A 287,053-nucleotide genomic window follows, 5' to 3' on the forward strand; every position below is an offset into this window, starting at 1 on the left:
TCTTTTTCTCTTTTTAACCCTACACTGCATACTGTGGGTGGACCCCCCCCCCCAAAAAAAAAACAGAGATGGCACAACATTTTGATGAATTTCACTTATTCTGTCATTCATGTTTGAGAAGTTGCCAGCTCTGTTGAAAGGCCTCAGGTCCAAAGCAGCTCTCTCGGTTTTGATGATGCTAACATGTGTAACAGCCTTGCAGTAGGTTGTCAGCAGTCGTCAAGCAGGATATCTGTAAAGTCCCGGGGAAACGGCATTCTTTGTGGCCTGCAAACTGGAAGGAGAGTGGCAGTGATTTGCTGGCACTTTCCTGGGACACCTTCTGTGTCTCCTGCTCCCGGTGGATCTGATCTGTTCCCCCCCGTAGACCTGATTTTGTCGTTGAGAACATTTGACCCCATCTCCACTCTAGTTCTGAATCCTGTCATGCCTTTTAATTGATAATACCAAGACTGAGCTCCACGCCTGATCAGAACATCCCCTCCATCCTGCGTTGCTGCTGTCTAGACACAGAGCAGAAGCGCATTTAATTCACAGCCTGTTTCACAATAGGAATCTTTTGTAAAAGCTGTGAGCCTGCGTTTTATCCGTTGGGAGTCTCTACAAGCCCAGACAGCTGGTTGTTCTCAATGAGAATCAGGTCAGTTACGCAGCCAGGACAGAGCAGCCCGGCCGCCTGAGTCAGGGAAGAACGTGCGGGCGATGTTTTCTCGAGGAGAGGAGAAACAGACGTGCGCCTCACAGTTCAGTGCCAGCAAGTGTGGGTCCATGGGGCTCACAGGCCAGGGACGCTGGGCACGTATCAGCAAGGTCAGACTGCCCCAAAGCAACTGTCTCCATCGTGAGCTTAGCCAGCCAGTGGTTCTCCCTGTTAAAATTTCACCTGGCTCCTGCCGCTCTTCTCAGGCTGAATCCAACGAAGGTGGAGTCCAAAAGATTCTGAAAATAATAAGTAGAAACTGTCTGATCTTGGGGGGAAGAAAGCAACCCCAAGAACGTAAATACTGGATGCAAATTTAATAACAAGCTTAACGTTACTGTCTTCAGCTGTCTGTTAGGCATCTGACGTGTGGATTTGGGAAATACTGTAACTGATTCAGTAATGTAACAGTTGGTCATTTTTTGGTAAATATTAGCTTCCATTGTGTTTGACTTACCTACTTTGCAAGGCTTTTGGTGACCTGTTGCTTCGATTCTAACTCATCAACATCAAGACCATGTTATCTGTGTAGGTCAAGTGACAGCTTCCAAACTGATGAAGAAGCTGTTGACAGCTGAAATGTGTTGTACAAGATCACTGTAACTTGAAATGTATTTTCTCTGAAGTTTTTGTAAAAAAAATATATATATATATTTACAATGTTATTCGAATGATTTCTTGTAAATGCTGTGAATCTATATTTGTTGTTTTGTATCTGTATATTAAAGTTAATTTGCCAAACTGGCTCTAGTAATGCATTTGAGACAGAGAGAGAGAGAGAGAGAGAGAGAGAGAGTGTGTGTGTGTGTGTGTGTGTGTGTGTAACATATGTTTTAAATGGAGAGTGCTAGGAGGGTGTCTGGGATTTACAGCTCATTCCCTGTCTGGATGCTGATAGATTTCTTTTCAGTAAAAAATCATCCATCAGTGAGCTGATGAAACTGCTGGGTGGGTGCGGGAGAAAGAAGCTCTGAGGGGTACAGAGAGGGGCCACTTGACTTGAAAAAAGCCACCAAAGATTGGAATGAGACTGGAAAGCCAGAACGCAAGTGAGAAGCACCGTCTGGCTCCCAGGGGTGCGAGGCAGATGTGGGCCCTTCCCGGGGGGTCCGGATCCAAAGGCGGCCGGGCCCTGGGAGGGTGGGGGGTGGGTGAGAACTTCCTTCCCTGATTAACAGCTCAGGGAGGTTAAGCAGATAGCCCCTTGCTGCTGTGACCGTCCCGAGGGAAGGGCTGCCCCAGAGTTGCCGGCAGCAGCGCCCCTGCTCCGCTTGTTTACTGCTGACAGCCACCTGCCCCCTCCTAGGGCTGGACTGAAAAGCGGGGGCTTTGCACAGGGGGCCGGGAGTGTGGAAGCCTTCCTGGAACCTGACACCCCCTCGGGGGCTCAGGAGGGCACCCCACGGAGGGAGGAGAGGGCTGGGGGGCAGGGCCGTTTCTCAGAGGGGGTCTGGAGAGATGACCCAGCACAGGAGCCGCCCACCCTCCAGGCACCAGAGAGGCAGTGAAACGGGCGAATCTCCAACGGCGGCGGAGGGGGTCCAGGGGGACAAGCACCCAGAGCATCAGTAGAACGCAGCGTGAGTTGTGCGACCTTGGGAGCAAGCATGTGAGTTCTAGAAGGACTTCAGGGACAGGCGCCTTTCTTACGGGGTTGGGGCAGGAGACAGGACCCAAGCAGACCCCCAAGGCGAGCCCCACGCAGCCCTGGGTGAGCTGCTGGGCTCCAGGTGTGATGCGAGTTGAGACGCCAGTGTTGAAGGTCCACCTCAGGGCTGCGGGCCAGGCTGAGGCGCTAGGCTCCACGGGATGCAGTCTAGGCAAGGAGAGCGGCTCCAGGGGCAGAGGAAGGGCGGACTTAGAACCAGAGGCAGGGGGATGACTGGGGAGACGGAATCCAGCGAAGCGACGACGAGAAAAGAGAGGAGGCTGCTGTCCGGGTGCTTGGTGAGGCTGCAGGTCCCCGTCATCAACAGGGTGGCCGCCCGCTTCCGCCTTGGGGTGCTGGGCGCGGGTGCCATAGTCGGATGCACGAAGGATGGTGTGGAGGGTGGGTTTGTGACTGTCTGGACCACCCGGTGGAAGCTCAGGGCTGGGATGCAGATTGGGGGGAGGGCTGAGCAGAGGGCAGGCAGCTGGGGGAGAGGATGCAGCTGGGGCCCCAGCCTGAGCCCTGAGCGAGGGGGAGAAGTTGGGGAGGGGGGAAAGGGGCCTGGGGTGGGGAAGGAGGCAGGAGGGCAGGAGGGCAGAAGGACGGTCCACTGGGTAAATGCTGCCCCCACACCTGCCCCTTAGAAAGGACCTGGGTGACCCGCCAGGGTTAGGGCTCAAGAGACCAGGTCCTTAATCTATGACGTAATTAAGCCCCCCCACTGCCCTGCGATGCTGGTGGTGTTCTGCCTGCTGTTCAGAGAAGGATCCTGAAGTGTAGTGAGGGCAGGAGGTTTACCTCTGCTCCCGGGGACTCGCCCTGCACCCCACTGTCCCTGGGGCCTCTGTGGTCCACTTCGGCCCTTGGAGTTGTTTTCTGAGAAACAGCATTGGGTGCCTTTGTTCTCTCGATGCTATTTTTAAATTAGAAATCAACCTTTATAGACACGGATAGGAAAAGATAAGACTCAGTGGTCACATGGGATTGGAAAAGTAGTTTCGCCATGTTTTTCTTAGTGCCGTGTGTGTGTGTGTGTGTGTGTGTGTGTGTGTGTGAAGAGAACAGGCATTACACGCTTAGGGACACAAATGCCTACGCTGAAAGGAAGCACACAGAGTCAGAGAGGTCTGGTTAAGTGATGTCCATGCTGAGGATCCGGATCCGATCGAGGCCTGGCAGCATCGTCTTCCGTTCGGTCCCGTTGGCTTGTGATTGACCCAGGGTCCGCTCAGAGGCCTCGGAGAGGAAGCAAAGGTACAAACATCACTCTAAGGGCAGGAGCCTGCCATGGGGACTCCTCCCTCCAGACCCACCTGGAAGCTGCCCCGCCTTCTCTCGCTCCACTAAAAAGGACAGAAAAAGGAGCTAAGTTGGCCGAACTAAGCCGTGTTGCTGGAAGATGCTCCTGGCTCGAGTGTTGCCTCAGTTTTTGAAGTTCTTCCAAGACTGTTGTGCTTACGTGTCCCTCCCCTTCCTGCTGTTTTGCAGATCTGTCCACTAGGGAACCGCATGGCAGGAAGGAGTGGTCTTATTTAGTTTGCTCCTGGTTCCCGGTTTGCACAGCACCTGGGTGCCGCCTGCAGCCCTGGTTCAGGTAAGTGCCTTAGGAAGCAATTTCTCTAAATTCAGTTCAAGGCATCAGAGTCCTAAAGCAGCTCTTATATTACTGGCGTGTGAGGATCCTGCTTAATTATTTGCAAAGTAGGTAGCTGTCTACAGGGTTTTGGGTAGGAAAGCAGTAAGCCGGTTCCAAAATACATGCTTAAGAGTCTAAACAGGAGATAGAAGCAGATTCTGAAGTTCTTCTGCTAGAACACTGCAAACTGGCCGGGAGGAGGGAAGAAACCATGGAATAAATCAGGAGAATGAGCAGACCTTTCTAGAGAGCTTTCCAGACAAGCTCACGGGTTATTTTGCACCAGTGTTAATGTGTACATTTTTATATTCATGGCAATACTAACTTACCCAGTGTAGTTTAAAACAAGGCCCTCAACATATGTTGAAGGAGAAATATTTATGTACAAAGCATAGACAAAGTGGAAGAAAATGCATTCAATGAAGGCGGTTTGGAGATTTAGAGTCTTGGACTGTCGCGTCTGGGAGGCATGCTGGGTTCTCTCATCCCTTGCATTTTATGCAGCTTGTAGAGGTTTGGAGACCCCGTAAAGCTTGCTCAGCTGGGTTCTGGCAGGTCTTTATTACGTCTTCATATTTGGGCAAGTAAGAATCTTGAAGAGTAGAAACCCTTAATCTTGGCCATGAATTAGGGACATCATGTCCTTGGAAGAAATTAATCAGCAGGGGCCCTGAGTAACCTTTTAGAGAGAAATTTAGTAGCGAAGGAGCGTATTGACCCAGCGAAGGAGAGGTAACCCCGGGGTGAGGAGCAAGGAGGAACCTACTTATCTGGCTCTAAAACACAGTATCTCCAAAGCCGTTTGCAGTCTGTATCCCTCTGCCCCTAACCGTTTCTGCATGTCGGATGTGTGGGGTCACGGGGGCTTCCCAGGGTCCCTCCTCCCCCCGCAACTCAGCATTCCGCGGAAGGGCTGTGTCCAATCCTCTGCGTGTCCGCACCAACTGTGTGGAACCGCCTAAGGCCGTGCCTGTCGGATTTTTAATGTGTCACCTGAAGGGTTTTAGACCCAGTGGGTGCGCAGCATCTCTGTTGGGCTAAGTGACCACAGACCCCACAGCCCCCTCACGTCGGATGCGCGCCCACACCTTTGACAGCGGAAGCCTTGCCCGCAGGAGGGCCCCCAGATACCAAGCTGGGGCACGTCAGCAGTGCGTGCATTTCTCTCTCATGTTAAAGACGGGTGCGGACGGCAGGCCTGGCCTGTGCTATCGTCAGAGACCAGGGTCTCTCCGTCCCCAGAGTGTTGGCCTCCGGCTCACGAGGGAGGGCGCACCCCTTCCTGGTCCACACCTTGGCATGTGTCGCTTTTACCCACTTCCCACTGGCCAAAATCTGGTTTCTCGGTGACAGCTGGGCTGCGAGGGAGGCTGGGAAATGAGTCTGTTGTGGGCGGCCATGTGCCAGCTAACATGTCTGTTGCCATCGGCGACGGTGCGCAGGGGCCTTGGCGAGGCTGGCAGCCTGCACCAGAGCACGCACAGGGGTTAGAGTCCACACCCAGCCACCTCCCCGGCGATGCTTTGCACGCAGTTGGAACCAGGATAATATTTATTTCTTTATTTCTTCATTCAACCACTCCACATATATGTGACTGTGATGTGCTGAAAACAAGGAAGTGGGAAGATGCAGTTGCTGTGTTCAACAAGCTGTTACGTACAAGTGATGCTAGTCTAGGGGCTGCGTGGAGAACGGGCCGGGCGGGTGGGGCAGTCATCCAGAGCAGACAGGAGCGGGGGTTGGGGGGAGGGAAAGACAGGAGACGGCCGGGGTCCTAGCTCCGGCGCCTTCTGGAGAAACACCGCACGTAGGAGTTAAATGTTAAAACTGAGAAGCCTGCCCGAGGCTTCGTGAGAAGCACAAATGCAACTTCTTATTTCGGAAAAGAACACATGCACATAATTTCTACTCTATTCCTTGCGCAAACCGTCATGTCCACCTTCTGAAAATGTTTTCTTTAGAGATGGTGTCACAGCTTCTGTCACGGCTTGCTTGGGAGCGAAGCGTGTCCCTGTGTTCACGATCCTTTGCGGAAGTGTGGCCACCTGCGGGGCCAGACGTGACACACCTCCGCCCGTGTCGAGTGTGCAGAACCAGCGAAAGAATCACAGGAAGATGGACGTTTGCTTTTATCTCAGCTCTTCTCTGGATGGAGAGCAAAAGGGAGTTTATCCCAAGCTGACACCCTTATGAGCTCGTGATCTTTCTTATTACTGGAGTAATTGTAATGCATATTTTGAAAAAAAATTGAAAAGGGAAAAATAGAACCCTATAGAGGTTGGTCTGTGCAGTTTAGAGTTGACTACAACCAGTCACTTCTGAGTTAAACAGAAGAGGAAGGTGTAGATTATTTATGGAATTTGGCTCTGAGAAAACTCAGCTCAATTTCCTGAAAGACTCGAAAGGGAAACATCTGCCTTTCCTTTTCCCAAAATAATTTGTTTGCATCAAACTGGACCCTGAGGGCTTCCTAGGTGGCGCAGTGGTTGGGAATCTGCCTGCCAATGCAGAGGACATGAGTTCAATCCCTGCTCCAGGAAGATCCCACATGCCGTGGAGCAACTAAGCCCGTGCACCAAAAAATAAAAAATTAAAAAAAAAAACAACAACAAAAAAAAACTGGACCCTGAGACACGTAGAGGCTTCCATAAGATGGCGATGTAATCCTTTCGGTGACAGTCTAGCTGGTTAAAAAAAAGTGTATATATATATACACACACACATATATACACCTATAAATAGTTTTACAGACACTAAAAACACGCGTTTAAAAAAGAAAATCTCCCCTAACCCCACCATTCTAAAGCAACCGTGTGCGTTTGGATATATTTGCTTCTAGTTTTGCTACTGTGCACACAGGCACACCGTGCTTTATTGCATTTTGTCACAGATTAAAGGTTTGCGGTAGCCCCGCTCTGAGCATTTGCTAACTTTGTGTCTCTGTGTCCCGTTTTGGTAATTCTCACCACATCTCACACTTTTCATCATCGTAGCGTTGGTTCTGGGGGCCTGTGATCTTCGATGTTGCTGCTGCCACTCCCTGAAGGCTCAGATGATGGTTAGCATTTTTCAGCAAAAAAGTAGTTTTAAAATTAGTGTCTGCACATTGTTTTTAAACATGATGCTGTGCACACTTAGTGGACTACAGTATAGTAGTGTAGCATATGCAAGAGAAGACAGGACTTTTGTGAGACAGTTTTTGGTGATGTTCACGTTTTTGCAGTGGTCTGGAGCCAACCTTCCTGCTCTCTGTCTCTGAATTTGACTTCTCTCAGTGCCTTGTGTAAGTGGAATCACACGGCATTTGTCCTTTTGTGACTGGCTGAGTTCACCGCGCAGTGTCTCTAGGGTTCCTCCGCGCTGTAGCCTGTGCCGGAATTTCCCTCCTTTCTGAGGCTGAACTGTATCCACTGTGTGGACGGGCCACGTTTTGTGTGTGTCTTCACATGTCAGTGGACATGTGGGTTGTCTCCACCTTTGGGCGGTTGTGGACAACGTTGCTGCTGTGAAGGTGGGTGTAGAAATACCTGCGGGGTCCCTGCTTTTGGTTCTTTTATGCGTACACCCAGAGTAGGGATTGCTGGAGCAAACGCTAATTCCGTGTTGGCTTTACTGCTCAGAATGAGCTTTCATGCACAGTGAGCTCAAATGTGGTTTTTACGGCAGCCCCACGAGGGCAGCATTGATCTCTTCTCTCGCTGCAAAAAGGGGTTTGCCCGAAGTGAAACAGTCAGCGGGGGTTTCCTGACTTGGAGCATGGCTTTCTCCCTGATCACGCAACACCAAGAGTCACCCTGATCACAAATGTCCTTCCAAAGACAGTGTCCTTCGATTGTGAGCAGCTGGTCTGACTGTACTGTCCAAGCTTGACTGCTGCAAGGAGCAGAGGCTGTGTCTGTGGCCCCGGCAACGAGAGTTTGTCCCTTCAGTCTGTTCCACTCTTCCTGTCCAGCTCTGTCATCTGAGCCATGAGGACCTGCTGGCTCCTGCTCCTCTCCGGAGTCTGCACGGGGATGCTGGGCTCACAGGACACCTGCAGGCAGGGCCACCCCGGCGTCCCCGGGAACCCTGGTCACAATGGACTGCCCGGGAGAGATGGACGAGACGGATCGAAGGGCGACAAGGGGGATGCAGGTACCCACCGTCTGCGCCCGCTGCTGCCCTCGACTCCTCCCCTTCCTTTTACCTCATTCATTCATCCATCCCCTGTGTGCTCACCCCTCCCCATCCACTGCCCGGAAGACACTGATGGAGAGCCTGCTCCGGCCGGGTCCGGGCTGGGCGTGGGGTGCAGGGCAGCACAGGCCGTCAGGACCCTGTCCTCACGGGCTTTCCCATGGAGTGGGGCTGCCTGTCTGCCAGCCACCGTCTCTGATAACAGGGGCCGTTTTCAGGAGCGTGTGATGTCACGGAGCTTCCTGCCTCGGGCCACAGGCATGCGGGGTCTTTGGCACTGGGCGGGGCCTGGTTGGACTGAAGTTAATGCTGTCAGAATACGAATTTTGAAAAAGCCTTTAAGATTTGGAGAAACAAGCATTCCTCAGCGTGGGACGTCTGCTGTACGACGTGTGGCGTCCCAGGTGTGGGCAGGCGCTTCCCTGCCCAGGGCGTTTGTGGTCTAGCGGGTTTACTGCGTGGGCTGGATGGGGCAGAGGGCCACCGGGGCAGTGTCCCTTCTCCCCAACCCCACCCCCCCGCTTTGCTTCCGGGGCTGGGATGTCCTACTGGGATACCACCAACTCCAGGAAGTCCACGTGGCTTTGGGGCGTTAGGCCTGCCTCATTGCTGGGGAGTGAAAGGCCCTGACCAAGTGAACGCAAACCCTCCAGCCTCATGAAATCCGCCTCCTGTCCTCACACTGGACCACAGGTGTGCATGTGTGTGCATGTGCGGGGACCGCCCTGGACCCACCCGCGGGCTGAGCAGGGAGAGAAGGCCAGGAAGGCATCACTTAGGTGACGCTGTTGGAAGCTGCACCGCTGCCCTCCACGCGGGGCGGCCCGTGCTGGCCTTGCTCCTGGGCGGCTCCTCGTGGGCCTCCTGCTTCGTCCCTCGGAACGGTCGCTGCACTCGCTGCCTGCAGCCCCCAGACTGGGTCACGTGCTCTCCGGGGGCCGCAGCTTCCTCACCCCGCCCCGCAGAGGCACCCACTGCCCTGGGAGGCTCGCACCTGCGCAGCCGGCCGGGCCGCCTCTCTGGCTTCTCCTTTATGCTCATTTAGTTGAAAGTGTCGCATCCGTCTTCATGACCCAAACTGCGGGATCACAGCCTCGCTTTGTCTACACATCTCTGAGTCCCCTTTGCTCCAGGGCCGAGGCAACCTTTCTGCAGGCCAAGGGTGCGGGCGGGGCGCGGTCACAGGCCCCCCTCTGGCTCTCCTCCTCTGTCTCCAACTCAAGAGCGCGTGCGTGGGTGCGGTGGGTGGTGTATTTACAAATTTGATTTAATTTAAAACACTTGTTATAAAATATTTTACACACACAAAAGGAGATAGATGGTAGATAAACGGATGGAGAGAGAGAGGAGGAAGAAGACAGATGCTCCTGTTCCCAACACCAACTTTCTCTGCTTCTCCACTACTCAGTCTCTCTCCTCCTGCCTCCCTGGTCCCCGTTCTTTCATGTTTCACATACTTCCTTAAGTCTTGCACGTTACATATACAGTTTATATAGATTATATACAATACACATGTTTCTTAGAAGGATATTCTGTCACAGTTCTCACCCTAAAAATAAACTTCCTGTTCGTCTTACTGTTTTCAAATGTCTTTGTGTGTATGTTTTGTGATGAACACGTTTTTAGAACATCACCCGTACACAGCTTACAAACACATACGCGTGGGCATCACACAGGACACTGGCGCCCGGGGCAACCTGTCCTGAGCATCAGGACTCCTGTGCGGTCGGCAGAACCTCATGGGCTGATGTCGCAAGGGGTCTCCACAGCACCGTGACCACCACTCTGGGGCACTAGGGAGATTCTTCCGGAACCCTCCCTTCCATCCCAAATAGCGTGGTGTAACCGTGGTCACCTGTGCTTTCACAGGAGGCTAGCAGACCTTCCACTCCACTCCCCACAGGGTGCCGGGAAAGGAGCACACGTGACAAAGCCCCCCCCCCCCCCACTTCATAACCCGCTTCTTCGCACACTCGGCACCCTTGCTGCTGGTCCCGCCTGCCCTCCCCCTGCAGGTCTGTGACGGGGTGTGGGGGGTCAGGCTGGGGCTCCCCGGGACCCTCCATTGCTGACCGGGACCCCCGTCAAGGGTCGCTGGAGCTGGAATTTTAACTCCTGCCTGTTTTCTCATTTTCCACCAGGCGCACCAGGACCTCCTGGTGGCCCAGGGAAGGACGGGATGCCCGGAGAGAAAGGGGAACCAGGTCAGAGACGGCTTTCCCTCCTGCCGCGCCCACGTCCTGAGCTGTCGGTGATAGGATAGGAATTAAGTGCTTACCAAGGACAAGTCCCGTACCAGCCTCTGAGGATCATCCAGAGATAAAGGCCACACGGTTCTTCTCTCCAGAAGCTCAGGGTTCACTGCAGAGACGGAAACTATCCATAAAGGCCCAGAGAGTAAATATTCTCAGCTTTGTGGCCACAGGGCTCTGTCACGAGTACCCAGCTCTGCAGATGTGGGGAAGGGTGGCCTAGAGGATGCCTTAGTGAGTGGGGCTGCGGTCCACTGAAACCTGGATTTTGCATAATTGTCACATATCTCGGAATATGATTTGTGACCATGTAAAAGCATCAACCATCCTTAGCTTGTGGGCTGTTCAAAAGCAGGTGGAGGTTGGATGCGGCCTGAGGGCCACGGTGTAGCCTGACGTAGCGCTGGGTCCCGGGGAGGGATGCTGGGTTCCGATCAGCACCCTGGGCGCCACGGCCGCAGAAGGTGGCCCCGGAGGCTGGGAGGACGCCGGCAGTTGTCGCTGAGGGGGAGGGAGGGTGGTTACCACCGCAGACACGAGCGGTGTCCTCGCTGTGCTAGGTCTCTCTAAGTGCCTCCTCGCCTGTAAAGGAGGCAGCTTATTACCCCGGCTGCACAGGTGAGGGCGCAGGTGCGGGTGGGCGCCAGCTTGTGCGTAAGTGGGGGAGGCGGGGCCGGACCCTGGCGCCTAACTCCAGGACCCGTGCTCACACCGCGGCCGCCCAGTAGGGGCACGGGAGGCTGGGGGCACCGGGGCGCGGGCAGGAGTGGGACAGCGCCGCGCGCCCGGCGCAGCACACAGGCCGGGAAGGCAGCAAGCGGCGGCTCGGGACGCGTCCACGGCCACTCCGGCGAGGAGCCTCCCGGGGCATCACGTCCTCGGGGCTGGGCGTCCGCTGCCCGCGTTCTTCGCTCTCGCACGGGCATGTACGCTTGGGCTCGGGCAGACCGCGGTCATTTCTTCGGTTTTCTGGCCGCGCCGCAGGGCGTGTGGAATCTTAGTCCCCGACCAGGGGTCGAACCCGCGCCCCCTGCATTGGAAACGCAGACTCTTAACCGCTGGACTGCCGGGGAAGTCCCAAAGAACTGTCATTTCTACACGTGAGCCCCGACGCTGATTTAGTAGACAATGAGTGCAAGGGTGTTTCGTGTGCACGTGTGTGCGTGTGTGTGTATCTGCACAGGTTTGGAGGAAATTAACTTTCAGACCCTGAGCATATACGGAACCTGTGCGCTGCCTTGTCTCATCCGTATGCCCGAGAATACAGCCGCCACAGTTGTTTTCACAGTTTCACAAGTCATCTCTCCCTCTCTTCTTTCTTGTCCTACTCAGGGGCCGATGGAGACGTTGAAGCAAAGGGCGTCAAAGGTGATCAGGGCTCGAGAGGCCCCCCAGGGAAACACGGGCCGAAGGGACTCGTGGGCCCCATGGGAGAGAAAGGCCTCAGAGGAGAGACGGGCCCCCAAGGGCTGAAGGGGGAGAAGGGTGACGTGGGTCCCGTTGGTCCAGAAGGGCCAAAGGGCAGCACTGGGTCTTCGGGCCCAACTGGTTCACCTGGCCCACTGGGCCCCGTTGGAAAACCTGGTCCCAAGGGAGACGCCGGCCCCTTGGGGCCCCAGGGTGAGCCTGGCGTCCGGGGACTGAGAGGCTGGAAAGGGGACCGAGGAGAGAAGGGGAAGATTGGGGAGACGCCAGCCTTGCCCAAAAGCGCCTTCACCGTGGGGCTCACGGTCCTCAGCAAGTTCCCGCCGTCAGACGCGCCCGTCAAGTTCGACAGGATCCTGTACAACGAGTTCGGGCACTACGACGTGGCCACGGGGAAGTTCACCTGCCACGTCGCCGGCGTCTATTACTTCACCTACCACATCACCGTTTTCTCCAGGAACGTCCAGGTGTCTCTGGTCAAAAACGGGGTAAAAGTCCTGCACACCAAGGACGGTTACATGAGCTCCGAGGACCAGGCATCCGGCGGCATCGTCCTGCAGCTGAAGCTCGGGGACGAGGTGTGGCTGCAGGTGACGGGAGGGGAGAGGTTCAACGGCTTGTTCGCGGACGAGGACGACGACACCACATTCACGGGCTTCCTCCTGTTCAGCAGCTCGTGATGGGCTGTGGGGGAGGGGAGCCGTTATAACTCTGCCACTGCATCCACCGGAATTCCCTTGGTGAAGATGTCCTTTGATGATTTTACCATGTTAATTATATCATCTCTGTCATAACCATAAAAAGGTGGAATAGGAAAGTTATTCCTAAAACTGATGCTACAGAACTTGCTATCCTTCCGAGGGTAAATTTAAATCTACCTGCCCTGGGTGTTACAGTTTACTTGATATTTTCCCTCCTTCCCATGATCTGAAGAAGCCTTTGCTCATGCGTTCCTTGTGGGGAGTGTCTGGATATCATTTTAGTGCTGGAAGGAGCCCTGTGAGGATGTAGCTCCCATCTGAATTCCTGAGGACATTACAGGGAAAGAGAAGGGAACGTTTCTTCCATCTGTGCCTAGTAAGAGTTTGGGCGGGTGAAGTGGCACAGCCCAGGACGCTGCTCACTTTCTGCCTTGGGTTTTCATTGCCATTCAACTCAACAAACAGCTGTTTGTAAACTGTTTGCCAGACTTGACTCTGTGTTAGTTTCCCTCCATAGCCATGGTTCTATATCTGCAGATTCAACCAACCACGGATGGAAAACATTTGAAAAAAAAAAAAAAAGAAAGTTCCAAAAAGCAAAACTTGAATTTGCCAACCTGGAAACTATTGACATAGCATTAGGTGTTATAAGTAATCTAGAGATGATGTAAAGTATATGGGAGGCTGTGTGTGGGTTCCATGCAAATCCTACACCATTGTATGCAGGCACGTGAGCGTCTGTGGATCCTGGGATCTGTGGGGGTCCTGGCATCAATCCCCCACAGATACTGAGGGATGACTGTACCACAAACGGGGGTTGGGGGAGGTGGGAGGGCTTAAAACAACAGAAGTGTCTCCTTTCTTAGTTCCGGAGGCTGAAGTGCAAGGTCAGGGTGTCAGCAGGGCCGTGCTCCCTCCAGAGCCTCGAGGGGAGGCCCCTTCGTGCCGCCTCGAGCTCCTGGGACCCCCAGGCACCCCTCGGCTTGTGGCAGCAGCACCCCGAGCCTCCCGCTGTCGTCGGATGGCCGTGTGCACACATTTCCCTCTTCTTACAAGGACAGCAGTCACGCTGGATGAGGGCCTCCCTAATCCGGTCTGTCGTCGTCTTAACCTGACTGCACCTCCAAAACCCTATTTCCAAACGAGGCTGCGTTCACGGATACCAAGGATTAGGACCTCAGCACATCTTTTAGGAGACACAATTCAACCCACAATACTCTGCCCTCTGGTCCCCCAAATTCACGTCCTTCCCACATGCAAAACGTGTTCCCCCCATTTCAAGACACCCAAAAGTGTTAACAATTTCAGCATCAATTCGAAGTCCAAAAATCTCATCTAAATATCCACGCTAAGGTCCCAAATCTCATCATCTGAATCGTTTATGTCAGTTACAGGTGAGACCTATCGTGTGAATCGTCCAGGCGCAAGATTCTTCTCCATCTGTGAACGTGTGACACCAGATAGGAAGTTATCTGCTTCCAAAATACAGTGTGTGTGTTGGGGGGTGTGTGTGGAGGGAGGACCCACAGGACAGACGATCCCAATCCAAGAGGGAGAAACAGGAAGGACAAAAAAGCATTCCAGGTCCCAAACAAGCCCAAACCCAGCAGGGCAAATTCCATCACAAGTTGTTCACTGTTTACCTTCTAAAATCGTTTTTTTTTATTCTTGGCCACATGGCATGTGGGATCTTCGTTCCCCGACCAGGGATTGAACCCGCACTCCCTGCATTGCAAGCATGGAGTCCTAATCACTGGACCTCCAGGGAAGTCCGGAAAATCTTTAAATGAGCTATGCCAAAGAAAAAGTTACTGAACAGAGAGCCCAGAGTCGGATGCGGAGGGTGGGGATGGATGCTCTAACACGTGCTGGGTGAAAGGGGCGCAGGCCCTGCGGGCCAGAGCGGACGTGTGCTGTTCACACAGGGACCATCCACCTCCCTTTCTTCTGGCAAGAGGATCCTAATGTCCACCGCACAGGGGTTCAGGCCCGGCTGACCGGAACAGGCGCCGCGTCTGCCCACGTGACCACTTCCGACCGGGCACTCCATCCAATTAGAGTCCATGAGAGGCAACCTGCAACCCTGGCAGGCTTGTTGGGAAAAAAGGCACGCTCTTTTTCAGCTGAAGCTGGAGCATCCGCCGGCAGTCCTCTTGCTGATCCAGGGTCCGAGCGCACGGCCAGACGGAGCCGGCGGGGACCCAGCCCTGGCGACCACGTCTGGGCCCCTCAACCCGGCTGTCCCAACGCCGAGACAGCCCGGGACGGCTTCACCGTGTGGGCCGCCACCAGCAGCCTGCTGCATGGGGCGGGGGGGGCTTTCTTTTGGCCTTGCTGTCCGCGCTGCTTCTGTCTGAATCTTCAGCGCTCTGCGGTCCAGGGAGGGGGGCAGCAGGGTAACAGCGGGAAAGGCCGGAGGCGGAGAGCGGAGATGGGCCAGCCCCACAAAGGGGTCGGAATTGGGTGAGTGTGAAGCCCCCCCTGTGCCCCAGTCTCCCATCACGCAACAGCGGTGGAACTAACTGCGGATCACCCCCTTCTACCATGCTGGACGTGTCACCTGTGCCCATGTCAGCTCCATAGGCTTTTCCGTGAGCCGAGAGCATCTCAGAGAGAACCAAGAGGGCGGCAGCCCGGTGCGTGTTCGGGCGACAGCAGCGTCCAAAGCCCCGCCCACGCGTGTTCCGGGCCGCGCGGGGAGGCGGGGCCCCGCGCGTACCTGACCGCGCGATCCGGCGCGGTTCCCCCTCCGGGCGCGCGGGGGCGCGAGGCGCGGCGGCTCGGGACCGCGGCGGGCGACGCTCTGGCCCGGGACAACGACGCGCGCCTCCCGGAAGCGCGGGGTCACGGGGCGCGCGGGCGCTGCCGTGGAGACGCGGCCCGGCTGTTGTCGGGTCGGGCTGCGCGGGTTCTGGCGACGCGGAGCAGCTGCGGCGGCGCCATGCTGTGCGCCCGGCGGCTGGGCCGCCTCGGGGTCGGGCTCCGGGCCCGGCGGGTCAGCACCGGCTGGGCCCCGGTGGGCGCCGCTTTCAACGTGCAGCCGCAGGGGCGCCACCTGGACGTGTCCGGCGAGCGCCGGGTGAGCGGCCCGCGGGGCCCGGGGGGTCCTCGGGGCCCGGGGGGGGGGGCCGGGAGGCGAGCTCGCCCCGCGCGGGCGGGAGGCGCCCTGTACCCGGGGTGACCTTGCGGCGCCCGCCTCCGGGGGGCTGGTGCGGGGCGGCCCCGGGTGCGGGTGCAGCGCCTGCCCTGCCGGGGCCCCGGGGCGCTCCCCCGGCCCCTGCCCTCCGCTCCCGGCCCCCACACTCCCCCTCTCCCCACACTCCCCCTGCCCTCCGCTCCCAGCCCCCCACTCTCCTTGTCCCCCTCCCCCTGCCCTCCCCTCTCTTCCTGCTCCTCCACACTCCCCCTGCCCCCCCCCACACTCTCCCTGCCCTCCCCTCCACTCCTAACCCCCCACTCCCCTTGCTCTCCTCTCCGCCTCGACCCCCCACTCCCGGCCCGCAGCTCAGGTGAGGCGGGGTCCGCGCAGTGAGCTCACCTGCGGCCCCAGGTGCCCTGGTACCAGCGCCCGCTTCTGTGGCCAGTGTCATCCGTCTCTCTAGTGAGGGCCGTCATTAGGGTTTTTCCAAGCTCTGGGCTCTGTTTCTTTTTCTGTAAAACACAGACCTGGGAAAGGGTCTGCTGCCCACGACGTGCAGCCCAGCGCGTCGTGGACTTTCCCGCAGAAAATCACCGACTTGTATTTTTCCTAGTTGTGTGTGAATCCACACGCCCCGCTCGGTGTCTGGCATCCAGCAGGCACTCATTATAATTTTTTTCTTTTTGAAATTTACTTTATTGAAGTAAATTGATGTGCAGCGCTGTGTTAATTTCTGGTGTACAACAAAGTGATTCAGCTATACTTATGCATGTTCTTTTCCGTGTTCTTTTCCATTTGGGTTTATCCCAGCATATTGAATATAGTTCCTGTGTGACGCAGTAGGACCACCCCATGTGTAACAGTAGGCATCCGCTGACCCCAGACTCCAAAGCCCTCCCCCCCCACCTCCTGACACTCATTATTGAATGAGTGAGTGAATTAAAGGTGAAAGGAAAGGAAGCTTGAAAGGGGTTTACCTGTCTGCTCTACTTTGCATTTATGGATTTCCACTTTACTTTGTTACTCTCATTTTTGCCTTTTATATTTTTTCATTATTTCTACAATTGCCTCTCTTGGAAAGGTGAGTCTATGGTATGATTACAGTGAGCCTAATAATGTAAGTTTTTCTTATTTGGGGGCCAAGTTTCTTTGTTTTAAAGTTTCTTTGTTTTAAATGAAATTTGCTGCACCGAGGTCCGTGGGGGTAAATAGCATTGGTGTGGATGTAATTGGTTTGAGGAGCACGGCCTTTGGGTACTGAAGAGCAAGCTTGGTTGTGGGTGGATGAAATAGAACTAATTTTAGATTTATTAACTTTTCTTTTGTACATTGTGATTTGAGGTGCTGATGTCACATTTTCAAATATGTGAATTAGTTTTTGATCAAAAGAAGAAACCTAAAAGCGCACATACTTGTTTAGCGTGACTGTAACTGAGGTTGTGAGTTTGGAGGCTAAGGTTTGGAATCCCCAAGAGGAATGTGGGGAGGTGTGCTGGGAGGTGAGAACAAGTAGTCTGTAATTGAATCAGTTAAATCATTGTAAAGATATATTTTTGGTCCTGATTCTGCCCTACCCCTGTCTTTATTTTCTCCAACTTCTTAATATATTTTGAAAAGAGGTTAATAACTTCATGCATCCCCCCTTATTTTTAATAAATGTATTTATTTATGTATTAGCTGAGTTGGGTCTTCGTTGCTGTGTACGAGCTTTCTCTAGTTGCAGCAAGCCGAGGCTACTCTTCATTGCGGTGTCGGGGCTCCTCATCAAGGTGGCTTGCCGCGGAGCACGGACTTCAGTAGTTGTAGCTCACAGGCTCAATAGTTGTGGCTTACGGGCTCTAGAGCACAGACTCAGTAGTTGTGGTGCACGGGCTTAGTTGCTCCGTGGCATGTGGGATCTTCCTGGACCAGGGATTGAACCCGTGTCCCCTGTATTGGCAGACAGATTCTTAACCACTGCCACCTAGGAAGTCCCCATGCATCCCTTATTGCAGAAACAGTGGGCCCTGTCAGGCCCGAAAGTTTCACCTCTTGGTACTTCCCGCAGTTGACACGTGAAGTATCTGCAGAGCTAATCTACACAGCTGAGCACCTGGCCCGTTCATGTGCCTCCCCCGTGAGTTCCCACCTGTGTCAGGCCCTGTGTCGGGCAGCTGGTTACAATGACGAAGAGGAGGGCTCCGAGTCCTCGGAGCTGCTCCTCTGCAGAGAGGAGACTTTCCTACGTCAGTCGCAGTCCACGAGCATGGAGCGCACGCGGGCTCTCGTGATGCTTGGAGCCAGTGCCCGTGCAGCTTTCCCACTGCTGGCTAGTGACCGCAGACATGCTTGTTTCACCTCTGGAAGGGTGTTTCCTTATCTGTGAAAGAATGATAGTTTGTGCTGCAGGATTGCGTGATTTACACGCGAGAACCTGTGTGAAGTGCTTGGTACACTTTTGGCATGCGTGAGTGTGTGCTAAGTGCGTGCGGTTTTTGTCTGCCTCCCTGGGTGTCGTAACCAGTGGCCCTTCCTGCCCATTAGACTAGTGATTTTTATCTTTGTCAAGGTGTTGAAATGCTTTCGGGAAGTATAAAATTTGCTGCTGGTTTCAGCCTGTGGCCTGGTCTAGCATGTTTACTAGATCTTTCTAAAGTATATACCCTGCTCAGTGCTGTGCCCGGGACCCCGCTCAGTGCTGGGCGGGGTCCTGAGGACTGGCTGACCTCGTCCCTGTGTCCCTGCTGTGAGACGCAGCACGTGTTGTCATCCCGAGAGAGGCCGGGACCAGGGTCACTCAGCTGACGGTGGTTACAGCTGACGTCAATTAAATGCTTTCTGTGTGCCAGGCACTGTTAGATGTTGTCTTTAAAAAATGTGTATGATTGAATCCTTTCACTTCGTTAGGTTCTGTGGTAGTGACAGAGCTGGATTTTGAACCTATGTTCTATTTTTTTTTACAAGATAATTAAAAATTGAAGAGAAATTACATCCTAAAATGTTTCTGTGTCGTGTATGTGGAGTGTTGTGGGGAATGTGAAGGTGACGCCTGTGTCCCGATGATACGGGCATGTTTTTAGTTATCAGCAGGAACTGTTCTTTGGGTTTCAGGGTCTGTTTGGAGTTCCCGAGCTCAGCGCCCCGGAAGGCTTCCGTGTGGCCCAGGAGAAGGCCTTGAGGAAGACGGAGCAGCTGGTGGAGCGCGTGTGCTCCACGCCGCCCGGGCCCCAGACCGTGCTCATCTTCGACGAGCTCTCGGACTCTTTGTGCAGGGTGGCCGACTTGGTAAGACGCCGGGCCTGGGCCCAGACCTCCCCTCTCCCTCTCACGGCTTAAGCGCTGTTTGTTCGGTTCAGGGTTGGGCTGTGAAGTTAGGGATGTCTGAACTGTTTGACACCTGCTGGGTGGACTCTGTTGTAGGGAAGTGCGCTGTTGAACGGGGAGAATGCATGGGAAAAGGTCAGAGCTGGAATTTGTATTGTAATATGTATATTTAATAAAATAGATGTTACATGTAATGAGAGAATGGTTACTTGCATGGCAAAGGTTCTTCATGTGTGAAGATGCCTACCAAAATTCTAATAGAACATTTATCTGTACATTTACAATAAAATGAATGTTAAAAAAGCTGATTTTTATAACCCTTTTCAGGAATGTGTTTTCGAATCAGAAATAAGGTTTTGACATCAAACTGGTTGTAGTAAAGACGTCTTTTCTCCACATTTGGACGTTGAGATAGACGTGCCCGCGGTCTCTCGCCCGCCGGGGTGGGAGCCGGTTCCCTCTCAGCCCAGCGCGGCCGTGACAGCGCGGGGCCGCGCCTGCTGCTCTCTGCACGGCTGTTTCTTCACATTCGTGCTGCACGAGCCCCCGCCCGTGCCGGGCGCCAGGAGTGCGGTCACGAGCGAGCTCGTGTCCTGCTGTTGACCGTCTCGCCGCCCGCCCTGGCCCTGGCCCTGGCGAGAGCTTCGCCTGGACAGACTGATTCAGCCTTCCCGGCCTATCTCCAGCTTTCACCCAGCAAGGAAAGGCGCTGAGGTTACGTCTCCGGCCGTAGGTGGCAGAGCTGGACTTGGCGTGCAGGCGGTCTGGCTGCAGGGGCCTCGCTCTCCCCCTTCCAGGCTGGCTGCGCCCCGGCTGGCAGGAACCTTACCTGGAGCGGCGGGAAGGCGCCTCCCCGTCTTGGGAGAAAGTGTTTATTTTCAAAATTATGGTACAGTGAAATTGACTTCTTTCAGGGAATGTGCAGTTCTGTGAATGTTGACTCTCTGAGCACATAGCCACCCCCACTGTCAGGGGTAACTCCATCACCCCAGACGCTCCCTGAGCATCACACCTGCCTCACCTCTCCCCTCTGGCAGCCTCCCACCTGCTCTCCATCCCTGTACTTTTTTTCTTAACTGTCAGGTAAATGGAATCATATTTACCTTTTTTTTTTTTAATTTAAATAATTTTTGGCTTCTTTGGGTCTTCATTGCTGCATGCGGGCTTTCTCTAGTTGTGACGAGCAGGGGCTACTCTTCATTGCAGTGTGCGGGCTTCTCATTGAGGTGGCTTCTCTTGTTGTGAAGCACGAGCTCTAGGGACATGGGCTTCAGTAGCTGTGGCACACGGGCTTAGTTGCTCCACAGCGTGTGGGATCTTCCTGGACCAGGGCTCGAACCCGTGTCACCTGCGTTGACAGGCGGAGTCTCAACCACTGTACCACCAGGGAAGCCCCCTCATGTTTACCTTTTGAGGTTTACTTTTTTCACCAGAATAACACTTTCCCATCTTTGTTTTTTCCTTTTTTGGGAAGTTTCCTTCTGCAGGTTTCCTAGTTTTAAAGAAATCGACAGCATATCCATCCTGAAGGGCTTTTCCTGGAAGTGAGGTGAGCTGTGCTGCAGGCTGCTGCAGTCAGTTCTTGGTGTTTCTAGGTTTGGGGTCTGTCCCTCCAGGGTGTGTGCAGCACGTGCTCGTCCTGCTGGGGGATGTGGGAGACGTACTGTCAGAAGAGAGGTCTTGAGCCCTCTCTGCTTAATTGCGTCACTGAAATCTGAAAGGAAAATGTTGGTCAGCAAGTCGCGTGTTGGCTTTTGTGGTCAGAAATCCCAGCACTTACTGGGTGTTTGCTGGCTTAGCCTGTGTCTTAATTAACCAGTGTTCTAGCATTTTTTCCACATTTTTACTTCTGCTCTTCACTAAAAGATTTTACCTTTTCTGCCCCATAGCTAGGCCTATTTTTGAAGGTTTTATATTTATGAAGTTCAATAATATCTCATTCCAAAAGACTGTGATGTGATTTATGCATGTGAATCTTTGGGTAAAAAAATCCAAAGAATCTTCTGAGATTTTTTGAAGAATTTTTAAGTTTTTATCTGCTAGTAAGATCAATCCCATATAAGGCATGGGTTTTATAAGCTGGTCATTTTGTTTTCTTTTTTTCCTTAATACAGTCCTGTGTAACTGTTCTTTTCTTCATGAGTATAGCAGATAAGTTTTAAAACGTGTGCTGGTGTTTTAAATTTTAATATTGTTGTAAGTTCTGCAGCATGTAGATGAATAATTGATACAACAGTCCTGTAACGTTTACGTAGCTTGCTTTTCAGGTGCCTTAGTACTAAAGTTATGGTACTGTTATGTCAAACGTATCAAACTATGGATACATTAAAAACTGATAATAAAATTAGGACATTTTACTTGGTGGTGATTTTATTTCATGTTCTACATACATGTTATCTTCATGAGAATGAAGAAAATATGTAGTATTTTGTGGTTTCCCTGCATTTCTCTTTTGTAATGTTCTGCAATTAACATGAAAACTAACATCTAGTTTTATGAGATTTCATTAAAAAAAAAGGGTTCTGGCTTAAATTGTATGGTCAGTGTAGCAGCTCTAGTTCTGTGCCAGGTAGGCTGCAACTGGGAATTCCTATTTACCTAAAGGCAGCCTTTGTTTTCTGCACAAAGGCTGGGATGCAGTTAACGCAGCGTTGACCTGCACCAGGTGTGAGTGTAAACAAGAAGAGCCTGCAAGAGATGCGCGTGGAGCCAGGTGAACGTGCGGCAGCCGTGGTGTGCGAGTCTGCTGTTCTGAGTGACAGAACTGGGGAGAGCTCACTGGGTGTTCATGTTTGAAGGAGGAGACTTTTCTGAAATCAGTAAAAGTATCTTGGAATATATTTGGGTGAAACAAACTTGGTTCCTGGGAATAACAGAATTCATGAATGTTCAGGAAGACGCTGCCCCTGCCCCTAGTGCAGGAAGATTCCAGGAATGGAGATGCCTGGGCCCAGCCAGATGGCACTTTGAAACCACAGGTTTTCACTCTGGCCTCAGGTCCTGCGGGAAGGCTTCCCATCAGATGCCCTGTGTCTCTGCGTCTCTCACTAGGCCGACTTTGTGAAGATCGCTCACCCCGAGGCGGCGTTCAGGGAGGCGGCGGAGGACGCGTGTCGGAGCATCGGCACCGTGGTGGAGAAGTACGTCCGGCCGCGGGGTCGGGGCTGGCCCAGTCTGTCTGTGGCTCAGTCTCCTCGTCCTGTCCGGGGGAGTGGTAGAGGGTCTGCATCTCGGGGTCCCTGTGCCGAGGCTGAGACGGAGCATACAAAGCGCTTGTGACCGTGGGAGGCTCTTCAGCGTCTCGGGGGCAGGGCGGAGTTAGCAGGTTGTCATGGGGTCACATCGCTGTTCCCCTGGTGCTGTGGCCGCAGGGCAGGAGGCCAGCGTGGTCCCCTGTGTGCGGTGCCTTGTGGTCCCCGTGGGGCTGGGATTGGGGGTGTCTGGGGACATCATAAAGACGATTTGGGGGCTGCGGCAGGCACAGGCTGGGATGAAATCGGTCATTTTAAAGTGATTTTGGGGTGAACGTAACCATGCTTGTTAGAGTAACTGGGAGGCGGCAGGGCGCCCGCCTGGAGGGTGTCCAGCCTCGTTGGGGGCTTGGGGCTCCCCAGCTGGAAGGATGTCGGGGCCTTTGTCTCGCAGCCCAGAGGCGGCTGCGAGGAGGGGCGGCTGCTCTGCTCCGTGGGGCTCCCGGGGCCGCAGGGGGTGTGCAGCTGCGGCGCTGTCCCTGCCCCCCCCCCCCCCCGTGGGATAGTGCCCGTGAAGACTGGCTCCTTGAATGGGGAGACTGGTCCCTGCAAGCTCCAGACCCCAGCGTGAGGAAGGGGCTGGAGCTGGAGGCTCCTGGGGAGACGGCCCGGCTCGGGAAAGGCCCCAGGAGACCAGCGAGTGCCCTGGGCTGCCTGCCTGGGGGTCTGCCCGGGTCTGGACTCCTACTTCCGTGGGAGGACAGTGGGGGGCATGACCCGTGGAGAGGTGTCCTCAGGAGGGTCGGCCCGAGGTCTTCACCTTCCTCGCCTTCTTGGTGGAGGGCGTCTTAGGCCTCCGCTCTGACCACTTTCCCTGCCCTCCCTCCGTCCCCACTTTGGGAAGGGGTGGGAGGTGCTGCCGAGGGTCCCGGACGTCGTCACCAGACAGAACTTGGAGCCTTGCCCTCTGGTGGTCACTGGCATGTCGCTGGAGAGGCTGTTCTCGCTGGAGGCGGGGTCACATCCTGCCTGCTCGTCTGTCCCCAGCTATCGACTATGGCTTTACATTTGTGCTTTTACCTTCCCGGGCAGTCAGTGCGGACACACTGCCCATCCTGTGCTAACTCTGGTTAAGCCATCCCTGGTCCCAAGGAAGAAGCAAAACGATACCCCGAACCTTTGGCCTCTGGCCGTGTGTGTGCTAGAACTTGATGCCATTCTCTGGATGTAAAGCAAAAAAAGAAGGTACTAGAAAATCATTTAATTTTTCTTATTTCTAATTTTTCTAGGTTGAACACAAATGTGGAATTATATCAGAGTTTGCAAAAATTACTCGCTGATAAAAAACTTGTGGATTCCCTTGATCCAGAAACCAGGTACCGCTTCCTTGGTGTTCACGGTGATTGTGACTGTGGAGGTGAGCTTGGAGGCCACCCTTCCGTGTCCCTGTGCGCTCAGCCCCTGTCCGGCGGTCGCTCCGGGTTACAGACGAGTCCTGCGCGCGCCCTAGGACTCCCCTCAGATGGCGTCTCCTGCGAGAGCGCCGTGCCGTCCCGTCCTCCTGTCCTCCTGCCCGCTCTGCTCCTGCTGGTCCTCCCGCTCCCAGCCTGCCCCCCTCTGCTCCTCCCCCGGGCTGGAAGCGCCTTGAGGGCGGGGCCTGGTCTGACCTGTTCTCTGCTGCGTCTCGGTGGTCCCTGCCTCGCCCCAGCCCCCGCGGCGGCCTGTAAGAGGCGCTTTGCCGATGAGCAAATCCTGTAAACAGTCGGCGGTTCCGTCTGGCTGCGTTCCTGAGTTGCATCGTTGCTACGGCGGAGGGTGTGAGCAGATGCGTTTTATTTCCTGGTGGCCGTCGGGCTCCTTGAAGTGGTCGGCCTTGGTTCATACCATTTATTAAGCTGAACTGAAAAGACCTAATTTCTAGCTCGGTACACGAGTGTGTCTGATACAGGGCTCTGGATGTTACGTTTCTTTGCGCAGATTCGTTGATAGAACGTGGTGGAGTTTGTCATTCACCCGCCCGTGTGTGGCTCGCGTGGTGTGGCAGAGATGATGTCTTCTCCTGCCTGCTGGTACTTGCGTATCTCCGTTTTGTGTATGGGCCCCTGCTTGGCCCTTGCGGGCTGCTCCTCCCCTGTCTGTCCCCACGCGCGGCTCGTGGAGGGAGGCCCGGTGCGCGGGGCTGCGTGGGCGGTGGCGCCGTGTGTCGAGCTGGCGGGGCGGGGAGGCGTGTCCGCGCCTGTCCGCCGGTAGGCGGGCACCCGGGCTCCCTGATGCGGCGGCAGCGTGGCCCGCGCGCCTTCAGCACTGCCCCCGGCTGAGCGGCGATCCCGTCGCCAGCCAGCGCCTGGGCGTGGGCCGCCTGCCCGGGGCGCCGCGTCTGTGCCCAGCGGGCGGTGGGTGCTCCGCCTCCAGCGCAGCCCTGCCTTTCCCTGCGTGGCGTGTGAGAGTGGGGGCACGCCGGCAGGCCTGCTGAGGGACGCGGGGAGTGTGCCGGCGGGGTGTCCCTGGAACGCCAGCAGGCGTTCTGAAGCAGAGTGACGAGGCCGCTGGGGGCGTGTGCCGGGGGAAAGGTCGGCGTCCCGGCGGGAGAGGCCCCTGCGCGGGGCGGGCAGCGCGCCGGGGGCCACGGGGGTCGGCCGCCGTCCCGGTGTCTCGGGTGCGCGGGCGGCCCCGGCCTGCGCAGAGGGCAGGACAGGGGCTGACCCAGCGTCGCGGGTTCCGTGAGGTGTCTGGTCCCAGCGGGTGATGGGCAGGAGAAATGAGATCGTCAGCTCACTCTTAGCTGCGTTCCCTGGAAAACTGGTTATACGTGGTGTTAGGAAATCTTCCCGGAAGGGGCCCACTGATCAGTCAGCTCGGGAGTCAGAAACATGAACGCATTTTCCCCTCTTGGAGAATTTCAGTGTATTGGAGTCTCTGGGACGCCTGGCCATAAGGAAACCTGTTTCACTTGGGGTTTTCTAAAACCGTCAAGAACTTTCTTGTTTGCAAAGAATAGAACAGACACGCTTTCCAGAAAATATAATGGAGGGAACGTCCCCATCACGAGAGCCACAGAAGCTGTAACACAGCTTGGAGGGCTCTCAGGAGGGCGGAGTGCAGAACCGCCCCCTCCCTCCCCCCACCCACCCCTGGGAGGCATGAAAGATGATATTTCATTGGAGAAACATGCTGTGTTGTTAGATAAGAAGAAGAAAACTCAGTGTTCTCTGCTGGTCTATGAGTTTCACGTTGTCCAGCCTACATCCAAAGATTTTTGTTGTTATTTAAGAAGATTTTGAAGTCATAAACAATCAATGACTGCCAGAATAGGCAGGAAAAATATGGTAAAGAAAAATGGTAAAGAAGGACTTGTACCAGATAGTAAGACGTATTGTAAAAATACTGTATTTACGAGAGCGTTGTACTTCTGCCAGGAGAGTCCCTTAGGTCAGTGGGGGAGTAGAGAAACTTCAGACACAGACACAGATGTACATGTGGCTGTAGTTAATGCATGATGCGCGTGTCATTTCTCACCTATAGGGAGAGACTTTTCAGTAGAGTGTTAGGCCGATGGAAAAGTAAATTAAGATTTAAATATTTAAAAAAGAAGAGATCCTAAAAGTATTGATAACTTGGGATGTGAAAGGTGTTTCTTCACACGATACCAAAATCAGACCGTAAGAGGGAAGATTGATGTGAGTATAAAAATTGCCCTTCCGCGTTCAGAGTCAGGATAGACGGGGGGCCGATGGTACTCGCGTGGCGAAGGGTGAGCATAGTTACCGTGTTTGGAGGCCTTACAGATCACCAAAAAAGAAAAAAGCGAACCCTCTTACAGAAAAATCGGTAAAGGAGTCTCTTGCTGAACCCTTGTTTGACAGGATAAGGAGTGGCAGCAGAGGGCTGCTACGCGGGTGACGGTGTGCCGTGCATGTGACACGCGTGCTAAGTGGCTGTCACGGCCGGAGGTTGGCTCCCCAGCGCTCCAGGCCTTCGTTCTCTCCTCCTCCGAGGAGAGGGAGAAAAGTACTGCCTGGGATTATTATGCAGTTTGAATGAAATGACGCGTGTGGAGTGTTCTCGCCTGGCCCACAGTAGCCTCTCAGTAAACGGGACCTGCCACCGTGAACTGGGGAACAGAGCAGAGAGCCCACCGGCTGACAGAATGGAGAGGATAGGCACAGGGCTATAATGTTCGGAATAATGGGTCCTCTCTAGTTACTGTGAATTGACAAATCTTTATGGAGGACAGCTTTTTTTTTTTTAATTAAAGTGTAGTTGCTGTGCAGTACTATATGTTACAGGTGTACAGTATGGTGATTCGCAGCTTTAAAGGTCACTCTCCATTCATAGGTGTTAGGGATGTTGGCAGTACTCCCCGTATTGTGCGATGTATCAATATACTTTTGTAGCTTGTTTTTTTTAAATGAATTTATCGGTTGTACTGTGTCTTCGTTGCTGCACGCGGGCTTTCGCTAGTTGCAGTGAGCGGGGGCTGCTCTTCGTTGCGGTGCACGGGCTTCTCATTGTGGTGGCTTCTCTTCTTGTGGAGCGCGGGCTCTAGGCCCACGGGCTTCAGTAGTTGTGGTGCATGGGCTCAGTAGTTGTGGCTCACGGGCTTAGCTGCTCCGTGGCGTGTGGGATCTTCCCAGACCAGGGCTCGAACCCGTGTCCCCTGCATTGGCAGGCGGATTCTTAATCACTGCACCACCAGGGAAGCCCCTCTTTTTGTAGCTTTTTTTTTTTTTTTTTGGAGCATGGGCTCTAGGTGCGTGGGCTTCAATAGTTGCGGCACATGGGCTCAGTAGTTGTGGCTCACGGGCTCTAGAGCACAGGCTCAATAGTTGTGGCACACAGGCTTAGTTGCTCCGTGGCATGTGGGATCTTCCCAGGGCAGGGCTGGAACCCTTGTCTCCTGCATCGGCAGGCGGATTCTTTACCACTGCGCCACCTAGGAAGTCCCTGTAGCTTATTTTATACATAATAGTTCATACCTGCCACTCCCCCACCTGTAATCACCCTTCCCCCCCTTTCCTTCCCGCACTGGTAGCCATAGTTCTCTGCATCTGTGAGTCTGCTTCTCCTTTGTTACGTACTCACTAGTGTGTTGTGGGTTTTAGATTCTGCGTGTAAGCGGCGTCATTTAGTGTCTGTCTTTCTCTGGCTTATTTCGCTTAGCGTCGTGTCCTGAGGGAGGACGGTTTGGTAGTGTGTTATCAGTGTGCACACTTTTTAGTGTCCCAGTATAGTTTCTTGGACTTTATCCTAAGGAAACAAACAAGGATAAAGATATGATCTAACAAGGGTTTTTATCATAGCATGGTTTACAGGCATGGGAAAAATGATAACACTTTTAGTTCATATGACAAAACGATATAAATGTTTAAAAGCCATGTTTTGAAGAATAGTTAAAGATACAGAGAACTGTTCAATGTATTTGATACAATTTTACAAGGAAAAGCAAGATGCAAAAGTCTGTATAGTTGGGTCCTGGTGGGAGTCCTGGTGCAAGTGTTGAAAGTGGATTGGATAGAAGCTGGGGGATGTGGTGTCAGCCACGGCTGGTTTCCTCGGAGACAGTATCTTCAGGAGACCAAAGAAGCACCTCAGACTGTGCTTCTCAGGACAAGGGTCCTGTTGGGTGTCCCCCCAGCCCACCTGGCCTGGCCCCCGCGGGCAGTGGCTGTTTCAGAATCCGGGAATCAAGTTCCTGTTCCTTCTGTCCACGCAGAAACTCAGCACATGTTTTTCAAGGACGTACTGAATGTGCTGGGCACTGAGCTGCTTTCTGGAAGCTTATTTAATGAAGCATCTTCTTCGTAGCCTTAAGAGAAATAAGAAAGAAAAAGACATATATCGGAAGGAAATACATGTATCGGAAGGAAATACAAGAATTTAATAGTGGTTATCTTTGGTAGGATTCATGATTTCAGTTTTTTCATACATGTCTACACTAAAGCTACACGATAGTTACACGATAAACCTATATTATGTAACACGATAAATTTATATTTCAGTAAGTTCCCAGTAAGTTCCCACCCCCAGTTTATCCCCCTACCATCTTCTTTTCTCTTATTAAAACACACAGAAACCGCCTTTGCTGGAAGAGAGAGGGTTGTGTTTTCTAACTCAGCTGTTGGGGGCGGGAGATGCCTGTGAGGCGGAGATGACCAGGACAGCACGGGGCTTGAGTGGAGCCCTTTACATTATTTAAGAAAGAAGGTCTGTTGAGGTTTCAGAAGCTTAGAAGAACTTTAACTCTGTTCGTTCAGTGTATTGGCACAATAATCAGGAAGATGAATACATCCTTTATGAAAAGTCAAGGAAAGCAGGAGAATAGATCAAATATTTGGATAACTTAATTCCAAAAAAAAGTAGTTAAAAAAAAATATTAGTGACAGCAGGAAGTGTTACACTTGGGCTCGCTGCCCAGCGCGTAGCAGGCCTGAGGAGAAAGAAGACAGCCCTCCTCAGCCCCGAGACTCTGCTTCCGGCGCCCCATCAAAGCGTGTAGTGTTCTAAGCAGCTGCCACTAGTTGGAAGACAACCTGAAAATCTCACGCAGAAAGCCTTTGAAAAACTGTCCAAGTATAAACTGTTTTATGTTTTTAATTATTGGGATTTGGATGGAGTTGAAATGAATAAGCAATCATCACAGTGGCGTCCACAGGCTTGTGCTCTGTGAGTGAAGGCGTGAGCGCCTGCATGATAAGCTAACCCTCGTTGTTTTCATGTTCTGTGTGTAATACACGTTCTGCCTCATCTCAGCATGGGTCGCAGCTGGGTGTTGTTCGCTTTGTCTGCTGTGCTTCGACTTCTCCTGAAGCGTGTACGACCCCGCAGTGGGGTCTCCTGGCACGGGACTTGGCATCATATGGCCTCGACACAACCTTTAGAAAGTTCTGTGTTCACCCAGAAATATATTTTCAAAAATAAACTCGTGGAGTGGACATCACGAATGCTATTGGAGCCCGTAGCAGAGGCCCGGATTTGGTCGGAGGTGGGGGACAGTGTTTAGAGGCCTCACCGCGGCCGATAGGGCGTTTCTCGAGGTGCGGACTTCTGACTGGAGGAGGGTTGTCCTGCAGGGTGGCGGACGGGGGGCGGCGTGTCCTGGCAGGGCTGTGCGGCCTGGGCTAGGGTGCTGGTGGTGCAGAAGTCTGGAGGGGTTCCTTCAGCTGCAGACGCCACCCCCGTCCCCACCCCCACCCCGGGTAAATAGCTCCCACGTGCTGAGCTGTTTTCCTGTGGTGGTAAATCAGTGCTAAGCAGTTGTACATGACTTAGGTTTTAGTGATAGCCACCTAAGTGCTGTGAGACATGCTCCTGCTTCCTGGTCCCCCGACGTTTCTCAGTCACATCTGCTTGTGCGTGGTGTTAGATTGCCGTCTCCTGGACGTCAGGGACCGTGTTTCCACCCTAACAGCCCTTGCCTTTGTGGCCCCACAGGGCCATGTCTTCTTTCCAGGGCGCACACGTTTTTCCTTCATTGAGTATGTTATCAGTTAAGAATTTTGATTCCCCTGGTCCCTGATGGGAAAGTAAATGACCTTAAATTAGCTTATGACTAAAAATGGAAAGATGAACCTCTAAGTATAAAATATTCCAGGAGAAAATTATTGAAAAGTTGCCCCTTGCTTTACATGTTATCCAGGGTACTTTTTGTTCTGCTGCTGTTTGTTTATTGTTGCTAATGCTTGCCTTAGGATGAAATTGTTACATTAAGGAAAGCTTAGGAAAATTAGGATCTGTTGTGGAGTGTGCAGATGCATTTTCTGGTCATTGAAAACTGGATTTCTACAAAGCATACTGGTACTAATTCTTTTTTATTTTATTTATTTATTTTATTGGCTGTGTTGGGTCTTTTTTGCTGTGCGCAGGCTTTTTTTTTTTAGTTGCGTTGAGTGGGGGCTACTCTTCGTTGTGGTGCGTGGGCTCCTCATTGCCGTGGCTTCTCTTGTTGTGGAGCACGGGCTCTAGGCGCCGTGGGCTTCAGTAGTTGCAGCACATGGGCTCAACAGTTGTGGCTCATGGGTTCTAGAGCGCAGGCTCAATAGTTGTGGCGCACGGGCTTCGCTGCTCCGCGGCATGTGGGATCTTCCTGGAGCAGGGATGGAACCCGTGTCCCCTGCATTGGCAGGTGGATTCTTAACCACTGCGCCACCTAGGAAGGCCAAGTACTAATTCTTGAAATAGTGGGGACTCTTCCCTCACAAGTCTTAAGCAAATTTAGCCCAAGGGGAAGAGGCTGGGGGGGAGGGGGGAGCTGGAAAGAGCCTGCCTCTTGATAGAGCTGCAGGAGTGCGAGGATGCTCCAGGTGCCGCTGACCTGCTGGGGGCGCTCCCTGAGCACTTTATCTGTACCTGTTGTGCAACTTGTTTCTTTTACTTTGTGCTCATTCATTCGAAAGGCACTCATCCGCGCCTGGGCCATGCTGTAAGGAGGTGCGTGCAGGTCCCCCCACGGGCAGCAGTACGCATGCTGAGTAGCAGATGCATCACAGGTGCCCACCTTCCTGCGGAGGCCAGGCAGCAGGCGTGTGTCCCACAAGTACCAACGTGGTGCGTGGCGTATAGTTGCTGGCAGACATTCTTGACGGAAACAGATAGTTGGAAAGATGTCCATTTCCTCTAGAGGAAAGCAGCAGAAATGTTGGCCTTATTGGAGTAATTGTCGTTCGTTTGGTTCAGTTTAAGGCTAATTGTACAGTTAGCACAGTGTATGTGTTACCAAACCATCCTCAGGGGAGCTTAAAACCCAGTCAGCTAGCCAGCTGTTTTGCCAGACTTCTAAGATGGTAAGCTCCTGGTTTCAAACAAACAAATTGTGTGTGTGTGTGTTGACACATCTGGCTTTTTGGCAGTAAGGTTGAAAAAGATGCACTTACTTTGCAAAAAAACTGATTTTGTTAATAATTATTACATGTTCTAATCTGGTGCTTTTTTTTTTATAGGCGAGTGGCTGAACTGTTTATGTTTGATTTTGAAATCAGTGGAATCCATCTAGACAGAGAAAAGGTAACGTCTGTTCTTTGGCTTCTCTTGTTTTACTGATATGTACTTGGTATTTTGTTGCTACAGCTCTTGTATGTTGCTTGAATTTCCGTATTAAAAAGACACTGAGGTCGTTTGTGTTATGAAATTCTTCTGTAGGTTGTATGTGAGTGTAGTGCTCTCTGGAGGTTGGCCTGTTACCCAAGATAATTCAGAATGAAGACATGACATGAGGCAATTGGGGCATTTTAGGTGTCGTGAAAGTGGGATGAGATGGGCTGTATCAGGAAGGATGGCGAGTGGGTGGGAACGCTGAGGCCATGGAAGATCAGGGTCTGGAAGCGGAAGTACAAGAAGTACCGTCGTAAGCCAGGCCGACTCCAGGGCCGGCCCAGCTGCCCTGCCTGCGGGCCTTCTGACGGGCAGTCGCACGTGTCTGTGACCACTGGAGTAGCTTCCTTCCAGTGTTGGTTCCGTTGTTACTCTCCCACCTAGAGCCTTCCAGTGACTTCCCAGTGCCTGTTGAAATGGCAGTCACTACGTGAGTTCCCAGCTCTCCCTGCCCCCGTGTGACTCATGGCGCTGCCCTCCCTGCTGTGGCCCTGTGTCCCCTCCAGGTTTGCCCGTCTGGAATCCCCAGTAAGGCTTCATCTTCAGGCCATGGCGTGTGCAAAGTTTCCCTGAACCCCTCAGGTGGAATTCTGTATTCGTCTGAGCTCACATTTACTTACTTCACGCATACGGTGTTTATCCTTAGGTTATTAGGGCGTTGCTTATCTAGATCACAGGCCTGCCGAGGACAGGGAGTGTGGGTTCTTTTCCTTCGTGCACAGGAGCTTTAGATGCGGTAAAATTACAGATGTGTGAGAACCCTAGTCACACGCACTGACAGTCATCAAATCCGATGCCTTTAGGAGGAAGCGTGCTCTTCAGGAATCTCGGGGAATAGTTTTATTATTTTGTATAATCTTCATGGAAAATGTTTTTGAAACTTTATTAAAAGTAACATGTCAAAAAAAAAAAAAAAGTAACGTCAGAGCAAGGTCGGCCTCACCAGCACTGACTTTGCTGCTTTTATCTAATGCGTGTTCTTAATGGGATAGCTGCCCCTCCTAGCAGGTAACCCCACCCGCAGCAGCCGCCAGTGAAGTGCCTGCTGAGCGCTGTCCTGGCTCTCCCATGCCTGCTGTCAGAGGCGCTCCACTAGCACAGGGTGTGAGGGCACAGGGCGCACTTTTTAAAAGAGCGTGACGTGAAGCCGCCCGCATAACCTACAGGTCATTAAAGCCTACGTTCTTTCTATACTCTTTCCAGGTTATTTCTTTCTTAAATTTTAGGGTCTCATAATTAAAAAGTTTAAAGGAAGTGTGCTCTTTAGCAGTCACTTAATGGTTGCAGCAGTTTCACGGCATCCTCAGGCTCCGAGGGCCGCGTGTCTGATGATCTGAGTGATGGAGTGGTGTGCTCAACAGGCGGCTGCTTAGGTCAGGAAACACAGTTTTTATTTTTCCAGGGATTGTAACAGGTGATACATTCTTGGAAATAACTGATTTTATCACTTTTGTTGTTGTTTAAATAATAAAGGCTTTGAGGAAAGTTTTTGGAACTCGGATAATTTCCAGATGTCTTTTATTTTTTTTTGTTATTCCACGAGTCACCAGTAGGTGGTGACAAATGGCCACATCTCAGACAAAACAGGCAGAGAGACGTCTGGATGATAAAGATGTAGGAGGAGCTGAAAACTTATTTTCCTCGTGGAGTTGGAATTCTCCACATTGAAATTTTTTGTTATTAAGCCACACTTAATTTTTCCCAGCATCTTAATCACGGGTACATCTGCATTGTACATATTTAGCTTTTAAAAATGTTAGTGCTGTCTAATCGTGTTTTAGGGTCATCGCATAGTTTAGAGCCTGTTAATGGCGGTCGACGCCTTTCCCAGGAAGGTTTGCCTGTGATTCCACCTGAAGCCCGTCGTGAGCCCGGTTCCGGATGCCTGTCTGGTTTTCCTGTAGCGAGTGACTGAGAATTCTCCCCTGTCCCCGGTGGACCCGGCCAGCTCTGGGACCACAGTGTCTAGTTTCATCCCAGACGTTGTGCTGCCCCTTTTCAAGGCACAGGTCTTCTCAGGAGATGGTGTCCTGGGGCTGTGACTGGGGAGGATCCACCCCGTCCTGTCATGGCCTCGACCGCCCGAGGGTGCCAGCCGGGGGCCGGGGGGCCAGCCGGGGGCCGGGGGGCGCGGTCCCGCCCTGGTGGGCCCCGCCCCGCCCTCCCCGCCCCCCTGCTGCCCTCGTGCAGCCCACCAGCGTGCGCCCAGCGGAGCTGGGACAGCGCCCGTCGCCGCACTCCAGCGAGGCGCGGCTTTCATCACGCCTTCCTGCCCGCCCTCGCGTCTCACCCTGTAAGGCTGCGCCCGCCCTTCGAAGGCTTCACGTTTATACTCTCAGAATGCTCTTCAGTGTCACAGGAAATAGTTTCAGCTACTACCTGGCTCACTTAGCTAAGAGGTTTTCGGGGCCGGCGAGGACCTGTGCTTGCCAGTGATGTGAATTTCACAGACGCGGGACATCATGACCCAGCCATAAACCAGAACTTCAGAAGTTGTGTACGTCTTAAAGCGTAGAAGCGCTGTAAAACCATAGGATAACTTTTTGGTCAGGATGTTAAAAATCCATCAAAAGTAGAGTAAACATCTGTGGTATGTTATTGTGTGTTAAACATTTATGATACAAATTCTATTCAGCATTCATTTTATCACTTAATATATTTAATATCTTTTTAAAATTATAATTCAGCTGTGTATGTTGATTTGCCGTCTTTATAGATTACCCATTAAATCTGTTGTGAAGTATCACTTTGAATAACTTTCACTGCCGTCACACACAGCGTAGGAGAGCGGTGGACCTGAACGTTAAAATCCTGGATCTGAGCAGCGCGTTCCTCGTGGGGACCCACTTCGCCAACAAGGTTGAGAAGCGGCTCCTGCCGGCGCACATCTGGCACCACTTCGAGCCGGCCGGGGAGCACGTGGTGGTGGACGGTCTGCGCGCGGAAGCACCCGACGACCTGGTGCGTGAGCGCGGGCCCCGGCGGTCCACGACCCCCGTGTTCAGGGATGACGTAGTCACACCTTTAAAACTCCGTCAGTGTTACTGAGCACTTGGAGTTGAGCTGGGGCTTGCTGATTCCGTGAGTGCTTTGAGTGAGGAAGGTGGTCTGGTTGCGCCTGTTACAAAGGGCTCCTCACTCTCAAGTGTGATGCGTGGCAGCAGCGATGGCCATTCTGGGGGCTCAGGCTCTACCGCCCGTAGCCTTCAGTGCCCCGGTTAAAGGTGCTTCACGCCACACCGTCGGGCAGAATCTGTGCTACCCTGCCCCGTAGCGGAGAACCCGGGCACGTACGTGTGTCCCCGTGCTGGTGATGCGTCCAGGTGCTTTGTGCACTCTGTGGAAACTGTCATTTTTAAGCATCGCTCACCTGCAGAGAACGTGGTGGGAGGCGGCCTGTATTATTATCGTATAGGACTCTGTGTCGTGGTGCGGATGTCTTTTACCATTCACTTTCTAAACATAGGTGCGAGAAGCCGCTTATAAAATTTTTCTTTATCCCAATGCTGGTCAATTGAAATGTTTAGAAGAATTGCTCAGCAACAGAGACCTTCTGGCAAAGTTAGTGGGGTATTCTACGTATTCCCACAGAGCGCTCCAAGGGACAATAGCTAAAACTCCAGGTAAGCCTGTTTATCCTGCTCTTAAGGACAAAGTAAGGTTTTTATGAAGCTGAACTTCTGATTCTAGATAGCTATATGTTACTGTTCTGTTTCTAATACACTCAGAGACCAGCATTGAGATTTTCTGCTCCTTTATTGGGAATGGTTTTTACGTAGCGCTCATAATTTGGAGTGTATTCTGCCCGACCGATGTACTTCGCGTGCACGTTGGGAGTAAATCTATCTAAAATTTCATTGATGACGCTCTGAATGCCTTTCGTTTTAACGCGGCTGGTTTCTGTGCTCAGCCTAACCAAACTGGTTAGAGTTAGTGTGGGGAGGATGAAGGATGAGTGTTTCTGCTGCCGTCAAGGTTAGATGTAGGCCGGGTGACGTAAACCCCCTCCTTCAGCGAGGAGACCGCTGCTTGGCGACGTTGGTGCAGAGCACGGGCGGAGAGCATCCCTCCCGGGGCTCGTGACAAACATGCCTTGTGCTCTGTTGAGTTCTCTGTGATTTATAACCTGTAAGAGAAAATGTTTTACAATGAGAATGAAGTAAATGTATATAGTGTGTTTTCTCAAAGGCATCTGTTAAATCACAGGTACAGTTTGGACACTGAGGCGGGGAACCGTGGTGGCGGTGGGGGTGTGTTCAGACTCAGGTGTATTTCAGGGGTTAGCGTTACACGACGCGGTGGTAGGCTGCGCGGGGGCAGCAGACGAGGGTGGGCACTGGGCTTCCCGCCGCGCGTGGGGGTAGACGTGCCCATCTCGGGGTGGGGACGCTGGGAGTGGGCCCCGTGGCAGGAGCAGGGTCCCCCTGGGCTCCCTGCTGTCTCTGTCCCTCCCGTGTTCTCTGCGGGGTCCGCAGCGTCTCTGAGGTTTTCCTGAATCCCCCCACCGTGTTTCTCTCTCTCTCGTGCACGGCCGTCCCCTCGGCCTGGCCTTACTCCCTCTGGGCAGCCGCGGGCACGTCACCCTCACTCCGGGCCGCTTGCTGCCTGCGGGTCTGTCTGTTGAAATCCTGTCCAGGGCGTCAGCGCCCGGCTCCCACGGAGCCTGTTAAACGTTTCCACGTCCCTTGGACTCCATCGTCCCTGAACCCTTGGGACGCTTTTAATTTGTGTTACATCCTGTAGCCCCCAAGCGGGTGTTACATTTGTGTGTGTATTTCCTGTGATGTGTGGTAATAATACAATGCCTTCTCTGGGCCGTTATTTCGTTTAATTTCTCTGCAGCCGTGCGAGGTAGACCATTGTATCCACTTCACAGATAAGGACCTCAAGGTCAGGCTGATTGCTTAGAAGTGGCAGAGCTCAGGCCCACACCCGGGCTCTCGATCATGCTCTTCCACTGGCCACCTGGGACCACACGCGCCTTCTTGTGTGTCACCTGCATCCTCTATTTCCGTTCATCCACTTGACAGATACGCACTGGGTGCCCACCGTGTGCCAGGTGTTGCTCTCGGCGCTGGAAATAAGTCCGTGTGAACTAGGTGGGAATCCCTGCTCAAGTGCAGGTGGTACTCTTGTAAGGGAGACGGAGAAGATCAAAAAGCAGGTGAAGAGTCCGGTCTGTTCCTGGTTCCTGCAGGCTGTGGAGAGAGTGGGACGGGGCGGGAGGGGCTGTGCGTGCCAGGAGGTGTGTGGCCTCACGTGGGCACGAAGGCTCGGGCATGAGGCTGTGAGCAGAGGGTCCAGACGAGGCGCCTGAGCGGGAGGGGGAGCCGGGCCTGGAGTGGGAGGCGAGGATGGCTGGGCAGAGGGGAAGGAGGCTCGTCCTCGGGACGTCGGTGGTCACGGCCCCGCCGAGTAGCTGAGAGCAGCTGCAGGGAGGCAGGGGCGGGGGCGCGTCCGGAGGCCGCTCTGCCGTCACCCCGGCGAGGAGGGTGCAGCTCTCCAGGCTGGCGGCGGCCGGGCAGGTGGTGCGATGTCACATGCGGGGCCCCTGCAGGGAGAGCCAGGCCTTAGACCTGAGCAGCCGGGAAGACAGAGCTCCGCTGACTGAGTGCAGGTGCCAGGGCGCGGTGGGCCTGCGTCAGGTGTGAGCTGCCAGTGGGTGTGCAGGTGGCGACGCTGCTGGGCAGTGAGTCACACTCAGGGCCGAGAGTGGTTGGCTGGCTCGGACGCTGGTGGCAGGCCGGGCCTGGGGAAGGTGGGAACTGAGCCCCGGCCAGAGTGACGTGCCCTGGAGGTCGCTGGGCCCGCATAGTACGCGGCTGAGTCATGACCAGCACAGCCACGGCTCACAAGGTGGTTAGAGGGGAGATGTCTCAGCGCTGGGCTCTGTGCACACAGTCACGTAGACTGGGACCTGTGTCCTCCAGGGAGTTAACGTTTAGTTGGGACACCCAGACAGATACGTGTAAAGGTAAATCCTAGCGCAGGTCGGTGTCTTCCGTGCCAGGTGCGTGGAGTAGGCTGAGCAGTGCCCTCGGGCTTCAGGAGCTCGGGCAGCTCGCAGGTGCTGTTGCAGGTTTCACGGGGGACGCGAGGCTGGAGGTGGACAGTGAGGGGCGAGCTGTCGGCAGAGGGGCAGGGAACTGGGAGAGGGGACCCCTCGTGGCAGGTGCCTCCTCCAGGGAGCCGTGCATTTGCCCTCAGGCGGTTTCAAACTCATTCTTTTTTTAAATTTGTGTATTTTTAATTTATTTATTTATGGCTGCATTGCGTCTTTGTTGCTTCGCGCAGGCTTTCTCTAGTTGCGACGAGCGGGGGCTACTCTTCATTGTGGTGAGCAGGCTTCTCAGTGCCGTGGCTTCTCTTGTTGCGGAGCACGGGCTGTAGGCACATGGGCTTCAGTAGTTGTGGCACATGGGCTCAGTAGTTGTGGCACATGGGCTCAATAGTTGTGGCTCGAGGGCTCTAGAGTGCAGGCTCAGTAGCTGTGGCGCACGGGCTTAGGTGCTCCTCGGCATGTGGGATCTTCCCGGACCAGAGCTCGAACCTGTGTCCCCTGCATTGGCAGGCGAATTCCTAACCCCTGCTCCACCAGAGAAGTCCAAACTCATTCTTTCTAATATGACAATATTCTGGGTAGATTAACTGAGGTAGGTGTTTCATATGTGAGAGCTAGGAAGATGAAATGAGTGAAAGTTAGTAAAAAATGGTTATTTTGAAATAAAAAGCACACAGAAATATGTTTGAAAACAGTTCTGTATGCACGCTGGTTTGATATCCTGAAATAAGGTTTTATTTTAAACTAAATAACAGTTTTTTTTCTAGAATTCCTAGCACCATCTAACACGATACAGGAGGCAGCATTTTCTGGGCTGGCTCAGTATTGACGGCAAGACACCCCGGCTTCGGGTGCAGGTCCATCCTCTCCCCAGCCGCTTATGTTGCTCAGAGAGGCCATAACTGAAGAGGGCGAGAAACTGAAAACCATGTGAAAGATCGTCTGGGAAATACAAAAGCAGTGTTTGTAGCTCACCCTAAAATACATGTGAAAAGCTCTATACATATAAATCAGTGGCAAAAAGTGTGCTAAATTCAAAAATTCACATGAAAAAGTTTCCTATCCTGGGGAATAATGGTAAATCCACTACGTCGCCTTTATGGGTTTCTACAATATAATGACTTAAGGCTGAAGTATTTTAAGTAGTTAAAAAAAATTCTAACAGAGCCTAAAGTTTTAATGTTCTAATTTTGCTATATTTTCTTTGAATATTTATCCTGATAGATTATTCTGCTGTGTATATAAAAATAAAACTACTTACCCAGAAAAACATTCATTTTAAAATCTGATTTTTATGAACAAATCAGAGTGTAGCTACGTCTTGGAAACTCAGAAAAAATTAGACATGTCTGAGAAATGTTTTTCCCTTATACACGTGAACAGCTGGAAGTAGATTGAAGTTTTGGATTCTTTTGCTTCCCATTAACTCTTTTTATTTTTGGGTATCATCTAAGGCTCTGGGTTATTACTGTGTCGGTTTAATTTGTTTATGTAACAAAGAGCATCGTCATCTAGAAATGCCTAGTGTTGCCTAGCAACCCTGCTTCCCTTCGAGAACCATCACTTGAAAGGCGCTGTAGTGTGTGGATTTATGGTCACCACGTTATAATTGTAACAGGCATGTTCATTGCATTTTGTGTAGCTAAGAGTATTTTCTTCTGGATTTCCATTTCAGAGACTGTCATGCAGTTCCTCGAGAAGCTATCTGACAAACTCTCTGAAAGGTTAGTTTTTTTATTCTGCTCTTCGGAGTACACGTTACTTAGTTTTTTTTTTAAACTTGATTTATTAAAAAAAATTAGGAAGTGACCTGCTAAGAATGTAAGTGTTGGAATTCAGCAGGAGATTAAAGTAACAGTGAGCTGTACTTGGAAAGTGCAGAGCCGTCCTCCTAAGGGGACAGTCTCAAACACGGGCCGTCCTCTCTGATGGACCGGTCAGGGGCCACTAGCAACTCATCGTTGGTAAGTGATTTTTAAGATTTCCCAAACCTTTTTGAAACTGTTTATTTTAGGTTGCACCATCACTTTTATAGTCAGTTCGTGCAGTAGTATTTCCCTTCTTCTGGCCTGAGTGTGGGCGGCCGGCGGTGTGGTAGGGGAACCTGTGTTTGCCACGTTGTGTGTTTGAAGAGCCCAGTGTTTGTAACCCGAGTGCTCTCTGCTCTCAGGGGTCCCTCAGTCACAGCTGCTGGCCTTCTCCCTGCCCAGCCCCCCGGCCTGGCCTCATCCTGGCTGCCACTCTGGTAGTGCTTTTCTGGGGGCCAGGAGCCGTCAGCCCCCCAGGACTCCAGGACTCGGCACGTTTGTGAAAGACCGAGATCTTCTCTGTTTCCTGCGGCGCTGCCTAAAACCTCGTTTGCTGACTGACTGCACCTGCATGTTAAATTTTAGCTCCAATTTCCATTTCCTATTATAAACTTATGCCTCAGAACCCAGTGCTCTCTAATTTGGATTATATCTGTAAATTCTGAAATTATATTTTAGTGCAGTGAACTGTTGTGCTTTGATGTCATGAAGTAGTGCTGTTGTGCAGTCACCTGAGAACTTCGTCCACTTTGCTTTGCTGGTAAAGCGTCGCCACTGTTCTCACTTGTGTGCAGCTAAGGGCTAGGCTTTGAGCAAACGTGTCTTCAGATCTTTATAGGGGTGGATAGGCGTTAATTCCAGACACTTCATATTCTGCAAATAGTAAGTGCGTATTTGGTTATTGCCAGGCTGGAACATTTTGGTAGGGGAATAATTATGACTAGCAATCTTAAACATCATCTATGTTAATATTCTTTTATAGAAAGTAACTTGACCTCTTTTTTAAGGTATAGCAAAAAGTGGTGATTTAAAATTTATTGATTAATACTTCACATGTTTCTGTAACACTGCTAATTTTTCCAAGCTTTAGTGCTTTCAAAACATAACTGCCAAGATGCTTTTTAAGGTAGAAATTGCAGCAGTTTACTGATGTGTATATCACTGTCTCTTCTAACACATATATAATTGGGTTTAATTCTGGTTTACATTTGCATTGCAGATTCTAATTTTATCATGAGTATTGGAAAGTAACATAAGCAAACTAGTTCTTTTACAGTGTAATTATGAAAATTTTGTCCTAACAATGAATAATACACCTGTTTTTCAGAACTATGAAAGATTTCGAGATGATACGAGGGATGAAAATGAAACTAAATCCTCAAAATTCTGTAAGTGACCATGTTGGGATGTTTTTACTATAGTATAAACAGTCTGCCAGCTGGGGTCTTTATCTTTTGACTCTAGAACTTTGTTGTGACTTGTTGAAGGTGTGTAGAGTCTTGTTTCTGATCCTTGGATTTGGGGAATGAAGCACTGAAGTATTTGATCCACGTCTGAGTCGGACATTCCAGGAAACCCAGTATTTTTGTCGGTTAGTCGACATCACACACACGCACACATTCCCCCACGTGTGTGTCCACACAGCGTGTGTTAAAACGTGCTCGTGCAGCGGCGCCTGTGCTCTGGGGGGGGCCGGCGGTGGATGGGGGAGCCGCCGGAAACCAGCAGGGCAGGGCCGCAGGAGGTGGGCTCGGGGAGCGGCGGGGGGGCGTGGGGAGGCGCTGGGAGCCTGGACCCCGGCGCTCTGCTTCCCAGCCCGGCCTCGGCCCGCGCCCTGCCACCTGACAGCCCGGGGGGACGTGCTCCGCGCAGGTGTCCCAGGTCTCTGTCGCTGCTCCGCACCAGGTGTCAGAGATGATCGTCCCAATGCTGCTTCTGACGTATTTTCTTTGCCAAGATTAGAGTTAATTCTGTCTTAGTTTGGTTTTAAATTGTTTCTTTCACTTCTGGGATCCACCCTAAGCGTCTCACTAAGATTTAGAAAGAACCCTAATCTTACCTGCAAGTGTCTTATGGATTAATACATGGGTTACATTTTGGGGAAAATTTCAGCGTGGCTGATTTCATCTATTAATGGTGACTTTTATTCGTTTACATTTTAGAATGACATTTGTTTACCTTTTTCCCCCAATCCTGCGATCATGTCTTATTTATGCCTCTTGACTCATTGGTTACAGGGAAGTCAAAATAAAAAAGGCACATGTTTCCTGCCCAGTCGTGAATTTTTAGGGATTTTGTAAAACTTTTTCTGATACCATAACTGGTTTACCTTTTATAAGCTGGCTAAATTATTGATAAAATTGTGGAACAGTCAACGGCTTTGCTAACGGCGCCTTTTTCCGTTGTAGGACGTAATGCCTTGGGACCCCCCCTACTACAGTGGTGTGATTCGTGCAGAGAGGTACGTGTGTCGAGGAGCAGAGCACTCCTCTGTGAGAAGGAGGAGAGGAACAAACACGTGTTGAGCGTGTTCCCCGCTACCTCGACAAGGGTCCCCTCACTCGGTGCCCCGCGTTGCAAACCTGTGTCGCCTCCGGCTCAGGCCCTGTGCCGGCGTGGCCGGCACCTGTGCACGGGTCGCTCCCCCGGGCTCTCAGCCTCTGTCGCTCCCCCTGTAGACCTGGAGTGTCTCCCCCGTGGCCGGAGTCCGTGCCCTCTGCCTCTTCCTGTGGTGCTGTCCAGGCTCTTTCTAGATTCTGCGCCGGAGGGGCTGGGACTTTGCTAGAACGCTTGTCGTGTCCCTTTTCGGGCCCAAGGTGGGTGCCTGGCAGATATTTGTTGAACCAGTGGAGGAGTGCAGGAGTACTTGGTGTGGCATGAGGAGGTTTTCGTATGTTTTCTCATGTCTTTTGGAACATGTCAGCACGTTACGCGCACGTCTGGGGGGATTTGGGAAGCGTATGTCGATTAAGGGACTCCTTGCTTCTGCATTCCTCTGTGCTCCTTAAACTGTGGCGAACTAGGAGCTATGCTTATTTTCCTCAATATACCCTATTTCTGTCATTTTTGTACTTGCATGTAAACCCACAAAATATGGAAGCCTGTTTGGAGTCAACACAAAGATGTTCATGTCGCAAGCAACTTTCTGTCTGCAACAGGAATACTTTTTTTTAAGAATCTCAGAATCTTAGCCTTTAACAAATCAGTAGCGTTTTTCTCTTATGGTTCATTTTTTAGGTGTGCAGTTAAGATTGACTTAGGTCCTGGAAGGGAATAAAAGCTTCGTGCTGCTTTCTTCTGCTGAAGCTGATATATGCTGGCATGTGTCACAGTGGTATATTTACTTGGCTGATACTAAACTGTGAAGTCTTTAGGTTACGATGCACCGTATTCAAGCATTGAGTAAAGGTTAGTAAGCACCTCACTAAAATTAGAGTTCACTTATTCTTATGGTTTCTCTTGGCATTTGTCATAGAAGCAGAAAACAGCAGTTTTTCATGTCCTTCTCTGCCCCCGCAACAGGAGGTGCCCTGAGATGGGGCAGTGTGTCCAAGAGCTGCCCCACGGACCCACCGAGTTCCCTCCGTTCCCCCCCGCGGCCTCTCCTTACGCGTCTGTCCCCTGAACCAGTCTCACTTACAGAGCGTGAGGGTCTCCTGACCTGTAGGTGGACATGCTTTGTCAGCGGGTATTCTTACACATCTGTCCCCCGTTCAGCATCTGTCGCCTTCTCTGTGAAGGCACGTCACCTGTTGTTCAGCATCTGTAATAATTTGATGCCGAGAAATAGCAAGTGCCTAGAAAGTGTTTTAGCGTCACGTGAGAGGTCACTTCACAGAGTGTTTATGGCTGCAGGACGTCAGATCCTGCTCCCTACAGGTGCATGACAAAAACAGAATTTCTCTCTTAAAATTCTTTCAAAGGTATAGTATACAGGGATATTACATTTTTTATTAGCATGTTCCATATTTACGTAAAGTTTTTAATTGGATTTTTGACATTGGAAAGTAATGTGAATTAGATGTCCTTGTTTCTTTCTGGTTTTCGCCACTGTGATTTTTACGTGGTATTCTGCATCATGTCCCCCACCCGTTATTATTATTTTTATTATTAGCCGAGCCAAGAGGCATGTGGGATCTTAGTTCCCCGACCAGGGATCGAACCTGCACCCCCCTGCAGTGTAAATGCCGAGTCCTAACCACTGGACCGCCAGGGAAGTCCCGCCCACCTCTTGTTACGTAATTGATGACTGAGCCTTAAATTTCAGTGCTGTTTTTGTCACTTAACTGTACTCTGTAAGTAGAGTGTGCCCCCGTGGCGGTTCTGTGGGAATGACACATGGACATTTGCATATTTGGAAAGACAGGATCCATCACTGAGTCTGTGAACGCACTCATTAGGGTGTGAGAGCCTTGAGAAGTGTGACAGTGACCTTAAACAGAAGCTGTTGAGTAAAGGGGAGTGACTCCATTTCTACCAAACAGGCGCCACTGGAAATCTCTAGGCTGCTGCCTGACTCCGGACTCAGTACTGAGAGATCCCGAGCCCCCGAGCTCGGGCGTTCTGACCCCTCTGCACCCGCCACAGGAGCGGGGGTCTTCGTGCCCAGACGCGAGCAGCGGGGACAGCGTGGCCGTGCAGCCGGAAGCCCCCGAGGGCTGAGGCCCCGGGCAGGCCTGCCGCCCCCCCCCCCCCCCCCCCGCCCCAAGCGGGGCGCGTGCTGTCCCCGGGCTGGGAAAGTGACTTCCCCTCAGCCAGCTCGTCTGTAAGACGGGTTCCGATCGTCCCCACTTCGTAGGTCAGGATTAAGGGAGCTCATGTTTGTGTTTTTAGCAGTAAAATAACATTATTATTTGGAATCGGCCATCTGTAGGCCTTCATAAGTGTCTTCTCAGATCTTTTGAAGGAGGTTCAGTTCTGCCTTAAAGTTTCTCTGAGAAAACACTCATCTAAAATGTAATGACTGTATTAAATTAGTAGCAAAAGGCTCATGGGAGAGCTTTTGACGAGAGAGACAGCGCCGTACGGGGGTCCACCTTGCCTGTGCGTCCTGGTGGCCGTGTCCAGGGCAGGCTCGCTGCCGCCTTCAAAGTGACGTTGGCGCATAGCTCAAGGCCCACTTGGCTCTGATGAGGTTACACACCCTCTGGTTCTTCCCTGCTGCCCTCGTCCTCCACAGGCTACCTCTGCCAGACCGAACCCTGTGCCCTGCCAAGTCCCTGTCTGTCTCAGGGGCCCGGCCTGTGACATTGTGTCCGGAGTCCCCAGAGCCCCCAGGCCTGCCCCGGCCTGTGCTTGCAGCCCACGTGCCGCGTGGCTGGGCCACTCACGCCGTGGCCTCTGGGCCTCCCTGTCGGCCACACCTTCAAGCTCAGAACAGAGTTTGTCTTGTGTCATCTGTTGGCAGTTCAGTGGGGAACATGCTCTGGGCCCGGGACACGCGTGCTGGTTGACAGCCATTGTGGGAGCCCATGTCTGCACCCGTGATGGAGATCCATATTAAAAGCAGCCCAGTGACCATTATTTTGGTAAATATATTTTTGTGAATGACCGTTTTCATCTGTCAGGTTTGTTGAAAGCGGCGTGACCTCTGGAGGTCTTCCTGGTGCCAAGCAGCGTGACCTCTGGAGATCTTCCTGGTGCCCCTTTGTTGAGCGGTCCCCCAGGCTGGCTGGTTCTTGGAGTAGAAACCACCACTCTTCCGGGAAGGGAATACCGTGTACCCCACCTGACAGCCACAGCGGGGTTCAGTTCATTTACTTGGCGTTAACTCAGGAAAAGGAGCAGGAAAAGGGATGCAGAAATGCTTTAGATGGGACTGTAAGAATTGGGGGTTCAAAACAGCTATTTTGAGTAGCTCAGAAGGCAAAGGGTGGCGTTCTGGCTTGAGGTGTCAGTCATCTTGACTGAGAGGAGTAGGCTGAGAGGGGCAGGTAATGGAAGAGAAAAGAGAAAAAGTAAAAGTTTGGGTTTGAGGTTAGAAGAGTTGAACAAAGTGAAGATGTCTAAATCCTCGTTAAATTCCTCTACTTGCAAGTAAAGACTAAAATGTGTGGTTTGACATGGAATGAAAAGCAGAAGGGGCTTTCCTTGATGTGAGCTTTTTTCAAGTTACCCAGGGACTTTTTTGGCTTTCATGTTAAATACTTAAGATTTACTTCACGTTTCTTAATGTTCACGTAAGAAAAGAAAGACCCTGCTGGAGGTAGGATGCGAGGTCGTGTTTTAGGACTGTGAGAGGTCGGTCCTGGAACACCGTGGCGGAAGCAGCTGGTGGGGAATCTTAAAAAGCAAAAATATCTTAATTTTTTTTCTTTTTCAAGTTTTAAATTCTTCATTGAAGCGTGAAAGTAATTCCTTAAATTATGAAACGTATATGTGCAATTATTTTATTTGAAATTAATTTTTATTTTTTGCAGACAGTACATTCACATGGTTGGGAGAAAAATCAAAACAACGTTAAACAGTATTCATCACAGTGTTTCGAATGCCGCGCCCAGCCCTCCGCTCGCCCCTGCCCCCAGAACAATCATGAAGTCGTCGAATGCGTCCTTCCAGTGTGTGATTTTTGTTTTTAATGCTCAAGGACTTTATTTCTTTTCTGCTGAGAATGAGTTTCATTGCATCAGATTTGTCTTGGTGCTGTTTTATAGAACGGTGTCATCGGAATGTGGGACCCTGTGTTGTCTGTTCCTTGCTAGGGTATATCTCAAATGGCAGGAGCGTGCGCGTGATGAAATAGGAGTGCTTGGTGTTTTCAGCTATTCGTAGAACAGTGGAGTTTCACAGAGGGGTGGTGGCATATTTCAAGGTAATACTACTACTTGACGTGTGAGATCGTGCAGTTTATTTGTTACTATATGTGTAGTGAGCTTGTTTTCAGTTTTTAAGAAAATGAACCTTTATAATGAAAACTTTCAAAATAAACAGCATCGGGGGAATAACATAAGTAACCCCCATACGCCTTTCTCAGATTCAGTAATTTTGCCGTATTTGCTTCACTTGTCTCTTATTTCTCCTTCCTTCTTGTCACTAACGTATTTTAAACTAAGTCCTGGACCTCGGTCGCGTCGCTGTTGCGGATTCTTTACGCCTCCCAGCACGTGGCTCTTTCCTAACGTGACTCCAGGGCCGCTGTAAAGGTAAAGGACCGCCCGGTAAAGGCCACGGCGGTGCGTGGGCGTCCTCTGGCGGCCGTCCAGGTCGCTGTCTCCCCGGTGGTCTCCGGTCTGTGTGTCCCCGTGGGCGTGCTGGGCTTCTGTCCCGCGTCCCCTGCGCCCGAGCCGTCCCCGCGCCTCGTGCCCGCCCCACCTGCCCCCGTCGCCCGCTGCCGAAGAGACCAGGCCGTTGGGCCCGCTGGGTGTGCAGGCGCGTGGGCTGCGCGGGTTGCTTCCGCGTGGGGCCGTGTCTCTGCCTCCTGTCTTCCTGTCGTCTGGGCCTCGTGCCCCCCCCCCCCCCCCCCACTGTGTCGGTCCCACCGTCTTACTCTTGTTTCGGGTGTGGCTATTTCACTCTCCGTATGGATGGACTGCAGAAGTGGCGTGAGAGGCTCTCTCCGTAGAGCTCAGTAGAGGCTCCCTGCTCTCCTGGGATTTGGCGGCAGCCTCTGGTACGGGGTCCTGGCCCCTGGTGCCACGTCAGCGTGACTGTGGGCGTCCTTGCCCCTACAGCACCTTGTCCTGCCTCTCTAGGGTGACGATGAAATGATACTGTGATCTGTGCGAAGTGACGTTTCCAGTGCACCGTGTACCTGAGCTCCACCATTAAAGACAGAGAGCCCCCTCCTTACTTGGCAGTGTGGCTGGAGCTGTTTTCTTGCCTCTGGAGTCAGAGGTCAAGATAGGACCAAGCGGGTGATGGCCAGTTCTTTATGAAACAGAGGAAAAAGATCTCCTTGATTTTCAGTGTGTGTTACCTGAAAGGGAAACGGGTTCCTACCACCTTCCGGTTCTCTCATTGCTGCCTTACCTTTATGTAGCTGGAGAAATCGGTTGTTCTCCCCGTGGCTTCAAGACTACACGTTTCGTGGTGTCACCCAGCTGTCACGTTGTCCTCCTGCCGAGACCATCATTCCTGATGCCGGAAACATTCTACTTATTTCATTTTCTTTCTTTTCTTTTTTAAAATTTTATTATTTATTTATTTATTTATTGGCTGTGTTGGGTCTTTAGTTGTAGCAGGCGGGGGCTCCTCTTCGTGTGATGTGTGGACTCCTCACTGCGGTGGCTTCTCTTGTTGCGAAGCATGGGCTCTAGGCGCGTGGGCTTCATTAGTTGTGGTGCCCGGGTTTAGCTGCTCTGTAGCACGTGGGATCTTCCTGGACCAGGGATGGAGCCCGTGTCCCCAGCATTGGCAGGCGGGTTCTTAACCACTGCGCCACCAGGGAAGTCCCTTGTTTCATTTTCTTTTGGTGAAGTTAAAAATAGCTCCTCTGACGACGGTGTCTCGTGTCTGTCCGCACCTCTCAAGTGTCTGTCTGCCGCAGCCCACACGTGTACCCTGGCAGTCGTCGTGTTTGTCCGACAGGGACCCTCTGTGAGCATGTGCCCCCTGGCGCGGGTTCACACACTTGCCTTAGTGTATTGAATAGAGTAGGGTGAGACCGAAGCCTGTGGTGCCTGCAGTTTCAGCCTGGGTTCACTGATGGTACTGAACTATGTTTTGTATTTTCACTAAGTTCAGTGCCAAGGTTTTTGGAAGTACAGTCCAAGTTCTTTCCTTACCTTAATCTCAGGTGCATCAGAAGTTGAAATATAAGTGACTTACAGAGTGTGCTTCATAAAGACACTGATACATTGATTTTTTTAAAAAAAAACTTAAATTACAACAGATGAACTCTTCCGTGGAAAGTCTCGTATTGGCTAGTATTTCTGTACTTAATTTAATGGCAGTGTTCCCGATGAGGACTTTGAGATATTGCTAAATTCTATTGTTAATAAGAAGCCTAATTTATACCGTTTACCATGTTGTTTATAATATGTTCTTTGAAAACAGAGCCAAATGACTGAAACAAGACAGTATAAATCAACAAAGACAATAATAAGAGGGGGGCCTTAGGCAGATAAGAGATACCTGTAAGTTTCTAAGGGCTGGAAACAGGACCAGAGGTAACTAATCATAGCCTGAAGCGTGAAGCAGTTGACCTGTGAGAGGTCAGTCCACAGAGAGCTCGAGAATAGAGACATTCCAAAAACATTTGAAAAAAAAAAAAGGTGAATGTAAATCCTTGAGATAATCTAATAAAAATTAGGCAAAGGACATGAAGGAGAAATAGGGGTAGTCAGTAAAGAAAAGGACAGATTGTGTCATATGCAGGTTGTATCTCAATAAAGCTGTTTTTTAAATAAGGAAAAAAAGAGAAAACTGAAAATTCGTACACTGACGTTTCTTCTTTTAACCAGAAGAAATAGCAGAGCATTTACTGAGCTTCACTTTTCTTCCATGGTGCATGAAAAGTAATTTTCTTTCTATTTTTTTCTGAGGAAAAAGAGTCAGAGGATTCTAGAGATCTCGTATTTCCGCATTCAAATCGGGAACAGCTTTACAACAAATAGTAGTAAATCTCTTGCAGAACTAGGGGAGAGTTTGAGGTGATGATACCAAATCCTCAGAAGACACTTTCGTTTTACTGTGCTTAGGTTGGGCCGTGGCTCTGGTGTGCTGTAAGATTTTACGTGTCACCTGTTGTCCTTTTCTCTTGTTGGGGTGGGGTCTCTAGATGATGGAGGAAATTTTTTACTCTGCAGCTTCTCTGTGGATAAGACAGTTGTGGGGATGGTGCTGCCAGCAGGGGGCACGGTCAGCGGGGGTGATGGGCATGGCGGCTGCAGGGGCACAGGCGGGAGCGTGTCCTGCCCCTCAGCTCCGTCGGGGTGGGGGCTGCCTCTGGAGCCTGGCGTCCTGCAGGGGCCCAGGGACCTGTGACGCGGACGCGTCCTGCGAGTACGGTTGCATACCCCCCGTGCTGCAGGTAGGCTGGGCGCACAGGGGCAGCGCCCGGAGCCTGGTCCCCAGGGTGCCTCTGGCCGCGGCGCAGCTGCCGGAGGTACCCTGGCGCTTCCCGAGTCTCTCGCAGTCCCTCTGGGTGTCTCCCGGGCTGTCTGCTCCTCAGGAGGGAGGAGGTGACAGGCCTGGCGGGGCGCGGGGGAGTGGGGTCTCCTCCTCGGTGCTCGAGGCGGCTGAGTGAGGCAGGCGGTCTCTGGTGGCGCCTGTGTGCGCCCTGCGCGGCTGCGCGCTCTCCTCCTGGGGCGCCCTGCCCTGCACCCAGCTCCCCTGCACGGCCGCCTCACATCCCCCCGCACTGGCCACAGCCTCGGTGTCGTCCCCGCTGCGCTCACGTCCCTTGTCGCTTGCGTTAGATGCCCTTTATGGTTTCGGGGCCTCGCTCTCCACCCTGGGTGTCCTCAGGCGCATAGCAGGTGGTTAATTCAGGTGCGTTCGCAGCGTGAACGCCCGCGTCCTGACACGGCGTCGCTGTGATGCGCAGAGTGCCTGCTTCCTCGCGTGTGTTTCTGATCATCCGTGGAGCCTGGGACATAGTGTAGTTTGCTCATTTTCCTGGTGAGGAAGTTGAGGCCTCCAAAAGCCAAAAACAAAACAAAAACCCTTGCTCTCAAAGCACAGAAAGAGCCAAGGTTTTAACTTCCAGCCCAGCCCAAGGCTTTTCCTCCGAGACTGCCGCGGGCTGTCCCAAGCGTCTCTGAGTCTCAGGTTCCTCCGGTGAAACAGAGTGATGGTTCTGGCCGCACCTGTCACACAGGGTTGTGTACGGAACATGGGAGGCTCCTTCCTGTGTGAACGTGCTTGGCAAGTGGGGAAGCACTGTGCAAACAGGATGATGAGCTCTCCGCCACTGGAGGGGCTGCTTCGGCGGGTGTTCTAGGTGTGTTCCGTGTCACCAGGCCCTTCCTTTTGATTAACTTCTCCCCGTTGCCTGCAGAGGTGCTGAGACCCCCCCCATCACGAAACACAGACCGTCGGCCCCCACACCTCCCCGCCCCCCACCCCTGCAGACGTGAGTGTCCTTGTTTTTCCTGCCAAACCTCCCCGGCAGTCTGGGCTGGACACCTCCTCTCTCTGACGCGTGGCCCGGACAGCTGGTCACATGGTCTCTCCAGGCTACCAGCCACCTGCCAGGTGTCTGCTTGGGTCACGCGCTCTAGGCCTCAACACCCCGACCTCCGCAGCTCCCGCCGGCGCTCATTTCCTGCTCCCTGACGTTCCTTCTTCAGTGCGGGCTCCCAGCCCGCGGCTCCCCGTGTTCCTTCTGGGTTCTTCACGTTGGCGGCACTCAGGTTTTCGTTCGCGGGGTGCAGCTTTAGCAGGGGCCTCGGGGCTCTGCCGCCCGGCCGCGGGGACCTGGGAGCAGGACGGGCGTCCAGCTGGCACACGTGGGAGCAACCTCGGTGCCTCCGCCCCGACAAGGCGGGCCCGCAGCTCTCTCCTCTGCACTGTCGTCCAGTTGAGAAGAAGCCTCAGCACCTCCCGCTCACGCCTGTCGTGACCCCGGGGAGGTGACTTGTCTTCACGTAAGCCTGTTTCCTTGCCGGTAACGTGGGGGTAGCAGCGTGACGCGTAGGGTTGCTTCTGCTGTGGCGTGGGGTGCGTGTGAAGGGCCGAGCCCGGGTCCTGGTGAGTGAGTGTCCTCGTCACCACTGTCACGGGGTCCGGGCTGTCGTTTTGTAGATTAAATGTAGGGAACGTGGACGTGTGTGCGATAAGGAGGCTTCTCTGGCCACAGCCGTGAACCTTCGCCTCCTAGTCTGTGTGCGTGTGCCACGCCAGGCCCGGCGTCAGCATTTCTGAGCTCCTCTCCTCCCGGTTACCGACAGTGGCTGCTCCCGCCTGCGTGCGCTCTTGGGGACACCCAGGAGAAGCGGGCAAAGCAGAGGCCTTTAGCTCTGCTCTCCTCCTGACACCTAGTAAACCAGCAAGAGCATCAGTACAGGTGTGTCTCCTCCTCTGTGTAACAGAGGAGTCCAGGAGGGTGAGGTAGGACATGGGGCTATGTTGTAGCGGGAATCAGTAGACATTATCAAAGTCAATACCCCAGTAAAGACGTGTTTTAAGTATTTTAAAAGTGGTAGAGGTGATCATCACAGGAGCAAAAACAGATTAGAAACACCCCAGGTTACCAGAGAGAGAAAGAAGATGCAGCCCACAGAGCCAAAGGAAGAGAGGAAAGGCAGCGCTGGAGAGCGAGGGCCCACGCCGTCCTGCTGGGAGGGCAGGGGTGCCCATTATCGCGGGGGGGGGGGGGGGAGGGGGCGGGATGACTTGGCAACACCTGTTTAAGAAGGTAGACCCTCGTCCCCTTTGCAACACTGTCAGTTGTGCCTGGGTCCCGCAGGGAGGTCTGCAGCGGCTGACGGCACAGCTCTGGTGCGTCTTCTGTAGAGAAGCTAAAACCGACACAGACAGCATCAGAGGTCCGGCTCCTCTTATGGTCACCACGCGTGGCCTGTCCCAGACCACGCCGGGGCGGGGCGCGCCCTCACGAGGTGCAGGCTCTCGCTGGCCACACACGAGGGGAGGTCGTGGCAGGTGCTTGTGGACCAGAGCTTTGTGTGCCCCGGAGACAGTATTTAAAATTATGTTTTTGTTAAAAATATGGGAAAACATATTTTTGTTAAAAATATGTTAAAAGGAAATTGTAGGATAGGAATAGTAGGATTCTATATGTGTCCATGTATCTCTCTCTCTGTGTATTTCTGTATATATCTTGATGTGTATACACGCACACGTAAGCCTTCTTACACACACAGGATGACTACACAAGAAACAGTCACCTCTGGGTGGTGGGAGTAGTGAGCCAGCGGATGGTATCTGAGAGTTTTTTTTAGAACAGGGAGTTTATATTACTTTTTAATGCATTTGTTCTCAGTCATTTCAGATTAACACCGTCTGCTTTTCAGCATTCGTAACAGTTTCATTTAGTGTACACAGAGTTGAAGTTGTATGTGGAGTATTAGATAAGCTTATATTCGATACTTACATGTTTTCTCTAAGCTGAACTGTGTCCTTGCACTTTGCCTGGTTACCACACGTAGGCGTCGTGGGCATTCGCTAGATCGGTAGGTGTCTTAGGTCAGGAATAGGCTGTGTGGTTGTAGCTTTACTGTTTCTTTCCTATAAAGTGAGTTTCTTACAGCCAGCATAGCGTGGGTCTTGTTTTTTCCATTTGTTCCCACATTCTCTGCATTTTACTTGTTGTAATTAGACCGTTGATGTTTAACGTGATTAGTGATATAATTGGGTTAAAATCTACCATGTTTGTTACTATTTTCTACTCATTGCCCTTATTTTCTTTTTTTCTTTCTTTTTCTGTCCTCTGCTCTCTTTCTTCCTTTTACGGTTTTAACTGAGTGTGTTGTATGATTGCAGCCTTCCTCCTTCCTCAGCGTGTGGAGTGGTTGCCCTGACGTGCACGGCGTCCACTTACGGGCAGTCGGCGCCTCCTTCCCAGCCGTCCCCGCTGCTGTCTGCCTGCTGCAGGCGCCCGGTCTCTTCTGCAGCCCCTCCCAACCCTGCTGTCATGTGTCACGTAGCCACAGCCACAACCCCCAGTACATCATGGCTGTGGCGATTTTGAACTGACTTTTATCTGCTAGTTCATTTGAACAGAAGAGATAGAAGTTGTTTAATGTCTTCATTTATTTCTTTTAACCCTCTCTTATTTACGTGGATCCAGGTTTCTGACTTACATCATTTTTCTTCTTCCTGAAGAACTTCTTTTAACATTTCTTATACGTCTGGTCTACTAGTGAGAAATTCCCTCGGTATTTGTCCAAGAAAGGCTTTATTTCTCCGCTTTTGAAGGATAATTTTGTTGGGCACAGAATTTGAGGTTTGTGGGTATTTATTTCAGAACTTGAAGCATTTCACTCCATACTCCTCTTGTGTGGCTTCTGGCAAGAAGTCTGACGTATCCTTATCCTTGCTCTTTAGGTATGGTGACTTTTTCCCCTCTGGCTTCTTTGAACATTTTCTCTTTGTTTTTGACTTTTTGCAGCTTCCATATGACCTGCTTAAGTGTTAGGTTTTGTTTTTTTCCTGCTTGGTGCTCTCTGACCCTCCCGGATCTGTGGTTTGCTGTTTGTTTTCAGTGTGGAAGGTTCTCAGCCATCATTACTTCCAATATTCCTTCATTCTTTTCTCTCTTCTCCTCCTGGTTTTCTCACCACGTGTGCGTTGCACCTTTTGTACTTGTCTTGTGGTTCTTGGGTATTCTCTTCTGTCTCTGTTGTTGTTTTTCATCTTTGCATTTCAGTTTTGAAGTTTCTGTTGACATTTCTTCAAGCTCACCGATTCTTTCCTCGGCTGTGTCCAGTCTGCTGACGACGGAACAGAGGCGTTCCTCACTTCTTTGGCCGTGTTTTTATTTCTAGCATTTCCTTTGACTCGCTTTTAGAGTTTCCACCTCCCTGCTCACCTTGCCCACGTTCTTGCGTGTCTTCTACTCGTTTCTCCTGAGCGCTTGGGATACTAGTCACAGTTGTAAATTCTCAGTCTGAAAATTCTGCGTCTCTGACGTACCTGAAGCTGGCTCTGATGCTTGTTCTTTCTCTTCAAACTATGCTTTTTGTCTTTTAGCATAACTTGAAAATTTTTGTTGAAGGTTGGACGCGGTATACTGGGTGAAAGGAACGGAGATAATCAGGGCTTTGGGATGGGGTTAGGTGTCTGTCTGGCCAGGAGCCGGGCTCTGCTTGCTTTCTTCAGTGACTCGGGTGCCGGAGGCGAACGCTCCTCTGATGCGCTCTCCTTGTCTGCCGTTTGTCTGGGTCTCTCTGGAGACGTGTGCTCAGCTCGGGTCTGGGGCCCGCAGGCCCTGCTTGTGGTCCCCGTCATCTCACGGGGGCTCCGCTGGTGCCGTGCGGGTGCGGGGGCGGAGGGGCAGTGTGCTTCAGGCCTGTGTTAGGGGCCTGCCTCTCAGCGGCCACTTCCACCGGTGCTTCCCACCCTCGTATGCTTTGCTGAGCCGGGAAGGGGGGCTCGAGGTGGGTAGTCCCCTCCCCCAGTAGCTTAGGCTCTGGTGCGAGTCTCTGGAGGGCAGGCCTTGTGAAGAAGCACAGAACGCGCCGGCGTAGTTCACAGTGGCTCCTCTGCTGCAAGATGGGGTGGGGGGGGTGTCGTTCATTTTCGCTGGAACCCGCTGGAGCTCCTGGAGGTAAAACCTCTGAACGACTGAGGATCCCCCTTAACCTGGGCCTCCCTGGAGGCTGTAACTCTGAGGCCGTTTGTCAGCTGTCGTTTGTTTTCCTGCCGTGGTGCTGGTCTCCCCTGGGCCTCCTGTGAATTGGGGTTCTCTGGGTCTGCCTGCAGGCCTCTCCAGTTTTGGGAACAGCGATTTGCTCTGTGACCTCACTTCTCTTAGACCCTCTGCTGGGTCTAAGAAGGGTTGTTGGTTTCGGTTTGTTCAGCGTTTTACTTGTTGCGACCGAGCCGTGCCATCCGGGTCCTTACACACGTGGGGCTGGAGACCAGAAGCCGCGATTGTTTCCTGTTTTACAACACGTCCCGCCCCACCCACCACCCCCATTTCTGTGACATCCCTTTCTTTCCGTTCTGTCATCTCTAGCTCTGCTGCTCTGTCCTCCTTTCCACCCCTTTGCCTGGGAGACCAGGGACCTGCCCTTGACCCTCCTCTCACCCCCCCCAGTGACCCCCCCGTTCCCCAGCGACCCCTCCCTCCCCAGCCCACACTCTCCTCGGGCCTGACAGCCTGGTGCTTACCTCTCCCGGGACCTCAGAGTCAGTGTCTTCAAAACTGAATACGTTTCTTCTCCCACAAACACACCCCCCTCCCCTCTTAAGTTTGTGTGTGTGTGTGTGCGCGTGCGTGCGCGCGCGTCCGTGCGTGTGTTCATTGCTCTGAGTAAATGGCTCCCACCCGCGTGGCTGCTCAAGCCCAAGACCTGCGTGTTAGTCTAGGTGGTTCTTTCTCCCTCAGCCTCCACGTCCAGTCATCCATGGCCCTGAAACTTTTTCAGCGGAAAGAAGAAGAAACTTGGGTCTGCCTCCTGGTGTGGGGGCCTCCTGGTCCGGGACTGCGTGCTGTCCCGCTGTGGGCTGGGTGACCGCCGCCCTGTCCCGCGTCCGCTCTCTTCCCCCAGCCCCCACGTTCAGGCGCCTGGTGGCGCCTCTGCTGCCTGCAGGACTGAAGTCCCGTGTGTCCCAGCCTGCAAGCAACCCTGTAAAGTGGTAGAAATTCTCTTTAGATTTATTTTTCTTAATTCCAGCTTATAAACGTGTGCTTTTTTGATTCTGAGATACAATAGATCGGTAGCACATGCCTGTGACGTATAAATGTCCCCGTGTTAAGGGTGACTCCTCAAGTTACTGTATCGACAGGTGCATGATCAGAATGTGGGAGGCCCGTGCCTCCTGGGGCTCCCGGCCAGGCTCTGGGCCCCCTGCGCCCCCAGCTCTCCTCCCACCCTTGTCGCTGCAGGGGCGCGGCGCCCCGGCCTCTCCTGGACCCCTCCCCCGCCCCCACGGCCCTCGCTGCAGGTGCTGCACGCTCTCCTTCGCCTCTGGCCCCTCCGCCCCGCGTCCAGCGGCTCAGTCCACGTGGCGGCCGCGTGAGTGAACTGATCAGCGAGCGAGGGTGCTGGACCACACATGCCTCTTACTCCCTGAGTCTGTTCTTATGAAAAGTGTACCCCCCCAAAAAAATAAATTAATTAATTAAAAAAAGAAAGTGATCAGAAATTAGGTTGCAGATTTGTGGATTCTGTAGGGAAATCTCACTTGTGCAGTTTGTACTCAACTCATTAAATCTGGCCCCCCAGGTAGTAAGAAGCATAGTTTGTATCTATTTTGTTAACCCCAGGAAGTAGAGACTGCTCAGTACCTACTGTCCTGGAGCTCTTCTTCCTGGCTGTGGTTGTAAGGTTCCACCTGATGTAATGACTCAGAAACGAACCTTCATGTCATGCATTCTGGGTGTATGTACTTTGGTTTATGTTGGGATAAAAAACATAAAAAAGTTTTAGGGTGAAGAATAATTAATATTACCAGAATATTGTCCTTCATTTAAGATCTATAACTACAAAAAGATAAATTAAGATCTGATTGTTGATATTACAGAGCTTTTTCCATCAACACTCTACTGAATGTGATATGTCATATTTTTAAGAATATAACATTTCATAGAGTGAGTTTTAGCTCTGTGGTTCCAACTGGTATTACTTTTACTACAGTAGTAATTAGGCTGCCGTTCTGAAGAAAACTGAGACTGGAAATCCCTCAAAAGATAGAAACCTACCTTATGTTTTCAATCCTTTTTTTGGCTCGTATGTTGTAAACGAAAAGTTAACTGAGTTTAAGAAATTGAAGCAGACGAGGTGCGTGCGCTTCTTTCCCTCTGCAGGTACAACATCGAGCCCAGTCTGTACTGCCCGTTCTTCTCCCTGGGCGCGTGCATGGAAGGCCTGAACCTCCTGTTTAGCCGGCTGCTGGGGGTCTCGCTGTACGTGGAGCAGCCTGCGAGGGGAGAGGTGTGGTGTGAAGACGTGCGGAAGCTGGTGAGCCCCTGGCTGGGGAGGGGCCGCGTCCCTCGTCTCCCGGCTTTGGTCCTGAGTTAGCAGCGGTTTCACCTCAGGTAGCTCTGCCCTGATGGAGTGTAGCTCTGCTTGACAGAAAATCCACATCGCTGCTTCTGCTTTAGGATGCTATAAAAGAAACACTTTTCTCTAAAAATCAGTTGTTGTCTGAAATTAATGTAAACATGTAACAGCAGAGTTATTTCTCTGGAAAAAGAAAGTATTTTTTGAAAGGAACTTGGTAGAAGGTTGAGTCTTTTATGTTGACAAACTCTAGTTAGAGGACCATTTGTCGTCACCTTCTTGTTCCCGCTGTGCCGGTGTCACGTCTGGTGAGTTCCAGGTTCCCTAAGTCTCCTCCCTCCCTTCCCCTCCCCTCCCCGCTCGCGGGGCTCCCGGCTGCCTCGGGTGCTGCTCTGCAGCGTGTGTTCCGGTGGGCCTCCGTGGACAGTCACTCCGAGCCTGGGGTCCACCCCGCTGTCAGGCGCACGCCGTGTGAGCGGCGAGTGTGGTTTGCACTGGGGAGGGCGTGAGGGTTTTGGACCCCAGGCTGCTGGCTGCTTGTTTTGCTCTCGGCTCACGCGCTTAGCGCGCTGCACTCTTTTCACTGTATTTCAAGAAACGTGAACTGGCTCGTGGTCTCCTGGCCACGTTTCGTGGTCACAGAGCGGGTGGTGGGAGAGTTGGGAAGTGTGGGAGGTCAGCTGGGAGTGGGGTCGTCGCTGCGCTTCATCCTGTCGTGTGCCTCACAGAATGACAGCTGTGGGTAACGGGCAGAGACACCGTAAGAAGAGCAGCTGGTACCAGAAGAGCGGCAGGAGAGAGGTCTGCAGTTCAGGAGGGAGCCCTTCGGGGCTTCGTTCACGGCCGTTTCCCAAATGCCTTGAGCAGTTCCCGACACCAAGTAGATGCTTCATAGACGCGTGTTGGATTAATGAATATATGCTTGCTGCCAGTCCTAAAGCATAAAGTTGTGGTTCTTTACGGCAGAGGCCCCAAGTTCTGCAAAGATGTCTGTATTTGTGGCTGTGGGTGTTTTGTACACAGGTTCTTGTTAGGAATGTGTGTCTACTTTCAGAGTTTATGGTGGCCTCGTTCTCCACTAAGTTAAATTTCTCTTTTCTAGGCCGTGGTTCATGAATCTGAAGGACTCCTGGGGTACATTTACTGTGATTTTTTTCAGCGAGCAGACAAACCACACCAGGTGATGCTTTATTTACAAACTGGTCTCTAGAATGATCAGTGGTTAATTTGTATTAATATGAACTTTCTCATTTTTGTAGTTCCTGGCATTTAAAAGGCATTACTGACAGTGACTAAGAATATAAATTTGAAATTAGGGTAGAATTTAAAGATAAAATTATGAAGGTAGTTACATGACCTGTCTCTGTCATCTTTATCCGGGTCGCGGTAACAGTGATGGCAACAGTGACAGTTGACGTCTTACCAGCCCTCCTATGAGCCCGCCAGCGCGGGAACCCCTTTCACGTCACGTCCTTGAGACTTCACCGCAGCCTTCTGAATCAGGCACTGACATGAGGAGGGTACGAGGCGCGAGCGGAGGGTGGCCTGCCCAGAGCCGTGCAGTTAGAGGTGCTGGGATCTGAGCCCAGGCTCTGACTGGGGCCCCACTCTCAGCCCTTGCCACACTTGACATGGACCTAGTTTAAAACTGCACAGGGTGTGTCCGTGGAGACCTTATCAACCACCAGTGCACTCCTTATGTGGAAGAGGGAGGTTCAGGTCCTCAAGCTGCAAACCAGGTTTCCTGGTCGATCAGCTTCAGCAATTTTGGGCAGTTTGATTGGAACTGTCAAGAATTTGGGTTAAATAAAGTTATAACAGAAATAATGGTACCTTATATTATATGGTGATTCACAATTTCCAAAGCAGTTTTAGCAGACATGAGCTTCTGAATCTGGGCAGCTACTCTGGCATTTGACAAGGTGGAGGTGAGGCTGGGGGAGGGACGGTGATTTGGCTGGTCCTTCTGGATGGTGGGACCAGAGTCTTGGTCATTGGCCTAGGCGTCCTCTCTCCTTCTCTTTGTTTGAGAGGCTGGAGGGTCCAAGTGAGTGATCTGAGCCCCGGCTCCTAGCTGTCAGCCTGGGTTCAGCTTTGAGATGCCGCAGCCCTAGCTGGGTGTCCTTGGACACGTGACTTAGTATTTCCCAGACTCAGTTTGTTTTCTCATCTGAAGAATGAAAAACCTGCCTCATAGACTCAGTGTGAAGGATAAGTGAGGAAGTGTGTGTGAGCCGAGACGGTCACTCCAGGCTCCTTGCTTTGGGATCGTTGAGAGTGCGCCACTTCTCAGTGGTGGAGACAGTGGTGTGGAAGGTGTTGCCTGGCCGTCGGCTGACACGGAAGGAGCCCATTAACATCAGTGTCCCTTCCCCGGGGTCCACGGCGGCCCCTTCCTGCCTGCCGTGAGCACCTCCAGGGTGTGGCTCTGCGCTCAGTGGGGGCTGCGTCTCCAGCATCCGGTACAGCATCACTCAGCACATGTTTCTCCAGCATCCGGTACAGCATCACTCAGCACCCAGCATCCGGTACAGCATCACCCAGTGAAAGAGGTCATGAACACAAGGTCAATGTATTATTGGTGTTTTTTAAAAAAATAATATTTTAGCAAAATAAAAAGTCTTGGGATAAAAGTGTCTATAACCACATAAATAGAAGAATGGAATTAAGGTAAAATTTGTACTCACACATTCTGCTGTCACTTTAAATGACCCTTCGAGTAGCTGACCCTGTCTCCACTGGTCACGCTTTCTTAAAGGACTGCCATTTCACCATCCGCGGAGGCCGGGTGACGGAGGACGGGGGCTACCAGCTCCCTGTGGTCGTCCTCATGCTGAGCCTTCCCCACCCCTCGAAGCATTTGCCGACGTTGCTGACTCCTGGGATGATGGAGAATCTTTTCCACGAAATGGGACACGCCATGCACTCCATGCTGGGGCGGACTCGCTACCAGCACGTCACTGGTGAGCCACGCGGGGACTTTAAACACCTGCATTTCATTTCCAGCGGGAAAAAGCCTTTTATGTAGAAAATCTGTGGTCGTTTACAGCGCGTGGCCTCATCTTGGGCTTCTAGCTGGGATGCTGTCTGATCCTCATACGTGGTTTTCCATCCTTGGTGACAGTTCTCACCAAGGAATGTCTGTTGCCCGTCTTTTCAGTTCATACCATTTCCCATTTTGTCGTATTGTATATGGAATTTAAGTCTGTGGCCGTGTTTGTCAGTAAGCATGTCTCCTTAGCACCAGCAGAGACTTAGCAAGTGAACAAGTGAATGAATGTTGCCTCTGTGTATCCAAAACCAATTAGAAAATGTTGAAAAGGTGTGACCAGGTGCTTTGTGTTTCTCCTCTGCTTTCCCTCCACGCAGCTATGGTTTCCTGCTGACCTGTGGCCGCATCGGGTGACGTCACAGACTTCCCTCCTCTTCATCTCTGAGTCTTAAGCTCACGATCAGACAGGGTCAGCCTTAGACTACCTGGCTGTCACTCTTTAGTAACTAACTTTACACAGAGTATTTTCAGGGAGGAGGAGGTATTTGAAAAGACTAGACAGGGTGCACAGAATCATAAAGTGGCACCAAAATGTTCTTCAGGATTTGTTGCTTTAAGTAACGTAGGTTTGAAATGTTGCTTTTCTGTATTGAGGATTGACCTTGTTACCAGAAGCAGTCAATAGATAAAGTATCAATACTTTTAGAACAAATGAAGGATACCAGCATTTGGTGATAGAATTCAGTGAATTAAATTCAGATGTTGTGTTCCTAAATGTCCATCAACAGATGAATGGATAAAAAAGATGTGGTACATAGGTACAATGGAAGATTACTCAGCTGTGAAAAGCAGTGAAACTGGGACATTGGTAGAGACATGGCTGGACTTGGAGACTGTCATACAGAGTGCAGTGAGTCAGAAAGAGAAAAACAAATATCGTATATTAACACATATATGCGGACTATAGAAAAATGGTACAAATCAACCAGTTTGCAAGGCAGAAATAGACACAGATGTAGAGAATAAACATGGACACCAAGTGGGGAAAGCGGGGAGGGTTGGGGGGAATGAACTGGGAGATTGGGACACCAAGTAGTACACTCTAAATACATGCAGTTCATTGTATGTTAACTATCTCAATAAAAGTTCTTAAAAAAAATCAAATGTGTTCATTGTAAGAATGTTATAATTTGTTTCGAGTATAGGCCATCAGAGCTGAAGACAATTTTGTTTGTAGAGGGTGTGAGCCATTGCTTTACAAGGTGTTCTATCCAGCTGTGCAAATATTGTGTCTTACTTCTGATATATGGGAAAATACATGAGATGATTACAAACTTTTCTGCAAATATGTGTAATTTATAGAAGTAAAATACTGATTTAATGAATTAAAGATTATCATAATTTATCAGATGTATAAATAAAAAATTTTAAGAGTACTTTTACAGTAAGGTAAATATCTTGATGTGGTTCATGCCAGCTTTTTTCTTTTTCCCCCTTTTAGGGACCAGGTGCCCCACTGACTTTGCCGAGGTTCCTTCCATCCTGATGGAGTACTTTGCAAACGATTACCGAGTCGTTCACCAGTTTGCCCGGCACTGTCAGACAGGACAGGTAGGGGCGCTGACTTCGTGCTGCGACCCGCTGGGGAGCACACAACTCTTGCTGCCTGTTCCAGACTTTCTCAGAGCTGGACTGTGTCTACCATTAGTGTCCCGATTCCCTTTCTTCAGCTGTCGCTGTGGTCACGTGTCGTCCTTTCTTGTGTGCCGAGGGATGCCGCGTCTGGTCCTCACAGCCGTCCCCTGGGGAGGGCTCTGTGTCCTGTTTCCAGAGGAGGAAACGCGCCGTCCCGTGGAACAGGCCCCGAGCCAGTCTCACCTCAAGTGGCCTCTGCTCCTCCCCCCACCCTGTGTGCTTCTGAGTGTCTGTTCTCCCGGGCTGAACTTGTGCGCTGTTTTGGAAGCTGTGATGCTGTATTTTCCCAGTATGTTTAGTTAGCATCTGTGTGATGCCACGTCTGAAAATGCCTTAATTTCGAGGTTTAGGTTTAAATAGTGCCTTGTAATTGTAAAGATATTGAAGTTTGGAAAAGTAGGATTAGTGTGATGTTTTCCAGTAAGTTATCTGTAAGCTAACTCTCAGCGTTGTATGTCTACTGTCCGCGTGTCCCTTGGAAATTATATTTTTCCTTCTCTCAGAGTTTTGAGAACATGCTGTTACATTAGGTGGTGTTTCCCCTCCTTAGACTGTGCACCCGAGTGCCCGTGTACAGCTATGTTCTTCTTTGAATCCTCAGCACTTAGAATTGTGCCTCACACACACAGACACGCACGCGCACACATGCACACACACACGCACGCACAGACGCTCACACACACGCATGAGCACACACATGCACACACGCACGCACACACATGAGCACACACAAATTAAAAGAAATTGAAGGACTGAATGGAATCAGAAAAAGAAGGGCCACAATCACCTTTATGTGTGACTCTTTCCAGTTATGTCTCTGGATGCATAGTGTGAATTGGCCACTTCTGTGTTTTGGCCTTGATTTTATCTGTTATTGTCAACCGTGGGATAATGGAGGAGTTTCTGGAAAACTAATCTGAGCTAGTCTCCATCATGATCCACTCCTGTTGTTAAGAGGACAGAATTGCAGTGTCTGATCCGGTCAGCTGCCTGTCCATCAGCCTGAAAAGAATTGCTCTGGGGATTGTGTGAGCTTAGCCAGTAACTCAGACGCACGTGACCCACGAGTAACAGCAGAGCCCACCCTGGCTCCACACGTTGGGGTCTGGGAAGCAGGAGGAAGACCTGACTCGGCCCCTCCTTCTGTAACTGCCCCACGCCCGTCCTCGGGGCCCGGTGCCGGCAGGGGGGCCAGCTGCCCTGCTGGGGCCTTGGGGTGGGCTTCAGCCAGGAGGTGCTGGAGGAACAGGGTCGTGAAAAACTATGTCGGGGGCAGCTTGCAGGTCGTAGCACCTCATCCGTCTCATTACGGAATATTTATTGAGGAAACACGAAGGACACGTGTAGGTCCTCCCATCAGGAAGTATTTATCATGTACCAGGCTCGGTTGTCAGCATCCAAGAAACAGCCAAGAGCAAGTGAGACAACATCCCAGCGCTCACAGCATCGCGGCTCGGGGGCCAGGGCAGAGCTGAAGACCAGGGGACTGCAGCCCGAGGACAGCCCGTGGGGCTCAGAGCAGCAGGAGGGAGGAGGGACACACAGGGAGGAACGCCGAGGGAATGTCCTTGTGTCTAGACCTGGCTCCCTGCCTGACTCTGCGCCCTCTTGTCCACACACCCCCGTTGGTCCCGGCCCCTGCACTCGCCCGCCTGGGTCACAAGAGGTCTGTATCTGGGCTTCCTCTCGGGGCCGAGTCCGCTCCTCTGGCCGCCGGTCCCTGTGACTCTGCCCCAGTCCCTCTCCTCACCAGTCTCCGGCCCGCAGCGCCCCTGGATTCCAGCTTTGCACGTGTGCACGTGTCCATCCTTTGTCTGTGGTCAGTGGTGACGAGGGCCAGGTCAGGGCGCTGGCAGCGGGGCCAAGAGAGGAGCAGGAGGCAGGAGCTGTTGGAGGCTTCGCGGGAAGGGCCTGAGGCTGGTTAGATGGCAGGGAGAGTCCAAGAGCAGGGAGCCCGGGAGGAGGGCCCCATCTGAGGAGGGAGGACGGGTCTTCTTTTGAATGTATCGCTGGACATCATTGCTGCGCGCGAGGCCCCGCGTGGTGGGATCTGAAGCCCAGAGTCAAGCGGACGCGGCAGGTGTGTGGGGATGGTTGGCGAGGAGGTGGCAGGTGCGGTGTGGGGAGACTAGAAATGACCTGTGAGAGCCAAGCGGGAGGTGCCTGAAGAGCCCAGCGGCACCGCGAGAGGCTCTGTCCGAGGAGCTGTGGGTTTTCAGAGGCCTGGACGCAGCTGTGAGCAGGACACGTGGGAGGGCCGCTGCCGAGGAGGCGCCAGCCTTCCCGAGGAGCACTGAACGCTTGGGCTGAAATTCACCACAAATACTAAGGCCAGTTTAAAAAATACTGTCGTCTACTTCCAGAACAATTAGAGAAGCAAAGAAGGGCTAGAACCACTGCTTGGAGGATGGTGTAATGTCCCCTCAAAGAGGCAATTCCTGTTTTATGACTAAACTCTTCCGTCAGAGGAACCATTTTTGAACAAGATCGTTTCAAGAAGACAATATGAAGTCCAAAACTCCACTTCAGATGAGACACTATGGGAAGAAAGCAGCAAGCTGCTTTGAGGTCATTCCCCTTTGAGACTCAGAGGTGTGTGCAGTGGGCCGAAGGGATTGCAGACAGCCTGCAACCATGAAGCCCAGTTTGTGATTCCGTGGAGACGGGAGGGCGCCAGAGGCACGGACCTGCGTGCTTTGAGTTTCGCAGAGGGCTTGCCTTTTCTTGTTGATCAAACACCACGTGGCTGGATGTTTTCATTTTAAGGGCAGTTCTCGCCTAAGGGCAGGAGTTAATTCCCTCAACTCTAAGTCTCTGTAAATAAATAACATTCAAGCCCAGAAGAGGACCAGCAGGGCGCATCTTTCTGCTTCGCTTCCTGTCCTGCTGCGCATCGGGAGGGGGCTTTTCCCCGTCACGTGGCGTGTTCCAGCGTGCGCTCAGCGTGGGGTGATGTAGCGGTGACGTGTGAACACCTGAAAGCATTTTGTCAACCTGAGCATCCCAGAGCCAGTGGGTTCCTCGTGGTTGCAGAATTAGAAGGAGGCCTCTCAGACTGCAGGTGCTGCACAGCTGTCAGGAAACACATACCAGAGGCGCTCACTCGAGGGTCACACCGTCTTGACAAGCCGCAGCACCGGCGCTGAAGTGGAATTTGTTGTGAATTCATCTTAAAATCAATAGCACAAGTACAGCATAGATACAGACTTGGTAGCAGCTCGTGAAAACATCCAGGTTTTGGACGTGATGAACTTGACGTGAGTCAGCGGTCGGGATGGGGCGGGGGTGTCCCTGCGTGGCAGGACCTGTGGTATCTGAGGAGCTGGGGTGCCGTCTGTTGGCTCTGGCCTTCAGCCTAACCCCTCCAGGCGCTCAGGCGAGCCCCCGTACCTGTGAGCGGCCCCACTCTGGAAGCGTGGGCGTTGTCCTCCCGTAAACGTCTCAGTCCGCAGCTCCTTTTCAGTCATGGTAACGTGCACACAGCGTACAACACGCCCGCCTGACCGTGTCCAGTGACTGTTTGGGGGTGCTAAGTGCATTCTCGCTGCTGTGCCCCCCCACCCCCAAAACGCCCTGCAAAGCCCACACTGTCCCCATTAGACACGGTGGCTCACTCCCCTCCCCCAGCCCGGCAGCCCCCACTCTGCTCTGTCTCTGTGAACGTGACTATTCTAGGGACCCCGCTAGACGTGGAATTATACGGTATTTGTCCTTTTGTGACTGGCTCATTTAGCATAATGTTTTTGAGGTCCATCCGAGGTGTGGCCGGTCAGAATTTCTTCCCTTTTTAAGGCTGAGTAGTTTTCTTTGTGTGGCTAGACCACGTTTTGTTTAGCCCTGCATCTGTTGCGGGACACTTGGGTTGCTTCCACCTTGCAGCTGCTGTTGTTGCCACCCGTAGGTTCGGGGGCTCGCTGCGCAGAAAGCCGACCCTCGAGGGACAGGTGCTGGTAGGAGCGGCGAGGCGGCTCCACTCGGGGGGCCGGCAGCCTGGGAAGAGGGGGGCTCGTGGCCCCGAGCCAGCCCCCAAGATGCTGCTCGACCGTGAAGGTGTTCAAGGGAAGAGGGGGAGTGATCTCAGGGAGGCGTTGAGACGGGGCTCAGAGTCCTCGCGTCCCCCACCGCGTGCAGGCGTGTGGGCTCCGCGCCGTCTGCCTTAGAAGCTGTCCTGTTCACACACGTGCTCGCGAGATGGCTGAAGGGGCAGTGATGTGGGGAAGAGAGCAGGTCATCTGCTGATGACGTACCCGTGTCTACTTCTTTAATCTAAGGAAAGAACCGACAGGTTAGGTGAGGCTTCGTGCGATCAAAAGATGTGGAAGGTGCGGTGGGGCTGTGGGTTAGTTAGAATACAGTTTTGCTGACGTGGCAGGATGAGAGGGGCCTCCTGCGGAGGGCTCTGTCCCCCGCGGCGCTGCCTGCAGGTCCCCGCCGGCCCGTCATTCTCTCCGGTGGGTTGTGGGCAAACCCAGACCTCCTCGTGCCGACCCAGGGCACCGATTCCTAGCGTGGGAGGTGGGTCTGCGGCGTCTCTTTTTTGACGTCTTAGTTGCCCGCTTACATGCACGGGCAGAGCAGCCTGCGGTTATTTTGATGCCCCCAGAGGTTGAGGGTATTACGAGCAGCAGTGTTCATCCCAGTCTCTCGAGGCCCGATCCTGAACTGTGCAGCCGGAGGTTCAGCGCTGCTCGGGACGGAGCAGCCCTGTCGTGGCCGCAGCCGGGCCGTCACGCAGCAATGAACTGCTCTGCGGCTGGAAGGGGCGTGATGAGTAACAGAGACGCTTCCCTCACGCCTCCCCGCAGGCGGTTCCGAGGGGCTGAGACGCCCCGTCTCCCTCCAGCAGGGCCTGCCCCGTCCCGTCCTGTCCCCTTTGTCCACAGCCCTCGGTCTGCAGCCTGCTCTCCTCCTGCCTCGCCCCCCCTGCCCTCAGCGCCCCGTGGAGCGGGGCTGCGAGCCTGGTGCCTTGCAGGCCTGGGAACTCTTTAGCTCCTGCGGGGTGGCCGTGACCGCGGTGACCGGAGGGCACGGAAAGTGGGAGACTCCTCCCCTTAGGAGTGACGCAGGAATGTGGTTCTAGGCCAGGAAGAGAAGCTGCCTCCTGTCCTGTGGTGCGGAAGGGCACCGCGTAGAGGAAGGCGTGTCTGCGCCGTGTCACCCCCGACACGCGTGGCACTACCTGGAGGGGAATGAGCTTCAGCTGGCTCCAGTTCCGTGGGTTCTTCTCAGCAACGATGGCAGAGCAGAGGCCTCTGAGAGCAGCACACGTGTGTTTGATATTTAGTGTTGCAAAATAATACTCTAGAGTGAACAGTTAGCAAACCACCACCCAGCTTAAGAAGTGAAGTGTTACCAAGGGCTCCTCTCTGGAGGTAAGGGCATTCCTGAATTCTTATTAGCTTTTTGCTTAAAAATAGTTTTTACACATAAGTTATTTATTCCTCAGCGACATAGTGTTTAGTTTTGTGTCTGAGTTTTTAAAAAATACGGTATTGAACTGTTCTAACTCCCATGGCGGTGTCCACAGCCCATGTGGAGCGGCAGTGTTTCCTCTCCTCGCAACGTCACCTGTGACTTGTGTGCTTACTCTTGTGTCCTCGAAATGGGCTCCTCCAGGTTTTACCGGTTCGTCTGTGTTTGCTGTGACCATCTTGTGCCTTCCTCCTCGTGTTCATGTGTGTGATCGGAATCGCAGGGTTTGTAAGGCGTGTGTGTCTTCAGGTGTGAGATAGTGCTGGGTTTTGTTGTTTTTAATTGAGGTGTGTCGGACATGCAACATTGTTTCATTAGTTTCAGGTGTGTGACAATTTGCTACGTGTGTATTGTGAAATCACAGTGATTTTAGTGAACATCCACCACTTCAAATCATTTTTCTCTTGTGATGAGAACTTCTAAGATATGCTCTTAGCAACTTTCAAACATACCTACAGCATTATTAGCTGTGATCGCTGCGCTGTGCACGACATCCCCAGACGTTTTCGTACCGTGACCGGACGTAGGTACATTTTCGCCCCGCCCCTGGCAGCCAGCAGTCTGGTCTGTGAATCTGTGAGTTCCGTTTCTCTGTCTTCTTTCCTGACCGCACGGTGTCTGTCCACCTCTGCCCCTTTCCCTCTCAGGCAGCTGTCAGGACGTGCGCACTTGCTGACCCGCCTGGGCAGTGGCCCCCCTCGCACCTGGTGCTCGTGGACATGTGATGCTGTCAGAAGCGTTAACCTTGCCCGTTCTGTGGCTGTGAAACGGGTCGCTGTGAGGACCTTAGTTACCAGCAGCCTCCCGCACGTGCTTCTGGGCGGAGTCTCTTTATGTTCTCATTGTTCGTATCTGTGTTCTGTCACAAGTCGGCTTCCCTCCTGCTCATGTTCCTGTGTGGCGTTTGCCTTTTTCTATGGATTTCTCAGATTTCTCGACCTGTGGGAGTGATAGTCTTTTGTCAGCCATGTGTCTTCTCTCAGTTTACGGCTTGTATATTCCCTTGCTTTATGGCGTCCTGGAGTTAATTTCTTCATTTTAGTTTTGTTGAATCCAGTCTTTTCTTCCTAGTTAATGCTTTTAATACCCTATTTTTAAAAAAAACTTTGTCTAGAAGTCATAAAGAGATTGTTCTGTTTTTTTCTAAAAGTTTTAGTGTCCCGCCCTTCTCTGTTTGGTGTGAAGGAGGAGTGCAGGTTCCTCTCCTGCTGGGAGGGTAACCAGCCGCCTGAGCACCGTGTGTTCCATCCAGTGCCCGGGGGGGTGGGTGTCCGGCACCCGCGTGTGTGCAGCCGTCTGCTCGGGGGTCCCTCTTACTCCGTTGTTCTGTCTGTCCTGACACCAGGGCTCTGCTGTCACCGTCACTACTTTGTAGTAAGTCTTGACATCCAGTAGGGCACGTCTTTTTTAATTTGTTTTTCAAAAATTTCTTGTCGGCTCTTGGGCCTTTTCCTTCTCTCCTATACATTTTAGAGTCAACGTACCCATTTTCTTGGAAAAGCTACGGTGAGAGTTTGACTGGGATTACACTAAATCTGTAGGTCAGTTCACAGGGGCCTGAGACCTGAATATTGAACCTTCCAGCCCATGAGTGGGACACAGCTCTCACCCCCTTAGGTCTGTAAAAAACGTCCTTCCAGAGAGCCTTAACTTTTATTAGATTTAGTCCTGGATGCCCTACCTTTTTGATAGGTTTATTAACATACACTTTAAAAAATTGTTTTCTACTTGTTTGTTGCTGGTGTTTAAATATGCAGATTTATCCTTTTTTGCATGTTATTTTCAGCAACCTTGCTAAACTTTCTTATTCTAATAACTTGTCTGTGGAATTTTTGAAGTTTTTTAGCCAGTTACTGCTGGTGCAAATAATAAGCTATACTTTTCCTTCCCCATTCACAGGTCTTTTATGTTTTTATCTTGTCCCTCGCGTTGCTGGACCCTCCTCCGGCTCACGGCTGACGTGGAATAGGAGCTGTAATGTGGGCGTCAGGTGCCTTTATCCTGAGCTTCAGAGGAAATGTTTCTAATGTTGTACCATAAAGAAAGATATGTGTTGTTGTAGGTTTGGTGGAGATATCAGGAAAAGACAGTTCCTTCCCGTTTACCGCTTACTAAGGGTTTTGTGTGTGTGTGTGTGTGGTGTTTTTCTTTCAGATCATTAACAGTTATTGCATTTTGTCAGACTTTTTCTGCGTCTTTTGAGGTAATCGGATGGTTTTCTGTTTACCTCGTGATGTCGTGAATGTTGACGTCAATGTGAGGGCCCCTTGACGTGCCAGGATTCAGCGACGTTGGTCCCGACGTACTGTCATCGTAACACAGTGCTGGCTTCAGTTTGCTCGTGTTTTGAGTGTGGAGGGTTTTTGCATCTGTGCTTATGAGAGAGATTCGCTTGTGCTCTTCTTGGTCTTCTCACTCTTGCTGGTGTTGGTATTAAGTATATCCCATTTCATAAAACAAGTTGCTGAGAGCTCCTTCTTTTCCTTACAAGCACTTTTATGAAATTGTAATAATCTGTTTCTTGAAACGTTGTCAGAATTCATCTATAAAACCATTCAGGGTCTATCATTTTCTCTGTGGGAAGATTTTCTAAACGACTGATTTCCTTAATAGTCACAGGAGTCTTTGGCCTCCTTGTCTTCTTAAGTAAGCTTTGCTAACTTGTAATTCTGGAGAAGTTTCTCCATTTAGCGCAGGTTTTGCAGCTCAGTGGCCGGCAGTTGTTCACAGGTCTTTCCTGCCGCACGTCCTGCCGCGTCGGGGCTTATGCCCTTCCGTTGCCCGGTCTTCTCGTGGTTTTTCTCCCTTAATCTTGGCAGAAGAGTATTATTAGTGTCAGTAGTATTTACAAACAGCTAACGCTAACTTTGTGTATCCTACCTATTTTGTTTTAGTTTATTAGTTTCTGTTTTTATGTTATTCTCTCCCTTCTGTGTTTTTTCCCCCTATTTCTTAGGGTGGACACTTAGCTAATTGAGTTTCGGTTTTATCTAACATGCATTTACATTTTAATGCTGTAAATTTTAGACTGTGTGATGCAATGCTTTAACTACATGCTATGATTTTAATATGGAATGTTTCTAATGTTGGTAATTTCCAGTGTAATTTCCTCTTTGACCAAGTTGTTTCAAAGTGTAGTTTAAAAATTTTAAACCTTTGCAGAGGAGTTATCTTTTTGTTATTGATATCTAATTATTCCAGCTGGTATTGATTTTGCATTTTGTTGGTATTTATTTTATGGCCTAGTGTGTCACCAGTTTTTGGCAATGTTCTGTTTGTGCTTGAGTACATTGTATATTTTCTAATTGTTGGACTTGGAGTTTCACACCCTTCTGTTAAGTCAGCCTTTTAATTATGTTGTTTAAATCTTTGATACATGACTAATTTTTATGACCTAGCAAAAATTGAGAGATGTAAGGCTTCTGCTGGGATGCTGGATGTATCATTTTTTCCCCTAGTTTTGTCTCTTTTTTAAAATTATTGACTTTATTTATTTAAAGCAGTTTTAGGTTCACAGTAACATTGAGGGGAAAGCGTAGAGGTTTCCTGTAAACTGCACCCCTGGGTGCACAGCCACCCCCACCGTCAGCATCCCTGCTGTCAGCATCCCTGCCGGAGGCGGCGTCTGTAACAGCCAGTGAACCTTCATCAACGTGTCATCATCCCCCAGAGTCCACAGTTTACATGGGGGTTCACTGGTGTGCCGTTCGTTCTGTGGGTTTGGATACATGTATTATGACATGTGTCCATCATTATGGTATCATACAGAGCAATTTCAATGCCCTGTAAATAATTTCACTGATTTTTGCTCCATTTTGAGGATACTTTGTTAGATGCATAAAAGTATAGAGTTGAACTAGTCCCTTCTTCCTCAGGTGTTCACCTCTCAGTCTTCAGAATGCTTCTTGTCTTAAAGTTGGTTCTTTTTTTCCTGGTAATTTTGTAACCCCAGCCGCATTACTACTCACCAGAGATGCAGTCAGTTGATTTTCAAGAGGACGTACCTTTTTTATATAGTTTTGTCCGTTAGTCGCTGCACTGAAATGTTCGTTGCTCTAGTTATCTTTGTCACAAATATTTATCAAGCAGTAAATAATAGAAATTAACGTTTATTATTTTATGTTTTTTCTTATTTCATCTGTCCAGCAGTGTATGAAGTAAGTACATAGTTATCCACACTTTGTAGAAACTGAGGCTCAGACAGGTTAAGTAATTTTTCAGAGGTCACACAGTAGTACTCAAATCAGTATTATAACATTGTGGGTGTTTTCTTTTCCCAGTTTTTCCTAGTTAAAAATTCCTTAATATTGTAGGAAATGGCTTAATACTGGATACTTCTTATACAGTATGTCTTACAAAATAACAGGCCCCTTTCCATTGTGTTATTTTTAGTGCAGTCCTAGTGCTTTCATTTTAGGACTGTTACGTGTTGAGTCATTGTAAGATTTAGCTTGTTGCCTTCATTTGTGAGAGCAGCCCAAGGCTAAAATTGCTTAAGATCTATTTCCAAGGAGACATACAACCTTGTAATAAATCTCCTGTCATCCTTTCCCAGGACATATGAATAAGGATTGAAGGTGAAAATTACAGTGCAACTGGAACTAGATTCCTTTTGGCAAGTTTATGTTGTTTTGAAACATTTCTTATTTTCGGCTTTAATGCTTCTCAGTTATGTCTAGACAAGACCACTGAACCAGAGGGCAGAGATGGGGCCGACCCCGGCCCCACCGCCATGTGCAGGTGGCCTGGATCAGTCACAGAACTTACCTGAGACCTCTCTGCTCTTTTATATAAAATAAAAATTAAAAAGTTAGAAACTAAAAACTAGTAGCTCCATATGCACATCAAAAATTCTAGTCAGTCAAATTTAATAATATATACAAACTGTAAACAAAGTATGATTGGAATATTTTTTAGGAGAAAAAATGGACTCAGACTCTGTTACACATGGAATAGTTTCATATTGAGCCTGTCAGACTTCCTGTGATACTCTGTAAGCATTTCTAAAGGTTCTCGTCTCATCCTGGTTTTGTCAGAGACAAGACCACTAACAGGTGAGTGAGCAGCGATGCTGTCTGCTCTGGGTGCAGAGCTGAGACGTCGTCTCTGTGGGTCCAGGCGGCATTGTCACGGTGTCGGTGATGCGCCGTGGGATGACTGAGGGCAAAGCGGGCAGCTTGAGACGCGCCGAAGCCATGGTTTCCCTGCCGCGGACACGCGCTGGGGGTGAGGGCTGGGGTGCCGGGATCAAGCGGCGCATCGACGCTGCTGACGCGTGGGCTGGCGGCTCTGCTGCTTGGCCTGCTGCCTCGGGGGCCTTTTCCCATTTGGGGTGACCGTGTCCCAACAAGTGCGCATCTTTAGATCCAGCATGTTCCCGGGAGATGTAGGTGGTAGGAAAACAAGGATTTGTACCAGGAGCTGTCTTAACTTTGAATATTTATGCAGCTTCTACCATAATACCTTTTCTAAATGCTCATAAATAAGCCAGAAGCAACTATATTCCAATAAAAATGAATTTAAAAATAAGCCAGATAGTGTATCCCAGTGGCTTGGCTCTTTAAAAATTTGACGCCAAAACTTTTTTTAAAATATTTATTTATTTATTGGCTGTGTTGTGTCTTCGTTGCTGTGCATGGGCTTTCTCTAGTTGCAGCGCATGGGGCTACTCTTTGTTGCGGTGCACAGGCTTCACGTTGCGGTGGCTTCTCTTGTTGCAGAGCACGGGCTCTAGGCTCGCGAGCTTCAGTAGTTGTGGCGCTCAGGCTCCGTCGTTGTGGCCCATGGGCTTAGTGGCTCCGAACCAGGGATGGAACCCGTGTCCCCTGCAGTGGCAGGCAGATTCTTAACCACTGTGCCACCAGGGCAGTCCTGATGCCAGAACGCTTACTGTGATATTATGTAAACTAGACAGGTGAGTTGTCAAGTGAGCGAAGGTGCCTGGCGAATTATTGAGGTTTCACGCATGTGAATTAAGCTCACGGGGAAACATTCAGAGACTTCAAGTGCTAACACACTTGCACTTTTGTCAGTATTTCAGAAATTTTACCAAAAAATGTTATGCTTTCTGAATATAATAGAAAATCTATTGTTACTTTAATATTTCTGTTCCTGTGTGTGGTCAGCAGACAGGGCAGCTTTGTTTATCCCACGGATACAGTGAACAGCGTCCTCCGTTGTGAGGCGGGGCACACAGGCCCCGTGCAGCCAGGAAGCTCTCGGGAAGGGTCGCTGCACGGGGGCCCTTGTGTGATGTCTCGTCCAGGCCTGAACACCGTGAAGAAGGAGGAGCGGGCCATTCTCAGTCTCACGTGACAGCCACCTGACTTGAGGCCGCCAGGCCCACCTGCACGCGTGGTCACCCTTTGGCAGCGTTTGGGAAGATACCCGAACGACCTGTGGGGACTTCAGTTTCTTCCAGTTAGTCAGTACATTTCATGAGGTGACTGAATAGCTATTACCCCACTGAATGTCCTGGTAATCTTTTGCAGCCTTGTTTTTTTTAATCCTCATCTTACAAATGAGAGAGAGCAGGATACTCGGAGCCTTGCCTGCTGTCAGAACGCAGACCAGCAGCCACCGAAGACACGGCCCCGGCTCAGCAGCCCCTCTGTCTTCACGCGGCACTGCCTTCCTGCGGCCAGTTCCTTTACTTGTAGGTTAGGACGGTTTCGTTTCACTCACCTTTGCTTTTCAGATCATTGTGATGATTATATTTTTCTGAGTCAGGCCTCTGAGACTTTAGTATGCGTGCAGTCTCTGGGGTCTGGTTAAAGTGCAGACTCTGACCCAGCGGGCGGGCAGTGGCCTGAGGCGGTGCATCTCCAGGAAGCTTCAGGAGCGCACCCTGACAGCCGCCTGGGCCTCAGGGTCTGCACAGGGCGCCAGCATTTACATTTTTTTTTTTTTCTTTTTTTTTTTCCATACCCCCCCCCCAACCCTCCCTGCTTTCCCCACTTGGTGTCCATGTGTTTGTTCTCTACACCTGTGTCTCTATTTCTGCCTTGCATTTCCTCTTTCATAGTTGTTAGCATTTGCCTTTATGTATTGAGGTGCTCCTATATTGGGTGCATATATATTTATAATTGTTATCTCCTCTTCTTGGATGGATCCCTCGATCTTTATGTAGTGTCCTTTCTTGTCTCTTGTAACATGTTTTATTTTAAAGTCTATTTTATTGGATATGAGTATTGCTACTCCAGCTTTCTTTTGATTTCCATTTGCATGGAATATCTTTTTCCATCCCCTCACTTTCAGTCTGTATGTGTCCCCAGGTCTGAAGTGGGTCTCTTGTAGACAGCATATATATGGGTCTTGTTTTTGTATCCATTCAGCCAGTCTGTGTCTTTTGGTTGGTGCGTTCAGTCCATTTACATTCAAGGTATTTATTGATATGTATGTTCCTATGACCATTTTCTTAATTGTTTTGTTTTTGTTTCTGTAGGTCCTTTCCTTCTCTTATGTTTCCCACTTAGAGAAGTTCCTTTAGCGTTTGTTGTAGGGCTGGTTTGGTGGTGCTGAATTCTCTTAGCTGTTGCTTGTCTGTAAAGCTTTTGACTTCTCCGTCGAATCTGAATGAGATCCTTGCTGGGTAGAGTATTCTTGGTTGTAGGTTTTTCCCTTTTATCACTTTAAATATATCCTGCCACTCCCTTCTGGCTTGCAGAGTTTCTGCTGAGAAATCAGCTGTTAACCTGGTGGGAGTTCCCTTGTATGTGATTTGTCGTTTTTCCCTTGTTGCTTTTAATAACCTTTCTCTGTCTTTAATTTTTGTCAGTTTGACTACTATATGTCTTGGCATGTTTCTTCTTGGGTTTATCCTGCCTGGGACTCTGTGTGCTTCCTGGACTTGGGTAGCTATTTCCTTTCCCATGTTAGGGAAGTTTTCAACTATAATCTCTTCCAGTATTGTCTGGGGTCGTTTCTCTCTCTCTTCTCCTTCTGGGACCCCTATAATGCGAATGTTGGTGCATTTAACATTGTCCCAGAGGTGTCTCAGGCTGTCTTCAGTTCTTTTCACTCTTTTTTCTTTATTCTTTTCTGCATCAGTGATGATCACCATTCTGTCTTCCAGCTCACTTATTCACCCTTCTGCCTCAGTGAATCTGCTATTGGTTCCTTCTAGCGTATTTTTCATTTTAGTTATTGTGTTGCCTATCTCTGTTTGTTTGCTCTTTAATTCTTCTAGGTCTTTGGTAAACTTTTCGATCTTTGCATCCAGTCTTTTTTCAAAGTCCTGGATCATCTTCACTATCATTCTGAATTCTTTTTCTGGAAGGGTGCCTATCTCCTCTTCATTGAGTTGTTTTTCTGGGGCTTTATCCTGTCCCTTCATCTGGTACAAAGTCCTCTGCTTTTTCATTTTCTCTTTCTGTGGCTGTGGTTTTCAGTTCCACAAGACGAAATACTGCTGATATTGCTTGATACTGCTGTCTGCCCTCTTGTGCCAGCATTTACATTTGAGCCATGGATGCATCAGTGGATTTGGAGGAACACGTTAACTGAATGCTGGAGATAGGAACAAACACCCAGCAGAGCCTTGGGATGTTTGGTGCTCACACCGAGCCTTGTCTCTCACCGCTCACAGGCTGCGTTGTCATTGGCGTGGTTGTACGAAGCTAGATCTCAGTTCTTCGGAAATCAGCACAGCATTTCTGTTTTTAAATAAGGAACAAAGATAATTGCAGGAAAATTTATATTGAGTTATTAAAATAAAACCCAGGACTTCCCAGGTGGCACAGTGGTTAAGAATCTGCCTGCCAGTGCAAGGGGACACGGGTTCAATCCCTGGTCCAAGAAGATCCCACATGCCTCGGAGCAGCTAAGCCCATGTGCCACAACTACTGAGCCCGTGAGCCACAACTACTGAAGCCCATGAGCCTAGAGCCTGTGCTCCGCAACAATAGAAGCCACCACAATGAGAAAACTGTGCACTGCAGCGAAGAGTAGCCCCTGCTCTCTGCAACCTGAGAACGCCCACTCGTAGCAGTGAAGACCCATAGCAGCCAATAAATTAAAAAAAAAAAAAAAGACAAAATTAGGTCACTGTAGTTAATTGTTGGCATATTCTAATTGTAGAAACAATGATTTTACCATTTTTCTATTTATCACTGGTGAGGAAACTACAATGCCTTTCTACATTTTATAGCTAGAATGGATCTTTGAAAGAGAAGTAACCTCCCCTGTAGTAATTCAGGAGGCATAATTAATTGTGAGGTAATTGCCTTTCAGACACTTGAGTGATTGCTGTGTGTGAATTCCTGCACTGCTTCACCTGTACTGCTTTTGTGGCGCTTGGAGCATTTCCCCGTGTGGTTCATTTCAACGTACATGCCTTTTCTGGGTCCTGGCAGCAGGGTCAAGGGTCTGTTGCAGGGTACCTGGCCGTGGGGTAGGGTACTGTGAACACGGTGGGTGCTTCGTAAAGGGAGCGCAGTGGGCCTCCCTGCGCTCCGGCCTGTCGGGCTTGCTGTGTCTCCTCCCAGCAGCAGGGCCTCCACGCAGGAAGCACAGGAGTCAGCCGGCTTCAGACCCAGGCTGCTTCGTGCCCCCTGGGCCTCTACAGAGACACAAAAACTGCAGGTGTTTTAATAAGAGAAACTCAGGCAAGGGTGTAAATTATATGAAGTATGAAGTTCATTCAGTCAGTATTATTTTGATGTAGATTTGTGGTAATGTTTTCCAACCCTGGTGAAAATAGCGTGCCTTTGTTAAGGGGTCCGGACTGTTTCAGAAAACCGTTTCTGAACAGCTCTAAATGGATCTTGTAAGGGTTGGGATCGCCAAACATCGCTGTGGGTAGAACTCCAAGTACTTTTGGATTTTTTTGTTTTGTTTTGTTTTTTTAATTAATTTTATTTAATGACTGCATTGGGTCTTCACTGCTGTGCGCGGGCTTTCTGTAGTTGCGGAGAGCGGAGGCTACTCTTCATTTCAGTGTGCAGGCCTCTTATTGCAGTGGCTTCTCTGGTGGAGCACGGGCCCTAGGTATGTGGGCTTCAGTAGTTGTGGCGCATGGGCTTAGTTGCTCCACGGCATGTGGGATCTTCCCAGACCAGGGCTCGAACCCCTGTCCCTTGCATTGGCAGGTGGATTCTTAACCACTGAGCCACCAGGGAAGCCCAGTACTTCTGTTTTGAAATGAAATGACTCATTGAGAACAGTACTGATACCAGGAGAGGCTTGAAACGGAGCACAGTGGAAATCTGCCTGTCTTTACTGTGGGAAAAGAACCCTGCAGGAGAAGAAGGTGAGGCTCGGAGCTGGCCTTCGACGTTATCAGTGTGGCTGGGTGTCGGGGGCTCGGACCCGAGCCACAGGTGGTTTGGAGCAGAGAGGTCCACGTTTGCTCAGGTCAGGCATTGCCATCAAATGTGTTTGTGTCAAGTTTTTGACTTTCAGTCCTCAGACCCTCTGGATTGTGGAATTCCAGTGGAAGGATCTAGACGTGTCGTCAGAGCAGTTTGAATGAGGGACATCACTGAGTTTCCCTCTCTGACCGGGGCTAGGTTCATGGTCCAGCTTGAACGCTGAATGACACTGTGAGGTGTATGTGCCTGACCCCAATTCTGACCTCATTTTATTTCACCTCCGTTTCCCCATCTCCGACTTCCTCATCAGTCATTTATATTCTAACAGCATGTTACATGCCTGTATTTAATATTCATCTCCACTGAAGATTTTATTGGCACTGCTGGTGTGCTTGGGGCACTTGGCACAGGAACGGGACAAGTTGTGCAAAGGATTAGCACTTTTATCCTCGAGAGGTAGCATGCTGTAACTGCAGTGCTACATTTTGAGGGGTACAAAAATAAGTTGACCGTAAATCTACAAACCTGAAGTGACACAGCTACAACATACATCACAAACCTCACTGTGTACGGCAGGTGTCAGAACTGTAAGTCTCTTGAGGGCAGGAGGCAGTGTTTGCCTTTCTTCTTCCCGTGGCACCTTACACTGAGAGCTCGCTGAGTGAAGGGTGGGCACTGGTGCTTTCAGCATACGTGGAGACAGTGCGTTGGTGCATTGTACCGTTTCCTTCCCTTTGGAAGCGTGTGAATGCCAGTGACAGGCATAGCTAACCTTCACGCTCTGTTGACTGCCTGCTATTGTCTAAATGTAAGGCATGGAAAGCTCACACCTGAACTTAAAATGAGTAAAGACTGCATATGTAAATAGCATTGTAATTAGTACAGTTTGATCCCTTTGGGCAGCCTGAAGGAAGTGATGTGATTCATCTCTGTCTTCTTGTTCCTGAGCCTGTAGGAACTGGAATAATGAAAAATGTCCTTTTCCCCTCATCAATAGTAATTTTTAAAATAACAGCATCTCCTAGAATGTACGCTCGTTGAGAACTGGGATGTTTTCCTCTTTTGCTCACTGATGTGTCTCCAGAGTGAGCAGTCAGTAAATATCTGAGTCCGTTGTCTTCTGGCTGAAATCAACCAACTGATACTCACAGATGTCTGCCGAACAGTATTAGACTGTCTTATCAGAGTCGCTGATGTGTTGCAAGTTTCTTCCTAATAGTCTTTCATGATGCCCGATTCCTGACTTAATGGGGTACAAAGGCCTTGACAGAGCTTCTCTGCCTTTTCTAAACTTTGGGAGTTAGAAGCCCGAGTGCTGTCCCTGACGGAGGTCAGAGCTGTTGGGAACACAGAGCGCTGGGGAGAGCACTGCTCCCAAGCGGACTGCAGGGACAAGACAGGCGACGTCCTGAGTCGTCTTGAGCTCCTAAGCGCGTTGGAGTCACAGGGCCCACAAGTTGTCTGAATCCAAGGAGGCTCGCCTGTGGCAAAGCCTGGACGGGAGGGCTGGCGGCTGGACAGCCGTTGAGAGAGATCAGGTAACATTTTAATGAATGGTTGGAGGCCACGTGTGGGCTGGCTTGTCTGTCTGGAAGCTGAGAGCCCTCACAAGGGGGGAGTTTGCTTTCACTTATAGTCTCTCTCCATTGGCCTCCGCTGGGGGCTCTTGAGAAATAACGGGAGCAGGTGGGAGGCCACAGAGCCCCCCTCAGTTGCAGGTGTGCAGGTGATGGGCTGCTGTGCAGAACAGCACACACCCTGCCTCCCGTTCGGGAACAAAGAAACCATTGGAGTCAGACTCGGGGACTTGGGACTTGGAAATAACTGTTAACTGAGATAACTTTAAAGTAACGATGGGACAGGGATTTAAATAACCGTGTTAAAGGGTGTCACGGGTGAGGTGGATGCCGTGTGTGAGCAGAGGGGCAGGGAGATGGAAACGCTGGGAAAGCAGGGAATAAAGCCACAGCGTCAGGTACGAGGGCTCATCCCGACACCGGACGCGGCCGAGGGAAGGGGGAGGCTAGAGACGCGCCAGCAGGAATCGTCCCGCAGAAGTGCAAGGGCGGGGGCCGTGCTGGTGGGAGGGGAGGCAAAGCAGAGCGTCCAGCGGACTCCAGGGTGACAGCAGACCGTGTGGCACCTGTGCACGTGGAGGTCCGCGAAGGAGAAGAGAGAAATAACAAGGCAGAAGAGAGAGGCAGAGGGATGATGGCTGAGGATTTGCCAGAAACGGTGAAAATCAAGCTGGGAATCCAAGACGCTTAGAGATTCCCGTGCAGGATAAGTAAAAACAGCATACGACACCCAGATACGTCGTCGTCACACGGCTGGACACCAGAGGTGAGGGGAAGACCTTGATGGAAGCCAGAGCGGGGGGAAACACATCACCAGCAGAGGAGCAAAGGTGGAGACTCTAGAGGAACGCACGTCAGAGACAGAGTCCGAGATCCGTAGTGTGAGAGCTGTCTCATTACAGTGTCATCAGGAGGGACGTTTCCTCTTCAGCATCAGTGTTTTCTAAATATGAACCAGACCCTGCAGGTGAGGAACTGACTCATTGTTTGAGAACCAGTTCTGCTTAAAGTGAGAGAAAATGTTTCCAAAACATGAGTTAAGGACCAAGCTCTGAGGCAGATATTGAAATACAGAAGATCTACTAATAGCACAGTGAAGCGAGATGTCATTGTTCTTCTAAAGCCTTGAAAGATAATCACATGGTGGAGGAAGTGTCCTCTTCTAAAGCTGGGTCATTTGAGGAGACGTCTGTTTCATCAAACATATTTGTCTGTTTAATAAATGAAGTATAAACAGGAAACTGAAAGTACATTTTCTTATTAAAAATTTGATTGTTAGGTGCTACAGAGAGAGAATTGTTTAGCTATAATTCCTGCCTCCAAAGCATTTATACATCTAAAACAGACCATATTTACAGAATATGTAGATAAAACAGTAAAATGTAACTAAAGTGGTCAAAGTCAATGGTTATCATATTCTATGGAACAGTTATAATAGTAAACAGTACTGGCTACCGTTTAGTCGGATTCACTCTGTTAAACCTGACGTAATAGGCCACTCATCCCTTCACGCGTTCATTCTGCGCCGGGTCTTGGTTGCAGCGTGCAGGGTCTAGTTCCCTCCTCCTTGTCTGTGGGCAGGACCTAAGCCTTCCGGAGAGCCGGGACCGCTGCCGTGAGCACCTCTCCTCCCCCCGCAGTGCCACGGCCTCCCTGCCCTCCCTCTCCCGCTGCTCCTGCCCTTCCTCCCCGTCCACCCCCACCGGCCCTGCCTCCCCCGCCCCTCAGTGCGGTGCCCGTCGTCGTGCCCCGGCCGCCCACGCTGCTCTGGCTGAGGTCGCTGAGGGGGGGTGTGTGTCACGGGTCCCCACCCCTGCCCTCCTCCTACGGCGTGTCTGCACTGCAGCCAAAGGGATCTTTTTAGAACACAGTGTGGGCCAGGTGACCTCCTGCAGGGTCTGAGGGTGGGGACCCTGTCCCTGCCTGGCTGGGCCCCCAAGTCCCCTCTTCCCTGCCTTCGGCACGTCCTGTCTCCTCTGCTCGGGCCCCCCTCCCTGCGGCCTGCCCCCTCGCCCACGTCACGCCTGTTCACGTCAGAGGTCCTGCTCTGCCTTGTTTCCTGAGTCAGGCCTCTGTGCACTGAGGCCCTGTGACCCGAGCGCAGGCTTTTCCTTCCTGTCGCCCTTTGTAGCTCTGTGTGCGGTCCTGCACGTGGGCAGGCCTGCCCGGGACCCTGGATGTTTGCCACTTTCTGTCCCTCCGCTTCAGAAAGTGCTTCCCCACGGAGTTTCCATGGTTTGTGGATAAATGAGAAAATGCCATCCTTCCACATGTACTATTTTTTAAATGAAAATAAAACCAGTTAAGCTTTGTGAAGCATGAAAAACCCAAGTACAGCACCAGTCCTGTCAACAGAAGGTATAAAGTAAGGTTTGAAGAACCTGAACATCTGGATACAAGCTGCTGGCGTGTGTGTAGGCCTTCACTGAACTTTTTTTTTTTTTTTGTAATATTTATTTGGCTGCATAAGGTCTTAGTTGTGGCATGCAGGATCTTTCACTGCAGCGTGCGGGCTTCTCTACTTGTGGCGTGCGGGCTCCAGAGTGCAGGGGCTTAGTTGCCCACATGGCATGTGGGATCTTAGCTCCCTGACCAGGGATGGAACCCGCGTCCCCTGCACTGCAAGGCCGATTCTTAACCACCGGACCGCCAGGGAAGTCCCTGACTTCACTAAACGTTGACTTTTAAAATGCTGTTGGAGGAAATTTTTGTTTTATGCAAGATGAGTGTGCTGGTGTCGGGAGGACCCAGGCCTTTCCCCTGGACCAGAAGTTACACTGTGCAGCTTGCTTTGGCCTTTGTCTTAACTCTTAAAAAATTGCCCTTATGGGGCTGATTTGCTTTTCTTATAGCCAAACGGAAAGAGGATAGAAAAGGCGTTGTTGCCTAAGCCTTCCTCCTGTGCTGCAGACGTCACAGTCATTCTTGTGTGTGTTCTCTCCTCCTGCAGGTGTGTGCTGAGTGTCTGCTGTGTGCCAGGCACCGTCTAGGCCCTGGGGAGATATCTGTATAGATGTGTAGATACAGGTGTGCAAACGCGTGCACGCGCGTACACACACACACGTGCGGCAGCACCTGCTTCCCCCTCCAGCTCACAGCTCACGTTTCCACTCACTGGTGGTTCGTCTACACAGCTGTAGTGCAGAGTAACCTGCCATAAGTCTCTTCCATAATTTGTTTCTCTTTAGAAGGGCTTTTAACATAATTTAGATTATAGAGTTGTATAAAATGGCAGCTGTCTTCAATAAACACCAGTATTAATGATTTTAAAGTAGAGTAGGATTGGCTATAGTACTTCTTTAGCTACAGTATTAGTTTATTTCTAAGAGAATACGTGATGCTATATGATTAGGCCTAATTAGTCCTGGAGAGGAAGCCTTAAATTGTACAGAGACATGAATTATACTGAGTTTCCAAGCCTTGCAATTCTTTCAGGTTGGAAAATAAAAGAAGGCACAGTTCATTTTCATGGTCATTTGTTGGGATATCAGTTCAGCTCCCACACTGGCTGGCACCATGGACCAGAATTTATTTCTTAACTTCATGATCTTTGATTCCTGTCATCGGTCATTATATGTTCTTAAAGGTCAACAGAGCGCTTGAACGGGCTTTCATTGCTAACAAAGGAACAGAGAAAGCACTAACTTTTCCTAAGGTTTTAACTAGATTATTAAAGATCAGTGCAATGTCTTGCTTCCCTGCAATCCTATATTTTCATGTACAAACCCTGTTTGTCAATTACCACTTTTTGAAATTCAGTGGAATGTGTTCATCCTTTATCTTGTCCATGAAAATATTTCAAAGGTGTTATTTTTAAACCATATTGAAATTCTGTCATTTTTTTCATGTGATGTTATTTTTAAACTTCCTGCCTCAAAAGTACATAGTGCAGTGGCTTATTACACAATTCACTCACATACATGTTCTTTTGCTTTTCAAGTCACTGCCCAGAAATATGGTGTCTCGTCTTTGCGAATCTAAGAAGGTTTGTGCTGCAGCGGACATGCAGCTTCAGGTGGGTGTGTGCCTTTGTTCTGAAGTTTTCCAGAGTCATTATTCAAATAAATGTATAACTTTGAATTCTTGCCAGTGCTGCCCATTTATTATAATAATTATACTTCCAAAACATCTTTCATCTGATTTCAAAGAAGTTGACCTTAACTCACTTGGTCCTCCAACCGTCCTTAGGAGGTCAGTGTCAAATAAGGTTATTTCCCAATTTCAGTGGCAAATCAAAGCCCGGAAAAGTTATGCGAGTTTCAGCAATCAGTATTAATGATTTTAAAGTAGAGTTATATCTTTTTATTTGCTGAATCTTTTTTTTTTAATTTGTGTTTTTAGATGTGAATTTTAAACAGTAATGACTGTTAGTTGTTTTTTGTTTTTTTGTTTTTTATAAAATTCAACGCCACTGTTCCAGGTTTCCAGATGAAGACTAGAAACGTTTTATAAACCATCTGGAAGTCACATCTGTGTGATACCAGGTGTTTAGGTTATTTGTAATTTCTGAGGTCATTTGTGGAATTCTTCCTCTTCATCAGATCTTGAGAGTTACGTAAACACAGCCTAAACACCCATCTTTCATCTCAGGCAATATTCACTTTATAATGATCCAGTTACCTATTTAAAAGTGTAGCCACTATTGAACTGCTGTATAGTTGTATAAAATTCAGTCCCTAGAAAGTAACAAATGAGCTCTGTACCTTTTTTGTACCTTAAAATACATGTTTCCGTGAAGAAGATGCCTGCTGTAGGCGAAACCTTGGATTTACGTTGTTAAGTGTCTGTTTGTATCACACAATTGAAAAAAGGTGTCTGGACTATTTGAAAGGTTGACATTACTTGGCAACAGTCTTTTGATTTGCCAGTATCTGTGTCCTGCCTCTTAAAAGCCCGTGTCCTGGCTTCCTTTGCAATACTTGTTCCAGTGATTTTCTTTTAAAAAGGAAAACCAACTTTTCTGTATTCCCGCCCTCCAAAAAAAATAGGGAGAGGGAGAGAAAGAGAGAGGGGGGTTGAGAGGTTCGGGGAGAAAGGGAGGGAAGGAATCTCCCCATGAAGGGCTGATTTCCTGTCATACAGCGACCCCTGAGCCCCGGGGACAAACCAGGGCTGAAGGAAATGAATTGCTCCAGATTTCTAAGGGGGTAGCAATAGTGGTTTTAAAATTGTGCCTTTTTTTTTTTCCTTCCTTGCTGTGCATTATTTTTAAAAAGCTCTTGCTTTTTTCCTGCTCTAAGGTTCTTGGTCCCAGACACACGGGACCCCTGGGTGGGCTCCTCACTTAGAATTGCTAGGTTCATCAGCAAAGGAGTGTGAAACGTGTACATTTAATTTATTTTGCTGTCTTTATAATTTTAAAAAGTCATTCCGTGCTTATGTCTTTGGTTTGTGAAAGGCACAACTGAAGGAACGGAACTCTTGAATTTTGATTTGTTTATAGATTGGGGAAAAAGAAAACACGTCAGTGGAGGTCAGAATTTAAGGGTTTCAATTTCTAATGATTTATTCTGTTAGAATATAGACGTGGATGAGTAAGGTTGGCCCCTCTGATTCTCTCTGTGCATTGTTACTCATTATATATAGAATATAAAATGGAAAGAGCTGTATTTAGTATATGTTTAGATTGCCAGTTAGAGCAAAGCAGTATTTATATTTAGGAAATGTCTGTATTTTTCCAGGGAAGGTTTAAACTTGACTTTATAATTTAGAACCATAATTCTATATCTAGACGAAGCCAGAAGTTAGAAGTCATTTAAATTTTTTCTTTTATCCAAACTAATCTTCACTTCTTTCAAGTCGGCAGCTGCACATTCTCTACAAATTCCAATTCTGAATCAGAAAGATACGTATCAGAAACATAATTGCATGGCAGAATTTTTTCCTTTAAAATATTTTCTACTTGCTTCAGGTGAACTTTTAAACAGTGTTAATATTCAAGTCAAATGTTGCAGTGAAAAAGCACTTTACTTTAGGTCTTCTGTACAAAATTTAGCTTTCAGAACTTGGTAAAAAAAGCAGCAAGTTTCATAGTCAAACTCTTTCTAATGCTTTATTCTCCTGTCATGTTTCAGTGGCCTCTGTCCTCTCCTTGGGGGGGTGGGGGGGAGCTTCCCTACTGGTCACCTCCTTAAGCCAGGGTCACCCCGCCCAGCAGCTGCTTCCTCTGTGCCCTGACACCAGGGGTGGGCTCTGCCTGGGTCCTGGCCTCAGACTCCCCGGCAGCTGCTCCTGAATCCTTTGTAACACCCCTGCTTCCTCACCTCGCCTCACCCCTTTCACCTCTCGTCACCCTGTCATGTCTCTTATTTAATTATATCAGGATGCCGGGAAGAAGGCAAACAGAATTTATTAGATCCAGGGCGTCACAAGTTATAACTTTACGTTTTTGTATTTCCAGCTATATGTATTTTTCCAAATATATATATATATATTTTATGGCCACAAATTTAATTTACTGCACTGTACATAAAGAGTACCTTATAGATGGGGTCCAGACTTCTTTAATATCCTTCATCATCAGGAGGCTGAGAGCTTTCCTTTTCATCATTAACATGGTCTTAAACGTGGTACGAAATGCATCTGACGCCACAGACACTTGTGTCTGTGCATGTGCCCGGCTGTGCCATGTAGGTACTCGTCTGGTACATGCGTCACGTCTCTGGTCGCCCACCTCGTAGGTGTTAGTGTGATACCCACACTAACTAGGTCGTTCCTCCGTCCAGGTCTTCTATGCTGCTCTGGACCAGATCTACCACGGGGAGCACCCCCTGAGGGGCTCGACCACAGACATCCTCAGGGACACCCAGGAGAAATTCTATGGCCTGCCGTACGTCCCCAACACCGTGAGTCTGGCGTTCCCACCCTGTTGTTTGCTGTTGAATGGGTGTCTTCGTTGAGTGAGTGGTGTGTGAACTTGAAATCCTCTCCTTGACATTGAGGTGTCCTGTGGGGCAAACGCTAGGAACGCCTGGCTTGTTTACTGCCTCCAGCTGTCCACTTACACGTGCTCACTTCCCTCCTGCCAGCCGTGTCCTTCCTGGGGAAGTGAGGGGGGAAGGCCATCGCAGTTAGTTCGTGTTCTTTTTTGTTATTTTTCTGTGATGAGAAAAACAGCGGTGTAGGTCTCCAACCATTCTCACCACAGGGAGAATCCACGCGGGTTGGGGACCTCACAGTGTCAGGGTTGTGATGGACATGGTTGGGTGCCCCGTCGCGATGGAGAGCAGGTGCATCGCTACCGTTTCCCGAGGGTCAGGTGCCAGATTCCACCTATTGCTTTGCCACAAAATCCTAACCCTCAACACAGCCCTGGGAGTCAGACGGCTCCCCCATCTTTGGAGCTCACACGGAGGCGCATATGCATGACGGGTCCCGTCTGAGATCACGTAGGTAGTAAGTGCCCCTGTTGGGATTCAGCCCCAGCCCTGGAGCCATTGTTCTCATCACCCCGGGGGGCCGCCTCGAGGTTTTCCACACGTGTCCCTGGGAAAGGACGTCTTCCTTTTTAAATTGTTACTGTGGTAGAAGCACGCGTGACGCAGCGCGCGCCGTCCGGGGAAGGGCTGGTTTCCCCACGCTGCGCGGGCGGGGGGCGGGGCATCCGCGCGGGGGGCGGGGCAGGGTGTGGCCTGTTGAAGCCGCGGGCGGCCGGTGGCCCGGCGGTTCGGGCCCTGCGTGGAGCCCAGGGAGAGCGTGGCCCCGGGGGCCAGAGGGCGGAGGGGCGACCCGGGGCGTGCGCCTGGGCCGGGCCCCGTGCAGCAGGGGAGGCACACGGAGGAGCTGGAGCCGCCGGAGGTGAGGTAGAAAAGACAGTAAGGCGCTTCAGAAGAGAGAAATTCCGTGCATTTATATGACGCTCAGAACCGTGCAGAGGAACGCGGTGCGTTATCACAGGGAGCTACGCAGGAGCGCACGGTGAGGCGCAGTCAGGCGGCGCCCCCGGGACGAGCGAGGGGCACGGAGGCCTGAGAGAGACGTGCTCTTCGGCCCAGGGGCCGGCGTGGGGGTGGCCCACGGGCCTCCTGCGGCACGTGGGCACGCTCTCGTGGTCCGTAGCACGTGCCTCTGCATGTCGAAAGGCCATCTGGGCTGCAGCGTGCGGGGCGCGGAAGGGGTTTCGGGGCAGCGGCTGGGAAGGTGTTGCTGCGGGGGGCGCGCGGAGCTGGCTTCGGGAGCAGTGTGGAAGGGGACCGGGAGCCGCGGACCGCGGGTGGTCAGTGGGACGTGTGGGCTCGGGGGACCGCGAGGTAGACGGGAGGTGACCTCTTGCGTCTCCCCATGCAGACCAGGAGGGGCAGTTTTCCCCTCTACTCACCTCCAGCAGTTGTGTCTCTGAAATGAATCATTTTATTCCTTCAAATTAGACAATGAGAAAAGGAGCATAGAATTTACACAAGAACCCCACAGCACGTTGAGGCTTCGCGCTGCACAGTGCAGCTGGTGCAGAGGGCTGCTGGCGTCCTGGTATTCATCTCCAGAGGCAGGCTTCTCCGCTGGAAGGTCCCTGAGGGGAAGAGGCGCCTTGCTGGGCCCTGACCTCGCCTGGGCCAGCGTCCTGGGGGCTGTGCACCCCGCGAGCACAGCTCGGTGGCACTGGAAGGTCGGCGCAAGGAGGAAGAGGCGGCTAGGCGGGCGGGGGCGGGGGCTGGGGGGCAGGGGCTCGGGAACTCACAGACCCCCCTGGGGGCTGGTCTCCATAAGCCAGGAGGGGCGCCCCCATGGTGGGAAGGGGTGGCTTCAGTGAAACGTGAATACAGGCGGGGTGCTGCCGCAGGGGGCAGGTGGGCGCAGGGGTGATGGGCTAGCCTGAGGGGCCGATGCCTGTGCGTGGCCGTCAGCTCCATGGGTCCGGAGGCCAGGAAGCAGGCATAGGCTGGAGCCGTGCAGATTTGGGAGGCATTCGCCTGCAGAGCGGGTGCTGTGAGTGGATGCTGTGAGCCGGGGCCAGCACCCCTGAGCCGGAGGGTCTGCTGGGTGAGATGCGGGGACGTGCAGGAGATGGCCAGCCCGGGTCAGCCTGCGTGAGTGGAGGAGACCTTCTCACTGAAACAGCTTTTTTCAAGTACCAGCAAAAACGGAAATTTTAAACGCGTTTTCTTTTCTGTTTCTGCCACCACTGCAGTGTAACGCTCTGCTCTTTCCTGTTATTTTAGGGTTATGTTGACTGTACGGTCGCTTGGACCGTCGTTCGTGGAACATTTATTGTGGACATGTGTTCTTAGTCCCTAGATAAGAGAATAACAGATAAACTTTCAGCAGACAAATCACATGTGATTTGAGGGCTTCCCGTCCTGAAACCGCACTAGTTTTCAAGCAGATTTTTAAGCTGGCGTTGCCACTGTCATGATTATATGTGCAAAGGAGAGTGGCCGCTGATTTACCAGTTGGGAGATGGAGTGCAGCCAGCGGTGACCTGGCTGTTTATCCAGTGTGCTCACCCAATCAGCTCTCGTTCAGGCCCTGACCTCGGGCAGGGCCGAGCCTGCAGAGGGAGCGGGAGAGGGTGGGGGCCGCCCGGCCACGTGTGCTTGCCCTGCAGGGTTTCCCTTTGGTTGGTTTTTCAAAAGTCTCAAAAAGAAGAAAGGTAAGAAAAACACCTGCCACAGAGGACGTCACTGCTCCCCACAATTGGGATGTGTGTTATCTCTAGAGGTCATTTTCTCTCCTGTTCAAGATAAATATATATGTGAGTGTGTATAGAAATCCATGTAGATGTGCGTTTAGGCAGGTGAAGAATTAAGTTTTCATGGCTTTAATTTTAAACGTATATTTCAGAGCTCTTCTTAGGAGATGTCACAATTTTCGTTCAGTTCATGTAAAATCATGTAGCTTATTGACTTTACATGACATTGAGAGTTGATTTTATTTTAAAAGCTCTAATTTTAGATTACCTGATAAAATACTAAGATAAGGAAATATTGTCTGTTAAATGATTTAAATGTAATGGCAGTGAGATATTTTCCCATTAGTTATTTTTAAAGAAAGCCTGGTGAGAGAAAGCTTGATGACATGGGAGCCTTTATATAGAAATCTGAGGCCTGCTTTTGACCTTGGCTATTCTTACCTCACACTTGCTCAGATGTTGGCTCAAAGAATGGCATAAAGGTCTCTTTTTTCAATGTGTGAAAAAAAAAATACGGTCTATTTTTCAGTAGAACTAGGCCCCGGGGTGTTTAAAAGTTCATCATTCTCTCTCCCGAGAATTCAGCTTAAATTATTTGGTAGAAATCCTTGTTTCTCCTCTTTAGTTTTTCCCCCCCCGGGAAAGAAGTCACATTTCGTCCTATTCTTACGCCCTGGCTCTTGCACAAATGAAAAAAAGTCTCCTGGGAGGTGAAGGCATGCCCAGGTGGCACAGTTTGGAGTATTTGATGTTGCTAAGCAAATGTTAGATTAAACAAAACAATATTTATTTTTTTCTCAATCCTAAATGCAAAGACCATATGGTGCATATCTAGGGAAACCTAAGTGGTTAATTGCATGTTAAATTCCTTTCCTCTTTGGCTGCATAAACAACTGAGAAAATATTTACCTTCTCTGTCATGCTGGATTTATTTATGACTTTGTAACTAAAACACAGAAGTGTTATAAATTGAAACTTTAATCTCACGATTGACTCATTTTCTAAAAATTTATATGGTTTCAGTTTGTGGGACAGCCGCAGCTCTAGATTTCACTGATTTAAAACACAAGGAAATTATATGACTGCCCGGTTGTTTTTATAATATAGTCCTTTGAGCCACGTCACCGACTTTCATTTTCATCTTGGTGTCCGTGAACAAGTGCCGCGCCTTCTCTCTCTCCTTGCCTGCACACTCACGGAGGCTGGATAAAGTGCCGGGAAAACCCAGGGTGTTCATTTGTTTTTTACCAGGTAGACCTTGTGTTTTGAACAATACACGTGTGTCCTTTAGATTTGAGGCTGTTTACATTTCCAGAAGATTCCACCCTGGTGACTGTCTGCGTCACGTTCTCGTCACAGTGAGTGTGGGCAGGACGCAGGGAGCTCGGGGCCCGAGGGACGTACCTTGTGCCCCTGGGACTCCAGGGGCGGCACCAGCCCTGTAACAGGCCTCTCCTTGAGCGAGGTTCATCGTACTTTTTAACTGTGTTGAAGTCACGGATGCACGCGACCAAAAATCAGATGGTGTGAAAGGGTTTGCAGGTGGTCTCCCTCCCCCCGGGCACACCCCGTGTCTGTGGTTCTCTCACACGTGCCTGAGGATGGAACCACCTCCCACAGAAACAGCCACGGCTCCTCTGTGGGACTCAGAGGCTCCCCTCTGTCCTGCGCTCCTGCCTCTGCTCCCGGTGGGCCGGCTCTACATGGGGCGGTTAGTGGGGAGCCCTGTCTCCTGCAGTGAGGTCTTTTCTAAATGTGACCTTTACGACTCCCTCCCTGGAAACCCTTCGGGGTGGGCCTTCCCGCCATGGTCCTGCGGGGCCCTGTGCTCTGGCCTCAGGCTGCGGAGCGCCCGCTTCTGTTGGCACCTGTCCCCCTGCCCAGAGCGCCCTCTCTTACCTCCCTGGAAAGGCCGCTTCTCCAGACCCTGTCCTTCCTCTGTCAAACAGCCTCACAGAGCGCATCCTGTCCTGTATCCCAGCTTCTCACTTCTTGATGTCATTTGGCAAGTTCCTGTCTTCCCAATGGGAGTGAGGTTTGCCAGAGAGCAAGGCCTATACTGATTTGTTCACCGTTTCTCCAGGGCCCCTTGCAGTACGCAGGATATGTGCCTAGCAAACTTTATTGGAGATTTTTTTTTTTACCTTTTCATTGAGTGTACCTTACATACAGTGCACAGATGCTAATGTCCAGCTCCATGAATTTTCATATCTGTGCAGACCTGTGTGAACACCACCGGGTCAAGAGGCCAGCATTTCTGGGACCTCAGAAGGTGCTGAACCCCTCTCGGTGCTCCTTCCCCACGGGGCAGCCCCCAGCTCTGCCTGTTTGGACCTCATGCGAGGGCCGTCGTGTGGTTTCCATCTTGGGCCCATGGTGACCTGGATGAGAACCGTCTGGGTGGAGAGAAGGCCCAGCGAGTGGGGGTCAGGAGAAGACAGAGGGTGGGGACTTGGGGACGCTCTGGGGGTTTCCTGCAAGAGAAGAATTGGGCTTGGAGGCGGGCATGGGGTGGAGAGGCTGTGTTTCTGCTGGGTTGATTTCACTTTGGTTTTTAATGAGAGAAATGACACGTAGAGGCTGGTGAGAAGGATCTTAGACACTGAGGCGTGGATGATGCCTGGGAGCGACGGGGACATGGGTGGGGTGGGGGTGGTCTTCTGTAGATGCGCAGGTTCAGCCTCGCCAGGGGCACGGACAGTCAGGTTCGGGGCACGTGGGTGAAGGCCGGGGCCGGGATGGGCCATCGTGGATGTGCCATCCAGGCTGCTGTGTTCCGTGGCTCAGGAAGCAGGGGTCAGGGAGGGAGTGGAGACGTGTGCTGGTGGGGCCGCAGGGGCAGGTATGCGCGGTTGTTCCCGAGCCGAGGCGGCACTGGGGCCAGGTGACCATTGAGGCAGGCGAGGGCTGGCCGTGCGCGCGCCCAGCCGTGGCAGTGCCACGTGGAGCAGTGACACGGGAGGAGGCGGTGGCTGTGGAGCATGCAGAGCTGTCCTGACGCCCCACCGCGGGCTTGATGGGCGGAGAGGACAGTGAGTCCTGGTGGGGCTGCAGCTTGTGCACAGGTAGTGGGGTCAGCGGGTTCTGAGGTCCCCCTGGGGTTGAGCGGAATGGCCTCGGTGACAACGACGGCCGAGGCGTAACCTGACACGAGACACGAGTTAGGGCTGAGGACAGCGTCCCCGAAGGGGACAAAGGGTCGGTCAGGAGGGTGGGTGCAGTCAGCTTCCTACTGCTGCGGTCACACATTTCTACACACTTAGCGGCGTTTCCTCTCTTCCAGTTCTGGAGGTCAGAAGGCCAAAACGAGCACGGGGCCAAAGTCAGTGTTGGCAGCGTGCTCCTTCTGGAGGCTCCAGGGAGACTCACTCCTTGCTTCTCCGGCTCCTGGAGGCTGCGGTGTCCTCGGCTCCTGGCCCCACGGTTCCCACCTCGCTGCCCTCTCACGTCGTACCCCTTCCCTCCCCCCCCAACCCCCACGGACCTGCCAGCTTCCCTTTTATAGGGACCCGAGGGGTGGCATTTGGGGCCACTCAGATAACGTGGGATACTGCCACGTTGTCCCGTAAGGAACAGTCACAGGTTCTGAGATGGGGGCAGGGCATTTAAGGATGAGCTGCGGGTCAGTGAAGAGTGAAGATGAAGCGCAGGTGAGAATCTTCGAGAAGGAGTGACCACAGCAGTGGAGGGGGAGCCCGGCAGAACCGTGGCCTCCTCTCCACGCCAGGGACCGAGGGAGGGGCCAGGATGGCAGGGGGTCCAGGTTTCTGTTGGAGCAGAACAGTGAAGGGGATGGTGAGAGGAGGCAGCTGGAAACAGAGGCGACTTTGCTGACGATGGGGCTTCGGAGAGCTCAGTGGAGAGTGGGCGGGCGAGGGAAGGCCAGGAGGTGGCCCCCAGGGCGTCACGGGGCCCCTGCTCTGACAGGGTGGGAGGTGGTGGAGGAGGTAGCCCTGTGGACGCAGAGACCTGCGTGTGTCCGGCGCTCGCTCCTCACGGTGAATTCCTCAGGGTGGGCGGCTGGGCACAGCTTTCTCCCAGACACGTTGCAAGGTTAAAGTCGAACAGCTTTCCCTTGACAGTCTGACAGGCCACAGGTGCTGTAACTTATTTTTGTTTGTAATCCTCTTACCAGTAAAAGCAGCGTCTTCCCCTGTGGTACTTCTCCATCCGTGTGGAAGCTGGGGGGAGGATTGCCTGTTTCTGTCATTTCCCGTTTGTGTTGATCTTTTTGGTACTGATTTTTATAGGATGTTAACCTTTTATCTTTTTTGTTGTAAATATTTCCCCCATCTTGTTCTTTGTCTTTCAACTTCTTTTGTAATTTTTTTTTTTAAACATTCAGAAGGTTTTGTTGTTAGTTTGCTCGATGGTGGTGACGGTTGTTTTTAGTTAAATCTCTCAGGCTTTTCTCTGTTTCACACCCAAGATTTGTGTCCAGCTTTCATTTCAGGACTCCTGCCAAGGCTGGATAATCACTTGTGAAGTTGTTTGTTGGTTGTTTTGTTTTTAGCACAGACGCCTGGCTGCACGTCTCCCCCGTGGGTCCGCCGGTGCCTGTCTCCTGTCCTGTGTCTGTGGGTCTCCTCTTAGAAGTGCCTCCTGCAGCTTGTTAAACGTACTCCTGTTGTATGTGTTTGTTTTTCTGCTGTTGTGAATGGGTCTATTATTCTGTCTTCCCCCCTTTTTCTAGCTGTTTATCATGGGCACATAGAAAGTTATTTATTTTAGCTTTTCGATTTTGTGGCTGGCATTCTTAATGAACGCCTACTGTTTCTGATGCATTCACTGGATTTTAGAGGTTTTCCAGAGACTGCGCTTTCTCTGTACAAACACATATTTGCATATACACATGAAACCTAACAACATGGATAAGTAACATTTTGCTGCCCATTTCCAGTACTTCTGTGACCTCGTGTCCATCACTGGTCCGGTGGCTGGAACTCTCACAGTTGTGCTGAGTAAGCCCGGAGGTGCTGGGCGTCCTGGTGGTGCTCCCGGCCTCGGTGGCATTTTGCTGGTCCGATCTGTGGCTTGAAGACAAGCCAGCGCGTGTGTTTGAGAGACCGCTCCCGGGTCGAGAGCTGTGTGTTGAGAGTATACGGACAGGAGCGAGGCGGTGAGGTGGGGACCCAGGCAGGGAAGCTGGAGTCCTGTGGGGGGGGGGGGGAAGCACGAGCTCCCAGGGCACGGGCACCCTCATGGTGGGTGATGTGGGCACCCACGTGGGGCCGCAGATGCCCCTCTGTGCGGTGAGCGCCTCCCACGCGCATGGCAGAGCCCAATGCCTGGCATGTGGTGAACACGCAGCGAGTGTGAGGTCCTAGTGCTGTTACCGTTCCTGTCGGTGTAGCACGCGACCGTTGAAAGAGGGGATCTCGGTGATGAGGACAGCGGTCGGGAAGACAATTTCATCGGTTGTGCGTGTGGGACGGCTGCGAGCAGGAGCAGTGAGCTCCCATGCGGACGCAGGCGGGCGTCCCTGTGTGCCCGGCACTGTGGGGTCAGGACGTGGAGCTGATCCCTCTCTGCGAGGACAGCCGTGGGCTGGGCCACGCAAGCCCCGGAACAGTGCGCCACGGCCACGTGCTCCAGCCTTGCTCTGGCGGGTCTGTGTTCTGATGTCCTGCTCCCCCGACCAGGCTGTTCACGTGTGGGAATAGTTTACCTTGGGGTCGTATTTTACGTCTCGACTTGTAATGTATATAGTTAATAATCATGAAAGCAAGCACCCAGCCAGTTGCTTTATTTAATATACTTTCTTTTCAGGTACTTAACTAAGTGATGAGGCCATCATTCTTTTCACATATGTATATTTTTTCAAAGTCTCAAGGAATCTTTGAAATACTTGCTGATTTATGGAGAGTGAAAAGTGAACCAAACTTTCTCAGAACATTTAGAAAAACTCAGACACTTAAAAGCTAAAATCAAACAATATTTGAAATGATTTATACAAGTTTAGCAATAACTTTTTTCCACTTAAGCCAGCGTACAGTCTGAACAGACCTTCACACTGTGCAGTCCTTTGAATGAAAGCAGTGGACATGTATAAACCAAACGATAGTTTACGTTTGTCTCATAACACTTTCTCTAACTCGTTTTCCCTCTTAGAACTTAGTATATCCTCCAAAAAATTGAACCAGTCCTATGTGGAATTTAAAGTGAATAAATAAATACACAAGAAGATTCTGGAGAATACTATCCGGCCGCAGCTTAGTTTAGAAAAGCACAGTATTGCAGGAAAGCAGAGGGGCAGTAGGTGCTGCTGCACGGGCTCGTCTGAAACGAGGGAAGCTCTGTAGCTGGTTGGTCTCGGGGTGGGTGAGTAACCAGCGCCGTCTGTTGCTGGGGGGAGCCCCGGGCGCTGGTCCCGGGAGGCCCCACAGCGCTTCCATCCCCATGATTTCTGATAACCTCTTATTTGAAATAGTTTACTCGTTAAGTTACAAACACTGCTCCCTTGGACATTCCCCCAGCTTCCCCGATAGTGACATCCAGTGTGAACCTAGTACATCGTCCAATCCTGAAAGTGACGTTGGTGCGGCCCTTACTCGGTGACCTGAGTTACTTTCATGTCCTGCATTTGCTCGTTGTGTTCACTCCTGAAATTTACTGTCGTTCACTTTCCAGAATGGTGCATCTCAGAATGCTTAGCTACACCTGGCTTATAAGCCTGATCTAGAACCTACAGCTCCTCTGTTCAGTGTAGATGATGACCAGGCTTCACGATCACCATGGAGACAGGACAGAAGCAGCAGGATCAGGAGAGACAGGCGCATCATCCGAGAGCCTGCTTTCTAATCCTTGGAGTGTCGAGCGCTACACCAGAGCGCTGTGGAGGGGGCTCTTTGTCTCTTCATCATCTGCTTCCCTGTGCAGGGAATCCACTGTGTGCTACCACATTGCCCATCTTAAGCTTTCTCATCTGTCGTTATGTCCTTGGCGTCTCTCTTTACTTAGAGTAGCACTGATTTTCTTATCTGTGTCCTTGAACTGTTAACTCAGTGACTTTCACGCATTTTGACCAAACCCATAGTCTAAAATGCATTATGTTATGGGTATTTATAGAAATGTTTATCTAATTTAAGTATGTGTGTAAAACTGAAACAAAAGTACCGCATACTAAAAGTTAACCTAACTATGTGCAGTGTACTCTGTTTTCTTTCTTTCTTTTTTTTTTTTAAATGCTTGTCACAACCTACTGTATTGATTTCACAAGCCACTGGCAGAAAATAGCCCCATGTTTGAAAAATACCGTGTTACCTTATTTCGTCCTGTTATTTTGCTTATTCTTCTTTCCCAAATCAACCTTAAAACCTTTGCAGAGAGAGATGCTTTACAACTAAATCATTTAGAAATAAATTACAACCCCCATTTGATCCCAGCCCTACCATTTCTCCTCATATGTTAATTCATTTCACAGACATCGCCTTTTAGGAAAGATATGTGTGTGTATAAGACGGAGTGAAAAGTGACACAGTGCAGGTTTTGATGCTCTGTTGTAGAGCAAGAAGTGCTCAGGTTTGCCTCAGGGAGTGAGAAATGACCTCTATCTAAGTGATTAGAAATCACTCCTGGCTCAGATTCTGTCCCAGCTGAAGCCAGGGTAGGAGGGGAAGAAGGAGGCGGGTAGAGAAGGCATTGGTCTGGCGTTGTTGACAGTAGGGGTCTCCGTGTGGGAGGAGGGGCAGAGCTTGGGGTTGAACATCAGACGAGGATCCAGTAGTCAGGAGTCCTTCATGGTATGTCTCCACAGAGGCCTGTCTGTGATCTGGACAGGTCGGGGAGACCTGGGAGGCTTGAAGTTTGTGAGCAGAGCAGGGACATGAGCAGATACAAGCAGAAGGGAGAGGTTAGGGTTTTAATATGGAGAATGAATTGGAGGGTGCAGAGATGGAAGACAGGGAGAAAAGCATCTATCCAAGTAACACATGAAAACAAAATAAAAATGTAGTGAATTTACCATATACTTAAACATCCATTTTTATTTGTAAAAATGATCTACCTGATCATCTTGATAATATTTCATTCTCTCCTATCTCAGTGCATTCACAAAATCTGTTTATAAAATACATTTTTGTCCTGCATTTCAGTTGTTTCATTCAGGAGGGTTGTTCAAAACCTCACACTCATTGTGTAGCAAAGCTGAGGTCCCTTCATCCAGTTTCTCTTTCTTTCCTTCAGGTCCTCCTATTATGCTTTTGCTTAATATTACATTGGGAGATTACCTTCATCTTTTTTCTTCCTACTCTTCTTACTCTTTTCTGGCTTGGCTGGTTTTGGTTTTGCTTTTCACAATTATCTTTTTTTTTTACAATAAACTGCATATATTTAGAGTGTACAATTTGGAATCCCAATCTCCCAATTCATTCCCCCCCAACCCTCCCTGCTTTCCCCACTTGGTGTCCATATGTTTGTTCTCTACATCTGTGTCTCTATTTCTGCCTTGCAAACCGGTTGATTTGTACCATTTTTCTATAGTCCACATATATGTGTTAATATACAATATTTGTTTTTCTCTTTCTGACTCACTTCACTCTGTATGACAGTCTCTAGGTCCATCCATGTCTCTACAAATGTCCCAGTTTCACTGCTTTTTACAGCTGAGTAATCTTCCATTGTACGTATGTACCACATCTTCTTTATCCATTCATCTATTGATGGACATTTAGGTTGCTTCCATGTCCTGGCTATTGTAAATAGTGCTGCAGTGAACATTGGAGTGCATGTGTCTTTTTGAATGATGGTGTTCTCTGGGTATATGCCCAGTAGTGGGATTGCTGGGTCTTATGGTAGTTCTGTTAGTTTTGCAAGGAACCTCCATACTATTCTCCACAGTGGCTGTACCAATTTACATTCCCACCAACAGTGCAAGAGCGTTCCCTTTTCTCCATACCCTCTCCAGCAATTACTGTTTGTAGATTTTCTGATGATGCCCATTCTAACCAGTGTGAGGTGATACCTCATTGTTGTTTTGATTTGTATTTCTCTAATAATTAGTGATGTTGAGCAGCTTTTCATATGTCTCTTGGCCACCCGTATGTGTCCTTTGGAGAACTGCCTATTTAGGTCTTCTGCCCATTTTATGATTGGGTTGTTTGTTTTTTTGTTATTGAGCTGGATAAACTGTTTATATATTTTGGAGATTAATCCTTTGTTGATTTGTTTGCAAATATTTTCTCCCATTCTGAGAGTTGTCTTTTCATCTTGCTTATAGTTTCCTTTGCTGTACAGAAGCTTTGAAGTTTCATTAGGTCCCACTTATTTATTTTTGTTTTTATTTCCATTCTAGGGGGTGGATCAAAAAAGATCTTGCTGTTATTTACGTCGAAGTGTTCTTCCTATGTTTTCCTCTAGGAAATTTTATAGTGTCTGCCCTTACATTTAGGTCTTTTATCCATTTGGAGTTTATTTTTGTGTATGGTGTTAGGAAGTGTTCTGATTTCATTCTTTTCCATGTAGCTGTCCAGTTTTCCCAGCACCACTTATTGAAGAGGCTACCTTTTCTCCATTGTATATCCTTGCCCCCTTTGTCATAGATTCGTTCACCATAGTTTATCTCTGGGCTTTCTATCCTGTTCCATATATCTATATTTCTGTTTTTGTGCCAGTAGCATACTGTCTTTGTCACTGTAGCCTTGTAGTATAGCCTGAAGTCAGGAAGCCTGATTCCACCAACTCCGTCTTTCCTTCTCAGGAGTGCTTTGCCTATTCAGGGTCTTTTGCATTTCCATACAAATCGTAAAATTTCTTGTTCTAGTTCTGTGAAAAATGCCATTGGTAATTTGATCGGGATAGCACTGAATCTGTAGATTGCTTTGGGTAGTATAGTCATTTTCACAATGTTGATTCTTCCAATCCAAGAACATGGTATGTCCCTCCATCTGTTTGTGTCGTCTTTGATTTCTTTCATTAGTGTCTTACAGTTTTCTGAGTACAGGTCTTTTACCTCCTTGGTTAGGTTTATTCCTAGGTATTTTATTCTTTTTGTTGCAATGGTGAATGGGATGGTTTCCTTAATTTCTCTTTCTGATCTTTCATTGTTGGTGTATAGAAATGTGTGTTAATTTTGTATCCTGCAACTTCACCAGATTCATTGATTAGCTCAAGTAGTTTTCTGGTGGCATCTTTAGGATTTTCTATGTATAATATCATGTCATCTGTGAACAGTGACAGTTTTAGTTCTTCTTTTCCAATTTGGATTCTTTTTATTTCTTTTTCTTCTCTAATTGCTGTGGCAAGGACTTCCAAAACTATGTTGAATAGTAGTGGTGAGAGTGGACATCCTTGTCTTGTTCCTGATCTTAGAGGGAATGCTTGCAGTTCTTCACCATTGAGAATGATGTTTGCTCTGGGTTTGTCATATATGACCTTTATTATGTTGAGGTAGGTTCCCTCTGTGCTCACCTTCTGGAGAGTTTTTATCATAAATGGGTGTTGAATTTTGTCAAAAGCTTTTTCTGCATCTATTGAGATGATCATGTGGTTTTTATCCTTCAGTTTGTTAATATGGTGTATCACATGGATTGCTTTGCATATATTAAAGAATCCTTGCATTCCAGGGATGAACCCCACTTGATCGTGCTGCATGATCCTTTTAATGTGTTGTTGGATTCTGTTGGCTAGTATTTTGTTGAGGATTTTTGCATCTAAATTCATCAGTGATATTGGTCTGTAGTTTTCTTTTTTGGTAGTATCTTTGTCTGGTTTTGGTATCAGGGTGATGGTGGCTTCGTAAAATGAGTTTGGGAGTGTTCCTTCCTCTGCAAGTTTTTGGAAGAGTTTGAGAAGGATGGGTGTTAGCTCGTCTCTAAATGATAAAATTCACCTGTGAATCCATCTGGTCCTGGACTTTTGTTTGTTGGGAGATTTTTAATCACAGTTTCAATTTCATTACTTGTGATTGGTCTGTTCATATTTTCTATGTCTTCCTGATTCAGTCTTGAAAGGTTATACCTTTCTAAGAATCTGTCCATTTCATCCAGGTTGTCCATTTTATTGGCATATAGTTGCTTGCAGTAGTCTCTTATGGTGCTTTTTATTTCTGTGGTGTCCGTTGTAACTTCTCCTGTTTCATTTCGAATTTTATTAATTTGAGTCCTCTCCCTTTTTCTTGATGAGTCTTGCTAGAGGTTTATCAATTTTATTTATCTTCTCAAAGAACCAGCTTTTAGTTTTATAGATTTTTGCTATTGTTTTCTTTGTCTCTATTTCATTTATTTCTGCTCTGATCTTTATGATTTCTCTCTGCCAACTAACCTTGGGTTTTGTTTGCTCTTCTTTCTCTAGTTTCTTTAGGTGTAAGGTTAGATTGTTTATTTGGGATTTTTCTTGTTTCTTGAGGTAGGATTGTATTGCTATAAACTTCCCTCTTAGAACTGCCTTGGCTGCATCCCACAGGTTTTGGATCATTGTGTTTTCATTGTCATTTGTCTCTAGGTATTTTTTGATTTCCTCTTTGATTTCTTCAGTGATCTGTTGGTTATTTAGTAGCATATTGTTTAGCCTCCATGTGTTTGTGTTTTTTACAGTTTTTTTCCTGTAATTGATTTCTAATCGCATAGTGTTGTGGTCAGAAAAGACGCTTGATATGATTTCAATTTTCTTGAATATACCAAGGCTTGATTTATGATCCAAAATGTGATCTATCCTGGAGAATGTTCCATGTGCACTTGAGAAGAACGTGTATTCTGCTGTTTTTGGGTGTAATGTCCTATAGATATCTATGAAATCCAGCTGATTTATTGTGTCATTTAAAGCTTGTGTTTCCATATTAATTTTCTGTGTGGATGATCTGTCCATTGGTGTAAGTGGGGTGTTTAAAGTTCCCTACTATTATTGTGTTACTGTTGATTTCCTCTTTCATAGTTGTTAGCATTTGCCTTATTTATTGAGGGGCTCCTATATTGGGTGCATATATATTTATAATTGTTATCTTTTCTTCTTGGATGGATCCCTCGATCTTTATGTAGTGTCCTTTCTTGTCTCTTGTAACATGTTTTATTTTAAAGTCTATTTTATCGAATATGAGTATCGCTACTCCAGTTTTCTTTTGGTTTTCATTTGCATGGAATATCTTTTTCCATCCCCTCACTTTCAGTCTGTGTGTGTCCCTAGGTCTGAAGTGGGTCTCTTGTAGACAGCATATATGTGGGTCTTGTTTTTGTATCCATTCAGCCAGTCTGTGTCTTTTGGTTGGTGCATTTAGTCCATTTACATTCAAGGTCATTATGCATATGTATGTTCCTTTTACCATTTTCTTAATTGTTTTGTTTCTGTTTCTGTAGGTCCTTTTCTTCTCCTCTGTTTCCCGCTTAGAGAAGTTCCTTTAGCATTTGTTGTAGGGCTGGTTTGGTGGTGCTGAATTCTCTTAGCTGTTGCTTCTGTAAAGCTTTTTTTTTTTTCTTTTCTTTTTTTTTTAAGAACTTTTATTGAGATACAGTTAACAGACAATAAACAGCATATATTTAGACTGTACAATTTGGTATCCCAATCTCCCAGTTCATCCCCCCCGACCAGTCCTCCCCGCTTTCCCCACTTGGTGTCCATGTGTTTGTCCTCTACATCTGTGTCTCTATTTTGTCCTTTCTTGTCTCTTGTAACATTTTTTATTTTAAAGTCTATTTTATCAGATATGAGTATTGCTACTCCAGCTTTCTTTTGATTTCCATTTGCATAGAATATCTTTTTCCATGCCCTCACTTTCAGTCTGTATGTGTCCCTAGGTCTGAAGTGGGTCTCTTGAAGACAGCATGTATATGGGTCTTGTTTTTGTATCCATTCAGCTAGTCTGTGTCTTTTGGTTGGTGCGTTCAGTCCATTTACATTCAAGGTAATTGTCGATATGTATGTTCCTATAACCATTTTCTTAATTGTTTTGTTTTTGTTTTTGTAGGTCCTTTTCTTCTCCTATGTTTCCCGCTTAGAGAAGTTCCTTTAGCATTTGTTGTAGGGCTGGTTTGGTGGTGCTGAATTCTCTTAGCTCTTGTTTGTCTGTAAAGCTTTTGATTTCTCCATCGAATCTGAATGAGATCCTTGCTGGGTAGAGTATTCTTGATTGTAGGTTCTTCCCTTTCATCACTTTAAATATATCCTGCCACTCCCTTCTGGCTTGCAGAGTTTCTGCTGAGAAATCAGCTGTTCACCTGATGGGAGTTCCCTTGTATGTTATTTGTTGTTTTTCCCTTGTTGCTTTTAATAACACTTCTCTGTCTTTAATTTTTGTCATTTTGGCTACTATATGTCTTGGCGTGTTTCTCCTTGGGTTTATCCTGCCTGGGACTCTCTGCGCTTCCTGCACTTGGGTAGCTATTTCCTTTCCCGTGTTAGGGAAGTTTTCAAGTATAATCTCTCCCAAGATTGTCTCAGGTCCTTTCTCTCTCTCTTCTCCTTCTGGGACCCCTATAATGTGGATGTTGGTGTGTTTAACATTGTCCCAGAGGTCTCTTAGGCTGTCTTTAGTTCTTTTCATTCTTTTTTCTTTATTCTCCTCTGCATCAGTGATGATCACCATTCTGTCTTCCAGGTCACTTATTCGCCCTTCTGCCTCAGTTAATCTGCTACTGGTTTCTTCTAGTGTATTTTTCATTTCAGTTATTGTGTTGCATAATTCTTCTAGGTCTTTGGTAAACTTTTCTTGCAACTTTTCGATCTTTGCATCCAGTCTTTTTTCAAAATCCTGGATCATCTTCACCACCATTATTCTGAATTCTTTTTCCGGAAGAGTGCCTATATCCTCTTGATTTAGTTGTTTTTCTGGAGTTTTATCCTGTCCCTTCATCTGGTACAAAGTCTTTTGCCTTCTCATTTTCTGTCTTTCTTTGGCTGTGGTTTTCAGTTCCACAAGATGAAATACTGCTGATACTGCTTGATTCTGCTGTCTGCCCTCTTGCGGAGGAAGCTGTCTAGGAGGCTGGTGGGTGCTTCCTGATGGGAGGGACTGATGGTGGGTTGGGCTGGGTGGGTGGAGCTCAGTAAAACTTTAATCTGACTCGGTGGGCGGAGCTCAGTGACACTTTAATCTGCTTGTCTGCCAGTGGGTGGGGCTGTGTTCCCACCCTGGTGGTCGTTTGGCCTGAGGCAACCCAGCCCTGGAGCTTACAGGCTCTTTGGTGGAGCTAATGGTGGACTCTGGGAGGGTGAGCACTTTTCAGAACCCCTGCTGCCAGTGCTCCTGTCTCCTCGGTGAGCCACAGCTGCCCCCACCTCTGCAGGCAACCACCCAACACCAGCAGGTAGGTCTGGTTCACTCTCCTATGGGGTCACTGCTCCTTCCCCCTGGGTCCTGGTGAGCACACTTTTTTTGTGTGCCCTCCAAGAGTGGAGTCCTTGTTTCCCCCAGTCCTATGGAGGTCCTGCAATCAAATCCCACTGGCTTTCAAAGTCTGATTCTCTGGGGATTCCTCCTCCCGTTGCTGGACCCCCAAGTTAGGAAACCTGACGTGGGGCTCAGAACCCTCAGGACTTCTGCGGTATAACTGTTCTCCAGTTTGTGAGTCACCCACCCAGCATTTATGGGATTTGATTTTAACGTGATTGCGCCCCTCCTACCGTCTCATTGCGGCTTCTCCTTTGTCTCTGGATGTGGGGTGTTTCTTTTTGGTGAGTTCCAGTGTCTTTCTGTTGATGACGGTTCAGCAGTTAGTTGTAATTCCAGTGCTCTTGCAAGAGGGGGGTGATGCACATCCTCCTGCTCCGCCATCTTGATTCTCTCCTCCCCACAGTTATCTTTTTATTACCAGTAGCTGATGCTTCTTCTTTTTCATAGCATCTTGATCTTGTTTAATGAATGCAACATTTTGGTTACAAAAATAAATGCACATAGATCCTTCCCTAAAGGTTTAACATTCCAGGCAAGAGATGATGAGGTTCTAAATCTGGACATTGACAGTGGGCATGTATATAAGGGGGAAATGTAAGAAATGTGTTGAGATTAAATTGTCAAGATTTGAGGATTGATTGACAGGACCTAGGGATAAGGAGTCAGGGGTCAGTGGTGCTTCTCAGTCTGATAAAGTGCGCCTAGGGAGACGTACAGCTAACATCCTACCCAGTGGTGAACGACTGAAAACTTTCCCTTAAGATAGGAGTAAGAGAGCATTGTCTGCCTTCTAGTCAACATTGTATTATAGATTTTAACCAGAGCAATTAGGCAAGAAAAAGAAGACATTCAGACTGGAAAGGAGGGAGTAAAATTATCTCTGTTGTGAATGACATGATCTTGTACACAGAAAACCGTAAGGAATTCACAAAAACTGTTAGAACTAATAAACAGGTTCAGCAAGGTTGTAGGATGTAAGATCAGTAACAGATATCAGTTGTATATCTTTACTCTAGCAATGAAAACCCCCAAATTAAGAAAACAGTTCAATTTACAATAGCACCAAAGATAAATTGATTCTTAGGAATAAATTTAACAAAAAATTTAACACTTATATACTGAAAACCATAAAATATCATTGAAAGAAATTAAAGAAGACCCAAATAAATAAAATGATGTCTTGGGTTCATGAATTAGAAGACTTACTGGTTAAGGTGGTAATATTCCCTTGATTGACCTGCAGATTCAATACAGTCACTGTTGAAATCTCAGCTGCTTTTTTTGCAGAAATTGACAGGCCGATTATAAAATTCATACGGAAATGCAAGGGACCCAGAATAGCCAAAATGATCTTGAAAAAGAAGAAAAAAGTTGGAGGACTGACATTTCCTAATGTGAAAACTTACTACAAAGCTACAATAATGAAGACTGGAATTTCAAGAGTAAAGTCATCAAAATGGTAATAATGTAGGAGACCCCAGTCTCAGCCCCCCACAAAGATCAACAGTTAAACAGTTACCCATGAGCAAAACCAGCTCTGGGAGAGTTCTAGATTCCACTTAAGAAATTTCAGAAGCACTGAATTAAAAAGCCTGAGGATAGCCTCCCCAAAAGGGAAGGGAACAGCTGCACATTGCTGCATCCTGCTGGGTGTCAGTAGGGAGCTTCCCTGCCAGACAGCACGCACCTTACCAGGAAAGGAGGAGAGGGTGGGTGATCAGCCTCCTCAGCCTTTCAGATGCACACAAAGGTCACTTCAGTTTCACCCCATCCAGACCAGTGAAGCGGAGATGTACAGAGACAGCAAGGGGCAGGAGGAGAGGCAGGGCTGTGAACAGCAGGAGTGATGGCAGATTTCAGGCCTGCTCTGCACACAAACCCAGCAAGTTCTGCTGCCAAAGAAACTAATAACAGCACAGCACAGACCTTGCAGGTTTTGCCAGAGCTCCCTCACAGGTGTGCATGGGCCCTGACACCTGAGTTCCTCCCCACTTCTTCTTGGACCCCTCTCCCGGTGGAGTCTGGGAACTGCAGCTCAGGCCTGTGAGGCTACGTGAGTGCAAGACACCAGCCTAGACCCCTGGGGCTGACCTCCACTGGCACACATGCCCTCAGGTCTCAGTAATTGACCCCAGAGAAATGCAAATCCAGGAATTGCCCAACAAAGACCTCAAAATAATTGTTCTAATGATGCTCAGAGAACTAAAAGAGAGCATAGATGAGTAATTTAACGATACAGAGGAAAACAATACAAGAGCAAAATGAAAAGTTCAACAAAGAGATAGAAAACACAACTGAAGAACTCAATAGAGAGCTTCAACAGCAGACTTGACCAAGCAGGAGAAGCAATCAGCTAGAAGACAGACCAACTGAAAGTGTCCAGTCAGAGGACCAAAGTAAGAAGAGTAGGGAAGACTGACGAAACCCTACAGACTTAGTGAGACACCATCAAGAAAGTCATGTGTGCACTGTCAGACACCTGAAGGAGAAAAGGGGGAGAAAGAGGTAGAAAACTTACGTAGAGAACCAGTGGCTGAGAACCTCCCAACCCTAGGGAGAGAGCTGGACATCCTAGATCATGAAGCTAATAGGTCGCCCTGAAATTTCAACCCAAAACAATCTTCTCCAAGATATATAATAATAAAATGGTCTAAAATCAAAGACAAAGAATTTTTAAAGCAACAAGAGAAAAAATTCTCTCATACATGGGAATCAACCCCATAAAGCTATCAGCAGACTTGTCAATAGAGACCTTATAGACAGTGAGAGAATGGGATGACATATTCAAAGTGCTGAAAGAGATTGCCAACTAAGAATATATCACCCAGCAAAGCTGTCCTTCAGAAGTGAAGACTTTACCTAATAAACAAAAGCTGAAGGAGTTCATCACCACTAAATCTGCTTTGAACCAACAAACCAAAAAGGAATTCTTCAAGCTGAAATGAAATGAGGCTAATAACTAACATAAAAACATATGAAAATATACAACATACTGGTAAAGACAAGTGTATGATCAGATTCAGAATACTCTTAATATTGAAACATGGCATTAACTCTAGTATAAAGGTTAAAAGACGGAAGTATTAAAAATAGCTGTAGCTACAGTAATTTGTTAATAGATACACAGCATAAAAAGATGTAAATTTTGACATTAAAAACATATAAGAAAGTCTCCGGAGAAAAGAGTAAATGTTTTTCTGTAATTAAAGTTAAATTGTTTTCAGTGTAAAATAGGCAGTTATATCTATAACATGTTTTATGTAAAAGTTATGGTAACCATAAAGCATAAATGTTTTCTCTCCAGAAAAGATAAAGAGAAGGAAATCAAAGCATAACACTATAGAAAATCAGATTAAAAGGAAGTCAGCAAAAAAAAACAAAAAACAAAGGAAGTCAGCAAGAAAAGGAACAAAGGAATGAGGAAACTACACGTGAGCCAGAAAAACAATAAATAAGATGGCATTAAAGAGTCCTTACCAATCAATGATTATTCTCAATGTAAATGGACTGAATGCTCCAACCAAGAGGCATAGAGTGTCTGGAGCGTTAAAAAAAAAAACCCAACAGTTTGCTGCCTACGAAAGACTCACTGCAGCTTTAAGGACACACAGAGCCTCAGAGTGAAGGGATGGGGAAAGATATTCATGCAAATGGAAAACAAGAGAGCAGGGGTAGCTGTGCTTATCGCACAGATGATACTGTGAGCCAGAAACAGTAACAAGAGACAAAGAAGGTTATTATTATAATGATAAGGCAGTCAGTTCATGAAGAAAATAGAACAGTCATAAATATACATGCACCCAACATCAGAGCACCTAAATACCTCAAGCACGTTCTACCACATCTGAAGGAAGAGATGGACAACCTTATAGTACTATTAGAGGACTTCAGCATCCCACTTTCAACAGTGGATAGATTATTCAGACAGACAGAAAATCAGCAGGAAAATGTTGGACTTGAATGTACTTTATACCAGATTTGGACCTGACGTGTGCATAGAACATTCCATTGAACAGCAGCAAGGTATGCACTCTTCCCAAGTGCACATGCGACATTCTCCAGCATAGACCATATGATAGGTCACAAAACAAGTCTTAGCAAATTCAAGAAGGCTGAAATCATACCAGGTATCTTTTCTGACCAAAATGCCATGAAAGTACAAATCAATAACAGGAGGAAAGCTGGAAAAGTCACAGGTATGTGGAAATTAAACAACATACTCCTGGAAAACCAATGGGTCAAACAAATCAAAAGAAAAAATTTAAAATATCTTGAAACAAAAATGGAAGCACAACATACCAAAACCTATGGGATGCTGCAAAAGTGGTTCTAAGAGGGAAGTTTATAGCCATGAACCCCTACATTTAAGAAGAATACCTCAAACAGCCTAACTTTATACCTCAAGGAACTAGAAGAAGAATAAAAAAAGAAAACAAAACTAAACTCAGAGTTAGAGGAAGAAAGGAAATAACAAAGATGACAGAGAAATAAATGAAATAGAGACTAAAAAGACAGTATTAAAGATGAACGAAACTAAGAGCTGGTTTTTTGAAAAGATAAACAGAATAGACAACTGTTAACTACACTTACTTAAGAAAAAGAGAACTCAATATTACAAATGAAAGTGGAGAAATTACGATTCATAATACAAAGGACCAGAAGAAGACTATGAACAATTATATACAAATTGGACAACCTAGAAGAAAGGATAAATTCATAGAAGCATACAACCTATCAAAATTGAATCACAAAGAAATAGGAAATTGGAGCAGACCAGTTGCTGGTTAGTAAGGTGATTGAATCAGGCACCAAAACTCTGCCTGCAAACAAAAGCTTAGGACCAGAGGGCTTCGCTGTGAATTCTACCAAACATTTAAAGAAAAAATAGTTCCAAGCCTCCTTAAACTCTTACAAAAAACAGAAGAGGAGGGAACACTTTCCAAACTCATTTTACAAGACCAACATTATCCTGACGCCAAAACCAGACAAGGACACAAGGAAAGAAAATTACAGACCAGTGTCCCTAAGGAACACAGATGCAAAAAAATCCTTAAAATATTAACAAACCAAATTCAATAGTACATTAAAAGGACCACACACCAAGATCAAGTGGAATTTATTCCAGGGATGCAAGGATGGTTCAACATCTGCAAATCAGGCAGTGTAATCACCATGTTAACATAATGAAGGATAAAAATTACACGATCATTTCATTAGATGTGATGATTTGTGATCTTGGACAAGGCAGTGGTTTCTTAAATTTGACACCTAAAGCACAAACAACCAAAAAGACTAAAAAGATAATTTGGAATCATCAAAATTTAAAGATTTGTACTCAATGGACAACCTCAGGAAAGGGAAAGGACAACTCAGAATGGGAGAATGGATGCCTGATGGGGATTAGTCTGCAGATACGTAAGGAACCCTACAACTCAGCAACAAAAGGCAGACAGCTCCAGCCGAACACGGGCAGAGGGTTTCAGTAGGCATTTTTCCGAAGAGGACACACAAATGGCCAAGGGGCACAGGAAAAGATGCCCAGCAACATGCATCCTTAAGGAAGTGCAAATCAAAACCACAATGAAGGATACCACTTTTTGCCCACTGGGATGGATATAATAAAAACAGATGATGACAAATGTTGGCAAGGACGTAGAGAAATTGGGACCTTAACACACTTCTGGGGGAAATGTAAAATGGTGCAGCAGGTTTGGACAACAGTTTGGCAGTCCTCAGAGTTAACAGAGTTTCTCTGTGACCCAGCACTTCCGCTCCAGAGAACTGAAAACATATGTCTGCCTCCAAGTTTGTACACTCATGTTAATAGCAGCATTACTCATAATAGACAGAAAGTGGAAGCAAACCAAATATCCTTCACTCGACATTTAGATGAACGGATGAACAGATATTGTATATCTGTGCAGTGGAATATTCGGTCATAAAGGGAAATGAAGTACTGACACTGTGACGACGTGGATGGCCCTTGAAAGCAGTATGCTTAAGTGAAAGAAGCCAACACAAGAGGCAACGTACCGCACGATGCCGTTTATATGAGATGTTCAGAAGCGGCAGATCCACAGGGACCGGAGGTAGAACTGGTTGTCAGGGGCTGGGGAGGGAGGAGACAGCGCGTGCTGAGGGCCAAGGGGTTTCTCTGGGGGATGATGAAAATTTGATAGTGGTCACAGTTGCACAACTTTGTGAGTATACTAAAAATCACCTTAGAAGTGTAAATGTCGTGGTGTGTGAATTTTACCCAAATTTTTAAACAGAGTGAATCCGCCCAGGGGCAGGGCAGGCTGTGAGGGGCGCCACTGGTGGGCTGTGCTCCTTCCCGTGAGGTTGGAGACTGAACTGCTGGGCCAGCTGGAGGTCAGCTACCGCAGAAAGTGTGCTGGCAGTTGTGACATAGAGTGAGACTTAGTACCCTAGCGATTTAGAAGGAAATAAAAGGCCATCAGTCCGTTTCAGCCTTAAACAAGCCACCGCTCACAGCTGACCCTTGAACTTTTGCAACTCAGGAGATGAGAAGAAAGCCTACCTGTAGCTCCTATTATTATACTGTTGCCAAAGAATGCTAGTTGACACTGTGGTTACATGAAAAGTTATAATAATACTTAGGTGCTGATTCTTTTTATCCAACACTTGTTTTGAGTTGCAGTAATGTGCACTGTTGGCCAGTACCCAGTTTTCCATATGTATCAACCATAAATATAATGGCTTTTTTTGGTAAGAAATTGCTAAAAGCTGTTGCATCAGGAATTTTGGAAATTCTTCACTCGAGATAATTGGGGAGCACTGACGACACGGTGATTGAAGCAGGCAGCCCAGGTGATTTCAGTGGGTCAGTCACATATTTCATGCCTGTTGGTTACTCGGTCTGAGATGCAGGTGGTGACAGGACATGCAGGTGACACGGCGTCGTGGGCCCTGGGCTGCACTTCTGTGCTGCTGCCGGCGAAGTGCTGGCGGGTACCCACCGCCTTCCTCGGTGAGGCGGGGCAGGGTGGGCACAGCGTGCTCCTGGCCAGGAGGGTGTTCTCTCCTCTTTGTAGCTCAATCTCAGCTCACCTTAGTGAGACACATTTCCTCACTGCACACGTCTACCTTCTTGTTTTTCTTTCTTTTCTTAAATAATACTTTATTGCTTAATACCCCAGGGACATAGGAAAATTACTGTTTCTTAAAAGAATAAGCAAACATCGTAACAAAATATATATTTTTTCACTCATTTGGTGGGGGATGTTGGGGGAAATGAAACAGAGAGAGGGAGATTCTTCTTCTTCCAGCCACTCTTTATGTCATAAACACGTCTACCTTTTTTGTACCTCGTAGGCAACACAATTGAAAGTTAATAGCAGGTACTTTTAATGTGATCCGGAGGCATCTTTCACCGTGGGGATTAGAAAATAAGTTTGCAAAGTAGCAATTATTCAAACCAAGGCAGTTGGGTAAATACCATGTAAGGTTACTGGGCTGATAGGTAAGAGCCACTTCATTGAAGAGGTTTTTGTACAGACACAAGATTTCACAAGTTTCAGGGACAAAATATGACTGGGAGTAATCTGCCCCAGAGTCAGGCACGGCTCAGTGTCACCCGTGCACCTTGGCCTGATCCTGTGAGAGGTTAATGAAAATCAGTAACAGTTTTAATTTTGCTTTGTCACTTCATAAATTCGGGTTGTGTGGTCAGTACACTCATTTTTTTCTTTTTACCTGTTTGTTTTCATCTTTATAATTTTAGGGATTATTGAAACTGTAGAAAGAGAATTTGGATTTACAGGTGTCAGTCGTCTAGATTACAGCAGTTTGGTTCTACTTTTCCTCCCTCTGTACCCTCTTTCTGTGAGTGTCTGTTGAGGATGCCACGCTGGTGCCCAGCGGGTGAGGTCAGGGCTGACAGACGGAGCCACCGCGGCGGGGCCGGTGTCATGCAGGCTGCGTCCCCGCTGCCCCGTGTGTTGCCCGCACGCGCGGCAGTCCTCCCAGGTGGGCGCGGTCAGGGGAGGATCCCCGTGGCGCTGGCCACGTGCCATCATCCAGGGGACCCTTTCTTTAGGGTCCACCTCCCCAGCGTCCACGAGGGCTCTCCTGGGCGCGGAGAGGCGGTGACTGCAGCCTGCGTGCTTGTCCACCGTGTCCTGGCCGCTGCCGCCAGGGTGGACAGCAGGGGCTGCGGGAGGTCAGGGAGGGCGGGACGGCCTCCAGTTTTCTCTGCGGAGACGCTTTGGAACTGGAAGAGTATTTTGAACATAGTGTGTGTGTGTTCATCCGCTCCTCCATAAATCCCCTTCCCCAGCCCGTCCTCGAGGACAGTCCCGGTGCTGACCAGCGGCCAGGGAAGCGGGGAGGAGGGCGGAGGGGGCACAGAGGCCACGCGGCCCGACTCCGGTCTGCTGTGCGGGACACAGGGCCCCGGGCACCCCGCTGAGGCGCCGGGCGAGCGCCGGGGAGGCGGCTGGCGCGCCCTCCTGCCGTGAGGAGACGGGGGCCGAGGCCGCGAGCCCGCCTGCCTCCCCACGGCGCCCGCCGCCCGCCGGAGCAGGCCCCGCGGGGACGTGTCCCTGGGGTGGAGGCCGAGGGGAGTGGGGGGAGCCGCACAGGCTTCTCTGGGGGAGGAGCGCGGAGCAGAGGCGCCCCCCACCCCGCAAGAGAGAGCGGGCCGGCAGGGCAGTCAGGGCTCCGCGGGGGAGGCTCCGGCCCCCTGCCCGAGCGCTGCGGGAAGTCGGTGAGCCCTGGCTGGCATCAGAGGGTTCCAGGTGCAGGAGCCTCTGTCCCAGCCGGTCCCATCCCTCGCCCCCCACGCGGTGTGGAGGCCAGAGCGGCCCCCCCAGGAGTTCAGGTCTGTGTCTCGTGCACGAGCAGAAAGTCCCATCGTCCAGGAAGCACCCTCCCCTTTGTTGTGTTAACCCCCCCGCTCCCCGCACCTTTGTTGAACGGCCCAGTCATGAAGTCAGGAGCAGGACCCCTCTTCTTGTTTTGTTTTGTTCTACCACGTGTATCACTCGGCCGGTGTGACGGGTGTGAGGTGGTGGTCGGGCTTGCATCCCCCAGGTGAGTGTGGCGTTGAGCACCTTGTCGTCCGCCTGTTGGCCGTCCGCCTGTTGGCCGTCCGTTGGTCTCCTTTGGGAGAAACGTCTGTTCGGATCCTCTGGCCCTGTGAGCAGATTGCTTTCTGTTGTATGAATGCTTTATATATTTTGAGCATCAGCTCCTCATTAGTTATATAATTTGTAAATAGTTCCTCCCATTCCGTAGGTTGCCTTTTCATTTTGTGGATGGTTTCCTTTGCTGTACAGCAGCTTTTTCGTTTGATGTTGTCCTGCGTGTTTAGTTTTGCTCATTGCCTTTGCTTTTGGTGTCAAATTTAAAACGTCCTCACCAAGGCCGAGTCACGAGGCTTTTCCTGTGCTTCCCTCTCCGGGCTCTACGGGTATTCCTTCCCTAGGCTGCCCTGTTGGTGGTGTCTAATGGTTCATAGTGGTCACCTGTGACCCTTTGTGGGGTTTTTTTTTTTTTTAAGATTTATTTTATTATTTATTTATTTTTGGCTGGGTTGAGTCTTCGTTGCTGCACGTGGGCTTTCTCTAGTTGTGGTGAGCAGGGGCTACTCTTCATTGCGATGTGTGGGCTTCTCACTGTGGTGGCTTCTCTTGTTGCAGAGCACGGGCTCTAGAGCGCAGGCTCAGTAGTTGTGGTGCACGGGCTTAGTTGCTCCGCAGCATGTGGGGTCTTCCCAGCCCAGGGCTCCTACCCGTGTCCCCTGCATTGGCAGGGGGATTCTTAACCACGGCACCACCAGGGAAGCCACCATCCTTTGTATTTCCGTGGTATCATTTTGTAGTGTCTCCTCCTTCATTTCTAATTTTGACTCCTTTGTGCATTTTTTTCTTAGTGAATTTAGTTAAAAGTTTGTCTGTTTTGTTTAACTTTTCAAAAAAACAGCTTAGTTTCATTGATTTTTTTTTTCTGTTGTCTTTATAGTCTCCATTTATTTCTGCTCTGATTATTTCCTTCCCTCTGCTGACTTTGGGCTTAAGTTCTCTTTTTCTAGTTCCTTGGAAAGACTGAAGCGGAATCAGCGTGTTACTGGGTCTTGTTCTTTGGTTCATTCAGCCCATCTGTGTCTTGATGGGCGAATTCAATCCCTGTGCACTCAGAGTCGTTACTGATAGGTGTGGACTTACTGTCGCCGTTGTGTGAGCTGTGTTTGTTTTGCTGTCCCTCTTCTGGTGAAGGTACTGACACCAGAGCTGCCTGACTGTGTCGTGCTCCTGCAGGGGCTCCCCTTGCTCTCCTGGGCTGCCCTGCTGAGCACAGAGCCCCGCGTTTTCTGGGGAGTCCCTGTTGCACGAGTCGCTCTGGAATAAAGGATCTGCCATTTTCCTTGAGATGCTACCGGCGAGGGGAAGGCCAACGTGAAGGAGCTTTGATTAGGAAGGAAGAGCCCAGCATGTCTTGTTTCCAACTCTCTTTACTGCTTTTCACAGTTAATTAGAGTAACGTTACCTTCCCATGTTTCATCTAATAAATGCATTTCCATTTGAATCAGTTACATCTTTGTTCTGCTCATGGATTTGCTTTTGATAGATACACACTGGTATTTTTCCAGGGGTTTAAAATTTTGTCTTGCAGAACTTTTTTCCCCCAATATTTATATATAAATAGAATTACCAACTGAGTTAATGTTTCGTGTTACTATTAATTGCCTAAAGAGATTTAGTCAGCTAGTTAGGAGTAATTTTTTCTTATGAGACTGGGTCCAGTCTCCTTAAAATAAGCCGTAAGTCTACCATTAGTAGAGAAGATGGTTTCCAGTTGTCATTAAGATCTTATAAAATTCTCGTATTGGCACTGTGGAGACTATTCAGGCTTTTATGGTAACATAGAGAGGGATGTGTGGCTGCTGCCTGTTTCTATACACTGGAGAGCAGTGTTACCACTGTAACTGACTGTTACACTTGGGACTGGTGTCCTTAGGCTTCAGCCAGCTTCTTGCAGCTGTCCGCGCTGAGCCACCCACACGTCCCCCGGGTCCTCCCCCAGGTCCAGCAATGTCAGCATTTTAACTTATTCTGATCCTTACTCTTATATCAGCTTGTATAGGGGCTTTCCTTTTTAGCTGTAAAAATAGCTGTGAGGTATGTTTTGATATGTGTTGAAGCCGACGTGATGGAAATTAACTTACGCGTTGTAAGTGTCTCATCAAACACAGGACCGTGGCATGGGGATCTGTTTGGGGGTCAGGGATTTGACGTCGAGATGGTCACCACTTCCACATTCAGAGGAGCGGCAGGCCCCATAATTAGGTGCGTGGGGCGTGCAGTGCCGAGGAGCAGGCGAGCGGCGGCTCTCACCCTGTGTGACCGTCAGCTGGAGTGCAGGCTAAGCCGCTGTGACAACGACTGCCAAATACAGTGATTTAAAAGCGAGACAGAGCTCATTTCCTCCTGTCCAGCAAGGCAGAGGTGAGCGGGTGGGGCCCCCGGGCTGGCGGCCCTCAGCACGTGGCTTACCCGCGCCCGGGTGTGGGTCGGTTCTCACTCCTTCAGCGGTAGCAGGCAGGGGAAGGAGCTCGAGGGGTGAGCCGCTTTCTCGCGGGGCACCTGGTGGGGCGTCCTCTCCAGTCACATCCAGGTGCAGGTGTGCAGGTGCACAGCCACCTGAGCTGGGAGGGGGCCCGGGAGCAGCGGCACCGGCCTGGCTCCAGCTGAGCGCGGGAGGCGGCGGTTCTGATGCTGCAAGTCTCTACCCACAGCCTTGACCAAACCACTCTTTTGAGTCTGCTGTAAAATATAAGCTGATAAGATATTTATTACAAATTATGAAGTATTTATAAAAATACCTTCCTCAGAAGATTTTCATGAAGACACAGGATATGCATTTAATAAATACGGATGTCCTTTCCATATTTTCAGTTTCTTCCTCACTAGTGTTTCTGAACACGGCTCTCGTGTTTTGAAATAGCTGATGGTGTTCGTTTTCTACTGCTGGGCAACAAATCACTGCAGACGTCGTGGCTAAAGCAGCCCACAGCTCCCGGTTCCCACCGGTCAGGAGGCGGAGCCTGGCGAGGCTGCACCCCAGGATCAGGGCCCCGTGAGGCTGCACTTGGGGTGCTGGCCGGGCCCAGGTCTCTCGGGGGGCCTGGCCGCGTCAGCCGGGTTCTCAGCAGAATTCTCTGTGCAGCTGTAGGACTGCGGGAGCCGACTGCTTGCTGGCTTTCAGCTGTTGGACAGCCCTGGGCCCCAGAGGCCACCCCCGGGGCCTAAATCCCCACCCAGGTCCCGCAGGGGTAAGGGTTCTTGGAGGGCCTCAGGTCCCCAGGGTTCCAGCCGGTGACCCCGTCCACGGGGCTGCTGCCCCGCGTTTTTGTCTTAAGTACGGGGTCACTGAGATGATCTAACTCAAGACAGACAGGTGGTGGGATCGTGTCAGGACTGGACGGTCCACACCTCTAGTCAGAACAAGAGAGAAACTGCAGAGGCTCTTGAGCCCTTTGTTCTGAGGACCAGATCCTCACCTGGTGCTTCAGCGTGTGACAACGTTTGTTCATCTGGCAAAGGTCCCTTCAGAAGAAGGAAACGCGGAGATAAAAGGAAGAGGCGGTCATAATTCCAGAGCTTAAAATAAGATGCTGCCTTCTGTTTTTCCAGATGAGTGAGTGAAGTGGTAACGAGGGCTCCCCGTGGGGTTGAACTGTCGGGAGTCCGCTTTCCGTGGCTAAAGAGCACTGGAACTGCGGGTCTTAGTGTGCCACCGACACACAGACCGCTGATCAGGGGCGTCAGGTGCTGTGACTTAGTTATTAGCATGTCTTGAGGTGTGGAAAGGGTGTAGCGCTGAACTCAAACCTGTAACTGAAGAACAAGACAGCAAGGCGTGCGTCCTGCGTCAACATCTCCATCCAGCCGGGGAGGTGGGTGTGAGGCGGACACCGCGGAATCTGTGTCCAGGTTTCCAGGTGGGTCCTCCCGGGCGCGGCTGGGGTTGAGCTGCCAGGGCCTTGGCACCTCCGCTCTGCTCTGCTGGGTGGCGGCACCTGTCCCTGGGGTGATGGGGAAGGGTCCCGGTCTGGCTACCGTGACAGTCGTGTGCGTGCACCGCCCAGCACCAGAGGTGGCCATGTGGAGTCAGGGACCACCCCCCGACGCGTGGCGCCCCGTCCCTGGGTTTTCGCCTTCACAGAAGGCCGGGCGAGGCACCCCCTGCGGAGGGAGGGACGCGGCTCGGGCCCCCCCAGGGGGATGGTGGGTCCCGAGGGCTCGAGCCCCCTCAGCCAGGCGTCCCAGTGTTCCAGGCTCGTCTGAGAGCCAGCCCCGCCTCCCTTCCAGCCCAGACCGCGCGCACTCAGAGCGCTGGGCGCTGAGACTCCGCCCGGGGGCCGTGTGCTGCGTGGAGGACTCCGCGCTGTCCTCAGACCTGCCGCACCGCGGTCAGCAGGGAACCGTCTGTTTGCTTGTTGTTTGTGGCTTTAATCAGTTAGGTGGAAATTGTTTATCTAGTGAAACATTTGTGACGATGATTATACTTTATTTTCCAGGGGGTGGAAAGATTTATTAGATAATAATTACCTTAGTTGAAAAACTGAGGCTTCAATCTTTTTTTTCAAAAAATTTACTGTCAGCTAAAGCACACATGAAGACAGTAGAGTATTACTGCATGTCAGAGTTGTTTCAGTCAAATAGACATTTTTAGGTTGCAGCCATGTCATTTGCAGATGGCTTCTGTGATTCTGGCTTTTCCAGCAGTGGTGCTTTGACGCTGCTGCGGGCGGCTTGTGCCTTTGCGCTTGGATAACCCTCTTCCTGTGAACCAACCAGAATGCACTTGTTTTCAGTTTTTAGGTCCAGAGAAAGAACAGTATTTGTAGGAAAAGAGTTTTCCAGAGGAAGGGTGTTCTTCCCTGGGAACTCCTGTGGCCTTTCCTAGAGTAGCAGCGGGTGTCCTCAGAAAGAACGGCGTGCCCAGTGCCAGGCCCAGGGCGCCCTCTCCTGAGGCCCGTGGCCAGGCTTCCCCGCAGGCCAGGATCAGGGGACCCCATGCTTCTCCGTTCCCGGTGCTCTCGCCACCTGTCTGGGGTCCTCTGTCTGTGTCTCTGCCAGACGTGGGTCCACACCTTCCCGCCCTGCCCTCACGGGGTCTCGCCTGGCATCTGAGGACCATGGCACCCAGCCCTGGTGGCCCCGGGCCGCCCAGCAGCCTCACGGTAGAGGCCGTGTCCACAGTCCGTCTCTCCCGAGGTCCTGGGGCTCAGCATGCACGTGTTGAGGGGCCTCGCGGAGCCCCTCGCAGCGTGAAGGGGGACGTCCTCCAGGGTGAAACACAGGGAACGCGTCTGCGGGCTCCTGTGCGCGCCCTTCGCCGGACGCAGTCTCACCGCCTCCTGTTGCCTCTCCATCCGCAGGCCTGGCAGCTGCGCTTCAGTCACCTTGTGGGCTATGGCGCCAAGTACTACTCCTACCTGATGTCCCGGGCAGTGGCGTCCATGGTCTGGAGGGAGTGCTTTCTCCAGGATCCTTTCAACAGGTAATAAGACGGGGGTTTCGTGGCTGGGAACGGGGGCTGCTGCGTGGCTGGGCCTCCTCCCGGGGCTGCAGCTTCCGGTCCTTAGGAGGACCTTCCTTTGACAGCAGACCCCTGATTACGACCTGGCCTCACAGTCGCTCAGAGCATTCTGCCTCTGCCCTGATCGTGCGGCTCAGGCTGCCTCATGTGCGCAGGGCTGAGGCTCGTGGCCGCTTGGACGGGGCCCCCGAGCATCCCTGCGGGTTATTCCCTTAGTCCTAGCAGCCTCGGCAGAGCGGGAAACCGAGGCTCACACGGGTAGGTGATTTGCTCAGGGCTTCACAGCGAACAAACCGGACCAAGATGAGAACCAGGTCTCCCTTCTTCCCCCCACCGCGCTCTCCCCACCCCCCGCCCCAGCTCTTCATGTCTTTTGGCAAAGGCTTGGGTTTTCTCAGCAGTTGATAATCACATTCAATTCTAGGATCTTTTGAACTTGAATCTGATGTAATAGAATTTTTAAATGTTTTACAGCTTGGTACCCACAAGCTATTTTGTCTTCCACCCTCTGCACACTGTAGATGTTTGGTCTGCTTTTTAGATTTTATTATTTTCAAAGGCTCTAAAGCCAACATTGAGTACTGTAAATCAGTTCTGGGGCTTATTACTTTTTACTGAAGATTTCTATAAAATAAGCAAAATCCTATCTTGTTTAAAGGAATCACATTTTACTGGAAAACCGCATACTTTAAATGCGTGTATCCCCAGTGCGTGTATCTTGTTTCTGTATGCACTCTCGCCTAGGCATGCAGTTGCTGCTTTTATGGACATGTAAAAGCAAGCTAGTAAAAGTACTCAGTGGACTAGAAAATTTCTAACCTCTATCAAAAGATCCTTTTTGATCCCAGTTCTGAAAAGTCCCCAGGCTGGAAGCCAGGCAGCAGAGCTGAGGTCGGCCAGGACCTGGAGGCCGGGGCAGCGCAGCTGCAGTTGGGCAGGGCCTCTCAGGCGCCGCGTCCCCAGCCTCGGGGCGCACGTCGCCACAGTGCTCACTTCAGGATGGAACCAGGATTAGCATTTGATGTCAGTGTGTTTCTGATACTGAAGTGCTCGCAACGTTTCAGATGAGAGACCACACTCACAAAATTTCCTGCCTAAAGACACATGGATTCAGCAGTCCTTTCTAGAAAGAGCGTGCTGGCTACAGAAAGTGAACAATGGAGTCATGCTCTTGGAGCACACGTACCACCGCTGCTCCTACTTAGGAGTTGGTTAAAAATCGGAATTAGATTTTTAGAAGCCAGAAGATGAAGGGCAGCTTTTCTGGACATGACGTCAGGGTGGCTTCCTCTGGGGGACACGGGCGGATGGGGCTGGGTGGGTACAGGCAAGGTAACCGTCTCTGTCTCTGTCTCGGCAGGGCGGCCGGGGAGCGCTACCGCCGCGAGATGCTGGCGCACGGCGGGGGCAGGGAGCCCATGCTCATGGTGCAAGGTGAGCAGGCAGGGGCAGGGCGCGCGTCTCCTGGGGGCTAGGGCGGGGGGTGTTAGCACTTGTGCTCCGTCACCTGCAATGAAAGCTGTTTCCTATTTTCTCTGTTCTTTTTTTTCTTTTAAAGAGATGATGCTTCAGCTGTGCACTTTGTTCTCAGCATCTGTTTCATTGTGTCCCAAATAACAAGTTAGTGACTGTGATTTATTTAGACTGTGAAAAAATTTCAGGCTTCTGCGCTCAAAATGTTACTAACACTGTAACAGGAAACTTAAGTTGTAAATTCTCAGAAAATTTGTCTTCAGATTTTAATAGGTTACAGTGTGTTTCTTTAGCCTAATGAGCTCATTTCTTATTCCCTTAGGAAAGCCTAGCTGTACATTTGTTACAAATCCCAAGGCATCTGGGTGGATTTTTTACTTGTTGAAAAATTAGAAGCTAGTTCAGTCTTCTCTTTGACATAGCACGATGCTTTTTTCCCATGTGTTTTGGATAATTTTTAAAGTATTTTCACTGAAAGCTGAATTGTGAATGGAAGTGACCGTCATGGTGTTTCACAGAATGTTCTCTGGGAACAAACATTTCAAGGAAAGTAGTTGACGTTGGCTGCTCTCAGGATGCTGGCACTTCTCTGCAGCTGGTCCCTCTGAGTATCTGATGCAGGCGCATGTAGGAGGTGCCTCCCGGTCTTAGGGAGCTGCTGCCTCGTGGCTGTGATGGGCGGGCCTCTAGGGACGGGGCTGTGTCACATCCCTGCCCACATCTGTTGTGCTGGCGGGGCTGCAGCGGCTCGACCATCCAGCCCAGTGACCGCGCACTGCCGACGTGCCAGGCACTGGAGGGGACAAGACCCCTAGAGCCCGCTGGGGACCCTGATGCCATCAGCTTTTCTGGGAGGGCACCTTCGTCCGGGCTTGGTCTGCCTGCTGCCACGGCCCGGGTACGAGGGGGGTCGGCCCACCCAGACGGCCTGCAGCCCAGCCCATGTGCTTTGGGGGTGACCGCGCCTCAGGTCACCCTCCCCATGAGGAGGCTTGTCACGCCCCTGCTATTCTGGCTGGTCCCGCTGGCCCGTGTTGAATCCTGTTACGTCCAGGCACCGCTTTAAATGGGTTTTCTGTCCTCATGACTCTTCCAGCAACCCTCTGACCAACGGTGGGACAGCTCAGGTCCTGCCCGTGGGGGCAGCAGAGATACAGGGGCCATGATCGGAACCTGGGCCCCTCGTGGGCTCGGGGAAAAGTGAGGTCACTTGGTTCGTGATGGTCTGCACCGTGCCGTGTGGGCTGGTAGGCTGCTGTGTTGGCAGCCCGCTTTGGCGGGAGCTGCAGAGGCCCCCGGCGTGGTTCTCGTGCGGATGTGCTGGTGGGAAAGCTCTCCCTGTGGTGGCACTTGGTTTATCCTCCCTGAGTGATGGTGAAATTACTCAGAGGTGTGAAACGAGAGCATAAGCATGCTCTTGGGTATCGTTCTTTTATGAAAATGTAATCTTTTGTAGATGCTTTTTATGTCTTAACTACTTACTAGGTAAACGTAAAGAATTAAGTAGCAGAAGGTAAAGAAACAGAATCCCTACTTTCCAGTTATATACCTCTGTGACCAAGTGACACCTGGATTAACTTTCTTACTTAAGACAACATTTCAGATGAGCGCCAAGCCGCTCCTTGGAGGCAGGGCACCAGGTGCTGTGCTTGTGCTCCTTGTGTGCTCTGCTCAAAGAAATCACACAGCGCGTTTGACCTGTGAAGGATAAGCACCTCACAGGTGAATTTTTAGGCTACTCACCTTTTTTAGAGCCGCCATCAGGTCTGAAGGGAACCCCCTTCCCCCCACACGCAGCCTCCTCTCCACGTGCAGATTCTTAACCGTGTGCCCGGCAGCCTCGGGGAAAATCCACGTGCAGCAACAGAAACTTTTCTTAAAGGGCCATTTGAGGAAAACAAATTCGTGGTTAAAAAAGTATTCCCTTCCTCAGGGGGAAAAAAAAGGCAGTCACGTGGTAAAACAGTTGGATTTGCTGTTACCAGCTCTGGTACTCACTGCATTACCTGAGAAGGTCCGCTTCCCTAAAGGAGACAAAATATGATTCGACTTCAGAACGCTTCTTTCTAAATTCTGCCCTCACCTAGTGTTAAACACATCCACAGCACATAGAAGGATGTTATAAGCAGAACATTGTTACTTAATCCTCCACTAAACACAAGACGGCCACGCCTGACCGCATCCAGCTTTCCTGCTGGCGGAGGCTTCTGGGGTGAGCTGCACTCTGTACGTTCCATACCCCCCCAGTGTTTCCTGGTCTCAGTACCACATTTCTCAGCAAGAGAACTTAGTTTCTGCTTGAAATAAACCAGGATGATACAATATGTTCATTCTTTTTGCCATTCAAAAAAATATTTACTAGAAAACTTTTTAGCTTTTAGTGCAGTGGTGAGCGTGACCCCGGGTACAGTTTCTGTCACAACCGTTTCAGAAGATGAATGGTTCCCTAGAAAGATGAACGTGTGGTGAGTCTGTAAGGAGCAGGGAGGACGCAGCACTGTTCCTACCACAACAGGTAGAGGAGGGGATGACACAGCTGTTGGGAGTCAGAGCTGTGTTATTTCAGTAGTTTGAGAACGAAAGGTGAATTACTTGCAGGAGGTTACATCTTCTGTTCTAGACGGCTTTCTCTCTTTGTACATTACCCAGAACTCTTGAGTAAATGGCCCTGACTGAGGCTTTAGGTTCAGGTGTTACTTACCTTTAAATAACTAGAGAAAACCCACACACTGAAGACTCTCTGCCTGCCGGGTGCTCCCTGCTGTGCTGCGCACTTAACCGTATGGCACAGGTCCTGTTTCCCCACCTCCTCCCTGCTGCCTTCCTCCCGACGCCCACGTCCTCCTTGGTTGAGCTTTAAAGTCCGACTGGAGACTGAGTTGGTCTTTAGAACGTGAACATGTCTGTGGCCAGAGCCTTGAGGCCTTCGTGAGCCCCAAAGTGTGTGTGTGTTTTCATGTCACATCCTGACTCTTCCCGCTGACATCCGCTGACAAGCAGTCACACACCTTCCACAATCTGAGGCCTTCGTGAGCCCCAAAGTGTGTGTGTGTTTTCATGTCACATCCTGACTCTTCCCGCTGACATCCGCTGACAAGCAGTCACACACCTTCCACAATCTGAGGCCTTCGTGAGCCCCAAAGTGTGTGTGTGTTTTCATGTCACATCCTGACTCTTCCCGCTGACATCCGCTGACAAGCAGTCACACCTTCCACAATCTGTTTTCATATAAGCTCCTTTAGACGTCGTGGCAAAGCTATCAACTTGGTTTATGGTCACTTTCAGTCACGGGGGTTCCCAGGGGCTGGTCCTCACCACAGCCGCATAGGCATGGTGCCGCCCAGTCTCGCGTTTCTGCCTCTGGTCGTGGACCCCATGCGCGCTCGCCTGCAGCCTGTGCTCAGAGAATCTTGTGGGGAAAGGAGAGGTTAAAGCCCAAGATTTTAGCGTTCCAAGTGGTTATTTTAAAACATTAAACAACTTTATTTCTGTTCTCTTTTCCAGAAGAGAAACTCTTAGCTTTATGACTTCTGGCCAAAAGCAGTATGCAAGTAGAGATGTAATGTTATAACTTGACAGAGTTTTAAAAAGAGCAAAACATCAGATAAGATGAAAAGAAATCGTAGATAAATGAGTCAGTTCTCAGTGAAACTCCCTGCTTTCTGTTTTTCTGTGTTGCCAGACTGACTCATGGAACCAAAGTCTAGAAGCCCACAGGGCCTCACCTTAAGCTGATTAAAATCGGAATACCTTACATTTCTGCAGAGCTTTGTGGTTTTCAAAACATACTCGTTTTTGCCATAATTATCCTATATCATCTCTTCTAACTTATTACATATTATTTTTATTGAAGAAACAAGTCAGAAATTTGTGGTTTCTATTCCAAACGGTCGCCCTCGTCCCTGAAGGAGATCTGTACAAACAATGTGTAATGGTAACTTCTTTCCTTGGTCCTGGGAGCAGAGACCAAGGAGCTTGGTTTGCCATCTTCTCCACTAGAGGAACCAGAGCCCCTGGGGGGAAGGGCTGAGCAGGGACTGGCCCGGAGCATCCTGCAGCAGCAAGAAGACGACGGGGCTCGGGCACACACGTGATGGTGGCCGAGTGTGTCAGGGGAGCCGGGCTCCCTCGAAACGAACTCTCCGTGCCCAGAACTTCAGCAGTTTGAGCAAAGAATGTGAATAAGGTGGCACTGGGATGTAACACGAAGTATAACGTGTGTATCCGTGAGCCCACCCTGACGGAAATGACTGAATAAATAAACGGGACAGACCTCCCAGGCAGGAGGCTGCAGATGCTTTCTGCAGGTTCCTACCCCCGGCACAGCCCCCCCCGCCCCCCGGAGTGTGGGCCGCACAGCGACTTCCCTCTTTCACACTGTGCTCTGGAAGGAAGGGAGTGACTTTCCAGGAAACGCTGCCTCCGCCAGGTGTTCGAGGTCAGCACCAGCAAGGGCAGGCATGTTGATCCGACCCTTGGTGTGATGAGAAGGGCACCTCGCCTCTGGGGCCTTCCTTCCCAGGTCATCACAGACGGGAGGCACCTGAGTGGAGTCCCGGTGCTGCGAGGAGACAGCTGGGCCCCCCGCTGTCCCCAGTGCCTGCAGCCGGGTGTGCTGTGCGGGCCATCATGGGTGTCTGTCAGGTGAATGCGTACTTCAGAGTTAGAGTTCACCTGGAAGGTCAGGTGTTTCTTGTGCCATTAAGAACGTGACTATGGGGGGGTGGGGGGCTTGGAACAAGATGCTGGAGTAGAGGAGGGTGTGGAGTGCCTCTCTCCTGAGGAACACATCAAAACTACATCTGTGCGTGGAGATCAACTGGGAACTGGCAGAAAGATTCCTGTACAACCAACGCTGTGATGATGTAGGAAGGGAAGGAAAGTGATCGGGTCTGGATCTGTGCCCCTGGGAGGGGACTCAGGAGAGATGCACAGGCAGAGACCTGCCCTGGGGAGTGAGCGGTGAGAGCCACAGACTGGGCACCTCTGTCCTAGGGTCCAGCACAGGGCAGGTGAGCCCCAAGGCATGGAGGAAAGGGTGGGATGAAGACTGCTCTAGTGCCTGCCAGGTTTCCCACGGCCGCCTCAGCACACACCCCAGCCAACCAAACGCTCCAGGCCTGCTTACTCCACAGCACAGCACAGGATCTATGGCTGCCATGACAGGAGAGAAAGCTCATCCATGGGACACAGGCCACCAGGTCCAGGACAGAGCTGAGTTGGGGTGGTGGTGGCCACTGTTGGCAGTTACTCAAGCAGTGCATCAGAAGAAGCCCAGAACTCTGACGGCAGCTGCTCCACCATGGCACACACCCCAGGATACACTAAGGGTCCACGTGGGCCCCATCTGCTCGGCAGTGCAGCCCACAAGCAGGGCAACGATCAGCTATGAAGGACCAAGGGGATGTTCACCCACGGCTGTGTCTCAACAGAGCAAGGGCAACAGCTGTGGGCCCTGCACAGGCAGTGCATCAGAGACAGCGTGGGCCCTTGGCAGCAGCCAGCATGAGCTGACAGCCTGCACAGGCCCCCCCTTCAGCACCCCTGCGGCAAGGGGCCCAGTGTAGGGAGAAGGGAGAGTGCTCACAGGGAACAGACCCAGCCCAGGCCTGACCCTCAGGGCTTCTGCCCAAGCAGCTTGGGGTCACCTCTCACAACCAACAGGGCAGTGATGGCCACTGAGCCGGAGGGAGGTCTTGCTTCACACCTGGCTACAGCCCTTCCATCCTCTGCCCCACCCTACAAGGTGAGCACTGCCAGCACACCCTGAGGAAAGACAGGACTTGTGTCCACATCACCTCCAGCTCCCACCTAAGGCATTAGACACACACCATCTGCATAGGGACACTCATAAGAACATCTCTTCAAGACCACACTAGGTAACTGTTTCACCTATATTCACAGAGGCAGAGAAAGGTAAACAAAATGAAAAGGCAGAGGAAGTGCTCTCAATTGAAAGAGCAAGAGAAAACCCCTGAAAAAATAAATAGAACAAATAATTTATCAGATAAAGAATTGAAAGCATTGGTAGTAAAAATGTTAACTGAATTAGAGAAAGGAATACATGAGCACAGTGAGAATTTTAACAAGAAACTACGAAAGAGACCCAGTCAGAAATGAAGAATTCAGTGACTGAAATTAAAAACCACACTGGAAGGAATGAATAGCAGACTAGTGATAGAGAAGAACACATAAGGGATCTGGAAGATATAATAATGGAAATCACCCAATCGGTACAACAAAAAGAAAAACAAATATAAAAAAATAAAAACAGTTTAAGAGGTCCCTTGATAACATTATGTGTACCAACACTCACATTATAAGGGTGAAGAAGAAAAGAGAGAGGGATTGAAAATGTATCTGAAGAAATTATAGCTGAAAACTTACCAAAAGTTCTTCCCAAACTGAAGAAGGAAACAGATATCCAGGTACAGGAAGCACAGAGGGTCCCAAACAAGATGAACCCAAGCAGACCCGCAAGAAGACATATCACAATTAAAATGGCAAAAATTAAAGTGAGGAAGCCTAAAGGCAGCAAGAAAAAAAGAAGGTATATACATGGGAATTCCCAAAGGCTACCAGTTGATTCCTCTGCAGAAACTTTGCAGGCCAGAAGAGAGGGGCATGATATATTCAAAGTGCTGAAGGAAAAAACCTGCAACCTAGGATTCTCTCCCCAGCAAGATTTTCATTTAGAAACTAAGGAGAAAGAAAGAACTTCTCAGACAAGCAAAAACTTAAGAGTTCATCAATATTAAATCTACCCCAAAAGAAATGTTAAAGTCTTCTCTAAGTGGAAAAGAAGTAAGACTCTATAGGAAAGGGAAAATTCCATTAGGAAAGGCAAATGTATATAGTAAGGACTGAGGATCAACCACTTAAATAAGCCAGTACAAAGATTAACAGACAAAAAATTGTGAAAGTGGCTATAAGTATAATAAACAGTTAAGTGATAGACATGAAATGTAAAATATGACATCAAAATCACAAAATCTGGGGGAGAGGAGTAAAAAAGATCTTTTAGAATATGTTTGAATTTAAATGATCCAGTTTCAAACAAGTAGGTAAAATTATAAGTGAACATATATGAACCTCATGGTAATCACAAATCAAAACCCTATAACAGATGTACAGAAACTCCAGAGAAAGGAGAACAAGCATACTACTAAAGAAAATCATCAGTCCACAAGGGAAGAAATAGAAAGAAATGACCAGAGAAAAACTAAAACAGCAACCGGAAAATAAGAGGAAAATGGCAATAAGTACATACCTATCAATAGTTACTTTAAATATCAATGGATTAAATGCTCTGTACAAAAGACAGAGTGGCTGATTGGATAAAGAAAACAAGACCCACCTATATGCTGCCTACAAGAGACCCACTTCAGAGCTAAAGATACACACACTGAAGGTGAGGGGATGAAAAAAGATACTTCATGCAAACAGAAATGACAAGAAACCGGGTGTAGAAATACTTAAATCAGGCAAAACAGACTTTAAAACAAAAGCTAAAACAAAAGACAAAGAAGGGAATTATATCATAATAAAGGGAAGCAACACAGGAAGAGAATATTACACTCATTAACACATACACACCTGCTGCAGGAGCAGCTAAATATATAAAGCAAATACTAACAGACATCAAGGGAGAAACTGACAATAATATGATAGTTGCTGTACTTCAACACCCCACTTACATCAGTGGACAGATAATTCAGACAGAAAGCCAGTAAGGCAACAGTGGTCTAAAATGACTCAACAGACTCTTTGGATTTCATATCTACAAGACATTCCATCCTTAAATAGCAGAATTGTATCAGGCATTTTTTCCAACCACAGCAGTATGTAACTAGAAGTCAGTTACAGAAGGAAAAATGGGGGAAAAAAAACAAGCATGTGGACACCATAAAAACCAGTGGGTCAGTGAAGAAAGCCAAGAGGAAATCAGAAAATACCTCAAGACAAATAAAAGTGGAAACATAACTCACCAAAATCAATGGGGTGATGCAGTGAAATCAGAGGGAAGTTCACAGCAATACAGGCCTTCCTTGAAAAACAAGAAGAAACTCAACCTAACCTATCACCTAAAAGAATTAGAAAAAGAAGAACAAACGAAGCCCAAAATCCATAGAAGGAAGGAAATAATAAAGATCAGGGAGGAAATAAATAAAATTGAGTTAAAAAATAGAAAAGATCAATAAAACCAAGAGCTGGTTTTTTGAAAAGGTAAACAAAATTGACAACCCCCTAACAAGGCTCACCAAGAAAAGGAGAGAGAGGACCCAAAGAAAGAAAATAAGAAATGGAAGAGGAAAAACAACAATACCACAGAGATAAAAAAAAAATCATAAGAGAATACTATGCCAACAAATTGGACAACTATGAAAAAATGGAGAAGTTTCTAGAAATATATAGCATACCAGGACTGAATCAAGAAGAAACAATTTGAACAGACTCATCACTAGTAGTGAAATTGAATTTGTAATTTTAAAAAACTCCCAGCAGACAGAAGTCCAGAACTGGACAGCTTCATAGGGGAATTCTACCAAACATACAAATAAGAGCTAATACTTGTCTTCCTCAAACTGTTTCCCAAAATTGAAGAGAATGGAACACTCCCAGGTTCTTTCTACAAGACCACAATTACCTTGATACCAAAATGTAAGACACTACAAAAAAAAAAAAATTACAGGCCAATATCTTTGATGAGTATAGATGTAAAAATCCTCAAGAGAATATTAGCAAGCCAAATCCAAAATACATTAAAAGGATCATTCACTATAATCAAGTGGAATTTGTTCCAGGTATGCAAAGAGAGATCAGTACTTGCAAATCAATCACTGTCATACACCACATTAATAAATATCAAATGATCATCTCAAAGACGCATGAAAGGCATTTGACAAAATTCAGCATCCGTTCATGATAAAAACTCTTGTCAAAGTTGGTGTAGGGGAAACATACCTCAACATAATAAAGGCCATTTATGACAAACTCACAGCTAACATCATACTCAACAGTGAAAAGATGAATTTCCTCTAAATTCAAGAACAAGACAAAGATGCCCACTCTCGCCACTTCAATTTAACATAGTATTAGAGGTCCTCGCCACAGCATTTAGACAAGAAAAAGAAATAAAAGGCATCCAAACTGAAAGGGAAGAAGTTAAACTGTTACTATTTGCAGAGGATATTTTATATAGAAAACCCTGAAATCTCCACCAAAAATCTATTAGAATAAATGAATTCTGTAAAGTTGCAGGATACAAGGTTAATATACATAAGTCTGTTTCTTTTTTATACACTAATAATGAACTATCAGAAAGCAAAAAAAAAAAAAAAAAAAAAAAAAAAACAACAACAAAAAGAAGAAAATACCTAGGAATAAATATAACCAAGATGCTGAAAGACCTAGACATTGAAAAGTGTAAAACACTGATGAAGGAAGTTGGAGATGATACAAAGAAATGGAAAGATACCCTGTGCTTTGGATTGGAAGAATTAATATTATTAAAATGGCCATACTACTCAAAGCAGTCTACAGGTTTAATGTGACCCCTATCAAAGTACCCATGACATTTTTCACAGAACTAGAACAATCCTAAAACTTACATAAAACCACAAGAGACCCAGAATTGCCAAAGCAATCCTGAGAAAAAAGAACAAAGCTGGAGACATAACCCGCCCAGGCTTCAGACTATACTACAAAGCTATAGTAATCAAAACAGTGTGTTACTGGCACAAAAACAGACATATGGATCAATGGAACAGAATAGAGAGCCCAGAAAAAATGCCACACACCTATGGTCAATTAATCTACAACAAAGGAGGCAAGCATATACAATGGGGAAAAGATAGTCTCTTCAGCAAGTGGTGCTGGGAAGGTTGGACAGCCGTGTGTAAAACAATGAAATTAGAACACTCCCTCACACCATACACAAAAATAAACTCAAAATGGTTTAAAGACCTAAATGAAATTCACAACACCATGAAACTCCTAGAAGAGAACATAGGCAGAACACACTGACATAAATTGTAGTAGTAATTTTTTGGATCTGTCTCCTAAAGCAAAAGAAACAAAAGCAAAAATAAATGGGACCTAATCTAACTTAAAAGCTTAACAGCAAAGGAAACCATCAATGAAACAAAAAGATGGCCTACAGAATGGGAGGAAATATTTGCAAATATGACTGATGGGTTAATATCAAAATATATAAACAGCTCAATAATAAAAAAACAAACCCAGTCAAAAAATGGGCAGATGACCTGAATAGACATTTTTCTAAAGAAGATATATGGGTGGCCAACAGGCACATGCAAAGATGCTCATCACTAATTATTAAGGAAATGCAAATGCAAACAACAGTGAAATAGCATCATGCTGGTCAGGGTGGCTGTCACCAAAATGTCTATAAGTAATAAATTCTGGAGGGGAGTGGAGAAAAGGGAATTCTGCACTGTTGGTGGGAATGTAAACTGGTGCAACTACGTGGAGAACTATATGAAGGTTCATCAGAAAACTAAAAATAGACCTACCATATGATCTAGCAATTCCACTCCTGGGTATATATCTAGAAAAAACAGAAACACTAATTTGAAAAGATACACGCACCCCAGTGTTCACAGCAGTATTATTCACTAACGCCAAGACATGGAAGTGACCCCAGGGTCCATCGGCAGATGAATAAAGATGTGGTACATGTACACACAGTGGATTATTACTTATCCATAAAAAGGAATGAAATCCTGCCATTTGCAGCAACGTGGATGGACCTAGAGACTATTTTTTTTTAGAACTTTTATTGAGATACAATTGACATACAATAAACTGCATGTATTTAAAGTGTACAATTTGATATTTTTTCTTATTAGTAATGTATATATGGCAATCCCAATCCCCCAATTCATCCCACCCCAACCCTACCCCCCCCCCCCCCCCACTTTCCCCACTTGGTGTCCATATGTTTGTTCTCTACATCTGTGTCTCTATTTCTGCCTTGCAAACTGGTTGATTTGTACCATTTTTCTATATTCTGCATATATGTGTTAATATACGATATTTGTTTTTCTGACTCACTTCACTTTGTATGACAGGACCTAGAGACTGTTATACTTAGTGAAATAAGTCAGACAGAGTAAGACAAATACTGTATGATATTACTTGTGTGTGGAATCTAAAAAATCAAACATATGGCAAAACAGAAACAGAATCCACACAGATAGCAGAAAACAAACTAGTGGTTACCTGTGGGGACTAGGGAGCGGCAAGATGGGGTAGGGGATGATGAGATACAAACTACTACGTATAAGATATATGAGCAACTGGGACATTTGTAGAGACATGGGTGGACCTAGAGACTGTCATACAGAGTGAAGTGAGTCAGAAAGAGAAAAACAAATATTGTATATTAACACATATATGTGGACTACAGAAAAATGGTACAGATCAACTGGTTTGCAAGGCAGAAATAGAGACACAGATGTAGAGAACAAACATATGGACACCAAGTGGGGAGAGCGGGGAGGGTTGGGGCGGGGATGAATTGGGAGATTGGGATACCAAATTGTACACTCTAAATATATGCAGTTTAATGTAAAAAATTTTTAAAAAAGTTAAAAAAAAACATATATAAGCAACAAGGATACACTGTACAGCACAGGGAATTATAGCCATTATCTTGTAATAACTTTGAGTATAATTCATAAAAATCCTGAATCACTATGCTATACACTTGAAACTAAAATAATATTGTAAATCAGCTGTACTTCAAAAAAATTGTGATGATTATTAAAGGACAGGTTTATTCACCTTGTTCTGAAATTTTTTCTAAATATTTTGTGGGCCCAAATAATTTTCGTGACATAGATTTTATAATGCAAAAGAAAAACACACGTAGTAAAGACGTCTGTTACCCAGTCGCTCAGTGTCTCGCCGCTACCCCTGACTTACTGTCCCCGTGTCTTCTCAGGAGTCTGGACATGAGCTTTGCCTCTGTCCTCCCCCTCACCCACAGCAGGACCCGCCGTCCAGAGCACTGGCTCTCATTAAAATGTATTATTTCAGTGTCCTTACATTAGTGACCACTAAATAATCTGATGGAGTGAAAGAAGCTTTATGTTGTTGATGAAGTTAATCCACTTAGCAAATATTTAGCAAATACTTACTGCTAACCAGACACTTCAGGGACACAAAAATTAGTAAGAATGATAAAGATCCTGCATGTATTTGAGGGGGTGTAGCGTCCTTTATTATGTGCTGCAGGAATGGCAAAGAGGGGCCCCTCTGGGCCATGGAGGCTGCACCTGGGCCTGTGGAGCAAGGTCTTCAGGACTTCTGGGGTTCACTCTCCAACCTGTTAGCTGCCTTGCACCCATGTTCTCTGCACCAGTGGATGAGGTGGCCGTGAGCACTGGAGGAAAGGGCTGTACAGAGGGTGCAGACCTAAGTGGGCAGGACAGGCTGCCTGCCTCGGGGGGCTCCGGATGTGCCCCTCACGCTAGCAGGCATCAGACCTGAGTCTGCAGCCGCATCTACCACCTGCTGTCCCCGAGACGTGTCCAGTCTGTTCTGGAGGCAGGCAGCCCCGCTTTCAAGAGCTCATCACGTTTTTTGCTTATACACAGCAAAGGTCACACTTGAAGAGATAGTAGAGTTAGAGATGCAAAGAGCTGAAGCTAAAAAACAAGGTCAGTATTTCAAAAAAATGATAAACCAAGACAAAATGTGGGATATGCCCATCCCGGAAAGAGTGTCGGTTTTCACTTTTCTAGACAAGTGGACTTTGGGACCCTGTGGGTTACAGTGTCTGTTGACACATCAGGCAGATGACCACGTGCCTCACGCTAGAAGCCCATGGGTATTCTGTATAATTTGGGCTGCAGGGTGACGCACATTGACTTCTTCACCGGGTAGGAGGAGTTGGCCTTTACCAGGAAGTGACAGGTCTTTCCTTCCATAAACTTAGCCCAGAAGCCTCTACTATCTGCTAGCCTTGGATTTCCCCCCTATTTTATTGTCAATGTTCTAGTGAGTAAATTCAGCCAACATAATTTTTGCCAGCAGAGATGATGAAAAGCCTCTGGGAAAGTAACTTTTAAACAGAATTTCAACTTGCATTGCACAGCCCACATGGTTCTGGCTCCCAGCCAGTGATTGTGTCCACTACACGCTCACTGGTGGTCATGGTCCGGCCCCTCCTCTTAACCCAGGCAGCAGGAGCTCCTGCCCTTATGGTTCCAGATCATCTGTAACATGTTTATAATAGATGACAGCACATCGTAGAATCCAACAGCAACACATTAAAAGGATCATACACTGATCAAGTGGGATTTATCCCAGGAATGCAAGGATTCTTCAATATCTGGAGATCAATCAATGTCATATACCACATTAACAAACTGAAGGATAAAAACCACATGATCATCTCAATAGATACAGGAAAAGCTTTTGATAAATTCAACACCCATTTATGATAAAAACTCTCCAGAAAATGGGCATAGAGGGAACCTACCTCAACATAAAAAAGTCCATATATGACAAACTGACAGCAAAATATTCTCAATGGTGGAAAACTGAAAGCATTTTTCCACTGACATCAGGAACAAGACAATGATGTCCACTCTCGCCACTACTATTCAACATAGTTTTGGAAGTCCTTGCCACAGCAATCAGAGAAGAAAAAGAAATAAAAAGAATCCAGATTGGAAAAGAAGAACTAAAACTGTCACTGTTCGCAGATGACATGACACTATACATAGAAAATCCTAAAGAGGCCACCAGAAAACTACTTGAGCTAATCAGTGAATTTGGTAATGCTGCAGGATACAAAATTAACACACAGAAATCTCTTGCATTTCTATACACTAACAATGAAAGATCGGAAAGAGAAATTAAGGAAACAATCCCATTTACCATTGCAACAAAAAGAATAAAATACCTAGGAATAAACCTAACCAAGGAGGTAAAAGACCTGTACTGAGAAAACTATAAAACACTGATGAAAGAAATCAAAGATGATATATGACATAAACAGACGGAGAAATATACCATGTTCTTGGATTGGAAGAATCAATATTATGAAAATGACTATACTAACCAAAGCAATCTACAGATTCAATGCAATCCCTGTCAAGTTACCAATGGCCTTCTTCACAGAATTGGAACAAAAAATTTTACAATTTGTATGGAAACACAAAAAACCACAAATAGTCAAAGCAATCTTGAGAAAGAAAAATGGAGCTGGAGGAATCAGGCTTCCTGACTTCAAACTATACTACAAAGCAACAGTAATCAAGACAGTATGGTACTGGCACAAAAACAGAAAGATCAATGGAACAGGATAGAAAGCCTGGAGGTAAACTCACGCACCTATGGTCACCTAATTTGTGACAAAGGAGGAAAGAATATACAGTGGAAAAAAGACAGCCTCTTCAATAAATGGAGCTTGGAAAACTGGACAACTACATGTAAAAGAATGAAATTAGAACATTCTCTAACACCATACATAACACTTAAAATGGATTAAAGACCTAAATGTAAGACTGGACACAATAAAACTCTTAGAGGAAAACATAGGAAAAACACTCTGACATAAATCACAGCAAGATCTTTTTTGACCCACATCCTAGAGTAATGAAAATAGAAACAAAAATAAATAAATGAGACCTAATTAAACATAAAAGCTTTTGCAGAGCAAAGGAAAACATAAATAAGTCAAAAAGACAACCCTCAGAATGGGAGAAAATATTTGCAAACAAAGCAACAAAGGATTAACCTCCAGAATATACAAACAGCTCATGGAGCTCAATGTCAAAAAAACAAACCACCCAATTAAAAAATGGGCAGAAGACCTAAATAGGCATTTCTCCAAAGAAGACATACAGATGGCCAAGAGGCACATGAAAAGCTGCTCAACATCACGAATTATTAGAGAAATGCAAATCAAATCTACAATGAGGAGGTATCACCTCACACCGGTCAGAATGGCCATCATCAAAAAATCTACAAACAATAAATGCTGGAGAGGGTGTGGAGAAAAGGGAACCCTCCTGCACTGTTGGTGGGAATGTAAGTTGATACAGCCACTATGGAGGACAGTATGGAGGTTCCTTAAATAACTAAAAATACAATTACCATATGACCCAGCAATCCCACTGCTGGGCATATTCCCAGAGAACACCATAATTCAAAATAACACATGCACTCTAGTGTTCATTGCAGCACTGTTTACAATAGCCAGGTCATGGAAGCAACCTAAGTGTCCACCAGCAGATGAATGCGTAAAGATGTGGTACATATATACAATGGAATGTTACTTGGCCATAAAAAGGAACAAAGTCGGGTCATTTGTAGAGATGTGGAGGTACCTAGAGTCTGTCATACAGAGTGAAGTGAGTCAGAAAGAGAAAAAGCAAATATCGTATATTAATGCATATATGTGGAATCTAAAAACATGGTACAGATGAACCTATTTGCAGGGCAGGAATAGAGACGCAGACACAGGGAATGGACACGTGGACACGGGGGAGGGGGAGGGTGGGATGAATTGGGAGACTGGGGTTGACGTATATACACCACCATACGTAAAACAGACAGCCAGTGGGGACCTGCTGCACAGCACAGGCAGCTCAGCTCGGCGCCCTGTGGTGACCTAGATGGGTGGGGTAGCGGTGGCCAAGAGGAAGAGGACGTACGTGCACGTACAGCTGATTCACTTCATTGTACCGCAGAGACTAACACAGCATTGTACAGCCGTTATATATACTCCAATTAAAAATAAATAATGGATGACAGCACAGGGAGAGTCACTTTTAGGAAAGGTCTGGGGACAGTGACGTGGTGACAGCGGCCCCTCAACGTGCCCGCGCTCCTCTGAGGGGCGTGACCCCTTCACAGACACGGAAGGAAAGCCGAGCGCGCTGACGGCCCCTCGGTGACGCAGGGCCCTTTACCAGCACCGCGGGACTGACCCCAGCCGTCGTGGCCTCAGAGCCCGGCACCCGTCCGTCCCCCGCCACAAGCTTTGTGTCGCTGTTCCTGCGGGCGGGCGGTGCTCGCCTCGGCTGTCTTCTCTCACAGCGGGGGACTCCCTCTCTACCTGCTGCGGGAGGGCTCGGGCCCGCCTCCCTTCTACTGCATCTGCGACAGTGTCCTTGGAGCCTGACTGCACTGAGACTGCAGAGCCTTTCTTTTCCAGGCAGATGTCCCGTAGGGTCCTCACTCCGAGAAACACACCAGCGATTCTGTTTCCAGGTCACGTCACGGAGGCAGCTCTCTAACGGGAACACAGATACTGTTCTTCGGAGGCTTCTGACTGCCTGATGGAAACATCATAACGTGTTCTTTAAAGGTGGTCATTATGGATGGTGTTCCTGCCACGTGGTTACAAACGTGTGCTGTTAGCCACGGACCAGAAAGAGGTAGAAAAGCAGGTGTCACCTCCTCGAAGCTCTCGCTCTGGACTCCCAGCTGACAGGGTGGCGCTCAGAGCTCCCAGGGCTGAGGACTGAGGAGCCCCGCGCGTGTCGGCAGGGCGGATGCCGTGGACGCACTGAGGAAGGAGTCTGCACCCCGGAGCCCACGGGTACAGCGCAAGCCCGTGGCGGTCACGGCTCCTTGCAGATCGCAGGGGGAGAGTTGAAACGGACAGCTGCTAACCGGCCCCTGAAATGTTGCCAGAGCACATGGAGAAGGGACTGCATCTCCTGGTCTCACTAGATCATCTCCTGAAAGGTTGTTTGCGAGGTATCTTCTCGTGTTGGAGGCTTTTCAGCTGTGTCTGAAAGAAACTGTTCCCTTGTGACTGTTATGTAACATTACTCATAATGAAACTAGATCAAGGAATGATACCTAAACCTAATTTTCTTTTTTACTTAATAGTTCAGCTTCACATAAAAGTTTTTAAGATAGAATAATCCCTCCTTAACCTCAGAGTCTGCACATCTCAAACATCTGAGTATCGTGATTGAGTGCTTTTTCGACCCCATCACCTAAGTCAGGGTCTGTCAAGTTAGATGTGTTTAGTTTCTTAATCCCTCTACTTACAGCACTGAGTGGGTTTAGTTTGATTAAGCCGTGGGGTCAGGACAACAGCTGAACTCCACTTACATTTTCCCCTCAAGGATTTTAAACAAAACGGAGCTTTAAACAATCCTTAAAATCTTAAATCACAGCATCAACATAATCGGAATTTCAGCTCCACATTCATTTCTGTTTTCTATCTGCACGTGGTTTTTCCACTTTGGGATGGGAATTTTTATGAAAATGTTGCAGTAGCCTCGTGTACCGCTTTTCCTGAGATGCTTTATGTGGGGTGTATCTAGAGCTGAGCGGACAGGAGGGAGAGCGGTGCCGGCCATAGCCGCCACCATGGGACCGGCGGCAGGAGCCCGGGGCAGGTCTTGCCCGCTGCTGTGCTGCACACGGTGCATGTGCTGCCTCGTTTCATTCTGGCAGCAGCCCCCAGGGCGCCTAGGTAACCTCTCCCTCCCGAGGTCACACCGGGCGAGCGGCGGAACTAGGATTCACACTCAGGGGCCCCAGCCCACCTCGTGAACCTCTCCCTCCGGGTAGACCAGGAGGCTTTTGCTCCGGAAACAGCTGCGTGCATGTCGCCCTGTGTCTCCCCTCTGCTCGTCCATCATGTTTGGTGACTGAGTTGCCTTGTACACTGACCCCTGATGCTCAGAGAAGACACTGCTGCGTCCTCCAGGCAGGACGGATGGGGACAGATGTGAAAGGCCGCCAGGCTGACGAGACTGGACAAGGTGTCATCTGCCTTCCACACAGTAGTGGTTTTACAGCAAAATAAGGTTTGTTGAGAGAATGCATGAACGCAGGGCCAGCTGCGGTACTTTACGACACACCCATCGGTGGAGACCTCCTTATCTTGCGCAGAGTCACAGAAATCCACGAGGCAGGCCCGTCAGGGACGCAGCCCTGGCATGTGGTGGCTCTGGGATCACCACGCGCTCTCCACAGCAGGGTAGCAGGCAGCCCTGAGGAACAGCCAGGCAAACAGGACCCCTAATCCTTGGCTTGTTTGGATATTTGCTCAGCGTGGCCTCTGCAGTCGCTGAGTGCTTTCTGGAAGAGAGCAGTGGGTGCGCGCACCTGGTTTCTCAAGGCTGAGGCCTCCCTTTCGTACATGCGCTGCTTTTTCAGAGGGTGTGTACGTGTTTAACACGTGGGCGTGTTTAAAGAAGAGCTGGAGCTTCAAAAGCCACGGTGTGCTGTGACCCAGGTGTGTCGCCCGGCTGGCGAGTGGTGTCGTCACACCTGATGATGAGACGAGACTCAACGAGCGAGGGACGTGCGCCCGTGGGCCCTGCGTGCGCGGCCCATGCCCACCCAGCGGGCAGGGGCCCCGGGCAGAGCTGCGGCGCCGAAGCCGCAGGTGCCAGCCCTGCTGCAAGGAGGGAAGGAATGTCACTTTCTGGCCAATGTCCTTGTTCTCGCGGGAACGGACGGCGATCGTGGGAACCAGCTTTAGAAACAGGTGTGCGCAGCAGCAGCCCCACAGCCGGGGAGACGTCAGAGTCGAGGCAGGTGCTCGTCAGAGCTCATCCCAGGCTCGGGACAGATGGCTCTGGGGTGAGCTCTGAGCTGAAGTTCGCCCTAGCCTCTTCCGGCGCCAGGCCGGCCCCTGCACCACCGTCCTTCACGGGTCTGAGCCAGGTTTGGCACACACGATTATCTCAGCGTAGAAGCAGCTGTGCACCATCGTGGCGGGGCTTAGGACCGAGGCTGGTGCTGGGGACACGGGCTCCTCGATTGCTGCCCAGTCTGTGCGGATAACCCGCTGTGTGGTGCGTCCCGCGGCGTCACGTTGGTCACAGAGGAGCGTCACAGGCTCTGTCTCCGTACTTCTGGTCCCTCTTTTGTAAGTTGTGGTAAAGTGTATTCACCATTTTTAACTGTGCAGGTCAGTGCCATCCACAGCCCTGTGGGACCGTCACCACTGTCCTCCAGGACCCTCCTGTCATCCCAGTGATCTCTTCCTGAGAAACCTTTAGCACAGCTGCTTGCGGGTGGAAGATGGATTGACTCTCCTTACTTCTGTTTCCTTCTTCCCGTAGATAAAGTTATCTCGTAAAAAGCAGATAGCAAAAGCCAGAGGAGAACAAAGCAAGCAGTGATTCATGAGCTGGTAATAAGCCTGTGATTGTGTTTGAGGATAAGATCCTAAATACTTAACCACAGGCCAGCATCTGAAATTCAACTTGTGCAGAAACATAAGCGGCCTCAGCCTTCAAGTCTTCAGTTTTCGACCTGATGGCATTGTCACGAGTTACGGAGCATTTTTCCGTGTGTTACGTGCACTTTATTCAATCCTCATAACAGTCTGGCAGAGTAGATGACATCACGCCAGTCTTGTGATCTTCAAACGTTACACTTCACTCTGCCCGTCTGCCTCTGCTCAGACGCTTCTAGCAGAAGGGAGTCTCGGGAGTCAGCCGGGGGTTAACTTTGGGTGGTCACCAAGCCCTTGCTCTAATCCTCAGTGCCTTCTCCAGGGGCACCCACAGGCTTGTTTAGAGAAGGAAGGGTTTCTCTTTCCGCTCTGCTCCTCCTTGGTAACCCTTCAGAGGAGAACGGGGATGGTCAGAAGAGAAGAACAGACTGAAGCTGTACGTTCGAAGGTGCTGCGCTGAGCCAGGGGATGTTCCATTCAGCCTAAGAGCGCCCGGCCCCACGTGGCAGCTCCTGAGCTGGTCTTCAGAGCTGGGCCGTTGTCCCCTAGATAAATGATACCTGTAGGCCTTAAATAGCAGCCTGACGGATGTACCTTCATTTAAACCAAGTGCTGGTGCTGTGTCTGAAATATAAGAGTATGGTTGGCTTTTATTATCTGATATAAAAAGAACTGGCAGTTACCTGTCCCAGCCACCTGAGGTGTTGAGGGCCTGGCCTGACGGGTGGGCAGGACCACATCCGAGTTCCCTCTCCCGGGTAGCTGGGGACACGTGCCCAACCCGTGAACTTCCGCTGCACCTTGAGGCCCACAGACAGAAGGGCATTTCCTTCCCCGATTCCACCAGGAGAGAACCAATTTCAGGAGGAGCCACGAGCTGCGAGATGATGTCAACACAGCCACCCCTCCCCACCCCCAGCACACCTCCCAGCGCAGCGGCTGGGGTGGGGGGCAGACAGGTACTCTCCCTCCCCCCCAGTGGACTTGGAGAGAGGAAATCCGACAGTAAAGCGTGCTTGTATGTCACCTGTTTATCTGTGGGAAGATGTGGTCACGTAAATGAAAAAAGAAACCCACCTGCTTCTCGTCCAAACCCTGGGTCTAGAAAATTGCTTATTAATCCAACAGAAGTATCAGTGTCTCCCAGGCATCACTAAATCCCTCTTAATAACTTGTGAACTAATCATCTTATCCCACTGGGAATCTTCTTGACAGAAACAGAACCAACTTAGACTGACCGAGCAGAAAAGGAATTTGGGGGAACAGTACAGAGGCCGCTGCGGAGGCAGAGGGAGAAGCCGGGACACAGGCGAGCAGAGCAGCTCCAGGGGCCGGCGACCGGCCCCCCCCACGGGTCATTGCCAGGCCTCTCGTCCTCCCTCCTGGAAGCAGGTCTGGGAGGAAAACAGCAGGCATCCCCTCCCTGCCTCCGCCCCCGGGCGCCACACAGCCTGCGGCTGGGAGCCTCTGAGCAGGAGGGCCGCGACGCCGGCGCAGAAGCCCGCACGTGGCGCAGAGCGAGATCCTCCTGCCTCAAGGCCCAGCGCTGTTTGGTTTTGTGTTTGGCCGCCCCTCGGCCCTCGGGATCTTAGTTCCCAGACCAGGGATCAAACCTGTGACCCTGCCGTGGAAATGCGGGGTCCCAGCGACTGGACACCAGGGACGTCCCCAGGAGTCAGCCCTAGAGTCCTTTTAGGTCGTAATTCATGTGATCAGGCCTGGAACAACCGCCCCATCCCTCAGGGTCACGGGACAGCCCCGCAGGGTCACGGGACACTCTGGTGTGATCAGAGTGGTCGAGGCGAAACTGTTGGGGCTTGTCCCAGGTTTTATAGCCCATTTGCCTCTCAGGTAAAACGAGGAGGAAAATAAATGAAACCGCCCCCCCGCAGTGCCGTGGCTCTGGGGAGGGCGGGCGGGGGGGCCCCCGCTGTCCTGCTGCCGGGACTCGGCGCTGCGGGCCCAGCGCGCTCCGTCGTCTTGCCTCGCCGTCCATGCGTCCCCTTCTGGGGGTGATGTCGTCCTTGGTTTTGTGTTACAGTTTCAGTGCCCTGCCCCCCTTCGGGGATTCCACAGAGAACGCGTGTGAACTCCACACGCTCGCGGCCTCGGCGCCTCCAGCCGGGCTCCGGGGGCTCCTATGAAATGCCGCGTCTCATCACCACCTTTTAAGACTTGAAGACAAAGGGAACGTCTTTATCGGCTTCTTAAAAAAAATCAGAGAGTTCTCGGAATCTTTTTTCACCATCCACATACGTAAGAGCTAATTTCGATGTTTCTTATTTGTGGAACTGCCTGAAAACATTGTGCGTTTCTTTTAATTCTTTGTGTAGAAGTTAGTTCACGTTGACACCTGCCAGCCACTAGATGTAATGAAAGCAGTGACCCCGCAGCCACACACACACCAGGAGAACCCCGGCCCCAGGAGCCAGTCCACCCCTCGCCGTCCTGACTCCCTCCTTTCTGAACTCTCAAGTCTACCAGTCACATCACATACAAAATGACCAAGCCATTCACCTCTGACCAGATTTTGTTTAAAACTATCCCGAGGGACGTCCCTGATGGCACAGTGGTTAAGAATCTGCCTGCCAATGCAGGAGACACGGGTTCAATCCCTGGTCCGGGAAGATCCCACATGGCGCAAAGCAATTAAGCCCGTGCGCCACAACTACTGAAGCCCACGTGCCTAGAGCCCGTGCTCCGCAACAAGAGAAGCCACCACACTGAGAAGCCCCGGCACCACAACTAGAGAAAGCCCACACACAGCAACGAAGACCCAACACAGTCAATAAATAAATAAATAAATTTATTAAAAAACAAAAACAAAAACCTGCCATTCTCTGAGATGCAGAAGTGGCTGAGGTGAGCCTTGGAGAGGGTGTGTACTCCTGAGGTGCGTCTGCCAAGGGCAGAGCGGGTCCTGTGAACGCGGGCAGCTTGTCGGGTTGACGTAAACACTTCAAAGGGACGGGAGGGCCACACTCAGCCGCCCAGGTCGGCCCCGCCTCTGACAGTTCTAACCATTTAATTACAAATGACCAGTCGTGTGTAATTATAGGATGTTTCAAATGTTCCAAGGAAGGACATGGTGTAACAGGGTAACACATTTGACTGAAAGCCACATTTCAGCGTCTTCCCTTCAGCTGTTCTCGGCATTAAGAAACCTGGTAGGAAACGCATAAACCGGATTTATTACTTTGCATCTGTTGAAGTGGAAGCCCGCACCTCAGAGATGCGAAGTGAAATGTGCTGCTTCAGAGCCGCCGCACAGCGGTCGCCAGTGACATAGCGGGACCAGAGCAGGGGCCTTTCTCACCCACAGAGATCATGTTCCTGTAAGAAGAAAATGGCTTTGAACTTTAGTTTTGCAAATAAAGACGCGGCAACGGCATTCTCCTCCAGTAGCAGCTCCTTATTCCTGAGATGTTCCCTGTGATGGAGACAGGAGACTTTGAACTTGCATGAGGATGGAAGTATTTTGGCCTGCAGGTGCGAATCGCACAATATTCTAATTGTCCTTAACTACGCCAGGTCTGCCTGGCAGCTGGTTAGTACGTGTGGCAGCTGCTGCTTTACGTCCACTGTGCAAGCCAGTCTCGGTCTGTTTCCCCCGCGGCTGTGAGTCCTGCCCCGGGCCGGCCCCAAGCTCCGCGTTCCAGTGCGCCCGGCAGCCTGGGTGGGGTACGCCCCGGACCCAAACGCGATGCGCGCTTAGTTCCCCTGCGCTCTGTTCCTGGTCACCCGACCCCAGACACGCTGTGCGTTGCCCACCTGGGCGCCCTTCCTAGGCCGCCCTCTCCATGGCAGAGGCCCTCACTTGAGCCTCAACCTTCCCCATCCCCTCCTGGAGCCTTCGGAACCTCCCCACTGCAGGTGCCCCGAGTCCTCCCCTGTCCTCCCGCTGGCTGCCGTCTGTGATGTTGACACCCAAGGCCGCCGCTTCCCCAGGACTTCACACGGCAGGCTTTCAGGTTCAGAAAAGTCGCACGGGCAGTAAACGCTCACGTGCTCGCCCTTGAGAGTCTGCCGTGCGCGTGTTGCTCTGTCTGCCATGTCACGTACCCATCTGTCTGTCCCTCCATCCCCCATCATATACGTATCTGGTCAAAGCCAGGTGCACACAGCAGCACATCTCAGCCCAGACATGTGTGCGTGCAGAGCGTCAACTAGAGTCCAACATTGCTTACGTTTCTTTTTGAGGTAAAATCTACATACGGTGAAATGCACACCTTTAATGTCTTGTTGAAGTGAATTCTGACGCAGGTATACCTGTGTGACACAGGTCCCTGTCCAAATGCAGAACCTTCCCATCGCACCGGGAAGTTCTCAGCTGGTCGCCATCCACACCCCACAGGCAACCACTGACCCAGGGTTTTCACCATGGATTAGTCCAGCTTCAGACTAAATATAAATGGAGCAAGCAGTGTGTGCGTTGTGTGGGCCCTCGTGTCCAGGGCGCTGTGTCTGAGGCCTGTCTGTGGTGTTGTTTGGGTCCGTAGTCCTTTCTTTTCATCACTAGGTGCTGTCCCATTGTATGAAGACACCACGAATGTCCGTCCATGTCCTGTTGACGGGAACTTGTGTTGTTTCTGCTTTGGGCTGCTGGGAACATGCCTTCATCTCTCTTGGTTAATACCTAGGAGAAAACAGCTGGGTCCCAGGGCAGGTGTGTGCTGAGCTTTATAGAAACTGTTGGACCTCTTCATTTTTTTTAATAAATTTATTACTTATTGGCTGTGTTGGGTCTTCGTTGCTGCACACGGGCTTTCTCTAGTTGTGGTGTGCGGGCTCCTCATTGCCGTGGCTTCTCTTGTTGCGGAGCACAGGCTCTAGGCACGTGGGCTTCAGTAGTTGCGGCACATGGGCTCAATAGTTGTGGCTCAGGGCTCTAGAGCGCAGGCTCAATAGTTGTGGCACGTGGGCTTAGTTGCTCCGCGGCATGTGGGATCTTCCTGGGGCAGGGCTCGAACCGGTGTCCCCTGCCTTGGCAGGTGGACTTGTAACCACTGCGCCACCAGGGAAACCCTGGAGCTCTTTCTAAAGGGCCCTCTGATCGCATCCCCACCCCTGCTGGACGACAGGCCATGGGCTTGACTGCACTCGGGGTCCTCAGCCCTGGGTGGTGATGGTGATGTGTGTCTTCTCAGAGCTTAGTCGTTCCCTGTTCATCTGGATATCTTTTTCTGTGAAAGGTCTGCTCAAACTTTTCGTCCGTTTTTTATTTTTTAAGATATTTTTATGGTGAGTTGGAGGAGTCCTTTATATATTCTGGATACCGGTCCTATGTGAGATACATGTTGTGTCAGTATTTTCTCCCATTCTGTCATTTACCTGCTCATTTTTTTTAATGGTTTCTTTTAAAGGCTGGACGTTTTAAATTTTGATGAAATCTGTGTTTTTTTTCTTTCATGGTTATTACCTTCTGAATCCTAAGAAACCTTTGCCTACCCCCAAGTCACAAAGATAGTCTGTATTTTCTTCTAGATGCTTCATACTTGTAGCTCTACAGTTAGGTCTGTGCCCACCTCGGGTTAATGGTTACGTTCATGGTTTGTGATGGGGTCAAGGTCCATTCTCCCCCCTGTGGACCCCAGCTCCACACGGTTTACCTTTGTGGTCGTGTCCTCACCCTTGTATTGTGACTTGGCCTGATCCTTCACACAGCGAACGCTCAGGGCTGTTAACGGAACTGCATTAAGGATTTAGAGGAAAGTAGGGAACTCCGGTTATCTTTTCATGTCCTGGTGTTGGAATGCGTTTTACGGGATCCATTCCCACATCAGACACCAGTGCGGGGCCCTGCTCAGCCCTGAGGCGGCATCACCTGCGAGGACGCGGCTCAGGGCCACGGGGTTGACTGCCTGAACCCTCGTCTTTATTCTTCACCCAAAGAAGCAGAGTCAGCTCTTTACTGAATTATGACTACACGCTAGACAGGGTGCCTCCTTGCTTTCCGGTACAGCTACTTATTCTAGCTGTACAGCAACCCTGTACGTTAGACAAGGAAATGTGAGAACCGGACATTTTGGGCGACGTTGCGTGACACAACCAGTAGGTTGCAAAATGAGTTGTTCGCCAAGACAGGCAAGTCTGGAGGAAAGCCAGTAACGTGCCCCTAATATAAGACTTATGCAAAATAATGAACACGTAAATGATTTGAAAGTGCACAGAACTTGATAATAAAACATGGTAAGTAAACATACTAAATTCTGAATCTGCCCAAAGATAGCTAAAAAATTTAGTCTTCTGACATCACTCCAAGTGTATAGGAATATCTGCAAACTAAAAACCCCTGGGAAACATATTTCAGTCTAAATCTCTAAGCCAAGTGTTGATTAGATAGTAAAAAAAAGGCATTAAAACAAGAAATAAATAGCTTCAGGGCCCAGGCACTGCCCCGGACTTTTTGAAATGTCCTCATGGTCAAGCGCGCGGCTCCCCCAGCAGACTGTGCCCTGCGCGCGCGGGTGCGATGCCTCTGCCCTGTGTTGTCTGCGGTGACAAGCTGGGTGACCTGTTCTTGGTTTGCAGGAATGCTTCAGAAGCGTCCTTCTATCGACGACTTCGTAAATGCCCTCGTCTCCGACTTGGATCTGGACTTTGAAACGTTCCTCATGGACTCTAAATGATGAAACACCTTGAATCCTTTAAATCAGGGTCCTGGAGATACCAGTCTTGTTGTCAATGCTACAGCCATGAACGCTGGTTTCTGATTTCAGTATTCACTTCTGTAGTAACTTATGAAAAACCTTAAACCCATGGAACTTGGAATAAATAATTTTTTTAAGTCATGCTGACTTTTAGCCTATTTGGCAGATTTTTGAACCTAAGGAGATGCGCTCAGTGAGCGAGTACAGACTCGAACATGGAGGTGTTAGACTCGGGGCGGGCACTCCCTCAGCCCAGCCCTCTCCGGTGAACTTCTTCCCTGTCCAGTGACCTTAATCAGTTAGAGACTTAATTAAAAGCAAAACTGTTGCAGTTTGAAGCAGTCTTCAGAAAGATTACACGTGTAGTTCCTCTAGATGATTTCTTAAGACTACTATATAGGTGGCTTTGAAAATGGAATAGTCAGTTATCCGAAGTATTTGTAATCGACTGCATTGGCTTTTCTGGCATGTTGAATAATAGACTGTACAGATGGACTCTGTATAACAGAGAGCATCTGGACTCAGACTTTTCTGCCTTGGCCTTGAATATACAAAAATAAGTGCAGGTACAAGTCATAAATGACGTGGCAAAGTCAGCCACTGAGAAATACAAAACCTGGGATTCAAACCCTGTCTTTATCCTAGACACTCCTGCATGCTGTATCACCATGTGTTAATGAAAGGAGAGACATTGTTTAATAGGTTTTTCCCACCTTCAAAGTCAAGAATTTAATGATACGCTTTAGTTTAAGATGGTGCCTGTAGTGGCCTCTCCCTGCTTCTCACTAAATGACCAAAGATGACGATGCGAATAGGCAAGATTAAAACCCCCAAACTAGGACACCTGTCCAGCCTGCTGTGGAACCTAGAGGGGGTTCTGTAAGCTAGAAACAGACGAGAGTAGGTGTCAGAGCCCCACCCGTGCCGGGTCCACCTGGATGCTGGGATGTGGGGGCCCGGCCTCCGTTCTCCCCCCACCTCCCACTCACACGGATACTGTGCTGTGTGCACCGGCCCGGGAGCAGTGGCCCACTAACCTCCTGCCCGTCATCCTCTCCCAGCTCTTCCCCGTCTGACCTTCTCCGTCCGTGAACACGTGGACACTGCAACACACAGAGGAGCCTCAGGCGGGAAGGAGGCAGGCCTGCAGCAGTGCCTCCCCTGTGGGAGGGGCGGGCTGACGCCGGCCACAGGGGCAGCCGGGTGCCAGCGCCCAGGGTGGGGCCAGTGGTGTCTGTCGCCCCCTCCCTGTCCACGGTCTCTGAGCTGAGAGAAGGGATGTGCTTGCGGACACAAATACTAACATCTGGGAAATGGTCCCGGAGAAACGGACACCACTGCCATCAGTTACAGGTAAGTTTGAAAAGGTGCTTTAACAGCTCCACGTGCACTGAGCCACGAGCCCCTGGGCCTTTACCCTCCCTTTCCAGTTGAGGGTGAGTGAGCAGAAAAGGAGTCTACACGGAGCTTCAGAGAAAGGAAGGGAAGATCCCAACTGTGAATGTTATTTTTTCTCAGAAGCCAATTCTTTTTGTGTGTGTACAATCTGATATTTTTCTTCTTACTAGTAACGTTATCTATGTCAATTCCAACCTCCCAATTCGTTCCCCCCCCAACCCCCCCAGCTTTCCCCACTTGGTGTCCATATGTTTGTTCTCTACATCTGTGTCTCCATTTCTGCCTTGCAAACGGGTTGATTTGTACCATTTTTCTATATTCCGTATATATATGTTAATATACGATATTTGTTTTTCTTTCTGACTCACTTCACTCTGTATGACAGTCTCTACGTCCATCCATGTCTCTACAAATGTCCCAGTTTTACTGCTTTTTACAGCTGAGTAATCTTCCATTGTATATACGTACCACATCGTCTTTATCCATTCATCTGTTGATGGACATTTAGGTTGCTTCCATGTCCTGGCTATTGTAAATAGTGCTGCAGTGAACATTGGAGTGCATGTGTCTTTTTGAATGATGGTGTTCTCTGGGTATATGCCCAGCAGTGGGATTGCTGGGTCATATGGTAATTCTATTTTTAGTTTTGCAAGGAGCCTCCATACTGTTCTCCATAGTGGCTGTATCAATTTACATTCCCACCAACAGTGCAAGAGTGTTCCCTTTTCTCCACACCCTCTCCAGCATTTACTGTTTGTAGATTTTCTGATGATGCCCATTCTAACTGGTATGAGGCGATATCTCATTGTAGTTTTGATTTGCATTTCTCTAATAATTAGTGATATTGAGCAGCTTTTCATGTGCCTCTTGGCCATCCATATGTCTTCTCTGAAGAAATACCTATTTGGGTCTTCTGCCCCTTGATTGGGTTGTTTGTTTCTTAGATATAGAGGTGTATGACCTGTTTATATATTTTGGAGACTAATCCTTTGTTGATTCATTTGCAAATATTGTCTCACATTCTCAGGGTTGTCTTTTCGTCTTGCTTATAGTTTCCTTTGCTGTGCAGAGGCTTTGAAGTTTCATTAGGTCCCACTTATTTTTGTTTTTATTTCCATTACTCTAGGAGGTGGATCAAAAAAGATCTTGCTGTGATTTATTTCAAAGAATGTTCTTCCTATGTTTTCCTCTAGGAGTTTTATAGTGTCTGGCCTTACACTGAGGTCTTTAATCCATTTTGAGTTTATTTTTGGGCATGGTGTTAGAGAGTGTTCTAATTTCATCCTTTTCCATGTAGCTGTCCAGTTTTCCCAGCACCACTTAATGAAGAGGCTGCCTTTTCCCCATGGCATATCCTTGCCTCCTTTGTCATTGATGAGTTGACCATAGTTTATCTCTGGGCTTTCTATCCTGTTCCATTGATCTATATTTCTGTTTTTGTGCCAGTACCACATTGTCTTGATTACTGTAGCTTTGTAGTATAGCCTGAAGTCAGGAAGCCTGATTCCACCAACCCCGTCTTTCCTTCTCAAGATTGCTTTGGCTATTCAGGGTCTTTTGTGTCTTCATACAAATCTTAGGATTTTTTTGTTCTAGTTCTGTAAAAAATTCCATTGGTAATTTGATAGGGATTGCATTGAATCTGTAGATTGCTTTGGGTAGTACAGTCATTTTCACAATGCTGATTCTTCCAATCCAAGAACGTGGTATATGTCTCCATCTGTTCGTGTCATCTTTGGTTTCTTTCATTAGTGTTTTATAGTTTTCTGAGTACAGGTCTTTTACCTCTTTAGTTAGGTTTATTCCTAAGTGTTTTGTTCTTTTTTTTGTGCTGGTAAATGGGATTGTTTCCTTAATTTCTCTTTCTGATCTTTCATTGTTAGTGTATAGAAATGCAAGAGGTTTCTGTGTGTTAATTTTGTATCCTGCAACTTTACCAGATTCATTGATTAGCTCACAAGTAGTTTTCTGGTGGCATCTTTAGGATTTTCTATGTATAATGTCATCTGTGAACAGTGACAGTTTTAGTTCTTCTTTTCCAATTTGGATTCCTTTTATTTCTTTTTCTTCTCTAATTGCTTGTGGCAAGGACTTCCAAAAATATGTTGAATAGTAGTGGCGAGAGTGGACATCCTTGTCTTTAAACATTATTTTTAAAAGGAACTAAGGCGCATTGTATTCAGTGTCTCTGCTGTTCTCAGCAAGGCTTGAGAAAACATGGTATTTATGAAGCTGAAAGCCATAAAGAAAGCACAAGCAGAAATGTAAAAATAGGATAAGCTGAAAAGAAGACAGGTGGAATAAGGAAAAAGAAATGCAGAGACACTGAAACATGGTGCAGTGATTTAAAACATTATCAAAGCAGAAAAGAGCAAAACTGCTGAGGAGAAGGGAGCAGCATCTCGGCGTGCAGGTTACACTGCTTCAGGGGCGGACGCAGCACAGTGTCCCCAGGATGGAGCCAGGACAGCGGGAGCAGAAACCGTACAAAACCCGAGTTCTCGTGTCCTCCCGTGTTCCCAGTGCTCAACACGGCAACCCGCACACAGTGGGAGCTCTGTTGAAGACGTGCCTGCCAGTGAATCTGAGGAAACGTATTTGAAATGCACAGAAAATGAATGTGTGATTTAAAAAGGAGTCCTTGCTGGCTGCCCAACAGTGTGAATGTGCTCGGTGCCACTGACACACACATTAAGCATGGGTAACACAGTAAGATTTTTGTTATGCATATTTTACCACAGTTTTTTAAAGCGAAATAAATAAATGGAAGCAAAGAGAGAAGAGAATCCTGCATTCCAGATCAAAACGAAGAAGGAAAACAGTAAAAAGAGACCCCCATGTAGACAGAATCTGCCTTTTCTTTTGAGAACTTAAATATAAATACAATTAAAATAAGCCAACATTTCCCAGGAATTGTTAGTGACCCACAAACTCCAAAGGGTCCCACTGTTAACAGGTTTGGAAAATACAAGTGAGCTCTGAAGTCTCACCGTGCACACCAGCGGCCCCGCGTGCACAACTGGCATCCCCAAACGTGTGTGATGCGGGGCCACCTGCTCTGTGGGAACACCTACTGATGACATTTTTCAGAACACAGGGGACTCACTGCTCAATGCATCCAGCTGCACACAACAGGCTTACACGTAAAGGAACAAAACTGCCCCCAAAGGACGGTGAAGAAAGGTTTTGAGAGGTGAAGGCTGAGATGCCAAATGGTGTTCTCAGATATATGAGGGCTCAGGAAACATCTCAGCTTTGTAACTTTTCTTTAAGAATCACTGGAAGAATAATTTAGATCAAGAGTCAAAGCAAAGGAAGTCCCTAAGGAACTTCTGAGAACACTGTGGGTCACTGCCTCTCTTCTCAGCAGCAGCTGGATAACTCATAACAGCAAATTATTTCATTATGAACGCTTTTCCTTGTGATGGGAATAAGCCCATCACACACACAGCAGTTCCTCGGGGGACATCCTCTCCTGTACTTATGCTTTACCACCAGCTTCCAAAAATCCAATTTAAAGTCCTTATGAATATGTAAACACTAATCTAGAGAAGGATCTGGAGGATAATTAATGCAAGGTTAATATAATTGTCTTTAGTGTTAAGATTCTGGCCTTTTATTTTTCTTCTGTTTCCAAATTTAAAAAAATACGCAACATGTTAATTTTAATGTAGTTTAAAGTTTACAAAAAGTTTAATTACTGTGGAGCCAAACTTAAAAGCATGTTTCCAATGCTGAAGAAATGCTGGCTAATGTAATAAGCAAATTCAGAAAACATCTCTGAGACGTTCAGGAACAGCCTCTACAGTCAGAAATTTCACTCATACCCGAGGTTCAGTCTGATGTGCTCACAGTGACTGAGACAGAATATGAATGGCAGTAGTGCTTGACATTCACTTAGCAGTTTTCAGTTCACAAAGAACTTTATCACACAGTCATCTCAGGTGCGACCCATCACCCAGGAGCTAACAGGGCAGGTGTGTCAGGACTCCTGCGACAGCGGGACAGGCAGGCTGGTGATGTGGCAGCCACTGTGCTGGTCGTGCCCCAGGATCTCCCGCAGGCACTCAGGTGCACATTCAGACAGAGTGCTGGGTGGTTTACAGCACCCACCGGGCCACAGGGCCTGACGTCACACAGGGCCTTTCTACTTGAGGACAGATGATGCGACATCACAGCATCAGACCAGGAGGGACGAGGGGTGGGAGGATGGAGAGGAGAGGCCATCTGGAAAATTCATCCACTGCGTGGTGGTGGATGACACCCACGTGCTCATCTGAATTGTGACTCAGCTTGATGTTTTTCGAAACATCAAACTGCGTGGGAAGCAACACCAGGACAAGCCTGTGGTGGCCATTGCAATGGCCCTTTAGGCTGATAAACTGCTTAATCCTCATGTTTTGAGGAAGAGCCTCCAGCAGTGATGAGCTGTTCTCCAGGTCCGTTTCTCCATCTCACCTACATAGAAAACAGCAGGACCACATTGGGTGCTCTTCTGCAATCCAGATGCCCTGGGTGGAGGCTGACTGCCCTCGACAGGCACCTGATTTATTTATTATTTCCTCCAACTTCCGTTATATTTATTTTCTTATGTCTTGGGTTAATTAATTTTTAATTTTTAGCCTTTGTTCTAAGACATGTATCTAAGTCTATAAACTTTCTTCAAAGTACTGCTTTAATTACATCCCAGAAGGGTTTCCCTGGTGGCACAGTGGTTGAGAATCCACCTGCCAGTGCCGGGGATGCAGGTTCAATCCCTGGTCCGGGAACATCCCACATGCTGTGGAGCAGTAAGCCCATGCACCACAACTATTGAGCCTGTGCCCTAGAGCCTGCAAGCCACACTTATTGAAGCCTGCATGCCTAGAGCCCATGCTCTGCAACAAGAGAAGCCCGTGCACCACAACTAGAGAGGCATGCACAGCAATGAAGACCCAACACAGCCAATAAATAAATTAAGAAAAATTACATCCCAGAAGTGTTCACATGTATTTTCATTATCATTCAATTCAAAATATCTAATGAAGCCTAACAGGTGGTTTAGGAGCGTGTCTCTATTGCATTGTGGTCAGAGTACATACTCTGTACTGTTTGTCGTTTGCAGCTTGAGACCCACTTTATGGCGCTGTGTATGGTGAATACTGTAAACATGTTAGATGTGCTTGGGAAGAATGTGTATTTTTTAGTTGTTAGGTGCAAGATGCATTTTCTTTATCTTTTGTCTGCTTAATCTGCTTGAATACATCTGAAAGATGCATTAAAAGTCCCTTGCCGTAATGGTGGATTTACCTATTTATCACCATAATTTGGTCAATTTTTGCTTTATAGATTTTGAGGCCATGTTGCTAACTACAAACTTAAAATTATTATATCTTCCTGGTAAATTTTTAAATCATTATGACATGGTCCTCTTTATCTCTTGTTATACCTTTTAGCTTAAAACCTGTTTTGCCTTATTTATAACTACATGAGCTTTCCTGTGCTTAATATTTGCATGATGTATTTTTTTGTTCCTTCACTATGTCATTAAATGTTTGGTGTGTCTTTTACACATGCTATGTTGCCATTCTGATGTTGTCTCTTAACTGGATCCCTTAGACCATTTATGTTTCATGTAAAATACTAATTTGTTTACTTAGTCACTTTACTATATGATTTCTGTTTGTTTCACCTATTTTATGTTCTCTTTTCTTTCTTGAATTCTTTTATTGATATCTTTATTACATTGTTTAATTATTTTATTATTCCATTTTTATTATCTTCTCTATTATTTTGGAAGCTATATTCTTGTTACATATATATAATTTGTATTACCTATATAGGTGGTATTCATTAAGATTCAAGTACGTTGTTTACCTTTTTGGTTTCTCTTTATTCTTTCCTGCACCTCTCACTTTCCATGTGCAGCTGAAGATCACCTTTAGAATTTCCTAATGTGGACCTACTGAAGAGTCTCTCCATTTTCATCTGTCATGAAGTCTTTATTTTTCTCCAATGTTTCATTACAAGAATTTCCCATTTCATCTTAAAGATATACTTTCACTGGGTAGAGAGTTCTATGTTAGCAGTTATTTTCTTTCATTACATTAACTGTACCATGCCACTACCTTTTGGCTTCCATTATTGCTATTGAAAAGTCAGCTGTCAGTCTGAATCTTACTCCTTTGAAGGCAATCTGTTTTCATTCCCTCCTGCCTGGCTTTTTTTTTTTTTTAAGATTCTTCTCTCTGTTATTCTGTAGTTTCACTATGATGTATAGGGTTGACCAAAAAGCTCATTCAGGTTTTTGTAAGATCTTATGGGAAAACCCAGATGAACTTTTTGGCCAGCCCAACAGCTAGCTGTGACTTATTTATGACATATTACTAATAAGCCTTTTGGAATTTATTAAGATTCTTATATCTGTGGATTATTTTCTTCATCTGTTTTTGAAAAATTCTGAGTCATTGTCTTGTGTTCTTCTGGGACTCCAATTAAATGTATGTTAGACCTTCTCACTGTGTCTCTTACCTTCCCTTCTCTTTTTTCCATTTGTCTATCCTTGCTTCATTCTAGAGCATTTCTACCTGGTCTGTGTTCTTTTTTTTAATTTTAATTTTTTTAAAGGATTGGTGATTTCTAACTGCAGTCTTTTTTTTTTTTTTAATTTAATTTTTTGGCTGCGTTGGGTCTTCATTGCTGTGTGTGGGCTTTCTCTAGTTGTGGTGAGCAGGGGCTACTCTTTGTTGTGGTGTGAGGGCTTCTCATTACTGTGGCTTCTGTTGTTGCAGAGTATGGGCTTTAGGCATGTGGGCTTCAGTAATTGCAGCACACAGGCTCATCAGTTGTGGCTCTCAGGCTCTAGAGTGCAGGCTCAGTAGTTGTGGTGCATGGGCTTAGTTGCTCTGTGGCATGTGGAATCTTCCCAGAGCAGGGATCAAACCTGCATCCCCTACATTGGCAGGCAGATTCTTAACCACTGCACCACTTCCCTGGTCTGTCTTTAAACTTACTAATTCTGTCTTCAGTTGTGTCTAATATGCTATGAAATCTAAGGTTTTTTTTAATTAATTAATTTATTTATTGGCTGCATTGGGTCTTCGTTGCTGCACATGGGCTTTCTCTAGTTGCTGCGAGCGGGGGCTACTCCTCATTGTGGTGTGCAGGCTCCTCATTGTAGTGGTTTCTCTTGTTGTGGAGCATGGGCCCTAGGCACGTGGGCCTCAACAGTTGCAGCACATGGGCTCAGTAGTTGTGGCTCACGGGCTCTAGAGCACAGGCTCAATAGCTGTGGCTCACGGGCTTAGCTGCTCTGTGGCATGTGGAATCTTTGCAGGGCAGGGCTCGAACCCATGTCCCCTGCATTGGCAGGTGGATTCTTTAACACTGTGCCACCTAGGAAGTCCTATCTAAGTTCTTAATTATTATGTGTTTTCTTCTCTGAAATTTGTTTTTGGTTCTCTTTTTCAAATGTGCCATGGCATTTTTAATAGTTTCCAATTTCCTTCTGAAAATTTCAGTCAACTCATCTTTTTGAACATGGTAAACATGGTTTCTTTACAGTTTTGTCTGTTAATTCCAGTATCTGTTGTTTCTCTGGTTATTCTTCATATATACCTGGAGATTATATTTGCAACATTACTTCTAGAAAGAGTTTGAGTCCTATGATGCTGCCATCTTTCTTTAGAGAGCACACAAGTACTAGTATTCTGGATCACATGCTGCCAACTTTAGGACTAATGATTTTCTGGGCAACTCAGAAGACTCAAAAGCGGGCTGAAATCCACACAAGAGCTCCTTTACTTCTAGTTCCCTTACTCGCTTTAGCACCCAACCCTAAAGCAGAGGAGCTACCCATACTTCTAGCTGACACTCTGTCAGAAGTACAGCACAATCTCACAACTATCTTTTCCAGACTGGCAGACATTTCCAGAGCAAAGACACCCTGAGTGCCCAAGTTCATCCCTTAAATTCCTATTCTTCCCCAGATTGCAACCACTTTCGTATTATATGGTTAGCTTTTGAATGTTTTTAAGAAGAGTTCAAGAAACATCTGATCTAGTTTTTAAAAACTGTCTTCTGTGGGTTGGTCCAAATGCCTAATCTGCCTTTACCAGAAACCTATAATTCTGCTCCTCAAAAATCTAAACATAGAATTACCATATGATCTAGCAATTCCACTCCTAGTTTTCTACCCAAAGTTATTAAAAGCAGGGACTCAAATTTATATTTGTGCGCCAGTGTTCACTGTAGCATCATTCACAATAGCCACAAGGTGGAAACAACCTAAATGCCCATCAACATATGAATGCAAAAACAAAATGTGGTATTTCCTTATAGTGAAACACCATTTGCCCATAAAAAGGAATGAAGTTCTGATACCTTGATACCTGCTACATGGATGAAACTCAAAACATTATGCTAAATAAAAGCCAGACACAAAAGGACAAATACTGTATGATTCCACTCATATAAGATATCTAAAATAGGCAAATTCATAGAGACAAAAATTAAAATAGAGGTTACCAGGGGCTGGGGTGGGGGTACTGGGGGAATTACCATAGAGTTACAGAGTTTCTGTTTCAAGTGATGAAAAATCTTTGGAAGTAGTGGTAATGGTTGCCCAACAATGTGAACGTAATTAATGCCACTGAATCGTACACTTATTAATGGTTAAAATGGAGAATTCTGTGTTGTAAATACTTTATCACAATGTTAAATAGTTAATTATGCAATATACCAAAACCATTGAATTATATACTTTAAATCTGTGTTTTATATGTGAATAATAAAGCTGTTTAAAAAATAAATCTATAATTATACTTTATCAATATGTACCTCATTACACTGTGAACAGACTGAAGCCAGATGTGCATCCTTTTGTCTTTATTTATTCAGTGAATAACAGAGGGCCTGGTATATGGCAGCCCAGCTGGCTGCATCTTTATCAAAGCTTCACTGAAGACCAGCAGATTCTTGCTAAATGATCCTCTGCCATAACAGTTTTCCTCCTGAAACTGGTAGATGTTTACTTCCTTTCCTTACTCTGTGGGTAACAAACTCCAAAACATAATGGTTGATTGAAAGTGTGATTGTTTCTGTACATGATGAAACAATTCCATTTTGTTATGAAATTGTAACTTCCTGAAGTACATATTAATGCTTATAATTCTTATTTCCCTCCCCTTTCAAGGTATTGAACACATAACCACTTCTTATTTACTTTTAACAGCTTCCAAACTATATGAAATATTGTCACATAGAGAAAGTTAGAATGAAGATTGATTTTTTTCTTGCTATGCAAACTCTGTCAGTTTATCTTCTTCCTACAGGATTTTTAGAAACATGAACATTTTACTTGTTTACTCTCTGGACTGCAAATGATAGAAGGCAAATTTGAACTAGCTTGAATAAAATGGATGATTTCCTATAAAGATACTGCTAGAATATCTCACAGCCACCTAAAGACAGCAACGGTTAGGATGCTTTTGCTGCAAATAAGGTAATTCTAGACTCAAACTGGGTTAAACCACAGGGAAAAAATTGTTATGCCACATGGTTTTGAGTGATCAAGTGAAAAGCAGCCCTAAAAAAGAACGACAAAATTGGAGGACTCACACTTCCCAATTTCAAAACTTATTACAAAGCTACAGTAACCAAGACAGTGTAGCACTGGCATAGGGACAGACACACAGATTGACAGAATAGAGAGTCCAGAAATCAAGCTTTGCATTTATGGCCAATTGATTTTTGACAAAGGTGCTAAAATAATTCAGTAGGGCAAAGAACAGTCTCTTCAACAAATCAGAACAGCTGGATATCCACACACAAAAGAATGAAACTGCACCTACTTCACACCATGTACAAAAATGTAATCAAAATGGATGATAGTCCTAAATGTAAGAGAGAAAAGTATAAACAGAACTATAAATTTTTATGATTTGGGGTTAGGTAATGGCTTCTTAGATATGACACCAAAAGCACAAAAGACAAAAGAAAAAAAAAAAGAGGTTGGACTACATCAGAATTTTAAACTTTTTAATTTTGCTGCAAATTAAACCAACAAGAAAGTGAAAAGACAAACCACAGAATGGAAGAACATATTTGCAAATCCTGTCTCTGATAAGGGACTTGTATCCAGATACATGAAGAACTGTCATGATTCAGTAATAAAAAGGCGACCCAATTAAAAATGGGCAAAGGATCTGAACAGACATTTCCCCAAAGAAGATATACAAATAGCCACACAAATAAGCACATGAAAGATGCTCCAAATAGTTAACCACGAGGGCAATGCACATTAGAGCCGCAGTAACACACCACTGCACATCCACTAGGATGGCCAGCATAAAAGAGGCAGTAACAAGTGTTGCTGAAGATGTGGAGAAACTGGAACCCTCATACATTACTAATGGGAATGGTAAATGGTGAAGCTTCTTTGGAAAACAGTTTGGTAGTTATTCAAAAAGTTAAACATGGTGTTATTATTTGACTCAGAAATCCCACCCCTAGGTATATTATATACTCAAGAAAATGCAATATGAATATATTGAGTATATCAAACATGTTTGATATTTATATGAATATAACCCATTTATATATATATGCATATACATGTGAAATATGTCCACCCAAAAATCTGTACATGAATGTTTCTATGAACATAGAAACTTTATTTATAAGAGCCAAAAAGTGGAACCAACCTGAAGTTCATCAACTGATAAGTGGTATATCCATATAGTGGAATATTATTCAGCTGTAAAAAGAAACAAAGTATTTTTACATGCTACTACATGGAGAAACCTTGAACACATTATGCCACGTGAAAGATCACAAATTGTGATTTCAATCATATAAAATGTCCACAGTAGGTGATTCTATAGAGACAGGAAGTAGATTAGTGGTCGCCTAGGGCTAGGTGTGGAGGAAATGGGGAGTGAGTGCTAATAGGTATGGAGTTTCTTTTAGGGACTATGAGAATGTTCTAGAATTAGTGGTGATGGGTGCATAAATCTGTGAATATACTGAAAACCATTGACATACATGCAAAATGAGTGAATTTTGTGGTATGTGAATTATACCTCAAACTGTTCAAGATGTGGCGCATATCTACAATGGAATATTAGCCAAAAAAAGAATGAAACTGCCATTTGCAGAGACATGGGTGGACCTAGAGTCATACAGAGTGAAGTCAGAGAAAAGCAAATATAATACCGCTTACATGTGGAATCTAGAAAAATGGTATAGATGAACTTATTTGCAAAGCAGAAATAAGAGACACAGATATAGAGAACAAATGTATGGATACCAAGGGGTAGGGGGATGGGATGAATTGGGAGATTGGGATTGACACATATACACTACTATGTATAACACAGATAATTAATGAGAACCTACTGCAGAGCCCGGGGAACTCTACTCAATGCACTGTGGTGACCTGAGTGGGAAGGAAATCCAAAAAAGAGGGGATATACGTACAGTTGATTCACTTTGCTGCACAGCAGAAACTAACACAACACTGTAAAGCAACTACACTCCAATAAAAATTAATGAAAAAAATTAAACTGTTCAAAATTTTAAAAGAAATAGCCCATGCTCAGCCACTGATTGAAGGAGCCCAGGAGAAACATGGCCCAATAACGCAGTGGTGGATCTCGAGGCTTAGCTGAAATGAGTCCCCCTAAAACCGAATTCCTCTGCCAAGTTTATGATTAACCTCTCTACCCAAAACTTCACTCCCTTTCTTGTTCCGCACCTGTTCCCCTTCAAGTTTGAGGAGTATCAAAGAAAAGGGGGGATTGTAACCGAGCAGAACCCTTCCTAGCACAGAATCCTCTTCTCCATGTCCTGCCTTTTGTTTGTAGAAAAACTTTAGCCTCCTAGGTCTTCCCCAAATTCCAAAGAGTAAAGTTAATCAGAGATGAGAAAATGCAGAAACAAAGGAAAACAATCTAACAATCCAAAACAATAATAGTTTAGCCATGAAACAAAGACCTTTAATTCCTCCTTAAAGGCTGTAGATAATATTCGAACCCACCCTTGAGCTGTTTTGCAGATACTGAAACCCCCACCAGGTGGGAGATGTTAACTGCCGCATGACCATGAGCCAGGTGACCCCGGGAGACTGGAACCGGGTTGATGATGTCGACTCCTAATTAGCTCAGCACCTAACCAATCAGGAGAATGTCCACCAGCTGGTCACGCAGCCCCCCACCCCCCACCCGCCTCCCTCACCCTCTCTTTAAACACCTTTCCTTGCTCGCCTTGCAATAAAGGCTGCCCTCGCCTTCATCACAACCGGGCGTCACAGACCGGCCTTACCCCGCTGGGTGAAGGGACCCAAGTCTGGTTCAATACCAAGCGTCAGGGGCTGCCAGGCACCTGGACCCCCTCTGCAGGGCCTTCCGCAGCCCCACGCGACCCGGGAACCAGCACGCGAGATCCGCATGGGCTGGTTTTCAGAGAAAGCACTGTTCTCTCGCAATTTCACACTCACTCATCTCATGCAGATCAACTCCCGGCCAGGCCCCGGGTGCTGCGGCAAGCCAACCTCCTGGGTCCGCCCCTGGCAAGGCCTCCCTCCCGCGGCATCACGGCGGCTGGCAGCGTCGAAGGGAAGCGGCTCCGCACCCACGCGCGCTGCTGCGCCCGCTCCCCGCACAGCCTCCCTTCCAGCCGGGGACGCACCTGCACGACGCCCACCGGCGCGAGGCCAACGCAGCAACAGAAGGGCGCCGGCAGCCTCCAGCCGCTGCGCTCCCCGCCACGGCTGCCCGCCGCCTGCGCGCCCGCTCCCGGCCACACCCCGGCCACGGCGCCCGCCCGCCCGCAGCCGCACGGGTCCGCCCGGGCCCCGCCGAAGGGCCGCGCGCGCCACGCGGGGGCGGAGCCGATCGGACCCGCCCGGGCCACGTGCGCGCCGCCGTCCGAGCGCCGCCTCGGGGCCCCGCCCCCCGCTCCCGGCGGCCGCCGGAGGGTCTCGCGAGGCCTGCGCCACGTGGCTCCCGGAGGCGGAGGCGGCCAGCGGCTGGCAGCACGTGGTGTGGGCGGGCGCGGGGCGGCGGCCGGGCTCTGCCGGGGCGGGCAGGGTCCAGCCTCGGCCGCGCTCCTCCAGCCCTGAGCCCGCGGCGCCCCGCATCCCCGCCCCCAGCCCGAGGCGCGGCCGTGCCGCCCGCCACCCTTCGGAAGCCCCGGGGCGAGGCCCTCCCGCGTCCAGCGGGCCCCCGCCCCGCGCTGACAGGCGCCCGGGCCCCACCCTCCGCGGAGGGGGCGCCGCTCTCCGGCCTCCCGGCCTCCTCCCCGCCCGCCCGGGGCGAGGGCCGCCTGCTCGCCCGTCCCGGCCGCCGTCCTCGAGTGCGGGAACCCTGCCCTCCCGCCCGCGGTCGCCGGGACAGACGGCAGCCCAGCGAGCGCCGGGCACGGCCGAGGCCCGGCTGGCAGCTGCGCTCACCGAGGCGGGAAGGATGAGGGCCCCGCCGCCCAGGAGCGTGCCATCCGGCGGGAAAGAAACACCTGCATAGGTGCTTCCCATAACAGCCAGCACACGGAAGCAACCTAAGTGTCCATCCCCAGAGGCGTGGATAAAGGAGATGTGGTGCATCCACGCAATGGAAGATTACTCAGCTGTGAAGAGCGATGAAACGCACATTTGTAGAGACGTGGGTGGACCTAGACACCCATATCTGTATGTGAAGTGACTCAACGAGAAAAATATATTAACTCATATATGGAATATAGAAAAACGGTACAGATCAGCCGGTTTGCAAGGCAGAAATAGAGACACAGATGTAGAGAACAAACATACGCACACCAGGTGGGGAAAGCCGGGAGTGATGGGGGGGGAATGAACTGCGAGATTGGGATACCAAATTGTACACTCTAAATATATGCAGTTTATTGTCCGTTAAAATAAATAAACGGTTGCCATAGGGAAGCCTTGACCCATCCAAGCGCAGGTGGGCGGCGGGGACGCTCAGAGGAGGGCGTGCTGAGCAGCCAGGAGGAGCGGGAGGAGGGCTTCAGAGCAGATTGTTCAAGCAGGGTAAGCTGTTACATGGAGATTTTCTTCTTTTCAAAAACTTGTTTTAAAACCTCAGAGAATGCAGAATAAGAAGGAAAGAACCACCATCTACGGATATCTCCCCATTTTTCTCAGCTGTGTGTTGCATACTGTCTTGGAACTCTTTTGCTTTAAAAATGTGACCGTTTTAATCATGCGTATTCTTCAGTACCAGGTTCCATGGCGACACAGGATTCTACTGAATGTTTCTGGGGGTCTTTGCCAGAAAGCAGTGTGTAGCCCCCATCGCCCCTACCCAGATCAGTCAAGAGATAAGACAGCTGGTGAAGAACCAGACTCTCACCCTATTCCTGATTAAGGCTAACTGGAAGACAGAGCCCAGGATGGGACAGAAACGGGGCCCGCGCGGTCGCTGCCTGGAGGAGCCCAGGGGAAGCAAGTCTGTCTCTCCGTTCAGACCTCGGAAGAACCCACCCCAGGGGAAGCGCAGAGCAGAGGACTCACCAGGTCCTGAGCCTCCCGTTGGCCCAGGCGCAGAGGGATGGAGAAAGGGCACGAGTTCTCCAAGCAGAGGGCTTCTGCTCACCCCCACCCGCTGCCCTAAGTTCCCGGTGGCTGCAAGTCCCACCCCCTCTCTGGGGAAGAGGAGGGGGTGGGGGAAGAGGCCGGGAGGACTGAGGAAGAGGCCACAAAAGCAGCGGCCGGGATAGAGGCGTCCCCTCTGACACACGAAGGTCCCATTACTCATTGAACCAACCCACTATTGTTGTATATTTAGGTTGTTTCCAAACAACATGGACATTAAATACCTTTGTAGTTAATCTTTGTACGTGTCTATGGTAATTTCCTTGAGATAAAGTCCTGGGAGTGGAATCCTGGACCAGATGGTTTTAGCACGTTTCAATCTTTTGATGCATTTTGCCACATTTCCCTCTAGACGGTTTGTGTTAGTGGAGGTTGCCACTAGCTGTACGTGTTTCCTTAACACACACCCACCCTGCGTCAGTCCTTCCTTGTGGATCTTGGTGAAGTTGATGGCAAAACATCTGCACCTCAGTGGTATTTCTGTTTGGAGCAGTCTAAGGAAGCTTTCCATTAGAAAATACAGTTTCTTAGTAGTTCTGGGGCAAAATAAGCCTAAAGGTCCTTATCATGAAAGGGGACTAAATACCCCCGACCTTCTGGATGAGAGGCGTGTGGACACCGCTTGGCCCATGCTGGGCAGTGAATAAATTGTAACCATCGTGGAATCACCTGAGAGCCTCTGGGGTGAGGGTGGGGTGGACAGATCTGAAAGCCGCCCCCCTCCTCCCTCCCTGTGTTTATGTGTCTCTGTGTCCCTGGGCCCTGCGGGAGGAGCGGTCCCTTACAGGGTGGGTTGGGCAATCTGGGGATTTTCTGCCCAAAACACCACCTAGTGACCCTCCCGGCCACCAGGAGTTCTAGCACCTGGCAGTGGGCTCTCCGTGCCCTGCGTCCCTCACACTGGGCACTGCTGGGGGCTTTCTCAGGGTCCTTCAGGGTGCCCTTCACACCTGCAGAGTCTCGCCAAGACATCCCCTCCCAGTCCTGTTCCTGTCCCCACCCTGGCCAGGTGAAGGGAGGGCTGGCCATCCTCGCTGCCCTGGGTTTGTCTTTAGTTCCCCACCTCTGACTCGCCTCTGTCTTCAGACAGACGCCTTAGACAAGGTCATGGATTCCAGCGGCAGGAGGCAGGCCCAGACCCAGCCTCACGCATGGTTCTGGGCACACCTCTTTCTGGGAGCAGCTGGGCTCAGAGTTTGAGAGTCCCCTTTGTTTCTGGAAGTTAGCGAGGAAGGTAGGAAACCGAGACACTAAGGTCCCTTCTAAAGCCCAGCAGCAAACATTCCAAAGGTGGATGGATGGTCAGAGCCGCTCCGGGGCAGGGCGGCCTAAGTGGGGGGGGCGGAGCAGAGGTGAGCAGCCTGGGGGTGTGGGTGGAGGACTCACTGAGAGGTCGACACCCTCTGGTGCTGTCTGAGCAGGACAGTCTCCAGCGACAGCGGGGGTGTCAGAGAGAGACAGAGAGACGGAGGCCGGCCACAGGCAGGATCTTTGTAAAAGCCGCGGGCCCGGGTCTGCCTCCCTCCCTCTAGGGAATCTCCGTCACAAACAGCGCTAGACGTTTATTTACTTACACGTTTCCCTGTTTACATAGTTAAACTTGGTTTATAAAATTCACCACCTGGTGCAAGTACATATTCAAAACACTTGAACCCACGACTGTAAATAAATCACCCACTAAGCCGTGCATCCTTCGGGGCCCCACGCCTGGTGTTCGCACGAGTTGACCTCAGGCTGGTCAGACGTGGCCCTGACCCTGACACAGCCAAGGCCTGGGCCATGGGAACGCTGGACGCCGGCGGGTGTCTCTCAGCAGGTCCCGAAGGCGCCATCGATCCCCGGGGGACGCCTGTGCCCGGCTCCCCCCGCCCCGCCCTTGCCCTCGGGCCCTGGGTCCCCTGCCCCCCTCGGGGAGGCCCGGTCGCCCTCGGGGTCTCGGCTCCAAGGCCGCGCGCAGGAGACCCCCGCCGCCTGCGTCTGCTGGGGCCGTGCCGCGTCTCGCCAGCACCGCCGGTCACACTTCGCGTTCATTTCTCAGAGTCTGAAATCAGCACGGGACGCAGGCGGCTTCCTGTCTGCTGTCCCGTCTGCTCTCCAGTGAACGCTGTCCGATGCAGAGGCCCCGGCCGTCCGGGTCCCTGTCGAAGCCCCGGCGTTTAGAAAAGTGCCAGACGCGCCATGGTTACTCCCAGGCGACTGATTCAGCACAGGGATGACTCCCTCGTGCCTCGCCCGCCACCGCCCAGGAGATCCGCCCCGTCGCAGGCAGGAGAGCAGTCTGCGGGCGCGAGGCCCTCTGGCCGGTGTGTGGGGGCTTCGCAGGGCCTGCGCCGCGCCTGCATTTGTGCGCAACGCGAGAGTCCACGGTGGCTTCAAATCCCCGACGGCCGTGACACAAGAAGGACTGGAGGGGATGAGGCGGGCGGAGGTGGGGCTGGTGCTCGGAGCTGGAGGACTCGGTCCTTCCCGAGCTCAGAACAAGGCAGGCGCCTTCTCTCCCCTGCAGGTGGCCTGAGAGTCACAGAGGATGTCCTACCTTAGCCGTCCTCAGGGGTCCAACCAAAGGCCTGGAGATTTGGTTTCAGGGGAGAGGCTGAGCTGAAGGCAGCAGATGACGTAGAAGGTCTGAGACTTGTGCCACCTCCAGACCAGACACGAGCTACTGCCGGGGGGTGAACGGGCCTGACAACCAGCCTGACTGGGTGTTGGATGCACCCGGAAGATTGGAGAGGACCGGGTGACGGGGGAGGCAGGTTGCAGGAGCTAACCAGAGACAGGTTTATTCTTCCACTTTACTGGGGAAGAAAAGAAAGTAAAACCAAGAAACAAACTAGAGTAGGCTAGAGCTTGTACTCAGAGGCACATGACAGAGCAGGCAAAACGCGGGTTCAGAGCTCGGTGCATCTGGGCCGGTTCCTGGACCAGCTGTTTATGAGCTGCACCCCCTTGGCTGGAGCCAGGGTCCTTGTATAGAAACTGGGGTTTCACACAGCAAAGGCCTGCATCTGGGGGGGCGGGGAGGGGTCCTGGGCATGCAGAATCCCAGCGGCCCGATGGGATTTCCATACCTGGGAACTGCACTTGGAAATTTCTAAAGAATTAAAGAACCTACCAGCTCTGAGTGTGGTAAGACTCTGGGGCCAGGATGTCTGAAATGTCATTCCACCCCATGCTAAACCCTGTTGTTATCACTTTAATTTCCTTTCGTTTCTAGGTGACTCTTCAAAGAAAAAAAGCCCAAACAACGCTGTTTGGCTTCTCAAGGACAAAAGGGGTGGTTTCCACAATGACAGGTCCAGAGGGAGTGTTTGGGCCCCTTTGCATCCAAGCTGGTGGTGGTGACAGTGGCCCCTGGGTGTTCTGCTGAGAGAAGAAGGAATAAGGGGAGAGGAAGGCTGGCCCTGCAGCCTCTTCCTGCCTGGACTTTGAAAAACGTGCCCCCGTCTCCCGCCCCCCGCCATATTTCAGGGATTCCTGGACCTCCTAGGTGGTGGGGAGCCTCTCACCAACGCAAAGCTGGAGACGTGGGTCACTCGCCAATGGCACCGATGGTGCCCAGATGCCCCGGGATGAGACCTCAGGATGAGTTTCTAAAATTTCGAGCGTCCAGGTATACCTCCCAGTCAGGGCGTGGTTTTTAGTTCTGGCCATTGTTACGTTATGAGAATCTTGCAAAAGCATCCGAAATGCACCTTGGAGCAGAGCTGACTTTCCCGGAAGTCATGAACGAGTCTAAACGGTTATGAATTAGCCATGGTTGTTACTGGAGGAGGTCATCAGAGTTTACATCTAAACCCGATGGTGAGAACCGGAGTGTTTTCTAGACGCTGCCAATGTCTCAACAATGTGTTAGCTGAAAGCGAGCGTACGCAGACATGAGACGTGCACATTGCTCCCTTGAGAGATTAAGTGGAATCCTGACTTGGTCTCTATTACTGTGCAGGTGTGTGCGGTGGGGGGGTATCTCAGGGGCAGAGGCCCTGATTTCCTAGGACTCTGCTGCAGAAAAGATCTGTTACCTAAATGGCAAGTACAGTGATTATCACTTGTTATTAATTTGCTGATGTGGAGAATCTGCAGAAATTTTATGACATGCTGTGAAATTGTTCACACATCCATCTACTATGTGGGACACTTCTGAGGCTGAGGACCGTGTCTTTGTAGCTTTTGTGTGTAACACGCTGTCTGGCATGCAGCTGGCATTCAGCAGAGCTTTGTGCAGTGAGTGACCGCGAGGGAGAGCTTCCTCAACCTGTGGAGGAAAGGCTGTGAGAGCATGACTGCAGCTCACCACTGCATACCTGCCTCCTGGGTAGGCCCTGCACACGCCGACACTAGATAGTGATAGAGATCAGCCAGCTTTCAGGAGAAATAGGTCAGTTAAAAAACAGCAAGACCAAAAGACCTTGAGGTCTATGAGAGAGAGGAGAAAAGAGGAATGCGACATTTATCTAATTAACTTACCAAGATGGATACCCAAACATACCATTCCTCGGAGGAAGACCACATTGGGTTTTGAATACATCAACTCAGCTTTATCGTGGAAGAAAAGAAAGCAAACCCAAGAAGCAAGTGGGTAGCTGGAACTTGTGCTTGGAGGCAACATGAAGGGCAGCAAAACACAGGTTCCGAGCTGGGCGGCTGTGGGTGAATTCCTGGCCCAGCCATTTCTAGCTGTGCCGCCTTGATGCAGTCAGGCTCCTTGCCTGGAAAACCAGGGCTAACCTTGATGGGTTAGAGAAAAATCTGCTTCCTCAGCGCCCGAAACACTAGTACTCAGGAACTCATGTCCGGGTCCAGTTGGGGGTTAGCACGGAGGAAAGTCGGTAAGATAAATGTTGAAAGAAGTAACTAAGCACTGATGGAGGGTTATCTGAGTTGAAGCGATGGGCACTTTGTATGATAACCATCTTATTGATGAGTCTTATCAAAACACCTTGATACTTGAGTTAAAACCCAGACTTACTAAATTTCTCAGCTGAAGCTCTAGTGCAGTTTGCCACGACTTTTATAAAGTTAGTAAGTCTGAGAATTAGCTGAGCCCAAAGAGACATACGTATTCCTCTATTCACTTCACAAGGACTAAGCACCTGCTCTGCCTTTGTACTTTTTAGGCACTAGGGATACAGCAATGAACAAAACAGTGAAGACTCTGCTGTCATGGCACTTACCTCCTGGAAGGAATAATGGAAAATTAGGCAGTAGGTTAAAAGGTAACAACACCTATGGAAAAACAGGGAAGGGAATATGGAATCTGGGGAGGCATGCAGTGGAAAACTGGGTGGTCAGAGGCAGCCTCCCTGGGAAAGTGACTTAAACGAGGACAGTGAAAGCGCTGTGGGGTGTCTGGGGGAAGAGCCAAGGGAACAGCACGTGCAAAGGCCCTGAGGTAGAGGTAAGCCTGACTCTTTGAAGGCTGTGGAGGTCTATGTGAAGCCTCTAAATGCTGCTAAGTGCTAACTATATATTTTAAGAAGCAAACAACAAACAGTTTCCTTCCACACGTAACTATCGTCTAACAGTCTCGGCAGGTACGTGAGCACCTGTTTGTGAACTGGTCCTTGGACATAGAAACATTCACAACATGAACTCAGACCTCTTTCTTCCACATTTTATTTGGAAGATATTTAAATATTTGCTACATGCTAGGTGTTTATAAAGCAAACTCGATCCTCATCACAATCCTCAAGCAGCTACTATTGTTATCCCCATTTTACAAGGGGATAAGCGGAAGCACAGAGACGTTAAGCTACTTGTCTAAGATCACACAGCTAATAAACACCAGAGCTGTGATTTCAACCAGTCTGCCTGGCTTTAGAGTCCACGCCCTTCACCTTTACTCCCTCCAGGCCCTGTGGGGCCGTGTCCCCCACCAGGCGAGAGCTGGCATCGGTCGGAACAGCTCCAAAGAGCCAGGTGTGCATGTCTCTTCCCAACTCCGTGTTCAGTGGCTTCCCCTGGGTAACTAGAAAGTGGCCACGCGGGAGTGCTGACAGCACGGGAGTCAGCAAACACGCAAAGCGGGGCTGCATCCTGGTTGCCAGGCAACCACCAGCCCACACCTCACGCCTCCCATCCTTTGCCCTGCACTGACAGGCCTCCATCGTCCTCCATGCTTCCCGACTTGCTCCCACCCGACACCAGTCACTGCAGGTCCAGCCAGGCCCCCATGGGGTTACGTCTCAGCCAGGTCCATGTGACCAGAAGTCAGTATCATGTCTGGTGTTTGAGTGCACCTGGTGGGTGTCTATGTCATGAGGCCTGGGTCTGGGCTCCCTCCTGAGTCACTCCTCTCCATCCCCAAGTCTCCTTCATCCATAGTTCACGTCCACTGGGCAGGCTGGTGTGGGTCCCCGAAGCCAGGGGAGAGTCAGATCTGAGCCCGTGACACCGCCTCCGTACCGCCTCCCCCTCCCCAGCCCCGGGAGCCCTTCTTCTCAGACGCCGGCCCTCGCATCTCATCCAGGTTCCCAGGGCTCCAACCACATCCTGTCTTGGGACGTATTCTGGCGTCCCTTCCACCCACGGGTCCCCGCTGACTGCTTCCTCCAAACCAGAGGCCCTACATCTCCCAGGGCTGCTGCACACGGTACCCCCTTCTCCGCCCCTGCCTCCCCCGCAGCCTCAAACATCGTCTAAAAGGGTGAGTCAAAAATCACCCGCACTCCGGTTATATTAAAACGTCTGCTGGCCGCACTGTCTTATCAGCGCATTCTGTTCAAGGCTACTGCCTCCCCGGTCACTGCTGTGCAGGTGTGAACTGTTACATCAGCTCATTTGTAACTGCGGAGCGAGCAAAACTGGACGCCCCACTTGTGATTTGCACGAAAGAAGAGCAGCGTGCAGTGATTCATTTTTTGTGGTCTGAGGGTGTACCCGGTGCCGTTATTTATCGAAGACTTTGTACACAATGTGGATAAAGTGTTTTGTCAAGAAGACGTGTGTATGAATGGACAGAGAAGTTCAAGGAAGGTCACACAAGTGTTAGCCAATCAAGAAGGAGCCGGACGCCCGTCCACGTCCACGGCTGATGACAACATCGCGTGTGCACGAGAAATGATTCTGTCGAATAGACGAGGGACAGTGGATTACGTGGGACATCATTTGCAAATCAGCCGTGGCTCAAAGGTTCACAGTCAACAGTGCTCGTTACAGTGAGATGCTTATTGAAGAGCTGAAGCCTAAACTTGGGATTAAACGCAGAGGACGGCTCTCCAGGGGCGCTGTGATCTGGCGTGACAGTGCACGTCTGCACACTTCTGCCCACACTGTCGGCACTCTGCAAACACTTCGTTTTGAGGAGTTAAAGCATCCTCCCTGTAGTCCTGATCTTGCTCCATTGGACTTTCACCTGTTTGATCCCTGAAAGCAGCCCGATGAAGATGAAAATTCACTTCTGGTGAAGAAGTGAAGACAGTGGTTCATTCATGGCTCGCGGCTCAGCCTGAAACATTTTTTAATGAGGGACTATGAGGGCTTGTTGACAGATGGACAAAGTGTATTGAAAAGCAAGGAGATTATGTGGGAAAATGGTGTATTTACCTTTTCTAAAAGTTAATTAAAATAAATTCTATAGCCAGAGTGCGGATGATTTTTGACTCACCCTCGTACTTTGTCTATCTGTGACTTGACAGACAAAGACTTACTCATTTTCCACTAAGCCCCGTGGTGGCAAAGCACGGTGTTTATCTCTATGGCCCCAGCACGGAGAGCAGCACCAGGCGCGACAGGCCTCCAGAAAAAGTGGGCGACCGATGACCAGTCCCATCAAGTGGCCAGCGCGGCACAGGCACACAGGCCCCGCGGGACACCTGTGCAGAGGGGAACCTCCAGGCCTCCGGGGTCTCGTGCACGGGGCTCCAGCCACGCGTGCCGCTGGCCCACATCGAGGCCAGCGTGGAAACAAGAGGCCCCGTCCTCCCAGCAGACCCGGGCCCTGCGCTTCATCTGGGCCGGGAGGAGGGAGAGCTGAGCAGGAGGCGGAGGCTGAGTGTTTATCAAAGGCTCGGACTTGCAGACTTGCAGTTCTGGGAGCGCAGGGCAAACCACTCTCTTTCAAGTGGCCTCTGGCAGGACCTTCTGGCCGCCATCGGATGGTTAGTGGGAAAGCGTGGGCCCCAGAGCTGCTGTCGAAATCCAGGATCGAATTTCCTGACCTCGGAACATCTTTTTAACTCTTCACATTTCGGCTGCTGCCATCAAAGGAGGGGTCCTTCTCGGCTGTCATCCTGCCTTGAAGGTGTCACGATTTTGCCTGCAAATCCCAAAGCTGGTCATCAGTCATTCAGGCCCCTCCTGGCTTCTGGAGTCACTGCTCCAAACCTCAGCACTTTAAGAGGCCTCAAGAATTCCCAAACATCCCTGATAAAGTCGCTCACCATTCTCAAGAAGGCTGCGTGGAAAGTGGCCCAGGAGAGGCCGGAGGGAGGTCAGGCCCCGAAGGGGTCCGTGGGGCCGGTCCCACTGCTTGTTTGTTAACCACCCGGAGACGTGGCCGTCCCGGCCCGCACACCAGCCCCCACCCCTGACCTCGGTGATGCCCACCGGTCACAGCCACGGCCCCACACGGAGCGCTCGCTGGGAAGGCCTAGTGGGTGGGCAGTGCCGACTGAGGCCCCCTCCAGTGAGGACGGGGCAGAGCAGTCCAGTCTCCAGGCCCGCCCTGTGTCCCTCTCACCTGCACGGCGTTAGTGACGGAGGAGGGGCCAGCAGTGATGGGGGACCCAGGGTGCTGCGGTGTGGGCGGTTCTGCTGGTATTAGAGGCCGTTACGGCCTCGGCCACAGGAACACCGCTTGTGGCTTCGTCCCAGCCGTCGCTGGGCAGGAACGCCAGCAAGGAGGCCTCTCCCCAAATACAACGGCCAAGTAACCAAAGTGGCACGTTACTGCGTGCTGGGCTGTGAAGCCCCTGGGAACCAGGTGTGTGGCTGGGGTCTGAGGCCTGATGGGGGTTAGGGTCAGGGTTACGGTTAGGGTTAGGGTCAGGGTTAGGGTTAGGGTCCAGGGTAGGGTGAGCTCGCTGGAGGATGGAGGAGATGAGGGCTCCTGCACTGTTAGGAAGAGACGAGGTCCCCACCCAGGGCAGGGCATCGCATGGGAGAAGGCGAGGATGGAACCGAGGCTGCCTGGCTCCCCCTACATGTGGACCCACTGAGACCCGGCGCCACCCGCTCTCCTGCTCCTTTGTTCAAGAGCCGGGAGGAGGGGGGCCCAGTTCCCTAGCAGAGGCCCGGAGCACCTGTCCGCTCAACCCTTCCATCCCTCATGTGGAGAAATGTAGCTTTCGGGGAAGGGATGTATATAAAATATTTTTAAGAAGCAGGGGTGAATGCATGATAAATTAATTTAAAAATCACTGCCTTCTTCCTTATCTAGGAGATTTACCAAGATTCCTCCCCGGGGCCTTCTGATCCCAAGTCCTCTGCAGGGCCCGGAGCGCCCCTGCCCGGCACCTCCCAGGCCAAGAGCCCAAAAGGGCAGCAGGACCTTCGAGCACTGCATTCAGGTGAAGGATTTCATAAGCACCGAAATGTCAACAGTTTGCTTTGATGACTAATGTTACCAAGCAGAGTCACCTATTTCTGTAGAACTCATTTTTTCTCCTTCAGCGGCCCCACCATGATGCCTTTTTTTTGAGCCAAATAATAAACTCTGACATTCATGTTTGTTTGTTCTTTTGACCACAAGTAAATACATGTTTAAGCAATCGCTTCGTACAGCTCTTGAATGATGCAATATAGAAACAGCAGTGTGTTTTAATTTTAGGTGTGTAGATCATGGAATTGGGAAATGATTTTGAATATAATGAAAAAAGTTATATACTCAGAAAACTATAACACGAGAGGTAGAAAGCGATTTCTCATCTCCGCCTCCAAAAGACCCCGGCCTGTGCCTGCCCACGTCGCCTTCTTGGGCCTCAGCCTCCGCAAGCCCCTTCCAGCCCGGAGCTTGTGTCCCCCGGTCCCGCCCGGTCACAATGAATTTCCCCAAGTTCTCCCAACACGTGACGAAAAGCCGGCCGCTCTTATTTCAGGAGCACTTTCTCTGTGCCAGACACGCTTCTGAGGCCTTTCCATACATCAACACGTGTCATCCTCAGAACGACCCTGGGAGGTAGGTACCATTTTCCATCCTTATTTGCAGGTGAGGAAAGTGAGGCGCAGAGATGTTAAGTTGCTTGCCTGAGGTCACACAGCTTCAAAGCCAGGCGGAGTGAACCCAGCCTCCACCTCGTACGCCACGCCCGTGCAGGAGCCCACGCGCCCCTCCTCACAGTGTCTTCACGGCCGGCCCCAGGGGTCTCACGTCACGTCACGCCTCGGTCACTCAGTCACGCACCTACCACCCCGGGCGCGATCATCTGCTTCCCCACCCACCTCCCCTGTTCCGCGTCCCCACGGGGTCCACGCGGCTCACTCTGCATTTAGAGTCTAGCGAAGGGAATCAAGACACGTTTGCACCAAGCACGGAAGCCGGGCGGGCGGAGGCTCGCAGCGGCTTGCGGCTGCACCCAGGCCTGGGCCCCGGGGAGGGCCTGCCGGCCTCAGCCCCTGTCTGACGCCCTTGGAGGCCCACAGGCGGCCCGCACCCTCGGCTCCTGGGCGGGGCCCACGCACACCCGCCCGGGGGCTCCTCTGCTTCCGCCTCTGTCCCCGCGCCCCCGCCTCTGCTGCCAGCTCGTCTCGCAGCTTTTCGTGAAAACGGGGGCGAACAACAGACCCCGAGACATGACGGAAAGACCGGGCCTGGGTCTCAGTGAGCAGAGGTGGGAACAGGCCGCTCCGTCCCTGCCGATCGAGTCCAGCCTTTGATGGCGTCCAGCGGGGCTGCCTGGAGGCGGAGGAGACGTCCGTGCCCTCCCACGGAGCCCGCCCGAGGCTGAGCTCGGGGGCCGTGGCCACGGCTGCGGGCAGACCCCCGCGCCCCGCGGCCCCACGCACTGGGATGCTGCCGGGCCTCCAACACGCTTAGAGGAGCCTCTCCGCCAGGGGTCCCGTGGCCCCCAGGGTCTGCACGGCGTCCCCCAGCCCAGGCACTGGGCGACGACGCGTCCCCGCCCTCTGCGGCCTCCCTGTCCCCTGGGGCTGGGCCTGGCTGGCCTGTCCCCCCGGGCACCAGCCCTGCTGCGAATTCTCTCCATCCAGCCGCTGCCCCCCACCCTCGGCTACATCTCCGCCGTCTGCGGGCCGGCCTGTGGGCTCTGGGGGCTCCGGGGAGACGGCCCTCGTCCCTGCTCCGTGACGCGATGCCTCAACTATGCGATTCACAACTGCTGGGCTCCGTGCGGTTGTTCCCCTGGATCCCGTTACGGGCTCACATATAATTTGTTGGCCTTTTCTCATTCCCCTGAGGTCTCGCTCCGTGTTGGTCGTTCCCAAACACTTTATCTCCTTGCCATTAATAACTATGTTTGGGATTCTTGCCCTCCTTAGGGTAATCCCTGCATTTTTTCCACCCTGGACCGCCTTTTATTTACTGCCCCTAATGATCACCTCTTGCTTTTTGCATCCTATTCTCATCCTCGACTGGGAGGCTCGGGGAGTTTTGGTTAAAGGGCAGCCTCCCTGCCCGGAAGACGGGATGGATGTTACCGTGGAGACCCCTCCTCCTCCTGCCTCCAGGTCCTGGCAGCCATGCCCTCGGGAAAGTCTTGGGAAGACTCAGAGATGTGAGCTCTGATGAAAACATAAAATAACCAGGACTGCGTGACTGCAAACTCACGTGTGGGCCCAAGTGTTCTTCCCGGGGGTAGGGGGCGGAGGCATTCTTCTACGCAGGGCAGAGGGTAGCTGTGCTTCCCATCTCTTTTACATGATGCAGATGGGTTAGTACTAGAAAAAGATTTGAGATAAAGCTTCTCCGTAGTTAATCCTGAGGCATGGGATGGGAGCCAAGGAAAGATTTCCTGGGCTAGGGGTGGGGGGGTAGGGAGAGTCTCTTCCGGCACGATCTTTAAAAATAAAATGGAGATTTTTCTATCCAGGAGGGCTCAAGTCCAAGCCTTGTAAAATGGGATCCTTAATACATTTAGACTCTATCAACATCTTCTGGCTTTGATTCCAGCCCTTTGGACATTGTTCTCAATAATACTCTCTCCTTCTGTTCTGTGTTAACTGTTTATCTCAGTATCTCCAGGGTTATTTTGGTTTAGGACCACGCTGTAAATTGCAAACGAGCAGGTTTACAACAGGCGTGCTTGATCCTGGAAACTTATTTGGTCTCCACGCATCTCCTCTCAGACTCTGAAAATGGTTTACATGTAAATGGTCAGCATGTACACCCTCCTTGGCCCTCAAGTCTCACCTTAAACTGACAGCTTCAGGACCAGCTGTTGCCGTCAGCAACTCCAGGGAGGGGTCTCAACTGAGGGATAATGTGAACTGAGTCCCTGCACCACTGACACTTAACACTACACCCCAGGAGCCTGCATCCTAGGACAGTCGTTGCAGGAAATGTGGCAAACACCGTGCTTGAAACAGACTTAGTGGCTGGTCTGTAGTGATGATAATGTCATGGCAGAAGTGGTCCTACATCAGTGTTTCCCCTCTGGGTCTCACTTGTCCCATATTGATCGTTTAGAGTCAGGACTTGTCCATAACCTCCCAGACGCCAGACAATACTACAAAGTCACGATAATCAAAACAGCATGGTACTGGCACAAAAATAGACATATGGATCAATGGAACAGAATAGAGAGTCCAGAAATAAACCCACACACCTACGGTCAATTAATCTTCAACACAGGAGGCAAGGATATACAATGGAGGAAAGAGTCTCTTCAAAAAGTGGTGCTGGGAAAACTGGACAGCTACATGTAAATCAATGAAATTAGAACACTCCCTCACATCATACACAAAAATAAACTCAAAATGGATTAAAGACGTAAATATAAGACATGATACAATAAAACTCCTAGAAGAGAACATAGAAAAAACATACTCTAACATAAATCGTAGCAATACTTTCTTAGGTCAGTCTCCTAAGGCAACAGAAATAAAAGCAAAAATAAACAAGTGGGACCTAATCAATCTTACAAGCTTTTGCGCAACAAAGGAACCAAAAACAAAACAAAAAGGCAACCTACAGAATGGGAGAAAATATCTGCAAACAATATAACCAACAAGGGCTTAATTTCCAAAAAATGCAAACAGCTCATACAACTCAACAACAAACAACCCAATTGAAAAATGGGCAGAAGACCTTCTCCAAAGAAGAAATACAAATGGCCAATAGGCACACGAAACACTGCTTTATTAGAGAAATGCAAATCAAAACTACAGTGAGATACCACCTCACACCAGTCAGAATGGCTATTATTAAAAAGCCTACAAATAACAAATGATGCTGGAGAGGGTGTGGAGAAAAGAAAACCCTCCTGCACTGTAGGTGGGAATGTAAGTTGGTGCAGCCACTGTGGAGAACAGTATGGAGGTTCCTCAGAAAACTAAAAATAGAGCTCCTGTATGATCCAGCAGTCCCACTCCTGGGCATATATCCAGATAAAATTATAATTCAAAGAGGTACATACACCCCAATGTTCATAGCAGCACTATTTACAATAAGCAAGACATGGAAGCAACCTAAGTGTCCATCGACAGATGAATAGATAAAGAAGATGTGGCACAGATATATGATGGAATTCTACTCAGCCATAAAAAGAATGAAATGATGCCATTTGCAGCAACATGGACGGACCTGGAGATGATCATGCTAAGTGAAGTCGGTCAGACAGAGCAAGACCAACACCATATGATGTCACTTATATGTGGAATCTAAAATATGACACAAATGAACCTATCCATGAAACAGAAAAGGACTCATGGACACAGAGAACAGACTGGTGGTTGCAAAGGGGGAGGGGGTTGGGGGAGGGATGGAGTGGGAGTTTGGGATTAGCAGATGCAAACTATTATTTATAGAATGGACAAACAACAAGGTCCTACAGCCTAGCACAGGGAACTATGTTCAACATCCTATGATATGGGACTTCCCTGGTGGCGCAGTGGTTAAGAATCCACCTGCCAATGCAGGGGACATGGGTTCAATCCCTGGTCTGGGAAGATCCCACATGCTGCAGAGCAGCTAAGCCTGTGTACCACAACTACTGAGTCTGCACTCTAGAGCCTGCGGGCCACAACTACTGAGCCCATGTGCCACAACTACTGAAGCCTGAGAGCCTAGAGCCCATGCTCCACAACAAGAGAAGCCACCACAGTGAGAAGCCTGCACACCACAATAAGAGTAGCCCCCGCTCGCTGCAACTAGAGAAAGCCTGTGTGCAGCGACAAAGATCCAACACAGCTAAAACAAATAAATAAATAAATACATTTAAAAAATATCCTATGATAAACCATAATGGAAAAGAATATTTAAAAATAGAAGGAATGTTTTATATATGTGTGTGTGTATATATATATCTCCGAATCACTTTGCTGTACAGCAGAAATTAACACAACACTGTAACTCAACTATACTTCAATTAGAAAAATAAACAGATGTAGTCAGGACTTTTCCCGTATTGATTATTTATAGTCAGGACTTCATCACACACAAGTCCTTTCCAGCTCTCAGATTTACTCCATTCCTCTGAGCTGACGAGGCACACGTCTCACCCACCCCACTCAGAGCAAGGCTCACAGAAGGGCATGGATTTTCACAGAATGGGCTAGACGTTCCAAAATCTTACATGTTCCCTAAGGTGCTACTTTTGCAGCCTTTTCATGTTTGCACAAGAATGAGCTGGGGGTGGGGGGCCGGGGGGAGGGATAGGGGAGGTTGGGATTGACATGTACACACTACTATATATAGATGACCAATAAGGACCTGCTGTAGAGCACAGGGAACTCTACTCAATACTCTATAACGGCCTATATGGGAAAAGAATCTAAAAAAGAGTGGCTATATGTATATGTACAACTGACTCACTTTGGTGTATACCTGAAGCTAACACAACACTGTAAATCAACTAGACTCCAATAAAAATTAAAAAAAAGAAAACAACACAAGAATGAATTGAGGCATCGTAAGGTCTGAGAAAGAGGCAGGGTTCTAGGGTTCCCCTGACCAGTCTTCTGAGCTTCCCCCAATTTCCATTCCTTCCTTCTCCCCCCACCATGCCCCCCGCGCTGGTCACCAGGGCCCCTTGTTTGTAAAGCCCAGGGAAGTAAAGACGGAGCCCAAACTGAAGAGACCCGTGAACCCACACCCAGAGGGCGGAGTCGCCAGTCCGGCTTTCTCGGAATAGCCTGGACCGTGGTCCTCAGAGCATCACAAACGCCACCCGCTCTCAGTCTCCGGAGGGTCACGCCGGCCCTTTATAGCCATCCCTGGCTGCTTTCCCTACATTTTGGAAGACTCTTCATGTTCTCTGATGAGCCTGTGCCAGGAAATCCGCAGGGGGCGTCACCTTTGTTTTCAAGGCACGGTGATTTGAGATGCTTCGAACACAGGGACACCGGAGGCGGGGTGCCCGTTTCCCGTCCCCTGGGCAGGGGTTATTGGCTCACGGGGACAGGGCTGCCCAGCACCCTTCTGAGCTCTGGTCCCAGCAGACACGACGGGCATTTAGAAATGAGAGACATGGGAGGGTTGCTGCAGGGAAGGACCGCGGGAGGAGGGGCCATGTGTGACTCTCGGGGGCACAGCCTCCAAGCTACCCTATCCCAGGACGTTGTCACAGAGGCTGCACGGCCGGGCAAGGCCAAGGTCAACACCGGGGCCCGGGACGAAGGCAGGTCTGGGGGCCCCGTGGTTAGCGGGCGGGCCTGCTCCCTTTTCCCCGCCCCGGAGGCCCTTTGGATGAAAAACGCAGCCGTGTCCGGGACGGAATCTCAGCTTCAGCCCCGGAGTCAGGGGAAGGGAGGCCAGGGGCGCCCGGCTGTGCTGGGAGGACGTCACAGGAAGGCGCGCCCAAGGCCTTCAAAGGAGCCACAGCAAAGGAGAGAGTCTTCCTCCCGCCTCGGGCCACGAGGACCGGGATCCGATGGAGCCCGCAGCGCAGCCGGGGCCGCAGCCGCAACAGCGCCTGGTCGGCAGCCGCCGCGGGGCCCGACCCGGGCTGCCCACGGGCCGCTCGGCAGGGCCCAGAGGCACCCGGGGGCCCTCGGGGGTCCGGCCGGCTCGCGGGCGCCCCCCCCGTCCAACACCGCCCCAGCAGGGGAGGGCCTGGGTCCCGCGGGGCGGGCACAGGCGGGAGACGGGGCGGGGATCCCGGCGCCGGCCCTGCCCCGACCGGGTCACGGCCCCACCGGCCTCTCCCTGCCCGCTGCCCGGCTTCTTCTGCCACGAGAAAAGCAAATGGGAAGCAGCCAAACTACCAAACAAGCAACTTTCTTCCCTACCGGCGTCTGCGCGTCTTCCCGAGAAGGCCTGGCCGGCAGCTCCCGGTGCTGGGGTCCCGGTGCTGGGGTCTCGGTGCTGGGGTCCCGGTGCTGGGGTCCCGGTGCCGGGGCCTGAGCCGGCGGGGGCGGCTCTCTGTGGGGACGCGGGGCCCCTCCAGGCTGCCATCCCGGCCTGCCGCTCGGGGAGAAGGCCTGCTGGGCCCCGCGGGCCGCGGGGGGCGGATGCCCGGGCGCGCCGGTGACGGTATTGGGCACAGGTGTGGCTGCAGCCGCCCCTCCCGCCCTCCCTGAGAGGCATCAGCGCTGCAGGCGGGGGGGCGGCTTATCCCAGCGGCCGCCGGCGTCCTGCACGGCCCCGGGGCCCTGACTTTCACCGCACAGTTACTAATCCTTCACCTCCCGACTGCCTTACGCTGCACGAGGTCTGACTGATTCTGTTGTTTGGACCTTGCGATGACATATACCCGCGTTCTTGCACTTAAGTGCACCTTTGGGCCTGTGTGTTCATTTGAGCATTAAATTCTGCCCCAGGACAACCCATAGGGGCAAGACCGCCGTCCCCATAAGCCAGATAGAGAGACGGAGAGCGCCTTGAAGGGGAGAACCGGGCCTGTGGTCCACCCAGCTCGTTCCAGGTCCTACACACAGCCTGCCAGCCCTGCTCAGTCCTTGCCTTTGGAGGGGGCAGAGACAACCTTGAGGAAGGCACTCGGCAGCCCCGGGGCTCCCGGAGGGTTACGGTTAGGGCCAGGGCCAGGGTCATGGTTAGGGGTCAGGGTCAGGGTTAGGGTTAGGGGTCAGTGTTAGGGGTTAGGGTTAGGGTTAGGGTCAGGGTTAGAGTTAGGGTCAGGTGAGGGGTTAGGGTCAGGGTTAGGGTTAGGGTCACTGTTAGGGGTTAGGGTTAGTTTTAGGGTTAGGGTCAGGGTCAGGGTTAGGATTAGGGTCAGTGTTAGGGGTTAGGGTCAGGTTAGAGGTTAGAAGTTAGGGTCAGGGTCAGGGTCGTGGTTAGGGTTAGGGCCTGGGTTAGGGTCGCAGTTAGGGTTAGGGTCGCAGTTAGGTTTAGGGTCCGGGTTAGGGTCGCGGTTAGGGCCTGGGGCTGGCTGCCTGCTCTCTTGGATCTGAGAGCTTCGCCACAGAGACATACACTTGGTCCTGTAAAATGGCCCCTGTGTATTTTCTTTGCCTCGTCTTCTATAATCTTTCTTTCTGATACTTTGTTGAGTTACAGGTTAGACTTGCTCGTCTTATTTTTCACGCTTTCTCTCACACGTCCCTTCTATTTGCTAAGATCCAATTTCCCGCCCACTGACTCTCTTTTCCGTTGTCTCTTCTGATTCTTAACCATTTATTTTTTTAAATTTCATGTATTTTTATTTTTAGAAGTTCTTTTTGTTTATCTTATACATCTGCTTGTTTTTCTTGCCCATAATTTTTTAATTTCTTCTTTTCTACCTTTTGTCACGTAAGCTGATGTATTCCAAAGCGTGGCTGGATGGCAGCAAATTCTTGGAGATGGAATCTGGCCCTTGAGGTTTCCGCAGTTCCTGCTCATGGTGCCTGGTTTGCTTTTCTGAGATACTCTGGTGATAGCCTGGGGAGCAGGGCTTTCCCAGATTGTCCAGTCTGGTCCCTTTTCCCCTTGGTTCTTTCTTCGGAGTCTCCTCTGTCCCTGCAAATAGAGCTCTGTGGCATGTTAGTCCTGACAGAGCCCTGGCCTAGGGCAAGGCCGGTGGGGACTGAATCCCCGGCTCTCCGGGCACTTCCTGGCAGCCGGTTTTCCCTAGGACCGTCTTCTCCCCCCGAGGGAGTATTAGGTATGTTTACCCAACAGGGACTGGTAGAGTCCTAGCTCCCCACAGAACAGGCTGACTGCAGCAAACACCCTGGGCCACGTGCCGACACTGACTTCCCAGCTGCTGTCAGTCACCCCTGCTGCCTCCTACATACCTGCTCGTCTGGCACCTGCAGCCCACCCACAGGCAGGGGCCTTTCATGGCCGAGATCTCCCTCCCGGATGCCAGGTACTGGGAGATTCCCTGGGAAGCCCGGCCCACTACCTCCCAGCCTGTGAGCTTGGCCGCTCACTGCTGTCTAACTGTCTGCATTTCTGCATCCAGGCCGGGGGGGGCTGTCACCTCCATGCCTGCCCAGAGGAGTTTCTCACAGCAGTGCTGGAAAACCACCCAGACTAGGGGATGAAAGATCCTGGTCTCCTTGTCCCCTCCGCCGCCCCGCTACCCTTACACATACCTCCTGGAGGGAACAAGGCCCCCAAAACAAAACTAAGCCTGGCCTTGCTCTTCCTTCACCTCCTAAGAACCCCATGTTTCTGCGGGGAGCTCTGAACTGACTCCCCGAACCTCACAAGCCCAGATGAACAGGCAGATTTGACTTGACTGAAAAAAAAACAACAACTGCACAACCTAAAAGTTGCAAGTTATGTTTTATTCGGGCAACTTCCTGGGGACCATAGCCTGGGAGACAGCCTCTCAAATAGCTCTCTGCTCCGAAGAGGTAAAGGGAGGAGCCTGGGTGTATAGGAGTTTTTGCTGAAAACAACAAAAAAAACTCCACGTAGTCAAACATCAAAAGATTATTGCTAATCACAAAACACAGACATCTCAAGTCAATGATTCTAGTGCTTTTCTATGTATGGGAAGGTGCAAGAGTCTGGGGTCATCTCCGGCTGGTATCCTGTTTTTCTGCATCCTGACTTCCCTTCAGGGCACACCGTTCAGGCAGCTACAGTGTCTGATGGTTTGATGGAAGCAACATTCTTCGTTTCCTGGAATGGGAGGCAACATTTTTTTGTCTGAAGAGTCTTTGCATTTTGCTTGCAGACTTTTATACTGCTAATACATGTAGAAATAGTCACACCTTCCACTCCTTGAACACCTGCTCTTTGATAATTTTACATATTTTCTCTTTGATTCTTACTGTATTCTTTCTGGAGGGTTAGAAATCATCACCATTTTGCACCATTTCAAACCAAACCAAACCTCAGGATGAAATCCTGACACCTGCTGCAACACGGATGAACCCTGAGGACATTATGCCCGTGAAATAAACCAGCCACAAGGGGATAAATGTCGTATATGATTCCATGTGCATAAGTCATCAAACTCATAGAGATGTGAGGAGCGGTGGCTGCCAGGGCCTGGAGGGCGGGGCTGGGGAGTGAGTCTTTAATGGGGACAGAGTTTCCGTTTGGAAAGAAAGAATTCGGGGGAAGGATGGTGCTGATGGTTGCACAACAATCTGAAAGTACTTAATGCCACTGAGCTGTGCACTTAAGATGGTGAAGACAGTAAATTGCATGTTACGTCTATTTTGCCACAATTAAGGAAAAGACGCAGAGACGTGGAGCGACTTGCGCAGGTGCCTGGATCTGGTCGGGCTGGGCCGAGCCTACCTTGCTCCCCTGCAGGTGCCCCTTCTCCGGGTGCCCCGGCCCAGCTGGGTGGCGCGTCCCCGCCCGCCCTTCACAGGAGAGGCAGGCGGGGCTGGGGTGGGCGCAGGGGCAGGGCCGCTGGCGGGATGCAGGCCATCGCTGGGACCTGTGTGAAGCTCGAGGACCTGCCCGTGGCCGGGCCCCTTGTCTTCAGGGAAAGTGGCTGTCCGCGCCCTTGGTGACTCTGCCCTAAGGAAGGAAGGGATCCCGAGGCCAAGTCAGGCTGGATCCCGGGTGTGGGGGGAGCACGTCACAGAGCTGCGGAGCGCTGCGCCTGTGGACCACGCCCTGCCTGCCTGCGGCCCCGGGCCCGAGCATCAGGAGGCAGCGGGATGACCCTGCGGCCCTTGGTCCCCACCGGGGCCTGAGCATCGGAGAGTGGCAGCTGCAAGGTGGCCTCGCTGGCTGAGGTCGGGGGTCTCAGCCAAACCATGACCCCTGAAGCCACCGGTGCTGGCAAAGTGGCGGGAAAGGCGGGGTGGGAGCCCAGCGCCCCCGCCCCCGAGGGCCGCAGGCGGGCCGTGAACAGAGCTCGACTGCGCCTCCCCAGACTCTGGAATTCACGCCACCCGGGGAGCGTCAGCGACGCCCCCACCTGACAGGCGCGGGCTGGGCCCCGGGAGTCCTGATTCGGATACGGACCCTGCTCAAAAAAAACTGTGCGGTAAAACATACATACGACAAAACTTACCGTTTTAGCTCGTGTAAGTGTGTGTTTCAGGGGCACTAAGCTCACGTGCAGGGCTGTGTAACCATCACCACCGTCGCCACCTAAAACCCTGTCACCTTCTCGCATCGGCTCCGCACCCGGTAAACACTAACGACCCATCATGCCTCCCCAGACCCTAGAAACCTCGAGTCTGCTTTCTGTGTCTGTACGCCTGCCTCTTGTAGGTATACCTCACATAAGCAGAATCACGCGCTATCTGTCCTTTCGTTTGCGGCTTTTTTCACTCAGCATAACGTGTTCAAGGTTCATCCACGTTGTAGCAGGTGTCAGAATTTCCTTCCTTTTTAAGGCTGAATAATACTCCATCTTATGAATGGACCACATTTTGTGTATTCATTCATCTGCAGTTGGATAAACGTTTTTGAGAGGGGAATAAAAGGATCAGACGACCTCCCAGGGGCCCCGGCAGCTCTAGCTTTCCATGGTCTGCACACTTTTCATAGGAGCCTGGTGTTTCTGCTCCAACAGCATCTAGAAATAGTGGTGGGGGTACAGATCAGAGCCAGGTCCTGCTGTTTCCCAGGGATAACAATAACAGAAGGATGGGACCCTGCCGCTTGAACTGGAAACCCGCCACCAACGGTACACAGCAGGTGTGGAGGGTGAGCTGGGTCGTAGGGAGCGGGGACAGTGCGTGACACAGAGGCTTTGCCCTTGTGCGTGGTGGCTTTGAGTCTCCATAACCCGGGATTCCAGCTCGAAGAACACAAGGGCCTGACAGGGCCTCTGATTCCTTTATTTTATAGAATAAGGAAAACGGTCCAGAGAAGTGACGGGCCCAGGCTCACTCAGCTGTTGGTGGCAGAACTCAGACCAGAATCCAGTCTCTTTGCCTTCTGTCTTGGTGTCCTTTTTCATCACGCCATTGCTGTCCTCCATGGATTCAGAGCGAGGAGACCAAGGATGAAGCAGGGATTCTCTGTGTCCGTGTCTGTGCATTTGCAAAGTGAGAGGTGAATGGTCCTGTGTTTGGAGCAGGGCTGAGATACGCCAGATACCCGCTGCAGGCCTCTCTCACTCCCTGGGGCAGCCTCTTCAGGACTCTGGGCTCCGCAGATCTCCAGGATGAAACGGCTGGACCAGATGATCTCTGTGGTCCTTCCAGCTGCATCCTGGGACTGTAGGTGAAGCCAGGAGCCCATGCCCTCATCCCACACAAATGCGGCCAGAAGCCCGGGTCCCCCCTCCCCACACTGCCCTGTGGAAAGAGACATCTCAGCTGCATCACGTGGCTGGGGGATCATGGCTCTGGGACAGAATCCAGGGTTCACATCCCAGCTCTACCACTCCTGGCTGAAAACTTTTACATGTTTTCTACCACTTTCTACCATCTACTGACTTTAAGGCTGGTTTTTACTGTGTTTGAATCTCCATTTTCTCATCCGTAAGATGGAGATAGTAATCCTGCTTGTAGGACAGATGTGAAAACCAAGTGAAATAACGGATGTAAAAGTGCTGAATAACAGGTGCGCTGTTTTCAAATGTCACATGTTATTATCAGCGGGTCCCCAAGCGAAAAATCTGAGTTTGAGCATATCCATCACTTCCTCCAGAGATGTCCAGCGCACAAGGTCTAGCAGTAAAGCATTGAGATTAAAAAAAAAAAAAAAGCCTTGACTATCCAGATAAATATCATTAACTTCAAAGCTGTTCCTTGGTTAAGCAATTCGTTATTCTGATAATGTTGCTGTTACTTCAGATTTCTCTCAAATGCATCTTTCGGAACTGCTTCCAAAGCTGGTATATCCTTGTTAGAAGTAACTCTTTATCCATTGGGTTGAATTTTGGTGAAAAACCGACACTGATACCCATGGAGCTACAGACTTCGACTACAGGGGCAGATCAAGCCAGATAAGGCATGTGTGTTTACAATGAGGAACTCCTCTGTGCCACGAGCTTGTTTTCCTGTGTGGCAGTTCTACCGTACTGTTTAATGCATGATTTTCCTAAAATTCAGGCTCCTGCTCTACACTAACAAATTCTACATTTTGTTTGAAGAGGTGAGGAAATTGACAAGTGAAGTGGTTTGCTTACGAGACGGCACGCCGGGCCTTTAGGAGAGGCCGCTCCAGGGACCCCGGATCCCAGTTAGGGCAGCACAGAACTTGTGTTTAGAACGAGGGCAGTGTTCCCTCCAAAGCGGTTTGCACGATCGTGCCGGTGGGGCTAGCTTTTCGGGAAGGGAAAAGTGATGCTTGCAGGGACGTTGCTTTGGGTCTCAGGGAACACGTTTCTACTGGACGCCTGGCTGTTGCTCTGCTTCTGTCTCTGAGTCACTGCAAGACCACGGGCTCTTCCTGTGTGTCCCTCTCTTCACAGGAAAGCAGTGCCCACGGCCCGGGCTGCTGCAGAGGTAGGATCATTACCAGGTCTCGATACCGCAGCTCTCAGCTGATGGGAATCACACCTGCTGGCTGTTTCGCATGTTTCACAACAATGACCACAGCGTTTTTCACGCAAGGGCTCCCCTCAGAAAGAGTCATTTTGGCCATTCCTCCAGAATAGAACCATAGCTTTCTTTCTCTCATTCTCCCTGAACTAACATCCAGTCATTGTATCAAAATCAAGAAGAGCCGGGCCTTTCCCTTCACGGAGGAAGCCTCTTTGGCGGAAGGCAGTCTGCACAGTAAAGAGAGGACAGAGGAGGGGGAGAACGGGTCTGAATTATGAGAGGGGAGGAAGGGGACGGGGAGGGGCAGAGGGAGCTGGGCCTGAAGAAGACGACGAGATGTCCCGTGGTTTCCGAGCAGTGACCTCTGGGTGGTGTGACTCGGCTTTAAAACCCCTGGAGCCTGCCCAACACAGAGCCTTTCACGCGTGTTACGGGGCCACAAGTTCTGGTCACTGGTGTCTCCTCAGCTCGGGGATCAACTGGTTGATTGATTTGTCCTTGGTCCCTGTATCAGTCAGGTTTTTCCAAAGAAACAGAACCAATAGGCTGTGTGTTGGCGGGGTGGGGGGGGTGTGTAGATAAAGAGAGAGAGAGACTGATTTTAAGACATTAGTTCAAGAGATTGTGCGGCTGACAAGTCTGAAGCCTGAGTCTGAAGGCGTCTGGAGGCGAATTCCTTCCTCCTCAGGGAGCTGTGGTCTCTTCTCCTAAGTCCTTCCACTGGTTGGACGAGGCCCACCACACAGGGCAGGCTACTTTGCTTTACTCGAAGTCTACTGATTTAAATGTTCATCTCATCTAAAACATGCCTTCACAGCAACATCCAGACCAGGGTTTGACCAAACGCCCGGGCACCGCGGACCAGCCAAGCTGACTCACAAATTAACCGTCACCCTCCCATACACGGCACCTCACGGGGACCCACTCAGAGGGTGACTGGAGTCCACGGCGTCACGGCTGGCGGACGAGTTGACGCGCTGAGAGACGACATTCTCTCAAGAGGCCTCAGCGAGGACCCCGCCTTCCCTAACCTCCTCCTCAACTCACCTTGCAGGAAAGGACGTCTGGGAAGGCGACGTGTCCTGGGCTGGCAGCGGGCGCAGGAACTCCTGCGCGGATTGATTGGATGTGAGATGGCTCAAGGGCACAGAGCGCCCACGGTCGGGTGGCACGTGGAGGCCGCCGGGGCTCCGTCCTGCATTCCGCGCGCGCCACGTGGACAGAACCACGGCCGTGGGACGGCCCCGCGGGCGGCCCCCACGTGCGCTGCGACCTGCGTGGCTGCAAAGCTGGGGACCCAGATCCTAGGCCACGTGGTGAGGGCCCCGGGGGGGGGGGGGACAGCAATGACGGGAGGAGGAGGGCTTCCTCCCCACAAGCTCGCCCGCCGGTCTTCCCTCCCCAGCTCTGCATCTCGAACCTGAAAGAACTCGGAGTCCCCGCGTCTCTCCCCAGGTTTTAGGGACGTTGGGATCCACAGGTTCATTCCGCAGAAGACGCGGCCCTCCTCCTTCGCCCCCCGCCTGTCCCCCCAGCGGGGGGCCGGGGGAGCCGTCCAGGGAGGGCCCGGGGCCTCGGGGGCCCCGCCTCTAGCCGCCCAGCTACTTCTCCCTCCGGCCCTGACGTGGGGTCAAGGTCACCCAGGCGCCTCTCCGCCCCGGCAGGGCCGCGGGTGCCAGGGGGCAGACAGGCGGCACCGCGGGGCCCGGGGCTCCCCGCGGGCAGACGTGACAGAGGCGGGGGGCCGAGAAGGCGGCCCCTGCCTTGCCGCCCACCCCACGCCAGGGGCCAGCCTTCGAGAGCTGCTGTCCGGGCGGCCCGGCCCCCCCAGGAGCACGCAGCGGAAGGGGCGGCGCTTCCAAGACCAGGGCGAGGGCCGGAGCGAAGGGGCCAGGCAGGACCTCGGCTCTCAGGCGACGGCGGCGGGCTCCGATCCGGAGGGGAGCGGACAGCCGCCTCTCACCCTGACGGTCCCTCGGGCCCAGGCGTCCGAGCCGCGCGGTGCCCAGGCGGCGGGAGGCGTGGCCCCACGGGGCGGGGGGCGGAGTCCGCGTGCCCACCGGAGGCGTCTCAAGAACCGGGGGCCACGCGGATCCGACCTCAGCAGGTGCTTCGGCCACGCCCGACACATCCGTCTCCTGCGCAGCCCCGGCCCCCTCGACGTCGGAACAGAACCGAGGCGACCCGGGGACACAGCAGTCAGCCCCCGTAGTTCCACACAGGGGGCCGCCCGCCCGCCCCTCCCTCACAGCTGGCCACACCCCCTGCCTCCGGCCAGAGGTCGCCCTCGCCTAGTTCTGTGACCTCCAAGCTTCTGGAAGACTAGAGATTTTAGGGCTTTCCCGTCACCCATGTGTTTACAGGCACGTGAGCTCCCTACAGGGCAGAGGTCACGCCCGGGCACCCAGGCCAGGCGCTGGACTCTCGGTTCCCACCACGCCCAGCCAAGCGGCGCCTTCTCGCGTGCTGTGCGGGTGCAGGGTGGCCTCCGCTGCGCACAAGGTCACCCCGCTTCCGTGCCCTTCCTGTCTGTCCCCGGAACGTCCCTGCTCCCCTGCACCCCAGAAGCATCCGCACTCTCTTTACCACGGAGACCTATTCTGTACATACGGAAAAGGCCCGTCTCCCTCCCAGTTCGTCTCTGCGGCAACCCCAGCCCTGCACTGGTGACCGAGCACACACTCTACACAGCTAGGCAAACAGATATCGACACAGGGCACAGCTTCCTCCCAGAGCAAGGCCTCTGAGAGGAATCAGACCTGTGCTTAGATTTCAGGGGAGACCGTCTTACCTGATTCACCGAGGGGTGACGTGCGCCAGGCCGTGGGGCACCTGCCTCCCTCCCCTGCAGTTACACGACGGCCCGCCTGTTCTGCAAATCTTCTATTGACTGTAAACAGTCGACCCAGGAGGGGAAAATCCCTCTGCAGGGCCCTGCTGGCTGCACTCAACCCCAAACAAAACTGAGCGAACACAGCTATTTCTGTCTTAAGTAGAAATAGTTAATGCCATCAGAAATTAAGATAAAAAGGAAAGAATCCTCCGTCTTTACAGATGAATCATTGAAACCCACTTCAAAAGACCACCCATGGTTCCAGAGAAAATGTTTTGCTGGTTAAGTTTCTAGCATTCAAGTCTCTTGGAGACGCTAATTTGAAAGCAGCCATAAGTCACACAACTTCAGATGCCACTGGTGGTTTATGAAAGAGGCCGGCCCTGGCCTGCTGAATCTCTACGGCGGAAACCGTGTGGCCTTCCTCTGGCTGAAACGTGAGGTGAGCAACGTTACCGAGAGCTGATGGCTGACGGGGTAATTACGTGTTTAGAATCATCACCCAGCCTTTCGTGAAATGTCCTAGGAATTCTAGAAAATTTTGGAAATTCTCAGACTGTTTTGTTTCAAGATAACTGAACAATACATTAAGCTGTATTTTCATACCTTACTGGGTACCAAATACATTTAAAAAGAAGCACACAACTTCCCAAGTTAAAATGGGAAAAATAGACAAACGCAGAATGACAAGTGGACAGCGGCAAACAGACCTTCATCACAGCCGCAATTATGCAAGTGTGTCATTTGTGTGACGACAGAATACTGTGGGCCTCCTGCTAGGCCCTCCTAGGATCTGAGCTACTTTCCTCAGAGACCGGGTGGCCCCCCCGGCCCCGCCCCCCCCCACCGTCTGCAGGGACACTGGGGAAGAGGAAAGGAGCTAATGAATGTCCTTCCCTCACAGAGTCCACAGGGACATTTAACACCAAGCTGAGAGAAGATGGTGACACTTCAAATAACCTATTTTTGGAAAAGAACCTGAAAAAGAATAGATGCATGCGTATGTAGAACTGAATCACTTTGCTGTGCACCTGCGACTACCACAGCATTGTCAATCAACTATACTCTAAAACAAAATAAACATTAAATTAAAAAAAAAACCCATTTTTTCCCTAGGAAGCCGAAATTCCTCTCAAAATCGAGGAACAGCTTTTGGAGCTTTACTGAGGGGAGGCAGGGAAGGAAGAGGGGCTGAGAAGGGAGAAGGGCAGGAGCTGCGGAGAAGCAAGGGCTCTCGGGGTGACCAGCACTGCCCCCCGGCGCCCCTCGCGCCCCCAGCCCACCCCTCCCAGGACAGCGCCCCGCTGACCCCCACAGAGAATGAATGGAAAACTTCGTCTTCAGACCTTCGCTCTTGGTGTCACAAAACGAAGGGGAAAAAAAAAAAGGTCATGATAACATCTTGACACCAAAGCTTCTCAAATAACTCAGAACATTTTTCAGGAGCTTGACGTGCCTGAGAGATGCAACCAGGTCACTGGTGAGGATTCCGAATCTCGCTCCTAGAGTCTGAGGTCCAGAGAGGGATGTGCGGGGAGGATGAGATCTTGGTGAGACCCTCCATGGAGAGCAGGGGGAAAACACACCTGTGTTCACACCATCAACCATTTTCTCAACGACGTGTCGGTAACAATACCAGGTAACAAGTTTATTCACAAATATAAAAAAAAAGGTCTTACAAAACTAGTTGTGTAAGAAAACCAACATTTACAAATTTATAAATTCCAGTATACAAAACAGTCATGATGAGGTCTAAACTGATGCAAGCTGACTGCCTTAAAGCAATGATGGATTTTTTCCTTTTCTATTTTTTTTTTACTAGCACAGACAATAGTGCTTAACCTAGGTCACAGCAACATTAACAGTTTATCTAAAGTAGAAAAATCTATACTTGAAAAATATATTCCACATACACAAAATTAGGAAACCCCAGGCCTTTATGTGGCTGTTCTCCAGTCCTCCTCTCATCCTTGCGGATGAGTTCCGCAGCAGCAGAAGTCACAGGGATTCGCGCCCCAGCCCTGTTATCCGCTAATGGCGACTTCCCGGCGTTGCTCCCTAGTGGCGGAGTTTATCCGAGTTCTGCAGGGTACGCCAACGACAGGAGATGCCAACTGGATCGTCCTCTCCAGCATTTACAGAGTGTAGAACATGACATCATTGTATGTTTCCATACTACATGGTTGTAAAATGTCTTCCTCTTGATAAAAATAACCCAAGATTTTTCAAATGCAACATCAAATGAAATCAATTATTAACCCTACGTATTTCTCTACTGATCAAAAGTGATGTTTCAGGATTTGGGGCCAAGGTCTCATTCCCACCGATGTCAGCTTTCTCCTGCAAGGGTTCGCCTTCGAAGTCAAAGAGGGCTGTACATATAGAAACCACACTCAGGTTACAAAAAGAAGCACCACCCTGGCCCATCTGACCACGCCACTGCCCTCAACAAACATGATCAGACTGCAGACGACAGCACACACGTCACTTACGGCGGAACCTGCATTTTCATGGACCTCTCTGATCAGATCCTAAATACTTTACATACGTTTCCTAAAGGCAAGTCTCAGAAGAGTTGGTGAGTGCCAGGGCTTAAGAACCACTGGTTTAGGCTAAAAAAGTTAGAGAAGAAAGAAAGTCAATCAACATGACTGGGCACCAGGTAGACAGGAAAGGCTGTGCTAATATCACCACAAGACGCTCTCATTTCCCACTTCAGTCAAAGGAACGGAGGTCACGTGCACAACGTAGCCAACCCAGGGGGCCTGAGCTGCGGGTGGAGCGACAGTTCCAGCACGGGGGAGAGGCCCTGTGAGAGCTGACTAACGCAAGAGGGTGAAGCATGGGCAGGAAGGGGGAAGACAAGGATGTCCCAGCAAAGGCAGGTTTCTAACGCTCACTGTAAACTCTTTTTTTTTTTTTGGCTATGCTGCATGGCTTATGGGATCTCAGTTCCCTGAGCAGGGACTGAACCCAGGCCCTTGCTGGTGAAGCACCGAATCCTAACTGCTGGGCCACCAGGGAATCCCCTCTAATACTCGCTTTAAATGTCAAGTGGAAGACACTGATTTGGGTGAGCGACTGGGAAACAAAGTGTCTGAGCACTCTCTCAGTCTATTTCTTTGTTAAGTGCAAACGGAGCAGAGCTAGTCATAGCCACCTGAAAGACAAGAGCCAGAGCTGACCCCCAACCTTCCAACAGGGAAAATCAACCCTGCGCAAACAGTTCCTCTCCTGGGCGCAGAGATGAAAAGCCAAGGAGCCATCCCTGGCTCACACCTGAGCTGGGTTATTCACTCTAGAGCTGATTCTAGGACATAAGTTCCAAGCTGGTAGCTGGCAGAATCCCGTCATAGAAGCTCCAGGCTCTTAAATCCAAGGCCACCGGCCTAAGGTGGGAATTACTGTGCCCAGACTGGAGGCAGCCCTATAATACCCTGTCCGAACGACACGACGGCAGTTACAGACCTTCCCCTACACGCTGCCTACAAGCTGTGCTCTTCCTTCTGGTCCTCATGTGCAGAGCGGTCCCCTAAGACTGCTCACCCGGCGTCACGTTTCAGTAGCAGGGAAACCTGACATGTCGTCATTTCTAAAGCCTTTAGTATAAAATACGATGCACATAAAAGATCGTCATAAATACCGATTTTCCATGAAAGAGAGATTCTGGATCTTTTAAACTCAGTCCCAGGGACAGAAGTAACAAACGCCCCCCATCAATGGATTTTTACAGAAGTCTGCTGATCTAGGATGCTTGCGTTGAGGAGCTTTTAACTCAGAGGGACGGGCAGTCCTTTCCAACGACATTTCCAACGACAACCCAGGCCCTTCTTCTTACTAACTCAGTCAGAGTTCACGGGACAGTGGCTGAGGCGAGACGTGTCGATTCTGCAAAGATTTGGTCTCTTCTGAGTCCCAGTTAGGACAGTTAACATCATCTATAAACCCAACACTCAGGCAGGCCTCGTGAAGTCGATTCTAACCTCCTATGCTAATTATTTAGATGAGGAAAAAGTGACCTTCAGTAAATAGAAACACTCCCTTTTGAACCCATCTTACCTAAAAACTAAGATAAGTAATCTGACATTGACTTTTAGTAGGATATATGAAATTATTTCTGGAAAGAAAATGTAAATGAAAATTTATGCTCTGGGTTTTCAGTCTTGTCCAACCACATCCACCATGAAAAGAAGCATGAATGCATTTCTGTTTCTCCTTATAGCACAAGCTCCGAGGCTGGAAACTCGGGCCCTTGGGCTCTGAAGTCTGCCTGAAGCATAGAAGCTTCTTGTGCAGGAAAGATGCAAAGTCTCACGAGGGCTTAAAGTCTCACGAGGGCTTGGAGTCTCTCTTCCTTGAGGTTTCAGCTTACAGCTGGTCTGGCTCAGAAGCAACTGGTTGAAGGGTTTAAAACGCCATCGGTTTGGTTCAGATTTACTTTCCTCCCCCAGAAGCCACACGAGGTCCAGACGGTGCTGAGTCCGTAAGCAGAGGAGCGGCTGCCCTTTGGGCTCCACATGAGACTTCACTGCAGAAAGAAGCAAGTCCTTTCGGCCTCCTGAAACGGCGACAGAAGGAGAGCTTTGAACACAGCACCTTACAAATTAAAGCCCTAAACCGTGATTGTAAAAATGTACGGTGCTTAGCTTTTCCTAATTGTACACACGAATTGAACAATATATGGACAAGAAGCTCCTGTTAAGGGTGTCCCGATATCAGGTACCTATGTACTCTGAGAATAAAAATAAAGAGTTCCTAACACCCCACAGTCACTCAATACGTGCAAATAGTCCTTAAACGATGAAAATGAGCCCCCCAAAAACTGTATCAGCGAACAATTCTTTTGCTGATTTTCAACCTCAAACATTTAAAGCTTGTTTCTGTGTTGCATTTCTTTAAAGCAAGCGTAGGTAAAGATTTTAGGATTCTTTAGTCCGTTCTTTAAAAAAACAAAGATGGTTAATGATTAATGCCATTCTTAGACTTTGAATTTAAAACTTCTATGAAGCTACTGGAGAAAGTTTAGAAAGAGTCTGGGAAGACGTCTCTTATAATGACCTCCCTGGAATACTCACATCACAGGGCAAACATCCTCCGCAGAGAGCAGCCTTTAGATCTGTCCCTTATCACAAAAGGGCAGTGACCTCACTTCGGGAGGGGCTGAGGTTTGGGTCACCTGAGTGTCACTGTACTGAGTGAAACCTTCATTCATGCAGTAACGCTTCATTAACTTATTTACCACTAATTTGGCATCGGTGACATATCAGATATATTTATGGAAAAAAATTTTTTTCAAAGGTCTAAGGAGATTATCTAGAAATAGAAACTTCTGAGGTTCTCTCAATAATAAGATAGTTTTATCAAATACATTGATCAACTGATATGATAATAACACCACAATAAAGCTACTGTGGGAGGCAAATGATACTTCACTGGCCGATAAGGAAACAACAGAGACCCTGATAGCCTGAGTAAGGACACCCCAGGGCATCTCATATCTGCTCTGCCATTCCATCCATTATTTCATGTTGACATTCGAAATGTTGCTTTAAAAACACCACCAAAAAAACCTTTTCCTGTTATTAAACAGGCTGGCTTCATTCTCCCAAATCTCTTAGCGAGGGATGTCTCAATATCTTAGTCCTGTTTCCTTCTGGGCACGTGTGTTTAGGGACTGTGATTACAATGGAACCACACAGACTAAAGAGAGCGCTCACGCCCATCGGCTCTATCCTGAGCCACAGCTGTCATGACCAGATTCTGGGTGGCGTTAAACCAGCCCCAGGAAGATGACCGTGTGAAAATACATTTTCGGAAACGAATGTATCACACATTAGAAATCTAAGCCTCACACCAAATACAGACAAAAGTACTGCAGCGCAGTAGATGGCATCATCACACTGTGTGCCTTTCACTTACGCTACATTATCTGTCAACCACAGCTCCATAAAGCTGGAGAGAAAGAGTGAACAGAGGTCAAAATACAAGTGAACGAAACTTATATTCAAGTGAAACAGAGGTTAACATACAACTGAGTGCCTGGGTAGGAGTTTAAAGTGTCATCGAAAATAAAGTAGAAATAAATTATTTAAAAAGGGGTGGGGCTGTTATGGCAACAGCTGCCCTCGTCCATCCCCCGAGCAGGAAACAGTGTCCTTCTGCATTAGGAGTGAGCACACACCAGGGGCCAAGCTCACTGCACGTGAACTTGAGAAGACAGCAGTCCTGCCCTCTGGTCCATTAACAGAAAGCTGCTGAAATCAAATTCTTTGCAAGAAGTAAGTTCAGTAACTATGACTAAGAGAGGTGCTTTTCAGAGTTTAGAAAAGATTCTCGCTTAAAATGGGCTCAAAATATTATTTGCTATTTTTAATTACAGGGAGGAAATGGAAATGATCTACCTTTTAATGATCCCGTTCCTGAATTCAGGATGTCCTATTTAGACTTGCCAAAATTATCTAATAGTTATAAGACAACACATTTTGGAAAGCCAATAAAACCCCTTCATTAATAAATTTCATGGAGCAACTTGAATGTAACATTTTCTCATTCATCTTATGTGTAATTATAACTTTCGGAGTTGAAAGTATCTTTATGTAGATCATAATTACCTTGACAGCAGTCTTTGAAAAGAATTCACATCAGGATGCACCAATCTTACACACGAAACTATGTTACTACAATGTTGCATCCACGTAGCTGTGACAAAAGGGCTTATCTCCCCCGCCTCCACCTCCTCCGCAACACAGACAGGAAAAAGGACAGGCTGAGCTGGTTCTGACTTGACCTGGCTTTGAGATGTTTTATTCCTTAGTTTTAGAATTTATATCACAAAACTGGGGACAAGCTACAAAATTAAGACGAGCGGTAATTCTGTTTCCTGACAATACTCTGAAGAACTGCGACAAGTCCACTGGTAGCACCATCACTGTAGCCGCTCAGACTCTCCTGACAGCAGATGCCCGAGAAGGTGTAATAGATACTCGTGAAGGTGACACAGCAATTTTATCATCAAAACCAAGTGACTTGATGGAAAAGAAACTTCAGCATCTTGTAATGAGTACGTGACTCAGATTAAACGTTGTGTCTTAAGGTGTTCATCTCAGAGTACGTGGCAGTCTGATAGGGATTTGGGATTAGCTGCCGAAGGGCCCGAGGTCCCCGAATCCTGTTTTCTGCATCCACCTCCCACCTGTTCTCAGGGCTTGTAACCTGCTCCGGGCTGCTGGGCAGTTCTGAGCCCCAAAGGTTTGTGGCCCATGTCCTGTCTGAGATCGATGCACAAAAACTAGTAAGCCTTTTCTTACTATCCTCACGAACAGTATAAAAACTAGGGGATGGCTCTAAAGAACAAGGTCAGTCAACGACCTTTCCCAGCTACAGAGGTACGAAGTGTATGTTTTGTAAACTGCCTAATTCATTTGACCTTCCTCCTTCATTTATCTCTTGTTCATTTCCTTTATTTTTTCTCCAAAGCCAAGTGTTTTCAGTACAGAATTCCCTGTAAATGCTTTACAGATTTTCTTCATAGTTTAAAAAGAAGTACTGCAGATTTAGATGCACATAAACCCATGTACTGTTCTTAAAAGGAACGCTCTCCTTCCACACGGACCTTAGACTGTGCCTGATTTTATTAGACGAGGATAGGGTGTCGCAAGGAAACAGCGGCGGTGCCCAGGAGTCTGGGGCAGCGTGCTTGTGCCTCAGTGGCTGCATCCCTGATCCGGGCCAGGAAGGGCCGCGGATGAGAGCAGCCCTGTCTGTGCAGAACAGGGCTTGGGGGCCTGGGGGCCCCGTTGCTGGGACTTTGCCCTTTTACACCAAGGCCGGCATCATTCTCCAGAAGAATGTATACCAACAACGCGTGTGCTCACATTCAGGAAATATTTATACACATTAAGTCAAATTCAGCAAAGGCCAACCTGGAGGAGAAGGCAGAGACAGAGTCCAGGTACCCTGAGTGCTTCGCTGCCTCCAGGCTTGCAGCCAGAAAGCCCCACCACCCTGCAGTCACCACCTCCCCTCACCCCAACCTGATTTCAAACCCTTCCATCTGGAAGGTTCTTCTTCTGCCAGATCACAACCCACAATCAATTTCCAACCAAACGGATCAATCATCAAAGCAGAGCGACCCCGTAAACCACAGAGAAAGAGACAGGAGGGAAAGGGTAGCTGCGGGGACCTAAGTCTCATTAACTTGACGGTAAATGGAGTGCACGGAAGTACTGGGCGTAAGAACATCACAGGGGAAAATGAAGGTGAGGAACTGCTTCCGAGATGCACCCGTAACTAACTCCTCTCTCGTTCAGGATGGCACTGGGGTGCAGTGCCGAGTAGCTGGAGTGACAAGAGGAAAAACAGAATGCGGCTGCCCTTGACGGCCTTATAGATTAGCTGTTAGTCAAAAAACAAACAAAAAGACTCCTAAAATTTAATTTAAATACATCCTCCTATAAGATACAAGAAGTTACGAAGGATGGAAAGACCTTCTCCCTAGGTTCCCCCGCATTTCATAGGGGACAGAGTCCCGTTCCCTCCGGGCTTCAAGTCAGCGCCATGCCCACACCGAATCCATCGCTGCCTCACCTGGGGTGGCGGCCGAGGGGTCGGGGGACAGACGTCTCCTCTCTCCTGATGCAGCCGGTCTCCGGCGCTGAGCGCGTCCTGAGTGGGCGCTGGTTCTGGCAGTGAGTCCTCGCGTCTCGATAAATCAGTAGTTTCTTTAAAGTTTTCAGGATGAGCTTGAGTTGGAACTGCTCCACCAACCAGATCCTCACGACCATCCGAGTCCGGGGAAGCCGAGCTTGCACTCTCCAGACGGAGAGAGTGAACGTCTTCTCCGGGGAGCTCAAGATAAGAGTCGCAAGAAGAGATGTCGTCGCCACCACTGGGGTTTTGCATCAGAGGCCAGGCGTCTGAAAACTCACCACAGATGGACCTCGGAAGGGACCCGAAGAAAGTCGGAGTCACTTCCCCTGATGGACCTGGGTTTCTGGACACACGTTCGAAAGAGCTGCTAAGTACTCTGTTGGGAGAAAAACCTACTACAAAACAACATTCCAGCTGTGCTTTTAAGTTTTCTAGGTGAAAGAAACAACAGTTTATTAAGTCACAATTCTTGTGCTTCGTTTGTTATAAACTTGCTTCAATACATTAAGTTAAATTACTCCATTTACTTTAAAACCGAATTTTTATACCTACTTCTAACCAATATAGTTATACGTAATCCGATGTCTAAAACATGCGGTTTCCTGGGTCTTGAGTTTCTTTGATCGCTGTTCTACAATTCTCCGAGCATGTGACATGCTAAAAATTCCTTTCAGATGATGAAGTGTCACAAATCGTGAATGTAAGACAAAAATAAAATTAGTGGAATATAAAGTATAAAGAATGTTGCACTGGCTACCAGTAACCTGAGAGATGACCTAATTCTCGCCAAAGTTCCTACCCCTACAATGTCTAGAATGTTATTAATAACACTAAAAAAGTGATGTCCCCATAGTTTCCCAGGAAAATGGGTAAACGAGTAGGATGTACATTTGCACACAGGAATATGAAGTTATATTGGTTAAAAACACCCACTCACCTGTCCTGATGAGTGGCCTTGGAATGCACCCGACAACCAGGAGTCTCCCGGCTGATGCCACAGGCCCCGTCACAGCACCGGGACGGGATGAGGTGGACGGGCCCTAGGAGAGCCGGCAGGGCTGTGAGCGCAGGGCTTGTTTATACCAGCTCAACACTGCTCTTGAAAATTCAGCTATTTGGGTGACTTTTGAGGGGGAAAGGGTTATGAAGTTTAATTTTTTCTCTTTTTTCTTATCTTAAAAATGGAGATGGAGAGTAGGATGGTGGGTCCCGGGGTGGGGGGAGGCAGAAAGAATGGGGAGTTAGTGTTTAAAGGGGACATGGTTTCAGTCTGGGGTCGTGAAGAAGTCCTGGGGTTGGTGGTAGCGATGGTGGCATAACAATGTGAAGGTACTTAATGCCACCCAACTGTACACAGAGAAATGGTTAAAATGGTCAGTTTAAGGTGATGTCTATCTTACTACAATGAAAATAATGATGAAAAGGAATGATGTGAGGCTTCGTGAAATGAGACTTTCATATATGCTGATGAGGGCGAAAGAGCACAGCGTTTCTGCAGAGTGGGCCAGCCATGCAGCGCGGAACATAAATGTCTAAACCCTTTAAAACTCAACACACACACACACACACACACACACACACACACACACCAACACACACCAACACACATACCTCTTTTTTTTTTTTTTCCTTCACTGCTAGGAATGTATCTTAAGGAATAACTACTTATATGCACACAGTTTTACAAACCATTATGTTCACTGAAGCGGTATGTATTTTTGGCTACAAAGATAACACACATTTGTTGAATAATAAACTTTAAAAATAAATAGATTAGATAAGAAATTTAAAATCAATCTTCCCCAATTCTCTAAAGTGCAAACACTGTCCACATTTCTGAACAGCCTTCTAGGCTTCTCTCTCTACATACACAGACACGTGTAATTCTGATTTTATAAAACCATAAATATAGTGAAGCATGTAGACAAATGCAAAGACACACATATAGAGAGAAAAAGACGTGAAGAAATTATATATTTATACACAAACACACACACACACATCCAAAGTTTCCATGAGGAATTATTTCTTTACTTTTATCAAAAGAAAAAATATTATGAAACTATTTCCCTTTTAAAAAATGAATGTTAACTACTGAGATGCAATTGCAAGAGCAGGATGGACACCCAGCCTTCACCTGAGTCTCGCCCAAAGCTGCCGCTCATCTCGTGTTACCCGAATACATGGTACCGCGATCACAGGGACGCAACTGGATCCACTGACAGGTATTTCAACAAACTCACGTCACCCTCACTGTGGGACATTTCAGATTTATTTAAACGCAAAGGCACTGCCATTCCCTGTAGAAATGGCTGGTTCTAGGGCTCAAGCAGGGAAAATACAAGATAAGCCTGGAAGGTCTTTCTGTGCCAGAAAATAAGAAAGTGCTAAGAGAATAATGAAGATATGTCCAAATGACCCGTGAGCCAGCTTGAAGGGACTGTCACTGGCCAAACCTAGGAAAATCTGAGCCTCAAAATAATGATCAAAAAAGATTGTACCCCACTGAACAGGGGCATCGAGTCCCCTTGAATGAAAGGAAATACACAGACGGGGGAGAAAGGAAGGTCTTGCTTTCCATAGGAAGTCAACGAATAAATGCAGACAGTAACCGTCAGCAGAGAAAGAGTTATGTTGAAAATGCCTTATCCCACATGTGAAATGTTATATTGAAGCAATCGAATCAGGAAACACTTAACTGCAAGGATGGTTACAGGAAGCAAAACACTGCCACGCTACTGTGTCCACAGGTGCCAGGGGACCTGTGAGGTGAGGACGGAGCAGGCGGGGGGGCGGGCTTCTGGAAGGGTTGCAGCCACGCCAAGTTCACCCTGCAAGGTCGTGGGGACGGGGGCAGGAAGTGCAAGTGTAAGCTGGGGTCACCTCGGCCCGTCTTTGCCCACGTTAGAAACCGAGTCCATCTGAATCACAGGCAGACCTGGCCGTGTTGTGCCTCCGGTGTCACTTTTTCCCAAAGGGGAGGTCTGTGGCAAGCCTGCGCCGGGCAAGCCAATCGGCACCACTTTTCCTACAGCATCTCCTCACTTTGTGTCTGTGTCGCAGTCGGGTAATTCTCACAATGTTTCAGACTTATTCATTACCATCACACTGGTTATGGTGACCTGCAACCAGGGGTCTTTGATTTTCCCACTACGACGTGCTGAAGGCTCAGGCGATGGTTAGCATTTTTCAGCAACGAAGTATTTTTAAATTAAGGTTCATACAGCAAACACATGGACACCAAGTGGGGAAAGCGGGGAGGGTTGGGGGGAGAATGAATTGGGAGATTGGGATACCAAACTGTACACTCTAAGTATAGGCAGTTTATTGTATGTTAACTGTATCTCAATAAAAGTTCTTAAAAAAAATTAAGATTCATACATTATTTTTTTAGACACAATGCACATTTAACAGACTACAGTACAGTGTAAACATAGCTGTTCTACACACTGGAAAACCCTAAATATCACGTGACTCGCTTTACTGCAATACCCTCTTTATTGCGGTGGTCTGGATCCAAACCCGCAGCATCTCCGGTGTCTGCCTGGAGTCCCTAAACTTTCACTCCTGTCCGTCATTCCAGAGGCAACTGTGGTTTGTGGAAAACCCTCTGCAATAGACCTGCCTCCTCCCTCTTCTGTAAGAAATCCCACGCTAAGACAGCCATGTGCAAGTTCAGCTGGAATCTGCCAGATGAGAAAGGAGACAGACCCCCTGCTCTACAAAAGGCTCATGATTTTAAATATGACCCAAAACAATAAAGGCAAACTTGCTTAAAAAGTTACTGAGAAATTCTAGAATTTTAATGAGATGCTCTCCTGTTTAATGCTTGAGACGCAAAATACCCAGACCATCAGGGGACGGGGGAGAGTGGCTGAACCAGATTAGGTTTAACTAGAAAACGGAGCAGGAACGCTCCTGTGCAGCTTCAGGGCCTGCGTTCGAGGGGCCCCCAAGCGCTCAACTTACCGCAGGTCTGGGCCGAGTCCCGGAGGCACTGACAACAGGCATGGCGCGCAGGGGCGCTGAGCCGGGGTCTGTCGAAACAGGACAGCTCAGAACCGCTGCACTGCAGGTCCTGTGCCCTCAGGGACCCTGCGGAGGACGAGAGCTCGGTCAGCGAGACGACGTCCCCAGGAGGAGCCCACGAACATCTCAGTGCGACCAGAACCACCCCAGCTTTCGCAGTTTTAAAGGAAAGGACAACGGTGGTTCACATTTAAAAATACTCCTTCTAAAAAAAAAAATAAAAAAAATAAAAAAAAAATAAAAATACTCCTTCTTACACGGAGGCACAGATACAAAACCATCGGTCAGGAAAGCTCGAGATGTAGGGTGCTTCTTCTGCCACTTAGAATGAGCTGCGTTTCTGCCGAGGGTGGGGGTGTCCCCGCCTCCGCGGGTCCCCAGGAAGCGATGCTGCCCTCAGCCACGCCCCCGGCGCCTCCTGGGGACCAGGCCCCTAGGAGGCCTATTTCCACGGGTCCCCTCTGTGCCTCTGGCTGCAACCTGACTCCCCTCTCAGGTCCCTGTGGAACACTGGGACGTCGGGGATGATAAGCGCCCTTCCCCAAGACGCAAAGACACGGAGCGCTCAGCACTTACAGCTGGGTTTCTTCTCCATAAACTGCCGCTTACAGTAGATGACGCAGAGGATGAGCAGGGCCAGCAGGACGGTGGCCAGGGCGCTGCAGATCACGGCAGCCAGGGCCGTGTCCCGCGGGCTGGAGGCTGTGGACGGGATCCTCACCAGGTTGACCTTGCTGGTACCTGAAAACCACGGGCATGGAATGAGTGCGTCTCGACCACCCGGGGGACTCAGACGCTCACACTGAACCAGGGGTTCCCCGCAGCACAACATCAGAGAAACCCCGGAACCTGGCGGAGGTGTTCTGGAAGGCTCAGACACTCCCTCCGCCCAGGAGATCGCCTGAGTACCGCCCCGCCGCCCGGCCCCATACGCGTGGATGCCCCGCCTCCGTTCCCACAGCAACCACGCGCAGCCCTGACCTGCGCTGTCAAGCCCACTGGACCAGGACCGTCTGGGAGCTAGCAATCTGTCGTCTTGCTCTGTCTCCCCAGCCCTTGGCAGTGTTGGGCACAGAGCAAGCACCTAACATTCGTTATTGAATTGGAATTAGACAGCCTGCGGTTTTAAGCAGCCTGAACGAAGGCACGCTTTGGGGGCAGCTTTAGGGGAAAATAAGGACTTGGGTCATTCACAACCTCCCAGTAGGCCCCCACTTTCTGAGACAGTAAACATTTTTTAAAGCCTTAGCTGTTAAATTACTGAACAACACCTAAGTTTTGGGGAAAAAAACAAATGCTGTTGCGACCTCACACGGACAGCACACCTCAGTGTGGACGGAGCACGTGTGGCTCACGGTGACTGCGACAGACTCGGCAGCTCCAGAGATGACAGGTTGGTGTCTGCATCTGTGCTGCACGGCACTAAAGGCCACCTGGTACTCCCCCCCCCCCCACCCTAACGTCCCTGGCTGCATAGGCTCCACCCCCATCCCAGCCCCCAACTCTGGTGCCCACTGTATGACCCCCGGGGCTACAGCCAGGGAGAAACTGCAGGGTTGATGTTACTGAATCATAAAAATAGGACAGCAGGCGCGATCGTTTTGGAATGTTGCGTCTTGGTGTATCTGTGCTCACTGCTTCTGGGCCACCCTGACACACACTTCTTATTGCCACTGGGAAAGGCCTTGACCCGGATTAACAAAATCATAACCCAATCATACAGTTTAAAGCTTATCTGTTTGTAAACATGTTTAATATTCATAAAAAATACCGCTCCTAGCTTTGCAGACATACTGTCATAATCAAGTTGCACACATTAGATGTTCACCATCTAGCAAGTTAAACAGATTACATCCCTGACCTGACAGAGATGAAATCTACACCTGAAACAGCCTGTCAGCGGACAAACTCACAGGAGGACAACTCACAGGAGGACGTACGAATGCAAGCACAGCCCTGCAAACACTGACCAATAAATACATGAATAGGAATTTATATCTAATGCAATTACAATCGTAGGCTACGCTGAAGGGTAAGTGACTTGGGAAATGGATTACCTATTGTGACCAAATGGCGAAGCTAATTTATGTTTGTGAGAAAGTGGTTTAGCTCACGGTGAGATGAGGCCCCGTAGCTTAAACTTCCCACCAAATAACCAACCTCTAGTCCATACCAGGCATTAGCAAAAACCGTCATCAAACTGAGACATAATACATCTTTTAAGCAGAAGATATCAAAGTTCCTAACTAGGCTGTAACTATTAAGGTAAATTCATCAGTCAGCGGAGTGTTGGATATTTAGAGAAACCCTACCAGGAACCAGGAATTCAGGTTCAAGGAGATCAAGATTAGAGTCTTCTGGGTTCCTATTGTTTAAAACCTTTCTAAAATGGAACTAGTCAACTTCCTTACCTTCACAGAAAGGAACTCTTTCTAACTTATGAACGAGCTGAAATGCCCTCAGATGAGGATTATGTTTTATATTTGGTGGTTTGTGACTCGGGGTTTATTCTCCCCAAGCCCATCAGAAAAGCCTTGTCACACATATCTTTCCAAGGAAGGGCACGAAGACTGTGATTTCAATGCTACTGAGCTGTCACCATAACATCAATTTTAAACATAGTTACACCAAATAAGCTCATTCTCTATACATTTCCCAGGCAGAAGCATCTGAAGGTGAACAAGAAAGATATGGAAGTTCCACCTCTCAGTTTTTGACACCTACATACGAAAAGGCATTTGTTAACGCAAACGCCCCTCCCAAGAATCCCCACGGGAAGCACGGTTCCGAAAGCCACGTTCTTTTTTGTTTTTAACTTTTATTTATTTTTTGGCTGTGTTGGGTCTTCGTTGCTGCATGGGGTTTTCTCTAGTTGCAGCGAGCAGGGACTACACTTCGTTTGCGGTGCATGGGCTTCTCACTGCTGTGGCCTCTCTTGTTGTGGAGCACGGGCTCTAGGCAGGCGGGCTTCAGTACTTGTAGCACGTGGGCTCAGCAGTTGTAGCTCATAGGCTCTAGAGTGCAGGCTCAGTAGTTGTGGCGCACAGGCTTAGTTGCTCTGCGGCATGTGGGATCTTCCCAGACTAGGGATCAAAACCGTGTCCCCTGCATCGGCAGGCGGATTCTTAACCACTGCACCACCAGGGAAGTCCCTGAAAGCCACATTCTTGATTCTTGTTTACATGGACAAGTTTATGACAACACTCACAGCAAACACCATCTTTTTATTTTAAATAGGAAATGGGTTCCTCATTCTTAAGTCTGTCATGTAAGCAATGCAGACAGAACTACAGAAGGTGTGAGATTTGGCTGAATATCATTGATTTTAGAACCACCCCAGAAACTCATTCACGTAAGTTCCTGATAAAAGCCTATTTTTTTTTTTTTTAATCATCCTTTTGACCTGAGCAGTAAAAACACAGGAGGGTGAGCGGTACCAGTGGTATGAAGTGGCTTCCACCCTACTAAGTTCTGGTTCAGAGAAGGATTTATCTATTACAAACCAAAAAAGATCATTTTTCTGACCTGTACTGGCTGCCAAGATACTGAGATTCAAGCGCCTTTCCACCCACGGCCTTGGCTCCACTCCCTGCCCAGAGCTCACCAAGCATCACCAACCGCCTCGACGCCTACAAGGCGTCTCACCAGACCCTGGCAGGGTCCTGACGTGGCTTCCGAGGAGCTGGGAGTAGAACTGTCCACGTTCTCGGGACAGTGTTCCCTTTTCTGGAATACACAGGCCTGTCTTACCCTAACCAACTACGTTATCAGATTCCGCTCTAGTCTCAGCCCTACCCTTCGGCAAGTTATTTCAGAGTGAGAGCTGTTTCTTAGCTTAAATTTTACGTTACAGGACACACCGTACAGGGGTTCACTTTCACACCGTACATTCCCTTAGGGGCTCAGCTCAGCTGGCGATGATGTTCTGAGTGTCTATCGTGACTAAGACATCTTATCCTACCAGGCACTGCGCAGGCGGAGTGAGGATCTGGCCAGGTGAGAACACGGGGGCACCGGCCAGGCCTGGTAGGAGTTTTTATAAAGTCTGCTCCCCTCCTCGAAGTGTGACGAGGTGTGGGAATCAGAGCAGAGAGACGCCCTTCTCGCACCTCAGCCTCTAAAGAGCTTTGGGACGTGGCTGGAGACACGTGTGTTGGGGGGATTTGTCGCTGGGCTCTGACTGGTCCGAGGAGGAGCTCAGGCTGGAGTGGACCTCGGTGTGCTTTCCTCCACCTGACATAGCCCACGCACCTCCGGTGACCCTGCCCGCCTGAAGACAGGGTGAAGTCCGCTGACCACCCACCATTCATAGATGAGAAAACCCAGACTTTGAGCACCTTGCTCAAGGTCACACAGCAACGTGCAGGCAGCTTGAGAACCGGAACCTTGCCTTCGGGTCTTTTTCGGTGGAGCCCCCGTCCAGGGATGCAGGCAAAGCTTCTGCCAGGTAACGACAAGCAGAACGTGGCTCCTCCCTGTGGGGAGAGGCCGGCCACAGGCCTCCGGACCGCAGACCTGTCCAGGTGTGCAGGTGGGCAGGTGCGCAGGTGTCCAGGTGTGCACGGAAGCCGTTCCATTCGAGGGCTTGTGCCCCAGCGTGCATCTCAGGGTCACACGAGCAGCTGGGCGGAGGGTAGGCTCTGCCGAGCAGCCTGCGTCTGGAAAGGACTTGAGGAGGAGCAGGCAGGAGGGGCAGTGCTCTCCGGGTCCCCAGACCTGCACCCACCAGTAACCACAGCTCTGCCTCCTCCTGAGCCCCCTGCGTTTTCAACCTCCCCCATGCCCGAGCGGGCTGCGTTTAAAATCCTGCTGAACGAAAGCTCCCTCCTCCCAGAGCCCGCTCCCAACAAAGGGCTGCTCGGGGAGGAAGGGGACTGGCCACCGCCCTCCGGCCCCTCCCCCAACCTCAGCACCCAGGGAAGCTTACACAGTGGCTCACATGTGGCACCAAGATCCACCGCACGGGGCCACAAGACTTCCTCTCAGGGCGGAACCAGCTTCCGTGCACACCTGGCCACCTGGCCACACGGACAGGTCTGTGGTCAGGAGCCCATGACCCCTCTGTGGCCTGGGCAGCGTCTCCCCACAGAGACGAGTGTGGTCTTTACATTAAAGAACAGGATTAAGTCAGACACTGCATCGCATGTCTCTGAAATTTACATTTCCGGTCTGAGCTGCTTTCCAGAGTCAAAAACCCAGCCGCCCACTGGACATCTCCACCTGGATGGAGAAGCACCTTAAGCTCAGCATATCCAAAAACAAGCCCTCGGCGACAACCACGCCCCACCCTCTTCCCACCCGCCCCCCTCCCCCGCGCCCCACGAATCTCTCCTCCCTGTCGTGCCGTCCGTCTGCAGCGCCCTCCCCGGGCTGCGGGCATCACCCCCTCTCCGTCTAGGTCTTTCCTCAAGTGTCACCTACTGAGTGAGGCTTCCCCGCCACGCTCTTTAAAACCGTCCTCTCTCTCCAGTGCCTCCCACCCGCTCCCCGTCCTCCGTTCCTCCCTGGTGTGTGCCACCACCTGACACTTTGCATAGTTCACTCGTTTGCCTCCTTGTCATTCTCCCCTACAGTGGCGGCAACACAGTCCATGCTGCTTCCCCAGACCCGCCCCTGCCTGGCAATTAAGCTGGGCCAGCAAGAGACCACATTTCCCAGCCTCCTTTGAAACCGGGTGTGATGATACGTGCAAATCAGCGTCAAGAGGGCCTGGAAGGGTGAGCAGAAGGGATGGTGTGGCATCGGTGTCATTTCCTCTTCAGGGACAAATCGCTCCAGACTCCCCTTCACGGGGACTGGAGCTGGATGAGGCAGACCAGTCCGGACCCCATGGGTGAGGAAGATGGATGAGGAAGCTACCCAAAGGCTGGCAAAGCAGCAGGGGCCAGAGGCTGGGCCTCTGAAGGACACCTGCAGTGCAGCTGAACCACCTGGACGGTTACAGAGCAGAGAGGAACTGCTGTCTCACAGAGGCTGCAGTACTGGGGGGTTTCCTTGTTATAGCAGCTTAGCCTTGACCACAACTAATTAAGTCCCTCACTGAAATACAGGCTCCACAAGGGCAGGGATGCTCTGTCCGCTCACCACTGTGCTGACAATACCTACAAGAGTTCCAGGCACACAGTTGGTGCCTAATAGACATAAATGATGAAATGAATGAGTGTTTGTGGAAGAAGCTGGAAACCTAAGTACTCCCCAAAGTTTGTTTACTGGGGAATTGTCCAGTGACTGAGACGAGATTATACCCACAATGCATGTGCCTTCATGCCTCCACCCCTGGCTGTGAGGCTGGTGACAGTACAGGTGCAAACAGCTGGGGGAAACAACAGCTGCATCTGCAGGCACTTGCTTTATGGTATGTTCACGTGACTCCAGGGGACAAAGCAAGGGCTGCTCAGACTTATCAATACACAAACCTTGAAGGTTATTGGCTATAATCTCAGGATGAGGATGAAACACATTTAGCTCTCTATTCAATTTGAATTAGTACCACACGGGCTCATCACAAAGGGATCTTATTTTAGTTATTATCCGCCAAATGTAATCTTAGTTAACAATGCACATGTAGCATTGATTTATAGTGAATTATTTCATGCCTGATTTATTATAGTGAATTACCAAAGAAGCCAGAGAAGAGGAGGACCTTCAGGAGGTCAAGCACCTCTTCCAACAAAATCTGCTTCGGTGTCAATTTCAGAAACTGACCATTAGGCAAATAGGACACTGGGAACAGTGTGATTGCATTCCTACCCTTCTGTCAAATTAGGCATAGCAATCTCACCTTTTACACCTCCCCTCCCCGCAACACCACTCAGAGGGATGGAGAAAATGACGTGAACATGGAGAGATCTGCTCAGATGGAGAAAATGACGTGAACATGGAGAGATCTGCTCAGATGGAGAAAATGACGTGAACATGGAGAGATCTGCTCAGATGCAGAAAACGACGTGAACGTTTAGAGATCTGCTCAGAGATCTCAACAGGAGCCCATGAATATTTTTGTAGAAAGTCATCCAAATTATTATCAAGGCTATCACCGACACCACACACCAAACAGACACCGCACACACCTACAGAGGGCCAGCCCCTTCTTATCCACTTTTGAAATGTCATAATAATCCTTCACAGCAAGGGTTTTGCAGATGAAGACGTGTGTTCAAATCTATGAACACTTTTTCATTTAAACAACCATCAGGCATTCATATTCTGGAAAGCAAACCAAACTACAGGATTCCTTGGTTTGTACTCCGGCTGGCTGGTTTATTTGATTTCAACATAAGTGTATTTTTAAACGCTGATGTCTTTCCTCATTTTTTTCAATCAAATTTACTGTAATATAAAGTCTTAAACAATTTGAATGGAAGATAAATTATTTTTAAAAAATGAAGACGTCTGTACAAATCTATAAACAGTCTTTCATTTAAACAACCATCAGGTGGTTGAATCTAGATTTGATCTGTGTGACTCTAAACTTTATGCTCTTCTAAAAAAAATTAAGTTATGCTCCTTCCAATATTCCAACAATATTGTTTCGAGCAAAAAAATACACTATAGTGTGAAGGGCTGCAGGATTGCACAGACCAGCAAATTCTAGTTAATTACCTAACATATACAATATACCTTGGCCTAATTTAAAACACAAATAGAGCTTCACCAATTCAACCTCTCTTGCCCCCAAGATTAAAGAGGCTATTGCCTTTTATCACAGTGAAAAAGAACACATGGCTCTTTAACTTATTTTTCAAATGTTCTTTTTAAGGTCTATATGGTAGAACTAGAGGAGTGTCAGATAAATAGAGGTAGGGAAGAACCAGTCGTAAATGGACTAATCATGCTTTCCGTCTGGGCTTTCACGTCTGAGATTTCACTAATGCCTTGTGTTTTCATCAGCGAGTTCACATAAGAAAATAATACATGAGGTTTCACACTATGTGACAGATCACTTTGGAAACCCCAACACAGCTGGAGGTGCGAGCATTTTCACTGGTGCATGACCATGTTTGTGGATGACCATGTTTGTGGATGACCATGTTTGTGCATGACCATGTTTGTGCATGACCATGTCTGTGCATGACCATGTCTGTGCATGACCATGTTTGTTTGTGGATGACCATGTTTGTGGATGACCATGTTTGTGGATAACCATGTTTGTGGATGACCATGTTTGTGGATGACCATGTTTGTGCATGACCATGTTTGTGCATGACCATGTTTGTGGATGACCATGTTTGTGGATGACCATGTTTGTGCATGACCATGTCTGTGCATGACCATGTCTGTGCATGACCATGTCTGTGCATGACCATGTTTGTTTGTGGATGACCATGTTTGTGGATGACCATGTTTGTGCATGACCATGTTTGTGGATGACCATGTTTGTGCATGACCATGTTGGTGGATGACCATGTTTGTGGATGACCATGTTTCCGCACGTGCAACTCAGTTAACGATGAGTTCTGGAAGGTAAGCTTCCAATTTAGATACTTTCTAATAATTCTCAGCAGTACATTCTGTCTTTGACTTTTAATTTCCTTCAGGTAAAATGCAAATCAATCCATTGCTTTCTGTGCTCTTTCAACACCACCACCACCATCAACAACAACACCCATGTTGAATAACTCTAACAAAATTAAAACCTGATGAATCTACTTCTAGCTATGTTCTTTAATTAAAAAATATATTAACGGAGAGCATTTTGCAATCTTAACTGAGGCAGGATATGGTCCTGGAGTGTAAGCTTTATCTTGTTAATCTAAACTGGTTAAACAAAAATATCTATGGTAACACTCAACATATGACTTCCAGATGTACCACAGAACAGTCTGCCAATAAACAAAACAGTTGGATTTTTTAAATCCATTTTATACCAAGCACTCTGACACTGGGTAGATGTAAAACAGTGAGTCTTTATCATTTTACTTATTTTTCATTTTAAACTTTCATCTTTGAACAATGTGGTTTGTTTTTCAATAACTGATAAAAACATTATTTGAAAATGAGAGTTTTCTGTTTGCACAGAAAAAAATATTTTAAACTGGATTGATATTTTTTTATCGTGGTGAAATTTACATAACATAAAGTGTACCCTTAGCGACACTGAGTACATTCACAGTGTGGTGTAACCACTACCACTGAAGTGGAAACCCCAGGCCCACTAAGCAGTCACTCCTCACCCCTCTTCCCCCCCACGTTCTGGCAAGAAATAATCTGTTTTCTGTCTCTATGAATTTGCCTATTCTGGACATTTCATATAAATGCACCCATAAAATATTATATGACCTTTTGTGTCTGGCTTCTTTCACTTAGCATAATGTCTTCAAGGTTCATCTATGTTACAGTATATATCAGAGCTTCATTCCTTTTTACAACTGAGTAGCATTCCATTGCATGGATGGACCATGTTTTGTTTATTCATTCATCAGATGGTGGACATTGAGTCGTCTCCACCTTTCGGCTTTTATGAATAGTGTTGCTATGAACATTCACATTCAATCTTTTCCCACATATGTTTAAACTTTTCACAAAGATACACAGCAATGGTTCCACATGCTATCAAAAGGCACATTATTGTTATTTCACTAAGGCATTAAGTTAATCAGTCATTCACCTATTTAATGTTATTACACTAAAGCACTAAGTTAATTAGTAAGTCAGGAAATAAAAACAATTCCTGAGCAAACCAAGAGAAGAATGGGGGGACACAGTGCCAGAGAATCTGGTCAGGGTCAGTGCATGTGGGGATTTATAAACTGCAGTGAGAAGCTTGAATTCTAGTCTAAGAATAATAGGAGTACTCAACAATCGCAGAATATATATTCTTCTCAAGTGCATGTGGAATAGTCTCCAGGATAGACCACATGTTAGGTCACAAAACATTTCAGTAGCTTTAAAAAGGCTAAAATCATATAAAGTACCCTTTTCAAATACAATGGAATCAAACTAGAAATCAATAACAGAAGGAAAACCAGGGAGTTTCCAAATAATTAAATAATATACTCTTAAATAACCAATGGGTCAAAGAAGCAACCACAAGGAAAATTAGAAAGTACTTTGAGATGAATGAGAATAAAAAACAACATATCAAAACTTACAGGATACAGCAAAAGCAGTACTTAGAGGGAAACTTATAGCCATAAATGTCCATATAAAAAAAGATCTAAAATCAATAACCTAACATTTAACTTTATGACATTAGAAAAATAAGAGCAAACTAAACCAAAAACTAGCAGATGGAAGGAAATAATAAAGATTAGAGCAGAGACAAACAAATAGAGAAAAACAATAGAGGCAATAAAATCAAAAGTTGGTTCTTTGAAAAGATCAACAAAATTGACAAAACTTTGAGGAAAAAAAGGGAGAAGACTCAAATAAATAAATCAAAAATGAAAGAGCAAACATTGCTATGGATGTCACAGAAATAAAAAGGGTTATAAGAGAACACCATGAACAATGGTACACCAACACATTGGATAAACTAGGTGAAACAGACAAATTCCTAGAAATACACAAGCCAACAAAAGTGACACAGAAGAGACAGAAAGTCAAAATAGACCATAACAAAGAGACTGGATCACTAGCCAAAAACCTCCTGACAAAGAAAAGCCCAGACCAGCTGCCTTCAATGGTGAATTCTACCAAATATTTAAAGAAAAATGAACACAATCCTTCTCAAACTCTTCCAAAAAATGAAGAGGAAAGAACACTTCAGCAGTGCTCATGTAATGCTGATACATTCTTGACAAAGTTTTAGGCTGTTAAGCTTTCCCTGCTCTCTTGGGGATTGAACTCTCTCCTCTGAGGCTTTGGATTCGACATTGCATTTGATGACTTAAGTGCCAGGGCAGAGACGGATTGGAATGTCCCCCAGATACAAGCACAGTGAGGAAATTTTGCTCATATACTTCCCCCCATTCCTGCCCACAAGAGCACCACATTCATTTGACTAAAGTGATTCCAAAGAGGCTGCACTGACCTAACCCTAGCCCTAACCCTAACCCTAACCCTAACCACACATGTATGGTCAACTGATTTTTAACGAGGGTGCCAAGACCATTCTCCTCAACAAATGGCACTGGGAAAACTGGATATCCACGTGCAAAAGAATGAAGTTGGATATCATCTCATACCACATTAAAAAAAAAGTAACTAAAAAATGGATCAAAGATCTCAATTTAAGAACTAAAGCTATAAAATTTTTAGAAGAAAACACAGGGTAAAATCATCATGACCTTGGATTTGGCAATGGTTCCTTAAATATATACCAAAGCAGAGCATAATAAAAAATAGTAATAACGAGAAGTGATTGGAGGGTTTCAAATGTGGAGGGTGACACGCTCTGACTGACACTTTAGAAAGATGCCTGCCTGCTGGATGCTGCGGTGAAGAGAGAAGGACATCAGGTCCTGCAGGGGGTGTGCAGTGGTCCAGATGACGATGATGATGGCTTAGGTTAAGACTGTAGCCACAGAGATGGCTACACATTTGAGAAATATTAATTGTAAGAGCAACTGGATGTACTAATTGTGAGTCATGTGCAAGGAAGGATGGAACAACAGTGACGCAAGGTTCTGGAGTGAACCCAGGTAAACTACGGTGCCAGTTACCAATAGGGGCCACAGGAGCTTGAAGGACAGTGCACTTGGTGGGGCGGGGAGCAAAGGAATAAAACATTCTGCTTTGGAAACATGACATTTCAGACACCTATTACCTGTCGACCTGGAGCTGCTGTGTTGGCAGCTGGACATCTCAACAAAGCAGAAAAGAGATTGTAACTGGAGATGCAGACTTCAAACTTCTGAGTGTACAGATAATGCCCAAAGCCAGGGGATTGTAAAATCACCTGCACCGTAGTGCAGATACAGAAGAGGACCTGGGGCAGAACTCAGGTACACCGTGAAGTTAGGAAATCAGATAGAAGAGGAGGAGCTAGCCTCTGGGATAAGAAGAAAACAAGCCTGGAAAAGAATGCATTTTAAGAAAGGAGTAGTAAACAAAGCTTAATGGGATGAATTCTTCTGATTCTTAAATAACGGAGCAACATCAGGACTTTTTTATTTGGGGGATTGGTTACAGAAGGCAAATTTCAACAATTCCAGAGGAAAGTTAAAACATATTTGTGATTTTTAGGCCTCTGACTCCAGACTATACTACAAAAGCTACAGTCATCGAAACAGTATGGTACTGGCACAAAAACAGGCACATAGATCAGTGGAACAGAACAGCCCAGAAATAACCCCATCAACCCATGGTCAACTAATCTACAACAAATGAGGCAAGAATACACAGTGGAGAAAGACAATAAGTGGTGCTGGGAAAACTGGAAAACCACATGCAAAAGAATGAAATTAGAACATTTTCTCACATGGTATACAAAAATAAACTCAAAATGGATTAAAGACCTAATGAAAAGACCATAAAACTTCTGGAAGAAAATACAGGCAGTACTCTCTTTGACATTGGTCTTAGCAATATTTTTTCAGATCTGTCTCTTCTGACAAGGGAAACACAAGCAAAAATAAACAACTGGAACCTAATCAAACTAAAAAGCTTTTGCACATCAAAGGAAACCATCAACAAAACAAAAAGACAACCTACTGAGTGGGAGAAGATATCTGCAAACGATGTGCCCGATAAGGGGTTAGTACCCAACATATATAAAGGACTCATAAAACTGAATATCAAAAAAGCAAACAACCTGATTAGAAAATGAGCAGGGGACCTGAACAGGCATTGTTTCAAAGAAGACACCAGACGGCCAACAGGCACCTGCAAAGATGCTCGACATTACTTATCAGCAGGGGAGTGCAAATCAGAACCACAGTGAGACACCACTTCCCAGCTGTCAGAACGGCTGTCATCAAAAAGACAAGAAATAACAAGTGTTGGTGAGGATGTGGAGAAAAGGGGACCCTCCTACGCTGTTGGTGCGAATGTGAATTGGTGCAGCCACTGTGGAGAACAGCATGGGAGTTCCTAAAAAATTACAAATAGAATCACCATTTTTTAGAAAAATGACTGACCTTTCCCATTGCAGCTGCCTACAAATTTACTGTTGAATGAAGCTCTGAATCACAATGAAACTAAAATGGGATTTCACAATATGATATCACAAAGGAAAATTAAGAGGAGCAGAGCTCAGTGGGATTTATATCAAATAGTTATCACAACTCAAGCAAGAGTTCACTACACAGCAAGCAAGATTACTTACATTAAGAAATGTACGACTTTTCAAATGAACGATGGAAGGATTATGCTAGGATTTGCATCTTTTTAAAAAAGGAATCATTCTGACCTCACTTTTGAAGCTTCGCCCAAATTATTCACCTTGACATCCCTGCTTACCAGAATCTGAGCCTAGTAACACCGGCCAGACTGTCTTCCAGCATCTGCATCTGGGGCAGCCAGCTGAGTGCACGTAAAACCAAAAGTTCCTCACGTCAGGCCCGTTTTCAAACACGCTCTGAGGGCTGAGTTTCCGAGTTAGTGCCCTAAACGCTTTTATTGATTTTCCTTTTTGAACGGAGAGCACATCAAAAACAGCGTAGCTGGGCAAGCACTCTTCCTTTGTTGAGCAATGCTGTAACATTTGTTTATAAACACAGAACTTCTGAGCCCCATTCCTTCTTTGAAGTGCCCTCGCAGGCACTGCCCTAATTACGAGTCCTTTCATGATTTAAATGCAAGTGAACCAAGGCAGAATCCCAAGGTGGCCTCAAGCTTGCTTTCTTTGAATACTCATACAGATGACTCACCGATATGGTTTTATTATAAGCAGAACTTGCCCCTGAGAAGTAAACTTCTGTGTCTTTATTTGCCACTTGGCCTAGTTGAGCTAATCACCGAGAATAAATGCAGTGACATGTAAAAGCTGAAAGGCTACAGGACCGGAGAAACCCAGGGTGCCCTGCGATGGCACGGACGGGCGCCCTGATGGTGGGATCCTGGGAGGGGTGCTGCTCACGTTCCTGACAGCAGGAGACCCTGAGACCCCCACGGAGGACCGTGGAGCCCTGTCTCCATCCGCCATTCTGCCTGGATCCATTTCTGTTTCCCTCTGGGCTGCCTGCCCATCGCAGCTTCATTGTGATTCTCAGCCTGCTTCCAGGCTTGCTGGGAGGAGAGCATGAAGGAAGTGCAAACGGCCCTTCTGGAAACTGGAGGCGGGGAGGGCGGGGGATATAATTCCATCCCTTCTTAAATTTAAAGCAGGGGGAGAGTCCTTCACCTTTATGTGTATTCTCATCATCTTATACACAGAGTCCTTCCTTTAGATTCTTCATAAACATTACCCTCTATTACAGGACACTGAAAAAGATACGATTACAGCCAATATTCCAAAATGGTTCCAATTATTTCAGTATTATCTTTTGAGATAAAGAAGGAAAGTCCAAATCTTGCAGTGAAAACACGAGTGATTTGAATCAAAGCCCTTTACTGCATTCTGGAAAGCTTTCATCAAAACATTTTTTTCTGAATTTCTTACCCCAGAAGAGGTGCGTGATTAGAAAAGCAGAAAGTTCTTTAAAAAGCAGGCCTCTCGGTCGTTATCTACAACTTTATCTCTGCTCTCAGTGGAGAAATGAGGTAAGTGTAAATAGTTTGGAACTGACAGAACACTATTACCAACCAAAGCGTTAAGGATAAGAACGGAGTATCAGTATTTTGATTATGCAGAAGAACAATTGCTTGTAATTAGGCCTACTGATGGGGAAGCAGAAAATAGTAGCAGTGGCCGTCCAGACAGATTAATACCCGTAATAGCCAGCAGCTAGCAGATTCCAGTGGTAATCAGCTCATACACGTAGAGCTCACGGAAGCTGTGTTTACAGGAACCTGATTCTACTGAGTGAGAAGTAAAACAGCAAACACACGGCTCTTTCTGCTCGGGCTGCCGTGTAAGCAGGCGCTGCTCTAACTAGAAGCCCTGCTGGGTGTTGAATGTGGTCACTCGGCTGCTGAAGGACCAGAGCCCAACTTTTAGAAAGGACGAGACCGAAGCCTCCCTCTGCTGGTCCACGTGAGGTACGTGGACATCCACAGGCCTTCACCCTTTCTTCCTCCCTCTTTTCCTGGCTTTACAATTTGCTGTAAAATGCTGCACATACTCTTGGGTGAGAGCTGGCTCTGCTATTTACTAGCTGTGTTACCATCAGCAAATAACCACCCCACTTGCCTTCTCGGTAAAATCAGGAAATAACAGTATCCACCTGGCAGGATTTTTGTGCGCCCCGAATGAAGCGATGCACATGGAGGGTTTGCGTGGTACCTCCCACAGAGAACTTCCTCTGTTAGCCATGCTTCCTTCTGTTATTACTCGAAACCAGACATTCTATCCTAACTGCTATTATGTCAGAATCTGCATTGTCTTTGAAGCCAATTCAAACCACCTCCGTAATAGACAGGCCTCTGAATATACTGATGGGACAGCCTGTGTCCTCGTTGCACCGCCCTAGATGGCGGGAAAGTTCAGGAGACTTCCCGATGAAGTCAAACCAACAGAACTCTCCCCAGAAGTTTAGATGCATTTCTTACAAAAGACGCAGCCACCACTGCTTTTATCTAAGCATCTCAAAGGGTCCCCACCAATGGTACGGTCCCCCAGGGGTGACAGCAAGCAACGTTGTATCACAACAAGCTGCCATGAGCAAAATGACTCAACCTCGTGGACTATCATGAGTGAGATGGTAAAGCCGTCACTAAGACTAGCCTTTAGGAAAAAGAACCTTTAAGCAGATCAGAAAAACATGAATGGTCAGGCACAGAGACAGCTCAGAGCGTTCAGAGCAAGGGGCCGCCCGCCAAGATTCGGAAGCAACCCTCTGGCCCACACTCTCTCGAGGGACGTGGCAGACAAGCTCTAGGACCTGCACTCACTGCTCCTTAAACACACAGCGGAGAATTCTGTGTGGATGACGTGCAGAGGGAGAGTCACGGCTGAGTATAATTTCTGCCCAAGATCTCCAAGTCTTCCTTGAAGGCTTTTACGGAGCAGCGTCGGTACAGGATTTGGAGAGAAGAGACAAAAGCCATGTGCTTCTTCTCTTCTAGCTCCTTGAGCGCCAGGACCACGAGCTGGATTTATCACCTACCTATCGACAGATACACAGAAGCGGACATCAAGCATAAACAATGTTCCATGTTTAAATTACAGGCAGAAAAGGGGCACTGAAGGAAGCGGGGTTAACAGAAATGTCGGTCTGAAACCTGCATCTTCTCCTGTCTGTATTCGTCTGCTTCCACTGACAATATTTAGATGGTCTGGCCTCGCTCTAAAACTACAGCAGAAAGAAAGGCCAGTTCCATGGACGTGTGACAAGTGTCTTTGTGGACGGAATTTGTGCCCATTCGTCCCTGAGGGTGGATGTGATGCTCGGTGAGCATCTTCAAGGCGGTGGATCGCCAGCGTGGGGCGAGAGACCCTCTCATCTGAGAGGAAGAGGCGTGAAGAGGAAGGAGGCTGGACCACTTCCTGGCTCGCGCGGTGTTCAAGACCAAAAAGACACAAGGACCGACGGGAAATCCCACCCAACGTCGGGGACATTTCATCCTCTTCTCTCTCCTCGAGCTCACCTGTGGCCTTTTACCTGTGAGTCACTCTGGCTCCCACCTGGGGACACTTGAGGGCCAGGAAGTCAGTGGCGGATGCATTTGCAAGAAGCCGAAGGTGTGAACTTGAGGAACGTCTGACTTCAATTACTAAACCGCGTGGTGATGAAAACAGATGTTAAAAAATCGGGCGGAAGTCCCCCAGTCTCTGTGTGGTGTGTAGACGTGGGCTCGGTTCCCTGTCCAACTGAGGCTGTATTTCCCACTGCAAACCTCGTCCAACTAAGTAAACGGGCCCCACGGCGTGTTTGAACAGTCTCGGGCAACCGAGCGCCTTCCTCCCAAGAGCCAGCACTGCCCCAAGCGTCCCCACTGCTCCATCCGCCACCAGTGCGTGGTCATCCGCGCAAATGCCCTCTGAAACACAGAGAGAGCTGACAGCATTCAACCCCTGAAGGACAAGCACACATCCCGCCCGTGAGGTTCTGTTTTGTTCTAAGCTGGAAAGCCACAGTATCACCACTCTCTCTGACTACAGAGATGGGCACTTTGTCCTTCAATGACCAGGAGAATAAGGACCTTAGGATGTCCTTCCTCATCCAGCAGGATCTGCACTGCTGTGAAAATCCTCTTCCAAACACCTGGATCTCTGTCCTCCTCTCCCTCCCGCCAGCCCCGCCTGGCTCCCGCTCAGGGTCTCCTCCGCACCCTGCAGACCCCGCCCTGCTGTCTGAGTCGGCCACAGGGTCTGTTCTGTTTGGACCGCGCAGCAGAGACTGCTGTGGGCTCTGAGAGCCACCACTGTCCACCGACACCGGCCAGGAGCCCCGAGGGGCCAGGGAAGGACAGCTGACCCAGGTGCGGACGCGCTGAGCCCCGGCGTGGTCCTGGCGGGACGAGTGAGGAGCAGCTGGCAGGCGAGCCGTGCCCCCACCAGGCCTGGTGTTCCCCGAGAGCTCTGCTCACTGATGCTCACCAGCTGATCGACTGTTGCCAACAGGGAGTGGTGAAGATTTCCCTTTTTTTCATTCCTTTAAGTTTGGCTTTGGATCTTATTAATACAAAGGTCAGTACTTCTGTCCAGAAGATGAAAATGAACCATAGTTACAAGGTAGTGAACTGAACAGCTATGTTTCTTCTCAGCAGGACAGAAGAAAATTATAGATGGACAAGATAAAGAGTTTTCTACTCTTTAAGATGTGTGTGTCCCTGGATGTGCCACCCGAAATGCAACAATAAAGCCAAAGGAAGACAGGGTTCAAGGGCACTCGGCAGCCCAGCAATAGGCCTGGGAGCAGCATCAGGCCTGGAGCGCAGGTAAAGGGCTCAGCAGGGGTGTTAAGAGAAAGGCTGGGGTAGGGTTAGGATGAGGGCTTCAGGCGCTCAACTGGTAGAAAGGCATCCTGGGAGGCCTGGGGCGGGGTGGGGAGGGACCTGAAAGGCTGGTGGTCAAAGGAGATCCTGAAGTCCAACCCCAACATGCAGAAGCATCCCCAGGAGGGGGAAAATCCTGGCTAGGAACCTGCTCCCTGGAGGCAGAAGGTCCCAGTAGCTGAGACTTGGTCTCGAACAACTGCTTAACTAAACTTGGTTTCTGCCCTTCTCCTTTTTTTATTTTTTTGAAGCTGAAACAAACAGCCTTATTTTTATTTATTATTTATTTATGGCTGTGTTGGGTCTTACTTGCGGTGCACAGGCTCCTCACTGCGGCATGCAAGCGTCTCTCTAGTTGTGGTGCGGGCGGGCTTCAGAGTGCATGGGCTCTGTAGTTGCAGTGTGCAGGATCTCCAGTTGAGGCACGGGGCTTGGCTGCCCTGCTGCATGTGGGATCTTAGTTCCCCGACCAGGGATCAAACTCGCGCCTTCTGCATTGGAAGGTGGATTCTTAACCACTGGACTGCCAGGGAAGCCCCCTGGTTTCTGCTCTCCTTAATCTTGCTTACAGATCACTTGGCTTAGAGACCTGCTCCCCACTGGGACTGTGCCACATGTCATCACGCATGTCTTTGCGGGGAAAAGAAAGGAAGGACAGAGAAGGCAACTGTCACGGCAGAGTGGTGGCGAGGCTGGGATGCGAGTCCCAGGCCACCGCTGCCCACAGTCCAACCACGCAGTCGACCAAGGACTGTCACCACCCGGTGCTGTTCAGAGAAAGTCTGTGACGCCCAGAGCGAGCTCACTACTTTAGATCTGCCTTTGGCACGGGGTGGATTATAACTGTTTGGTACTTTAATTACGATAAACACCCTAATTCACCCTGAAAAAATTATACGCTGCGAAATGACAGCAGACTGTCTATAGCATTTCTCCGTAAACATGACAAAGGAAAAGAACTTTTTCCTGCTTTCCAGGATGTTTTTCTTCCTTTTATTAAGCTGCAGTCCCATAAGGTCTTGCTGTGTTTATTCGACTGATGAAACAATGAAGCTTTTAAACTTCTACACCAAGAAACAGAAAAGACACCATAAAAGAAACACATTATTATGGCCTCCACCATCTGTGCTGAAGGATACACAGGCTCAAAAATAGTTTTGCTTCAACTGGGACTAACAGACAGGGTTGCCATCTGGGAACTGGAACAAAGACTTGAGACTTGGGCCCCTGCCCTCCCAGTTCCCGCGCAGGACTCCGCTTAACCCCTCAAGTGCCAGGCTCTACTGGGGACACTGGACCCCGTGTTCCCATGAAAGCACGACCTTGTTCATTTGACCTCATCCTCGGGGAAGGCAGTGTCCAGCTCCGCACACTTTCACCTAAGGACCCTGCCTCCTGAAATTCTCGGCTGCCCTGTTGTTAGTAAAGTGGATAATTCTTATTTACCTCACTGCAGTATTGAAAGAAGTAATCTTCTGTGAAATTTTTCTAAGATGATGAAACTCAAATTATTTCCACCCATCAACTTCCTACTAAGAAAAAAAGATGTACGCGTGTCTCTGCCCAGTTTAATGTGGCTGGGTCTAGACTGAAGAGAAAATCTGGATTTAGACTGTGTTTCTTGGTATCCCTATTCCAGCAGAATTGACCCTGCTCTTAATTTATTTACAGTCTTACAGTTGACAGACCTTCTGGTAAAGAACCCAAGTCTAGGTTAGGTTGGAAAGAGCACATACGTCTTGAGGTTTGGAATGTGAAGCAGATTCAGGACTTCAATCGAGTCAGGACTTCAATCGAGGCTTTATTTCCTCTTTTAAAACTACGAGAATCTTCATTTGGTACATGAAAAAACTGGCACAGAGACAAGTTAAATAACTCATCTGAAAGTTCGCTGTTGGGACCAGGACTCAAAAGTGAGCCCCTTCATAATAAAGATTAAATGAGCTAATCCACAAAAAACATCAAATATTGGGTTGGCCCAAAACTGCCTTTTTTAAGTAAAAATAAAAGACACATTTTTCATTTTCATCAAGAACTTTATTGAACAACATATTCACCATTTTGTTCCACTACCTTTTGCCATTTTCCAGGCAACTTCATAATTTCATCTTCCCAAAACTTTTATCTGTTTGAGCAAGAACTGGTCCAGGTACCTTTTACAGTCTTCCAGGGAATTGAAGTTTTTTCCATTAATATAATTTTGTAAAGACTGAAATAAATGGAAATCTGAAGGTGCAATGTCTGGTGAATGTGACGGATGAATCAGAACTTCCCAGCCAAGCTGTAACAGCTCTTGCCTGGTCATCAAAGGAACATGCGGTCTTGCGTTATCCTGATGGAAGATTACGTGCTCTCTATTGACTAATTCTGGACGCTTTTCGTCGAGTGCTGCTTTCAGTTGGTCTAATTGGGCTCAGTACTTGTTGGAATTAATTATTTGTTTTCCGGAAGGAGCTCATAATAGAGGACTCCCTTCTAATCCCACCATATACACAACATCACTTTCTTTGGATGAAGACTGGCCTTTGGAGTCGGTGGTGGTAGTTCATTTCCCTTGCCCCACGATCTCTTCCATTCCACATTATTGTACAGTATCCACTTTTCATCTCCCATCACATTTGTTTCAAAAACAGAACATTTTCAATACGTTTAAGTAGAGAATTGCATATGGAAATACGGTCAAGAAGGTTTTTTCCACTTACGTGGAACCCAAACATCAAAGCGATTCACATAGCCAAGCTGGTGCAAATGCTTTTCAATGCTTGATTTGGATGTTCTGAGTATGTCGTCTCTCTCCCACGTTCTCAATTCATGTTTCGATTTGATCGACGACAACTTCAACTGGTCTACCCAACCGTGGAGAATCCTTCAGAGAGAAATCTCCAGCACGAAACTCTGCAAACCACCTTTGACACGTTCGATCAGTCACAGCACCTTCTCTATATACTGCACAAATCTCTTTTTGCGTTTCAGTTGCATTTTTACCTTTCTTGAAATAATAAAGTGTAATATGTTGAAAATGTTGCTTTTTTCCCTCCATCTTCACCAATTTGCTAAGTCTTTTTTTAAATGCACGCTGATATGACAGCTGTCACATACAATCTAACAAAACTGTTTCGAATGAAGTTGAAGACAGCTAACTGCTACTAGAGCCATCTTACAGAAAAAACTGAACGAAACTTTTGGCCAACCTGCCCGATAGACACTGGCTGGCGTTAGTCTTGGGATGACCAAATGAGGTAGCTATGTGAGTGTCCTTTCAGTGCGAATGTGTCCTAGAAGTAAGAGAGAAACTTGCCAGATCTTATTTTTCAGATCTTTATCTGTGTCCCCAGGGCCCAGAATAATAGAAAACATTTACCATGCAGTAAAACCTTAAGATTTGATATAAAATTGTAAGCTCACCGCCTCAAAATTTGTGTTTTGCCCAAGTTTAGAAAAAAATCAACCCAATGCTATTCTTCTGTAATTTTCTTTGACATCACAGAGCAAGCAACATATAACAAATGTTATTATATTATTAATATAACTAATAATTAAATGCACTTAAATTAATTAAACTACATTAATTAAACTAATAATTAACTCTTGAGGAAAGGGTGGAACGCCTGTTCTTCTGAGCGCATCCACGTATAGCTTCGGCCAAAACCGCTGGGTTGAACTGGTCCCCCTGCTTCTTCCCTTGCTCCCCTGAAGTCTGTTCCCAGCAGCTCAGAAGGATCTTTGTGAAACGTGAAGTCCGATCCCATCATTCCTGTAGTCAACATTCTCCCTCAGAGTAAAGGCTGCGGTCTTCAGCACGGGGCCCTCTTTGGTCTACACTGTCTCACAAGGCCCTGCACCCAATCGCTGGGCTCCCGCCTCTGCCCCATGCTCTGCCCACAGCTTCCTCCCCTTCCCCTGCATCGGGGACCCTGGGACAGACCTCCTTCTGACCACCTTATTTTAAATAATAACACCCCCCCGCCCCCCACCGCCGGAGCATTCCTGAGCTACACAGCTTAACACCAAAAATTTGAAAAAGTAATTTTTCCCATTTTAAAGAAAAGCATGCCTCTTATGACCACTGGAAAGCTTTCCAGAGATGACTGATTTTCAATGCACGTTTTAAGTTTGATACTGAAGATTTTGCAGAAAATCATTTAAACACAAAAGTCGACATTTCACACCATAACCCTTTGGTCTCCTCACAGAAAAGGAAATGTGGACAGAAAATACTAATATATGCACACATACATTTTTTTTAAATGCAAGAGAACAAAAAAATGTTCAAACCCTGTCTTCAAGAGTCGTAAGTACCATAAAGAGAACCCTTTGAGGGGACCCCAGGCGCTGCCTGAGATGAGTCCCCTTGGGGAAGACGACAGGGACCTTTTACATCTTCCCGAGGGTGACGATGACACAGGTGTGCACATCTGTCAAAATCCACTGACGTGTGCACGCCAAGTGGGTGCCTCTTCTTCGATGTCAAGTATTCAATGAAGCGAAAAAAACTACTTTGCAACACTTAGAGTCAAAAGAAGCACTTCCTCCCTTTCTTTATAATTGTATGTGTTAAGAAAAGATGCGTCCTGAACATTTAAGAAAATGGATACGTAATGAATAATATAGACAAAACCCTCACAGATATTTAATTTCTCTGATACGGTCAAAATAATAAATGAAGCAGTTTTAAAATACTGTTTTAAACACCTGAAGTGGGATATCACTTTTAAAAAATGAATTCCTATTTGATATTTGACTTTGAGCTTCCAATTTTTACTCTCCACTACCTTTTCCGTCCTTTGAGTTATTTTACGGTACTTTGTCAAGTAGGAGGAGTCAACTACGTTTCGAGGAGAGTTTTAATTTTTTTTCCCTTAAGTTTAAAATTAAACGCTCTCACTCCCGGACGTGGGAGCTGGCCTGCCGCCTCCTCCCTGGGACCGCGTCCCGGCTGTGAGCTGAGCGCACTGCAGGCGGAGGGCTGCAGAGGCAGGGCCTGGCACCTTCCGGATGCAAGCCCTGCTTGCTGTTGAAACTCTCCTGGTGCCTCTCTTCTCCCTCTTCAGAGCGACGCTCCTCCGATGGCGTCCCGTGTCAAGCAGCTGGCGTGGGGAGTGGCCGGGCGCCCCCCCTCCCCAGGTTTAAAGACAGAAAGACCCCCTCCACGGGGGCAGCCACGTATTCCAGGCGCCCTTGGAATGCGGCCCCCAGAGGACCAAGTGCTGGTCCCCAGGGGGCGGGCGCCCTCACCCACCACCTCCTGAGAATAAATGAGGTCACTGAGCTGAAACTCCGAGTGTTTCCACTACGGGTCTGGCATAAGCCTGGGAGACGGCTTTTCTCCACACATTTATTTTAAGTGTTTGATGGGTACACACAAATCGCTGCACCCTTTGTAAAAGTCCACAACTTAATGAAACAGGCCTGCTGGATTTCATATTTTTTAAATAAACTGTACTTAATCTAACATCCATTTAATTTAGTGATGGCCTTTAACAAACCACAACCTGTTTCTTCTTGAGTAAATATTTAAACCAGCTCATTGACTTTAAATGCCTGAAAGAGACTGAAGATAAAGGCCGAGGAGCTGGATTTATAGCCCACCAGGTAATGATCAACTGCCCCTGGTCTCAAAGGGCCGATCAAAGCCTGCAGCGCCTCCAGGCCGGGACTCTGCTGCCTCCCAGACAGCGGCAGGCTGACAAGAGCTCTCAAGGCATCTCCAGGTTCGAGGGACACGGTCCACGGACCCAGTGAAGGCATTTAAACTGCAATTTCCTTTTCTACTTTTTACGTGGGACCACATGGATGGCTTACAAGTATTTGGCAATTTTATACTGGGAGAAAAGAATGCATGTGGAGCACACGAGTCTAAGAAACATTTTTCTCTTAAAACTTTTTGATTTTTATAACTTTAATGAAGCTGGGACTAAGGAAAGACAAATATTTGGAATAGCTAAATAATCACTCAGAGCAGCTGCATGTACCACACACCTTTTTTCTCTAAAGAGGCCAAGACCTTAAAACTTCCCCACTATATTTTCAACATCCTTGGAAAACAAGGAGTTTGCTATAACAAATTGTCAACGTATGTTGAGAAAACAGCTGTTTACCTCCAGAAGCAAATCTGCTTAAAAAAAAGGATTCACCACTTTCGATGGAAATTATTTCAAAGAAATTACAGCTGTTTTCTGAGAAAGACTTCAACACACGTGCCCGGGCCTCCCCTGCCGACCCTGTGTGGGTCCAGAGGAATGATGGAAACTGCAGTGCCTGCGGCAAGTGGCATCAGAAAGCCCAGGGGTCGGCCGTGGGGGCGGGGTCAGCCCGGCCACTCTGCACTGGACGGCACGAAGGGGCGGCGTGCGCGGCCTCCGCGCCTGCCCCAGGAGTCCTGGGTCCCTGGTCCCGCTGGACACACAGGTGGCCCTTGCGCTTCTCCCTGTGTCCATCCCTCTGCCTGTCTCTGCTGCTCCCCTGCCCTCAGCCAGGCTGGTTGGGCTGCCAAGCGTCACCCACAGCAACACCTCAGTGGACCCCAAGGGGGCCCATGGGGCATCCCCGGGGCAGGACGTGCGTGCTGGGCCCCTGCAGGGAGTCTGGTGGGTTTCTGTCTCTTTGGTTCCCACATAAGCAACCTTCTACCACCACTATTTTATTTTTTTACTTTTTAAAATAAATGTATTTATTTATTCACTTACTGGCTGTGTTGGGCCTTCACTGCTGCACATGGACTTTCTCTAGTTGCGGCCAGCGGGGGCTACTCTTCCTTGTGGTGTGCAGGTTTCTCATTGCGGTGGTTCCTCTTGTTGCAGAGCATGGGCTCTAGGTGCATGGGCTTCAGTAGTTGTGGCACGTAGGCTCAGTAGTTGTGGCACGTGGCCTTAGTTGCTCCGCAGCATGTGGGATCTTCCCAGACCAGGGATGGAACCCGTGTCCCCTGCACTGGCAGGCGGGTTCTTAACCACTGCACCACCAGGGAAGCCCCCACGACCACTATTTTAGATTGTTTGTCAAGAAAATAACGAAGTCATGTAATACTGAGAAAAGGAAAGGAAGGAAAAGCAGGGAACTATGGAGAGTGGAAGGAAGAGAAGAGAATGGTTTCCTAAACCAACAAGTAACGAGTGCACGGAGAGGGAACCTGCTTCAGACACCCGGGGAGGCCGCTGTGTACCCGGCTTCCACAAGCCTGGGCTGTATTCTCTGACCTCACTGTCCTCCTATTCCCCACCCTGTTCTGTTTAACAGGAAAGACCAAAATCTTGAAGGAGCTGCCCTCCTCTGTCCTGAAACAGTCCCGAAGCTGGGCCCCACCAGCACACCCAGGGCACCCGTCCCCCCCGCCCGACACTCAGAGTTGCAGCCTGAGGACCACAGACTCCTTGACCGTCCACTGTAAACTGAACCCTAAATTAGCACAGGGTGGCTTTGTGGGCCGTCGTGCAGAGGCTCCAGGAAGCACTCCAGGAGGTCAGGCCACTAAGTACTAGCAAAGCCAGGAGAACTCTCTGCTGCAGAAACAGAAAACACACACAGACGCAACAACATCACGTGGTGTTTCCAAAGCACGTGGACTTGCCATGAATCTTTCGACTCTCTGCATCTCTCTGCATCTCATCCTACGTCATTCATTCCGCTTAGATTCAGCGCGTGCTAGAGTCCCTGGGAAGAAGAGTCCTGGGTACCGGTAGGATGGCAGGAACTGGCTTCTGAACCTCAGGGTTTCAGCTGAAACACAGGTAGCAGCTGAAGTCACCTGTACGTCACCACGAGTAACCTGAAAACCCACACTGGCATCAATTTCACAACAATCTCCATTTATTTCCTTTTAAATTGGTTTTCTTTAAAAGAGGTGTTTACCTGGCACCCTTACTTTAAGACAATATAGCACTACAGGTCAACAGAAAAATATCAGTGCCTTTGGAAACACAAACCCCTGTGGGCATCAGCCCACCTGCACACCTGCGGAAGGGCTCCCGCCCATGTGGATAGAGCCATGTGCGTGGCGGGGGCAGTCCCGAAATCCACCTGAAGTCCAAAGCCCACACGGTACTTACTCGAAAGTATCATGACAGTAATGCTGAGGGTGGTATGTGAAAAAAATACACATCTCAAGTGGAAAAGGATATCAAATAGTACGTACAGCATAATTACACCTATTTTTTTTTAAATCAGTAGTATAGCTAGAAAAAAAGACAGAAGACCATCAGATGTGTATGTTGTTTCGTATGTGCTAATGCTGGAAAATGTTCTCCCCTTCTTTTTTTCAACTAAACTTTAAAAATTATCTTTAATGAGCAAATAATTCTTTTAAAAGTCTATTTTGAAACAACTTTTATTCGCTATTTAGAAGATCATGTAAGTTTCCTTTGGAAAACAATCAACCTTTAATAATGTGATGTATTACTTACTGCTGCAGAGACCTGCGCGTTTTATGAGAGTATTACGTCACGTAAGTTCCTAAATAGTTACAGGTCAGCACAGTTCCTGACTTTCCTTCTCCCCCACAGGGTGACTTATCTGATCACTTATCTCTTGGGAATCACGTGGCTTGTTTTACAAAGCCCCCAAGAACAAAGCAAACACCTAGGTTAAACACCCTTAAATAAAAACCGCTTTGAATTTTTTCAAAACCATTTGTTCCAACCACAGTATTTGTTCCAAATTAAGTAAACACGGCTAAAAGAAATGGTACCAAATCTGCATTTCTTATCAGGTCCGGGGCAGGATGTAGTTCTAAAATTTCTTGCGTGTTTTCCTCTATTTCTCTTAACGTTCTAGACAGCTGCACCTTATCAGGAGGTGAAGCTACGTTAAGAGGCAAAGCCTGATGCAGGGGTTTCTATGTAAAGGTCGCCCTTTATTTAGTTGCAACTATAGCGACGTCACCCAGGCATCCTCACAAACCAGTGCTACGGGAGGACTCACTGGAGACGTTCACACACCCATTGACTCTGGGGCTGGGAGCTTAAAGCTCATGCTGGCTGGGCAGCGGGCGTGAGGCCTCGGGCGGTGGGACAGAGAGGAAAGCGGCCAGCCTGAGCAGGGGATCTTCAGCCTGATGTTCTGGCCATCCGAGTAACCAAACACGAAAGTCCCCCGCAGCCCCTTTCTAGGTAACCTTCACTGCTCACCCCCCAGTGCAGGTGGAGGACCAGCAAGGCACCCTCAGAGCCAGCTGCATCGAGACCCTCCCCGCGTGGAGCAGCTCCCAGCCCCCACGTCTTGCAAAGGGCACACCTGGCGGGGGGGGGGGGGGGGCTGCAGGGATGTGGGGCAGGTGCAGGCATCACTCAGAAGAAGGCTGGCGTGCTACTGAACGCGATTCCATTCAGTTCTATCTAAACGGGACCAACACGGGCATCCGCATCCCCATCTTCCAAGGAGTAAGTGGAGGTTCAAGGGGGTGAGCTGACTTGCGCGAGGGGACACCATCGGTCCAAGGAGGAGCCCGGCTGTGAATCCAGACGCCTCACAGGTCCCAGGCTCTGTCCTACCCTCTGCTGCTGGTAGACGCCAAGGTTCTGAGGACTTCTTAAGACTGGGCCAATACAAGGAGTCAGGGGGAGAGAAACTTCCTTTTAGTTTTTGAAATCAGTTTGCAGGGAATACAGCAACGCCCTACAGAGAGAGAAACGCCTACTGAGGCTTTCTTGATCACAAATCCAAGCTGCAGAGAACGGCCCTGTTGTCTGACGGCGACGGCTTCCTCCATCTCCCGCTAAACCCTGTCCGCTTGAGCGGGGCAGGTTCCCACACTCACTGCTGGCCTTTGAACCACTGCCTCTGCCCAACACCACACACCTGGGCAGTCCCGCCGTCCTTTCTCCAGACAGCAACTCCTCCCAAATGCTAGAGGTGAGACCCAGGCACCCAGGAAGCACCGCATGGAGGAGAGGCAAGGGGGGGAGCTGAGAGCTTGGAGCCCCTGCCCGCCCGAACACCGCACGGAGGAGCACAGATACCGGCTGTGTCCTGCTCACCGCGGCCGCAGCGGGTGGCGGCCACCCCGTGTTACAGAGACGAAACCCGGCCCCCGGCGAGTTCAGTCACCTGCCACGGCTACACCTGCCAAGACAAGGATGGACCTCGGTGGCCCTTGGGCGAGTTGACGGAAATGTGGAACTTTTCAACCTTGTGCTTTCTGTTTTCCCGTAACCTCGCGAAGCAAATCTTCAGTTTGCTTCAGGTATCATATAAACATAAGAAAAGGTATTTACAGGCATTTAAAATTATTCTGGGAACTTCCTAGGTGGCGCAGTGGTAAAGAATCTGCCTGCCAATGCAGGGGACACGGGTTCGAGCCCTGCCCTAGGAAGATTCCACATGCCACGGAGCAACTAAGCCCATGCGCCACAACTATTGAGCCTGTGCTCTAGAGCCCGTGAGCCACAACTACTGAGCCCATGTGCTGCAACTATTGAAGCCCACGCGCCTAGGGCCTGTGCTCCACAACAAGAGAAGCCACTACAATGAGGAGCCTGCGCACCACAATGAAGAGTAGCCCCCGCTCGCAGCAACTAGAGAAAGCCTGTGTGCAGTAATGAAGACCCAATGCAGCCAATAAATAAATAAAATAAATAAATTAAAAAAAATATTCTGGTGTTATTAATGCAGACAGCTATCCTTTTTAAGGACTTTGTTGCTTGCTATAAGCTGCGCATTTTGGGTACAGCTTGTGGCAGCAGACGCCCTACGGACGTCACGGAAGAGGCAAACGAGGCCTCGCCATGAGCACTCCCTGCAGCTGCACGCTTGGTGCGCCTGGGAAGCCCACTGTCAAATCGAATCCAGTCCCTCCGCTCTCTGGGATGAGCCCCTCAGACACCTGTGCTGGTCCAGCCTCACCCAGCAGAGCGGCACCTGGTGCTTCACCCGCACAGCCGCGTGCCAGAGCCCCTGGCCGGGCCCTGGGCGCACCAGCCCAGGTTCTTGTTCCACCCCCACCCTGGTTACCACGGAGCCCCGCCCCCCCCACCGCAAAGGCCAACCCGCCTCTGGATCCTTCAGCAAACCGCACGCGAATCATTCTTGCGTGCCCTCTTATGAAACAGTCAGCCTTCTCAAATGGACCTTCCCTCTCACCTGCAAACAGGCAGTGTGTCTCTCGCCTACAAACAACATAAAACAAAACCGCTCCCCTGCCTGCGCCCCCCACGCATCACCTCCGTGGCAGAGCTCTGGACTGAGGGCGCCACCACCAGCCTCAGGGCACAACCTCCCCCGTCACCCTCATCTGGCTCCTGTTTCCATCACTCACTAAAATGGCCATCAGAGACCTCCAGGGGCCAAGTCCGAGGGCATTTCCACTGTCCGCGGACGCGGCCGCTCCCAGCCTCAACGCTGCCGGACCCTCCCCTCCCCGGGCTTCCTCCTTCTCGGGCTCAGCCTCCCCTGGCTGACCCTCACACCACAGCTGGAAAGTCAGGGTTGGGACAGCCCTCCCTCCGGCACCAGATGCTTCCAGGCGTGCAGCACCTGAGTTACCTGACAGCTCGGCCCCTGCACCGTAAGCTCATAAAGGGAAGGACTGGGTCTGTGTGCCCCGTGGTGTGTGTGCACCCAGTAGGCACCCAGGTAGCTGTTCAGCAGGTAAGTGAGAAAGGCTGCGCCCCCCCAGGACAATGGTGTTTACCTGTACCGATGGGATCCTCTCCTTCAGGAGCCTGGACAGGGGCGTACACACCCCAGCAGCCCGCTGAGAGCGGGGGGACCTAGGAGACTGAAGCAGGGCCCGCAGGCTGAGAAACGCCCTGTGGGGAGCCTCCTGCGGCGGGGGCCACAGCCCCCAGACCCCGGGGCTGGCTGGGCCCCCGGGCAGGGGCTGCTGCTGGGTCTGGGGAGGCCCGCCCCTCACGGCCACATGCGTCCCTGAAACAAACCCCATCACTCCACGTAGCCTGCGAGGTGCCACCATCTTCGGGCTTAGAATCTAGGTAACACAGGAACTCCTCTGGGGAAAAAATCACTGAAGGAGCAGTTCTTCATGGATGAGTGGAAAAGCCCAAAGTAGAAGCAATGAAAACATACGGCGCCTTACATAACTTCCCCCAAAGACCTCAAGATCTCTTTTGAAGAGATTAGCTGAGTTCTGGAATTATTCCCAAGAACTGTGCCAAAGGCAGCAAACTTTCCTTCAAAGAGATAAGGATTAAGGCTCACTAAAGACCACCAGACGGTTGCTTCATAATTCAAAAGGCTATGAGCTGTGTGTGCTGCATTTCTGACTCCAAAAAATAATTTACTTTGCCTCCTAAAAAGTCTCATATAGGGAGAAACATATCTACATATATAAATTAAACTCGCCAATTTTCAAATTATAACTTACTTAGGGCTTTACAAGACACTAAAAGTTAAATGTGAAATCTATGTTTAAACGCTAATTTATGATGTCCACGCTTAGCCAGATCCCCAAAGGCAAAAAATTCCAGTGCCTCAGACTTCTGACTAGATTACATTAAATTTAAACCCAACAAATTAAAGGGGGGAAAAAGCCCTAGGACTTTCCAACTCTAAACTGGGCAATATCAATTTCTTTACTAAATCTTTTTACGGTCGTTTGGGATGAAGGGGATAACCTTGGCCTTCTGGACGAAATGATGGCCGAGCTGAACCACCAGCAATACCAGGTTGCTGCCCCGTCTTAGCTGGCAAGAGGACGTGTCCTTTTACGGGCTGTGCAGCAAAAAGAGACTCTTTCAGTATCTCCCCTATGTTAGAGTCTTAGAGTTTTTGTTACATGAAGAACATTAAAGCAAATACTACAGGAAAAAGTCAACACGGAGTGGATGACACCAGCCAACAGAGGACAGACAGCACAGCTGGGTGTTTCTAGTGGGACAGTAGGGCGTGGGGGGAAGAACACACGCTTTGGGGTTAGACCTGGGATTGAACACTGTGTCTGCCCATGACCAGACAACAGCAGAAAGGTTATTAACCACTCGGGACCCAGTGTCCTCCCCAACCAATGCGAGCTGATGATGAGATACCGAGAAAATTAAGTAAAAGAAACTGTGACCAATACATAACAGGCATTCAATGCTGCATCTGTTAATTGCAACGGATCATCTGGCGAATGCTAACCCTTTATAAAGACGGAGGTCAAGGTATGTTTCTACAAGAGTTAGAAAGAGTCAAGTTCTTTGCCTTTCTACCACTTCAAATGTAGAGAGTAATGCATTTTGGTAAAGTACATAATAATAGGGGCTGCAAAATTCCATGACATCCTTGGAAACAAAAGTACCATGTGACCTTATCAAATAATGTGATGACTCAATTGATGAAAGGGGGCTTCTGCCACAGAAAGCAGCAGGAGGGCAGATCCCATGCATGGACAGTTATATTAAAGCAACCCCTGAATAAACACCTGTGCTACTCACGCTCCCCGACAGGCAAGAGCAACCCACGCAGGGACAGCGCCCTCCTCCTGCCTCCCGCCGGACCTCGCTGCTCCCACAGCTCAGGAAAGCCCTGCTCAGCAGAGCCAAGCCTGCCCTGAGCACACCTTGGGGGGGGGGTCTCCCCCACTGAGTCCTCTCCTGGCCCCTCACATGGGGGTTTTCACTGGTCAGATGTGTATTTAGGATGAAGAAGAGTGAGGAATCACTCTTCTCTAAGCAAAATCAACGGAAGTTGATAACTTGTAACAAATACCTTTTATATCTAAGGAAAAAATATGCTCAAAAAGTTTAACTAATGCTAACACAAAGAGGAAAAGGCACGATTTTCTCTTTACCAACACGCAACAGGTTTTCTCTTGCTACTTATTAAATGGGAAAAACCAAGGAGCGAATGAAATGAACTAGGATGTGGTTTAAGGATGCACGCATTCGGCGGGTGATTCCCCGAGGGGGGAGCCTCTGAAAGGCCCAGGAGCCACCCCGTGACAGCGTCTGGGGACCAGGAAGGGCACAGCACAAAGACACGACGCGTTAGGAGCCGGACCCCTAGTTAACTGGAGTTGCCTGAGTTATAATCGAGGATGAGAGATAAGAGTCTGAATGGACCTCAGCAGCGGCAACGCGCCTGTATTTCACGTTGAGATTCCAATCAGTGGGTGCCGTTTGCTGACTGAGACACACAACAAAAGGGCTTTCCGTCCTGCCGGATGCCTGATAAAAGGCCGCACACTCTAAGCCCCGCGGTAGAGAGAGATTTTGTTCCATTTGCCAGCTGGAGAAAGGTTGTTAAAAAGGCCCAGAGCCCCTCTGCTGTGCGCACGGCGTGACTCACAGTGCGGCTCGTAGCGGGGCGGGGGGTCTCCGCAAGGCACACATTCCATGTCTTGAAAACCAACTAGCTTTGTCTTCCTGTAAAACCTAGAAGAGAAAGGAAAATAACCCTTGTTAGCATTTTCATCGAAGCTCACAGTGGCAGCAAACAGACATGTCATAAATTACTGGCAGTCTCCATGACCCGTTTATTGCTTTAAAAAAAGATTCTCAAAGGCTTCAGTATAAGAGCATCTCAGACGGACACACCCTTAGAAGCGCTCTGAGCACGCGGTGAACAGTTAGGAAATATCAGTTCACTAAATGTAACGTGGTAGGTTCTACCAGCCCCACTTTCTGTACATTGAGGTTGGGGATGCGTGTGAGGGAATATGAAATCTGGACATTTCTATAGCCATTTAAGTGACAAAATGCCTCAGGCAGTGCTAGTTTTTAACCTTTGAAATTCAGAGGCCAAAAATGCCAAGCAAGCCACAAAAACACTGGAAAAATTAGGCAGACCCTTGTACAGTCTTGATATGGGGACATCTTTCTAGGCATGACAGGAAACCCAGGAGCCAGAACGGACGGGATTAACAGCTCTGAACGATGCACAAATACTAGAGACATCTAACGAGCAAAAGCAAATAAAGCATCATCAACACAGTTAATGGGCGAAAGACAATTGGAAAGTAGTTCTAATCATAGTATTGTTTTTAAGTCTATAACATAAAACTTAAAAACCATTATGGCAAAAGTGAACACAGCAACTAAAAACAGGCAAAAAACAATTCCCAAAAGAATAATGTTTCATAATGTTAAAACTTCATAATTAAAACTAAAAAGATGATGCAATTAAATTTAAAAAATTTAACAGTAAAATGTTTAACCTCATTACTAATAACTGCAAATTGCAATGAAAATACACCATTTTCACTTAGAAAATTGGGAAAGGGTTGGCATGAGCCTAAGCAAATAGGGCACATGTGTTTATTGCCAGTGGGAACACAAATCGCCGCTTTAGGAGGGCATTTAGCAATAGGCCATCAGAACTCAATAGAATAGTTTACATCCTACCCAACATTTTCATTTTTGCAAAAAAAAAAAAAAATCAAGTGTGTGAAGTTGTATGTAAAAAGTGCAATCACAGCGTCGCTTATAAAAGAAAAAAAGCCGGTGAGGCACTGTCCCACACCCAGCAGCAGACGTGACCAGCCACGGTAGACCAAGGCCGTGGAACACAAGGGGGCCTTCAGAAACGATGATGCACGTCTACGTATCAATTTCTTTAATTCATGAAATACCATTAAGTGGAAAAGAAAAAAGTGTGAATTATTCCATTTTGCACACACACATGCTTTGGTATAGATTATCCCAGATTATTTATTTACCAACGCATCTAAAAACACTTATGTGTTTATATTTGCACTGCAAACAGTTTGGAAGGATATTACATACCAAATATTAATAGTGCTTATTTCCAGATGGTGAGGATTTGAGTGATTTCACACACATATATATTTTACATATTACATATACACATATATATATCTTCCAACTTATTCATGACACAAATAGCGATATGAAGAATAAATTACAGATCAAGTTTATAGAGACAGGTAGATGCCATTATTTTGTGGAATTGGATAATGTAGTAGCAAATCGGTATGATTTGCGGTTGAAATAAAATTTGCATTTGAAACTAGATTATCAGACCAAATGTCCACACATACCCAGTGCTTGCTCAACCTTCCATTTTCACTTGACTGTGAAAATCTGTTTAAATGGTTGTAAGATAGTGACTTCCCAACAGAATTTAGTAAAAAGCACTTATTTTGGAATTTATAAAGTAAAAGTCAAAGAACAAAGTTGGAGGATTCAACTTCCTGATGTCAAAGCACATTACAAACTCCAATTATCAACACAGTGTGACACCAGCATAAAGGCAGACACACAGAACAATGGAACAGAAGAGATAGCCCAGAAATGAACCCGCACATGTATGGTCAAATGATTTTCAACAAGTGTGCCAAGACCACTTAATGGATATAGGACTGTCTCTTCAACAAAAGGTGCTGGGAAAACTGGATATCCACATGCAAAAAAATGAAGTTGGATCTTGATCTTACACCATATACAAAAATTAATTCAAAATGAATTAAAGACCTAAACATAAGACCCAAAAATATAAAACTTCTAGAAGAAAACATAGGAGAAGTTTCATGACATTGAATCTGGCAATGATTTCTCAGATACGACATCAAAAGGAAACCAAAAGGCATATAATAAATATGCAACAAAAGCAAACAGACATGGGGACTACATTAAACAAAACTTTTGTGCATCAAAGAATACTATAAGTGTGTACTTATCCCCAAACTCATGGAGTTGTATACATCAAATATGCACAGCTTTGTGAATCACACCTCAATACAGTAGTTAAAAAATGTCACAACCAAAAAAAAAGTTTTCAGTTATAGTAACAATAGCTTCTTTCACGGTTAAAAAAAAAAGATACAATGAAAAGCGTGAAAAGGCAACCTACACTATGGGAAAAAATATTTGCAACTCATATATCTGATAAGGGGTTAACATTCAGAATATTTAAATAACTCCTACAACTCAACAGCAAAAATCAAAAAACCTAAGTAAAAAATGGGCAAAGGACTTGCATAGACTTGAATATTTCTCCAAAGATGACATATAAATGGTCAGCAAGCACCTGAAAAGGTGGTCAGTATCACTAATCAGCAGGGAAATGCAAGTCAAAACCACAGTGAGGCATCCCCTCACACCCATTAGCATGGCTGCTATTTAAAACAAAAAAAGTGCTGTTGAGAATGTGGAGAAACTGGAACCCCTGTGTGCTACTGGCAGGAATGTAAAACAGTGCAACTGCTATGGAAAATGGTATGAACGTTCCTTAAAAAATTAAAACTAGAACTACCATAAGATCCAGAGGTTCCACTTCTAGGTATGTACCCAAAAGAACTGAAACCAGGAACTTGCTGAAGAGACTTTTCCCCATTGTATATTCTTGCCTCCTTTGTCAAAGGTTAATTGACCTTAGGTGTGTAGGTTTTTTCCTGGGCTCTCTATTCTGTTCCATTGATCTGTGTGTCTGTTTTTATGCCAATACCACACTGTTTTGATGACTGTAGCTGTGTAGTATAGTCTGAAGCCTGGGAGGATTGTGCCTCCAGCTTTGTTCTTTTTTCTCAGGATTGCTTTGGCAATTCTGGGTCTTCTGTGGTTCCATGTAAGTTTTAGGATTGTTTGTTCTCATTCTTTGATAAGTGTCATGGGTAGTTTGATGGGGACTGCATTAAATCTGTAGATTGCTTTGGGTAGTATGGCTATTCAAACAATATTAATTCTTCCAATCCAAGAGCATGGGCTATTTTTCCATTTCTCTGAATCACCATCAATTTCCTTCATCAATGTTTTATAGTTCTCAGTATACAAGTCTTTCACTTCTTGGTCATGTTTATTCCTAGGTATTTTCTCTCTTTCTCTTGTCTGACTTCCAATACTATGTTGAATAGAAATGGTGAGAGTGGGCATCCTTGTCTTGTTCCAGATTTTGGTGGAAAGGCTTTCAGCTCTTCACCATTGAATATTATGTTAGCTGTGGATTTGTCATAAATGGCTTTTATTATGCTGAGATATGTACCCTCTATACGCAGTTTGGTTAAGAGTTCTTATCATGAACGGATGCTGAATTTGAAAGCAGGATCTTGAAAAGATACTTGTCCACCAGGTATGGAATGGATAATCAAAACATGATATAACCATACAATGTCAGCCTTAACAAGCAAGGAAATCCTGTTTCATGCTACAACATAATGTCCTTAAGGACACTATGTTAAGGGAAACAAGCCAGTTAAAAAGAGCAAATACTGTAGGATTCCACTTACATGAGGTACCGAGAGTAGTCAAACTCATACAGACAGGAAGTAAAATGGTGGTTACCAGGGGTTGAGGGGAGGAGGAAAAAGAGAGTTACTGTCTCATGGGTATAGAGTTCAGTTTGGGAAGATGAAAAAGTTCTGGACATCTATTCACAACAATGTGAATATACTTAACACTACTGAACTGTACACTTAAAAAATGGTTAAGATGGTAAATTTCATGTTATGCATTTTTTTAACCACAATTGAAAAATGCATTAAAAATCTAAAAATAGGTAAAAACCATAGGACACTATAAGGGAGCTTTCTTAGATGCACTTCTTGCTAAACACTGTAATACATGCAGACTAATTCTCTTCATCTCAGACAGAAAATGTGCCAAATTATAAGTTGGTTAAATTAAATATTGAGAGAGTCTAACGTAATTTTTATACAGAAAAACTCTTTCTGTGTAAATAAGCAAAACAAGTGCTGGGAATCAAATGTAGACATTATTGAACATTTTTAAAATAAAGAATTCTACTTGTGACAAAAAAGTTTAGAGGTCTGAGCTCTCCCTGAAACTGAACAAAATATATTTGCCAAAAACATAATTATTAAAATATACGATGAGTTTGAGGGCCATCACACAAATGAGGCTAGCTGGTGAGCAGGTCACATCTTCACTGACCATTAAGTCTAACTAGAAACAACGAGAAATACTAACTAGATGGGAGGTGGGATGGCCGTCCCTTGCAGCCACTGCTCCCAGGAGAGCTGACCCTTGGGCATGCTGCTGGGGGCAGCTATCAGCAGTGGCACAGAGATTACTGAAACCACTCGGAACCTGCTCTGCCAGCTTCTTGACTGCGATGGCTGATGGCAGAATCTAAGATGGTTTTAACTGCTACAACATTTTCAAAGCCATCAACTGACTCTCACTTTTTCCACTTAGTACGAAATGAGATTAAGGTCTGAATCCTAGAGCACAGAATAATTACTGAATTACCAATGATGTATTAATGATCAATGATACTGTTTTTTTTTTATTTTTAATTTTTAGAAAAGTCCCCTCAAAATTATCACCCAATTTGAAGATGAAGATACAGAAATTAAAGTTTTAAGATGTGACTTAAAAGATTAAGTGAGTAAAGAAATCTATAAAACTTTAAAAATTATTCTACTCTAAATTTTGTTTAGACTGCCAAGGTTTCTGGGACATAGATATATTTGCAACCCTGCTTCTGACTGAGACAGGACACAAATTTTTAAAAATTAAAGAAGACAAAAGAGAACAGAGACATATACAAGGCGTCTGGTTAAACTGGTTTCTATCGCTGAACTTTAAATTCTACTATGCGCTTTCAGCTAGCTAATGCAGAGAGACAAAAGGAAACCACATCGAATTTTACTTAATTTACTGTCTGATGAGAGGCAGCATATAAATACATCTTATGGACCTAAATTTTCCCTAACACTGAACGTGAAGAGGCGTTTTTAACGGAACTGAGTCCAGATACACTACTTAGTCTAACGAACACCAGCTTGATCACTGCTCTTTTAAGCAAGTCTGGCTGTAGACACGAACTCTTCCACCAATGAACGCATGTCTGCAAGGGAGATGACAGACTCCAGTCCAGCCCTGGTTTCAGAACCATTTCCCTTAATACAGGTTGGAACACAGCTGCCACGTCCTGCATGTGACATCAGGTCCATTTCCTGCAGCGCGTCTGTCGGGAGGGGTGACAGCTCTGCCCTCCCCTACGCGCCCGCGGGCGCCCTGTTTGTGCTGGATGGTCAGCCCACTGTTCGCAGTTCTCGGCACCCACAGACACGGCCCCAGTGACACTGGGCAGATGCTACTGGAAAGGTGACCATCAGGGGAAGAGCCTAGTGGTGACTGGAGCACTCCGGATGCGCAAGGGGGGCCAAGCGCCACCTTGAGAAAAAGGACCGAGGACGGACCAGGCGGCTCGGGAGCAGGGCTGATGGGTGAGGGTGGGGTGGGAGCGGGCGCAGAACCGGCAGAGGCCGTCCTCGGGGCAGTGAAATCAGACTCGAGCAAGTCCTTTATCTGCTCCCAGGATCTGCTCCCTCCTTGGTCAGGAGGGGATGATGTCAAGCCCTGCTTCACAGAGTGGTTTGGTGATTCCATCCACAAATCCGTGTAAAGTGCTCAGTAAGTGTGAGCCATCCCGGTTTCTAAAAGCAGCAAAGAACTGGCAGGGGCGGGGTTACCCTTCCAGGGCAGGGCCCAGGCCCCCTCAGCAGAGAAACGTTGGCGGGGGGTGGGGGGGGGGGCAGGGAACAGGCTGGAGGGGGAGCTGGAGGCCCTTTGGCCACATCCTGCAAAGCTTTCCCTGGCCCCCAGTGACATGAATTGGCAACAAGGTCAGCGATGTACTCAGCGCTTACTGGGACGAGATGCTCTGCTGGGCCCCCTGCGTGAGCTATCCTCTCAACCCTCCCGACAATTCTGCAGGCTGGCATTATTATCAGATGATGTTTTATAGGTGAGAAGAATCAATGTCAGACAAATGAAGCAACTGGCCGAAAGCCGTTGACCATGTCTGGGAATGAGGGTGCTGCATTTTCCTGATCAGTCGCACTGCAGCACGGAGGACAGACCTTGCACACCGGTGTCTGGAGGGGCTGAGCCTGTGGGCAGCAGAAGCTCCTTATTCGAGCGAGGCCGTGGATGCAGAGGGCGGGAGGGGCACCAGGAATAAGACACCCGCCTTACGCCTGACTTTGGCGTGTTTCTGAAGGCAATACGCAACTTGCTTATTTTCTTTCTGCCTCAATTGCCCTGTCTGTAAAACCGGGGTCCACTATTTGCCTCTTTTATACAAATACAGTCAAGCTGGGTGAGCACTTTGAAAACACCTGGAAGGCCCGGACGAGTACAAGCCGCCCTGTAATTGCTGCCTGCCTCGTACCTGCGTGCCGGCTTAGAAAGGATGTAATTTTAAACTAATCACATAAATAAACTATGAAACACCATTCAAATGTCTACTCATTTCTAACCTTCCCACATCTAAGCATTTATTTATAGAACAAGCAAACATGGAGGAAACTAAAGTAGTGGGCTCGTGTGACAACAAGTTTGGCGGAGCATGAGGAAGCGTGTTTGGTGGGGGGGGGGGTCTCCTGAGGAGGAGGACCCTGTCTCACGCGCCAGCAGCCCACGCCTGGGTGCGCCCTTGTGAAAACCGAGTCCTGGGTCTCTGGGCACTGCCCACCTCAGCCCGGCATCCCCCAAAGACTCCCTCTCCCTGCCCCTCCAACCCCTTCCCTACGAAGAGGGCAGAGGAGCACAGACACGGCTCTGTCCGGACAGGAACAGAGATATGTCAGGTGTTCAGTTTCTGTCCCTCCATTAGATTTGCACAAGGTAATGACATTCTCAGGTATGAGCATCTTCTAAGATTACAGACCATCTCTTTTTAAAAAAAAAAATAACATTATTGAGATATACTTCACATACCATGCAATCCACCCCTTTGAAGTATTCAAGTAAATGGTGGTCAGTACATTCAGGGCACTGTGTAACCACCAGCACAGTCACCTTTACAACATCTTCATCTGCCCAGAAAGAAACTCTGTATCCTTTGGCAATCACTCCCCATCCTTCTCAGCCCTCCCCAACCACCAGCCCTAGACAACCACCATTTTACTTTCTGTTCTTTAGATTTGCCAATGCTGGACATTTCACACAAATGCAATCATACAACACGTGTTCTCTTGTAAGTGGCTTCTTTCACGGAGCATGTTTCCTGGTTTCTCCATGTTGGCACAGGTATCAGTACTTCATTCCTTTTTGCTGCTGAGAAACACCCCATTGTTGGAATACACTCCACTGTGTTTATCCATCCGTCAGCCAACGGACATCGGGGTCGTTTCTACTTCCTGGCTCTCGTGTATAATGCTGCTATGAACATCCGTGTACCAGTTTTTGGGCGGACATGTTTTCAGTTCCGCTGGTTACACACCCAGGAGCAGAACTGCTGGGTCGCATGGCAACCCCACGTGTAACTCTTTGAGGAACCTCCATGCTGTTTTCCAAAGTGGCTGCACCATCTTACACTCCCAGTTTCTCCACATCCTCATCAGCACCTGTTATTGTCTGTCTTTTGGTTATAACCATCCTGGTGGGTGTGAAGTATGTGGGTTTTATTTTTTGCATTTCCTGATAACTAACTGACGTTGGGTATCTTTTCATGAGCTTACTGGTCATTTGTATGTCTTCTTTGGAGAAACATCTATTCAAATCCTTTGCCCATATTTTAATTGGCTTATTTGTTATTGAGTTGTAAGAGTTCTTGTACATTCTAGATAAGACAGTCCCTTATCACATATATGATTTATAAATAGTTCCTCTAATTCAAGGGCTGTCTTTTCATTTTCTTGATGATATCCTTTGAAGCACAAAGGCTTTAATTTTGATGAAGTCCAATATAGCTCTTTTTCCTCTGGTCGCTTGTGCTGTTGGTGTAAGATGGCTACTTTTCACATGTGTGGGTGCTGAGTCGTTGCATAAGGACATGCTAGACCCATGAGGCTACTTTCTGTCCTGCCTCTGCCCTTCAGGCCCAGAGCTTTATCTGCCCTCTGGCTTCAGGAAGAGCCCCAGGACTAGTACCCGGCATCTGGTCAAACCCCCGCTCCTGTGGGCACGAGCCGGCCGAGGGCAGTCAGGGTCCTCCGTCTGCACCGACTCGGCGTGTGGATTCTGGCGACAGAGTCCTGGACGTGGCTCCAAGCTACCCCGCGTGCTGCCTGCGCCACCTGGCCTGAATGTCCTTAATGCGAAGACTCACTTTCTTCACTTTTAAAACACTGCGACCATTACAGAAAATACTTCCTGTAAACCGCCGAGGCACTCGCGAGGCAGGCCTGCTGCCCCTGGGCTCCCGCCGGCCCTGGTGCTGTACTTCTGCAGCGAAGGCTGGCCTCTCCTCCGGCTCGGCTCTGTGCTGCTTCGCGGCTCCCGACACTCCCTGCGTCTCCTCCCCTCCTTTCTTCCCGCGGCAACGCCTCTTCACCCCCTGGCAGACCACCACCCCGGCCCCGCTGAGTCCCGGGCCTCATCAGCACTCCGGCTTCCAGCTGCCTGTTGTATCTGGCACGTCCAGCAGAAGCACTGCCACCTAGAAGCACTTAAAACTTTCAAGTTCCTCCTCCCGGGCTCTGTCTCTCCACCTGGCCCGGGTGTGGTCCCCGTTCTGTCCACGGCCTGGGTTCCTTTTCCACGTGCACATTTAAGGTGTCCACGTCACACCTGCCCGCCCCTTCCGCCCTCACTGCCCCTCCCTCTTCTCGGCGCTCCCCTCTCCTGCAGCCGCCCTGGCCTCTTGGCAGTTTCTGAAACACACCAGGCCATGTCCACCGGAGGGTCCGTGTCTACAGGGATCTCACCTTTCCAGTATCGCCCGTCCTGATGCCCCACGTTGATCCTGCAACCTGCCTCCCCTGCGTCCCCGGGGGCACGCCCAACCCCTGAGCTGCTCGAGGTCTTCTTTTTTCCAAAGCAATCATCACCCTCTACCTTTCTGTGTCACTTCTTATTTACTATGTAGGTATTTTTCAAATCTCATTAGGACGTAAGCTGTCCCCCTCCCTAAGGCGCTCCCTAAAGCCTCACAGCGGCTCCACAGATACTGCAGAGGTGACTGGATGGTGGCATCTGCATCCCTCCAGTCACACTGAGGACGGACATCCTCGTGTGATCACAGGCCAAACGCACGTCCTCTTTTGTGAGCTGCCTGTTTGTTCGTCCCTCCCTTCGTCCATGTTTTTTTATGGATCTGCAGGAATTCTGCAGACTTCGGTGACACTGAGCCTCGGTCAGCGCGCTTATCCGTCTCATCTAACCACGCCCGTCGCCGTCCAGGGCGCACGGGAGGCAGAGAGAATAGAGAAGCCAGGAAGCTTGGCAAGTGCGTTCAGGTTAATATCAGCGGGCATCCGTGTTTGGAAGGGAACCAGAGGAAAGCCTGTTCAGAGTAATTAACTAATTGTGCGGGAAGGACCGGCCACGTACCCGGGCAGGCAGTCCCCGCAGACGGCGTCGCGGGCAGCAGAGCAGTTGGCCTTCTGGAAGCGGCTCAGCAGGGCACAGTCCAGGCACGGCTTGCACTTCTGAAAGCCCCAGTCCTCCTTGAACCTCTGCGGCCGGCACCTCACGCACTGGGCGTCCTCCCCGTAGCCAAAGCCACACTCCTGCAGGGATGAACGGGGCAAGAGACAGCTATTCAGACCCTGCAAGTGTGAAAAAGAGGACGAGGAGACACGGCGGAGAACTGCGCCGGTAATTACCCAGGGCCCACCTCCCTGGACACAAAGGCCGCTCCTGCAGCAAGTTCCAGTGTGTCTCCCCTGCTAATAATCTCTCTTACGACCTAAGTATCTTAGTCACCCACTTTATTCCAGCAGCTCAAGCATCTGAATAAGGAAGGCTCTCCGCCCTCCGCTGCTGCATTAGCACCAGCTTAGGGCAGAATGAGGCACTTTCTTCTCCAACTCAGCCAGTCATCTGAGTGCTCAGAAGCTGGAGCCAGGGAAACACGCAGACACCTACTCACTTATCAAGGCAGAATAGAAGTGCCGTGACAAGGACAGCTGCATGTGAAATGTCAGAAGCTGACAAGCCTAGAAATCTATCCAGTAGAGGGACCTGAAATGGTGAGGTGTCTGTTACTGTCTGATAGAGGGAAGATGCTTACACGATGCTTAACACTAAATTCTTGTTTGGATCAAACCCTGGGATACTGAGGGTGTCACGGGTCTCTGGATTTGGGCATCAGAACCCAGCACTGCTTCCCAAGGATGGGCCTCACGGACGGCTCTTTGACCTGCATGCGTTCATTTCCATGAGTCCAAGTGCTAAATCAGTCACAGCACGTCAGATAACGTTGCTACCATGCAACCACAGAAAGAACGCTATAGACAAGCATTGATGAGAGTTTAAGAAATGTTAGAAAACAGAATGAGAAATATGATCCCTTTTCTTACAAAAACATTAATAATGAGTACTAACGTTTATCGGGCACTTCCTCCATCCAGGATCTCATTCATTCATCCCCCCCCCCCCCCCCGAGGGACGCACTTGCCATGCTCCTATTTCATAGATGGGGGTGTAGGGTCTCCCAGAAGGCATGCACCTTAACCAGAGAGACATGGCTAATAGAACCAGGATTTGAACCTACACATTTTTAAAATTAATTAATTATTAACATTTATTTATTTATTCCATAGTGCTTTACAATTTTCAAACGTTTCACAAATGTATATGTGTAACTGAATCACTTTTCTATACACCTGAAACTAACATGACATTGTAAATCAACTATACTTCAATTAAAAACCAAAAATCAACAGAAAGAACAGTATTCTCTGTACTCCATAAACCATTCAGTACAGGATATTCACAGTGACACGTCAATCCAGATCTCACAAACTTATTCACGTTTGGGAGGGGCGATCCCTTCCTTCCCCTCTTCAGTTCCTCCTCCATCTTTCACACGTGTCCCTTGAACAAGCACAGCAAAGAGCAGGGGAGAAAGACAAAGCAGAAGGTCAGTACCTTCTTAACCCCGAGGGTTCCAGCTTGAGGATGTTCTGAACCAAAGGTACAGACAGGAACAGGGGGAAAAAACGGAAATACGAATTCACAAATTAGAATTCCTTTAAAATGGCTCACGAGGGTTATCTTGGGGGGGGGGGGGCGTGGAATTATGAGGTGCTTTCAGTTTTTATAATTCTGTAATGATTTGATTTTCTTGCACAAAGCATCTCTAGGAATCAGGAAAACAGTACATACACACATTCAGAAAGGACTTCTTGGGACGTGTACTTGGTCTTGGCCGGAGGGAGGCCACCGCTGTTTGGCGGGGAGCGGTGCACGGCAGCGTGATCTGCGCCGGGACAGGGTCAGCTGCTGCGCGGCCCCAGCATCCAAAGGCTTTCTTTAGACCCAGAAGGAAGCCGCCCACCCGGCCACCCGGGATCAAAGCGCGTGCACGTGACATCCGGGGGCGGGTCCTCCTTGCTCACAGGCGTGCAGCTCCCTCAAAGGTTAGCGCCGGAGATTTCAACATCACTCTTTGATCCCGGCAGCTTGGGCTGTGAGGGTCTCACGCACAGGTTAACACACAACAGAGAAGGGAAGGAAAAGGGAGGGAGAGGAAGACAGGAAAACAAAGGGAAAGAGGAAGGGGTCTATGAACTGGAAGCAAACGTCAGAAATGTTGCTTTTCAGGCCAGGCTGCTGGAGGGGGGGCGGGGGGAGTGTGTATTTTCCTACATTGGAGCCAGAGACACATTGGCCACTTGCTGGCTAAGTTATTTTGGGAACTCTCTGACCCTCAGACTCTTCATCTGTGAGATGGGATAATAAGCCTGGCCCTATAGGGTTATTTTGAGGAATAAACGGAAAAACACATAAAGCGTCTAAACTCTAAATCAAGCACAGGCATCTGTAAATAAACGAGGCTGATGGCCGTTACTATTTTGGATTCTCTACAGCCCAACAGACCAATTTTCTTGACTCCAATATCATAAAGCTTCATTGGGGAATAAAGGCAACTTCAGACCCCAGTTTTTTCTAGGTTACTTCAAACATCACTTTCCATCTAAAACATTTTTATTGAATAAAAATCTTCCTAAAATGAATCGCAACGCACTTTTTGAAAATGAGTGCATAAAATAGAATTTAACCTTTCCCCGTTGAATCCACGAGGGCACTGTGCCATCACACAAAGAGCTAGGCAGCCCTGGTCCGGGGGCGGTTCTGCTGCTCTCACGCCCCTGCCCCGCGCCCAGCTCTCCCTCCTCCTTCCTGCTGGGCATCACCATCGATAGCCGCTCACCTCCTCTCTCCAGTCCTGAGAAACTAGGTAAACGATCCGACTAGAAATGAACTTGGAAGAATATACACGGGTGTATTGACAGTTCCATCTCTTTTGAGAAAGAACATATACTTTAGTGTCGGGAAGTCTTTCTGCTTCTTTTTTGATTCCTGGCTGTGTCTAGAGTTTATATGGTACATAAGCACCGTTTTGACCAATGAGGTTTTGCCGTATATCGTTGTGTGTGGTTTACATATCATTAGACTTTGTAGAATGAGGACTTCATGAATCTTTTTTTTTTTTTTTGGTTCACTCTACACTGGACCAAATCATGGATGGAAAGAAAACACAGCCGGGCTCCACGTGCATCGGAGCCGGCCTTCACTAGCTGGACACTAGCTTTTCCTGTTTCTGCTGGGAGTTGCTACGTGCTGGTGCAGCAGTAGAAGTGTTCTCCAGGGTGGGTTCGGGGCAGGGCTGAGATGAGGCTTTGCATCATTACTCTCACAAGATATACCACAACGTACAGAGCAGGCACCATGAGCCATACGTGTATAGAGACGGGTTGTTTGGGGGAATTTTATTCAAATGATATTTTCTCTCAGAAACAGACTCACAGACATAGAGAACAGACGTGTGGCTGCCAAGGTGGAGGAGGCGTGCAGGAGGGATGGACTGCGAGTTTGGGATTAGCAGATGAAAACTAGCATATATAGGATGGATAAACAACCAGGTCCTGCTGTGTAGGGAACGGTGTTCAGTATCCTGGGATAAACCGTCATGGGAAAGAATCTGGAAAAGAATGTATGTGTGTAACCCAGTCACTTTGCTATACAGCAGAAATAAACACAACATTGTAAACCAACTATAGTTCAATAAAATTTTAAAAATATGTACTTTCTCTAAAGCATTTGCCATTTAAAAAAGATATTATTAGAAACACAGCCTAATGTTATTTTTAAACTTTTAAGAATATCATAGCTTCCAGTTCACGACAGTCTAAGAAGTGTATGAAGTGACCATTCCGCATGTTAAATTAACTAGACATCTTGAATTAACTAGAAATGCAGAGCAATTACTTTCAAAGAATTACTGTATAGCACCCACGCAGCAACCTCTTTTAGAGCTGATCTTTCGTATTTCTGAAGCGCCGTAAATGTAGAGATGCCGTAAGTATTTGAAATCCATACTATAAACAGCATATAAATATTAAATGACCTCCAATAGAAATGTCTACTTTGATGTTTTTATTTCATTCCATAAAATGAGGTGGTTAAAATGCCTTGAAATCTTCCATATTAAGTTCAATAAACAACTACCAAGAGAAACGGGAGGCAAAACAACTGAGAGACAGACAGACAGACAGACAGAGACAGAGACTGAGAGAGGGGGTCACCAGCCCCTGCCCCACAGTAACCCCATCTTTCCATCCTTGGTCCCTAGCTTCCTACTCCCCCCACACAGGCACACACTGCGCCAGGCCTGGGGAAACCTCCCAGACACACCCTCCTCGTGTGTGTGTGTGTGTGTGTGTGTGTGTACACAACTGCTCTGCGTCTCCGTTTCGTTCGCCCCTCTCAGCGCATGGTGGGGAGCACTCCCATCAGCCCCTGCGCACGGGCTCCCGGGAGGGATGCAGTCGTTACCCTACGGGAGCTGCTCTTACTCATCCCCGCATCCCAGGTGCTGGGGCACGGAGGGCACCCTTCCGTGCGGCCAACGGCACTGGCAAGGAGCACGAGACCTAATCGGGCATCGAACAAAAGCAGTATTGGATATTTTGTTTTTTCCCTCGTTACCTTGGGGTGGAAGGGGGTGAGTTCCCAGGCACAGTGCTTCCTTTGGGGACAGAAGCGGAGGCGTGGACGGATCTCTGGTGGGAGGAGGGGGGGCAGGCTGCCCACGCCAGCTCCTTTGATGGACTCTGCTTGACCAAACGCTACAGGCACCTCTGAGCCACGTTTTCGACGACGCCCTGTTCTTAGGTCAGGTTTTAGGTCTGGTCCTGAAGACCCCAGTGGTCCCAGGATCCTGTCACGTCGGTTTAGCCAGGATACCCCATCTTCGGCACCTGCTTATTTTCCGTATCTGACCTCACAACCCCCCCCCCCCCCCCGCCGACCCCTGCCCCAGGCGATGTCTGGTCCTCTGCCTGCCTTCAGCAGGAACCCTGGTGTCTGTTTAGCCAGGATCCCCTCTTCCTCTGATGTTCCCTCTTGGTGACTTTCCACCCTGACCCCCGCGCTGCTCTTGGGCTATATGCCCCATGTGGCCACATGGGATTTGGAGCTGAATCCAGTTCTAGACCGAGGTCTCTCTCTTCTCCTTTTGCAAAAGCTCTTGAATAGAATTTGCTTTTACTGCTTTAACCTCTGTCCTGCTCTGGTTTTCTCTGACGCTCTCCAGGTTGTACTGAGTTCTCCCTCTCACCATTTCATTAGAAGGACACTGTGTGTGTGTGTGCGCGCGCGTGCGCGTGTGTGTGTGTGTGTGTGTGTGTGTGTGTGTGTGCGTGTGTGTGGTGTGGGAGGCTAAGGGGGAGGGAGGAGAAGGGGAGAGAGGAGCGAGTCAGCCACTGCCTAGGCTAGGCCTGCCCGTAGTCTCAACACTAGAAATGCACTGAGGCGTCAAAACAATTCTGCAGACTTTATTTTTGAAATTGTGACCTGGTACCGTAAAGCTTAAAGGAAATACCTAGAACGTCCCTGAATCTCCAAGAAGGCCTTTTTATTAATAAACTTCAAAGTGGGAAAATATACACATGGATAAAAAGAGAATGCAATTTAAAAAAGAAAAAAAAAAAAGCGTTGCCATAGAGGTCCTGCTTCCTTCCCCAGATCGTAAAGTAAGTGACTACCCCTTGGTACCTTTGTATCTGACACGGCCCCTACCACACCTTCCCCAAAGCCCACACCCAGTGCTGCCAAAGACCCTGTGTGGCCATGCTTCCGCCGGGCCCCTGAACGTCTCCCAGCCCATCTGCGCCTTCCCCGGTAAAATCTAGTTCTGGCGAGAACGCTGCGGGGTCCGTTGAACCAGGACCCCCACCCTCAGGGTCGTCAGCCCCCACACACACCCAGGTGATGTTGGACCCCCCTGGCCTGTCTTCAGCAAGAACCCTGTGGGGGCAGTTTTGGTCAGAACCCCTCTCCCTCTGATGTCTCCTCGAAATAATTTTCCGTCCACTGCCTCGACCGACCCCTGCTCCTCGGCGACGAATCCCTGCTCACCCAGGGTGTGTTCGGACATGAGCTCCCCGTCTCTCTCCCCTCGCCAGACCCCACCGCGGGGGTCCCCACACCTCACGCAAAGGTTCTGAAGAGCGTCTGCCCTGCCAGCCTCGACAAGCGCCACCGAATAGGTTTTCTTTAACAGCAGTTAAGCCAGTGCCTGATAAAGAACTGCTGGCTGTCTAAGACGGATGAACAAACACCGTGTGAGGCCGTGTTTCCTAAAGGTTCTTATTATTGTTATTATTTCCACTACTATTACTTTATCCCAGGGAGCAAAAGCCTGTAAAGGCCACAGCAACATCTCCTAGTCTCTAAGGCCCAGTCTTGCTCCTGGGCGGGCGGGGGTGCCGTGGGGGGCTGGAGGGTCGGGGTGTCGTGGGGGGTTGGGGGTGGGGTGCAGTCGGAGGTGAGGCTGCAGTGAGGGGTGGGGGTGGGGCTGGAGGCCTGAGTGGCTTCCTTATCTTGGTTCCAAGGCAAGGGAGGGCTGGACCCAGCTGGGCTGCTTCCACCCAAGCTGGAGGCAGCCGTGGCTCTGTCACTCTGCCCAATATTTTTAAGCCACATTTGGTGGCTTTCCAGTAGCAAAATGACTCAAAGTAAACAGTCCTCAAATCCCCTTCTCTCTTCTCTCCCTCTGCACACCCAGAACTGAACAAAAACACAAGCGGATCCCACCTACACACTGGGGGACCAGGCCCCCCCCACCGCAGGGGAGATCTTCACAGACCATGAAGTGTCTGGGAAACACATTCAGGGGCCTCCAGTTGAAAGCACTATTTATTTGTACAGCCAATAAGTATGAACTTGGGTTCTTTGAACTTTAAAAGCTCAAATTGGATGGAGAAGAAGTTATTTATAGAGAAAATCTAGGGCACAGAAATGGAAATGACAAATTAGATTCAGGTGTGGCTGGTGTTTAGAAATCAGCTTTTTAATTTCCTTTAAGAAAACAACACCAAAGACATATCCCCCCAACTTTTGGTTTGTGAAAAGCCAGAGGTGAGTTTTCTAAAGAAAAATTACAAGCTAGAGCTTGTTAATATCTGCCGCACATCACTGGGCTCGATTAGTATAATTAAACACAAATAAAGTGAGCAACCCTGCAATTAAATGGCAGAAATAAACCTTTTTTTACGCTTGAAAATTACATTAACTTTTTCGTGTGATTTTCTTCATAAGGATGAAAACAGTTTTCCAAAAGGTAGATGTCTTTAAAAATGGGGAGCCCCACACGCACCCGCGTGGAGGGAAGGATGCCATTTGTTTACAAGAATTAACTTCTTTCACATTAGCTAAAGTCATCCCAATAATTGCTTGGCAAAGCTTACTTTGAAAACCGGGCCAGAGACTTGAGGTCTGTTTCCAGAGGCTCATGCAAAAACTAGTTTCCTGATTTGCTGCTGGGGGGCAGTCCTGTTAAAAGCACACTGTTGGCGTCCATACTTGGTGTGGGGGAGGGGCCCTGGCCGGGCAAACTCCAGGCGGTGAGAATTCAAGTCTAATGTGGTCACTTGGGGAAAACAAAGATCATCTGCCGCACATCCTCTCGAGAGCCCCCAGGACGCCACCAAACACACACACACACACACAGACACACACATACAGACACACACACACACAGACACACACACACACACACACACACACACACACACGGTCATGGTTAAAACGCCCAGCGTAGCTGCTTACAGAGCTAAGGAAATCATACTTGGCATTTTTTGCCTCAGATACAGGAAAAAGACATTATTCACCATCTTTATCATAAACTTTCAAAAACGAAACACTAAACCCTGCAGTGGGGGAGAGAGGAAATATGGCTCAAGGGGATAAAATCCTCAAAACAGACTCCAAATGGCTCGGTGACCCGTCACGTATCTTCCCAAAGATTCAGGAAAACTACTTCCTAAGCTGAGTTACTAAAAAGAGGCTAAACGGGAGAGGTGGTGCTTGGGGTTCTGGGGGGGGAGACCTGGGAACTGAAAGGGCTGCTGAGATGCGATGGTGCAGGGTGGCTCAGGGCTTGGAGGGCAGGCTGGTGGGCGGGACCAGTGGAGCGGGAGGGACTGGGATGGTGGGGACCAGGACGCGGAGGATGCCCGGAGGAGAAGGGGGAGGGGGAGGAGGAGGAGGAGGAGAACGGCACCGTCCATACGACAGCCATAACCTCCTGTGGAGAAACTTAAATTCCATTCATTAAAGTGAAATAAAATTGGCAACCTAGTTCCTCAGTGACACCAGCCACGGTTCACATGTTCAATAACCACAGTGGCTCGCAGCGCCCGTGCTGCACGGCACAGGTAGAGACCACGTCCATCAGCACAGAACGTCCTGCCGGGTGCGCTGCAGGGGGCACATCAAAGCCCCAGGAGGCCCCTGCAGCCTCCCCACACTGCACTGACAGTGCCGCTGGGCACACCCACTAACCTCCGTGTCTCTGGTTCACCGTCTGTGAGCAGGGGCAGTGATCCTCCCCACCTAAGACCTGCGCTGTAAGGGTTCCTACGCCACACAGAGGTCACACAGGACCTACGTCGGCTACTTTCGTTGCATGGTATATATCACGGAATCACAATGAAAGGTATTTTGAGGGACTTCCCTGGTGGTCCGGTGGTAAAGAATCCACCCTGCGATGCAGGGGACGCGGGTTCGATCCCTGGTCCCTGGGCAGGGAACGAAGATCCCATATGCCGCATGGCAACTAAGCCCACGTGCCACAACTACTGAGCTCGCACATCTCAACTAGAGAGCTTGTGTGCCCCAAACTACACAGCCCACACGCTCTGGAGCCCGTGCGCCACAACGACGGAGCCCACACACCACAACTAGAGAGAAGGCTGTGCACCACAACAAAAGAGCCCACGTGCCACAACTAAGACCCGACGCAGCAAAAAAATAAATATTTAAAAAAAGACATTGTGAGAGAGAGTCCATATTTTTTATGTTAAGACACACCCTGTAGATGAACACACGCAAAGCATCCAGGGTGAGGGGTTAAAATAAGTACTCATTTAGAAAGTGGCCCAAGATGCGAAGGTGTCGCTCTCAACAAGCATCAAGGGTCTTACAGAACCTGGAGCTGCTGTGGAGACTCCTTACGCCCTCACGACTGACAGGAAGTGAAAAGCGGTCGGGAAACACTGACCACACACCGCGGGTGAGCAGAGCACGCACTACCCCAGGAGAGCTCTTCCGGCACCTTCCACCAAGCCCAACTGCGTGTCCTAATGTAGAGACCTCACAGGGGAGACTAAGCCACATCTTGTGAAAAGGCGGGACTGAATGCCTTCCAAAGAAAATAACAATTAGGAGTGATAAAACCACAGATGGAAATTTTAACTATACCTGCTTACACAGAGTATTTCCAAGCCTGCGTTTTAAGGTATAGATACATGTTTGTAATTCGAAGAAAGGCATGACCCAGAATTTATTCTAGATACGCCTGATAGTAGGAAAATGGACGGGAGTTTTAAATTATGTTTAGCACAGCAAAAAAAGTTACATAATAACATTAGAATAAAGATTATTTGAAAATTATGTTTGGTGAAAATGCTCTCTTTAAGATTCTTCACATAAAGAAAACTAGTTGTGGATATCAATAATTCGATTCAGCTTTTCTACTTTTTCATAACTAATTTTAAGATATTTGCTATCGATCATGCTTTCAAAATTTCAAACACCACTGGCAACCAAAATGATTTGCCTTAGTTAAAAAAATAAAGACTCTTGTACTCATCGGCCTCATCACAAATTAACAGGTACCCCACCCAATGATATATGTAATATTCCAAGAAAAAAGCAATTAGACTATTTACAAATGTAGTTATCCAACAACTTAACAAAAGCTTAGTGAAAAGAATAAATTTTACCTTGATTTGCAAAGCTTGGAAGTGACAATCAACCCGTTGAACATACTTGTTGACTTAAGTGATTTACCCGCTTTTAACATACTCAGAACTTACATTTCTTTCCTCTGAAAGATATATGTTCTCGCTAAAAATTTAATAAAGGCAGCCTGGAAGGAAGAAACTGCAGATTCATGAGTGGACAGTTTAGAAATTTCTAGCTCCAAAGGAATTGCTTATAAAAAAAACCTCATATCCTTTGCCTTGATTAATTAACTGGGAAATAAAAAATATATTTTTACTTCCACTGGTATGTTTGACTCCTTTGCCTTTTTTAAAAAATAAATTTATTTATTTATTTATTTTATTGGCTGTGTTGGGTCTTCGTTGCTACACACAGGCTTTCTCTAGTTGTGGCGAGTGGGGGCTACTCTTCGTTGTGGTGTGCGTGCTTCTCATTGCAGTGGCCTCTCGTTGCAGAGTACAGCCTCTAAGCACGTGCGCTTCAGCCGTTGTGGCTCATGGGCTCTAAAGCGCAGGCTCAATCGTTGTGGCGCATGGGGGCTTCGTTGCTCCGTGGCATGTGGGATCTTCCTGGGGCAGGGATCGAACCCGTGTCCCCTGCATGGGCAGGAGGATTCTTCCCCACGGCGCCACCTAGGAAGTCCCTCCTTTGCCTCTTTTATGTTTTACATTTTAGAGCCTGAGCAAAGGCTCACTTGCTAATTTTATTTACTAAGAGCTAAACCCAAGCTAAAAGATGTCTGTGTCATTTGTAACACACCATCACACATTCATTAACTTTTATGTCACTAGATTTAACCGTCACCTTTTTTTCCAAAACCTATGGGAGGTTGACAGATGTGTTCACTCCTTGAGCAAAGATACACTAAGTGTGTTAAAGGGAGCGGGGCGGCCTGTTTAGACAGTGAGGGTGAGAGCTGAAGGGCTGCCTGCCCGCAGGGTGGACACCTCAGGACAGGCCGGAACACGCTCCATATTTGTAAATGTGTGCTTCTGAGTGCGTCCTGAGAATCTAATATTTCAGGGACATCGTTACCTTTACTTTTACTCTTTCTCACTCAATTTTTCTGTCCTGGTCTTTGTTTTAAATGAGGAAAATGATCAAAAAATACTCACAAATAAAATAAGTACACACAGGCAGAGTTGTCCAGATTGCTTCCTTCTGGTTGCTCCTAATGAGATACAGCTGGGCAGCTACTGCAATACGCAGGGAAAATTACTACCTAATGAAAAATACTTCTGGATACCGGCGGGAAATTGTGACATATGGAAACGGTTATCAGATGATCTCAGAAGATGGATTTAAAAAAATACTGGAGCTGACAGAACCTTCACCTTCATTCTCTAGATAAAGGATGAAGGTCAAGGAGCAATTTCTTAGAAAGGACTCACTCATCTCTTCGAATCTGTGATTCCTTCGGATTTTCACAGGGACTTGGGAAAAGAACTCCGAGCGGTAGAAACATCACTATCTTCCTCCCAGGCACAACTGCATTCTTAACCATTTTGTTGACAGATCCTAGATACGCCGGTCTGCTGTTATAAAGGATCTTTTTACATCCAACAGAGCAAAACCTATGTCTGAAAACACATGTTACTACAATCCACAGGGATTAAAAAACGTCCGTCGGGGTGCTCCGGCAACCACACACTGCAGAGTTCAGAACTCAGCCAGTTCCCTCCAAGCATGCAGCCAGGAAGCTGAAAGCCATCACCTATTAAACACAACACCCAGAGAGGCCATGCTCCAGGAATCACTTGTGGAATGCATAATTCTTTGTTTCCTGCTGTTTGCAGATCATCGATCAAAAATCTATGAATGACAAGACTCAGCCTCAGAGAATGCCGGACTGTAGGGGAAAGGACTTCTCTTTGAAAAGTCACTTAAAATAAAAAGACACATCTTTTGTCCCTTTTCTAACAGGAAGACCTTGGTGCATTATCTAGAACAAAACGATACTTCAATTGTCCACAACTGGTAATGTCTTCAAAAGGTCAGAAAATGAAGCAAGTGGATGTGCGGCTCTGAACGTGCTCACGACGGGAAGGGCCCGGACACCCAGAGCTCTGAACCCGCCGTGTTCGAACACAGCTGCTTCACGAGTAGCGGGCAAGGTGAAGGCACGCCTGACGCTCCTGGGAGCAGCATGAACTCAACGTGGGAAAATTAATAAGCACACTGGCATTGTCAGAGGAATGTTCAAAACTCTGGCTTGGAAAAGATCTGCTCCCTTGGAGCCTGGTTACTTAAGACGCTGCTGGGCTCTGTTTCTTGACTAGTAATTGTAACCTTAACTTTAAGGAAAATAAGGCCCAGTAAAGAGTAGTATTACCATTTCCTTTCATTGATGCTTTATTTTTAAATCTTTAGTAGAATGTTGATTCTTTTTAATTAAAGCAAATAAACCTTAATGATTCTATTCTTTTTTAAAATTTATTTTATTGAAGTATAGTTGATTTACAATGTTGTGTTAATTTCTGCTGTACAGCAAAGTGATTCTATTATACTTACACATGCACTCTTTTTCATATTCTTTTCCATTCTGGTTTATCATGGGATACTGAATATAGTTCCCTGTGCTCGACAGTGGGACCTTGTTGTTTAATGATTCTATTCTTTCAATAAAATACGATAAACACTAAATTATACAAAACAACGACATTTATTGAATTGCTGTTATTAGAATCTATTTCTTTTATCTCAGTGAGACACGTGCATTGAATGTATTGAAGAGGGGATTGTAAAACGTTTGGCTAAAGGGACAAGGCGAACCAAGAGATCTTCGCTAGTCACTAAGTGAAAGAATTCAGCTGAAAAGAACACACATTAAAAACACAGATCCACAACTCCGCACGCGCCCAGCAGTTACCTTGGACGATTCCATGCCTGGCCCACACTGCTTGCAGAGAACACACTTTCCTGACCGATCCCTGAATTCCTGCTGTCCACAGTCTCCTGTTTCACAAATCACCCTACGTGCCTGAAAAACATGTTTCACAAAATGTTATCTTAAGGTAAGTTAACTCTATTTATCACAAAAAAGGAATAGTATCTTCAGTGTTATTCACATAATCACTGAACGTAAACATTAATTCAGAGTAAGGCCAATTCAGTTTTCACTTTAGGAAGAAAAACCACTTTCTGCAAAAGTCAGTGGAACAATGAAATCAACCAGCCTGGTTCCTCTCTGTGCTCCCTGAACGAGCGCTCTCTTCTGCTGGATTTAATTGCTACCTTCTTCTGACACTTTTCTGAGTACCCAAGGTGAAAACAGCTAGGAGCTGCTCCCTTCTCTAAGTAAGAAGATGTATAAAAGAACAGTTACTCAGAGACCAAGGTCCTTTTGCAACCTGAAAAATTCTGACTTCAAAAATTACATTTTTTGCTCTTTAAGGAAACATATTCACCTGTAATGAGCTGAATAACTACACAGAGTGGCCCCAAGAGCTTTGCTATTATTCTTTAGACATATCTGACACCCAGCTTTCACGCAGACGTTTCCACCTTTTCAGTTGAATTCCATTTACTTAGAGTTCATCATCCAAAAAGTCCTGACAGTCATGAGATCAGCAAAATTCCTGAAAATGGTGAAGATGGCAGTAATGGCCCAATTCTCTGACCTCTTCAAAGTGAAAGTGTTATGTAAACTTGAACTCACTTTCCTACTGATTGCCATTTTGCCACTTAAATGAGACCTAACAATACACTCTTTTTAGAAAAATTGAAGTATAGTAGATGTATAATGTGTTAATTTCTGCTGTACAGCAAAGTGATTCCGTTACACACACACACACATATATACACACGCATCCTTCTTTATGCTCTTTTCCATCATGGTGTATCATGGGATACTGAGCACAGTTCCCTGTGCTCTACAGCAGGACCTGGTTGTTTATCCATCCCATATACAGTAGTTTGCATCTGCTAACCCCAACCTCCCAGTCCATCCCTCCCCAACTCCCTCCCCCTTAGCAACCACAAGTCTGTTCTCTATGTCCTAACAATATACATTGGTTCACAGCAGAGGACTTAAAAGGAAAGATTATCTACTTTGCAAAAATAAAGGTTGCAAGTCATTTTCAAGATGTGGCCTTTCTTATTTTACCTAAAAACAGTAAGTTCATCTTATACACTATCATTCTACAGAAGTGTGTATATCTGCTTCTTAACAGATGATATTCCATTAAAAATGTTGGTGTTAATATTGATAGCATCCCAGACTGGTGACAACATTCTTATTCCAGGCAGGGACTCCCCGAAGAGTGTTCCTGACTACAACTTTGTTACCCTAAAGGAAAACTGAGAACCCTGAAAAGCAACAGGGCAACAGAGACTGGTGTGTGCAACGCCCTTCACACAGCTGCACAGAAATGGGTTTTGATGGTTACAGCAACGAGTGGGTATTCAGTACAAACTGCCTCCACCTTGAAGCAAATATCTGTAATGGTATCAGCCAACCTCCTTAAATAAAATCACAGCCTTACCTCTAGGGCAGGCAGGGAGGAGAATTCAAGGTGGGGTTCAGGACCAGACCATGACTTGAGGCTGAAGGTCTAGTAGTCACCTCCCACCTCTCTTAACCCGCCTTGACAACCAGTCTTAGAGGAGTTTGGTTTTATTCAAGGAAGAGAGGAGATTCCCTTCCACCACAAAGACACTGCACTTGCTTTGAGAAAGAAATGCCAGAGTCTCTCTCGTGGACCATTTCTTTCAATGTTTAACAACTCAACTGAAGGAAGGGATGTTTTCCTCACATCTACCTGAATCTCTGACTCCAATGGGACCCCATTTCCTCTTACTTTGTCTTGCAAGAAGACTACAGGAACTGTCTTCAGTGTAAATAATTCTTTTTATATTTGTAGGTTATGACTGCATCTCCAGATTAAATGTCTCAGTAATTCTTTTGAACAGCCCCATAGATCTTTTGTGTCAAAGCTTTCAAACATTACCATTCTCCATCTGTCTTGGATGCTTTTTTGGAACCAAAAAGGATATAAATAACTATATAAAACAATAGCATTCAAGAATTGATTCCAAACCGTCACAACCTGTGAAGTCACGGACTCCAAACTAGAATCTAAGGTCTTGTTGGGATCTAGGCTGTGTTTTGAGAGGCATTTGCCCATAAACCCAATAGTGTCATTATCACAGGGCGACGAGAGATGCTGTGATTTTAGGATTTCATATAATTTAAATAGTTAATTGCAACCATTGTTACCAAAGTCAAGACCCAGTAGCAACCTCGGACTTACTAATTAAATGCAACAATGACATAATGAATTTGAAAGAAAATTTTAAGATATGGGGTTAGAAATACAAAATACACTGGGTACTAGTTCTATGAATTCTTCCCCCACATTCTTTGAAAGTAAAGAGCTGACTTACCAAACAGGCTAGTAAAACTACAGCTGCGAAAAATGCTTTCTGTTGTTCTAGCAGCATTTTGAAAGCCATCCCTCTTACTAAATGTATTTCTGGTTGAAGAGCCCTAAAAGATAAGAAGATACAGTTAACATTAATAACATGCGTGACTGTGCTCTGTATTTACTATAAAATGTTACCATTTACTACATACACTAGAAAAACAGAATAGTATTTAGTATGTTAGTAAAACATATCATTTAGTATGTTAGTAAAACATAACACTATTTATGTTTTAAAAGGAATCACCTTTTTAAAAGATACCATAGATAAATACTCTGCAATTCTTTAAAAACATAGGTGATGAGAATTGAAGCTCTGTCTACATATACAGAGTATATGCAAAACTCCTACTGGCTCTGAACTCCCAGGCTACACATGCCTTTTTTTTCTTTCTAACCAGGTCTCTACAGTGTCCAGTCAACTTCACCCAGCAGAGAATTACACTCAAATTGTGACTTACAGAAACATTGCGTTTATGTGGGTTCAGTAACACAGGATGACAGCAACGCTGAAGCGACCATGCACACATGCCAAGCGCGATGCCAGGTACTACTTTCAGCAGAGCTCATTCCATCTTCACAGCTAGTCTAGAAGGCGGATGCTGTCATGACTCCCATTTTAGAGATGGGGAAACTGAGGCTCAGAGAGGCCTGAGTCCCTTGCCCAAGGTCACATTGCTAGTGAGAGGCAGAGCTGGACGCAAACCCAGGTGGGTGGCTCCAGTGTCCCCGTGCCACATGCACCTGAAAACAACCTGCTCCGTTTAATAAGAACTTTGCGCTTGGGTCTCGGCCTTCAGCTCCACGAAGAAGCAGCAACAGCTAACATCTGGCATTTGTGAGCTCTTCCCCAAACCAGCGCAGTGCAAATTATCTACTAGCAGAAAAATGAGCATTTATTTTAAAACATCTAAAAATCATTCACAAATGATGAATTGGAGGCACTATCCTGACATTTCAAGAGAAGATAAACTAAGCCTCTTTCTCTTCACCAGGAATGGTCTAAAATGTAGAAACGAATCTGTTTTACTTTGTTTTACAGATTCACACAATGTCCAGAGATGAGATTTATTTGAAATTTTTAAAAAGATGAATACTCATCTGGTTGCTCCATTGATCAGGCAGAGAAACAATGGCTCAGCTTCTCTTTAACAGAAACCCCGAGCAGATGACCTGACGCTTTGGAAAGAAACCAGAGCAGAGAAGCAGAACCAAAGAGCTCAAGAAAAACAGCAACAGTAACAACAAACGGAGCCGGCTGAACAGGCTGCTGTCCTAACCGTGGACCCAGCGGCCAGCCGGGGCGCCCCAGCCCCGCCTGGAGACCAAGCCAGGTGGACATCCCAGCTGCTCCCGCAGGTCCGAGCATCAGGGCACTGAAACATCATTCTTAAGCCTGGTTGAATGAAAGACCCATTTTGAGTGAATCCAAACAGCCTTTCCACCCCTCCAGCTTCTTAGTCACAGCTTTTTTTCCTCTTGCATATCTCAAAATCATCCAGCAATTACCCAACCATGCAACCTGCTGCTCTGTAGACACAGGCTTGGGGGCAGAAGATAAAATCACATTCCCTGAAAGGTATGCTTCAGGCTATCTCTTTCCCAGCAGGGTCCTACATTTTTTTTTAATGAGCTAATTTTTTAAAAGTAAATAACATAAAATCTACATGGAAGTAAACATGGAAAAGAGGGTATAAATACCAAAGCACTTACATAAGACATAAGAAATACAGAGATCGATAGAGTCTGTGCACAATTGGTGTATAACTGAGCATCTGGTTTGGACAGAAAACCCTCCTGGGATACTGTGCTAACTAACCACACAAACACGGTGGTACCTTCCTGTGAACGCACATCAAGCTAGAAGTCACGGCGATGCAACTCTGGCTTCGTAAGATAAATCAATATGCCAAAATATTACCAACAGCTTAGGTTCATACTGTGGCAATCCAGGTAAATCTTTACCCTCTTGATCCTAAAAATTCTCTGTAGTGTAAATATTTCAGTAATAATGAAAAAATATATATGTATGGCGCTCTTGGGGCAAAAAGGGTAAGGCTCATGGTCCTTGAAAGTTTATAAACTAAAGGAGATGAGATAAAAACCACATATACACTACCAAAAAAAGAAGGAAAATTGAACAAAGTATTATGACTTTTGCATCGCAAAGACTGTTTTTAGATGACAGGGTAGAAAAAATGATGGCACTAGACCCAGTGTGCTGACATCTGCCATCTTCCCAACACGCGTGCGACACTGCACAGCTCGAGTGGGACAGGCAAACAGAGCACTGCTACGCCCAAAGCTCCAGGGCTCCCGGTGGCTTCTTCCCTGCAAATGATCTTCTAAACTCCTCGCCCTGGCACCTATGCCTCTGTAATCTCACCTGCTGGCCTCCCGGTCTCATCACTGGTCACTGCTCTCACTGCCCGCCCAGCTCCGCCAAACCCCGATACCCTCGTTTCTTCTGGACACCCGTGATCCTGCCCTCTCGGTCTGGAGAGCCCTTCTCCTTTGGAGTCCCTCTGAGAACCAGCTCAGCTGTCACCCTGCTGAATGCTGTCCACTCTGTCCAGCAGAGTGAAGACAGTCGCTCCCCGTGGCCCCACAGCCCTCTCCACACTCATGGACGAGACCCATGACATCGCATGTCAGTTTCACTCCCCAGGTTGAATGCTCCTTTAAAGTAGGGACCGCACCTACGACTCTCTCCATTCCCGGTGTCAGGCATCGTGTCCTGCACACAACGGTGCTCAGTGGACGTTTCCTGAATTAACTAAGTGAATAAAGAAGCACAGAACAACGAAAAATACAATGTGGAAAACACCTGAGATTTGCTTGCACTTAGATCTAATTCTGCTGTGTGAACAGAGTAAACATGCTGTTTCAGATTTATATAAAACTTTAGTACCTTCTCAAGGCATTCAGTGACTTAGCTTAGCACACAGGATTAAATGATACAGTGATGTATTTTTAAAAATCCTAATTCGTTTAAAAAAGGCAAGCAGTTCTTCACAGAAGACTTCTTACACTGGGAGCTGGGGATTGAACTGTGCTGCTGAAATACACCACTTCTGTGTTCTGTGGCTTTTTTAACCTGGCTTTTTATACCAAGAGTCTGAGACACAATTTGGACTTGGGTGTGCAATCCTGAGAGCCATCAGGGCAATGCAAAGGCCAAGTTCAAGTAGTCTTGAAAATAGCCTGGGTGTTATCAAGAAAGGCCCTGGGAAGACGGCAACAAGCACACCTGGGTTTCCGGTCCCATTTCTCAGTAGTCACTCTGAGACCACATGTCTGCAGAGGGAAGCAGACCCCTGCTCACGGGGTGCAGTGAGCGTTCGCTGAGATGACGCAGGCAAGATGCGCAGCCCAGGGCCCGGGACAGAGTGGACGCGACGGCTGCTGCCACCGCCGTGGTTCCCGGTGTTTTCGGGAGCGTCACTCACTAGCTGCGGACCTGACCCGAGTCTCTGTCTCCTCTCCTCTGAGTTGGGTGTAGTGACGGTACCACCTCCCGCCCGTGCGGAATCAGTGAGCTTAGCAGTGGTAAGATGTGACTGTTCTTGGCACAGAATAAGTGCTCAGCATGTGTTAGCAAAGGGGGCTGCCATCGTTCGTGACCTTATCCTTGAGGAGCAAATGACCCAGTGTGTGTGACCGTCCCTGAAGGCTGCAACCTGCCGGAGGCATGTGGGACACGACGCAGATGGTCGCGATCGAGGGGCAGGCAGCGGTTCAGAAGACTGAGCCCGGGGTCAGCGTGACCTCCGCAGCCACAGTACTGTGTCGGCGCTTTAGACGAAGCACAGCGTCCTCCCTTACTGCCGACCCTCTAAGGCAGGTCTGTCTCCCCACACGATGGGGAGGACCCTGAGGGCCGAAGGACACGTGCACGAGGAAGGGTGGAAAACAAAGCCAGTTCACCCCTGGTGACTCCAAGGCAGGGCTCTGGGCGCTCTGCCAGGCTGACGGAGGCTGTCCCCACTGCAGCGAGCATCCAAGTCCCTTCTCCTGAGCACAGTAGGGCTACATCAAACTGGTCCACACGAACAATGCTATACAACCATGGTCGACCACGCAGCCTTTACCCCACCAACTTTGATGAAACGGTAATGAGGCGCCTGAAGGGAGGCAGCGCCGTCTGGGGAGGACGCTGCAAAGGCACACTCCTCCCGGCACAGCAGGGCTGCTGAACCTTCTACCGCCTGGCCAGGGACCACTGAGAAATAAACAATCCAGCTGGTGGAGTGCTACAAGCGTGACTTTGAATTTCCTGGAATAAAATGAAATACCTTACGAAATGCTTTGACATTCATAAAAAGGAGACGTTCATGAAATAACAAGCACTTAAGAGAAGGCAATAAAAAGGTATTTACTGAAATTGCTTTTAACTTCTGGGTCTGGCCCAGGTAAAGAAATGCTCGTACAGACTTCGGTGTTGTATTTATTTGGGGAGGACTTGTCAAGCACAAGATACACACATTATGAGATGAGGCACAATGGGTCCCCAGGGGTTTTCACAGTTTGCCCAAATATCCAGACGACACAGCATCTACGAACAACCTGGCGTCCATTTTTGCAACAAGCGCAGAGAAACGGGCCTGCACGAAGCCATCAGAAGACCGAGGATGCCTGGTTCACCGGAATCTGGGTGTGTGGGATTCCTGCCTAGCCATCTGCTCTCCAGCAGCAGCAAGCAGACGTCCAGAGGACCAGGCAAGCAGGAAAGAAGAGCGGGAGCCCACAGCACGGAGCTGGCAGACACGCTGCTCAGAGGCAAAGTGGCTGATAGGCAGGGTAAGCGGCTCTGCTCCGCCTCCTCACTCCAACAAGTGGTAACTAGCACGGAGGCGTCCTAATTGGCCAGCCTCTAGAGGGGGCGAATCCAACAGGTGCTGAAACCAAATGCACCCCCTTTCCTTCCTGGTCCAGATCCCTAAGACCTGGGCTGGGGTGTCACCAGGAAAAGCTCAGGGTTTCCGGGAGAAGCGGGGGAGGGGCAGCCCCAGGCTTCATCACCCTTCCCCGCTGGGCAGACCCCCCGGATCCGGACCACGGTGGCTGCGTCAAGCTGCAGGTCCCTCCACTGCCGCCCGCCCCGCGCCTCGGGCTCTCCTCTGCGCGGTGCCTCATCTCCCGTGCCCTCCTGGAGTGTGCCGCCCCAGGCTCTCCCTAGCTCTACACGGGCACCCTCCTTGCTGCTTCCCCAGCCGCCCGGGTACCTCTGTCCCTCAGGATGCTTATATCCGGTCCCTCCTCGCTCTCTGTAGCCCCTGTATCGCTTCTTGCCAGGAGGCCTTGCTTCCTTTTGTCAGTACAGCCCTTAATTTTAAAAATAAGTTTTCAATATTAAAAATGAAGCATTTTCCTGAAAAATTAGAAAGGCTGGCATCCGTGAGTCCCACATCAAGGCAACATGAGCTACCTCTGAGCATCCGGTGTCCTGTCCATAGGAGAACACAGGCGTCGCGTGCTCCAGCCCCCACCCCTCCCCATTGTCACATGGGGCAACCTTCCTGCTTTCATCACTAACCAAGCCGTTTGAGTTTACCGTCAGTTTGGGTCTGAGGACTTCACGACAAGAACTGTGATTTCCTTCTAGAACTGTAACTCACCCAAAATATGTGCCCAACACATGCCGAATAAATGAAGAAATTCGTTCATTAGGGAAACATTTATGCGACCACGACTTGAGCGTGACCTCTAAGTGACAGTGGTAGGACACAGTTCAGGTGAGGTCCCCATTTCTGAATATAGGGCTATAATATGGACAAAGATTACTAAGGAGGAAGATCTGGTATGTATCTTTTTTTTTTTTTAAGATTTTTTTTTTTGATGTGGACCCTTTTTAAAGTCTTTATTGAATTTGTTACAACATTGCTTCTTTTTTATGTTTTGGTTTTTTGGGGAGTGAAGCAGGTGGGACCTTAGTTCCCTGACCAGGGATTGAACCGGCACCCCCTGCATTGGAAGGCAAAGTCTTAACCACTGGACCACCAGGGAAGTCCCTGTATCTTTCTAATATTCACAATTCAGTAAGCTTTTTGACAATGGTCTTTATTTTTGATCTTACAAATGACCAAAATGTATGAATCTGAGAATAATTCAAATAATCTGGATAATTTTTTTTCAGAATAAGTTGCTTAATTTTCTTTTTCTTTTTTTCCTATCCCTTCAAAGCCATTTGATTTATTACCCAACGCACAGGCCACGCAACAGGTGAACGTTTTCATCTAGTAAAACTGTATTAACATTAGGTCATGAAGCTACAACCACCGCATACATTTTTCCAATATGTAATAAGCTGAAATATTTTTAAAGAAATCAACATTAAAGTAAACTGGCAGGCTTACAATTTATAAAATCAGCCTTGAAATGATGCCAATGCTACACGTACAGCCTTTCACATTTTAATGGTGGAGCAGAATCATAAACGGCCGAGAATAATGTCAGTCCTACGTGCGAAGAGAATAAAAACATAATTAGAAACTGAGGGTTACTGCTATTTCCAAACAGGGCAATCACCCCTAGCCTCTAGCTATTCTGTATCTTCGCCTTCAATTTCACTATATCCTGAGAATTGTTCTTCCTACAGGGCAGAGCTGGCAGCCCTCTGTAGCCTAGGAAGCTCAGGAAGGGATGCAGTAATAAAAATATACATATTGTTGTTGGCTGGGAAATGAGAGTGATTTCCCTTTTCAAGTCAAGAAATATTTTCTACTAAAAACTCTACAAATGCTCTGTTGCCAAATACAATATCTCTAATTCCTCCAAAGTTCAAAAACATTAGGGGCCACTCACTGTCAGGCTCCTATAATGTTTTCTTTAACAGAACTTAACCTAGGGTAGGGTTTTTTGAGACTAATTCTTTTCATTTCTCTGAGTTGTAGATGCTATCATTTTTGCTTTAGGAAAATCAAATCAAAGATCATTAGTGTTCTCAAAATGTTCCGTCAGCAAGTGTATTGTAGCTAAGGTACTCACTCCCCAACACACAAACGTGTCTCAGTCCTAAAATACAAACAGGACAATGGTACCATCAAGGTCTGAGAGGACCCCAAATGTCGACACTGCCTATTCTAGAGAATCGTGCCTGATAACGTCTACAACACCGCTGTTTAAATCTTTACTTCAGAAGCCTGGAGAGATTCCAAACCCCCTCTTTCTAGCATGTGTACTGTTCTCCATTATAAGTGGCCTCCATTCTTTCAGAATTTCCTCACATTAGAGCCATCAGAGCAGATGGAGGGGAAGAGTTGGCTGAATAACATCTAATCTTGAGGTAGACAAGCTCCTTTGTCTTATATGATTGCTGAGGTTGGCTGTTCTCTTTTTAAAAACCCAGGTCTTAAAACTTCAATTTAAAAGGTACCTATTCTGTGATGTGTGGACTAGACGATAACCCAATACTGTTTAAACACCTTACTTTCAAATGTAAACGTTTGAGACAGATAAAATACGATGAATGGACTCACTGCTCAGCCAGTAAATCACGAAAGAAAACTGCGTTCATCTGCTTGACTGTTTTTTCTTCAGCCAGAAGGTCATTTCAGAAAGGCTATGAACACTTAAAAATCAGCTGCCATGACACAAACGCCTTGAACTGTTTAACTGCTCCTGGCTCTCTTATCACATCGGCAGCTGTCTCTTTATTCGAGGTGTACGTTTATTTGAGGTGGGTATTCTTATTCAACCTGTTGTCAACAGATGGAGCGTGCTGGCCCTTTCCAGACTTTTAAACGCTTGACTTGAAATATTGATTCATCAGATTTAAAGAGGACTTGACTTTTTTCATTAAAGATGCCTTCAGTTTTTTGTGTTGTGTTATATTTTGAATGGTTGAACTGGCTGCAGAGGATTCGGTTAAGCTTGGGTTCAGAGATTTAAAAAGGTGAAAAAGAGAATCAAATTCTCCTTATGCGTGTTAGCAGAATTCCTCACTTAGGTTTCAAATGTCCCCAGCATACCCTGGACTCATATATTACAGCTACAACTAGAAAATCAAATGAAAATTTTAAGCACAGCATGTGATTATTACACGTATGTACAAATACGTTATACGTAAATTAAATTTCATGACCAGCTAAAGTACAAAAAATTTTCTTTTTCCTTTTCTTTTAAAAAGCCTCTTAAATGTTCCTTAAGTGTTAGCGATGTTCCTTATTCAAGTCTTCTGGGTAGGAAAGGCACTTTACACGGCAATTTCAAGTGCACAAAAAGCCTTCCTATGTCCTCGCCTTTCAAATTCAAAATCCAGCCTGGACTCAGAGCCTAAAGACACCCCCATCAAAGAAACAACGTCCATGAATGTCCCAGAAAATGCTAACACAACATCCTACAGCTAGGACTTTTATGGAAAAACAATTCCAAAGTTAACAAAGCCATGTGGCCTGAGTAACAAAACAGACGTCATGAGCCACTTCCAAGGGTTAAAAAGGAGCGCATGTACCACTGGTGATCGTGCTGTGTGTGTTCATGTCAAGGCAGTATTTTCAAGATGAAAGTGCAGTTCTGTGTCTTGTATCATTCTCAGAACTTGATAAATATCATGCAAAGAAAAACTCTCTTTAAGTACCCATATCTCTGTGAATGATAACTGTTCAAAACTGTCTTCCAGGGAAGGATTCTAACCCCCTCCCCCTCGAGTTACATGTTTAAATTAGATAATAAGCAGTGCTTGAAATACAACATGTTTTTAAACTGCATGAAAGGAGCATTGGCAAAAACACCTAAGGTGAAGCTGTACAACAGAAAACATATGGTGTAAACCCTGAACTAATGCAACATAATCTCCCTTTTTGCATATAAGCATCTGATCATGAAATAACAACATATTAAAATAAATCCTTCTGTTTGCTTAAGTCATGTTTAACAATAATTGTTTCCTGTTTATATAAAGAAACCACCTTCCAGTGAAGGAAAACTGTCATTGGAGTAAAAACCACCCATTCATAGTTTGTTAAAGTGTTACAATTAAATGTTTATGGTTTAGTTTCTTTGCAAACAGAGTCCTTTTATTAAAATGAAAAAAAAAGTGACATGGCTTTCTTAAAATGGTAAGTGTAGGTTTGACACATAGTTCGCTACCATCAAAAGACATCACTGTATTTGGATGCTTCCAGCTTCATCCTCAAGAGCGTATGAGCTAAACTTCTATTCCACGAAATGGCATGAGACCCTTGACCAGCGGGGCGAGAGCGGCCCTTGCCATCAGTGTGCCCACGGGCTGCCGGCACATCCTCCGAGCGCCCTCCCCGCGCCTCCCCGGCTCCCCCCCCCCGGCCGGCCTGCAGACCGCGTACCCCGTCCAGGCCCGGGCGAGCCTCGCGCACACAGAGACCTGCACCTTCGCCTCCACGCAGCCCTTCCAGGTACAGGATCTCTGAACAGAGGGGCTCAGCGCGGCCACTCCCCGTCGCCCACGGGAGCCGGGGGGCGTTCACACCCTGCAGTTCCCCCAGCTCCAGCATCTCGGCGCCCCCGCTGTCAGCCCTCCCGGCAGTCGCCTCCGCCGGCCCGCTCCTCCCGCCCGCCACTCTGCACGCGAGCAGCCCAGGCCGGCGCCCCCTCTCTCCACGCGCAGCAGCCTCCGGGACGCGCGCGGATCCGCCGCGACGAGGGCTGGGACGGGCGCGCGGCGCGGCACCACGGCCCCGGGGGCGGCGGGGCACCTACCTTCCCGGGTGCCTGGAGGCTGCCCCGCCGGTCCAGGCGGCGATCGCAGGTTCCGGGGCGCGCGGAGCCGGGCTGGGCGCGCGGCACGCGGCGCGGAGCTGGGCCGGGGTCCCCTCCCAGCGCGCACGCCCGGCGCTTCGCCGCGCCGCGGGTCCGCGCTCCCCGGTCGCCTGGCAACGGCCACCGCCTCCCGGCCCCGCCCACCGGGAGCCCCGCCCCGCCCCAGGACCCGCCCGCCCGTGGCCACGCCCACCTCCTGCCCCGCCCACCGCCCACCCTCCCGGGCCCCGGCCGCGTCCCCGAGGCCCCTCGGGTGACCCAGGCCGCGGTGCAGCCGCCGGAGGCCCCCAGGGGCTGCGGGGACTGCCGACCGCATCCCGCAGGCGGGCCTGGGCAGGGAGGAGGGGGCCCGGCGGGAGCACCGAGCGCGGAGCTGCGTCCACCTGCCTGCGGCCAGCGCGGCGCCCTCGCGTCCCCCGGGCCGGTTTCCAGGCCTTTGTGCCTCCGCGCCCGCCTCTGCGCCACGGAGAGCCCGGGCAACGACGTGACACGTGTGCGCGGTGGGGCCGGATCACCAGGACCTGGCCACCGGCCGCCTCATCCCGGATAGATGCTTTTCCGGGCGGGTCCTCCCCGTCTCGCTCCCTGGACACTGGCCTCCAGAGGTCGGGGTGCGTCCACCGCCGGGGCGCGTCCACCGCCGGGTCCAGCCCAGGGCCCCGGCCACGTGCGTGCACACACGCCTCGTGGACGGTGTCGAAACCTCTCCGCTCTGTGCGCTTAGGAAGCGGAGCTAACGGCGCCCGCTCAGCAGACTTGGCGGAAGGAGTAAAAGAACCCTGTACAGAAAAAATAGTTTTTCGGCAGCAGAGTGCTGGAGAAATGTAAGCAAGTATCGTTCATCTGGCCAGTGAGTCAGTGGACGCAGTTCCCTCCACCCCCGGAGGCTGCGCGCGCCGCGTGGGTGCAGAGGCGCCCGCCACTCCCTGTGTTGGTTTCATCTCCCCGCACAACTAACTGCACGTCTCTCCGGACGGAACCAAATCCTGTTTGCTTTCTATACCCGAGGCCCATCGTGGCCCTCAATACATGTTTGTTGAGCGAATGACCAAGTTGGGACAGTTACGAACACGCGCATCTCATGACCCCACACGGAGAACGTCCGGTGCAGTACTAGGTACTTGTAAAAATAAGTATTAAAAATATCCTTCCAAGTGTTAGCCTCAAGGTTGTCATGGCCGGAGTAGAAATTGCAATCATAACTTATTTTTAACCATTTACAAATGATCTTATTTGAACCTCAAGGTGAGTGTCTACTTCCCCAGCCTACCTGTCAGCAGTGACCTGGGACCACGAGACGGCACTTTCCCGAGGGCACAGCTTACTTTCTTAGCAGCCCAGAGCCTAGCACAGAGGGAATCCTGCGTCCACCGCGGCTAAGCTGACTTATTGCTGCTTCTTTGTAAGGTCTCTCACGTTCACCCTTTCTTCCTGTTTTTCTCTTCGTCCCACCACCTCTACTGCTGTACCCTCTGCACCTTTCACCTGACTGCCCCGCTACTGTCGGGACCATCCTGCGCCCCCTGCCTCGCACCACAGTCACTGTCCAATGAAAAGATTTACAAAGATTCCTGGCTGTAAGGAATGGCCTCTGTAAGCCTTGAATTAGCAGTCAGGGATTTCCACGTTTGGGCTCCACCCACATCTTCAACCTTATCTTTCCCTCCTCCAGAGGGAACACTTTCTATTCTGGCCAAACTGGTCTGTGTGCCTTGCCTCCAGTGTGCCCTGAGCGTGTCCTTCCTTTGCTGCCCAGGCGTCCTCTCTCTGCTCACCTATTCCCCCCAGCTGCCTCCTTGCCACTCAGAAGCCACAGTTCTCAGGAGGCTCTCCAAGGTCTGAGGCCTTCTTACCACAGTGATGCCACTCACCATGTTTTCCCTCTTGCCCTAAGACTCTGTGACTTCGCTTTCTTCCTCAAGGAGTTAAAAAGGGGTTCTGCTTTCCAGAAGCGGCATATTTTGCTCCGACTTGCATCTCTGATCATATCAAACCTTCACACGAATGTTCAGTAAGTGTTTTCTGAGAGGACTTTAATCTGCCGGCCCAGGAACTCCCTTTCTACTTAGAGACAGGAGCACATTATTTCGTCCGCTGCTCCTGCATCATTCCATGTGTGTGTGACTGATCTGCCCTGTGAGCCCGCGAGCTCTCTGTGGACAGATCCTATTAACATACACTGCCTTTCGCATCACGTGGTCTGGCCCTGGATGCCAATCTGCCATTTGCCCATTGTATGCCCTTGGAAAAGTTACTTGACCTTCCCAAATTTCTGTATCTTCAACTGCTGAAGTGAGTTGTTTCACTGGTCACTGTTAAATAAGATACGATATTTAAAGAGCTGAGCCCATCACCTGGCATGTAGTCAGTGCTCACTAAACGGCAGCCATTGGTGGCAGGGCCGTACCTTCCATCAGGCATACCATGCCAAACATCAGAAATCAATGATAACTGAAACGTGATTGGACAGTTGGGAGCCACTGAACCTCTGCACTGTAGCTATTAAGTGCATCTCACTCTATAAAGAAGAGGCCACTCAAGTTAACAAAGCTCCCCACTTTGAGTATAAGTGACCTGGAGACACTGTCCGAAGGAAGACCCAGTGGTGGTACAAAAAGAATCATATGGTTCCTAGGCTCATTCAGAATGAAGTCAATGCTTAGAATTCGGGCTGAAAGCATTTTTCTCCCTTCAGAACTGACTGATATTAGTGAATTGAAATTGTATTGAAAAAGCCAAATTCTCTCTCTCTTTTTTTTTTTTTTGGCCATGTGGCTCGCGGGATCTTAGTTCTTCAATCAGGGATTGAACCCAGGCCCACGGCAGTGAAAGCCCGAAGTCTTAACCACTGGACTGCCAGGGAATTCCCTGAAAAAGCCAAATTCTTAAGAGGATCTCGGTAGAGGTGTTGTTTTTAAGATTATGTTAAGGGTTGGTTTTCTGAAACTAGTTTTAGCAATATCTAAGCTGATATGCAGTGTATTTGTTTACAATATATTCCTTAAGAAGTCGAACCAACAGGGCTTCCCTGGTGGTGCAGTGGTTAAGAATCTGCCTGCTAATGCAAGGGACATGGGTTCGATCCCTGTTCCAGGAAGATCCCACATGGTGTGGAGCAACTAAGCTCGTGTGCCTTAAAAAAAAACAAAAACAAAAAGTTGAACCAATGAAGCAACAAACTTCTTGAGAAAATAGTTTCAGTGATAAGCTAGCTCATGGGAAGCAAAGTTAATGGAAAATTGTTTGACTTTCTAGTAATTTCCATTGCAAAGCACTATTTCATGGGACAAAGGAATAGAAAGCAAGCCACGCGAGAATCCTGAATTCCGTCTGTTTGCTCACAGTGCCTGACGTGTAGTAGGTACTCATTAAAAACCTGTTCAATGAATGAATAAACGGGGGTAAGAATCTCGAAGAGTGGTAAAGCTTACCAAGTAAAGTTAAGAAAATAAAGGGGAAAATAACCAACACCCAGCTCTTTAAGTAACTCCCAGCACCCACTGCTGCCAATCAGACGATCAGCGCAGGGCCGGGGCCTGACAGGAGTACCCTGCCCAAGGTCACACACCAAATTAATACAAAGCAGGATCCAAAATCCAGGCCCCCTGAATCCTAATACAGCCGTCACCATACCACAAATGCACAAATTAATACACGAGAAGAGGCCAAGGAGGGTATTTATTTAGTTGATATAATGTCAAACTCATGACATTTATAGAGCAAGAGTGCTATGAGTTGCAGCACTTGCGCTGACCCTGGGGAGTTTACGACACTGCGTTGGCCAGACCCTTCTCCTGTGTTTACTGAGAGAAGAAACGAGCCATTGATGCCCCTCCTCCCTTCCCGATAAGCACAGGGGCTCCTCTGCAGGCGTCGGAATTCAGGAACAGGCGCGCCAGCCCGCAGCCCGGGAGGCTAGGCCACAGGGCTGCCTAAGTGCTGGGGACCGTTAACAGGATGGAGGAAGCTGCACTCAGAACTCTTCTTAGAGGGGGAGTGGGCTGTGTTGGAAGAAATGGTTTGATGAAGTCGCTCAACACCCCCACCTCTCACCGAAGAGCAGAGTTAAGTCACAATGGATGCTGCGAAAATACTTCTCAATGGAAGGGCGTGAGGCTTGGGGACTCCGGGATGGTGATCTCAGCAAGCGGCTGGATCTGAGAGGCGATCCGGAGCAAAGCTGAGTGGCTTGTGACCGGAGAGGAGAAATTCAGCACAGCCACCAGGGAGCCTCCTCCCGCCCCCCTTTCACAGCCCGTTCCTCTAAATGGTGCTGATGACATTGTTAAGGAATCTCTTCAAAGGCACACCAGTGTCTGAATGTTTCCAGCGTGCCCTGGGCCAGCCCTGCCATCACAGGGAGTCTGACCAACCAGACCAGTGGTGGATGCTTGAGTGCGGTCCAGTCTTGAAGGAGGGGAAGAATGAACTATGTCCTGAGGTCCTTCATAGCCGAAGATTCTGGGCCAACTGATGGAAAACCCTATCAAAAAATTCTAATAGCTCTCATAAAATATACCAAAAGAAAGGAAGAAAGAAAAACAGAGCCTTATTTTTTGCCCCCAAATTTTGGCCGTAATGTTTGCTAACAGTTAGGTTCGGTTCTATGTAGTTCTTATAATAGAAAGAATCAACTGCCCAGCTCTAGAACAAAAGAACCCGAATTGAAATCAAATAGACTCTAGTGGTGCCACTTAATCAGCCCTGTGACCTTGCACTTGTTATTCAATCCCTCTGAACCTCACTCTTCTCATCTGTATAATTGGAACGACAAGCTTAATTGCTGGAAATTTAAATGAGACGGTGTCCTGAAAAATGTTGTCAGTGCCTGGTACACAAGTACTCAATAAATACTAGTGCACTACTAAATATTAGTGAATGTTACTAAGGAATCATCTGTAAAGCTTTATATGAAACCATTACGGGGGTGATAAGACGAGAGAGAGCTATTTGGACTTGAGAGCAGTGTGTGTGTGTGTAAAATTTATAGTTAATAAATAAATTTATTCACAAGAAAATATTCATTTTTTTTCAAGAAAAAACCCAGAAGGAGTTAGTGAAAACACATTCAAGGATTCTTAACATGATCAAATGTAATAGGGAATATATATCATGTACAAGCCCATATTGAATTTGTAAGCTGAAATCTCACAAAATCCCACTGGGAATCTCCCTGGAGGAATAACAACCTTTAATTAACTATTAAACTCTTCATGGACACCACTGACATCTAAGAAAGTATCAATTCTTTGGAAACACAAAAACATGTGCGTATAATGTCAAAAGACGTGCATAATATATATACGTGCGCACACGTATATATACATACATCACACACACAATATATATAATTACACATCGTGCCGATACATTAAATTTTTGTGAAATTGTTTTAAATGTTACAGTAAATTATGTGTAGCAGTAATTGTGTTCAGACTGCTTAGAAATACGGAAGCAAAAGCAACCGTTGGGAAATCAGTGGACTACTCCAGTTGACTGACACATCTATCATGGAAACAAAAACCGCACAGTAGAAGGAAATGTTTATCTTGATCTTTCAAACTAACCCTGTTCTCCAGTCAGCAGTGCATTTGTTTTAGCAGGTGTTGGAAAATATCCATGGTGAACTGGGAAGGACACAGGACCAGGACTTGGAAAACAGGCCACATGACTTAGTCAAGAAAGTCAAGTGACTTTTCTGCAATCTCAGTTTCCTCATCTGTAAAATGGCTATAAAAATTCCACCCTGCTTATTTCGGGAGGATGAACTGATCCATCCTCATTTCCCACATGAGAACACTGGGGAGTGAAGCAAATGCCTTGAGGTCACATAGCTAATCAGTGACAGAATCGGGACTAGAAATAAATCTTTTGAAGTCTTAGACTTTCTGCAGTAACAAAGCTGCCATTGAAGCAACAGATAGGAGAGTGCTTTACAAATGTAACATAAGGGTTTCGTTCAGTGGAAATCTTATGGAATAACCCCTCTTAAATCACAGTCAAGATGATCACGCAGCAGTTAATCCAGGGACGGCTTTTGAGCTGTACCTGTATGTTCAGCAATAGGCATCCTTCTCTTATGATCAAATGCAATGCTTCATTTCTCAACCAAGACACAATAAGTAAACAATTAACTGAATTAATTCAGACGCTGAGGTGGATTTTCAATGACTTGACTTGCCCAAGCTAGTCCAGTTTTCTACAAAGCCTAAATTAATCAGATAATTGCTAATTCTCCCTTTTGTTTTGTGTTGAAGAACGTGTTTGTTAGAATGAACCTAGTAGCAGAATAATCATTAAAAATTTTTTTAAGTCCCAAATCTGAACTCAATGATCAAGTTGTTAAGCACACTATTTCTTTAGGCATCTTCTCCAGTCATTATTTTAAAACTTTTTCTTCATCCTAATGTGAACATGACTATTGCTTTCATAATTTAAAGAGAACTTTTTCAGCAAACAAATGAAAAAAATCAACCTAAGCTGATAATTCAGCATTTTGTGAACATGCTTTGTCACACTGTCAGTAAAGCAAAAATTTAAACGCCTCTCTTGGCATGACGAAAAACAACAGTTAAATCTTTTAAATGCTTACTGACACATCTTAAAAATATAGTCAGTTTGGTATGGTTTTAAATAATCTCCACTTAACAGTCATCAGTTTTAAAATTAAGCAAACAATGCTAATTATCCTCCTCCTAATATCAGGAGGAAAGTTCAGACAGTAATGTAATTAATTGGCTCTGAAAAATTAATCACACGTGAAATGAGGCTCATTAGGCCCTTCCTGTCTCATCAGAGTTTCAGACTAAAGAATAACTGAGCTCATCATTTATACTTGCTTTGTGGTTCAGCTAGCATTAAATAGACTATTGGAATGACAAATATTTTACCACCCTCAAAAAAAAATTAAGACCAGAATATTAAAATGAACTAATGTGAACATGGTGCTCTTACATTTCCACTGTATTTTCTTGCATCTCAGTGTAAAGACTACTCCGTGTGTGTGTGTGTGTGTGTGTGTGTGTGTGTGTGTGTGTGCGCGCACGTGATCACTGAATTGACAAAACAAGTTAATTTTCAAATTCAGCACAGCAATATATTTTGGTTTTGCTATATTGGGCATAAAGTGAAAGTGTGACTAAAAACTGTATGTGACATCATAACTGCTGATTGATTACTCAGTTTTCATAAACAGTTGGCAGATTTTAACCTACAACAGCTGTCACTACATTTAAAGTACATGTTGATTTGGGAATATCAACCTTGTGAATGTTTCTGTACGTGAGGCTTGTGCTGTTGCCAAAGGTTCCAGAAAATCACTAGAGGATTTTTTTAGCCACACTTAGTAGCACAACTTAACCCTCCCTGTTTGAAAATTCTTCAGTTTTACCCAGAAAAGGCTTTCATCACCCTCGCATGCCTCTCCAGGGATTCCTTTAGGATACACACTGCATAAGGAAATGTATTTCATAGGCTGGCGTCTTGGAGGTGAGAGAATAAATAAAGAAACTTCTGCCGGAGATGCGCGGTACTCTTTTTCTATGAGAAAACAAGGAAAGAGCTGGCAACCAGCAGAGTTCCTCCGCCTGTTTACTAAGTACAGCAACCTGCAAATACTTAGAGCAATTACAGCCTACAGACCTCGGGCTGTGCAGCGGCGGGCGACGGCTAAAGTTAGCTCGCTCCCGTCCTGTCCTGCTGGAACAACTCATTTCCAAGTAAAATGTGCGCGACAGATTGCAAAGCCTTTGTACAAACTCCTAAAACGGCACCGAGGACCGTGTTTCCTCTCCTCCGTGCACACAGTATTCAAGGACAGACATGCTCGCGCTCTCCGGACCAAACCCATCTTTTCTGGGAACACGCAGGGAAAGGGACCTGAAAGCCACAACAAAACGTAAAACGCTGTACCTTCAACGTGCTGAACGCTTTCCAGGGCTCACCCTTTCCGGCAACTGAGCTTCTCCTTGGCAGCACTTCTGTGCCGAATGCTTCTACCTTCCCCAAAAAGTATGTCAGCACAAGCCCAGGCGAAACTTCCAGTCCAGGAAGAGAAAACGAAGCCTGCAGATCAAAGGCGGACGAGCAGGGAGATGAAATGCCCGTAATCTGAGCGGTGATGAGTTGCAGCACATCAAAGGCCGGCCGCGTCTGCGCGCGCGCAGGGCTCCCGGAACGCTCCCTTCGGCAGGTAGCCGCCCGCCCGCCCGCCGGTGCTCGGATGCTCTCGTTTGGCCCGGATCACGTTGTGTTCCGCCCGTCTTCCCGCCGCGGGGAGGCCCGGCGGTGCCCCCGGCCCGGGCTGGGTGGCGGGCCCGCGGCGCTCCGGTCCCCGCGCGGCGCCCTGACTGCGCGCTGGAAGCCGCGCCTGGTGCCAGCGGGCCGCGCCGGGTCCCTTTCATCTCGCGGAGCCGCGGATCCCATGACATCACCGCGCCGGGCCCGGCGGGAGGGCTGCACCGCCCGCGGCGAGCGCGCTCCGCTCCGGGAGGCAGGGCTGCCGGCCTCTAACCGCGCGGCCAGCCCGCGACTCACGCAGCGCAGCTCTGTCGTGCGCTGCCCAGCGGGAAAGCCTGGCCGGTGCTGCGGGGCCATGCCCGCGGGAAAGGCCCCCGGATCCTCCCTGGCCCCGAAGGACAGCGTTTAATGGCCTCTTCCTTGGAGAAATCTCCGTTCTTCCCAAAGGCCGGGCGTCGGGTCACTGCCAGAGGGAGAGGGTGACTTCTTCAAAGGGTGTTTTTGTTTTCGGTGTGACAAGTCCTTAAGGGTTTTAAGGAAGCTGTCTCTTCTTCGAAATTTAAATGATTAGACTCTGCCGGTTGAACAGCGGTGCTTTAATTAAAGTAATCAACGAGCAGATAACCAAGCGTTATCCAGGGTCTGACATCTGTCACCCTCTCACTTAAGCCCCTGGGTGAACACTTAGTCTTAGTCTTGGTCTTAGTTTGGGATTCTGAAAATTAGATAAGTGTCATATATTAACACCTGTTGAGCATTTAAAATTCACAAAAGGAAAGAGTGACGGAGAGGATCGTCTTGCCCTGTGCTCACCCCAAAGTCGTGCTCCTCACGTTTTAGGGCCGTTTCTCCTAAATCCAAAATTTGAACTCTTAACTCACTAAAAACTGCCACATTAGCCTATTTATCCACAGTTTAGGATGAAACTTATTGTACATTATTTAGAACTGTCTTGCTATCCTTCCTTAACAAGAGCAGGTTCAATAAAATAACATTTTATTTTTAGTGTTTATCCAAATAGAAGATAAAAATTTCATCTTCTTTAAGATCTAGGTTACAGTGCATTTCTGAATTCCAGACCACTCTTTTACAGCCTGAAGGAAAATGTTCTGTTTTCTGATGGCAACTTGCCAACTTTTAGAAGGTCAGTTAAAAATATTTTTGCAAAACTTAGAACACAAGAGAATTTAATTTATTTAACATATAACTTCCCTTCCTAATTAATTTCATCTAATTTTATCCTGTGATATTTGACAATGTAGTTTATGGTATGTTTATTTCCAGACGTCTATGATTCTTGAACAAATTATGACAGCAAGATTTTGGGCTTGAACAGTTAATGAGTTCAGTAAATAGTCACTCTCCCCAACCTTTCTTATATAACCTTCCTCCCCCACAAGCCATGTATCAAAGATACCCAGAGCTCAGATAGTACATGATGTATGTCATTTCCCATGACTTCTCAAAAGTACACCAGGAACACTCCTGTGACACCTGGACTCCATGTAACATTTCCTGGGCTCCGCTGAATACGCCAAGAAAATATCTAAAAGGACAAAATATTTCCCAATGGGCATGTGCCCATTTCTTCTCTGAGTTAATCCAGGCTTGCATCCAGCGTGACATCCATCTTCGGTCCAACTGCCCTCAGAAATTGTTTCCTGATACACCGACGTACGAACGCGTGACACCCAGATGCTCTGGAAGGCTCTTTGGATGAGCGGGTAAACCCTAATGTCTTGATGGAGGGCAACACCGACAGAACCCGTGAGGGCCTGAATCAGGGTCCTTACCGTTCCACTGGAACCTGGCAGGTGGTATTTGAGAGCCCGGAAATCAGGGAAGACCACGCACGTGATCCTCAGCTTCCACAAATCTCACCAAGGAAGATCCGTAGTTCAAAATACGCCCAGAGACACGGTATCATCTCCAGGGGGCAGTTTATGCACCAAGGGGCTGAAAATTATTTTGAGTTGGTTGTCTCGTGGCCAAGACCCCCGACGTGGGAGGTGAAAGGGAGTCAGGTCTGGGCCCCGTGTGTCACCAGGAGCAGAGTGTGGCTGAAGGCCGCCTCCCGTGAGGCCGGACCCCTCCCCGCCCCGCTCGTTAGGGCTGCGCGCCAGCCCACGGGGCCCTGCACTGTGGAGGCCGCACCACCGCTGCTTCTGCAGGGCTCCCGGAAGGGGAGCCAGTTCACAGCTCTCCTCGTCCCCCCAGACACGGAGACGAGAGCAGTTAAATCGGACGCTGTGGCGATGAGACACACGGGAGCACATGCTACGTGATGGTCTGTTGAACACCACCAAGGGGCAGTACCTTGTTGCTGACCTAGGGCCACGTCACGTGCAGACGGCATACTTCGCTCTCTTCCCAAGTCCCGCCTCCGCCATCTGGCTGCGTCGTGGGGCTGGGCGGCCGTCTGACCCATAGTGGGGGGCCCAGGCTGCCTTCCGGTGCACTTCACACGGAGGAGACCTCCCTTGTTCAGGTCAAAGAATGGAAGGGGCTTCCTGAGGTCCTGGAGGAGGGGTCTTGTGTCCCCCAGTTGCCACCGAGGGCATTTTTCCTTTCCACACCTGAGACATGCCTCCTTTGTCTCTCTACTCGACAGGCAAATCACATACATTCCGCAATTATGAGATCTAGGCTCAGGGAATAGGTATTATTTTTTTCCATCACTTTTCAGAGTTCTTGGAGCTCCCCAGGAGTCTTTGCTAATGCCACCTCTCCTAAACGTCCTGTTCAGACGATACATCCTGAATGAGATCTGACAAGCACTGCTTTGTATACATCAATGGGGAGGAATCATTTTAGAGTCTGTTTCCTCTACACACTTTGTGTGTGTTTGTGTGTGAAGCGGCTCGGTGTTACGGAAGGAGCAGGGGCACAGGAGTCAGAAAGGCCAGCGTGTCAGCCTCTCTCATCCTCTCTGACTGGATAACAGCTTGGAGAACTGGGGCAGACTGCTCAGCTCTACTCTGTTAGTGTTCTTGACACAACCACCTTAAGTAGCGAGCATCCACCAATCCTGCTCCTGGGTATTTGTCCAATGAAATGAAACCACTATCTTGAAGAGAGGTCTGCACCCCTATGTCCATCGCAGCACTGTTCACAACAGCCAAGACATGGGAGCAACCTAAATGCCCACCCACAGATGAATGGGTAGAGGAGATGTGGTGGGGACTTCCCTGGTGGCGCAGCGGTTAAGAATCTGCCTGCCAACGCAGGGGACATGGGTTCAATCCCTGGTCTGGGAAGATCCCATATGCCGCGGAGCAACTAAGCCCGTGGGCCACAACTGCTGAGCCTGCGCTCTAGAGCCTGAGAGCCACAACTACTGAAGCCCACATGCTCTAGGGGCCACGTGCTGCAACTACTGAGTCCTCATGCCACAACTACTAAAGCCCTCATGCCTAGAGCCTGTGCTCCGCAACAGGAGAAGCCACCGCAATGAGAAGCCTGCACACCACAATGAAGAGTAGAGCCCGCTCGCCACAGCTAGAGAAAGCCCACGCGCAGCAACAAAGACCCAACACAGCCAAAAAGTAATTAAAGAAAAAAAAGATGTGGTGTATATACACAGTGGGCCATCAGCCTTAAAAAGGAAGGAAATCCTGACATTTGCAACAACACAGATGAACCTGGAGAACATATGCTAAGCGAAATAAGCCAAACACAGAAAGACACATATTGCATGATAATATGAGGAATCTTAAAAAACAAAAAACAAAAAAAAAACGATACACTGAACTCATAGCAACAGAGAGTAGAACTGTGGTTGCCAGAGGCTGGAGAGTGGGGGGAAAGAGGAAATAGGGAAAGAAAGAAAGTAGAATGGTGGTTTCCAAGGGGTGGGGAGAGGGCGTCATGGGGAGTTATAGTTTACTGGGTACAGAGTTTGTCTTGCAAGATGGAAAGCCATCTGGAGATGGCTGGTGGTGACGGTTGTGCAACAGTATGAATGTACTTAATGCCCCAAACTGTACACTGAAAAACGGTTAAGGTGGTAAATTTTATGTTGTGTCTTTTATCACAATTTAAAAATTGGGGGAAAAGGCATCGCGCAGAATAAACCCTCCCAGAAAAGCTAAGTTCCTTTTCCTTCTCTGTGAGCATTAAAGAACAGTACTTAATTGGGATGTGAAACTCAGCTCTGAGTTGGGGTCGATAGTCAAAGACCAAGGCAGGCTACCCCATGGCTCCTGGGTCTGATTAATCCAAAGCCTGGGTGAGTCAGGTGTCCTACATTCTCGAGAGTCCTGGGACCACTCTGACATGACCTGGGACCACCCTATACATGACTATAAAAAGAAAATGGTTCAAGCCGTTAGGAGGTGAATTGTATCCCCAAATTCATATGTCTAAATCCTAATTCCCAGTACCTTAGAGTGCGACCTTATTTGAAGACAGGGTCTTTACAGAGGTGACCGAGTTAAAATGAGGTCATTAAGGTGGGCTTGAATCCGATATCACGGGTATTCTTATAAAAGGAGGGAATTTGGACACAGACACACACAGAGGGAAGACGATGTGAAGAGACACAGATGGCAACCAGCCACCCAAAAGCGAAAGAGAGAAGCCTGGGGCAGATTCTCCCTCACAGCCTCAGAAGGGACCAACCCTGCCAACACCTTGCTTTCAGACTCCCGTCTCCAGAATGGTGAGACGCCCAGTTGGTGATGCTTTGTCTGTGCAGCTCAGATCAGTGCAGAGCCCCGTTCCAGCATCTCAGAAGGCTGACAGTCTCCGGACCAGTACACCCTCCAATCTGCTTCCTAAAGATTCCTCTCACCTCCGGCTCTGGCTGGATGCGTCCTCCCTGGTGGCCGGAAGACGCCTTCCTTCTCCTAAAGTTGCAGCCCAGGATACCGCTGAGTGAAGCAGAGTATCATTGACAGTAATTAAAGAGAGGGATTAAGGCACAATTTTTGGCGATTATAAATAAAGGTGCTATGAGCTTTTGTGTACAAGTCTTTGAGTGAGCATATACTCTCCTTTCTCTTAGGTAAATACCTAGAAGTACAATTTCTGGGTTCTACGGTACACGTTTAACTTTTGAAGAAACTGCCAAGTTGTTTTTCAAAGTGATTGTACCATGTTACATCCCTGTCAATAATGTACGTGATTTCCACTTGCCCCACATCCTTGACAACACTCGCTATTGTCAGTCTTTACAATTTTAGCTATTCAAACGGAGTCTAGTGGTGCCTCACGATGGCTTTAATTTGCATTCTGCTGATGCTACTGCTTACATTTTTATACATATAGACTTCATTTAAAAAATACTTTTAGATTTACAGAAAAATACTTTTAGATTTACAGAAAAATACTTTTAGATTTACAGTTAGTACAGAGATATACCCCCTGTGCCCTGTATATAGTTTCTCCTATTTTTAGCATTTTACATGAATGTGATATATTTGTAATAATTAATGAACCAATATTGATACATTATTAACTGAAGTCCTTAGTTTACACTAAAGGTCACTCTTTGTGTTATACAGCTCTTACAGCTTTTAGCAAATGGACAGTGTCATGTTTCACACAGAATAGTTTCACCGCCACTACAGTGTCATACAGAAGAGCTGTGTAGTTCTACAGATTTTGACAAATGCAATGTCGAAATTGATTGATTCCATTGATCCTACAGATTATGTTGGGAACAACTGACATCTTAACAATAATGAATCTTCCTATCCAAAGACATAGAGTATCTCTCCACTTGCTTAGATCTTCTTTGATTTCTTTAACCAGAGTTTTGTAGTTTTCCTCACATGGATCACATATTTTAAAAATTTTCTACCTAAGTGTTTTGGATTTTTGGGGGGTTGTTAATATAAATGATATTGTTTATAATTTCAAGTTTCAAGTGTTCAGTGAAGGCAATTGACTTTTGTGTATGATAACTTGCAACCTTGCCGTTGTCACTTATTAGTTCCAGGAGGTTTTTTGGTCAAATATTTGGGTCAATTCTTTGCGATTGTCTATAATCATGTCACCTGTGAACAAAGAAAATTTAACTTCTTCCTTCCCAACCTGTTGATTCATTGTAAATGTATATTGCAAATTCTAGGGCAACCACGGAAGAACTCATCTAAATCCACTTTCATCTGCTATATTGCTCCATCGGTAGTACAGTTACCTTATAACCAAGCATTCCTGTTCCCCTCTCCCATCCCTTAGCACACTGTTACCATTTTTTTTCAGTTATCTATATGCTATATCACTCAACACATTGTTGCTGCTCTTAGTCTGAACAGTTATCTGTTAGATCTGTTAAGAATTTAAAAAATGAAGATTTTATTTTACCTTCACTTACTTATTCTTCCTTATTAGATCTAAATTTTGGACCTACGTTTCTTTCCTTTTCTCTGAAGAATTTTTTGGTGATTTTTTGCTTTTCCTTTTAACATTTTAAATATTTCACTCCACTCTCTTTTTGCTTGCATCGTTTCTTATGAGAAGTCTGATGTAATTCTTATCCTTGTTTCTTGATAGGTAAAGTGTTTTTGTTCTGTTTTGATTTTTGTTTTTAGGTTTCTGTCAAGATTTTCTCTTTGTCTTTTGTTTTCTGCAGTTTAGATAGGATATGCCAATGCATAGGTTTGTTTGTGTTTAGCCTGGTTGGTAGTTTCTGAGTTTCCTGGATCTGAGGTTTGATGTTTTTCATTAATTTTGGGAAATTCTCAGCCATTGTTATTTAAAATATTTCTTCTGCTCCTTTCTTTCTTTCTTCCCCTACTGACATTCTCATTATTTGTGTGTTGTGCCTTTTGTAATTATCCCATAGATTTTTTTTCTTTTTTTTTTTCCTTTGCATTTAAGCTTGGAAGTTTCTACTGATATTTCTTCAAGTTCATTGATTCCTTCCTTCACTGTGTCCTGTGTACTGATGAGCCTATTGAAGGCAGTCTTCATTTTGGTTACAATGTTTTTGATTTCTAGCATTTCTTTTTTATTCTCTTTTAGAATTTGCATCTCTCTGCTTACTTTGCCTCTGTTCTTGCATGTTGTCTTCTTTTTCCATTGGAGTCCTTAATATATTAATAATGATTAATATATTATTAATGATTATATATCATAATTATATAATCATTAATTAATTACATAACCATTCTGTTATTAATGACTAACATATAATCGCAGTTAGTTTAAATTTCCCATGTAATAATTCTAAAATCTGTGTCATGTCTGAGCCTAGTTCTGAAGATTGCTTTGTCTCGTGAGACTGTGTATTATCTTGCCTTTTAACAGGACTTATAATCTTTTGTTGAAAGCTGGACATGATATACGAGGTAATTAGACTGCTAATGGAATGGTGAGAACATACAGAAAGATACAGTAAGGAATGTCTCCAGAATAATACTACAGAGAGAGAGATTTTGGCTTCATCAGGAAGTACAATATTAGATAAAGAAAAGCCTGCCCTTAAAAGTCTACTTTAAGAAATGCTGAAAACCTAAAGTCAAAATATTTAATGATGCATAATCTATGAAATTGAAAAGCACCTAGCACATAGTTGGGGGTATATAACACACAGAATAATTATAATTGCTGAATAAAATCAGGAAAAGATGAAATTTATCTTTGAAAAGAAGTATAATAGAGCAGTCCTGCAAAATAAAACGTAATCGTAAAGTAAAGTGGCAGAGTAAATGGATAATTATTCACTTTCCACACACTTTTTCCTGCCTTACTGCACTAGCTAGGGCTTCTGTTAGGATGTTGGATTGGAGCAGGGAGGGAAGACAGCCTTGCCTTCACCCTAATATCGAGGAGAATGCACCTGTCTTTCACCACTAAGTACAATGGCAGCTGTTGGGATTTTTGTCTGGGATTTTGTTCTTCATAAAATTGAGGAAAGCCTCCTCTATCCTTAATTTTCTAAGATTTTTCTTTATCCTAAATGGATGGTGACTTTTGTGACAAGCTTTTTTGTGCATCTATTGAGATGATCATATACATTTTCTTCAGTTTGTATATGCGGTAAATTACACTGATTAATTTTTAAATGTAGGGTCAGGTCTGTTTTTCACTCATGGAACTTGGTTGTGCTATCTGAGCTTTTTAATATATTGCTGGATTCCATTTTTTTGCACTTATGTTCATGAAAGATAGTGATCTCTAGTTTTCTTTTCTCGTAATGTTTTTGTTTGGTTTTGGTATAGGGTGCTGCCGGCCTCATAAAATATTGATAGGTTGGGAAGTGTTTCTTCCTCTTCTGTTTTCTATGAAAGTTTGTGTAGAATTGGTATTATTTCTTCCCTAGATATAAAATTATCTTTTAAGAAAGCATACACTATGCAGTTGCTACTTTTAGTTTGTAGAAAATGACAACATTATGGACCTTTCCTAACTTTATTCAAGGTCACAGCCTATAGACTGTATGAGCCTCAGAATTTAGTCTCTATTTATTTTCCAGCTTCACAGATCATTAAAAGCAAGTGAGAGTTGCATACATTGTTGGAAGCAGATATAAGGAATTTTGCAAAAAGAAACTGTTCTAGTCACCTTTTCACCTTCAAATGTCTTAGCTGGAGTCACACTGCTTAGGGGAATGGCTTCTTGTGCCAGGCTGTGGTGGCTAAATTCCAGTATTTCCATATGAAATTCTGAGTGTGAATAAGTCACTTTAAACTTCAGATTCCTTACCTCTAAAATCTGGGATAATTAGAGCACCTGTCCCCTAGGGTTTTCATCAGTGTTGGAACAGCACTGGCGTGGGTTAACAGTAAGTATGGAACGCATCTTAATTCCCAGCGATTTAAAGTATTGCTTTCAAAAAAATTCATTTCTGACTGTAACAGGTGAGAAAGTTGTTTCTCTTTGGAAGAGAAACACACCCTCTATTCTGCATTTTCTAAACATTTCTCATGTTGACGTCAAAAGATACTTTGCATTTTGGCAAGCAACATGTTTTGTAGCATTTGAAAGTGTACAACTTTGATTTTTTTCATTGCTACTGCGATATTTTAGTATTATATTATACCATCAAAAAATGCAACGTGTATTATGACAGTTTTCAGAGGGGATACTTCATCACGTTTGAAGTTAAGGACTCACCACTCTTTAGATGAATGTATAAGATTGTAAATAAGATTCCCTCAAAATAAGAAATGAAGTATATACTGCATGTATAAGCTTCAATGATTTGAAGGGACTTTCACACACAAGGACAGCTAGGCAGTGAGTGAGTCCTCCCCTGTCAGAGGGGCAGAGTGCCCCCAAACAGAGACGGATCCTTGGTCCTTCACCAGCTAAGGGTCTGGTGGAGGGCAGGAGTCACCGCGGAAACGGGGAGGAACAGTGGGAACACCGTCGAGGTGGTCTGTGTGTGCTGGGGGCTGGGGGCAGCATTCTGTGAGTCTGCCATCCTGCTGCGGTGCAGGCTTCCTACAGAGATGGTAGCAAGGCACAGGGCCTCCTGTGCTAAGACTAAGGGTATGGTCTGGAGGGGCTGCACAGGACATGATGGACAGAAAAGACCTCAGCCCGTGAAAGCTGGAGGAAGTCCAACTGGTAAAAAGCCCGAAGTGAAGGACCGCGGGGCCCCGTGCACCTGGGGCACTGCCAGGAGCGAGTCTCTGATGGGAGGCAGGAGAGCGTCCAGCCCTCCTCCAATGCCTTGATGGTCTGACAGCTCACTTGGGGTCTCTGAGAGGTTGGGGACACAATGGAACTCTCAGTTTTCAAGTGCATTCTGCAGAGCTATTAACAGTAGTTCCTGGTTAACCAGCTCCCTTCAGTCTGGTCCTCTGCTAGGTTCACGATCAGCTCCCCCAGTTCACAGGCCAGGAGACCAAGGGTGCAAAAAGATATATCACCCTTCCAAGGTCACACGGCTAAAATCACCCTCAGGAGCGTATGATTCCAAGGCTGTGGTTTTTTTTTTTTAACAAGATCACACTATTTCACTATTTTTTAAATTAATTAAATAGCTTTTCTAAAACACTGCTTTAGTTTTCACAAGTAGGGATCCCTGCCAACTTGAGTGTTAATAGCCTCTGCAAATTAACCTGGGCTTCTTGGGCTACAGAAATCCCCCCACAGGAGGCATATGAGTCCTCCTATTAAAAATGTTAAATTTCAAGGATGGGTTTTTTTTTTTTTTTTCTGATTACAAAAACAGTATACATTTGTTATAGAAAAGTGGATAAGTACAGAAAAACAAAGTAAAAAACATTACCCATATCACCCCTAATCCTCATGTACTCTTCTTTATAAAAAATTATATGGATTCAAATGATTAAAGCAAGAAGCTTTCCATTGCTGGCAAATCCTGAATGGAGAAGGCAGCTAGCAAGCTGGTTTCTGACAAGTGTGTTCTTCCTCTCATGTTTGTTTAACCTTTTGGTCTGTACCTTAAGTGCTACTTCAGTGTGATATTTAATACAGGAAGTGCGTTGCTGCTGCTTTATCTCATCAGCACATCTACGTGCAAAGCTTTAGGAAGCAAATGTCTCTGACAATCGCTCCCTTTATGGGGAACCTCTCTGACACTGGGGTAGAGATTGCAAAATAAGACACTGTCCTCAAATGAGCTTACTAAAAAAAAGGTCTCTTGTATTGGAATTCTAATAGAAATTGCACCATTTCCTCTCTAAAGGTCTGGCGTGAAAAGAGAAATGTGACTTAGAGATCAGAACAGCAGTACAGGAATCTGTAATAAAAATTCAAAGGACATTGAAATGTGTAGAGTGAAAAGGAATTCCTTCCTTCCTTCCTTCCTTCCTTCCTTCCATTCTAATCCTATTACACAGGCCAACTCTGCCAGCCCTGTGATGGGAGCCCTTCCAGATGTGCACCTATACAGGTTCACACACTGAACACATGCCCACCACCCCATGCACACACGCTCACACATTTATTTTCTTTTTAAACGAAAAGGTGGTTATGTTATACGCTGCTCTATTGTTTTAAAACAACTTTTGTACACTAAATATATCAGGATGCTAGTGTATTTCCTTATTAGTGGATATTAAGTTATTCCCAGTTATTTTGTTATTGTAAAAGGTACCATCTTTGCCAGAAAATGCTAACATTTCTTTAGAAAAGACTCCTGGAACACTGCGAGGTCAAATGGCGTGCGTCCCACGTTTTGTGGTATTGCTGCATTACTCTCCAAAAACGTCGCACCGTTTAGCATTATTGCCAGCAGCACGTAGAAATGCCCTCCTTACTCCAACCTTCACCTTTGCGTCACATCGAAATGTATCAGTATTTTCCACATTTTCGCCAATTAGATAGGTGAAAAGTATTATCTCATTGCTTTAATTTGCAATCCATATTAATTACAAGTGAAGTTAGGCAATTTCACATATTTATTGGTCATTTGTATGGCCACCGCTGTGATTTCCTGTCTTTTTCTCTTATTTAGTGTTCCCATTGATTTGAAATGATAATTTTGGTACTATAAACAATAACTTATCTGTTATATATGTTGCAAATATCGTCTCCAAATCTGCTGCTGCATTTTAAGCTTTTCCATGTTTGTACATGCATTTAACACAATCAATCAATCATCAATCAATCGTTACTCTTAGCTCGAGGCACACTATTGTCTGCCTACGCCCTCCTGATGCATTTTACTCTACTCTATTCTGTCCTGTTGTATTGTACTTCACCTCGTTTTACGTTGCTTGTTTCTCCTTCTATCCTCATTTCTAACTTCATTTCCTATTCCCTCCCTCCAGGGTCCACCGTTGCGCATTAATGCACAATTTCACATTTAATTTTGCCCCTGACTTCGGGATTTTGTGTTATGATTGGGAAGCCTCACGTCTCTGAACTAGTCTCCTGGTTTTTCACAGCCTCCAGAGTACTTCGTTTACATGCTAAAGCAGGGGTCCCCAATCCCTGGGCCCTGGACAGGTCAGCGCCTATTAGGACCCAGGCCACACAGCAGGAGGTGAGCTGCGGGCTTCCTCGGCTGCTCCCATTACCATCTGGGCCATCCCCTTACCCCCCCCCACCCCCCGTGGAAAAATTGTCTTCCCAGAAACCGGTCCCTGGTGCCAACAAGGTGGGGGACCACTGCACTAAAGGGTTTTCAGCATTCGTATGTCTGATGTGATTTACAATAAGCACTATGTACTCAGTCTGCAGTACTTACTGTCTCTGCGGGACTCTCTATCTCCACAGCACTTGCTGGCTGTATCGTCGCTCCCACCACATGGGGTTATAAATTGGTCCCTGTTTCCACGTTGCACATCAGACTCTGAGCTCCTGGAAGGCAGGAACCCCGCGTCACCCATCTTCGCCAACCCCGAGACCAGCTCAGAGCCCAGAACCAAACAGACAGTCAGCGGAGGGTGAGTTCAGGGGATGAAATGCACCATTCATCACCGTGAGATACAGCTCGCCCACCACACTCATCTTGTCGCCAGTGAATTTCTCAGGTAGAAAGAAATAAGCATAGTCCCAACCTTCCACACTTCCTTTGGTAAGACTGTCGCAGGCTATGGGGAGAATGTTACAGGGTTCTTGGCAGCTCAGAGTCTTCCTACATCGGACTTGAGTGCACCCGACGGGAAGCTCCATCTACATACGGAAGGTGTGCTGAGCAGGGCTGCTCCTCTGTGTCTGGGGGAAACCAGACAGTGATGGGCCGACCCTCAGGGGAGGCTTGTCCAATGTCATTGCCTATCAGGATGAGAGCCGTCCTGCCGATGAAACTAACGTGCAGCTTTGACTAGATCTCAGCAATAATAAAAGTAG

General features: G+C 48.5%; 3 protein-coding genes across 15 annotated transcripts in view; 2 read left to right on the forward strand and 1 right to left on the reverse strand.

Moving 5' to 3' along the window:
* Positions 1–3,849: 3,849 nt before the first annotated feature.
* On the forward strand, positions 3,850–12,722 carry LOC130835780 (complement C1q and tumor necrosis factor-related protein 9). 2 transcript variants are annotated; one of them, XM_057707629.1, is made up of 4 exons: positions 3,850–3,945; positions 7,940–8,121; positions 10,305–10,367; positions 11,748–12,722. In XM_057707629.1, exons 2-4 carry the CDS (start codon positions 7,956–7,958, stop codon positions 12,518–12,520), a joined length of 1,002 nt encoding a protein of 333 aa, XP_057563612.1. In that variant the 5' UTR covers positions 3,850–3,945; positions 7,940–7,955; the 3' UTR covers positions 12,521–12,722. The 2 variants fall into 2 exon arrangements, with proteins under 2 accessions (XP_057563612.1, XP_057563614.1); XM_057707631.1 differs by lacking the exon at positions 10,305–10,367.
* Positions 12,723–15,364: 2,642 nt separating this feature from the next.
* On the forward strand, positions 15,365–168,104 carry MIPEP (mitochondrial intermediate peptidase). 2 transcript variants are annotated; one of them, XM_057707017.1, is made up of 19 exons: positions 15,365–15,620; positions 18,771–18,944; positions 22,035–22,123; positions 23,464–23,550; positions 31,111–31,174; positions 34,040–34,222; positions 34,728–34,884; positions 38,998–39,046; positions 40,458–40,518; positions 41,539–41,591; positions 56,505–56,658; positions 57,803–57,880; positions 59,459–59,663; positions 61,194–61,303; positions 82,687–82,761; positions 85,472–85,591; positions 117,099–117,220; positions 118,620–118,693; positions 144,456–144,727. In XM_057707017.1, the coding sequence occupies exons 1-19, from the start codon at positions 15,483–15,485 to the stop codon at positions 144,551–144,553; spliced, it is 2,091 nt and encodes a 696-aa protein (XP_057563000.1). In that variant the 5' UTR covers positions 15,365–15,482; the 3' UTR covers positions 144,554–144,727. The 2 variants fall into 2 exon arrangements, with proteins under 2 accessions (XP_057563000.1, XP_057563001.1); XM_057707018.1 differs by lacking the exons at positions 15,365–15,620; positions 18,771–18,944; positions 22,035–22,123; positions 144,456–144,727 and adding an exon at positions 165,671–168,104 and having other exon boundaries at positions 23,472–23,591.
* A 19,828-nt stretch (positions 168,105–187,932) lies between these two features.
* TNFRSF19 (TNF receptor superfamily member 19) overlaps positions 187,933–287,053 on the reverse strand; it is a 113,555-nt gene continuing 14,434 nt past the window's right edge. For 2 of the 11 annotated variants that reach the window (XM_057707430.1, XM_057707432.1), the window contains exons 3-11: positions 256,323–256,425; positions 253,807–253,917; positions 241,032–241,210; positions 231,121–231,206; positions 199,558–199,722; positions 198,922–199,047; positions 195,890–195,992; positions 194,890–195,328; positions 187,933–190,861 (exon numbers count right to left, since the gene is read on the reverse strand). In XM_057707430.1, coding sequence (XP_057563413.1) covers positions 190,829–190,861; positions 194,890–195,328; positions 195,890–195,992; positions 198,922–199,047; positions 199,558–199,722; positions 231,121–231,206; positions 241,032–241,210; positions 253,807–253,917; positions 256,323–256,391 — 1,311 coding nt within the window. In that variant the 5' untranslated portion in view covers positions 256,392–256,425 and the 3' untranslated portion in view covers positions 187,933–190,828. Of the gene's footprint in view, positions 190,862–194,889; positions 195,329–195,889; positions 195,993–198,921; positions 199,048–199,557; positions 199,723–231,120; positions 231,207–241,031; positions 241,211–253,806; positions 253,918–256,322; positions 256,426–262,716; positions 262,819–266,038; positions 266,208–267,368; positions 267,592–274,009; positions 274,305–287,053 lie in introns of those variants that run through there. The other 9 variants (XM_057707437.1, XM_057707436.1, XM_057707433.1 and 6 more) reach the window with 9 other exon arrangements.

This window comes from Hippopotamus amphibius, chromosome 14 (genome assembly GCF_030028045.1).
Source record: "Hippopotamus amphibius kiboko isolate mHipAmp2 chromosome 14, mHipAmp2.hap2, whole genome shotgun sequence".
In the NCBI taxonomy this organism is placed as follows: Eukaryota; Metazoa; Chordata; class Mammalia; order Artiodactyla; family Hippopotamidae; genus Hippopotamus; species Hippopotamus amphibius.

Bases quoted from the DNA above. Each gene is read 5' to 3' on its own strand.
- LOC130835780 (XM_057707629.1), top strand. From the start codon at position 7,956: ATGAGGACCTGCTGGCTCCTGCTCCTCTCCGGAGTCTGCACGGGGATG. The intron at 8,122-10,304 runs GTACCCACCGTC...ATTTTCCACCAG, and splicing joins GGGCGACAAGGGGGATGCAG to GCGCACCAGGACCTCCTGGT. The intron at 10,368-11,747 runs GTCAGAGACGGC...TGTCCTACTCAG, and splicing joins CGGAGAGAAAGGGGAACCAG to GGGCCGATGGAGACGTTGAA.
- MIPEP (XM_057707017.1), top strand. From the start codon at position 15,483: ATGCTGTGCGCCCGGCGGCTGGGCCGCCTCGGGGTCGGGCTCCGGGCC. The intron at 18,945-22,034 runs GTAAGACGCCGG...GTCTCTCACTAG, and splicing joins TGTGCAGGGTGGCCGACTTG to GCCGACTTTGTGAAGATCGC. The intron at 85,592-117,098 runs GTGAGTCTGGCG...CTCCATCCGCAG, and splicing joins TGCCGTACGTCCCCAACACC to GCCTGGCAGCTGCGCTTCAG.